Raw genomic sequence first — 288,358 nt, forward strand, 5'->3', positions numbered from 1 at the left:
TGCAACAAAGCCTCCTTCATTCATGCTGCTAAACATGCCCTCGTAAAACTGACTATCCTACCGATCCTTGACTTCGGCGATGTCATTTACAAAATAGCTTCCAACACTCTACTCAGCAAATTGGATGTAGTCTATCACAGTGCCATCCGTTTTGTCACCAAAGCCCCATACACTACCCACCACTGTGACCTGTACACTCTTGTTGGCTGGTCCTCACTACATATTCGTCGCCAAACCCACTGGCTCCAGGCCATCTATAAATCACTGCTAGGCAAATCCCCGCCTTATCTTAGCTCATTGGTCACCATAGCAACACCCACCCGTAGTATGCGCTCCAGCAGGTATATCTCACTGGTCATCCCCAAAGCCAACACCTCATTTGGCCCGCCATTCCTTCCAGTTCTCTGCTGCTAATGACTGGAACGAATTGCAAAGATCTCTGAAGCTGGAGACTCTTATCTCCCTCACTAACTTTAAGCATCAGTTGTCAGAGCAGCTTACCGATCACTGCACCTGTACACAGCCCATCTGAAATTAGCCCACCCAACTACCTCATCGCCATATTGTTATTTATTTTGCTCATTTGCACCCCAGTATCTCTATTTGCACATCAACTTCTGCACAGCTATCACTCCAGTGTTAATACTAAATTGTAATTATTTTGCACTATGGCCTATTTATTGCCTTACCTCCATAACTTACTACATTTGCACACACTGTATATAGATTTTCTATTGTGTTATTGACTGTATGTTTTGTTTACCCCATATGTAACTCTGTGTTGTTTTTATCGCACTGCTTTGCTTTATCTTGGCCAGGTCGCAGTTGTAAATGAGAACTTGTTCTCAACTGGCTTCTTACCTGGTTAAATAAAGGTGAAATAAAATAAATAAATAAAAAATGTCGGACGACAATAGAATGTTAATGATGTCACTGCGACAACTGTATATGGACGTAGTATAAACCAGCCTTTAGTCTTGAAATCTTTGGTTGTTCACTACCATACTCACTGTTTACCACATGGCCTCACGTGAATCCTTAAAAAGATGGGTGGGGCTAAGGCTTAAGAGGGTGTGAACTATGCTGAACAGGTGTAGACAAAGAAGATCTCTCCAGTTGGTGTACCAAAACATTCAAAGGCAGATTTTTATCAAAAGTGGGGTTAAAAGTTGATCAACTTTCAAAGCAGAATTACTTTCCCATTGTTCCTCAACTGTTTTCTAGCTCTGAGTCACTACTTTTATCCAATGTAAAAAAAACACAATTTTCAAATGTTGCTACATAAGACCAAATCGAGGTGGTCAGTCACATATTTAGTATAGTTTATCTAAAAATAATAACTTTTTTAATGTTTCAGTATTTTATCCTCCCCGTCCTCCTCTGTGGAGCCTCCACTGCTCAACCTGGAAAAGCAGGTAATCTGGAGATTGTCAGCAGCTGCCAGCACTGTAGTGGAATTTGCGGTTTGCCTTCAAAATAAAGGTCCCGCATTGAAACGGATACAAATAGTGGAATCATTTGCACTACTAGATCGTGCTTAACAAGTTTGGAATGTTATTATATAAATGCAACAAAAGACAATAGTTGGTTAATTTGACAAAGAAGGACAAATCAGTTGAAATCGCTCTGTGGATATATTAGACTTCATAACTGCATTGGGGGCATCCTTACATTTCACGGTACAGCCTCACCTATGGAATGTGGATCCATTAAATAAGGTATCAGCCTATTCAGTGACACCCACAGAACACAGCTGAGAAGAGTTTACACACATATTAGCGTCGTAGCTCTTATTGCAGGACTTTGACTGTGGGAAACCACCTCACTATTCCGTTTATTGACTGGTGAGCTAATGTGGCTCATTTCACAGTTGTGTCAAAGTCCTGTCATAAGAGTTACGACCTTAATATTTGTGTAAACGCTTCACAGTTGTGTTCTGTGGGTGTCACTGAATAGGCTGATGCCCCATTTCATGGGCCCAGGATCCGTAGGTAAGGCTGTACATTGCAATATGAATGTTCAAAACACAGGTTGACTGGTGCTCTAATGTGGCTCATTTCACATTGGTGTCAAAGTCCTGCAATAATAGTTACGACGCTAATGTTTGTGTAAACCCTTCACAGTTTTGAACATTTCACGGACCCAAGATCCATAGGCAAGGCTGTACAATGCATACAGTATGCCACCAATGCAATTCTGAAGTGTAAAACATCAACAGTGCAATTTCAACTGATTTAAATGTTTTGGTCAAATTAACTAATTATTGTCTTTTGTTGAAATTATATAACAACATTCCAACCTTATTTAGCATTATCCAGTTCAAATATGGCATGATTCCACTATTTGTATCAGTTTCAATCCATGACTTTTATTTTGAAGGCAAACCGCAGCTTCTACTAGTGTGGCTAATCATTATTGTGGCTAGCTTCACATAGGTGGTGCAAAAGCAGTCGAGCAACGCCCCGTGACATTGATCAACCAATGGTGTGTTAGATACTACCCACAAACGTTTGATTGACACCCCCTCATTATCATAATGGAGGAATAAATAAATATATATATAAATGAATAAAATGAATTAGTTTGAATAATCAGATAATACATAGATAAATAATTAAATATATACAGATATGTAGAGAAAAAGTGTTAATTTGAGTCAGTATTTTTTTATTACGTGTGGATTTATTTATGCATCTATTTATGTGTGCATTTATTTATTTAATTCTAATTACGGCAGCTTTGGTCCTCCATACTGAATGGCACACGCACACAATCCATGTCTCAATTGTCTCAAGGTTTAAAAATCCTTCTTTAACCTGTCTCCTCCCCTACACTGGTTGAAGGGAATTTAACAAGCGACATCAATAAGGGATCATAGCTTTCACCTGGTCAGTCTATGTCATGGAAAGAGCAGGTGTCCTTAATGTTTTGTACACTCAGTGTTATATATATATATATATATATATATATATATATACTGTATGTGTGTACAGTACCTGTTAGATATTGTGATCTTCCTGTGATGTGCTTTTGTATGTAGGATTGCTGTACGAAGAGTTAGCTAGCATGCTCTAAATGTAATGGTCATATTAGCTCCCTGCTAATACAGAGTTATTTTTCTCTGCAGCTATTTACATTTAAGTCATTTAGCAGACACTCTTAACCAGAGCGACTTACAGTTAGTGAGTGCATACATTTTTCATACTGGCCCCCCGTGGGAAACGAACCCACAACCCTGGCATTGCAAGCGCCATGCTCTACCAACTGAGCTACAGGAGCCATCAAGAGCTATCTACAGCCATCAAGAGCATCGAGCACTGCATATCTAATGTGCTATCTCTTTATCTATTATCAAGTATTTATACATATTGTATTCTAATATTTTTGTAATTGTTCTATTATTGATTGTAAATCCCAGTCTGATATTGACATACAAGCACTATCTACAGCCATCAAGAGCATCGAGCCCTGCACGTCTAATGTGCTATCTCTTTATTATACGAATAAACTACAGATCAACTGGAACCATTAGCTGGGCTTCTTTTCTTTATTAGACAATGCAAGAGAGAGTAAATATGACATCTGTTACATACACACAGGTGTTCGGAGACGCAGATAGCTAATCAGCACAGGTAGTCAACCTTGTCTTCCATAAACAAGCTCTGTAACATGGAAACATGGCCTTGTGGGAACCCTAACCCTGTGTATCAATTTAGCCTTTTGTTTTTGAAAATAATTTCTCGCCGATATGAAAGATAAGGTCCTTTATCCACAAGCGATGCGTGTTAATGTTCAGATCAAGCGTTGGGGCTCTTAACAAAACTCCCCCCTACAGAAGATTCCTTCGTCCAATGACTTATGTGTAGTGTAATGGAGCTGTGACAGTCATGAGGATAGGATCGACTGCTGCTGTGGTGAAGGAAGGGGTGATTCCAATAAGTAGGTTACATCATTTTCTATATTGAAACAACTAATATTCCAAAGAAAAAACCATGTATGATCTTTGATACTTGTCTAATACAAGCCATAACTAATGGAATTGCATGTTGTTTAGGCTAAATATTCCTGTGTTTAAAAAGCTACTCCCCTAAATGTGTAATGGTTCAGGCGGTTGCTATGCTGTCGTGTAGTTTTCTACAGGTCTAACGGTACTCCCCTACATGTGTAATGGTTCAGGCGGTTGCTATGCTGTCGTGTAGTTTTCTACAGGTCTAACGGTACTCCCCTAAATGTGTAATGGTTCAGGCGGTTGCTATGCTGTCGTGTAGTTTTCTACAGGTCTAACGGTACTCCCCTACATGTGTAATGGTTCAGGCGGTTGCTATGCTGTCGTGTAGTTTTCTACAGGTCTAACGGTACTCCCCTACATGTGTAATGGTTCAGGCGGTTGCTATGCTGTCGTGTAGTTTTTACAGGTCTAACGGTACTCCCCTACATGTGTAATGGTTCAGGCGGTTGCTATGCTGTCGTGTAGTTTTCTACAGGTCTAACGGTACTCCCCTACATGTGTAATGGTTCAGGCGGTTTGCTATGCTGTCGTGTAGTTTTCTACAGGTCTAACGGTACTCCCCTACATGTGTAATGGTTCAGGCGGTTGCTATGCTGTCGTGTAGTTTTCTACAGGTCTAACGGTACTCCCCTACATGTGTAATGGTTCAGGCGGTTGCTATGCTGTCGTGTAGTTTTTACAGGTCTAACGGTACTCCCCCTACATGTGTAATGGTTCAAGCGGTTGCTATGCTGTCGTGTAGTTTTCTACAGGTCTAACGGTACTCCCCTACATGTGTAATGGTTCAGCGGTTGCTATGCTGTCGTGTAGTTTTCTACAGGTCTAACGGTACTCCCCTACATGTGTAATGGTTCAGGCGGTTGCTATGCTGTCGTGTAGTTTTCTACAGGTCTAACGGTACTCCCCCTACATGTGTAATGGTTCAGGCGGTTGCTATGCTGTCGTGTAGTTTTTACAGGTCTAACGGTACTCCCCTACATGTGTAATGGTTCAGGCGGTTGCTATGCTGTCGTGTAGTTTTCTACAGGTCTAACGGTACTCCCCTACATGTGTAATGGTTCAGGCGGTTGCTATGCTGTCGTGTAGTTTTTACAGGTCTAACGGTACTCCCTACATGTGTAATGGTTCAGGCGGTTGCTATGCTGTCGTGTAGTTTTCTACAGGTCTAACGGTACTCCCCTACATGTGTAATGGTTCAGGCGGTTGCTATGCTGTCGTGTAGTTTTCTACAGGTCTAACGGTACTCCCCTACATGTGTAATGGTTCAGGCGGTTGCTATGCTGTCGTGTAGTTTTTACAGGTCTAACGGTACTCCCCTACATGTGTAATGGTTCAGGCGGTTGCTATGCTGTCGTGTAGTTTTCTACAGGTCTAACGGTACTCCCCTACATGTGTAATGGTTCAGGCGGTTGCTATGCTGTCGTGTAGTTTTCTACAGGTCTAACGGTACTCCCCTACATGTGTAATGGTTCAGGCGGTTGCTATGCTGTCGTGTAGTTTTTACAGGTCTAACGGTACTCCCCTACATGTGTAATGGTTCAAGCGGTTGCTATGCTGTTGTGTAGTTTTCTACAGGTCTAACGGTACTCCCCTACATGTGTAATGGTTCAAGCGGTTGCTATGCTGTCGTGGTAGTTTTCTACAGGTCTAACGGTACTCCCCTACATGTGTAATGGTTCAGGCGGTTGCTATGCTGTCGTGTAGTTTTCTACAGGTCTAACGGTACTCCCCTACATGTGTAATGGTTCAGGCGGTTGCTATGCTGTCGTGTAGTTTTTACAGGTCTAACGGTACTCCCCCTACATGTGTAATGGTTCAGGCGGTTGCTATGCTGTCGTGTAGTTTTCTACAGGTCTAACGTGCACCCCCTACATGTGTAATGGTTCAGGCGGTTGCTATGCTGTCGTGTAGTTTTCTACAGGTCTAACGGTACTCCCCTACATGTGTAATGGTTCAGGCGGTTGCTATGCTGTCGTGTAGTTTTTACAGGTCTAACGGTACTCCCCTACATGTGTAATGGTTCAGGCGGTTGCTATGCTGTCGTGTAGTTTTCTACAGGTCTAACGGTACTCCCCTACATGTGTAATGGTTCAGGCGGTTGCTATGCTGTCGTGTAGTTTTCTACAGGTCTAACGGTACTCCCCTACATGTGTAATGGTTCAGGCGGTTGCTATGTTGTCGGTAGTTTTCTACAGGTCTAACGGTACTCCCCTAAATGTGTAATGGTTCAGGCGGTTGCTATGCTGTCGTGTAGTTTTCTACAGGTCTAACGGTACTCCCCTACATGTGTAATGGTTCAGGCGGTTGCTATGCTGTCGTGTAGTTTTCTACAGGTCTAACGGTACTCCCCTACATGTGTAATGGTTCAGGCGGTTGCTATGCTGTCGTGTAGTTTTTACAGGTCTAACGTACTCCCCTACATGTGTAATGGTTCAGGCGGTTGCTATGCTGTCGTGTAGTTTTCTACAGGTCTAACGGTACTCCCCCTACATGTGTAATGGTTCAGGCGGTTGCTATGCTGTCGTGTAGTTTTCTACAGGTCTAACGGTACTCCCCCTACATGTGTAATGGTTCAGGCGGTTGCTATGCTGTCGTGTAGTTTTCACAGGTCTAACGGTACTCCCCTACATGTGTAATGGTTCAGGCGGTTGCTATGCTGTCGTGTAGTTTTTACAGGTCTAACGGTACTCCCCTACATGTGTAATGGTTCAAGCGGTTGCTATGCTGTCGTGTAGTTTTCTACAGGTCTAACGGTACTCCCCCTACATGTGTAATGGTTCAGCGGTTGCTATGCTGTCGTGTAGTTTTCTACAGGTCTAACGGTACTCCCCTACATGTGTAATGGTTCAGGCGGTTGCTATGCTGTCGTGTAGTTTTCTACAGGTCTAACGGTACTCCCCTACATGTGTAATGGTTCAGGCGGTTGCTATGCTGTCGTGTAGTTTTTACAGGTCTAACGGTACTCCCCTACATGTGTAATGGTTCAGGCGGTTGCTATGCTGTCGTGTAGTTTTCTACAGGTCTAACGGTACGCCCCCTACATGTGTAATGGTTCAGGCGGTTGCTATGCTGTCGTGTAGTTTTCTACAGGTCTAACGGTACTCCCCTACATGTGTAATGGTTCAGGCGGTTGCTATGCTGTCGTGTAGTTTTTACAGGTCTAACGGTACTCCCCTACATGTGTAATGGTTCAGGCGGTTGCTATGCTGTCGTGTAGTTTTCTACAGGTCTAACGGTACTCCCCTACATGTGTAATGGTTCAGGCGGTTGCTATGCTGTCGTGTAGTTTTTACAGGTCTAACGGTACTCCCCTACATGTGTAATGGTTCAGGCGGTTGCTATGCTGTCGTGTAGTTTTCCACAGGTCTAACGGTACTCCCCTACATGTGTAATGGTTCAGGCGGTTGCTATGCTGTCGTGTAGTTTTCTACAGGTCTAACGGTACTCCCCTACATGTGTAATGGTTCAGGCGGTTTGCTATGCTGTCGTGTAGTTTTTACAGGTCTAACGGTACTCCCCTACATGTGTAATGGTTCAGGCGGTTGCTATGCTGTCGTGTAGTTTTCTACAGGTCTAACGGTACTCCCCTACATGTGTAATGGTTCAGGCGGTTGCTATGCTGTCGTGTAGTTTTCTACAGGTCTAACGGTACTCCCCTACATGTGTAATGGTTCAGGCGGTTGCTATGCTGTCGTGTAGTTTTCTACAGGTCTAACGGTACTCCCCTACATGTGTAATGGTTCAGGCGGTTGCTATGCTGTCGTGTAGTTTTCTACAGGTCTAACGGTACTCCCCTACATGTGTAATGGTTCAGGCGGTTGCTATGCTGTCGTGTAGTTTTCTACAGGTCTAACGGTACCCCCTACATGTGTAATGGTTCAGGCGGTTGCTATGCTGTCGTGTAGTTTTTACAGGTCTAACGGTACTCCCCTACATGTGTAATGGTTCAAGCGGTTGCTATGCTGTCGTGTAGTTTTTACAGGTCTAACGGTACTCCCCTACATGTGTAATGGTTCAGGCGGTTGCTATGTTGTCGTGTAGTTTTCTACAGGTCTAACGGTACTCCCCTAAATGTGTAATGGTTCAGGCGGTTGCTATGCTGTCGTGTAGTTTTCTACAGGTCTAACGGTACTCCCCTACATGTGTAATGGTTCAGGCGGTTGCTATGCTGTCGTGTAGTTTTCTACAGGTCTAACGGTACTCCCCTACATGTGTAATGGTTCAGGCGGTTGCTATGCTGTCGTGTAGTTTTTTACAGGTCTAACGGTACTGCCCTACATGTGTAATGGTTCAGGCGGTTGCTATGCTGTCGTGTAGTTTTCTACAGGTCTAACGGTACTCCCTACATGTGTAATGGTTCAGGCGGTTGCTATGCTGTCGTGTAGTTTTCTACAGGTCTAACGGTACTCCCCTACATGTGTAATGGTTCAGGCGGTTGCTATGCTGTCGTGTAGTTTTCTACAGGTCTAACGGTACTCCCCTACATGTGTAATGGTTCAGGCGGTTGCTATGCTGTCGTGTAGTTTTTACAGGTCTAACGGTACTCCCCTACATGTGTAATGGTTCAAGCGGTTGCTATGCTGTCGTGTAGTTTTCTACAGGTCTAACGGTACTCCCCTACATGTGTAATGGTTCAAGCGGTTGCTATGCTGTCGTGTAGTTTTCTACAGGTCTAACGGTACTCCCCTACATGTGTAATGGTTCAGGCGGTTGCTATGCTGTCGTGTAGTTTTCTACAGGTCTAACGGTACTCCCCTACATGTGTAATGGTTCAGGCGGTTGCTATGCTGTCGTGTAGTTTTCTACAGGTCTAACGGTACTCCCCTACATGTGTAATGGTTCAGGCGGTTGCTATGCTGTCGGGTAGTTTTCTACAGGTCTAACGGTACTCCCCTACATGTGTAATGGTTCAGGCGGTTGCTATGCTGTCGTGTAGTTTTTTACAGGTCTAACGGTACTCCCCTACATGTGTAATGGTTCAGGCGGTTGCTATGCTGTCGTGTAGTTTTCTACAGGTCTAACGGTACTCCCCTACATGTGTAATGGTTCAGGCGGTTGCTATGCTGTCGTGTAGTTTTCTACAGGTCTAACGGTACTCCCCCTACATGTGTAATGGTTCAGGCGGTTGCTATGCTGTCGTGTAGTTTTTACAGGTCTAACGGTACTCCCCTACATGTGTAATGGTTCAGGCGGTTGCTATGCTGTCGTGTAGTTTTCTACAGGTCTAACGGTACTCCCCTACATGTGTAATGGTTCAGGCGGTTGCTATGCTGTCGTGTAGTTTTCTACAGGTCTAACGGTACTCCCCTACATGTGTAATGGTTCAGGCGGTTGCTATGCTGTCGTGTAGTTTTTACAGGTCTAACGGTACTCCCCTACATGTGTAATGGTTCAGGCGGTTGCTATGTTGTCGTGTAGTTTTCACAGGTCTAACGGTACTCCCCTACATGTGTAATGGTTCAGGCGGTTGCTATGCTGTCGTGTAGTTTTTACAGGTCTAACGGTACTCCCCTACATGTGTAATGGTTCAGGCGGTTGCTATGCTGTCGTGTAGTTTTCTACAGGTCTAACGGTACTCCCCTACATGTGTAATGGTTCAGGCGGTTGCTATGTTGTCGTGTAGTTTTCTACAGGTCTAACGGTACTCCCCTACATGTGTAATGGTTCAGGCGGTTGCTATGCTGTCGTGTAGTTTTTACAGGTCTAACGGTACTCCCCTACATGTGTAATGGTTCAGGCGGTTGCTATGCTGTCGTGTAGTTTTCTACAGGTCTAACGGTACTCCCCTACATGTGTAATGGTTCAGGCGGTTGCTATGTTGTCGTGTAGTTTTCTACAGGTCTAACGGTACTCCCCTACATGTGTAATGGTTCAGGCGGTTGCTATGCTGTCGTGTAGTTTTTACAGGTCTAACGGTACTCCCCTACATGTGTAATGGTTCAGGCGGTTGCTATGCTGTCGTGTAGTTTTTACAGGTCTAACGGTACTCCCCTACATGTGTAATGGTTCAGGCGGTTGCTATGCTGTCGTGTAGTTTTTCACAGGTCTAACGGTACTCCCCTACATGTGTAATGGTTCAGGCGGTTGCTATGTTGTCGTGTAGTTTTCTACAGGTCTAACGGTACTCCCCTACATGTGTAATGGTTCAGGCGGTTGCTATGCTGTCGTGTAGTTTTTTACAGGTCTAACGGTACTCCCCTACATGTGTAATGGTTCAGGCGGTTTGCTATGCTGTCGTGTAGTTTTCTACAGGTCTAACGGTACTCCCCTACATGTGTAATGGTTCAGGCGGTTGCTATGCTGTCGTGTAGTTTTCTACAGGTCTAACGGTACTCCCCTACATGTGTAATGGTTCAGGCGGTTTGCTATGCTGTCGTGTAGTTTTCTACAGGTCTAACGGTACTCCCCTACATGTGTAATGGTTCAGGCGGTTGCTATGCTGTCGTGTAGTTTTTACAGGTCTAACGGTACTCCCCTACATGTGTAATGGTTCAGGCGGTTGCTATGCTGTCGTGTAGTTTTCTACAGGTCTAACGGTACTCCCCTACATGTGTAATGGTTCAGGCGGTTGCTATGCTGTCGTGTAGTTTTTACAGGTCTAACGGTATAGCGTCAACGCTAACGGAAACATGATGGGACTGATGCTCGCGCCTTGAAAAATATCCAAATATCGGCGGATTCCAAAACGTTATTTTCAAAACGCCATAACGACGTTTGCTAAAAATGTCTTCCATACGCAGGGTGAACGGACAATTCCCGTGTATGAGCCCCGCTGTCAGGTAACGTCGATTTCTGATGGCTATCTTGTTTACTGAAAAGGATGTGATGAAGCTACCTTAGCTAGCCAGCTATAAATATTTAGCTGCAGATGTGTTGCTTCTTTTACGTTGCTCGACAGCTAGCTAACGTTAGCCAACCGTTAACGTTAGCTGACGTTTGCTTGAAAGCTACTGTTAGCTAGCTAGCTAGCTATGTATGACTATGATATTGGATCAGCCAGATATGTAGCTAACTAGCTACCTAATCGATTGGTTGTAGCTAGGCTAGTTAGCTGCTAGCGTCAACTGCCTAGGAATTCAATCAAACTCGCACTGTGGAAGGTGCACTAAGGATAGATTCATCTACGTTACACTTTTTTACTGTCTTGTTTTTTTATTCTTCTACTGTAGATGATGTGTTGCGTTTTTCTGCCTTTAGCAGGTCGGACGGCGGATTGCACATTTTGATCATACAAAAAAAAAGGTCGAAGGGGAAAATGTAAATTGCATCACCATCTAACCCTGCACCTTACCTATACACTATCCCACTACTTTGGCCCTGAACGATTCTACACCAGGCGGTTGGCCTTGGAGGATGGAACCCCTTCTCTCAACTTCCTGTAGATCTTCTGCACTAAAATCTCTCACACCCAAATATGTCAATGCCGCTTCAACTATCACATCTATCTTCTGTGATTTCCGCTAAATCAGTGCAGTTGATCACCATGGTAATACATCCAAGAAATCCGACCTTACTAAAACTCATCCTCTCTGGATCTCTCTCTTCAGGCCTACTCACTGGGGGGCTCCCAGTCGAATCCCTCATCCTTGGTCTATCCTCTACTTTCCTTACTGCCTCAGCATAGGAAACATTCTTCCCCACTCGAACTCTGGCAATCTCAACTTGTCTCTCTCGTACAGGGCACTTCAGATCCTCAGCTGCAAGGGCGTCCCACAGTTTACACACAGTGCTTTCTCAACCCAAACTTCACACGCCCTCTGACTATGCCCTCCAGCACACTTTCCACATTGTGGGATCTCCCTTCTACGTACTGCTGCCACATATCCGAATCCTTGGCACCTAAACAACCGTAGCGGGTTCGGAACAAACGCCCTCACCGAATAGCAAATATATCCTAGCCAGACCTTATTTGGTAGAAACTCCATATTGAAGCTCAACAAGAAAGACAGTGTATCCTCCATCTTACCATTTCCACCATCACAAACACCAGGAATATTATTTATCATCTTATCCACCTCCACACTCAATGCCACCCCACTGATCACTCCTTTGAACGGGACCTCCTGAACGCGCTTAATCATATAATTACATATAGAATCCTTATTAATTCAATAGGATCTCTGTGGGCCTAGTCGTAAGGATTGTAAGGATGTAACTTTTAAAAATATATTACCTTTTATTTTAGCATTGACACAACCAGTCATGATGTTTTAATCTGATTGCCAAACAATCACTTCAAAGGTCTCCTTTACTAGGCTACCCGTGCACGTTCATGCACTCCAGCCACTCCAGCCTCCAAACAGTGGTGAATGGGAAGAGACATCTGTTAGACAACAACAAAAAGTGGAATAACATTTTGGCGATTGTCATTAGGCCAGAGTGTATGCGTCCACTACTGTCTGCACTCGTCTCTGTGTCAGCCATTCATTTCTGCCTTAGAAAATGTCTGTGTTTTTGTCAAACCATATTGCATTTTGAAGCATATAGGCCAAGGTTCCACAACTGGCGGGCCAAATTTGGTTTTATTTGGCCCCCCAAGTTATCAACAAAAAAAAAAAATATATATATATATATATATATATATACACACAGCTGTGGAAAAACCACTGCAAATATTTCTTAAATCAGCATCTCTACATGTATGACAGCCATTCCATTCCAGTGTCTGTTGAATTCTAACACAGGCACACCTCATTCTACTGAATTAGGTACTGATTAGGTGATCACATGAACCAAATCTTATTTAACGAGGAAAAGTATAAAAACCACTGCTGTGGTCATCACTATCCTCTTGCAATAGGACCAGCTGGATGGCAAAAACAGTGCTAATAGTACCTCAAAAGTAATATGAATCAAAAAATAACTATTGACCATGCCAAAAGAGTTTTGAGTGAGGAAAGTTTTGAGTGAGGAAAAGAAGGGTTCAATTCTGGCTTTACTGGCAGAGGGATACAGTGAGCGTCAGGTTGCTTCCATCCTTAACATTTCAAAGACGGCGGTTCATAATTTTTAAAATATTAAATAAGAACAAGGTCAAGCAGCAGACATTGGAGAAAAACAAAGCTACAGACCGGCAGAGGGCGAAAACGACTCTCTACTGACCAGGATGACCGCCAATTCATTCGAATGTCACTCAACAACCGTAGGATGACATCAAGTGGCCTACAAAAAGAATGGCAAACGGCAGCTGGGGTGAAGTGCACGGCGAGGACGGTTCGAAACAGGCTCCTAGGGGCAGGGCTGAAGTTGTGCAAAGCTAGAAAAAAAGCCCTTCATCAATGAGAAGCAAAGAAGAGCCAGGCTGAGGTTTGCAAAAGACCATAAGAATTGGACCGTAGAGGACTGGAGTAAGGTCATCTTCTCTGATGAGTGCAATTTTCAGCTTTGCCCAACACCTGGTCGTCTAATGGTTAGACGGAGACCTGGAGAGGCCTATAAGCCACAGTGTCTCGCACCCACTGTGAAATTTGGTAGAGGATCGGTGACGATCTGGGGGTGCTTCAGCAAGGCTGGAATCGGGCAGATTTGTGTTTGTGAAGGACGCATGAATCAAGCCACGTACAAGGTTGTCCTGAAAGTAAACTTGCTTCCTTTTGCTCTGACATTGTCCCCCAACTCTGAGGATTGGGTTTTCCAGCAGGACAATGCGCCATGCCACACAGCCAGGTCAATCAAGGTGTGGATGGAGGACAACCAGATCAAGACCCTGTCATGGCCAGCCCAATCTCCAGACCTGAACCCAATTGAAAACTTCTGGAATGTGATCAAGAGGAAGATGGATGGTCACAAGCCATCAAACAAAGCCGAGCTGCTTGAATATTTGCGCAAGGAGTGGCATAAAGTCATCCAACATCAATGTGAAATACTGGTGGAGAGCATGCCAAGACGCATGAAAGCTGTGATTGAAAATCAGGGTTATTCCACCAAATATTGATTTCTGAACTCTTCTTAAGTTAAAACATTACTATTGTGTTATTTAAAAATGAACATGAACTTAATTTCTTTGCATTATTCAAGGTCTGACAACACTGCATCTTTTTTGTTATTTTGACCAGTTGTCATTTTCTGCAAATAAATGCTCTAAATGACAATATATTTTTTGGGAATTTGGGAGAAATGTTGTCAGTAGTTTATAGAATAAAGCAAAAATGTTATTTTTACCCAAACACATACCTATAAATAGTAAAACCAGAGAAACTAATAATTTTACAGTTGTCTCTTAATTTTTTCCACAGCTGTATATATACATATACAGTGGGGGAAAAAAGTATTTAGTCAGCCACCAATTGTGCAAGTTCTCCCACTTAAAAAGATGAGAGAGGCCTGTAATTTTCATCATAGGTACACGTCAACTATGACAGACAAATTGAGAATTCTTTTTCCAGAAAATCACATTGTAGGATTTTTAATGAATTTATTTGCAAATTATGGTGGAAAATAAGTATTTGGTCACCTACAAACAAGCAAGATTTCTGGCTCTCACAGACCTGTAACTTCTTCTTTAAGAGGCTCCTCTGTCCTCCACTCGTTACCTGTATTAATGGCACCTGTTTGAACTTGTTATCAGTATAAAAGACACCTGTCCACAATCTCAAACAGTCACACTCCAAACTCCACTGTGGCCAAGACCAAAGAGCTGTCAAAGGACACCAGAAACAAAATTGTAGACCTGCACCAGGCTGGGAAGACTGAATCTGCAATAGGTAAGCAGCTTGGTTTGAAGAAATCAACTGTGGGAGCAATTATTAGGAAATGGAAGACATACTGATAATCTCCCTCGATCTGGGGGCCCAACGCAAGATCTCACCCCGTGGGGCAAAATGATCACAAGAACGGTGAGCAAAAATCCCAGAACCACACGGGGGGACCTAGTGAATGACCTGCAGAGAGCTGGGACCAAAGTAACAAAGCCTACCATCAGTAACACACTACGCCGCCAGGGACTTACAGTGGGGAAAAAAAGTATTTAGTCAGCCACCAATTGTGCAAGTTCTCCCACTTAAAAAGATGAGAGAGGCCTGTAATTTTCATCATAGGTACACGTCAACTATGACAGACAAAATGAGGGAAAAAAATCCAGAAAATCACATTGTATGATTTTTTATGAATTTATTTGCAAATTATGGTGGAAAAAAGGATTTGGTCAATAACAAAAGTTTCTCAATACTTTGTTATATACCCTTTGTTGGCAATGACACAGGTCAAACGTTTTCTGTAAGTCTTCACAAGGTTTTCACACACTGTTGCTGGTATTTTGGCCCATTCCTCCATGCAGATCTCCTCTAGAGCAGTGATGTTTTGGGGCTGTCGCTGGCCAACACGGACTTTCAACTCCCTCCAAAGATTTTCTATGGGGTTGAGATCTGGAGACTGGCTAGGCCATTCCAGGACCTTTGAAATGCTTCTTACGAAGCCACTCCTTCGTTGCCGGGCGGTGTGTTTGGGATCATTGTCATACTGAAAGACCCAGCCACGTTTCATCTTCAATGCCCTTGCTGATGGAAGGAGGTTTTCACTCAAAATCTCACGATACATGGCCCCATTCATTCTTTCCTTTACACGAATCAGTCGTCCTGGTCCCTTTGCAGAAAAACAGCCCCAAAGCATGATGTTTCCACCCCCATGCTTCACAGTAGGTATGGTGTTCTTTGGATGCAACTCAGCATTCTTTGTCCTCCAAACACGACTGAGGTTGAGTTTTTACCAAAAAGTTATATTTTGGTTTCATCTGACCATATGACATTCTCCCAATCCTCTTCTGGATCATCAAAATGCACTCTAGCACGGGCCTGGACATGTACTGGCTAAAGCGAGGGGACACGTCTGGCACTGCAGGATTTAAGTCCCTGGCGGCGTAGTGTGTTACTGATGGTAGGCTTTGTTACTTTAGTCCCAGCTCTCTGCAGGTCATTCACTAGGTCCCCCCGTGTGGTTCTGGGATTTTTGCTCACCGGTCTTGTGATCATTTTGACCCCACGGGGTGAGATCTTTCGTGGAGCCCCAGATCGAGGGAGATTATCAGTGGTCTTGTATGACTTCCATTTCCTAATAATTGCTCCCACAGTTGATTTCTTCAAACCAAGCTGCTTACCTATTGCAGATTCAGTCTTCCCAGCCTGGTGCAGGTCTACAATATTGTTTCTGGTGTCCTTTGACAGCTCTTTGGTCTTGGCCATAGTGGAGTTTGGAGTGTGACTGTTTGAGCTTGTGGGCAGGTGTCTTTTATACTGATAACAAGTTCAAACAGGTGCCATTAATACAGGTAACGAGTGGAGGACAGAGGAGCCTCTTAAAGAAGAAGTTACAGGTCTGTGAGAGCCAGAAATCTTGCTTGTTTGTAGGTGACCAAATACTTATTTTCCACCATAATTTGCAAATAAATTCATTAAAAATCCTACTATGTGATTTTCTGGAATTTTTTTCCTCAATTTGTCTGTCATAGTTGACGTGTACCTATGATGAAAATTACAGGCCTCTCTCATCTTTTTAAGTGGGAGAACTTGCACAATTGGTGGCTGACTAAATACTTTTTTTCCCCACTGTAAATCCTGCAGTGCCAGACGTGTCCCCCTGCTTAAGCCAGTACATGTCCAGGCCCGTCTGAAGTTTGCTAGAGTGCATTTGGATGATCCAGAAGAGGATTGGGAGAATGTCAGATGAAACCAAAATATAACTTTTTGGTAAAAACTCAACTCGTCGTGTTTGGAGGACAAAGAATACTGAGTTGCATCCAAAGAACACCATACCTACTGTGAAACATGGGGGTGGAAACATCATGCTTTGGGGCTGTTTTTCTGCAAAGGGACCAGGACGACTGATCCGTGTATAGGAAAGAATGAATGGGGCCATGTATCGTGAGATTTTGAGTGAAAACCTCCTTCCATCAGCAAGGGCATTGAAGATGAAACGTGGCTGGGTCTTTCAGCATGACAATGATCCCAAACACACTGCCCGGGCAATGAAGGAGTGGCTTCGTAAGAAGCATTTCAAGGTCCTGGAGTGGCCTAGCCAGTCTCCAGATCTCAACCCCATAGAAAATCTTTGGAGGGAGTTGAAAGTCCGTGTTGCCCAGCGACAGCCCCAAAACATCACTGCTCTAGAGGAGATCTGCATGGAGGAATGGGCCAAAATACCAGCAACAGTGTGTGAAAAACTTACAGAAAATGTTTGACCTGTGTCATTGCCAACAAAGGGTATATAACAAAGTATTGAGAAACTTTTGTTATTGACCAAATACTTATTTTCCACCATAATTTGCAAATAAATTCATTAAAAATCCTACAATGTGATTTTCTGGGAAAAAAAATCTCATTTTGTCTGTCATAGTTGACGTGTACCTATGATGAAAATTACAGGCCTCTCTCATCTTTTTAAGTGGGAGAACTTGTACAATTGGTGGCTGACTAAATACTTGTTTTCCCCACTGTATATATGTACACACACACACTACGGTTCAAAAGTTTGGGGTCACTTAGAAATGTCATTGTTTTCGAAAGAAAATCTTTTTTTTTGTCCATTAAAATAACATAAAATTGATCAGAAATACAGTGTAGACATTGTTAATGTTGTAAATGGCTATTGTAGCTGGAAACAGCTGATTTTAATGGAATATCTACATAGGCGTACAGAGGCCCATTATCAGCAACCGTCAGTCCTGTGTTCCAATGGCACGTTGTGTTTGCTAATCCAAGTTTATAATTTTAAAAGGCTAATTGATCATTAGAAAACCCTTTTGCAATTATGTTAGCACAGCTGAAAACTGTTGTGCTGATTTAAAGAAGCAATAAAACTGGCCTTCTTGAGACTAGTTGAGTATCTGGAGCATCAGCAATTGTGGGTTCGATTACAGGCTCAAAATGGCCAGAAACAAATAACTTTCTTCTGAAACTCGTCAGTCTATTCTTGTTCTAAGAAATGAAGGCTATTACACGCGAGAAATTGCCAAGAAACTGAAGATCTCGTACAACGCTGTGTACTACTCCCTTCACAGAATAGCGCAAACTGGCTCTAACCAGAATAGAAAGAGGAGTGGGAGGCCCCGGTGCACAACTGAGCAAGAGGACAAATACATTAGTGTCTAGTTTGAGAAACAGACACCTCACAGGTCCTCAACTGGCAGCTTCAGTGAAGAGGCGACTCCGGGATGCTGACCTTCTAGGCAGAGTTGCAAAGAAAAAGCCATATCTCAGACTGGCCAATAAAAATAAAAGATTAAGATGGGCAGTCTGAGATATGGCTTTAAAGAAAAAAAATTATCAGCCGTTTCCAGCTACAATAGCCATTTACAACATTAACTTGTTATTGTCTACACTGTATTTCTGATCAATTTGATGTTATTTTAATGGACAAAAAAATTGCTTTTTTTTCGAAAACAAGAATTTCTAAGTGACCCCAAACTTTTCAATGGTTGTGTATGTGTATATACAGTGAGGGAAAAAAGTATTTGATCCCCTGCTGATTTTGTACTTTTGCCCACTGACAAAGAAATGATCAGTCTATAATTTTAATGGTAGGTTTATTTGAACAGTGAGAGACAGAATAACAACAAAAGAATCCAGAAAAACGCATGTCAAAAATGTTATCAATTGATTTGCATTTTAATGAGGGAAATAAGTATTTGACCCCCTCTCAATCAGAAAGATTTCTGGCTCCCAGGTGTCTTTTATACAGGTAATGAGCTGAGATTAGGAGCACACTCTTAAAGGGAGTGCTCCTAATCTCAGCTTGTTACCTGTATAAAAGACACCTGTCCACAGAAGCAATCAATCAATCAGATTCCAAACTCTCCACCCATGGCCAAGACCAAAGAGCTCTCCAAGGATGTCAGGGACAAGATTGAAGACCTACACAAGGCTGGAATGGGCTACAATACCATCGCCAAGCAACTTGGTGAGAAGGTGACAACAGTTGGTGCGATTATTCGCAAATGGAAGAAACACAAAATAACTGTCAATCTCCCTCGGCCTGGGGCTCCATGCAGGGTCTCACCTTGTGGAGTTGCAATGTTCATGAGAAAGGTGAGGAATCAGCCCAGAACTACACAGGAGGATCTTGTCAATGATCTCAAGGCAGCTGGGACCATAGTCACCAAGAAAACAATTGGTAACACACGTGAAGGACTGAAATCCTGCAGCGCCCACAAGGTCCCCCTGCTCAAGAAGGCACATATACATGCCCGTCGGAAGTTTGCCAATGAACATCTGAATGATTCAGAGGAGAACTGGGTGAAAGTGTTGTGGTCAGATGAGACCAAAATCGAGCTTTTTGGCATCAACTCAACTCGCCGTGTTTGGAGGAGGAGGAATGCTGCCTATGACCCCCAAGAACACCATCCCCACTGTCAAACATGGAGGTGGAAACATTATGCTTTGGGGATGTTTTTCTGCTAAGGGGACAGGACAACTTCACCGCATCAAAGGGACGATGGACGGGGCCATGTACCGTCAAATCTTGGGTGAGAACCTCCTGCCCTCAGCCAGGGCATTGAAAATGGGTCGTGGATGGGTATTCCAGCATGACAATGACCCAAAACACACGGCCAAGGCAACAAAGGAGTGGCTCAAGAAGAAGCACATTACGGTCCTGGAGTGGCCTAGCCAGTCTCCAGACCTTAATCCCATAGAAAATCTGTGGAGGGAGCTGAAGGTTCGAGTTGCCAAACGTCAGCCTCAAAACCTTAATGACTTGGAGAAGATCTGCAAGAGGAGTGGGACAAAATCCCTCCTGAGATGTGTGCAAACCTGGTGGCCAACTACAAGAAACGTCTGACCTCTGTGATTGCCAACAAGGGTTTTGCCACCAAGTAATAAGTCATGTTTTGCAGAGGGGTCAAATACTTATTTCCCTCATTAAAATGCAAATCAGTTTATAACATTTTTGACATGCGTTTTTCTGGATTTTTTTGTTGTTATTCTGTCTCTCACTGTTCAAATAAACCTAGCATTAAAATTATAGACTGATCATTTCTCTGTCAGTGGGCAAACGTACAAAATCAGCAGGGGATCAAATACTTTTTTCCCTCACTGTGTGTGTGTGTGTATATATATATATATATATATATGTATGTATATGTGTGTATATGTATGTATATACACACATACATACATACAGTGGGGAGAACAAGTATTTGATACACTGCCGATTTTGCAGGTTTTCCTACTTACAAAGCATGTAGAGGTCTGTAATTTTTATCATAGGTACACTTCAACTGTGAGAGACGGAATCTAAAACAAAAATCCAGAATATCACATTGTATGATTTTTAAGTAATTAATTTGCATTTTATTGCATGACATAAGTATTTGATACATCAGAAAAGCACAACATAATATTTGGTACAGAAACCTTTGTTTGCAATTACAGAGATCATACATTTCCTGTAGGTCTTGACTAGGTTTGCACACACTGCAGCAGGGATTTTGGCCCACTCCTCCATACAGACCTTCTCCAGATCCTTCAGTTTTCGTGGCTGTCGCTGGGCAATACGGACTTTCAGCTCCCTCCAAAGATGTTCTATTGGGTTCAGGTCTGGAGACTGGCTAGGCCATTCCAGGACCTTGAGATGCTTCTTACGGAGCCACTCCTTAGTTGCCCTGGCTGTGTGTTTCGGGTCGTTGTCATGCTGGAAGACCCAGCCACGACCCATCTTCGATGCTCTTACTGAGGGAAGGAGGTTGTTGGCCAAGATTTCGCGATACATGGCCCCATCCATCCTCCCCTCAATACGGTGCAGTCGTCCTGTCCCCTTTGCAGAAAAGCATCCCCAAAGAATGATGTTTCCACCTCCATGCTTCATGGTTGGGATGGTGTTCTTGGGGTTGTACTCATCCTTCTTCTTCCTCCAAACACGGCGAGTGGAGTTTTGACCAAAAAGCTCTATTTTTGTCTCATCAGACCACATGACCTTCTCCCATTCCTCCTCTGGATCATCCAGATGGTCATTGGCAAACTTCAGACGGGCCTGGACATGCGCTGGCTTGAGCAGGGGGACCTTGCGTGCGCTGCAGGATTTAAATCCATGACGGCGTAGTGTGTTACTAATGGTTTTCTTTGAGACTGTGGTCCCAGCTCTCTTCAGGTCATTGACCAGGTCCTGCCGTGTAGTTCTGGGCTGATCCCTCACCTTCTTCATGATCATTGATGCCCCACGAGGTGAGATCTTGCATGGAGCCCCAGACCGAGGGTGATTGACGGTCATCTTGAACTTCTTCCATTTTCTAATAATTGCACCAACAGTTGTTGCCTTCTCACCAAGCTGCTTGCCTATTGTCATGTAGCCCATCCCAGCCTTGTGCAGGTCTACAATTTTATCCCTGATGTCCTTACACAGCTCTCTGGTCTTGGCCATTGTGGAGAGGTTGGAGTCTGTTTGATTGAGTGTGTGGACAGGTGTCTTTTATACAGGTAACGAGTTCAAACAGGTGCAGTTAATACAGGTAATGAGTGGAGAACAGGAGGGCTTCTTAAAGAAACTAACAGGTCTGTGAGAGCCGGAATTCTTACTGGTTGGTAGGTGATCAAATACTTATGTCATGCAATAAAATGCAAATTAATTACTTAAAAATCATACAATGTGATTTTCTGGATTTTTGTTTTAGATTCCGTCTGTCATAGTTGAAGTGTACCTATGTTCTCCCCACTGAACATACAGTACCAGTCAAGTTTGGACACACCTACTCATTCAAGGGCTCCACAATCCCCCGACCTCAACCCAATTGAGATGGTTTGGGATGAGTCGGACGGCAGAGTGAAGGAAAAGCAGCCAACAAGTGCTCAGCATATGTGGGAACTCCAAGACTGTTGGAAAAGCATTCCAGGTGAAGCTGGTTGAGAGAACATAAAATATATTTTGATTTGTTTAACACTTTTTTGGGTTACAACATGATTCCAAATGTGTTATTTCATAGTTTTGATGTCTTCACTATTATTCTCCAATGTAAAAAATTGTAAAAATAAATAATAAAAATAAATAATATGCCATTTAGCAGACGCTTTTATCCAAAGCGACTCACAGTCATGCGTGCATACATTTTTGTGTATGGGTGGTCCCGGGGATCGAACCCACTACCTTGGCGTTACAAGCGCCGTGCTCTACCAGCTGAGCTACAGAGGACCACAAAGTAAATAAATAACCCTTAAATGAGTAGGTGTGTCCAAACTTTTGACTGGTAGTGTTTGTATATATATAATAGACTGTAAAAACACCAGGAAATCAGCGCCAAGTGATTTTTAATTTTAGGAAATCTGTTCTCAAGTATTCCCACACATAATAGAGACACGTGATTGTATACAAATGTAATCAAGGTTTGAAATGATTATGTTTTAGTCAAACATTAAATCTGTTTGGGCTTCTTGCTGTCAATTTGCAGTCTACAAATTATTAGTAATTATGTTTATATTTTAAATTTTAGTTGACACTCTTATCCAGAGCGACTTACATGAGCAATTAGGGTTAGGTGCCTTGCTCAAGGGCACATCTACAAATTTTTCACCTAGTCGGCTCGGGGATTCAAAACAGTGACCTTTCAATGACCTCCCCAACACTCTGATCCACTAGGCTACCTGCCGACCCTGCCTGTTCCGGCCCCCTGACCATCCGCTCAAGAAAAATTGGCCCGCGGCTGAATCTAGTTGATGATCCCTGGTATAGGCTATACCACCCGTTTTCAAGTCCATTCGCTAATTTTTCAAGCCATGCGATAGTCTAATGATGAATAATGGTGTAATAGCCTACAGTTTTCCTGACATTTTGATTTAATTATTGTGATAGGCTCATGTTTTACCGGTACGACGTACCCCCACTATTTATTTTGCTGGGACTCCGTACCGGACCGTACGGCCTTACTTTCACCCAGAGCATGACACCGGTCGAGTCCCGAGATGCCTGACGCGGATCGCTTGCTGCCTCTGGGTGGAGGATACACAAAAAATCTAAACAATTACACTTCTCTAAACTTTGACGGATGTAACAGTTCCCAGTTTGTCCTTTAAAAAAAGGTTTTTTATTTATTTAACCTTTATTTAGTTAGGCAAGTCAGTTAAGAACAAATTATTATTTACAATGACAGCTTACCAAAAGGCAAAAGGCCTCCTGCGGGGACGGGGGCTGTGATTTAAAAAATAAATAAATAAAATATAGGACAAAACACACATCATGACAAGAGAGACACTACATAAAGCGGTACACCCAGCTTGGTCTGCCAAAAAGCATGGATCCACTTTTTCATCTCTGGTAGGATTTTCAGGGCAAACGTTGGAAATCTGTACCACCACACCTGCCGCCACAGGAAGGCCTTCATCCTGGTCAGACTCAATTTCAGAGGAATCATTACTGCCAACTGACTGCATCTCAGACCCATGGGATCCAACATCCTCAAGATGCTCAAGCGATAAACTAGATTTAGAAGTCATTTTACTTGACTTGTATTCAGGTGACGAAGGTTTGTACTTAGCTCCATTGTTCCGCTTTCATGTCATGGCATTTCCTCTCTCTCTCGCCGTCGGACTGATAGCCTCTTGTGCAACTGCTGCTCCAAGGGCACTGGCTTCTATCCAATTTTAGGTTCATATGGTGGATGTTTATTTGTATTTTGACAAACTGGTGTCAATGGCAGCTACTGTAGCTACGTTATATTGTGTTTGTCTCTTTCAGCTGGTCCCGGCTGCGTCATGTACAGTCTCTGCTGTGGGAGAGGGAAGCCGGCCCTGATGGGATTCTCTGCTCTCTGGGTGGGTCCAGCACTGTCTCATAATACTGCAGTCAACATTCAAATATATTATTAAACATTGCTTGAACGCAGTAAACTGTCTTGAGAGATTATATTATTTATACACTGAGTATACCAAACATTAGGAACACCTTCATAATACTGAGTTTCACCCCCCCTTTGCCCTCAGAACAGCCTCAATTTGTCGGGGCATGGACTGTACAAGGTGTCGAAAGCGTTCCACAGGGATGCTGGCCCATGTTGACTCCAATGTTTCCCACAGTTGTGTCAAGTTGGCTGGATGTCCTCTGGGTGGTGGACCATTCTTGATACACACGGGAAACTGTTGAGCGTGAAAAACCCAGCAGCGTTGCAGTTCTTGACACAAACCGGTGCGCCTGGCACCTACTACCATACCCCGTTCATAGACACTTAAATCTCTGAATGGCACACACACAATCCATGTCTCAATTGTCTCAAGGCTTAAAAATAATTATTTAACCTGTCTCCTCCCCTTCATCTACACTGATTGAAGTGGATTTAACAAGTGACATCAATAAGGGATCATAGCTTTCACCTGGTCAGTCTATGTCATGGAAAGAGCAGGTGTTCAAAATGTTTTGTACACTATTCCCTGTTTATATAGATGATGCTTTAGCTATGTTGTATATAATTCATATTAACGTTCCCTGTTTTGTATGATTTCAGCATGATTTGATATGTTAGTTGATATTGCAGGCATTGACAGCAGGTATAACGAGGGCTGCAGTGAGCTGGCCAACTACCTGTTCTACGGACTGTACAGGAACAACCAGCTGAACCTGGAACACATTCTGGAGGACTTCCCTGAGGAGGTGCTGGATGGTGAGTAGTAGGGGTTATTGGGTTTTAGGATTTTATTAGGATCCCCAAGGCAGCGGCTACTCTTCCTGGGGTCCAAACAGGAAGCGAAACACAACAAATATAATTAATAATATACATAATACAATACACAAATATATAAAAATGTCTGTGTGTCTCTTCACAGTCCCCGTCATGCCGTAAGGTGTTCTTTTATATGTTTAAAAAATATATATGTTTTTATTGATAGCTTGAGTTACCTGGGGTGGCAGAGAGTTCCATGTGGTCCTCTGTAGCTCAATTGGTAGAGCATGGCGCTTGTAACGCCAGGGTAGTGGGTTCGATCCCCGGGACCACCCATACACAAAAATGTATGCACACATGACTGTAAGTCGCTTTGGATAAAAGCGTCTGCTAAATGGCATATTATATTATTATTATTATTATGTAGTCATGGTTCTATTTAAAACTGTGTGTTTCCCAGCCTCTGTTCTGGACCTGGGGACTGTGAAGAGACCTCTGGTTGCATGTCTTGTGTTGTACCGATGAGTGTCTGAACTGTGTGCCAACTGCTTGAACAGACAGTTCGGTACCTTCAACACCTCGCACAAAGACCGATTGTGATGCAGTCAATCTCGCCTCAACTTTGAGCCAGGAGAGATTTACATGTCATTGACGTTCGCCCTCCGTGTACATCTAAGTGCAATACGTGCTGCTCTGTTCTGGACCAACTGCAATTTACCCATGTCCAGGGCATAAAATTAACAGCCGCCAAATGCGGGTAGATTTAGGAATTGGCGGGTTAGAATGTCTATTTCACCAGCCATGTAGGCGGGTGGTCAATTTGCAGGGCTTTACAGCGCGAGCATTACATTCGCATTTGCGAATAAAATAGAGTTAAAAAGTCAAGTATGAGCGCATGTGAGATTTAGAACAAAAAATGCTGCCGTAGCTGCTTTCAAAGTATTTCTGCTGGTTAGTTTCAAAGCTGCTAATCGCACAAAGATGTAGGAATCTGTAGCTCAGCTGGTAGAGCACGGCGCTTGTAACGGCAAGGTAGTTGGTTCGATCCCCGGGACCACCCATACGTAAAAATGTATGCACGCATGACTGTAAGTCGCTTTGGATAAAAGCGTCTGCTAAATGGCATGTTATTATTATTATTATATTATTATTATTATATTATTATTATTATAATCTATATCCCACCTCGCGCACCAACGCTGCCTGTCTGGGGAGCTTAGTGTACTGTGCTGATAGGTCCATGTCTGGAGGCGCTGTGCGCTGTCAAACAGGCAGGAAAGGAGGTCTGATCTACTCTACTGTCTACAAAGGGACACTTTGTCCTCGTGGTTCTTAGCTATTTACGTTGTCTTGTTCACAAGGTCAGTTGTTTTTCAACGTTTGAGTCTGTTGCTTCAACTGATAGTGAAGAGACGTTGTCTACTACTGGTCAGATCCAAAATCACAGACATGCGTGACACGACTCGAGTGGCCCCGTTACCACGGTAACTTCCCGTCCTTAAAGTGGCAGCTGAACATTTTGTCTCATCTGATATAAGCCTCAGGTCACAAAAAATTATATGTACTTCTTACTAATACATTTGTTTGTTTTAGAAACAGTAAGCATGGTAATCTGTTTTGTGTTTTTTTAAATGTAATTATGGCTCAAATATATTTTTGCTGGTTAAAAATCTGAGTGGCAGTTTCAGACATAATTATGCACTATAGCTGTATTTTAGAATTTTCGCGCCAGGAGAGTTCAACCAATGACGTCATTTGTTGATTGAGCCTGCTGTCTGATCTAAAAATGAATGGAGTCATGTTTTGTAGCAATTGTGGCCTTTGTGTTTGGCCGATTGCACGACCACGCTAGCAGCGAGTAGATTATTATTATTTTTATTTTTTTTAAACCTTTATTTAACTAGACAAGTCAGTTAAGAACAAATTATTATTTACAATGACGGCCAAACCCGGACGACCCAGACGACGCTGGGCCAATTGTGCGCCGCCCTATGGGACTCCCAATCATTGCCGGATTGTGATACAGCCTGGAATCGAACCAGGGTCTGTAGTGACGCCTCAAGCATTGAGATGCAGTGCCTTAGACCGCTGCGTCACTCGGGAGCCCCGATATGGTTGTCCTTGTTCAATAAAGCCATTGGACTTGTCTCAACGATGTTCAGAAGTTTGGGGTCACTTTGAAATGTCCTCGTTTTTTGAAAGAAAAGCAATTTTTTTGTCCATTAAAATATCATCAAATTGATCAGAAATACAGTGCAGACATTGTTAATGTTGTAAATGGCTATTGTAGCTGGAAACGGCTGATTTTTTATGGAATATCTACATAGGCGTACAGAGGCCCATTATCAGCAACCATCAGTCCTGTGTTCCAATGGCACGTTGTGTTTGATAATCCAAGTTTATCATTTTAAAAGGTTAATTGATCATTAGAAAACCCTTTTGCAATTATGTTAGCACAGCTGAAAACCGTTATGCTGATTAAAGAAGCAATATAAGGATAATAGTTGGGTCAGGTGTTGTTTTTTCTTCTGGTTATCTAGATCTCTGGCTCCCTCGAGGCATTTGTGAATTATTTCATCAAACAGTAAGCTTAAAGCATCAGACAAGTTCAATGCATATAGCTGATTTCATTCAAACACAGTGTGTGTCTATATATAGAAAAATTATCGTAAAGGGGTCTGAATACTTTCCGAATGCACTGTATATGCGCTCCTTGGTAAATAAATGAAACTAGCTCCAGTTGGCTAATCTGTTAGTGTGAACTGTATTACTGTACTGTATTATACTGTATTACTGTACTGGATTGTATTATACTGTATTACTGTACTGTATTGTATTATACTGTATTACTGTACTGTATTATACTGTATTACTGTACTGTATTGTATTATACTGTATTACTGTACTGTATTATACTGTATTACTGTACTGTATTGTATTATACTGTATTACTGTACTGTACTGTATTATACTGTATTACTGTACTGTATTGTATTATACTGTATTACTGTACTGTACTGTATTACTGTACTGTGTTGTATTATACTGTATTACTGTACTGTGTTGTATTATACTGTATTACTGTACTGTGTTGTATTATACTGTATTACTGTACTGTGTTGTATTATACTGTATTACTGTACTGTGTTGTATTATACTGTATTACTGTACTGTGTTGTATTATACCGTACTGTATTGTATTATACTGTATTACTGTACTGTATTGTATTATACTGTATTACTGTACTGTGTTGTATTATACTGTATTACTGTACTGTGTTGTATTATACTGTATTACTGTACTGTGTTGTATTATACTGTATTACTGTACTGTGTTGTATTATACTGTACTGTATTGTATTATACTGTATTACTGTACTGTATTGTATTATACTGTATTACTGTACTGTATTGTATTATACTGTATTGCTGTACTGTGTTGTATTATACTGTATTACTGTACTGTGTTGTATTATACTGTATTACTGTACTGTATTGTATTATACTGTATTACTGTACTGTGTTGTATTATACTGTATTACTGTACTGTATTGTATTATACTGTATTACTGTACTGTACTGTATTATACTGTATTACTGTACTGTACTGTATTATACTGTATTATACGGACTGGAATTACGCACCTCGTTCAAACCATGATAAAGCAGAAGAGAACATGTGATTCTGGTGCAGCACATGTGGCCTACAAAGTTACAAGTATAGGCTAGCGAATTAGTTTTTAACCTCTAAATATAATAGGGCCTATTTGTATAATTAGTAGGCTGACGCATATGTACCTTTCATAATATTTCCTCTAATGTTATTATCCTACCTCCTCTTTCTCTCTCTAGTGTTGCTTCATTCCTTCCTCGCTTTCAACAGTTAAATGAAATAAGTGTTGTTGTCCTTATCTTCATCAGTCTAATGTCATCCTTGAATAATACAGGACTAGAATTGGATGCAGACGGCTTTCACTTCTCTTCACCAAGATTGAATGGTTATGGGTCAAAATAAATAACTGCTATAGCCTACCGCCATCCTTCAGGATCAGTATATAGTCAGTAGTAGGGGTTATGGGGTTAGGATGAGTATATAGTCAGTAGTAGGGGTTATGGGGTTAGGATCAGTATATAGTCAGTAGTAGGGGTTATGGGGTTAGGATCAGTATATAGTCAGTAGTAGGGGTTATGGGGTTAGGATCAGTATATAGTCAGTAGTAGGGGTTATGGGGTTAGGATCAGTATATAGTCAGTAGTAGGGGTTATGGGGTTAGGATCAGTATATAGTCAGTAGTAGGGGTTATGGGGTTAGGATCAGTATATAGTCAGTAGTAGGGGTTATGGGGTTAGGATCAGTATATAGTCAGTAGTAGGGGTTATGGGGTTAGGATCAGTATATAGTCAGTAGTAGGGGTTATGGGGTTAGGATCAGTATATAGTCAGTAGTAGGGGTTATGGGGTTAGGATCGGTATATAGTCAGTAGTAGGGGTTATGGGGTTAGGATCAGTATATAGTCAGTAGTAGGGGTTATGGGGTTAGGATCAGTATATAGTCAGTAGTAGGGGTTATGGGGTTAGGATCAGTATATAGTCAGTAGTAGGGGTTATGGGGTTAGGATCAGTATATAGTCAGTAGTAGGGGTTATGGGGTTAGGATGAGTATATAGTCAGTAGTAGGGGTTATGGGGTTAGGATCAGTATATAGTCAGTAGTAGGGGTTATGGGGTTAGGATCAGTATATAGTCAGTAGTAGGGGTTATGGGGTTAGGATCAGTATATAGTCAGTAGTAGGGGTTAGGATCAGTATATAGTCAGTAGTAGGGGTTATGGGGTTAGGATCAGTATATAGTCAGTAGTAGGGGTTATGGGGTTAGGATCAGTATATAGTCAGTAGTAGGGGTTATGGGGTTAGGATCAGTATATAGTCAGTAGTAGGGGTTATGGGGTTAGGATCAGTATATAGTCAGTAGTAGGGGTTATGGGGTTAGGATCAGTATATAGTCAGTAGTAGGGGTTATGGGGTTAGGATCAGTATATAGTCAGTAGTAGGGGTTATGGGGTTAGGATCAGTATATAGTCAGTAGTAGGGGTTATGGGGTTAGGATCAGTATATAGTCAGTAGTAGGGGTTATGGGGTTAGGATCAGTATATAGTCAGTAGTAGGGGTTATGGGGTTAGGATGAGTATATAGTCAGTAGTAGGGGTTATGGGGTTAGGATCAGTATATAGTCAGTAGTAGGGGTTATGGGGTTAGGATCAGTATATAGTCAGTAGTAGGGGTTATGGGGTTAGGATCAGTATATAGTCAGTAGTAGGGGTTATGGGGTTAGGATCAGTATATAGTCAGTAGTAGGGGTTATGGGGTTAGGATCAGTATATAGTCAGTAGTAGGGGTTATGGGGTTAGGATCAGTATATAGTCAGTAGTAGGGGTTATGGGGTTAGGATCAGTATATAGTCAGTAGTAGGGGTTATGGGGTTAGGATCAGTATATAGTCAGTAGTAGGGGTTAGGATCAGTATATAGTCAGTAGTAGGGGTTATGGGGTTAGGATCAGTATATAGTCAGTAGTAGGGGTTATGGGGTTAGGATCAGTATATAGTCAGTAGTAGGGGTTATGGGGTTAGGATCAGTATATAGTCAGTAGTAGGGGTTATGGGGTTAGGATCAGTATATAGTCAGTAGTAGGGGTTATGGGGTTAGGATCAGTATATAGTCAGTAGTAGGGGTTATGGGGTTAGGATCAGTATATAGTCAGTAGTAGGGGTTATGGGGTTAGGATCAGTATATAGTCAGTAGTAGGGGTTATGGGGTTAGGATCAGTATATAGTCAGTAGTAGGGGTTATGGGGTTAGGATCAGTATATAGTCAGTAGTAGGGGTTATGGGGTTAGGATCAGTATATAGTCAGTAGTAGGGGTTATGGGGTTAGGATCAGTATATAGTCAGTAGTAGGGGTTATGGGGTTAGGATCAGTATATAGTCAGTAGTAGGGGTTATGGGGTTAGGATCAGTATATAGTCAGTAGTAGGGGTTATGGGGTTAGGATCAGTATATAGTCAGTAGTAGGGGTTATGGGGTTAGGATCAGTATATAGTCAGTAGTAGGGGTTATGGGGTTAGGATCAGTATATAGTCAGTAGTAGGGGTTATGGGGTTAGGATCAGTATATAGTCAGTAGTAGGGGTTATGGGGTTAGGATCAGTATATAGTCAGTAGTAGGGGTTATGGGGTTAGGATCAGTATATAGTCAGTAGTAGGGGTTATGGGGTTAGGATCAGTATATAGTCAGTAGTAGGGTTATGGGGTTAGGATCAGTATATAGTCAGTAGTAGGGGTTATGGGGTTAGGATCAGTATATAGTCAGTAGTAGGGGTTATGGGGTTAGGATCAGTATATAGTCAGTAGTAGGGGTTATGGGGTTAGGATCAGTATATAGTCAGTAGTAGGGGTGGGGTTAGGATCAGTATATAGTCAGTAGTAGGGGGGGTTAGGATCAGTATATAGTCAGTAGTAGGGGTTATGGGGTTAGGATCAGTATATAGTCAGTAGTAGGGGTTATGGGGTTAGGATCAGTATATAGTCAGTAGTAGGGGTTATGGGGTTAGGATCAGTATATAGTCAGTAGTAGGGTTTGGGGTTAGGATCAGTATATAGTCAGTAGTAGGGGTTATGGGGTTAGGATCAGTATATAGTCAGTAGTAGGGGTTAGGGGTTAGGATCAGTATATAGTCAGTAGTAGGGGGTTAGGATCAGTATATAGTCAGTAGTAGGGGTTATGGGGTTAGGATCAGTATATAGTCAGTAGTAGGGGTTATGGGGTTAGGATCAGTATATAGTCAGTAGTAGGGGTTATGGGGTTAGGATCAGTATATAGTCAGTAGTAGGGGTTATGGGGGTTAGGATCAGTATATAGTCAGTAGTAGGGGTTATGGGGTTAGGATCAGTATATAGTCAGTAGTAGGGGTTATGGGGTTAGGATCAGTATATAGTCAGTAGTAGGGGTTATGGGGTTAGGATCAGTATATAGTCAGTAGTAGGGGTTATGGGGTTAGGATCAGTATATAGTCAGTAGTAGGGGTTATGGGGTTAGGATCAGTATATAGTCAGTAGTAGGGGTTATGGGGTTAGGATCAGTATATAGTCAGTAGTAGGGGTTATGGGGTTAGGATCAGTATATAGTCAGTAGTAGGGGTTATGGGGTTAGGATCAGTATATAGTCAGTAGTAGGGGTTATGGGGTTAGGATCAGTATATAGTCAGTAGTAGGGGTTATGGGGTTAGGATCAGTATATAGTCAGTAGTAGGGGTTATGGGGTTAGGATCAGTATATAGTCAGTAGTAGGGGGGGGTTAGGATCAGTATATAGTCAGTAGTAGGGGTTATGGGGTTAGGATCAGTATATAGTCAGTAGTAGGGGTTGTGGGGTTAGGATCAGTATATAGTCAGTAGTAGGGGTTATGGGGTTAGGATCAGTATATAGTCAGTAGTAGGGGTTATGGGGTTAGGATCAGTATATAGTCAGTAGTAGGGGTTATGGGGTTAGGATCAGTATATAGTCAGTAGTAGGGGTTATGGGGTTAGGATCAGTATATAGTCAGTAGTAGGGGTTATGGGGTTAGGATCAGTATATAGTCAGTAGTAGGGGTTTGGGGTTAGGATCAGTATATAGTCAGTAGTAGGGGTTATGGGGTTAGGATCAGTATATAGTCAGTAGTAGGGGTTATGGGGTTAGGATCAGTATATAGTCAGTAGTAGGGGTTATGGGGTTAGGATCAGTATATAGTCAGTAGTAGGGGTTATGGGGTTAGGATCAGTATATAGTCAGTAGTAGGGGTTATGGGGTTAGGATCAGTATATAGTCAGTAGTAGGGGTTATGGGGTTAGGATCAGTATATAGTCAGTAGTAGGGGTTATGGGGTTAGGATCAGTATATAGTCAGTAGTAGGGGTTATGGGGGTTAGGATCAGTATATAGTCAGTAGTAGGGGTTATGGGGTTAGGATCAGTATATAGTCAGTAGTAGGGGTTATGGGGTTAGGATCAGTATATAGTCAGTAGTAGGGGTTATGGGGTTAGGATCAGTATATAGTCAGTAGTAGGGGTTATGGGGTTAGGATCAGTATATAGTCAGTAGTAGGGGTTATGGGGTTAGGATGAGTATATAGTCAGTAGTAGGGGTTATGGGGTTAGGATCAGTATATAGTCAGTAGTAGGGGTTATGGGGTTAGGATCAGTATATAGTCAGTAGTAGGTGGGGTTAGGATCAGTATATAGTCAGTAGTAGGGGTTATGGGGGTTAGGATCAGTATATAGTCAGTAGTAGGGGTTATGGGGTTAGGATGAGTATATAGTCAGTAGTAGGGGTTATGGGGTTAGGATCAGTATATAGTCAGTAGTAGGGGTTATGGGGTTAGGATCAGTATATAGTCAGTAGTAGGGGTTATGGGGTTAGGATCAGTATATAGTCAGTAGTAGGGGTTATGGGGTTAGGATCAGTATATAGTCAGTAGTAGGGGTTATGGGGTTAGGATCAGTATATAGTCAGTAGTAGGGGTTATGGGGTTAGGATCAGTATATAGTCAGTAGTAGGGGTTATGGGGTTAGGATCAGTATATAGTCAGTAGTAGGGGTTATGGGGTTAGGATCAGTATATAGTCAGTAGTAGGGGTTATGGGGTTAGGATCAGTATATAGTCAGTAGTAGGGGTTAGGATCAGTATATAGTCAGTAGTAGGGGTTAGGATCAGTATATAGTCAGTAGTAGGGGTTATGGGGTTAGGATCAGTATATAGTCAGTAGTAGGGGTTATGGGGTTAGGATCAGTATATAGTCAGTAGTAGGGGTTATGGGGTTAGGATCAGTATATAGTCAGTAGTAGGGGTTATGGGGTTAGGATCAGTATATAGTCAGTAGTAGGGGTTATGGGGTTAGGATCAGTATATAGTCAGTAGTAGGGGTTATGGGGTTAGGATCAGTATATAGTCAGTAGTAGGGGTTAGGATCAGTATATAGTCAGTAGTAGGGGTTAGGATCAGTATATAGTCAGTAGTAGGGGTTATGGGGTTAGGATCAGTATATAGTCAGTAGTAGGGGTTATGGGGTTAGGATCGGTATATAGTCAGTAGTAGGGGTTATGGGGTTAGGATCAGTATATAGTCAGTAGTAGGGGTTATGGGGTTAGGATCAGTATATAGTCAGTAGTAGGGGTTATGGGGTTAGGATCAGTATATAGTCAGTAGTAGGGGTTATGGGGTTAGGATCAGTATATTCATACTACTTCACCCATGTTGGATGGTTCTCAACAACCGCTCCTAGCTCCAGTGATTAATATGTCTTATAGGCTACATCCCAAATGGCACCCTATTCCCTATATAGTGCATATAGGCCCATACGTCTCTGGTCAACATCAGTTCACTATATAAGGAATAGGGTGCCAGTGGGAATACAACCTACGTTTTCTAGTGTGTTGTTAATGCTGTCTTATTCTCAGTGTGTTGTTCTGGCTTGTTAACATTTGGTCTCTCCTGGTCTCCAGATGTGATCGTGCTGATCAAGGCAGAGTGTGTCCACCTGTACTGTAATCCTGTCAACTACAGTTACCTGCTGCCCTACGTCTCCCACTGGAGGAACCTCACCATACACTGCATGAACCAAACAGAGGTTAGCTATTACTATAACATGTTGACTTCCTTACCCAGGCAGAGGTTAGTTCACTACAATAATCACATATACTGCCTTACCCAGGCAGAGGTTAGTTCACTACAATAATCACATAGTCTGCCTTACCCAGGCAGAGGTTAGTTTACTACAATAATCACATAGACTGCCTTACCCAGGCAGAGGTTAGTTCACTACAATAATCGCATAGACTGCCTTACCCAGGCAGAGGTTAGTTCACTACTATAATCACATAGACTTCCTTACCCAGGCAGAGGTTAGTTCACTACAATAATCACATAGACTGCCATACCCAGGCAGAGGTTAGTTCACTACAATAATCACATAGACTGCCTTACCCAGGCAGAGGTTAGTTCACTACAATAATCGCATAGACTGCCTTACCCAGGCAGAGGTTAGTTCATTACAATAATCACATAGACTGCCTTACCCAGGCAGAGGTTAGTTCACTACAATAATCGCATAGACTGCCTTACCCAGGCAGAGGTTAGTTCACTACAATAATCACATAGACTGCCTTACCCAGGCAGAGGTTAGGTCACTACAATAATCACATAGACTGCCTTACCCAGGCAGAGGTTAGTTCACTACAATAATCACATAGACTGCCTTACCCAGGCAGAGGTTAGTTCACTACTATAATCACATAGACTGCCTTACGCAGGCAGAGGTTAGTTCACTACAATAATCACATAGACTGCCTTACCCAGGCAGAGGTTAGTTCACTACAATAATCACATATACTGCCTTACCCAGGCAGAGGTTAGTTTACTACAATAATCACATAGACTGCCTTACCCAGGCAGAGGTTAGTTCACTACAATAATCACATAGACTGCCTTACCCAGGCAGAGGTTAGTTCACTACAATAATCGCATAGACTGCCTTACCCAGGCAGAGGTTAGTTCATTACAATAATCACATAGACTGCCTTACCCAGGCAGAGGTTAGTTCACTACAATAATCGCATAGACTGCCTTACCCAGGCAGAGGTTAGTTCACTACAATAATCACATAGACTGCCTTACCCAGGCAGAGGTTAGGTCACTACAATAATCACATAGACTGCCTTACCCAGGCAGAGGTTAGTTCACTACAATAATCACATAGACTGCCTTACCCAGGCAGAGGTTAGTTCACTACTATAATCACATAGACTGCCTTACGCAGGCAGAGGTTAGTTCACTACAATAATCACATAGACTGCCTTACCCAGGCAGAGGTTAGTTCACTACAATAATCACATATACTGCCTTACCCAGGCAGAGGTTAGTTTACTACAATAATCACATATACTGCCTTACCCAGGCAGAGGTTAGTTTACTACAATAATCACATATACTGCCTTACCCAGGCAGAGGTTAGTTCACTACAATAATCACATATACTGCCTTACCCAGGCAGAGGTTAGTTCACTACAATAATCACATATACTGCCTTACCCAGGCAGAGGTTAGTTTACTACAATAATCACATATACTGCCTTACCCAGGCAGAGGTTAGTTCACTAATATAATCACGTAGACTGCCTTACCCAGGCAGAGGTTAGTTCACTAATATAATCACGTAGACTGCCTTACCCAGGCAGAGGTTAGTTCACTAATATAATCACATAGACTGCCTTACCCAGGCAGAGGTTAGTTCACTACAATAATCACGTAGACTGCCTTACCCAGGCAGAGGTTAGTTCACTAATATAATCACGTAGACTGCCTTACCCAGGCAGAAGTTAGTTCACTAATATAATCACGTAGACTGCCTTACCCAGGCAGAGGTTAGTTCACTAATATAATCACGTAGACTGCCTTACACAGGCAGAGGTTAGTTCACTACAATAATCACATAGACTGCCTTACCCAGGCAGAGGTTAGTTCACTACAATAATCAAATAGACTGCCTTACCCAGGCAGAGGTTAGTTCACTACAATAATCACATAGACTGCCTTACCCAGGCAGAGGTTAGTTCACTACTATAATCACATAGACTGCCTTACCCAGGCAGAGGTTAGTTCACTACAATAATCACATAGACTGCCTTACCCAGGCAGAGGTTAGTTCACTACAATAATCACATATACTGCCTTACCCAGGCAGAGGTTAGTTTACTACAATAATCACATAGACTGCCTTACCCAGGCAGAGGTTAGTTTACTACAATAATCACATATACTGCCTTACCCAGGCAGAGGTTAGTTCACTACAATAATCACATATACTGCCTTACCCAGGCAGAGGTTAGTTCACTACAATAATCACATATACTGCCTTACCCAGGCAGAGGTTAGTTCACTACAATAATCACATAGACTGCCTTACCCAGGCAGAGGTTAGTTCACTACAATAATCACATAGACTGCCTTACCCAGGCAGAGGTTAGTTCACTACTATAATCACATAGACTGCCTTACGCAGGCAGAGGTTAGTTCACTACAATAATCACATAGACTGCCTTACCCAGGCAGAGGTTAGTTCACTACAATAATCACATAGACTGCCTTACCCAGGCAGAGGTTAGTTTACTACAATAATCACATATACTGCCTTACCCAGGCAGAGGTTAGTTCACTACAATAATCACATAGACTGCCTTACCCAGGCAGAGGTTAGTTCACTACAATAATCACATAGACTGCCTTACCCAGGCAGAGGTTAGTTTACTACAATAATCACATAGACTGCCTTACCCAGGCAGAGGTTAGTTCACTACAATAATCACATATACTGCCTTACCCAGGCAGAGGTTAGTTCACTACAATAATCACATATACTGCCTTACCCAGGCAGAGGTTAGTTCACTACAATAATCACATATACTGCCTTACCCAGGCAGAGGTTAGTTCACTACAATAATCACATATACTGCCTTACCCAGGCAGAGGTTAGTTCACTAATATAATCACGTAGACTGCCTTACCCAGGCAGAGGTTAGTTCACTAATATAATCACGTAGACTGCCTTACCCAGGCAGAGGTTAGTTCACTAAAATAATCACATAGACTGCCTTACCCAGGCAGAGGTTAGTTCACTACAATAATCACGTAGACTGCCTTACCCAGGCAGAGGTTAGTTCACTAATATAATCACGTAGACTGCCTTACCCAGGCAGAGGTTAGTTCACTAATATAATCACGTAGACTGCCTTACACAGGCAGAGGTTAGTTCACTACAATAATCACATAGACTGTCTTACCCAGGCAGAGGTTAGTTCACTACAATAATCACATAGACTGCCTTACCCAGGCAGAGGTTAGTTCACTACAATAATCACATAGACTGCCTTACCCAGGCAGAGGTTAGTTCACTACATATAATCACATAGACTGCCTTACCCAGGCAGAGGTTAGTTCACTACATATAATCACATAGACTGCCTTACCCAGGCAGAGGTTAGTTCACTACAATAATCACATAGACTGCCTTACCCAGGCAGAGGTTAGTTCACTACAATAATCACATAGACTGCCTTACCCAGGCAGAGGTTAGTTCACTACAATAATCACATATACTGCCTTACCCAGGCAGAGGTTAGTTCACTACAATAATCACAGTTATACTGCCTTACCCAGGCAGAGGTTAGTTCACTACAATAATCACATAGACTGCCTTACCCAGGCAGAGGTTAGTTCACTACAATAATCACATAGACTGCCTTACCCAGGCAGAGGTTAGTTCACTACATATAATCACGTAGACTGCCTTACCCAGGCAGAGGTTAGTTCACTAATATAATCACGTAGACTGCCTTACCCAGGCAGAGGTTAGTTCACTAATATAATCACGTAGACTGCCTTACCCAGGCAGAGGTTAGTTCACTAATATAATCACATAGACTGCCTTACCCAGGCAGAGGTTAGTTCACTACAATAATCACGTAGACTGCCTTACCCAGGCAGAGGTTAGTTCACTAAAATAATCACATAGACTGCCTTACCCAGGCAGAGGTTAGTTCACTAAAATAATCACGTAGACTGCCTTACCCAGGCAGAGGTTAGTTCACTAATATAATCACGTAGACTGCCTTACACAGGCAGAGGTTAGTTCACTACAATAATCACATAGACTGTCTTACCCAGGCAGAGGTTAGTTCACTACTATAATCACATAGACTGCCTTACCCAGGCAGAGGTTAGTTTACTACAATAATCACATATACTGCCTTACCCAGGCAGAGGTTAGTTCACTACAATAATCACATAGACTGCCTTACCCAGGCAGAGGTTAGTTCACTACAATAATCACATAGACTGCCTTACCCAGGCAGAGGTTAGTTCACTACTATAATCACATAGACTGCCTTACCCAGGCAGAGGTTAGTTCACTACAATAATCAGCTAGACTGCCTTACCCAGGCAGAGGTTAGTTCACTACAATAATCACATAGACTGCCTTACCCAGGCAGAGGTTAGTTCACTACTATAATCACGTAGACTGCCTTACCCAGGCAGAGGTTAGTTCACTACAATAATCACATAGACTGCCTTACCAAGGCAGAGGTTAGTTCACTAAAATAATCACTAGACTGCCTTACCCAGGCAGAGGTTAGTTCACTACAATATAATAATGACTGCTACCCAGGCAGAGGTTAGTTCACTAATATAATAATAGACTGCCTTACCCAGGCAGAGGTTAGTTCACTAATATAATCAGCAGGTTAGCACTGCCTAATGACCCAGGCAGAGGTTAGTTCACTACTATAATGACGCCTCAGGCAGAGGTTAGTTCACTAATATAATGACCCAGGCAGAGGTTAGTTCACTACTATAATGACCCAGGCAGAGGTTAGTTCACTAATATAATGAGACCCAGGCAGAGGTTAGTTCACTAATATAATGACCCAGGCAGAGGTTAGTTCACTAATATAATGACCCAGGCAGAGGTTAGTTCACTAATATAATGACCCAGGCAGAGGTTAGTTCACTAATATAATGACCCAGGCAGAGGTTAGTTCACTAATATAATGACCCAGGCAGAGGTTAGTTCACTAATATAATCGACCCAGGCAGAGGTTAGTTCACTAATATAATGACCCAGGCAGAGGTTAGTTCACTAATATAATCTGACTGCACCCAGGCAGAGGTTAGTTCACTAATATAATGCACCCAGGCAGAGGTTAGTTCACTACTATAATGACCCAGGCAGAGGTTAGTTCACTAATATAATTAGAGCCCAGGCAGAGGTTAGTTCACTAATATAATCACGTAGACTGCCTTACCCAGGCAGAGGTTAGTTCACTAATATAATCACGTAGACTGCCTTACCCAGGCAGAGGTTAGTTCACTAATATAATCACGTAGACTGCCTTACACAGACAGAGGTTAGTTCACTACAATAATCACATAGACTGCCTTACCCAGGCAGAGGTTAGTTCACTACTATAATCACATAGACTGCCTTACCCAGGCAGAGGTTAGTTCACTACAATAATCACATAGACTGCCTTACCCAGGCAGAGGTTAGTTCACTACAATAATCACATAGACTGCCTTACCCAGGCAGAGGTTAGTTCACTACAATAATCACGTAGACTGCCTTACCCAGGCAGAGGTTAGTTCACTACAATAATCACATAGACTGCCTTACCCAGGCAGAGGTTAGTTCACATAATCACATAAACTGCCTTACCCAGGCAGAGGTTAGTTTCACTAATAATCACATAGACTGCCCTACCCAGGCAGAGGTTAGTTCACTAAAATAATCACGTAGACTGCCTTACCCAGGCAGAGGTTAGTTCACTACAATAATCACATAGACTGCCTTACCCAGGCAGAGGTTAGTTCACTACAATAATCACATAGACTGCCTTACCCAGGCAGAGGTTAGTTCACTACAATAATCACATAGACTGCCTTACCCAGGCAGAGGTTAGTTCACTACAATATAGATGCCTTACCCAGGCAGAGGTTAGTTCACTAATAAATCAGGCAGATTAGCACAATGCCCAGGCAGAGGTTAGTTCACTAAATAATCACATAGACTGCCTTACCAAGGTAGAGGTTAGTTCACTACAATAATCGCATAGACTGCCTTACCCAGGCAGAGGTTAGTTCACTACAATAATCACGTAGACTGCCTTACCCAGGCAGAGGTTAGTTCACTACTATAATCACATAGACTGCCTTACCCAGGCAGAGGTTAGTTTACTACAATAATCACATAGACTGCCTTACCCAGGCAGAGGTTAGTTCACTACAATAATCACATAGACTGCCTTACCCAGGCAGAGGTTAGTTCACTACAATAATCACATAGACTGCCTTACCCAGGCAGAGGTTAGTTCACTACTATAATCACATAGACTGCCTTACCCAGGCAGAGGTTAGTTCACTAATATAATCACATAGACTGCCTTACCCAGGCAGAGGTTAGTTTACTAAAATAATCACATAGACTGCCTTACCAAGGTAGAGGTTAGTTCACTACAATAATCACGTAGACTGCCTTACCCAGGCAGAGGTTAGTTCACTACAATAATCACGTAGACTGCCTTACCCAGGCAGAGGTTAGTTCACTACAATAATCACGTAGACTGCCTTACCCAGGCAGAGGTTAGTTCACTACAATAATCACATAGACTGCCTTACCCAGGCAGAGGTTAGTTCACTACAATAATCACATAGACTGCCTTACCCAGGCAGAGGTTAGTTCACTACAATAATCACATAGACTGCCTTACCCAGGCAGAGGTTAGTTCACTAAAATAATCACATAGACTGCCTTACCCAGGCAGAGGTTAGTTCACTAATATAATCACATAGACTGCCTTACCCAGGCAGAGGTTAGTTTACTACAATAATCACATATACTGACTTACCCAGGCAGAGGTTAGTTCACTACAATAATCACGTAGACTGCCTTACCAAGGCAGAGGTTAGTTCACTACTATAATCACATAGACTGCCTTACCCAGGCAGAGGTTAGTTCACTACAATAATCACGTAGACTGCCTTACCCAGGCAGAGGTTAGTTCACTACTATAATCACATAGACTGCCTTACCCAGGCAGAGGTTAATTCACTAATATAATCACATAGACTGCCTTACCCAGGCAGAGGTTAGTTCACTAATATAATCACGTAGACTGCCTAACCCAGGCAGAGGTTAGTTCACTACAATAATCACATAGACTGCCTTACCCAGGCAGAGGTTAGTTCACTACAATAATCACATAGACTGCCTTACCCAGGCAGAGGTTAGTTCACTACAATAATCACATAGACTGCCTTACCCAGGCAGAGGTTAGTTCACTAATATAATCACATAGACTGCCTTACCCAGGCAGAGGTTAGTTCACTAATCACATAATGCACCCAGGCAGAGGTTAGTTCACTAATAGACCCAGGCAGAGGTTAGTTCACTAATATAATCACATAGACTGCCTTACCCAGGCAGAGGTTAGTTCACTACAATAATCACATAGACTGCCTTACCCAGGCAGAGGTTAGTTCACTAATATAATGCCTACCCAGGCAGAGGTTAGTTCACTACATATAATGACCCAGGCAGAGGTTAGTTCACTACACATAATGTACCCAGGCAGAGGTTAGTTCACTAATATAATGACCCAGGCAGAGGTTAGTTCACTAATATAATGACCCAGGCAGAGGTTAGTTCACTAACAATAACTGCCAGGCAGAGTTAGTTCACTACTATAATCACAGACCCAGGCAGAGGTTAGTTCACTAATATAATCCCAGGCAGGGTTAGTTCACTAATATAATGTACCCAGGCAGAGGTTAGTTCACTACAATAATCACATAGACTGCCTTACCCAGGCAGAGGTTAGTTCACTAATATAATGCTTACCCAGGCAGAGGTTAGTTCACTAATATAATGCACCCAGGCAGAGGTTAGTTCACTAATATAATCACGTAGACTGCCTTACCCAGGCAGAGGTTAGTTCACTAATATAATCACGTAGACTGCCTTACCCAGGCAGAGGTTAGTTCACTAATATAATCACATAGACTGCCTTACCCAGGCAGAGGTTAGTTCACTACAATAATCACATAGACTGCCTTACCCAGGCAGAGGTTAGTTCACTAAAATAATCACATAACTGCCTTACCCAGGCAGAGGTTAGTTCACTACAATATACATATGACTGACCCAGGCAGAGGTTAGTTCACTAATATAATACCCAGCAGAGGTTAGTTCACTATAGCCTTACCCAGGCAGAGGTTAGTTCACTAATATAATCACGTAGACTGCCTTACCCAGGCAGAAGTTAGTTCACTAATATAATCACGTAGACTGCCTTACCCAGGCAGAGGTTAGTTCACTAATATAATCACGTAGACTGCCTTACCCAGGCAGAGGTTAGTTCACTACAATAATCACATATACTGCCTTACCCAGGCAGAGGTTAGTTTACTACAATAATCACATATACTGCCTTACCCAGGCAGAGGTTAGTTCACTACAATAATCACATAGACTGCCTTACCCAGGCAGAGGTTAGTTCACTACAATAATCACATAGACTGCCTTACCCAGGCAGAGGTTAGTTTACTAATATAATCACATAGACTGCCTTACCCAGGCAGAGGTTAGTTCACTACAATAATCACATAGACTGCCTTACCCAGGCAGAGGTTAGTTCACTAATATAATCACATAGACTGCCTTACCCAGGCAGAGGTTAGTTCACTACTATAATCACATAGACTGCCTTACCCAGGCAGAGGTTAGTTCACTACAATAATCATATAGACTGCCTTACCCAGGCAGAGTGTTAGTTCACTACAATAATCGCATAGACTGCCTTACCCAGGCAGAGGTTAGTTCACTACAATAATCACGTAGACTGCCTTACCCAGGCAGAGGTTAGTTCACTACTATAATCACATAGACTGCCTTACCCAGGCAGAGGTTAGTTCACTACAATAATCACATAGACTGCCTTACCCAGGCAGAGGTTAGTTCACTACAATAATCACATAGACTGCCTTACCCAGGCAGAGGTTAGTTCACTACAATAATCACATAGACTGCCTTACCCAGGCAGAGGTTAGTTCACTACAATAATCACATAGACTGCCTTACCCAGGCAGAGGTTAGTTCACTAATATAATCACATAGACTGCCTTACCCAGGCAGAGGTTAGTTTACTAATATAATCACATAGACTGCCTTACCAAGGTAGAGGTTAGTTCACTACAATAATCACATAGACTGCCTTACCCAGGCAGAGGTTAGTTCACTACAATAATCATGTAGACTGCCTTACCCAGGCAGAGGTTAGTTCACTACAATAATCAAATAGACTGCCTTACCCAGGCAGAGGTTAGTTCACTACAATAATCACATAGACTGCCTTACCCAGGCAGAGGTTAGTTCACTATAATAATATAATGACCCAGGCAGAGGTTAGTTCACTACTATAATAGACCCAGGCAGAGGTTAGTTCACTAATATAATGACCCAGGCAGAGGTTAGTTCACTAATATAATGACCCAGGCAGAGGTTAGATCACTAATATAATGACCCAGGCAGAGGTTAGTTCACTAATATAATGCACCCAGGCAGAGGTTAGTTCACTACAATAATGATGCACCCAGGCAGAGGTTAGTTCACTAATATAATGACCCAGGCAGAGGTTAGTTCACTAATATAACTGCTACCCAGGCAGAGGTTAGTTCACTACTATAATGACCCAGGCAGAGGTTAGTTCACTAATATAATGACCCAGGCAGAGGTTAGTTCACTAATATAATGACCCAGGCAGAGGTTAGTTCACTAATATAATGACCCAGGCAGAGGTTAGTTCACTACTGTAATGACCCAGGCAGAGGTTAGTTCACTAATGTAATGACCCAGGCAGAGGTTAGTTCACTAATATAATGACCCAGGCAGAGGTTAGTTCACTAATATAATGACCCAGGCAGAGGTTAGTTCACTACTATAATCAGACCCAGGCAGAGGTTAGTTCACTAATATCATGTACCCAGGCAGAGGTTAGTTCACTAATATAATGACCCAGGCAGAGGTTAGTTCACTAATATAATGACCCAGGCAGAGGTTAGTTCACTAATATAATGCTTACCCAGGCAGAGGTTAGTTCACTACAATAATGACCCAGGCAGAGGTTAGTTCACTAATATAATGACCCAGGCAGAGGTTAGTTGACTAATATAATGACCCAGGCAGAGGTTAGTTCACTACTGTAATGAACCCAGGCAGAGGTTAGTTCACTAATATAATGACCACGAGGTTAGACTGCCTGACCCAGGCAGAGGTTAGTTCACTAATATAATGCTACCCAGGCAGAGGTTAGTTCACTACTATAATGACCCAGGCAGAGGTTAGTTCACTAATATAATGCTGACCCAGGCAGAGGTTAGTTCACTAATATAATGACCCAGGCAGAGGTTAGTTCACTACTATAATGACCCAGGCAGAGGTTAGTTCACTACTATAATGACCCAGGCAGAGGTTAGTTCACTACTATAATAGACCCAGGCAGAGGTTAGTTCACTAATATAATGACCCAGGCAGAGGTTTGTTCACTAATATAATGTACCCAGGCAGAGGTTAGTTCACTAATATAATCACATAGACTGCCTTACCCAGGCAGAAGTTAGTTCACTAAAATAATCACATAGACTGCCTTACCCAGGCAGAGGTTAGTTCACTAATATAATCACGTAGACTGCCTTCCCCAGGCAGAGGTTAGTTTACTACAATAATCACATATACTGCCTTACCCAGGCAGAGGTTAGTTCACTAATATAATCACGTAGACTGCCTTCCCCAGGCAGAGGTTAGTTTACTACAATAATCACATATACTGCCTTACCCAGGCAGAGGTTAGTTCACTAATATAATCACATAGACTGCCTTACCAAGGCAGAGGTTAGTTCACTAATATAATCACATAGACTGCCTTACCCAGGCAGAGGTTAGTTCACTAATATAATCACATAGACTGCCTTACCCAGGCAGAGGTTAGTTTACTAATATAATCACATAGACTGCCTTACCAAGGTAGAGGTTAGTTCACTACAATAATCACATAGACTGCCTTACCCAGGCAGAGGTTAGTTCACTACAATAATCACGTAGACTGCCTTACCCAGGCAGAGGTTAGTTCACTACAATAATCACATAGACTGCCTTACCCAGGCAGAGGTTAGTTCACTACAATAATCACATAGACTGCCTTACCCAGGCAGAGGTTAGTTCACTAATATAATGACCCAGGCAGAGGTTAGTTCACTAATATAATGACCCAGGCAGAGGTTAGTTCACTAATATAATGACCCAGGCAGAGGTTAGTTCACTAATATAATGACCCAGGCAGAGGTTAGATCACTAATATAATGACCCAGGCAGAGGTTAGTTCACTAATATAATGACCCAGGCAGAGGTTAGTTCACTAATATAATGACCCAGGCAGAGGTTAGTTCACTAATATAATGACCCAGGCAGAGGTTAGTTCACTACTATAATGACCCAGGCAGAGGTTAGTTCACTACTATAATGACCCAGGCAGAGGAGTTCACTAATATATGACCCAGGCAGAGGTTAGTTCACTAATATAATCACGGGTTAGACTGCCTTACCCAGGCAGAGGTTAGTTCACTAATATAATACCCAGGCAGAGGTTAGTTCACTAATATATGACCCAGGCAGAGGTTAGTTCACTACAATAATCACGTAGACTGCCTTACCCAGGCAGAGGTTAGTTCACTACTATAATCACATAGACTGCCTTACCCAGGCAGAGGTTAGTTTACTACAATAATCACATATACTGCCTTACCCAGGCAGAGGTTAGTTCACTACAATAATCACATATACTGCCTTACCCAGGCAGAGGTTAGTTCACTACAATAATCACATAGACTGCCTTACCCAGGCAGAGGTTAGTTCACTACAATAATCACATAGACTGCCTTACCCAGGCAGAGGTTAGTTCACTAATATAATCACATAGACTGCCTTACCCAGGCAGAGGTTAGTTCACTAATATAATCACATAGACTGCCTTACCCAGGCAGAGGTTAGTTCACTAATATAATCACATAGACTGCCTTACCAAGGTAGAGGTTAGTTCACTACAATAATCACATAGACTGCCTTACCCAGGCAGAGGTTAGTTCACTATAATAGTAGACTGCCTTACCCAGGCAGAGGTTAGTTCACTACAATAATCACGTAGACTGCCTTACCCAGGCAGAGGTTAGTTCACTACAATAATCACATAGACTGCCTTACCCAGGCAGAGGTTAGTTCACTAATATAATCACATAGACTGCCTTACCCAGGCAGAGGTTAGTTCACTAATATAATCACATAGACTGCCTTACCCAGGCAGAGGTTAGTTTACTAATATAATCACATAGACTGCCTTACCAAGGTAGAGGTTAGTTCACTACAATAATCACATAGACTGCCTTACCCAGGCAGAGGTTAGTTCACTACAATAATCATGTAGACTGCCTTACCCAGGCAGAGGTTAGTTCACTACTATAATGACCCAGGCAGAGGTTAGTTCACTAATATAATGACCCAGGCAGAGGTTAGTTCACTAATATAATAGACCCAGGCAGAGGTTAGTTCACTAATATAATGACCCAGGCAGAGGTTAGTTCACTACTATAATGACCCAGGCAGAGGTTAGTTCACTAATATAATGACCCAGGCAGAGGTTAGTTCACTAATATAATGACCCAGGCAGAGGTTAGTTCACTAATATAATGACCCAGGCAGAGGTTAGTTCACTACTATAATGACCCAGGCAGAGGTTAGTTCACTAATATAATGACCCAGGCAGAGGTTAGTTCACTAATATAATGACCCAGGCAGAGGTTAGTTCACTACTATAATGACCCAGGCAGAGGTTAGTTCACTAATATAATGACCCAGGCAGAGGTTAGTTCACTAATATAATGACCCAGGCAGAGGTTAGTTCACTAATATAATGACCCAGGCAGAGGTTAGTTCACTAATATAATGACCCAGGCAGAGGTTAGTTCACTACTATAATGACCCAGGCAGAGGTTAGTTCACTAATATAATGACCCAGGCAGAGGTTAGTTCACTAATATAATGACCCAGGCAGAGGTTAGTTCACTACTGTAATGACCCAGGCAGAGGTTAGTTCACTAATATAATGACCCAGGCAGAGGTTAGTTCACTAATATAATAGACCCAGGCAGAGGTTAGTTCACTAATATAATGACCCAGGCAGAGGTTAGTTCACTACTATAATGACCCAGGCAGAGGTTAGTTCACTAATATAATGACCCAGGCAGAGGTTAGTTCACTAATATAATGACCCAGGCAGAGGTTAGTTCACTAATATAATGACCCAGGCAGAGGTTAGTTCACTACTGTAATGACCCAGGCAGAGGTTAGTTCACTAATATAATGACCCAGGCAGAGGTTAGTTCACTAATATAATGACCCAGGCAGAGGTTAGTTCACTAATATAATGACCCAGGCAGAGGTTAGTTCACTACTATAATATAGACCCAGGCAGAGGTTAGTTCACTAATATAATGACCCAGGCAGAGGTTAGTTCACTAATATAATGACCCAGGCAGAGGTTAGTTCACTAATATAATGACCCAGGCAGAGGTTAGTTCACTAATATAATGACCCAGGCAGAGGTTAGTTCACTACTATAATCGTAGACCCAGGCAGAGGTTAGTTCACTAATATAATGACCCAGGCAGAGGTTAGTTCACTACTATAATGACCCAGGCAGAGGTTAGTTCACTACTATAATGACCCAGGCAGAGGTTAGTTCACTAATATAATGACCCAGGCAGAGGTTAGTTCACTAATATAATGACCCAGGCAGAGGTTAGTTCACTAATATAATCACGTAGACTGCCTTACCCAGGCAGAGGTTAGTTCACTAATATAATCACGTAGACTGCCTTACCCAGGCAGAGGTTAGTTCACTAATATAATCACGTAGACTGCCTTACCCAGGCAGAGGTTAGTTTACTACAATAATCACATAGACTGCCTTACCCAGGCAGAGGTTAGTTCACTAATATAATCACGTAGACTGCCTTACCCAGGCAGAGGTTAGTTTACTACAATAATCACATAGACTGCCTTACCCAGGCAGAGGTTAGTTCACTACAATAATCACATAGACTGCCTTACCCAGGCAGAGGTTAGTTCACTACTATAATCACATAGACTGCCTTACCCAGGCAGAGGTTAGTTTACTACAATAATCACATATACTGCCTTACCCAGGCAGAGGTTAGTTTACTACAATAATCACATATACTGCCTTACCCAGGCAGAGGTTAGTTCACTACAATAATCACATAGACTGCCTTACCAAGGCAGAGGTTAGTTCACTACAATAATCACGTAGACTGCCTTACCCAGGCAGAGGTTAGTTCACTAATATAATCACGTAGACTGCCTTACCCAGGCAGAGGTTAGTTCACTAATATAATCACATAGACTGCCTTACCCAGGCAGATGTTAGTTTACTAATATAATCACATAGACTGCCTTACCAAGGTAGAGGTTAGTTCACTACAATAATCACGTAGACTGCCTTACCCAGGCAGAGGTTAGTTCACTACAATAATCACATAGACTGCCTAACTCAGGCAGAGGTTAGTTCACTAATATAATGACCCAGGCAGAGGTTAGTTCACTACTATAATGACCCAGGCAGAGGTTAGTTCACTAATATAATGACCCAGGCAGAGGTTAGTTCACTAATATAATGACCCAGGCAGAGGTTAGTTCACTAATATAATGACCCAGGCAGAGGTTAGTTCACTAATATAATGACCCAGGCAGAGGTTAGTTCACTAATATAATAACGTAGACTGCCTTACCCAGGCAGAGGTTAGTTCACTAATATAATCACGTAGACTGCCTTACCCAGGCAGAGGTTAGTTCACTAATATAATCACGTAGACTGCCTTACCCAGGCAGAGGTTAGTTCACTACTATAATCACATAGACTGCCTTACCCAGGCAGAGGTTAGTTTACTACAATAATCACATATACTGCCTTACCCAGGCAGAGGTTAGTTTACTACAATAATCACATATACTGCCTTACCCAGGCAGAGGTTAGTTCACTACAATAATCACATAGACTGCCTTACCCAGGCAGAGGTTAGTTCACTACAATAATCACATAGACTGCCATACCCAGGCAGAGGTTAGGTCACTAATATAATCACATAGACTGCCTTACCCAGGCAGAGGTTAGTTTACTAATATAATCACATAGACTGCCTTACCAAGGTAGAGGTTAGTTCACTACAATAATCACGTAGACTGCCTTACCCAGGCAGAGGTTAGTTCACTACAATAATCACGTAGACTGCCTTACCCAGGCAGAGGTTAGTTCACTACAATAATCACGTAGACTGCCTTACCCAGGCAGAGGTTAGTTCACTACAATAATCACATAGACTGCCTTACCCAGGCAGAGGTTAGTTCACTACAATAATCACATAGATTGCCTAACCCAGGCAGAGGTTAGTTCACTACAATAATCACATAGACTGCCATACCCAGGCAGAGGTTAGTTCACTAATATAATCACATAGACTGCCTTACCCAGGCAGAGGTTAGTTCACTAATATAATCACATAGACTGCCTTACCCAGGCAGAGGTTAGTTTACTAATATAATCACATAGACTGCCTTACCAAGGTAGAGGTTAGTTCACTACAATAATCACATAGACTGCCTTACCCAGGCAGAGGTTAGTTCACTACAATAATCATGTAGACTGCCTTACCCAGGCGGAGGTTAGTTCACTACAATAATCAAATAGACTGCCTTACCCAGGCAGAGGTTAGTTCACTACAATAATCACATAGACTGCCTAACTCAGGCAGAGATTAGTTCACTAATATATAATGACCCAGGCAGAGGTTAGTTCACTACTATAATGACCCAGGCAGAGGTTAGTTCACTAATATAATGACCCAGGCAGAGGTTAGTTCACTAATATAATGACCCAGGCAGAGGTTAGTTCACTAATATAATGACCCAGGCAGAGGTTAGTTCACTAATATAATGACCCAGGCAGAGGTTAGTTCACTACTATAATGACCCAGGCAGAGGTTAGTTCACTAATATAATGACCCAGGCAGAGGTTAGTTCACTAATATAATGACCCAGGCAGAGGTTAGTTCACTAATATAATGACCCAGGCAGAGGTTAGTTCACTAATATAATGACCCAGGCAGAGGTTAGTTCACTAATATAATGACCCAGGCAGAGGTTAGTTCACTAATATAATGACCCAGGCAGAGGTTAGTTCACTAATATAATGACCCAGGCAGAGGTTAGTTCACTACTATAATGACCCAGGCAGAGGTTAGTTCACTAATATAATGACCAAGGCAGAGGTTAGTTCACTAATATAATGACCCAGGCAGAGGTTAGTTCACTAATATAATGACCCAGGCAGAGGTTAGTTCACTACTATAATGACCCAGGCAGAGGTTAGTTCACTAATATAATGACCCAGGCAGAGGTTAGTTCACTACTATAATGACCCAGGCAGAGGTTAGTTCACTAATATAATGACCCAGGCAGAGGTTAGTTCACTAATATAATGACCCAGGCAGAGGTTAGTTCACTAATATAATGACCCAGGCAGAGGTTAGTTCACTAATATAATGACCCAGGCAGAGGTTAGTTCACTACTATAATGACCCAGGCAGAGGTTAGTTCACTAATATAATGACCCAGGCAGAGGTTAGTTCACTACTATAATGACCCAGGCAGAGGTTAGTTCACTAATATAATGACCCAGGCAGAGGTTAGTTCACTAATATAATGACCCAGGCAGAGGTTAGTTCACTAATATAATGACCCAGGCAGAGGTTAGTTCACTAATATAATCACGTAGACTGCCTTACCCAGGCAGAGGTTAGTTCACTAATATAATCACGTAGACTGCCTTACCCAGGCAGAGGTTAGTTCACTAATATAATCACGTAGACTGCCTTCCCCAGGCAGAGGTTAGTTTACTACAATAATCACATATACTGCCTTACCCAGGCAGAGGTTAGTTTACTACAATAATCACATATACTGCCTTACCCAGGCAGAGGTTAGTTCATTACAATAATCACATAGACTGCCTTACCCAGGCAGAGGTTAGTTCACTACAATAATCACATATACTGCCTTACCCAGGCAGAGGTTAGTTCACTACAATAATCACGTAGACTGCCTTACCCAGGCAGAGGTTAGTTCACTACTATAATCACATAGACTGCCTTACCCAGGCAGATGTTAGTTTACTACAATAATCACATATACTGCCTTACCCAGGCAGAGGTTAGTTTACTACAATAATCACATATACTGCCTTACCCAGGCAGAGGTTAGTTCACTACAATAATCACATAGACTGCCTTACCCAGGCAGAGGTTAGTTCACTAATATAATCACATAGACTGCCTTACCCAGGCAGAGGTTAGTTTACTAATATAATCACATAGACTGCCTTACCCAGGCAGAGGTTAGTTCACTAATATAATCACATAGACTGCCTTACCCAGGCAGAGGTTAGTTTACTAATATAATCACATAGACTGCCTTACCAAGGTAGAGGTTAGTTCACTACAATAATCACATAGACTGCCTTACCCAGGCAGAGGTTAGTTCACTACAATAATCATGTAGACTGCCTTACCCAGGCAGATGTTAGTTCACTACAATAATCAAATAGACTGCCTTACCCAGGCAGAGGTTAGTTCACTACAATAATCACGTAGACTGCCTTACCCAGGCAGAGGTTAGTTCACTACTATAATCACATAGACTGCCTTACCCAGGCAGATGTTAGTTTACTACAATAATCACATATACTGCCTTACCCAGGCAGAGGTTAGTTCACTACAATAATCACATATACTGCCTTACCCAGGCAGAGGTTAGTCCACTACAATAATCACATATACTGCCTTACCCAGGCAGAGGTTAGTTCACTACAATAATCACATAGACTGCCTTACCAAGGCAGAGGTTAGTTCACTAATATAATGACCCAGGCAGAGGTTAGTTCACTACTATAATGACCCAGGCAGAGGTTAGTTCACTAATATAATGACCCAGGCAGAGGTTAGTTCACTAATATAATGACCCAGCCAGAGGTTAGTTCACTAATATAATGACCCAGGCAGAGGTTATTTCACTAATATAATGACCCAGGCAGAGGTTAGTTCACTAATATAATGACCCAGGCAGAGGTTAGTTCACTACTATAATGACCCAGGCAGAGGTTAGTTCACTAATATAATGACCCAGGCAGAGGTTAGTTCACTAATATAATGACCCAGGCAGAGGTTAGTTCACTACTGTAATGACCCAGGCAGAGGTTAGTTCACTAATATAATGACCCAGGCAGAGGTTAGTTCACTAATATAATGACCCAGGCAGAGGTTAGTTCACTAATATAATGACCCAGGCAGAGGTTAGTTCACTAATATAATGACCCAGGCAGAGGTTAGTTCACTAATATAATGACCCAGGCAGAGGTTAGTTCACTAATATAATGACCCAGGCAGAGGTTAGTTCACTAATATAATGACCCAGGCAGAGGTTAGTTCACTAATATAATGACCCAGGCAGAGGTTAGTTCACTAATATAATGACCCAGGCAGAGGTTAGTTCACTAATATAATGACCCAGGCAGAGGTTAGTTCACTACTATAATGACCCAGGCAGAGGTTAGTTCACTACTATAATGACCCAGGCAGAGGTTAGTTCACTAATATAATGACCCAGGCAGAGGTTAGTTCACTAATATAATGACCCAGGCAGAGGTTAGTTCACTAATATAATCACGTGACTGCCTTACCCAGGCAGAAGTTAGTTCACTAATATAATCACGTAGACTGCCTTACCCAGGCAGAGGTTAGTTCACTAATATAATCACGTAGACTGCCTTCCCCAGGCAGAGGTTAGTTTACTACAATAATCACATATACTGCCTTACCCAGGCAGAGGTTAGTTTACTACAATAATCACATATACTGCCTTACCCAGGCAGAGGTTAGTTCATTACAATAATCACATCGACTGCCTTACCCAGGCAGAGGTTAGTTCACTACAATAATCACATAGACTGCCTTACCCAGGCAGAGGTTAGTTTACTAATATAATCACATAGACTGCCTTACCCAGGCAGAGGTTAGTTCACTAATATAATCACATAGACTGCCTTACCCAGGCAGAGGTTAGTTTACTAATATAATCACATAGACTGCCTTACCCAGGCAGAGGTTAGTTCACTACAATAATCACATAGACTGCCTTACCCAGGCAGAGGTTAGTTCACTACAATAATCATGTAGACTGCCTTACCCAGGCAGATGTTAGTTCACTACAATAATCAAATAGACTGCCTTACCCAGGCAGAGGTTAGTTCACTACAATAATCACGTAGACTGCCTTACCCAGGCAGAGGTTAGTTCACTACTATAATCACATAGACTGCCTTACCCAGGCAGATGTTAGTTTACTACAATAATCACATATACTGCCTTACCCAGGCAGAGGTTAGTTCACTACAATAATCACATATACTGCCTTACCCAGGCAGAGGTTAGTTCACTACTATAATCACATAGACTGCCTTACCCAGGCAGATGTTAGTTTACTACAATAATCACATAGACTGCCTTACCCAGGCAGAGAGGTTAGTTTACTACAATAATCACATATACTGCCTTACCCAGGCAGAGGTTAGTCCACTACAATAATCACATATACTGCCTTACCCAGGCAGAGGTTAGTTCACTACAATAATCACATAGACTGCCTTACCAAGGCAGAGGTTAGTTCACTAATATAATCACATAGACTGCCTTACCCAGGCAGAGGTTAGTTCACTAATATAATCACATAGACTGCCTTACCCAGGCATAGGTTAGTTTACTAATATAATCACATAGACTGCCTTACCAAGGTAGAGGTTAGTTCACTACAATAATCACATAGACTGCCTTACCCAGGCAGAGGTTAGTTCACATAGACTGCCTTACCCAGGCAGAGGTTAGTTCACTACAATAATCATGTAGACTGCCTTACCCAGGCAGAGGTTAGTTCACTACTATAATCACATAGACTGCCTTACCAAGGCAGAGGTTAGTTCACTAATATAATCACATAGACTGCCTTACCCAGGCAGAGGTTAGTTCACTAATATAATCACATAGACTGCCTTACCCAGGCATAGGTTAGTTTACTAATATAATCACATAGACTGCCTTACCAAGGTAGAGGTTAGTTCACTACAATAATCACATAGACTGCCTTACCCAGTTAGAGGTTAGTTCACTACAATAATCATGTAGACTGCCTTACCCAGGCAGAGGTTAGTTCACTACTATAATGACCCAGGCAGAGGTTAGTTCACTAATATAATGACCCAGGCAGAGGTTAGTTCACTAAAATAATGACCCAGGCAGAGGTTAGTTCACTAATATAATGACCCAGGCAGAGGTTAGTTCACTACTGTAATGACCCAGGCAGAGGTTAGTTCACTAATATAATGACCCTGGCAGAGGTTAGTTCACTAATATAATGACCCAGGCAGAGGTTAGTTCACTAATATAATGACCCAGGCAGAGGTTAGTTCACTACTATAATGACCCAGGCAGAGGTTAGTTCACTAATATAATGACCCAGGCAGAGGTTAGTTCACTAATATAATGACCCAGGCAGAGGTTAGTTCACTACTATAATGACCCAGGCAGAGGTTAGTTCACTAATATAATGACCCAGGCAGAGGTTAGTTCACTAATATAATGACCCAGGCAGAGGTTAGTTCACTAATATAATGACCCAGGCAGAGGTTAGTTCACTAATATAATGACCCAGGCAGAGGTTAGTTCACTACTATAATGACCCAGGCAGAGGTTAGTTCACTAATATAATGACCCAGGCAGAGGTTAGTTCACTAATATAATGACCCAGGCAGAGGTTAGTTCACTACTGTAATGACCCAGGCAGAGGTTAGTTCACTAATATAATGACCCAGGCAGAGGTTAGTTCACTAATATAATGACCCAGGCAGAGGTTAGTTCACTAATATAATGACCCAGGCAGAGGTTAGTTCACTACTATAATGACCCAGGCAGAGGTTAGTTCACTAATATAATGACCCAGGCAGAGGTTAGTTCACTAATATAATGACCCAGGCAGAGGTTAGTTCACTAATATAATGACCCAGGCAGAGGTTAGTTCACTACTGTAATGACCCAGGCAGAGGTTAGTTCACTAATATAATGACCCAGGCAGAGGTTAGTTCACTAATATAATGACCCAGGCAGAGGTTAGTTCACTAATATAATGACCCAGGCAGAGGTTAGTTCACTACTATAATGACCCAGGCAGAGGTTAGTTCACTAATATAATGACCCAGGCAGAGGTTAGTTCACTAATATAATGACCCAGGCAGAGGTTAGTTCACTAATATAATGACCCAGGCAGAGGTTAGTTCACTAATATAATGACCCAGGCAGAGGTTAGTTCACTACTATAATGACCCAGGCAGAGGTTAGTTCACTACTATAATGACCCAGGCAGAGGTTAGTTCACTACTATAATGACCCAGGCAGAGGTTAGTTCACTAATATAATGACCCAGGCAGAGGTTAGTTCACTAATATAATGACCCAGGCAGAGGTTAGTTCACTAATATAATCACGTAGACTGCCTTACCCAGGCAGAAGTTAGTTCACTAATATAATCACGTAGACTGCCTTACCCAGGCAGAGGTTAGTTCACTAATATAATCACGTAGACTGCCTTCCCCAGGCAGAGGTTAGTTTACTACAATAATCACATATACTGCCTTACCCAGGCAGAGGTTAGTTCACTAATATAATCACGTAGACTGCCTTACCCAGGCAGAGGTTAGTTTACTACAATAATCACATAGACTGCCTTACCCAGGCAGAGGTTAGTTCACTACAATAATCACATAGACTGCCTTACCCAGGCAGAGGTTAGTTCACTACAATAATCACATAGACTACCTTACCAAGGCAGAGGTTAGTTCACTAATATAATCACATAGACTGCCTTACCCAGGCAGAGGTTAGTTCACTAATATAATCACATAGACTGCCTTACCCAGGCATAGGTTAGTTTACTAATATAATCACATAGACTGCCTTACCCAGGCAGAGGTTAGTTCACTACAATAATCATGTAGACTGCCTTACCCAGGCAGAGGTTAGTTCACTACAATAATCAAATAGACTGCCTTACCCAGGCAGAGGTTAGTTCACTACAATAATCACATAGACTGCCTAACTCAGGCAGAGATTAGTTCACTAATATAATGACCCAGGCAGAGGTTAGTTCACTACTATAATGACCCAGGCAGAGGTTAGTTCACTAATATAATGACCCAGGCAGAGGTTAGTTCACTAATATAATGACCCAGGCAGAGGTTAGATCACTAATATAATGACCCAGGCAGAGGTTAGTTCACTAATATAATGACCCAGGCAGAGGTTAGTTCACTACTATAATGACCCAGGCAGAGGTTAGTTCACTAATATAATGACCCAGGCAGAGGTTAGTTCACTAATATAATGACCCAGGCAGAGGTTAGTTCACTAATATAATGACCCAGGCAGAGGTTAGTTCACTACTATAATGACCCAGGCAGAGGTTAGTTCACTAATATAATGACCCAGGCAGAGGTTAGTTCACTAATATAATGACCCAGGCAGAGGTTAGTTCACTAATATAATGACCCAGGCAGAGGTTGGTTCACTACTGTAATGACCCAGGCAGAGGTTAGTTCACTAATATAATGATCCAGGCAGAGGTTAGTTCACTAATATAATGACCCAGGCAGAGGTTAGTTCACTACAATAATCACGTAGACTGCCTTACCCAGGCAGAGGTTAGTTCACTACTATAATCACATAGACTGCCTTACCCAGGCAGATGTTAGTTTACTACAATAATCACATATACTGCCTTACCCAGGCAGAGGTTAGTTTACTAATATAATCACATAGACTGCCTTACCAAGGTAGAGGTTAGTTCACTACAATAATCACATAGACTGCCTTACCCAGTTAGAGGTTAGTTCACTACAATAATCATGTAGACTGCCTTACCCAGGCAGAGGTTAGTTCACTACTATAATGACCCAGGCAGAGGTTAGTTCACTAATATAATGTACCCAGGCAGAGGTTAGTTCACTAAAATAATGACCCAGGCAGAGGTTAGTTCACTACTATAATGACCCAGGCAGAGGTTAGTTCACTACTGTAATGACCCAGGCAGAGGTTAGTTCACTAATATAATGACCCTGGCAGAGGTTAGTTCACTAATATAATGACCCAGGCAGAGGTTAGTTCACTAATATAATGACCCAGGCAGAGGTTAGTTCACTACTATAATGACCCAGGCAGAGGTTAGTTCACTAATATAATGACCCAGGCAGAGGTTAGTTCACTAATATAATGACCCAGGCAGAGGTTAGTTCACTACTATAATGACCCAGGCAGAGGTTAGTTCACTAATATAATGACCCAGGCAGAGGTTAGTTCACTAATATAATGACCCAGGCAGAGGTTAGTTCACTAATATAATGACCCAGGCAGAGGTTAGTTCACTAATATAATGACCCAGGCAGAGGTTAGTTCACTACTATAATGACCCAGGCAGAGGTTAGTTCACTAATATAATGACCCAGGCAGAGGTTAGTTCACTAATATAATGACCCAGGCAGAGGTTAGTTCACTACTGTAATGACCCAGGCAGAGGTTAGTTCACTAATATAATGACCCAGGCAGAGGTTAGTTCACTAATATAATGACCCAGGCAGAGGTTAGTTCACTAATATAATGACCCAGGCAGAGGTTAGTTCACTACTATAATGACCCAGGCAGAGGTTAGTTCACTAATATAATGACCCAGGCAGAGGTTAGTTCACTAATATAATGACCCAGGCAGAGGTTAGTTCACTAATATAATGACCCAGGCAGAGGTTAGTTCACTACTGTAATGACCCAGGCAGAGGTTAGTTCACTAATATAATGACCCAGGCAGAGGTTAGTTCACTAATATAATGACCCAGGCAGAGGTTAGTTCACTAATATAATGACCCAGGCAGAGGTTAGTTCACTACTATAATGACCCAGGCAGAGGTTAGTTCACTAATATAATGACCCAGGCAGAGGTTAGTTCACTAATATAATGACCCAGGCAGAGGTTAGTTCACTAATATAATGACCCAGGCAGAGGTTAGTTCACTAATATAATGACCCAGGCAGAGGTTAGTTCACTACTATAATGACCCAGGCAGAGGTTAGTTCACTACTATAATGACCCAGGCAGAGGTTAGTTCACTACTATAATGACCCAGGCAGAGGTTAGTTCACTAATATAATGACCCAGGCAGAGGTTAGTTCACTAATATAATGACCCAGGCAGAGGTTAGTTCACTAATATAATCACGTAGACTGCCTTACCCAGGCAGAAGTTAGTTCACTAATATAATCACGTAGACTGCCTTACCCAGGCAGAGGTTAGTTCACTAATATAATCACGTAGACTGCCTTCCCCAGGCAGAGGTTAGTTTACTACAATAATCACATATACTGCCTTACCCAGGCAGAGGTTAGTTCACTAATATAATCACGTAGACTGCCTTACCCAGGCAGAGGTTAGTTTACTACAATAATCACATAGACTGCCTTACCCAGGCAGAGGTTAGTTCACTACAATAATCACATATACTGCCTTACCCAGGCAGAGGTTAGTTCACTACAATAATCACATAGACTACCTTACCAAGGCAGAGGTTAGTTCACTAATATAATCACATAGACTGCCTTACCCAGGCAGAGGTTAGTTCACTAATATAATCACATAGACTGCCTTACCCAGGCAGAGGTTAGTTTACTAATATAATCACATAGACTGCCTTACCCAGGCAGAGGTTAGTTCACTACAATAATCATGTAGACTGCCTTACCCAGGCAGAGGTTAGTTCACTACAATAATCAAATAGACTGCCTTACCCAGGCAGAGGTTAGTTCACTACAATAATCACATAGACTGCCTAACTCAGGCAGAGATTGGTTCACTAATATAATGACCCAGGCAGAGGTTAGTTCACTACTATAATGACCCAGGCAGAGGTTAGTTCACTAATATAATGACCCAGGCAGAGGTTAGTTCACTAATATAATGACCCAGGCAGAGGTTAGATCACTAATATAATGACCCAGGCAGAGGTTAGTTCACTAATATAATGACCCAGGCAGAGGTTAGTTCACTACTATAATGACCCAGGCAGAGGTTAGTTCACTAATATAATGACCCAGGCAGAGGTTAGTTCACTAATATAATGACCCAGGCAGAGGTTAGTTCACTAATATAATGACCCAGGCAGAGGTTAGTTCACTACTATAATGACCCAGGCAGAGGTTAGTTCACTAATATAATGACCCAGGCAGAGGTTAGTTCACTAATATAATGACCCAGGCAGAGGTTAGTTCACTAATATAATGACTCCCAGGCAGAGGTTGGTTCACTACTATAATGACCCAGGCAGAGGTTAGTTCACTAATATAATGACCCAGGCAGAGGTTAGTTCACTAATATAATGACCCAGGCAGAGGTTAGTTCACTACTAATCATCCGTAGACTGCCTTACCCAGGCAGAGGTTAGTTCACTACTATAATCACATAGACTGCCTTACCCAGGCAGATGTTAGTTTACTACAATAATCACATATACTGCCTTACCCAGGCAGAGGTTAGTTCACTACAATAATCACATATACTGCCTTACCCAGGCAGAGGTTAGTCCACTACAATAATCACATATACTGCCTTACCCAGGCAGAGGTTAGTTCACTACAATAATCACATAGACTGCCTTACCAAGGCAGAGGTTAGTTCACTAATATAATCACATAGACTGCCTTACCCAGGCAGAGGTTAGTTCACTAATATAATCACATAGACTGCCTTACCCAGGCATAGGTTAGTTTACTAATATAATCACATAGACTGCCTTACCAAGGTAGAGGTTAGTTCACTACAATAATCACATAGACTGCCTTACCCAGGCAGAGGTTAGTTCACTACAATAATCATGTAGACTGCCTTACCCAGGCAGAGGTTAGTTCACTACAATAATCAAATAGACTGCCTTACCCAGGCAGAGGTTAGTTCACTACAATAATCACATAGACTGCCTAACTCAGGCAGAGATTAGTTCACTAATATAATGACCCAGGCAGAGGTTAGTTCACTACTATAATGACCCAGGCAGAGGTTAGTTCACTAATATAATGACCCAGGCAGAGGTTAGTTCACTAATATAATGACCCAGGCAGAGGTTAGATCACTAATATAATGACCCAGGCAGAGGTTAGTTCACTAATATAATGACCCAGGCAGAGGTTAGTTCACTACTATAATGACCCAGGCAGAAGTTAGTTCACTAATATAATGACCAAGGCAGAGGTTAGTTCACTAATATAATGACCCAGGCAGAGGTTAGTTCACTAATATAATGACCCAGGCAGAGGTTAGTTCACTACTATAATGACCCAGGCAGAGGTTAGTTCACTAATATAATGACCCAGGCAGAGGTTAGTTCACTAATATAATGACCCAGGCAGAGGTTAGTTCACTACTATAATGACCCAGGCAGAAGTTAGTTCACTAATATAATGACCAAGGCAGAGGTTAGTTCACTAATATAATGACCCAGGCAGAGGTTAGTTCACTAATATAATGACCCAGGCAGAGGTTAGTTCACTAATATAATGACCCAGGCAGAGGTTAGTTCACTACTATAATGACCCAGGCAGAAGTTAGTTCACTACTATAATGACCCAGGCAGAGGTTAGTTCACTAATATAATGACCCAGGCAGAGGTTAGTTCACTAATATAATGACCCAGGCAGAGGTTAGTTCACTAATATAATGACCCAGGCAGAGGTTAGTTCACTAATATAATGACCCAGGCAGAGGTTAGTTCACTAATATAATGACCCAGGCAGAGGTTAGTTCACTAATATAATGACCCAGGCAGAGGTTAGTTCACTAATATAATGACCCAGGCAGAGGTTAGTTCACTACTATAATGACCCAGGCAGAGGTTAGTTCACTAATATAATGACCCAGGCAGAGGTTAGTTCACTAATATAATGACCCAGGCAGAGGTTAGTTCACTACTGTAATGACCCAGGCAGAGGTTAGTTCACTAATATAATGACCCAGGCAGAGGTTAGTTCACTAATATAATGACCCAGGCAGAGGTTAGTTCACTACTATAATGACCCAGGCAGAGGTTAGTTCACTAATATAATGACCCAGGCAGAGGTTAGTTCACTAATATAATGACCCAGGCAGAGGTTAGTTCACTAATATAATGACCCAGGCAGAGGTTAGTTCACTAATATAATGACCCAGGCAGAGGTTAGTAAAATGTGACCCAGGCAGAGGTTAGTTCACTACTATAATGACCCAGGCAGAGGTTAGTTCACTAATATAATGACCCAGGCAGAGGTTGGTTCACTACTATAATGACCCAGGCAGAGGTTAGTTCACTACTATAATGACCCAGGCAGAGGTTAGTTCACTAATATAATGACCCAGGCAGAGGTTAGTTCACTAATATAATGACCCAGGCAGAGGTTAGTTCACTAATATAATCACGTAGACTGCCTTACCCAGGCAGAAGTTAGTTCACTAATATAATCACGTAGACTGCCTTACCCAGGCAGAGGTTAGTTCACTAATATAATCACGTAGACTGCCTTCCCCAGGCAGAGGTTAGTTTACTACAATAATCACATATACTGCCTTACCCAGGCAGAGGTTAGTTTACTACAATAATCACATATACTGCCTTACCCAGGCAGAGGTTAGTTCATTACAATAATCACATCGACTGCCTTACCCAGGCAGAGGTTAGTTCACTACAATAATCACGTAGACTGCCTTACCCAGGCAGAGGTTAGTTCACTACTATAATCACATAGACTGCCTTACCCAGGCAGATGTTAGTTTACTACAATAATCACATATACTGCCTTACCCAGGCAGAGGTTAGTTTACTACAATAATCACATATACTGCCTTACCCAGGCAGAGGTTAGTTCACTACAATAATCACATAGACTGCCTTACCAAGGCAGAGGTTAGTTCACTACAATAATCACATAGACTGCCTAACTCAGGCAGAGATTAGTTCACTAATATAATGACCCAGGCAGAGGTTAGTTCACTAATATAATGACCCAGGCAGAGGTTAGTTCACTAATATAATGACCCAGGCAGAGGTTAGATCACTAATATAATGACCCAGGCAGAGGTTAGTTCACTAATATAATGACCCAGGCAGAGGTTAGTTCACTACTATAATGACCCAGGCAGAGGTTAGTTCACTAATATAATGACCCAGGCAGAGGTTAGTTCACTAATATAATGACCCAGGCAGAGGTTAGTTCACTACTATAATGACCCAGGCAGAGGTTAGTTCACTAATATAATGACCCAGGCAGAGGTTAGTTCACTACTATAATGACCCAGGCAGAGGTTAGTTCACTAATATAATGACCCAGGCAGAGGTTAGTTCACTAATATAATGACCCAGGCAGAGGTTAGTTCACTAATATAATGACCCAGGCAGAGGTTAGTTCACTAATATAATGACCCAGGCAGAGGTTAGTTCACTAATATAATGACCCAGGCAGAGGTTAGTTCACTACTATAATGACCCAGGCAGAGGTTAGTTCACTAATATAATGACCCAGGCAGAGGTTAGTTCACTAATATAATGACCCAGGCAGAGGTTAGTTCACTAATATAATGACCCAGGCAGAGGTTAGTTCACTAATATAATGACCCAGGCAGAGGTTAGTTCACTACTATAATGACCCAGGCAGAGGTTAGTTCACTAATATAATGACCCAGGCAGAGGTTAGTTCACTAATATAATGACCCAGGCAGAGGTTAGTTCACTACTGTAATGACCCAGGCAGAGGTTAGTTCACTAATATAATGACCCAGGCAGAGGTTAGTTCACTAATATAATGACCCAGGCAGAGGTTAGTTCACTACTATAATGACCCAGGCAGAGGTTAGTTCACTAATATAATGACCCAGGCAGAGGTTAGTTCACTAATATAATGACCCAGGCAGAGGTTAGTTCACTAATATAATGACCCAGGCAGAGGTTAGTTCACTAATATAATGACCCAGGCAGAGGTTAGTTCACTAATATAATGACCCAGGCAGAGGTTAGTTCACTAATATAATGACCCAGGCAGAGGTTAGTTCACTACTATAATGACCCAGGCAGAGGTTAGTTCACTAATATAATGACCCAGGCAGAGGTTAGTTCACTAATATAATGACCCAGGCAGAGGTTAGTTCACTAATATAATCACGTAGACTGCCTTACCCAGGCAGAAGTTAGTTCACTAATATAATCACGTAGACTGCCTTACCCAGGCAGAGGTTAGTTCACTAATATAATCACGTAGACTGCCTTCCCCAGGCAGAGGTTAGTTTACTACAATAATCACATAGACTGCCTTACCCAGGCAGAGGTTAGTTCACTAATATAATGACCCAGGCAGAGGTTAGTTCACTACTATAATGACCCAGGCAGAGGTTAGTTCACTAATATAATGACCCAGGCAGAGGTTAGTTCACTAATATAATGACCCAGGCAGAGGTTAGTTCACTAATGACCCAGGCAGAGGTTAGTTCACTAATATAATCACGTAGACTGCCTTACCCAGGCAGAGGTTAGTTCACTAATATAATGACCCAGGCAGAGGTTAGTTCACTAATATAATGACCCAGGCAGAGGTTAGTTCACTAATATAATGACCCAGGCAGAGGTTAGTTCACTAATATAATGACCCAGGCAGAGGTTAGTTCACTAATATAATGACCCAGGCAGAGGTTAGTTCACTAATATAATCACGTAGACTGCCTTACCCAGGCAGAAGTTAGTTCACTAATATAATCACGTAGACTGCCTTACCCAGGCAGAGGTTAGTTCACTAATATAATCACGTAGACTGCCTTCCCCAGGCAGAGGTTAGTTCACTACAATAATCACATATACTGCCTTACCCAGGCAGAGGTTAGTTCACTAATATAATCACGTAGACTGCCTTACCCAGGCAGAGATTAGTTCACTACAATAATCACATAGACTGCCTTACCCAGGCAGAGGTTAGTTCACTATTATAATCACATAGACTGCCTTACCCAGGCAGAGGTTAGTTCATTACAATAATCACATAGACTGCCTTACCCAGGCAGAGGTTAGTTCACTACAATAATCACATAGACTGCCTTACCCAGGCAGAGGTTAGTTCACTACAATAATCACGTAGACTGCCTTACCCAGGCAGAGGTTAGTTCACTACAATAATCACATAGACTGCCTTACCCAGGCAGAGGTTAGTTCACTAATATAATCACATAGACTGCCTTACCCAGGCAGAGGTTAGTTCACTAATATAATCACGTAGACTGTCTAACCCAGGCAGAGGTTAGTTCACTACAATAATCACATAGACTGCCATACCCAGGCAGAGGTTAGTTCACTAATATAATCACATAGACTGCCTTACCCAGGCAGAGGTTAGTTCACTAATATAATCACATAGACTGCCTTACCCAGGCAGAGGTTAGTTCACTAATATAATGACCCAGGCAGAGGTTAGTTCACTACTATAATGACCCAGGCAGAGGTTAGTTCACTAATATAATGACCCAGGCAGAGGTTAGTTCACTAATATAATGACCCAGGCAGAGGTTAGTTCACTAATGACCCAGGCAGAGGTTAGTTCACTAATATAATCACGTAGACTGCCTTACCCAGGCAGAGGTTAGTTCACTAATATAATGACCCAGGCAGAGGTTAGTTCACTAATATAATGACCCAGGCAGAGGTTAGTTCACTACCATCACACTTCTAAGTTCTCGTTCAAATTTTTCTAAGTTCTCGTTCAAATCTTTATATTTTAAAATGAGGTCTTGATGACTTTATAGAACCAAGCAGATACACAGGTCAATGTATGTTTAAGTTGAATGTTGATTACCCAGACTCCTTTTCTCTGCCATCCCCCTCCCTCTTTGTTCCCCCCTCATCCCCTCTGCAGTATGAAGACGAGGAAGCAGCGGAGGAGTTTAAGATCTCCAGCTTTGTGAGCATGGTTCAGGACTGCAGCCGTATAGGTGTTCCTTACAGCACCCAGGGTACAGTAGAATTACAGAGATTACTTGACATAGCATGTACAGTGCCTTCGGAAAGTATTCAGACCCCTTGACTTTTTCCACGTTTTGTTTTACGTTACAGCCTTATTCTAAAATTGATTAAATAAAACATTTCCCTCAGCAATCTACACACAATACCCCATAATGACAAAGCGAAAACAGGTTTTTGGAAAAAACAGAAATACCTTGTATACATAAGTATTCAGACCCTTTGCTATGAGACTCGAAATTGAGCTCAGGTGCATCATGTTTCCATTGAACATCCTTGAGATGTTTCTACAACGTGATTGGAGTCCACCTGGGGTAAATTCAGTTGATTGGGCATGATTTGGAAAGGCACACACTTGTCTATATAAGGTCCTACAGTTAACAGTGCATGTCAGAGCAAAAACCAAGCCATGAGGTCAAAGGAATTGTCCGTAGAGCTCCGAGACAGGATTGTGTCGAGGCACAGATCTGGGGAAGGGTACCAAAACATTTCTGCAGCATTGAAGATCCCCAAGAACACAGTGGCCTCCATCATTCTTAAATGGAAGAAGTTTGGAACCACCAAGACTCTTCCTAGAGCTGGCCGCCCGGCCAAACTGAGCAATCGGGGCAGAAGGGCCTTGGTCAGGGAGGTGACCAAGATCCCGATGGTCACTCTAACAGAGCTCCAGAGTTCCTATGTGGAGATGGGAGAACATTCCAGAAGGACAGCCATCTCTTCTGCACTCCACCAATCAGGCCTTTATGGTAGAGTGGCCAGACGGAAGCCACTCCTCAGTAAGAGGCACACGACAGCCCGCTTGGAGTTTTCCAAAAGGCACCTAAAGATTCTCTGGTCTGATGAAACCAAGATTGAACTCTTTGGCCTGAATGCCAAGCATCACGACTGGGGCAAGCCTGGCACCATCCCTACGGTAAAGCATGGTGGTGGCAGCATCATGTCGGGATGTTTTTCAGCGGCAGGGAAACTAGTCAGGATCAAGGGAAAGATTAACTAAGCAAATAGAGAAAGATCCTTGATGAAAACCTGCTCCAGAGCGCTCAGGACCTCAGACTGGGGTGAAGGTTCACCTTCCAACAGGACAACGACCCTAAGCACACAGCCAAGACAACACAGGAGTAACTCGGGACAAGTCTCTGAATGTCTTTTGTGTGGCCCAGCCAGAGCCCGGACTTGAACCCGATCGAACATCTCTGGAGAGACCTGAAAATAGCTGTGCAGCAACGCTCCCCATCCAACCTGACGGAGCTTGAGAGGATCTGCAGAGAAGATTGGAAGAAACTCCCCAAATACAGGTGTGCCAAGCTTGTAGCGTCATACCCAAGAAGACTCAAGGCTGTAATCGCTGCCAAAGGTGCTTCAACAAAGTACTGAGTAAAGGTTCTGAATACTGTGATATTTCATATTTATGTTTTTATACATTTGCAAACATTTATAAAAATCTGTTTTTACTTTGTCATTATGGGGTATTGAATGTGATGAGGGGAAAAAACTATTTAATCACTTTTAGAACAAGGCTGTAACGTTACAAAATGTGGAAAAAGAGTCTGAATACTTTCTGAATACACTGTATTTACTCCTCTATTACTAGAGGATTACCAGCAATTACTTAACAGCCTCCGACGTGACTTTTATTGTTCCGCGTATGTAATGAAGCAAACAACTAATTGAACAATTTTAACATAGTTGAACTGTAACCGGCAAGTTGTTTTATAGTGTGATGATTTGGGATGTGTAGAGTTTATATGTAAATGAGAAACTGTGCTGTTTCAGGCCACATCCAGAAGTTTGACGTGTTTATGATAGAGAAGTGGCCCATCATTCAGGCCTTCGCTCTGGAGGGAATCGGTGGAGGAAGCTTCTTCACCATGAAATACAAGGTACCTCACACCGTGTTACTAAGACAAATTGTAGGGGGAAATTGGCTAACCTTACATCCATGGCAGAATAGTTAGTAAAATAATTACATCTCCATTCATTTCAATGGTTGCCTGACGACTCAAACTAAATTTGCTACATACTTCAGTCTGAGACATTTGTGGTGACGAGGGGCACGATGGGCGTTGTACAAAAAGTCATCAGCGATTGGATCATCTCTAACCAATCAGAGTGTCAAAGCCAATGACACATTTTCTAAACACTGCTTTACCCACATGTGTTCTGGCTCTGGCCCAACCCATCTGTCTGGACCAATCAGAACGGTTAGAACGTTTTCGCGTTCTAATAATCATCGGGGAGGTACTCCGATCGACTCATTGCAGAGAAGAACTGTGGGCGTGGCGTAGCGTTTGGCCGTAGCAAGTAGTTTGGGTAGCTAAGCAAATACAATAGCCTCTTTATAAGGCAGTTTACTTGTAGGAAATGGTTGATTGGATGTGTGTACTGTGCTGTGTGTTCCAGTTGATGGACATTAGTGAGAAGCTGTGGCAGACCTACACCAGATTGGACCCTGTCTCTCTAGACCACCTCCTGACTGAGGTAACCATTCTGAGCTTGAACACACCTGTGACTAGATGTTGGAACAGGACCATTGGACCAATGTGTTGTGGTGTCTCTTCCAGGACCTGGTGTTGTTTGAGAAGCAGTGGAGCAGTTTCTTCTCCAGCTTTGACATCGAGAGCCATCTGTCTATCCTGGAGCTGTCTGAGGCTCAGGCAGGGGAGGTAACTTAACACTAGAACCGCTAAAGCAGGAATTTTGACTGTTCATGAATGTAAAAAATATATACAGTGGGGAGAACAAGTATTTGATACACTGCCGATTTTGCAGGTTTTCCTACTTACAAAGCATGTAGAGGTCTGTAATTTTTATCATAGGTACACTTCAACTGTGAGAGACGCAATCTAAAAAAAAATCCAGAAAATCACATTGTATGATTTTTAAGTAATTAATTTGCATTTTATAGGGAAACCTGTTTCAGTCTTCCAGAGATTTGAGACTGGGACGGAGGTTCACCTTCCAGCAGGACAATGACTCTAAGCATACTGCTAAAGCAACACTCAACTGGTTTAAGGGGAAACATTTAAATGTCTTGGAATGGCCTATTCAAAGCCCAGACCTCAATCCAATTGAGAATCTGTGGTATGACTTAAAGATTGCTGTACACCAGTGGAACCCATCCAACTTGAAGGAGCTGGAGCAGTTTTGCCTTGAAGAATGGGCAAAAATCCCAGTGGCTAGATGTGCCAAGCTTATAGAGACATACCCCAAGTGACTTGCAGCCGTAATTGCTGCAAAAGGTGAATACTTTCGCAAGCCACTGTACGTGTCCATTTTGAAAGGATAAAGCTAAGAACATTAACAAATTAATAGTTAAGAATACTATAACAATATGGAAGAAAATGTAACATATTTTACAAGAACCAATATCACTCCCTAGAAACACATCCTTATGGAACAATCCTTGGATAGCTTTTCACAATTCACTGATAAATTGGTCCACATGGAAAACTAAAGGCATAGAAACTGTAAGTGACTTGGTAACAGGAAATACATTTATTTCCATGACAGCTTTAAAAAGCTATTTTGGGTTGACCAATGTAGATATTTTCAAATACTTCAAAGTTTTATATGACAACATTTTGATTTGAAATCTTTTAGACATCAGAGCAATCTTGAGGGAATACTATTTGAGTCAGAAAAGGATATTCATATGGTAAGCTATATAAAACTATGCAGTGCATTTCACCTTTTCCACATTTTGTTAAGTTACAGCCTTATTCTAAAATGGATTAAATGTAAAACAAAATCCTCACCAATCACAATACCCCATAATAACAAAGCGGAAACAGGTTTTTAGAATATTTTGCAAATGTATAAAATATATAGAATATATACTGTATTTACATAAGTATTCAGACCCTTTGCTATGAGACTCGAATTGAGCTCAGGTGCATCCTGCTTCCATTGATCATCCTTGAGATAATTCTACAACTTGATTGGAGTCCACCTGTGGTAAATTCAATTGATTGGACATGATTTGGAAAGGCACACACCTGTCTATATAAGGTCCCACAGTTGACAGTGCATGTCAGAGCAAAACCAAGCCATGAGGTTTAAGGAATTGTCCCGTAGAGCTCCGAGACAGGATTGTGTCGAGGCACAGATCTGGGGAAGGGTACCAAAACATTTCTGCAGCATTGAAGGTCCGCAAGAACAAAGTTGCCTCCATCAATGTTAAATTGAAGAAGTTTGGAACCACCAAGACTCTCCTAGAGTTGGCCGCCCGGCCAAACTGAGCATTCAGGGGAGAAGGGCCTTGGTCAGGGAGGTGACCAAGAACCCGATGGTCACTCTGACAGAGCTCCAGAGTTCCTATGTGGAGATGGGAGAACATTCCAGAAGGACAGCCATCTCTTCTGCACTCCACCAATCAGGCCTTTATGGTAGAGTGGCCAGACGGAAGCCACTCCTCAGTAAAAGGCACATGAAAGCCTGCATGGAGTTTGCCAAAAGACACCTAAAGGACTCTCAGACTGTGAGAAACAAGAATGCCAAGCGTCATGTCTGGAGGAAACCAGGCACGGCTCATCACCTGGCCAATAGCATCCCTACGGTGAAGCATGGTGGTGACAGCATCATGCTGTGGGGATGTTTTTTAGTGGCAGGGACTAGGAGACTAGTCAGGATCGAGGAAAAGATTAACGGAGCAAAGTACATTTACATTTACGTCATTTAGCAGACGCTCTTATCCAGAGCGACTTACAAATAGGTGCATTCACCTTATAGCCAGTGGGATAACCACTTTACAATTTTTATTTTTTATTTTTTTTTGGGGGGGGGGTAAAAGGATTTATTTATCCTATCCCAGGTATTCCTTAAAGAGGTGGGGTTTCAAATGTCTCCGGAAGGTGGTGAGTGACTCCGCTGTCCTGGCGTCGTGAGGGAGCTTGTTCCACCATTGGGGTGCCAGAGCAGCGAACAGTTTTGACTGGGCTGAGCGGGAACTATGCTTCCGCAGAGGAAGGGGAGCCAGCAGGCCAGAGGTGGATGAACGCAATGCCCTCGTTTGGATATAGGGACTGATCAGAGCCTGAAGGTACAGAGGTGCCGATCCCCTCACAGCTCCATAGGCAAGCACCATGGTCTTGTAACAGATGCGAGCTTCAACTGGAAGCCAGTGGAGTGTGCGGAGGAGCGGGGTGACGTGAGAGAACTTGGGAGGTTTGAACACCAGACGGGCTGCGGCATTCTGGATGAGTTGTAGGGGTTTAATGGCACAGGCAGGGAGCCCAGCCAACAGCGAGTTGCAGTAATCCAGACGGGAGATGACAAGTGCCTGGATTAGGACCTGTGCCGCTTCCTGTGTAAGGCAGGGTCGTACTCTCCGAATGTTGTAGAGCATGAACCTACAGGATCGGGTCACCGCCTTGATGTTAGCGGAGAACGACAGGGTGTTGTCCAGGGTCACGCCAAGGCTCTTCGCACTCTGGGAGGAGGACACAACGGAGTTGTCAACCGTGATGGCGAGATCATGGAACAGACAGTCCTTCCCCGGGAGGAAGAGCAGCTCCGTCTTGCCAAGGTTCAGCTTGAGGTGGTGATCCGTCATCCATACTGATATGTCTGCCAGACATGCAGAGATGCGATTCGCCACCTGGTTATCAGAAGGGGGAAAGGAGAAGATTAGTTGTGTGTCGTCAGCGTAGCAATGATAGGAGAGGCCAGGTGAGGATATGACAGAGCCAAGTGACTTGGTGTATAGCGAGAATAGGAGAGGGCCTAGAACTGAGCCCTGGGGGACACCAGTGGTGAGAGCACGTGGTGCGGACCAGCTTCTCGCCACGCCACTTGGTAGGAGCGACCGGTCAGGTAGGACGCAATCCAAGAGTGAGCCGCGCCGGAGATGCCCAGCTCGGAGAGGGTGGAGAGGAGGATCTGATGGTTCACAGTATCAAAGGCAGCAGACAGGTCTAGAAGGACAAGAGCAGAGGAGAGAGAGTTAGCTTTAGCAGTGCGGAGAGCCTCCGTGACACAGAGAAGAGCAGTCTCAGTTGAATGACCAGTCTTGAAACCTGACTGGTTTGGATCAAGAAGGTCATTCTGAGAGAGATAGCAAGAGAGTTGGCTAAAGACGGCACGCTCAATAGTTTTGGAGAGAAAAGAAAGAAGGGATACTGGTCTGTAGTTGTTGACATCAGAGGGATTGAGTGTTGTTTTTTTTAGAAGGGGTGCAACTCTCGCTCTCTTGAAGACGGAAGGGACATAGCCAGCGGTCAAGGATGAGTTGATCAGCCAGGTGAGGTAAGGGAGAAGGTCACCGGAGATGGTCTGGAGAAGAGAGGAGGGGATAGGGTCAAGCGGGCAGGTTGTTGGGCGGCCTGCCGTCACAAGTCGCAAGATTTTATCTGGAGAGAGAGGGGAGAAAGAAGTCAAAGCATAGGGTAGGGCAGTGTGAGCAGGACCAGCAGTGTCATTTGACTTAACAAACGAGGATCGGATGTCGTCAACCTTCTTTTCAAAACGGTTGACGAAGTCATCCACAGAGAGGGAGGAGGGGGAGGGGGGGGTTAGGGAGGAGAATGTGGCAAAGAGCTTCCTAGGGTTAGAGGCAGATGCTTGGAATTTAGAGTGGTAGAGAGGAGGGAGTGAAAAGATGCCAGGTCCGCAGGGAGTCTAGTTTTCTTCCATTTCCGCTTTCCGTACAGAGAGATCCTTGATATGAACCTGCTCCAGAGTGCTCAGGACTTCATGCTGGGGCGAAGGTTCTTCTTCCAACAGGACAACGACCCTAAGCACACAGCCAAGACAACGCTGGAGTGGCTTTGGGACAAGTCTCTGAATGTCCTTGATTGGCCCAGCCAGAGCCTGTACTTCAAAACGATCATTATCTTGAAGGGTGTCCCTGGAAGGCCCAGCAGTTCTAGTGTTAACCCAGCTACATGTCGTCTATAACTACATGATTACTCTGCTGAACAGAAAATATAAACACAACATGCAAGAATTTCATTGGTTTTACTGAGTTACAGTTCATATGAGGAAATCAGTCAATTGAAATAAATTATTTAGGCCCTAATCTATGGATTTGAAATGACTGGGAATACAGATAGGAATCTGTTGGTCCCATATACCTTTTTAAAAATGGGCCTCACAATGGGCCTCAGGTTCTTGTCACACATTTATGTGCATTCTAATTGCCATCGATAAAATGCAATTGGGTTCGTTGTCTGTAGCTTATGCCGGCCCATACCATAACCCCACCCCCATCATAGGGCACTCTGTTCACAACGTTGACATCAGCAAACCACTCGCCCACACGACGCCATACACGCTGTCTGCGGTTGTGAGGCCGGTTGGACGTACTGCCAAATTCTCTCAAACGAAGGCGAGGCGGCTTATGGTAGAGAAATGAACATTCATTTCTCTGGCAACAGCTCTGGAGTTAACATGCCAATTTCACGCTCCCTCAAAACTTGAGACATCTGTGGCATTGTGTTGTGGCAAAACTGCACATTTGAAAGTGGCCTTTTATTGTCCCCAGCACAAGGTGCACCTGTGTAATGATCATGCTGTGTAATCAGCTTCTTGATATGCCACACCTGTCAGGTGGATGGAGTATCTTGGCTAAGGATAAATGCTCACTAACAGGGATGGAAACTAATTTGGGAGGGAGGAAACGCGTGTTGTCTTGTTGGCCAAGTATAGGTTGCTCCGTGTGTTTGTTAATGAATAAACCAAACCTTTAACATGTCTGTTAAATCCCCAGGCATTCCGGAGTTACTTCTCTCATGGCCTGATCTCCAGTAACATAGCTGACAGCAGTAGGAGACGGCAGCCATTTGTTCTGTTTGGGAGCCACTCCTCCATGGAGAACCTTCTCAGCTACTCCTTCAACTTCCCTTCTGATGGACACCAGGTCCGCAACACCGGACCACAGGGCGCCCCAGCCAAACACATGGTGAGAGCACCCTAACCCTATCCCCTAACCCCTAACCCTAAGCCAACACCGGACCACAGGGCGCCCCAGCCAAACACATGGTGAGAGCACCCTAACCCTATCCCCTAACCCCTAACCCTAAGCCAACACCGGACCCCAGAGCACCCCAGCCAAACACATGGTGAGAGCACCCTAACCCTATCCCCTAACCCTAAGCCAACACCGGACCACAGGGCGCCCCAGCCAAACACATGGTGAGAGCACCCTAACCCTATCCCCTAACCCCTAACCCTAAGCCAACACCGGACCACAGGGCGCCCCAGCCAAACACATGGTGAGAGCACCCTAACCCTATCCCCTAACCCCTAACCCTAAGCCAACACCGGACCCCAGAGCACCCCAGCCAAACACATGGTGAGAGCACCCTAACCCTATCCCCTAACCCTAAGCCAACACCGGACCACAGGGCGCCCCAGCCAAACACATGGTGAGAGCACCCTAACCCTATCCCCTAACCCCTAACCCTAAACCAACACCGGACCCCAGAGCGCCCCAGCCAAACACATGGTGAGAGCACCCTAACCCTATCCCCTAACCCCTAACCCTAAGCCAACACCGGACCCCAGAGCACCCCAGCCAAACACATGGTGAGAGCACCCTAACCCTATCCCCTAACCCCTAACCCTAAGCCAACACCGGACCACAGGGCGCCCCAGCCAAACACATGGTGAGAGCACCCTAACCCTATCCCCTAACCCTAAGCCAACACCGGACCCCAGAGCACCCCAGCCAAACACATGGTGAGAGCACCCTAACCCTATCCCCTAACCCCTAACCCTAAGCCAACACCGGACCCCAGAGCACCCCAGCCAAACACATGGTGAGAGCACCCTAACCCTATCCCCTAACCCCTAACCCTAAGCCAACACCGGACCACAGGGCGCCCCAGCCAAACACATGGTGAGAGCACCCTAACCCTATCCCCTAACCCCTAACCCTAAGCCAACACCGGACCCCAGAGCACCCCAGCCAAACACATGGTGAGAGCACCCTAACCCTATCCCCTAACCCCTAACCCTAAGCCAACACCGGACCACAGGGCGCCCCAGCCAAACACATGGTGAGAGCACCCTAACCCTATCCCCTAACCCCTATCTCACCTCCACTACAAGAGAACCCTAACCCCTATCTCACCTCCACTACAAGAGCACCCTAACCCCTAACCCCTATCTCACCTCCACTACAAGAGCACCCTAACCCCTAACCCCTATCTCACCTCCACTACAAGAGCACCCTAACCCCTATCCCCTATCTCACCTCCACTACAAGAGAACCCTATCCCCTATCTCACCAAACACATGGTGAGAGCACTCTAACCCCTATCTCACCAAACACATGGTGAGAGCACTCTAACCCCTATCTCACCAAACACATGGTGAGAGCACCCTAACCCCTATCTCACCAAACACATGGTGAGAGCACCCTAACCACTAACCCCCATCTCACCAAACACATGGTGAGAGCACTCTAAACCCTAACCCCTATCTCACCAAACACATGGTGAGAGCACCCTAACCCCTAACCCCTATCTCACCAAACACATGGTGAGAGCACCCTAACCACTAACCCCTATCTCACCAAACACATGGTGAGAGCACCCTAACCACTAACCCCTATCTCACCAAACACATGGTGAGAGCACCCTAACCCCTATCCCCTATCTCACCAAACACATGGTGAGAGCACTCTAAACCCTATCCCCCATCTCACCAAACACATGGTGAGAGCACCCTAACCCCTAACCCCTATCTCACCAAACACATGGTGAGAGCCCTCTAAACCCTAACCCCTAACCCCTATCTCACCAAACACATGGTGAGAGCACCCTAACCCCTAACCCCTATCTCACCAAACACATGGTGAGAGCACTCTAACCCCCATCTCACCAAACACATGGTGAGAGCACCCTAACCCCTATCCCCCATCTCACCAAACACATGGTGAGAGCACCCTAACCCCTATCTCACCAAACACATGGTGAGAGCACCCTAACCCCTAACCCCTATCTCACCAAACACATGGTGAGAGCACCCTAAACCCTATCCCCCATCTCACCAAACACATGGTGAGAGCACCCTAACTCCTATCCCCTATCTCACCAAACACATGGTGAGAGCACCCTAACCCCTATCCCCTATCTCACCAAACACATGGTGAGAGCACCCTATCCCCTATCTCACCAAACACATGGTGAGAGCACCCTAACTCCTATCCCCTATCTCACCAAACACATGGTGAGAGCACCCTAACCCCTATCCCCTATCTCACCAAACACATGGTGAGAGCACCCTAACCCCTATCTCACCAAACACATGGTGAGAGCACATGGTCAGATCCTGGACTTCCTGACGGGCCGCCCCCAGGTGGTAAGGGTAGGTAACAACACATCTGCCACACTGATCCTCAACACGGGGGCCCCTCAGGGGTGCGTGCTCAGTCCCCTCCTGTACTCCCTGTTCACTCATGACTGCATGGCCAGGCACGACTCCAACACCATCATTAAGTTTGCCGACGACACAACAGTGGTAGGCCTGATCACCGACAACGATGAGACAGCCTATAGGGAGGAGGTCAGAGATCTGGCCGTGTGGTGCCAGGACAACAACCTCTCCCTCAACGTGACCAAGACAAAGGAGATGATTGTGGACTACAGGAAAAAAAAGAGGACTGAGCACGCCCCCATTCTCATCGACGGGGCTGTAGTGGAACAGGTTGAGAGCTTCAAGTTCCTTGGTGTCCACATCACCAACGAACTATCATGGTCCAAACACACCAAGACAGTCGTGAAGAGGGCACGACAAAGCCTATTCCCCCTCAGGAGACTAAAAAGATTTGGCATGGGTCCTCAGATCCTCAAAAAATTCTACAGCTGCACCATCGAGAGCATTCTGACTGGTTGCATCACCGCCTGGTATGGCAACTGCTTGGCCTCCGACCGCAAGGCACTACAGAGGGTAGTGCTTACGGCCCAGTACATCACTGGGGCAAAGCTTCCTGCCATCCAGGACCTCTATACCAGGCGGTGTCAGAGGAAGGCCCTCAAAATTGTCAAAGACTTCAGCCACCCTAGTCATAGACTGTTCTCTCTGCTACCGCACGGCAAGCGGTACCGGAGTGCCAAGTCTAGGTCCAAAAGACTTCTCAACAGCTTCTACCCCCAAGCCATAAGACTCCTGAACAGCTAATCATGGCTACCCGGACTATTTGCACTGCCCCCCCACCCCATCCTTTTACGCTGCTGCTACTCTGTTAAGTATTTATGCATAGTCACTTTAACTCTACCCATATGTACATATTACCTCAACTACCTCAACTAGCCGGTGCCTCCGCACATTGACTCTGCAACGGTACCCCCCTGTATGTATAGCCTCCCTACTGTCACTTTATTTTACTTCTGCTCTTTTTTTTCTCAACACTTTTTTTTGTTGTTGTTTTATTTTTTACTTTTTTGTTTAAAATAAATGCACTGTTGGTTAAGGGCTGTAAGTAAGCATTTCACTGTAATGTCTGCACCTGTTGTATTCGGCGCATGTGACCAATAAAATGTGATTTGATTTGATAACACATGGTGAGAGCACCCTAACCCCTATCTCACCAAACACATGGTGAGAGCACCCTAACCCCTATCTCACCAAACACATGGTGAGAGCACCCTAACCCCTATCTCACCAAACACATGGTGAGAGCACCCTAACCCCTATCTCACCAAACACATGGTGACAGCACCCTAACCCCTATCTCACCAAACACATGGTGAGAGCACCCTAACCCCTATCCCCTATCTCACCAAACACATGGTGAGAGCACCCTAACCCCTATCCCCTATCTCACCAAACACATGGTGAGAGCACCCTAACCCCTATCTCACCAAACACATGGTGAGAGCACCCTAACCCCTATCCCCTATCTCACCAAACACATGGTGAGAGCACCCTAACCCCTATCTCACCAAACACATGGTGAGAGCACCCTAACCCCTATCTCACCAAACACATGGTGAGAGCACCTAACCCCTATCTCACCAAACACATGGTGAGAGCACCTAACCCCTATCTCACCAAACACATGGTGAGAGCACCCTAACCCCTATCTCACCAAACACATGGTGAGAGCACCCTATCCCCTATCTCACCAAACACATGGTGAGAGCACCTAACCCTATCTCACCAAACACATGGTGAGAGCACCCTAACCCCTATCTCACCAAACACATGGTGAGAGCACCCTAACCCTATCCCCTATCTCACCAAACACATGGTGAGAGCACCTAACCCCTATCTCACCAAACACATGGTGAGAGCACCTAACCCCTATCTCACCAAACACATGGTGAGAGCACCCTAACCCCTATCCCCTATCTCACCAAACACATGGTGAGAGCACCCTAACCCCTATCTCACTAAACACATGGTGAGAGCACCCTAACCCCTATCCCCTATCTCACCAAACACATGGTGAGAGCACCCTAACCCCTATCTCACCAAACACATGGTGAGAGCACCCTAACCCCTATCTCACCAAACACATGGTGAGAGCACCCTAACCCCTATCTCACCAAACACATGGTGAGAGCACCCTAACCCCTATCTCACCAAACACATGGTGAGAGCACCCTATCCCCTATCTCACCAAACACATGGTGAGAGCACCCTAACCCTATCCCCTATCTCACCAAACACATGGTGAGAGCACCCTAACCCCTATCTCACCAAACACATGGTGAGAGCACCCTAACCCCTATCTCACCAAACACATGGTGAGAGCACCTAACCCCTATCTCACCAAACACATGGTGAGAGCACCCTATCCCCTATCTCACCAAACACATGGTGAGAGCACCCTAACCCCTATCCCCTATCTCACCAAACACATGGTGAGAGCACCCTAACCCCTATCTCACCAAACACATGGTGAGAGCACCCTAATCCCTATCCCCTATCTCACCAAACACATGGTGAGAGCACCCTAACCCCTATCTCACCAAACACATGGTGAGAGCACCCTAACCCCTATCTCATCAAACACATGGTGAGAGCACCCTAACCCCTATCCCCTATCTCACCAAACACATGGTGAGAGCACCCTAACCCCTATCTCGCCAAACACATGGTGAGAGCACCCTAACCCCTATCTCACCAAACACATGGTGAGAGCACCTAACCCCTATCTCACCAAACACATGGTGAGAGCACCCTAACCCCTATCTCACCAAACACATGGTGAGAGCACCCTAACCCCTATCCCTATCTCACCAAACACATGGTGAGAGCACCCTAACCCCTATCCCCTATCTCACCAAACACATGGTGAGAGCACCTAACCCCTATCTCACCAAACACATGGTGAGAGCACCCTAACCCCTATCCCCTATCTCACCAAACACATGGTGAGAGCACCCTAACCCCTATCTCACCAAACACATGGTGAGAGCACCCTAACCCCTATCTCACCAAACACATGGTGAGAGCACCCTAACCCCTATCCCCTATCTCACCAAACACATGGTGAGAGCACCCTATCCCCTATCTCACCAAACACATGGTGAGAGCACCCTAACCCCTATCTCACCAAACACATGGTGAGAGCACCCTAACCCCTATCTCACCAAACACATGGTGAGAGCACCCTAACCCCTATCTCACCAAACACATGGTGAGAGCACCCTAACCCCTATCCCCTATCTCACCAAACACATGGTGAGAGCACCCTAACCCCTATCCCCTATCTCACCAAACACATGGTGAGAGCACCCTAACCCCTATCTCACCAAACACATGGTGAGAGCACCTAACCCCTATCTCACCAAACACATGGTGAGAGCACCCTAACCCCTATCCCCTATCTCACCAAACACATGGTGAGAGCACCCTATCCCCTATCTCACCAAACACATGGTGAGAGCACCCTAACCCCTATCTCACCAAACACATGGTGAGAGCACCCTAACCCCTATCTCACCAAACACATGGTGAGAGCACCCTAACCCCTATCTCACCAAACACATGGTGAGAGCACCCTAACCCCTATCCCCTATCTCACCAAACACATGGTGAGAGCACCCTAACCCCTAACCCCTATCTCACCAAACACATGGTGAGAGCATCCTAACCCCTATCTCACCAAACACATGGTGAGAGCACCCTAACCCCTATCTCATCAAACACATGGTGAGAGCACCCTAACCCCTATCCCCTATCTCACCAAACACATGGTGAGAGCACCTAACCCCTATCTCACCAAACACATGGTGAGAGCACCCTAACCCCTATCTCACCAAACACATGGTGAGAGCACCCTAACCCCTATCTCACCAAACACATGGTGAGAGCACCTAACCCCTATCTCACCAAACACATGGTGAGAGCACCCTAACCCTATCTCACCAAACACATGGTGAGAGCACCTAACCCCTATCTCACCAAACACATGGTGAGAGCACCCTAACCCCTATCTCACCAAACACATGGTGAGAGCACCCTAACCCCTATCTCACCAAACACATGGTGAGAGCACCTAACCCCTATCTCACCAAACACATGGTGAGAGCACCCTAACCCCTATCCCCTATCTCACCAAACACATGGTGAGAGCACCTAACCCCTATCTCACCAAACACATGGTGAGAGCACCCTAACCCCTATCTCACCAAACACATGGTGAGAGCACCCTAAACCCTATCTCACCAAACACATGGTGAGAGCACCTAACCCCTATCCCCTATCTCACCAAACACATGGTGAGAGCACCCTAACCCCTATCTCACCAAACACATGGTGAGAGGACCCTAACCCCTATCTCACCAAACACATGGTGAGAGCACCCTAACCCTATCTCACCAAACACATGGTGAGAGCACCCTAACCCCTATCCCCTATCTCACCAAACACATGGTGAGAGCACCCTAACCCCTATCTCACCAAACACATGGTGAGAGCACCCTAACCCCTATCTCACCAAACACATGGTGAGAGCACCCTAACCCCTATCCCCTATCTCACCAAACACATGGTGAGAGCACCCTAACCCCTATCTCACCAAACACATGGTGAGAGCACCCTAACCCCTATCTCACCAAACACATGGTGAGAGCACCCTAACCCCTATCTCACCAAACACATGGTGAGAGCACCCTAACCCCTATCCCCTATCCCACCTAACACATGGTGAGAGTTATGTCCAGATTAGACCACTATCTGTCCCTCTACAGTTATCATTATGTGTGTATGTGTTAAATGAGATGGCTTGGCAGTCCGTTGGGCTTGGTCTTCCTATAGTACTTGGCTTGGCAGTCTGTTGGGCTTGGTCTTCCTATAGTACTCTAATCTGTTCTTGTCTGTCAGGTTCTCCAGTGTGTGGCTCCTAAAGGATCTTTAGCCTGCTCCAGGACTTACTTCTTTGGAACCACTCACATCCCCTACCTAGGTAAACATAGCCCATACCTTAAAGCGTAAACAGTAAACTGTTTCTAGGATATACCGTAGCTATTTTACTGTACCATCTCTAGATCTAATATCTGCTGTTTCACTTGCAGGGAATGACAACATTCAACAGAGGAAAACAGAACTCCTGTAAGTTCACCAATAGAAAATGCTTTAAATGGTCATGTAAGGTGTTAAATGTATCTCTTCTAGAAGATGTACGTATTATGTAACGTGTTAAATGTATCTCTTCTTAAAGGTGTACATATTATTTAACTAGGTAAATGTATCTCTTCTAGAACAGTGGTTCCCAAACTGTGGGGGGCGCAATTTTTTTGTTTAAGGAACTCAGTCCAGCTTTTAACTTTCTCTTGAAAGATGTAATAGTAGAATGCACAAGATGCCATTTCTATATTGGGTCGTGCATCATCAGTTCCTCTTGTCATGTTAGTCATTGCAGACTTAGAGAGCTATTTATAACTTGTCAGGAATGTCCAGATTAACGAGCCCATCTCAGCTAACGTTTTTTAGCCAAGTTTTTTAGCCCATAGATTTTGTAGTAATGTTTGAGTCACTCAAATAACACATGAGTATACATTAGACATGGCAAAATGTTTAGAATTGCAAGAAAATGTGCTTTAAACCTGCAAAATGTTCTGTCTGCCAACAAGAGGGGTGTGAACAGTTGTGTCATGAACAGTTGTGTCATGAACAGTGCTTGTGCCCATAGAATAGACGTGGCGCGGGCACATGTTTAAATGGCGCCAACAGAGAGGGCTGCCTTGTGACTAGCTCTTAGGAAACTTTGCAGTATTTTGTTTTTTTATGTATTCTTTTGTACATTATTAGCCCAGAATTTATTTTGTGTTATTACATACAGCCGGGAATAACTATTGGATATCAGAGCGGCGGTATCTCACCAGCACTACCAGCATTACGACCAGGAATACGACTTCCCCGAAGCAGATCCTTTGTTCACTCTCCCCAGAGCAACTGAACTGATTCCAGAGGCCGACCCAAAACAACGCCGGCGGAGGAGAGGTACTCGGAGCGGCCTGCTGGTCCGATTTAGGAGGCGCGCACACCACCCACCGCTTCCAAGTATATTACTCGCTAATGTTCAGTCTCTGGATAATAAAGTTGATGAGTTCAGGGCAAGGGTTGCTTTCCAGAGAGACATCAGGGATTGTAACATCCTCTGTTTCACGGAAACATGGCTCTCTCTGGATATACTGAGTCGGTCCAGCCAGTTGGGTTCTCAGTTCATCGCACAGACAGGAATAAATATCTCTCCGGGAAGCAGAAGGGCGGAGGTGTGTGTTTCATGATTAACGACTCATGGTGTAACTGTAGTAACATACAGGAAGTCGAGTCCTTCTGTTCACCCGACCCAGAATACCTCACAATCAGATGCCGACCGTATTACCTCCCAAGAGAATTCTATTGCTATTCCAACTTCCGGGATGCCTACAGTGCCTTGCAAAAGTATTCATCCCCCTTGGCATTTTTCCTATTTTGTTGCATTACAACCTGTAATTTAAATGGATTTTTATTTGGATTTCATGTAAGGACATACACAAAGTAGTCCAAATTGGTGAAATGAAATGAAATAGATAACTTGTTTCAAAAAGTTTATTATTTAATGGAAAAGTGGTGCGTGCATATGTATTCACCCCCTTTGCTATGAAGCCCCTAAATAACATCTGGTGCAACCAATTACCTTCAGAAGTCACATAATTAGTTAAATAAAGTCCACCTGTGTGCAATCTGTGTCACATGATCTGTCACATGATCTCAGTGTATATATACACCTGTTCTGAAAGGCCCCAGAGTCTGCAACACCACTAAGCAAGGGGCACCACCAAGCAAGCGGCACCATGAAGACCAAGGAGCTCTCCAAACAGGTCAGGGACAAAGTTGTGGAGAAGTAAAAAAATATCAGAAACTTTGAACATCCCACGGAGCACCATTAACTCCATTATTTAAAAAATGGAAATAATATGGCCCCACAACAAACCTGCCAAGAGAGGGCCGCCCACCAAAACTCACGGACCAGGCAAGGAGGGCATTAATCAGAGAGGCAACAAAGAGACCAAAGATAACCCTGAAGGAGCTGCAAAGCTCCATAGCGGAGATTGGAGTATCTGTCCATAGGACCACTTTAAGCCGTACACTCCACAGAGCTGGGCTTTACGGAAGAGTGACCAGAAAAAAGCAATTGAAGCATGGTGGTGGCAGCATCATGCTGTGGGGATGTTTTTCATTGGCAGGGACAGGGAAACTGGTCAGAATTGAAGGAATGATGGATGGCGCTAAATACAGGGAAATTCTTGAGGGAAACCAGTTTCAGTCTTCCAGAGATTTGAGACTGGGACGGAGGTTCACCTTCCAGCAGGACAATGGCACTAAGCATACTCGAGTGGTTTAAGGGGAACCATTTAAATGTCTTGGAATTGCCAAGTCAAAGCCCTGACCTCAATCCAATTGAGAATCTGTGGTATGACTTAAAGATTGCTGTACACCAGTGGAACCCATCCAACTTGAAGGAGCTGGAGCAGTTTTGCCTTGAAGAATGGGCAAAAATCCCAGTGGCTAGATCAGCCAAGCCTAAAGAGACATACCCCAAGAGACTTGCAGGTGAATAGTTATGCACTCTCAAGTTTTCAGTTTTTTTGTCTTATTTGTTGTTTGTTTCACAATAAAAAATATTTTGCATCTTCAAAGTGATAGGCATGTTGTGTAAATCAAATGATACAAACCCCCAAAAAAATCAATTTTAATTCCAGGTTGTAAGGCAACAAAATAGGATGGGGGGGGGTGAATACTTTCGCAAGCCACTGTACAAGGCCTTCCCCCGCCCTCCTGTTGGCAAATCTGACCACGACTCAATTTTGCTCCTCCATTCCTATAGGCAGAAACTCAAACAGGAAGTACCCGTGCTAAGGACTATTTAACGCTGGTCTGACCAATCGGAATCCACGTTTCAAGGTTGTTATGATCATGTGGACTGGGATATGTTCTGGGTAGCTTCTGTGAATAATATAGACAAATATACTGAAACGGTGACTGAGTTTATCAGGAAGTGTATAGGAGATGTTGAACCCACTGTGACTATTAAAACCTACCCTAACCAGAAACCGTGGATAGATGGCAGCATTCGTGCAAAACTGAAAACGCGAACCACCGCATTTAACCATGTTAAGGTGACTGGGATATGGCAGAATACAAACAGTCTAGTTATTCTCTCCGCAAGGCAATCAAACAGGCAAAACGTCAGTATAAGTGGAGTCGCAATTCAACGGCTCAGACACGAGACGTATGTGGCAGGGTTTACAGACAATCACAGACTACAATAGGAAAACCAGCCACGTCGCGGACACCGACGTCTTGCTTCCGGACAAGCTAAACACCTTCTTTGCCCGCTTTGAGGATAACACAGTGCCACTGACGCGACCCGCTCCCAAGGACTATGGGCTCTCCTTCTCCGGGGACGACCTGAGTAAGACATTTAAGCATGTTAACCCTCGCAAGGCTGCCGGCCAAGATGGCATCCCTAGCCGCAGACCAGCTTGCTGGTGTGTTTACGGACGTATTCAATCTCTCCCTATCCCATTCTGCTGTTCCCACATGCTTCAAGATGGCCACCATTGTTCCTGTACCCAAGAAAGCAAAGGTAACTGAACTAAATGACTATCTCCCCGTAGCACTTCTGTCATCATGAAGTGCTTTGAGAGACTAGTCAAGGATCATATCACCTCTACCTTACCTGTCACCCTAGACCCACTTCAATTTGCTTACCGCCCCAACAGACGACACAACAGTAGTAGGCTTGATTACTAACAGTGACGAGACCGCCTACAGGGAGGAGGTGAGGACTCTGGGAGTGTGGTGCCAGGAAAATAACCTCTCACTCAATGTCAACAAAACAAAGGAGATGATCGTGGACTTCAGGAAACAGCAGAGGGTGCACCCCCTATCCACATCGACAGGACCGCAGTGGAGAAGGTGGAAAGCTTCAAGTTTCTCTGCGTACACATCACTGACAAACTGAAATGGTACCCCTGCGCAGACAGTTCTGGTGAAGAATGCGAAACAGTGCCTCTTCAACCTCAGGAGGCTGAAGAAATTTGGCTTGGCACCTAAAACCCTCACAAACTTTTACAGATGCAAAATTGAGAGCATCCTGTCGGGCTGTATCACCGCCTGGTACGGCGACTGCACAGCCCACAACGTCAGGGCTCTCCAGAAGGTGGTGCGGTCTGCCCAACGCATTACCGGGAGCAAACTACCTGCCCCCCAGGACATCTATAGCACCTGATGTCACAGGAAGGCCAAAAACATAATCAAGGACAACAACCACCCGAGCCACTGCCTGTTCACCCCGCTATCATCCAGAAGGTGAGGTCAGTACAGGTGCATCAATGCTTGGACCTAGAGACTGAAAAACAGCTTCTATCTCAAGGCCATCAGACTGTTAAATAGCTATCACTAGCACATTAGAGGCTGCTGCCTATAGACATAGACTAGAAATCACTAGCCACGTTAATAAATGGAACACTAGTCACTTTTAAATCATGTTTATATATCTTGCATCACTCATCTCATATGTATATACTGTATTCTATACTATTCTACTGTATCTTCGTCTACGCCGCTCTGACATTGCTCTTCCATATATTTATATATTCTTAATTCCTTACTAGATTTGTGTGTATTGGGTATATGTTGTGAAATTGTTAGATATTACTTGTTAGATATTACTGCACTGTCGGAGCTAGAAGCACAAGCATTTCGCTACACCCGCATTAACATCTGCTAAACACGTGTATGTGACCAATAACATTTGATTTGATTTGAGGTATGTTCCCCAATGCTGGAAGGTGGACCTGAGTGAAAAAAGTTTGGGAACCCCTGTTCTAGAAGATATTGCCAGAATATTATTTACATTAAGATGGCCAAAAGGGAGATGAGATGTTCAACGTACAGGTGTACTTCTGGCCATGTAGTGTATGTACTGTGTTAAATGTATCTCTTCCAGTCTCCTGTCTCAGATCTATGCAGCAGTCGTCCAGTCGGTCCTGGCAGGAATCAAATGCTACTCCAACACCACTAGTGCTACTAAGGTGATACACTAGTCCTTTCTGAATGACATCTCCAACTAGCTATGTATACTGTAACTAGCTACACACATGGTATACTGTAACTAGATACACACATGGTATACTGTAACTAGCTACACACATGGTACACTGTAACTAGCTATACACATGGTATACTGTAACTAGCTACACACATGGTATACTGTAACTAGCTATACACATGGTATACTGTAACTAGCTATACATGGTATACTGTAACTAGCTATACACATGGTATACTGTAACGAGCTACACACATGGTACACTGTAACTAGCTATACACATGGTATACTGTAACTAGCTACACACATGGTATACTGTAACTAGCTATACATGGTATACTGTAACTAGCTATACATGGTATACTGTAACTAGCTATACACATGGTACACTGTAACTAGCTATACACATGGTATACTGTAACTAGCTACACACATGGTATACTGTAACTAGCTATACATGGTATACTGTAACTAGCTATACACATGGTATACTGTAACTAGCTACACACATGGTATACTGTAACTAGCTACACATGGTATACTGTAACTAGCTACACACATTGTATACTGTAACTAGCTACACACATGGTATACTGTAACTAGCTATACACATGGTATACTGTAACTAGCTACACATGGTATACTGTAACTAGCTATACACATGGTATACTGTAACTAGCTACACATGGTATACTGTAACTAGCTACACACATGGTATACTGTAACTAGCTATACATGGTATACTGTAACTAGCTACACACATGGTATACTGTAACTAGCTATACACATGGTATACTGTAACTAGCTATACACATGGTATACTGTAACTAGCTACACACATGGTATACTGTAACTAGCTATACACATGGTATACTGTAACTAGCTATACACATGGTATACTGTAACTAGCTATACATGGTATACTGTAACTAGCTACACACATGGTATACTGTAACTAGCTGTACATGGTATACTGTAACTAGCTGTACATGGTATACTGTAACTAGCTATACACATGGTATACTGTAACTAGCTATACACATGGTATACTGTAACTAGCTATACATGGTATACTGTAACTAGCTACACACATGGTATACTGTAACTAGCTATACACATGGTATACTGTAACTAGCTACACATGGTATACTGTAACTAGCTACACACATGGTATACTGTAACTAGCTGTACATGGTATACTGTAACTAGCTACACACATGGTATACTGTAACTAGCTATACATGGTATACTGTAACTAGCTATACACATGGTATACTGTAACTAGCTACACATGGTATACTGTAACTAGCTATACACATGGTATACTGTAACTAGCTATACATGGTATACTGTAACTAGCTATACATGGTATACTGTAACTAGCTATACATGGTATACTGTAACTAGCTATACACATGGTATACTGTAACTAGCTACACATGGTATACTGTAACTAGCTACACACATGGTATACTGTAACTAGCTACACACATGGTATACTGTAACTAGCTATACACATGGTATACTGTAACTAGCTACACACATGGTATACTGTAACTAGCTATACATGGTATAATGTAACTAGCTATACACATGGTATACTGTAACTAGCTACACACATGGTATACTGTAACTAGCTATACACATGGTATACTGTAACTAGCTATACACATGGTATACTGTAACTAGCTATACACATGGTATACTGTAACTAGCTACACATGGTATACTGTAACTAGCTACACACATGGTATACTGTAACTAGCTATACACATGGTATACTGTAACTAGCTATACACATGGTATACTGTAACTAGCTACACACATGGTATACTGTAACTAGCTATACACATGGTATACTGTAACTAGCTACACATGGTATACTGTAACTAGCTGTACATGGTATACTGTAACTAGCTACACACATGGTATACTGTAACTAGCTACACACATGGTATACTGTAACTAGCTACACACATGGTATACTGTAACTAGCTACACACATGGTATACTGTAACTAGCTACACACATGGTATACTGTAACTAGCTACACACATGGTACACTGTAACTAGCTGTACACATGGTACACTGTAACTAGCTATACACATGGTATACTGTAACTAGCTACACACATGGTACACTGTAACTAGCTACACACATGGTATACTGTAACTAGCTATACATGGTATACTGTAACTAGCTACACACATGGTATACTGTAACTAGCTACACACATGGTATACTGTAACTAGCTACACACATGGTATACTGTAACTAGCTATACACATGGTATACTGTAACTAGCTACACACATGGTATACTGTAACTAGCTACACACATGGTATACTGTAACTAGCTATACACATGGTATACTGTAACTAGCTACACACATGGTATACTGTAACTAGCTACACACATGGTATACTGTAACTAGCTATACACATGGTATACTGTAACTAGCTACACACATGGTATACTGTAACTAGCTACACACATGGTATACTGTAACTAGCTATACACATGGTATACTGTAACTAGCTACACACATGGTATACTGTAACTAGCTACACACATGGTATACTGTAACTAGCTACACACATGGTATACTGTAACTAGCTACACACATGGTACACTGTAACTAGCTGTACACATGGTATACTGTAACTAGCTACACACATGGTATACTGTAACTAGCTATACATGGTATACTGTAACTAGCTACACACATGGTATACTGTAACTAGCTACACACATGGTATACTGTAACTAGCTATACACATGGTATACTGTAACTAGCTGTACACATGGTATACTGTAACTAGCTATACATGGTATACTGTAACTAGCTACACACATGGTATACTGTAACTAGCTACACACATGGTATACTGTAACTAGCTACACACATGGTATACTGTAACTAGCTACACACATGGTATACTGTAACTAGCTGTACATGGTATACATAAACTAGCTATACACATTTTGCTGTAACTAGCTATACACATGGTATACTGTAACTAGCTACACACATGGTATACTGTAACTAGCTACACACATGGTATACTGTAACTAGCTATACACATGGTATACTGTAACTAGCTATACATGGTATACTGTAACTAGCTATACATGGTATACTGTAACTAGCTATACACATGGTATACTGTAACTAGCTATACACATGGTATACTGTAACTAGCTATACATGGTATACTGTAACTAGCTATACATGGTATACTGTAACTAGCTATACACATGGTATACTGTAACTAGCTATACACATGGTATACTGTAACTAGCTATACATGGTATACTGTAACTAGCTACACACATGGTATACTGTAACTAGCTATACATGGTATACTGTAACTAGCTATACACATATGCTGTAACTAGCTACACACATGGTATACTGTAACTAGCTACACACATGGTATACTGTAACTAGCTATACATGGTATACTGTAACTAGCTATACACATGGTATACTGTAACTAGCTATACATGGTATACTGTAACTAGCTATACATGGTATACTGTAACTAGCTACACACATGGTATACTGTAACTAGCTATACACATGGTATACTGTAACTAGCTACACACATGGTATACTGTAACTAGCTACACACATGGTATACTGTAACTAGCTACACACATGGTATACTGTAACTAGCTACACACATGGTATACTGTAACTAGCTACACACATGGTATACTGTAACTAGCTACACACATGGTATACTGTAACTAGCTACACACATGGTATACTGTAACTAGCTACACACATGGTATACTGTAACTAGCTACACACATGGTATACTGTAACTAGCTATACACATGGTATACTGTAACTAGCTATACACATGGTATACTGTAACTAGCTATACACATGGTATACTGTAACTAGCTACACACATGGTATACTGTAACTAGCTATACATGGTATACTGTAACTAGCTATACATGGTATACTGTAACTAGCTATACACATGGTATACTGTAACTAGCTATACACATGGTATACTGTAACTAGCTACACACATGGTATACTGTAACTAGCTATACATGGTATACTGTAACTAGCTACACACATGGTATACTGTAACTAGCTACACACATGGTATACTGTAACTAGCTACACACATGGTATACTGTAACTAGCTATACATGGTATACTGTAACTAGCTACACACATGGTATACTGTAACTAGCTACACATGGTATACTGTAACTAGCTATACACATGGTATACTGTAACTAGCTACACACATGGTATACTGTAACTAGCTACACACATGGTATACTGTAACTAGCTACACACATGGTATACTGTAACTAGCTATACATGGTATACTGTAACTAGCTACACACATGGTATACTGTAACTAGCTACACATGGTATACTGTAACTAGCTATACACATGGTATACTGTAACTAGCTACACACATGGTATACTGTAACTAGCTATACATGGTATACTGTAACTAGCTACACACATGGTATACTGTAACTAGCTACACACATGGTATACTGTAACTAGCTACACACATGGTATACTGTAACTAGCTATACATGGTATACTGTAACTAGCTACACACATGGTATACTGTAACTAGCTACACACATGGTATACTGTAACTAGCTATACACATGGTATACTGTAACTAGCTACACACATGGTATACTGTAACTAGCTATACATGGTATACTGTAACTAGCTATACATGGTATACTGTAACTAGCTATACACATGGTATACTGTAACTAGCTATACATGGTATACTGTAACTAGCTATACACATGGTATACTGTAACTAGCTATACACATGGTATACTGTAACTAGCTATACATGGTATACTGTAACTAGCTATACATGGTATACTGTAACTAGCTATACATGGTATACTGTAACTAGCTATACACATGGTATACTGTAACTAGCTATACACATGGTATACTGTAACTAGCTATACATGGTATACTGTAACTAGCTATACATGGTATACTGTAACTAGCTATACATGGTATACTGTAACTAGCTATACATGGTATACTGTAACTAGCTATACATGGTATACTGTAACTAGCTATACATGGTATACTGTAACTAGCTATACACATGGTATACTGTAACTAGCTACACATGGTATACTGTAACTAGCTGTACATGGTATACTGTAACTAGCTATACATGGTATACTGTAACTAGCTATACATGGTATACTGTAACTAGTTGTACATGGTATACTGTAACTAGCTATACATGGTATACTGTAACTAGCTATACATGGTATACTGTAACTAGCTATACATGGTATACTGTAACTAGCTATACATGGTATACTGTAACTAGCTATACACATATGCTGTAACTAGCTATACACATGGTATACTGTAACTAGCTATACACATGGTATACTGTAACTAGCTACACATGGTATACTGTAACTAGCTATACATGGTATACTGTAACTAGCTATACATGGTATACTGTAACTAGCTATACACATGGTATACTGTAACTAGCTATACATGGTATACTGTAACTAGCTATACATGGTATACTGTAACTAGCTATACACATGGTATACTGTAACTAGCTATACACATGGTATACTGTAACTAGCTACACACATGGTATACTGTAACTAGCTACACACATGGTATACTGTAACTAGCTACACACATGGTATACTGTAACTAGCTACACACATGGTATACTGTAACTAGCTACACACATGGTATACTGTAACTAGCTACACACATGGTATACTGTAACTAGCTACACACATGGTATACTGTAACTAGCTATACACATGGTATACTGTAACTAGCTACACACATGGTATACTGTAACTAGCTACACACATGGTATACTGTAACTAGCTACACACATGGTATACTGTAACTAGCTACACACATGGTATACTGTAACTAGCTACACACATGGTATACTGTAACTAGCTATACACATGGTATACTGTAACTAGCTACACACATGGTATACTGTAACTAGCTACACACATGGTATACTGTAACTAGCTACACACATGGTATACTGTAACTAGCTACACATGGTATACTGTAACTAGCTACACACATGGTATACTGTAACTAGCTACACACATGGTATACTGTAACTAGCTATACACATGGTATACTGTAACTAGCTATACATGGTATACTGTAACTAGCTATACATGGTATACTGTAACTAGCTACACACATGGTATACTGTAACTAGCTACACACATGGTATACTGTAACTAGCTATACACATGGTATACTGTAACTAGCTACACACATGGTATACTGTAACTAGCTACACACATGGTATACTGTAACTAGCTATACATGGTATACTGTAACTAGCTATACACATGGTATACTGTAACTAGCTATACACATGGTATACTGTAACTAGCTACACATGGTATACTGTAACTAGCTATACATGGTATACTGTAACTAGCTATACATGGTATACTGTAACTAGCTATACACATGGTATACTGTAACTAGCTACACATGGTATACTGTAACTAGCTATACACATGGTATACTGTAACTAGCTATACATGGTATACTGTAACTAGCTATACATGGTATACTGTAACTAGCTACACACATGGTATACTGTAACTAGCTATACACATGGTATACTGTAACTAGCTATACACATTTGCTGTAACTAGCTATACACATGGTATACTGTAACTAGCTATACACATGGTATACTGTAACTAGCTATACATGGTATACTGTAACTAGCTATACATGGTATACTGTAACTAGCTACACACATTTGCTGTAACTAGCTATACACATGGTATACTGTAACTAGCTATACACATTTGCTGTAACTAGCTATACACATGGTATACTGTAACTAGCTATACACATTTGCTGTAACTAGCTATACACATGTTTGCTGTATACCATGCATAGCTAGTTACAGCACAGGTGTATAGCTAGTTACAGCACAGGTGTGTAGCTAGTTACTGCAAATGTGTATAGATAGTTACAGTATACCATATAGCTACAATGAACAAAAATATAAACGCAACATGTAAAGTGATGGTCCCATGTTTCATGAGCTGAAATAAAAGGTCCCTGAAATTTTCCATTCGCACAAAAAGCTTATTCCTCCAACGTTTTGTGCACAAATTAGTTTACATCCCTGTTAGTGAGCATTTCTCTTTTGCCAAGATAATCCATCCACCTGACAGGTATGGCATATCAAAAAGCTGATTAAACAGCATGATCATTACACAGGTGCACCTTGTGCTGGGGACAATAAAAGGCCACTCGATAATGTACAGTTTTGTCACACAACACAATGCCACAGATGTCTCATCTTTTGAGGGAGTGTGCAATTGGCATGCTGACTGCAGGAATGTCCACCAGAGCTGTTGCCAGAGAATTTAACCAGCCTCACAACCGCAGACCACGTGTAAGCATGCCAGCCCAGGACCTCCACATCTGGCTTCTTGCCCTGCGGGATCGTCGGATACCAGCCACTCGGGGACAGCTGATGAAACTGTGGGTTTGCACTACCAAAGAATTTCTGTACAAACTGTAAAAACCATCTCGGGATGCTCATCTGCTTGCTTGTCGTCCTCACCAGGGTCTTGACCTGACTGCAGTTCGGTGTCGTAACCCGACTTCCAGGGCAAATGCTCACCTTTGAAGGCAACTGGCACACTGGAGAAGTGTACTCTTCACGGATGAATCCCAGTTTCAACTGTACCGGGCAGATGGCAGACAGCGTGTATGGCGTTGTGTGGGCGAGCGGTTTGCTGATGTCAACGTTGTGAACAGAGTGTCCCATGGGGGCGGTGGGGTTATGGTATGGGCAGGCATAAGGTACAACGAACACAATTGCATTTTATCGATGGCAATTTGAACGCACAGAGATACCATGACGAGATCCTGAGGCCCATTGTCGTTCCATTCATCCGCCACCATCACCGCATGTTTCAGCATGATAATGCATGGCCCCATGTCGCAAAGATCTGTATACAATTCCTGGTAGCTGAAAATGTCCCAGTTCTTCCATGGCCTACAAACTCACCAGACTTGTCACCCATTGAGCATGTTTGGGATGCTCTGGATCGTTGTGTACGACAGTGTGTTCCAGTTCCAGCCAATATCCAGCAACTTCGCGCAGCCATTGAAGAGGAGTGGGACAACATTCCACAGGCCACAATCAACATCCTTTAAGCAAGTTATTATTACCCTTTGGATGGTGTATCAATACACCCAGTCACTACAAAGATACAGGCGTTCTTCCTAACTCAGTTGCTGGAGAGGAAGGAAACTGCTCAGGGATTTCACCATGAGGCCAATGGTGACTTTAAAACAGTTACAGAGTTGAATGGCTGTGATGGGAGAAAACTGAGGATGGATCAACAACATTGTAGTTACTCCACAATACTAACCTAGTAGAGTGAAAAGAAGGAAGCCTGTACAGAATAAAAATATTCAAAAACATGCATCCTGTTTGCAACAAGGCACTAAAGTAATGCTGCAACAAATATAGCAAAGCAATTAACTTTTTGTCCTGAAATCAAATTGTTATGTTTGGGGCAAATCCAATACAACACAGTACTGAGTACCGCTCTCCATATTTTCAAGCATAGTGGTGACTGCATCATGTTATAGGTATGCTTGTAATCGTTAAGGACTGGGGAGTTTTTCAGAAGAACATTTTTACGAATAGAGCCTAGCACAGGCAATATCCTAGAGGAAAACCTGGTTCAGTTTGCTTTCCACCAGACACTGGGAGATGAACTCACCTAAAACACAGGGCCAAATCTCCACTGGAGTTGCTTACCAAGAACACAGGGAATGTTCCTGAGTGGCCGAGTTACAGTTTTGACAAAATTGTACATGAAAATCTATGATGACCTGAACATGGTTGTCTAGCAATGATCAACAACCAATTTGACAGAGCTTGAAGAATTTTGAAATGAATAATGGGCATATGTTGCACAATCCAGGTGTGGAAAGCTTTTCGAGACTTACCCAGAAAGACTCCCAGCTGTAATCACTGCCAAGGGTGCTTCTACAAAGTATTGACTCAGGGGTGTGAATAACTCATTTTCAATTAATGTACAAACATTTTTGAAAACATGTTTTCACTTTCTCATTATGGGATATTGTGTGTAGACATGTGAGACTTGGGCTCCCGAGTGGCGCAGCGGTCTAAGGCACTGCATCTCAGTGCTTGAGGCGTCACTACAGACCCCCTGGTTCGATTCCAGGCTGTATCACAACCGGCCGTGATTGGGAGTCCCATAGGGCGGCGCACAGTTGGCCCAGCGTCATCCGGGTTTGGCCGGTGTAGGCCGTCATTGTAAATGAGAATTTGTTCTTAACTGACTTGCCTAGTTAAATAAAGGTTCAATAAAAAATAAAATAAATAAAGAGAGAAAAAATCAATTAATCCATTTTGAATTCAGGCTGTAACACAACAAAATGTGGAATAAGTCAAGGGGTATGAATACTTTCTGAAGGGACTGTACCACCTGAAGGTACAGTGTACCATGTATATGCTGTAACTAGCTATGCACATTTGCTGTAACTAGCTATGCAAGTTTGCTGTAACTAGCTATACACGTTTGATGTAACTAGCTACGTACATTTGCTGTAACTAGCTATACATGGTATGCTGTAACTAGCTATGCACTTTTGCTGTAACTAGCTACGCACTTTTGCTGTAACTAGCTACACACTTTTGCTGTAACTAGCTACCCACTTTTGCTGTAACTAGCTACGCACCTTTGCTGTAACTAGCTACGCACTTTTGCTGTAACTAGCTACGCACTTTTGCTGTAACTAGCTACGCACTTTTGCTGTAACTAGCTACGCACTTTTGCTGTAACTAGCTACGCACCTTTGCTGTAACTAGCTACGCACTTTTGCTGTAACTAGCTACGCACTTTTGCTGTAACTAGCTATACATTGTTTACTGTAATTAGCTATACATGGTATACAGTAGCCGTTGGATGAGGATGAATGTTTCGTTACTGACGGAAACTTGTGTATATTTCCAGGCGAAGGACGTAGCAGAGCATACCTTCCAGCTGGCACTGGACTCCGTCCACTTGCCTCAGTACAGGACTGCTCTCAGGTACAAGCACACCTGTCACAATAGATACAAATACTACCTTTGTATTCCAATAGAATGAAGAAGGTATTTAATGTCATTAGTGTCCTCTGAATGACGAGGTTAGCTGATCTAGTAGAACATATTTTACCTGTTGTTTCATTAGTGTCCTCTGAATGACGAGGTTAGCTGATCTAGTAGAACATATTTTACCTGTTGTTTCATTAGTGTCCTCTGAATGGCGAGGTTAGCTGATCTAGTAGAACATATTTTACCTGTTGTTTCATTAGTGTCCTCTGAATGACGAGGTTAGCTGATCTAGTAGAACATATTTTACCTGTTGTTTCATTAGTGTCCTCTGAATGGCGAGGTTAGCTGATCTAGTAGAATGTGTTTTACCTGTTGTTTCATTAGTGTCCTCTGAATGACGAGGTTAGCTGATCTAGTAGAACATATTTTACCTGTTGTTTCATTAGTGTCCTCTGAATGGCGAGGTTAGCTGATCTAGTAGAACATATTTTACCTGTTGTTTCATTAGTGTCCTCTGAATGGCGAGGTTAGCTGATCTAGTAGAACATATTTTACCTGTTGTTTCATTAGTGTCCTCTGAATGGCGAGGTTAGCTGATCGAGTAGAATGTGTTTTACCTGTTGTTTCATTAGTGTCCTCTGAATGACGAGGTTAGCTGATCTAGTAGAACATGTTTTACCTGTTGTTTCATTAGTGTCCTCTGAATGGCGAGGTTAGCTGATCTAGTAGAACATATTTTACCTGTTGTTTCATTAGTGTCCTCTGAATGGCGAGGTTAGCTGATCTAGTAGAACATATTTTACCTGTTGTTTCATTAGTGTCCTCTGAATGGCGAGGTTAGCTGATCGAGTAGAATGTGTTTTACCTGTTGTTTCATTAGTGTCCTCTGAATGACGAGGTTAGCTGATCTAGTAGAATGTGTTTTACCTGTTGTTTCATTAGTGTCCTCTGAATGACGAGGTTAGCTGATCTAGTAGAACATATTTTACCTGTTGTTTCATTAGTGTCCTCTGAATGGCGAGGTTAGCTGATCTAGTAGAACATATTTTACCTGTTGTTTCATTAGTGTCCTCTGAATGGCGAGGTTAGCTGATCTAGTAGAATGTGTTTTACCTGTTGTTTCATTAGTGTCCTCTGAATGACGAGGTTAGCTGATCTAGTAGAACATATTTGACCTGTTGTTTCATTAGTGTCCTCTGAATGACGAGGTTAGCTGATCTAGTAGAACATATTTTACCTGTTGTTTCATTAGTGTCCTCTGAATGGCGAGGTTAGCTGATCTAGTAGAACATATTTTACCTGTTGTTTCATTAGTGTCCTCTGAATGGCGAGGTTAGCTGATCTAGTAGAATGTGTTTTACCTGTTGTTTCATTAGTGTCCTCTGAATGACGAGGTTAGCTGATCTAGTAGAACATATTTGACCTGTTGTTTCATTAGTGTCCTCTGAATGACGAGGTTAGCTGATCTAGTAGAACGTATTTTACCTGTTGTTTCATTAGTGTCCTCTGAATGACGAGGTTAGCTGATCTAGTAGAACATATTTTACCTGTTGTTTCATTAGTGTCCTCTGAATGACGAGGTTAGCTGATCTAGTAGAATGTGTTTTACCTGTTGTTTCATTAGTGTCCTCTGAATGGCGAGGTTAGCTGATCTAGTAGAATGTGTTTTACCTGTTGTTTCATTAGTGTCCTCTGAATGACGAGGTTAGCTGATCTAGTAGAACATATTTGACCTGTTGTTTCATTAGTGTCCTCTGAATGACGAGGTTAGCTGATCTAGTAGAACATATTTTACCTGTTGTTTCATTAGTGTCCTCTGAATGACGAGGTTAGCTGATCTAGTAGAACATATTTTACCTGTTGTTTCATTAGTGTCCTCTGAATGGCGAGGTTAGCTGATCTAGTAGAATGTGTTTTACCTGTTGTTTCATTAGTGTCCTCTGAATGACGAGGTTAGCTGATCTAGTAGAACATATTTGACCTGTTGTTTCATTAGTGTCCTCTGAATGGCGAGGTTAGCTGATCTAGTAGAATGTGTTTTACCTGTTGTTTCATTAGTGTCCTCTGAATGGCGAGGTTAGCTGATCTAGTAGAAAGTGTTTTACCTGTTGTTTCATTAGTGTCCTCTGAATGGCGAGGTTAGCTGATCTAGTAGAATGTGTTTTACCTGTTGTTTCATTAGTGTCCTCTGAATGACGAGGTTAGCTGATCTAGTAGAACATATTTTACCTGTTGTTTCATTAGTGTCCTATGAATGGCGAGGTTAGCTGATCTAGTAGAACATATTTTACCTGTTGTTTCATTAGTGTCCTCTGAATGGCGAGGTTAGCTGATCTAGTAGAACATATTTTATCTGTTGTTTCATTAGTGTCCTCTGAATGGCGAGGTTAGCTGATCGAGTAGAATGTGTTTTACCTGTTGTTTCATTAGTGTCCTCTGAATGACGAGGTTAGCTGATCTAGTAGAATGTGTTTTACCTGTTGTTTCATTAGTGTCCTCTGAATGACGAGGTTAGCTGATCTAGTAGAACATATTTTACCTGTTGTTTCATTAGTGTCCTCTGAATGGCGAGGTTAGCTGATCTAGTAGAACATATTTTACCTGTTGTTTCATTAGTGTCCTCTGAATGGCGAGGTTAGCTGATCTAGTAGAATGTGTTTTACCTGTTGTTTCATTAGTGTCCTCTGAATGACGAGGTTAGCTGATCTAGTAGAACATATTTGACCTGTTGTTTCATTAGTGTCCTCTGAATGACGAGGTTAGCTGATCTAGTAGAACATATTTTACCTGTTGTTTCATTAGTGTCCTCTGAATGACGAGGTTAGCTGATCTAGTAGAACATATTTTACCTGTTGTTTCATTAGTGTCCTCTGAATGACGAGGTTAGCTGATCTAGTAGAATGTGTTTTACCTGTTGTTTCATTAGTGTCCTCTGAATGACGAGGTTAGCTGATCTAGTAGAACATATTTTACCTGTTGTTTCATTAGTGTCCTCTGAATGGCGAGGTTAGCTGATCTAGTAGAATATGTTTTACCTGTTGTTTCATTAGTGTCCTCTGAATGGCGAGGTTAGCTGATCTAGTAGAATGTGTTTTACCTGTTGTTTCATTAGTGTCCTCTGAATGACGAGGTTAGCTGATCTAGTAGAACATATTTTACCTGTTGTTTCATTAGTGTCCTCTGAATGGCGAGGTTAGCTGATCTAGTAGAATGTGTTTTACCTGTTGTTTCATTAGTGTCCTCTGAATGGCGAGGTTAGCTGATCTAGTAGAAAGTGTTTTACCTGTTGTTTCATTAGTGTCCTCTGAATGGCGAGGTTAGCTGATCTAGTAGAATGTGTTTTACCTGTTGTTTCATTAGTGTCCTCTGAATGGCGAGGTTAGCTGATCTAGTAGAACATATTTTACCTGTTGTTTCATTAGTGTCCTCTGAATGACGAGGTTAGCTGATCTAGTAGAACATATTTTACCTGTTGTTTCATTAGTGTCCTCTGAATGGCGAGGTTAGCTGATCTAGTAGAATGTGTTTTACCTGTTGTTTCATTAGTGTCCTATGAATGGCGAGGTTAGCTGATCTAGTAGAATGTGTTTTACCTGTTGTTTCATTAGTGTCCTCTGAATGGCGAGGTTAGCTGATCTAGTAGAACATATTTTACCTGTTGTTTCATTAGTGTCCTCTGAATGGCGAGGTTAGCTGATCTAGTAGAATGTGTTTTACCTGTTGTTTCATTAGTGTCCTCTGAATGGCGAGGTTAGCTGATCTAGTAGAATGTGTTTTACCTGTTGTTTCATTAGTGTCCTCTGAATGGCGAGGTTAGCTGATCTAGTAGAACATATTTTACCTGTTGTTTCATTAGTGTCCTCTGAATGGCGAGGTTAGCTGATCTAGTAGAATGTGTTTTACCTGTTGTTTCATTAGTGTCCTCTGAATGACGAGGTTAGCTGATCTAGTAGAACATATTTGACCTGTTGTTTCATTAGTGTCCTCTGAATGACGAGGTTAGCTGATCTAGTAGAACATATTTTACCTGTTGTTTCATTAGTGTCCTCTGAATGACGAGGTTAGCTGATCTAGTAGAACATATTTTACCTGTTGTTTCATTAGTGTCCTCTGAATGACGAGGTTAGCTGATCTAGTAGAATGTGTTTTACCTGTTGTTTCATTAGTGTCCTCTGAATGACGAGGTTAGCTGATCTAGTAGAACATATTTTACCTGTTGTTTCATTAGTGTCCTCTGAATGGCGAGGTTAGCTGATCTAGTAGAATGTGTTTTACCTGTTGTTTCATTAGTGTCCTCTGAATGGCGAGGTTAGCTGATCTAGTAGAATGTGTTTTACCTGTTGTTTCATTAGTGTCCTCTGAATGACGAGGTTAGCTGATCTAGTAGAACATATTTGACCTGTTGTTTCATTAGTGTCCTCTGAATGGCGAGGTTAGCTGATCTAGTAGAATGTGTTTTACCTGTTGTTTCATTAGTGTCCTCTGAATGGCGAGGTTAGCTGATCTAGTAGAAAGTGTTTTACCTGTTGTTTCATTAGTGTCCTCTGAATGGCGAGGTTAGCTGATCTAGTAGAATGTGTTTTACCTGTTGTTTCATTAGTGTCCTCTGAATGACGAGGTTAGCTGATCTAGTAGAACATATTTTACCTGTTGTTTCATTAGTGTCCTCTGAATGACGAGGTTAGCTGATCTAGTAGAACATATTTTACCTGTTGTTTCATTAGTGTCCTCTGAATGGCGAGGTTAGCTGATCTAGTAGAATGTGTTTTACCTGTTGTTTCATTAGTGTCCTATGAATGGCGAGGTTAGCTGATCTAGTAGAATGTGTTTTACCTGTTGTTTCATTAGTGTCCTCTGAATGGCGAGGTTAGCTGATCTAGTAGAACATATTTTACCTGTTGTTTCATTAGTGTCCTCTGAATGGCGAGGTTAGCTGATCTAGTAGAATGTGTTTTACCTGTTGTTTCATTAGTGTCCTCTGAATGGCGAGGTTAGCTGATCTAGTAGAATGTGTTTTACCTGTTGTTTCATTAGTGTCCTCTGAATGGCGAGGTTAGCTGATCTAGTAGAACATATTTTACCTGTTGTTTCATTAGTGTCCTCTGAATGACGAGGTTAGCTGATCTAGTAGAATGTGTTTTACCTGTTGTTTCATTAGTGTCCTCTGAATGGCGAGGTTAGCTGATCTAGTAGAACATATTTTACCTGTTGTTTCATTAGTGTCCTCTGAATGGCGAGGTTAGCTGATCTAGTAGAACATATTTGACCTGTTGTTTCATTAGTGTCCTCTGAATGACGAGGTTAGCTGATCTAGTAGAACATGTTTTACCTGTTGTTTCATTAGTGTCCTCTGAATGACGAGGTTAGCTGATCTAGTAGAACATATTTTACCTGTTGTTTCATTAGTGTCCTCTGAATGGCGAGGTTAGCTGATCTAGTAGAATGTGTTTTACCTGTTGTTTCATTAGTGTCCTCTGAAGGGCGAGGTTAGCTGATCTAGTAGAACATATTTGACCTGTTGTTTCATTAGTGTCCTCTGAATGGCGAGGTTAGCTGATCTAGTAGAATGTGTTTTACCTGTTGTTTCATTAGTGTCTTCTGAATGACGAGGTTAGCTGATCTAGTAGAAAATATTTTACCTGTTGTTTCATTAGTGTCCTCTGAATGACGAGGTTAGCTGATCTAGTAGAATGTGTTTTACCTGTTGTTTCATTAGTGTCCTCTGAATGACGAGGTTAGCTGATCTAGTAGAACATATTTGACCTGTTGTTTCATTAGTGTCCTCTGAATGACGAGGTTAGCTGATCTAGTAGAACATATTTTACCTGTTGTTTCATTAGTGTCCTCTGAATGACGAGGTTAGCTGATCTAGTAGAATGTGTTTTACCTGTTGTTTCATTAGTGTCCTCTGAATGACGAGGTTAGCTGATCTAGTAGAACATATTTGACCTGTTGTTTCATTAGTGTCCTCTGAATGACGAGGTTAGCTGATCTAGTAGAACATATTTGACCTGTTGTTTCATTAGTGTCCTCTGAATGGCGAGGTTAGCTGATCTAGTAGAATGTGTTTTACCTGTTGTTTCATTAGTGTCCTCTGAATGGCGAGGTTAGCTGATCTAGTAGAATGTGTTTTACCTGTTGTTTCATTAGTGTCCTCTGAATGAAGAGGTTAGCTGATCTAGTAGAACATATTTTACCTGTTGTTTCATTAGTGTCCTCTGAATGACGAGGTTAGCTGATCTAGTAGAACATATTTTACCTGTTGTTTCATTAGTGTCCTCTGAATGACGAGGTTAGCTGATCTAGTAGAATGTGTTTTACCTGTTGTTTCATTAGTGTCCTCTGAATGACGAGGTTAGCTGATCTAGTAGAACATATTTTACCTGTTGTTTCATTAGTGTCCTCTGAATGGCGAGGTTAGCTGATCTAGTAGAATGTGTTTTACCTGTTGTTTCATTAGTGTCCTCTGAATGGCGAGGTTAGCTGATCTAGTAGAATGTGTTTTACCTGTTGTTTCATTAGTGTCCTCTGAATGACGAGGTTAGCTGATCTAGTAGAACATATTTGACCTGTTGTTTCATTAGTGTCCTCTGAATGGCGAGGTTAGCTGATCTAGTAGAATGTGTTTTACCTGTTGTTTCATTAGTGTCCTCTGAATGGCGAGGTTAGCTGATCTAGTAGAAAGTGTTTTACCTGTTGTTTCATTAGTGTCCTCTGAATGGCGAGGTTAGCTGATCTAGTAGAATGTGTTTTACCTGTTGTTTCATTAGTGTCCTCTGAATGGCGAGGTTAGCTGATCTAGTAGAACATATTTTACCTGTTGTTTCATTAGTGTCCTCTGAATGACGAGGTTAGCTGATCTAGTAGAACATATTTTACCTGTTGTTTCATTAGTGTCCTCTGAATGGCGAGGTTAGCTGATCTAGTAGAATGTGTTTTACCTGTTGTTTCATTAGTGTCCTATGAATGGCGAGGTTAGCTGATCTAGTAGAATGTGTTTTACCTGTTGTTTCATTAGTGTCCTCTGAATGGCGAGGTTAGCTGATCTAGTAGAACATATTTTACCTGTTGTTTCATTAGTGTCCTCTGAATGGCGAGGTTAGCTGATCTAGTAGAATGTGTTTTACCTGTTGTTTCATTAGTGTCCTCTGAATGGCGAGGTTAGCTGATCTAGTAGAATGTGTTTTACCTGTTGTTTCATTAGTGTCCTCTGAATGGCGAGGTTAGCTGATCTAGTAGAACATATTTTACCTGTTGTTTCATTAGTGTCCTCTGAATGACGAGGTTAGCTGATCTAGTAGAATGTGTTTTACCTGTTGTTTCATTAGTGTCCTCTGAATGGCGAGGTTAGCTGATCTAGTAGAACATATTTTACCTGTTGTTTCATTAGTGTCCTCTGAATGGCGAGGTTAGCTGATCTAGTAGAACATATTTGACCTGTTGTTTCATTAGTGTCCTCTGAATGGCGAGGTTAGCTGATCTAGTAGAATGTGTTTTACCTGTTGTTTCATTAGTGTCCTCTGAATGACGAGGTTAGCTGATCTAGTAGAACATATTTTACCTGTTGTTTCATTAGTGTCCTCTGAATGACGAGGTTAGCTGATCTAGTAGAACATATTTGACCTGTTGTTTCATTAGTGTCCTCTGAATGGCGAGGTTAGCTGATCTAGTAGAACATGTTTTACCTGTTGTTTCATTAGTGTCCTCTGAATGGCGAGGTTAGCTGATCTAGTAGAAAGTGTTTTACCTGTTGTTTCATTAGTGTCCTCTGAATGGCGAGGTTAGCTGATCTAGTAGAACATATTTTACCTGTTGTTTCATTAGTGTCCTCTGAATGACGAGGTTAGCTGATCTAGTAGAACATATTTTACCTGTTGTTTCATTAGTGTCCTCTGAATGGCGAGGTTAGCTGATCTAGTAGAATGTGTTTTACCTGTTGTTTCATTAGTGTCCTCTGAATGACGAGGTTAGCTGATCTAGTAGAACATATTTTACCTGTTGTTTCATTAGTGTCCTCTGAATGGCGAGGTTAGCTGATCTAGTAGAACATATTTTACCTGTTGTTTCATTAGTGTCCTCTGAATGGCGAGGTTAGCTGATCTAGTAGAACATATTTTACCTGTTGTTTCATTAGTGTCCTCTGAATGGCGAGGTTAGCTGATCTAGTAGAATGTGTTTTACCTGTTGTTTCATTAGTGTCCTCTGAATGACGAGGTTAGCTGATCTAGTAGAATGTGTTTTACCTGTTGTTTCATTAGTGTCCTCTGAATGACGAGGTTAGCTGATCTAGTAGAACATATTTTACCTGTTGTTTCATTAGTGTCCTCTGAATGACGAGGTTAGCTGATCTAGTAGAACATATTTTACCTGTTGTTTCATTAGTGTCCTCTGAATGGCGAGGTTAGCTGATCTAGTAGAACATATTTTACCTGTTGTTTCATTAGTGTCCTCTGAATGGCGAGGTTAGCTGATCTAGTAGAATGTGTTTTACCTGTTGTTTCATTAGTGTCCTCTGAATGGCGAGGTTAGCTGATCTAGTAGAATATGTTTTACCTGTTGTTTCATTAGTGTCCTCTGAATGGCGAGGTTAGCTGATCTAGTAGAACATATTTTACCTGTTGTTTCATTAGTGTCCTCTGAATGGCGAGGTTAGCTGATCTAGTAGAATGTGTTTTACCTGTTGTTTCATTAGTGTCCTCTGAATGGCGAGGTTAGCTGATCTAGTAGAATGTGTTTTACCTGTTGTTTCATTAGTGTCCTCTGAATGACGAGGTTAGCTGATCTAGTAGAACATATTTGACCTGTTGTTTCATTAGTGTCCTCTGAATGGCGAGGTTAGCTGATCTAGTAGAATATGTTTTACCTGTTGTTTCATTAGTGTCCTCTGAATGGCGAGGTTAGCTGATCTAGTAGAAAGTGTTTTACCTGTTGTTTCATTAGTGTCCTCTGAATGGCGAGGTTAGCTGATCTAGTAGAATGTGTTTTACCTGTTGTTTCATTAGTGTCCTCTGAATGACGAGGTTAGCTGATCTAGTAGAATGTGTTTTACCTGTTGTTTCATTAGTGTCCTCTGAATGGCGAGGTTAGCTGATCTAGTAGAACATATTTTACCTGTTGTTTCATTAGTGTCCTCTGAATGGCGAGGTTAGCTGATCTAGTAGAACATATTTTACCTGTTGTTTCATTAGTGTCCTCTGAATGGCGAGGTTAGCTGATCTAGTAGAATGTGTTTTACCTGTTGTTTCATTAGTGTCCTCTGAATGACGAGGTTAGCTGATCTAGTAGAACATATTTGACCTGTTGTTTCATTAGTGTCCTCTGAATGACGAGGTTAGCTGATCTAGTAGAACATATTTTACCTGTTGTTTCATTAGTGTCCTCTGAATGACGAGGTTAGCTGATCTAGTAGAACATATTTTACCTGTTGTTTCATTAGTGTCCTCTGAATGACGAGGTTAGCTGATCTAGTAGAATGTGTTTTACCTGTTGTTTCATTAGTGTCCTCTGAATGACGAGGTTAGCTGATCTAGTAGAACATATTTTACCTGTTGTTTCATTAGTGTCCTCTGAATGGCGAGGTTAGCTGATCTAGTAGAATGTGTTTTACCTGTTGTTTCATTAGTGTCCTCTGAATGGCGAGGTTAGCTGATCTAGTAGAATGTGTTTTACCTGTTGTTTCATTAGTGTCCTCTGAATGACGAGGTTAGCTGATCTAGTAGAACATATTTGACCTGTTGTTTCATTAGTGTCCTCTGAATGGCGAGGTTAGCTGATCTAGTAGAATGTGTTTTACCTGTTGTTTCATTAGTGTCCTCTGAATGACGAGGTTAGCTGATCTAGTAGAAGTGTTTTACCTGTTGTTTCATTAGTGTCCTCTGAATGGCGAGGTTAGCTGATCTAGTAGAATATGTTTTACCTGTTGTTTCATTAGTGTCCTCTGAATGACGAGGTTAGCTGATCTAGTAGAACATATTTTACCTGTTGTTTCATTAGTGTCCTCTGAATGGCGAGGTTAGCTGATCTAGTAGAATGTGTTTTACCTGTTGTTTCATTAGTGTCCTCTGAATGACGAGGTTAGCTGATCTAGTAGAACATATTTTACCTGTTGTTTCATTAGTGTCCTATGAATGACGAGGTTAGCTGATCTAGTAGAACATATTTTACCTGTTGTTTCATTAGTGTCCTCTGAATGGCGAGGTTAGCTGATCTAGTAGAACATATTTTACCTGTTGTTTCATTAGTGTCCTCTGAATGGCGAGGTTAGCTGATCTAGTAGAATGTGTTTTACCTGTTGTTTCATTAGTGTCCTCTGAATGACGAGGTTAGCTGATCTAGTAGAACATGTTTGACCTGTTGTTTCATTAGTGTCCTCTGAATGGCGAGGTTAGCTGATCTAGTAGAATGTGTTTTACCTGTTGTTTCATTAGTGTCCTCTGAATGGCGAGGTTAGCTGATCTAGTAGAATGTGTTTTACCTGTTGTTTCATTAGTGTCCTCTGAATGGCGAGGTTAGCTGATCTAGTAGAACATATTTTACCTGTTGTTTCATTAGTGTCCTCTGAATGACGAGGTTAGCTGATCTAGTAGAACATATTTTACCTGTTGTTTCATTAGTGTCCTCTGAATGGCGAGGTTAGCTGATCTAGTAGAATGTGTTTTACCTGTTGTTTCATTAGTGTCCTCTGAATGACGAGGTTAGCTGATCTAGTAGAACATATTTTACCTGTTGTTTCATTAGTGTCCTCTGAATGACGAGGTTAGCTGATCTAGTAGAACATATTTTACCTGTTGTTTCATTAGTGTCCTCTGAATGGCGAGGTTAGCTGATCTAGTAGAACATATTTTACCTGTTGTTTCATTAGTGTCCTCTGAATGGCGAGGTTAGCTGATCTAGTAGAATGTGTTTTACCTGTTGTTTCATTAGTGTCCTCTGAATGACGAGGTTAGCTGATCTAGTAGAATATATTTTACCTGTTGTTTCATTAGTGTCCTCTGAATGACGAGGTTAGCTGATCTAGTAGAACATATTTTACCTGTTGTTTCATTAGTGTCCTCTGAATGGCGAGGTTAGCTGATCTAGTAGAACGTGTTTTACCTGTTGTTTCATTAGTGTCCTCTGAATGGCGAGGTTAGCTGATCTAGTAGAATGTGTTTTACCTGTTGTTTCATTAGTGTCCTCTGAATGACGAGGTTAGCTGATCTAGTAGAACGTATTTGACCTGTTGTTTCATTAGTGTCCTCTGAATGACGAGGTTAGCTGATCTAGTAGAACATATTTTACCTGTTGTTTCATTAGTGTCCTCTGAATGGCGAGGTTAGCTGATCTAGTAGAACATGTTTTACCTGTTGTTTCATTAGTGTCCTCTGAATGGCGAGGTTAGCTGATCTAGTAGAATGTGTTTTACCTGTTGTTTCATTAGTGTCCTCTGAATGACGAGGTTAGCTGATCTAGTAGAACATATTTTACCTGTTGTTTCATTAGTGTCCTATGAATGGCGAGGTTAGCTGATCTAGTAGAACATATTTTACCTGTTGTTTCATTAGTGTCCTCTGAATGGCGAGGTTAGCTGATCTAGTAGAACATATTTTACCTGTTGTTTCATTAGTGTCCTCTGAATGGCGAGGTTAGCTGATCGAGTAGAATGTGTTTTACCTGTTGTTTCATTAGTGTCCTCTGAATGACGAGGTTAGCTGATCTAGTAGAATATGTTTTACCTGTTGTTTCATTAGTGTCCTCTGAATGACGAGGTTAGCTGATCTAGTAGAACATATTTTACCTGTTGTTTCATTAGTGTCCTCTGAATGGCGAGGTTAGCTGATCTAGTAGAACATATTTTACCTGTTGTTTCATTAGTGTCCTCTGAATGGCGAGGTTAGCTGATCTAGTAGAATGTGTTTTACCTGTTGTTTCATTAGTGTCCTCTGAATGACGAGGTTAGCTGATCTAGTAGAACATATTTGACCTGTTGTTTCATTAGTGTCCTCTGAATGACGAGGTTAGCTGATCTAGTAGAACATATTTTACCTGTTGTTTCATTAGTGTCCTCTGAATGACGAGGTTAGCTGATCTAGTAGAACATATTTTACCTGTTGTTTCATTAGTGTCCTCTGAATGGCGAGGTTAGCTGATCTAGTAGAATGTGTTTTACCTGTTGTTTCATTAGTGTCCTCTGAATGACGAGGTTAGCTGATCTAGTAGAACATATTTTACCTGTTGTTTCATTAGTGTCCTCTGAATGGCGAGGTTAGCTGATCTAGTAGAATGTGTTTTACCTGTTGTTTCATTAGTGTCCTCTGAATGGCGAGGTTAGCTGATCTAGTAGAATGTGTTTTACCTGTTGTTTCATTAGTGTCCTCTGAATGACGAGGTTAGCTGATCTAGTAGAACATATTTGACCTGTTGTTTCATTAGTGTCCTCTGAATGGCGAGGTTAGCTGATCTAGTAGAATGTGTTTTACCTGTTGTTTCATTAGTGTCCTCTGAATGGCGAGGTTAGCTGATCTAGTAGAACGTGTTTTACCTGTTGTTTCATTAGTGTCCTCTGAATGGCGAGGTTAGCTGATCTAGTAGAATGTGTTTTACCTGTTGTTTCATTAGTGTCCTCTGAATGGCGAGGTTAGCTGATCTAGTAGAACATATTTTACCTGTTGTTTCATTAGTGTCCTCTGAATGACGAGGTTAGCTGATCTAGTAGAACATATTTTACCTGTTGTTTCATTAGTGTCCTCTGAATGGCGAGGTTAGCTGATCTAGTAGAATGTGTTTTACCTGTTGTTTCATTAGTGTCCTCTGAATGGCGAGGTTAGCTGATCTAGTAGAATGTGTTTTACCTGTTGTTTCATTAGTGTCCTCTGAATGGCGAGGTTAGCTGATCTAGTAGAACATATTTTACCTGTTGTTTCATTAGTGTCCTCTGAATGGCGAGGTTAGCTGATCTAGTAGAATGTGTTTTACCTGTTGTTTCATTAGTGTCCTCTGAATGGCGAGGTTAGCTGATCTAGTAGAATGTGTTTTACCTGTTGTTTCATTAGTGTCCTCTGAATGGCGAGGTTAGCTGATCTAGTAGAACATATTTTACCTGTTGTTTCATTAGTGTCCTCTGAATGGCGAGGTTAGCTGATCTAGTAGAATATGTTTTACCTGTTGTTTCATTAGTGTCCTCTGAATGACGAGGTTAGCTGATCTAGTAGAACATATTTGACCTGTTGTTTCATTAGTGTCCTCTGAATGACGAGGTTAGCTGATCTAGTAGAACATGTTTTACCTGTTGTTTCATTAGTGTCCTCTGAATGACGAGGTTAGCTGATCTAGTAGAACATATTTTACCTGTTGTTTCATTAGTGTCCTCTGAATGACGAGGTTAGCTGATCTAGTAGAACATATTTTACCTGTTGTTTCATTAGTGTCCTCTGAATGACGAGGTTAGCTGATCTAGTAGAACATATTTTACCTGTTGTTTCATTAGTGTCCTCTGAATGGCGAGGTTAGCTGATCTAGTAGAATGTGTTTTACCTGTTGTTTCATTAGTGTCCTCTGAATGACGAGGTTAGCTGATCTAGTAGAACATATTTTACCTGTTGTTTCATTAGTGTCCTCTGAATGACGAGGTTAGCTGATCTAGTAGAACATATTTTACCTGTTGTTTCATTAGTGTCCTCTGAATGGCGAGGTTAGCTGATCTAGTAGAATGTGTTTTACCTGTTGTTTCATTAGTGTCCTCTGAATGGCGAGGTTAGCTGATCTAGTAGAATGTGTTTTACCTGTTGTTTCATTAGTGTCCTCTGAATGACGAGGTTAGCTGATCTAGTAGAACATATTTTACCTGTTGTTTCATTAGTGTCCTCTGAATGGCGAGGTTAGCTGATCTAGTAGAATGTGTTTTACCTGTTGTTTCATTAGTGTCCTCTGAATGACGAGGTTAGCTGATCTAGTAGAATGTGTTTTACCTGTTGTTTCATTAGTGTCCTCTGAATGACGAGGTTAGCTGATCTAGTAGAACATATTTACCTGTTGTTTCATTAGTGTCCTCTGAATGGCGAGGTTAGCTGATCTAGTAGAATATGTTTTACCTGTTGTTTCATTAGTGTCCTCTGAATGGCGAGGTTAGCTGATCTAGTAGAAAGTGTTTTACCTGTTGTTTCATTAGTGTCCTCTGAATGGCGAGGTTAGCTGATCTAGTAGAATGTGTTTTACCTGTTGTTTCATTAGTGTCCTCTGAATGACGAGGTTAGCTGATCTAGTAGAACATATTTTACCTGTTGTTTCATTAGTGTCCTATGAATGGCGAGGTTAGCTGATCTAGTAGAACATATTTTACCTGTTGTTTCATTAGTGTCCTCTGAATGGCGAGGTTAGCTGATCTAGTAGAACATATTTTACCTGTTGTTTCATTAGTGTCCTCTGAATGGCGAGGTTAGCTGATCGAGTAGAATGTGTTTTACCTGTTGTTTCATTAGTGTCCTCTGAATGACGAGGTTAGCTGATCTAGTAGAATGTGTTTTACCTGTTGTTTCATTAGTGTCCTCTGAATGACGAGGTTAGCTGATCTAGTAGAACATATTTTACCTGTTGTTTCATTAGTGTCCTCTGAATGGCGAGGTTAGCTGATCTAGTAGAACATATTTTACCTGTTGTTTCATTAGTGTCCTCTGAATGGCGAGGTTAGCTGATCTAGTAGAATGTGTTTTACCTGTTGTTTCATTAGTGTCCTCTGAATGACGAGGTTAGCTGATCTAGTAGAACATATTTGACCTGTTGTTTCATTAGTGTCCTCTGAATGACGAGGTTAGCTGATCTAGTAGAACATATTTTACCTGTTGTTTCATTAGTGTCCTCTGAATGACGAGGTTAGCTGATCTAGTAGAACATATTTTACCTGTTGTTTCATTAGTGTCCTCTGAATGACGAGGTTAGCTGATCTAGTAGAATGTGTTTTACCTGTTGTTTCATTAGTGTCCTCTGAATGACGAGGTTAGCTGATCTAGTAGAACATATTTTACCTGTTGTTTCATTAGTGTCCTCTGAATGGCGAGGTTAGCTGATCTAGTAGAATGTGTTTTACCTGTTGTTTCATTAGTGTCCTCTGAATGGCGAGGTTAGCTGATCTAGTAGAATGTGTTTTACCTGTTGTTTCATTAGTGTCCTCTGAATGACGAGGTTAGCTGATCTAGTAGAACATATTTGACCTGTTGTTTCATTAGTGTCCTCTGAATGGCGAGGTTAGCTGATCTAGTAGAATGTGTTTTACCTGTTGTTTCATTAGTGTCCTCTGAATGGCGAGGTTAGCTGATCTAGTAGAAAGTGTTTTACCTGTTGTTTCATTAGTGTCCTCTGAATGGCGAGGTTAGCTGATCTAGTAGAATGTGTTTTACCTGTTGTTTCATTAGTGTCCTCTGAATGGCGAGGTTAGCTGATCTAGTAGAACATATTTTACCTGTTGTTTCATTAGTGTCCTCTGAATGACGAGGTTAGCTGATCTAGTAGAACATATTTTACCTGTTGTTTCATTAGTGTCCTCTGAATGGCGAGGTTAGCTGATCTAGTAGAATGTGTTTTACCTGTTGTTTCATTAGTGTCCTATGAATGGCGAGGTTAGCTGATCTAGTAGAATGTGTTTTACCTGTTGTTTCATTAGTGTCCTCTGAATGGCGAGGTTAGCTGATCTAGTAGAACATATTTTACCTGTTGTTTCATTAGTGTCCTCTGAATGGCGAGGTTAGCTGATCTAGTAGAATGTGTTTTACCTGTTGTTTCATTAGTGTCCTCTGAATGGCGAGGTTAGCTGATCTAGTAGAACGTGTTTTACCTGTTGTTTCATTAGTGTCCTCTGAATGGCGAGGTTAGCTGATCTAGTAGAACATATTTTACCTGTTGTTTCATTAGTGTCCTCTGAATGGCGAGGTTAGCTGATCTAGTAGAATGTGTTTTACCTGTTGTTTCATTAGTGTCCTCTGAATGACGAGGTTAGCTGATCTAGTAGAACATATTTGACCTGTTGTTTCATTAGTGTCCTCTGAATGGCGAGGTTAGCTGATCTAGTAGAACATATTTTACCTGTTGTTTCATTAGTGTCCTCTGAATGACGAGGTTAGCTGATCTAGTAGAACATATTTTACCTGTTGTTTCATTAGTGTCCTCTGAATGACGAGGTTAGCTGATCTAGTAGAATGTATTTTACCTGTTGTTTCATTAGTGTCCTCTGAATGACGAGGTTAGCTGATCTAGTAGAACATATTTTACCTGTTGTTTCATTAGTGTCCTCTGAATGACGAGGTTAGCTGATCTAGTAGAATGTGTTTTACCTGTTGTTTCATTAGTGTCCTCTGAATGGCGAGGTTAGCTGATCTAGTAGAATGTGTTTTACCTGTTGTTTCATTAGTGTCCTCTGAATGACGAGGTTAGCTGATCTAGTAGAACATATTTGACCTGTTGTTTCATTAGTGTCCTCTGAATGGCGAGGTTAGCTGATCTAGTAGAACGTGTTTTACCTGTTGTTTCATTAGTGTCCTCTGAATGGCGAGGTTAGCTGATCTAGTAGAATGTGTTTTACCTGTTGTTTCATTAGTGTCCTCTGAATGGCGAGGTTAGCTGATCTAGTAGAATGTATTTTACCTGTTGTTTCATTAGTGTCCTCTGAATGGCGAGGTTAGCTGATCTAGTAGAACATATTTTACCTGTTGTTTCATTAGTGTCCTCTGAATGACGAGGTTAGCTGATCTAGTAGAACATATTTTACCTGTTGTTTCATTAGTGTCCTCTGAATGGCGAGGTTAGCTGATCTAGTAGAATGTGTTTTACCTGTTGTTTCATTAGTGTCCTCTGAATGGCGAGGTTAGCTGATCTAGTAGAATGTGTTTTACCTGTTGTTTCATTAGTGTCCTCTGAATGGCGAGGTTAGCTGATCTAGTAGAACATATTTTACCTGTTGTTTCATTAGTGTCCTCTGAATGGCGAGGTTAGCTGATCTAGTAGAACATGTTTTACCTGTTGTTTCATTAGTGTCCTCTGAATGGCGAGGTTAGCTGATCTAGTAGAATGTGTTTTACCTGTTGTTTCATTAGTGTCCTCTGAATGGCGAGGTTAGCTGATCTAGTAGAACATATTTTACCTGTTGTTTCATTAGTGTCCTCTGAATGGCGAGGTTAGCTGATCTAGTAGAATGTGTTTTACCTGTTGTTTCATTAGTGTCCTCTGAATGGCGAGGTTAGCTGATCTAGTAGAACATATTTTACCTGTTGTTTCATTAGTGTCCTCTGAATGGCGAGGTTAGCTGATCTAGTAGAACATATTTTACCTGTTGTTTCATTAGTGTCCTCTGAATGGCGAGGTTAGCTGATCTAGTAGAATGTGTTTTACCTGTTGTTTCATTAGTGTCCTCTGAATGACGAGGTTAGCTGATCTAGTAGAACATATTTTACCTGTTGTTTCATTAGTGTCCTCTGAATGGCGAGGTTAGCTGATCTAGTAGAATGTGTTTTACCTGTTGTTTCATTAGTGTCCTCTGAATGGCGAGGTTAGCTGATCTAGTAGAATGTGTTTTACCTGTTGTTTCATTAGTGTCCTCTGAATGACGAGGTTAGCTGATCTAGTAGAACATATTTGACCTGTTGTTTCATTAGTGTCCTCTGAATGGCGAGGTTAGCTGATCTAGTAGAATGTGTTTTACCTGTTGTTTCATTAGTGTCCTCTGAATGGCGAGGTTAGCTGATCTAGTAGAAAGTGTTTTACCTGTTGTTTCATTAGTGTCCTCTGAATGGCGAGGTTAGCTGATCTAGTAGAATATGTTTTACCTGTTGTTTCATTAGTGTCCTCTGAATGACGAGGTTAGCTGATCTAGTAGAACATATTTTACCTGTTGTTTCATTAGTGTCCTCTGAATGGCGAGGTTAGCTGATCTAGTAGAACATATTTTACCTGTTGTTTCATTAGTGTCCTCTGAATGGCGAGGTTAGCTGATCTAGTAGAACATATTTTATCTGTTGTTTCATTAGTGTCCTCTGAATGGCGAGGTTAGCTGATCGAGTAGAATGTGTTTTACCTGTTGTTTCATTAGTGTCCTCTGAATGACGAGGTTAGCTGATCTAGTAGAATGTGTTTTACCTGTTGTTTCATTAGTGTCCTCTGAATGACGAGGTTAGCTGATCTAGTAGAACATATTTTACCTGTTGTTTCATTAGTGTCCTCTGAATGGCGAGGTTAGCTGATCTAGTAGAACATATTTTACCTGTTGTTTCATTAGTGTCCTCTGAATGGCGAGGTTAGCTGATCTAGTAGAATGTGTTTTACCTGTTGTTTCATTAGTGTCCTCTGAATGACGAGGTTAGCTGATCTAGTAGAACATATTTGACCTGTTGTTTCATTAGTGTCCTCTGAATGACGAGGTTAGCTGATCTAGTAGAACATATTTTACCTGTTGTTTCATTAGTGTCCTCTGAATGACGAGGTTAGCTGATCTAGTAGAACATATTTTACCTGTTGTTTCATTAGTGTCCTCTGAATGGCGAGGTTAGCTGATCTAGTAGAATGTGTTTTACCTGTTGTTTCATTAGTGTCCTCTGAATGACGAGGTTAGCTGATCTAGTAGAACATATTTTACCTGTTGTTTCATTAGTGTCCTCTGAATGGCGAGGTTAGCTGATCTAGTAGAATGTGTTTTACCTGTTGTTTCATTAGTGTCCTCTGAATGGCGAGGTTAGCTGATCTAGTAGAATGTGTTTTACCTGTTGTTTCATTAGTGTCCTCTGAATGACGAGGTTAGCTGATCTAGTAGAACATATTTGACCTGTTGTTTCATTAGTGTCCTCTGAATGGCGAGGTTAGCTGATCTAGTAGAATGTGTTTTACCTGTTGTTTCATTAGTGTCCTCTGAATGGCGAGGTTAGCTGATCTAGTAGAAAGTGTTTTACCTGTTGTTTCATTAGTGTCCTCTGAATGGCGAGGTTAGCTGATCTAGTAGAATGTGTTTTACCTGTTGTTTCATTAGTGTCCTCTGAATGGCGAGGTTAGCTGATCTAGTAGAACATATTTTACCTGTTGTTTCATTAGTGTCCTCTGAATGACGAGGTTAGCTGATCTAGTAGAACATATTTTACCTGTTGTTTCATTAGTGTCCTCTGAATGGCGAGGTTAGCTGATCTAGTAGAATGTGTTTTACCTGTTGTTTCATTAGTGTCCTATGAATGGCGAGGTTAGCTGATCTAGTAGAATGTGTTTTACCTGTTGTTTCATTAGTGTCCTCTGAATGGCGAGGTTAGCTGATCTAGTAGAACATATTTTACCTGTTGTTTCATTAGTGTCCTCTGAATGGCGAGGTTAGCTGATCTAGTAGAATGTGTTTTACCTGTTGTTTCATTAGTGTCCTCTGAATGGCGAGGTTAGCTGATCTAGTAGAATGTGTTTTACCTGTTGTTTCATTAGTGTCCTCTGAATGGCGAGGTTAGCTGATCTAGTAGAACATATTTTACCTGTTGTTTCATTAGTGTCCTCTGAATGGCGAGGTTAGCTGATCTAGTAGAATGTGTTTTACCTGTTGTTTCATTAGTGTCCTCTGAATGGCGAGGTTAGCTGATCTAGTAGAACATATTTTACCTGTTGTTTCATTAGTGTCCTCTGAATGACGAGGTTAGCTGATCTAGTAGAACATATTTTACCTGTTGTTTCATTAGTGTCCTCTGAATGACGAGGTTAGCTGATCTAGTAGAACATATTTTACCTGTTGTTTCATTAGTGTCCTCTGAATGACGAGGTTAGCTGATCTAGTAGAATGTGTTTTACCTGTTGTTTCATTAGTGTCCTCTGAATGACGAGGTTAGCTGATCTAGTAGAATATGTTTTACCTGTTGTTTCATTAGTGTCCTCTGAATGGCGAGGTTAGCTGATCTAGTAGAATGTGTTTTACCTGTTGTTTCATTAGTGTCCTCTGAATGGCGAGGTTAGCTGATCTAGTAGAACATATTTTACCTGTTGTTTCATTAGTGTCCTCTGAATGGCGAGGTTAGCTGATCTAGTAGAACGTATTTTACCTGTTGTTTCATTAGTGTCCTCTGAATGGCGAGGTTAGCTGATCTAGTAGAACATGTTTTACCTGTTGTTTCATTAGTGTCCTCTGAATGACGAGGTTAGCTGATCTAGTAGAATATATTTTACCTGTTGTTTCATTAGTGTCCTCTGAATGGCGAGGTTAGCTGATCTAGTAGAATGTGTTTTACCTGTTGTTTCATTAGTGTCCTCTGAATGACGAGGTTAGCTGATCTAGTAGAACATATTTTACCTGTTGTTTCATTAGTGTCCTCTGAATGACGAGGTTAGCTGATCTAGTAGAACATATTTTACCTGTTGTTTCATTAGTGTCCTCTGAATGGCGAGGTTAGCTGATCTAGTAGAATGTGTTTTACCTGTTGTTTCATTAGTGTCCTCTGAATGACGAGGTTAGCTGATCTAGTAGAATATGTTTTACCTGTTGTTTCATTAGTGTCCTCTGAATGACGAGGTTAGCTGATCTAGTAGAACATATTTTACCTGTTGTTTCATTAGTGTCCTCTGAATGGCGAGGTTAGCTGATCTAGTAGAATGTATTTTACCTGTTGTTTCATTAGTGTCCTCTGAATGGCGAGGTTAGCTGATCTAGTAGAATGTGTTTTACCTGTTGTTTCATTAGTGTCCTCTGAATGACGAGGTTAGCTGATCTAGTAGAACATATTTTACCTGTTGTTTCATTAGTGTCCTCTGAATGACGAGGTTAGCTGATCTAGTAGAATGTGTTTTACCTGTTGTTTCATTAGTGTCCTCTGAATGGCGAGGTTAGCTGATCTAGTAGAACATATTTTACCTGTTGTTTCATTAGTGTCCTCTGAATGACGAGGTTAGCTGATCTAGTAGAACATATTTGACCTGTTGTTTCATTAGTGTCCTCTGAATGGCGAGGTTAGCTGATCTAGTAGAACATGTTTTACCTGTTGTTTCATTAGTGTCCTCTGAATGGCGAGGTTAGCTGATCTAGTAGAACGTATTTTACCTGTTGTTTCATTAGTGTCCTCTGAATGACGAGGTTAGCTGATCTAGTAGAATATGTTTTACCTGTTGTTTCATTAGTGTCCTCTGAATGGCGAGGTTAGCTGATCTAGTAGAACGTATTTGACCTGTTGTTTCATTAGTGTCCTCTGAATGGCGAGGTTAGCTGATCTAGTAGAATGTGTTTTACCTGTTGTTTCATTAGTGTCCTCTGAATGACGAGGTTAGCTGATCTAGTAGAACATATTTTACCTGTTGTTTCATTAGTGTCCTCTGAATGACGAGGTTAGCTGATCTAGTAGAACATATTTTACCTGTTGTTTCATTAGTGTCCTCTGAATGACGAGGTTAGCTGATCTAGTAGAACATATTTGACCTGTTGTTTCATTAGTGTCCTCTGAATGACGAGGTTAGCTGATCTAGTAGAACATATTTTACCTGTTGTTTCATTAGTGTCCTCTGAATGACGAGGTTAGCTGATCTAGTAGAATGTGTTTTACCTGTTGTTTCATTAGTGTCCTCTGAATGACGAGGTTAGCTGATCTAGTAGAACATATTTGACCTGTTGTTTCATTAGTGTCCTCTGAATGGCGAGGTTAGCTGATCTAGTAGAACATATTTTACCTGTTGTTTCATTAGTGTCCTCTGAATGGCGAGGTTAGCTGATCTAGTAGAATGTGTTTTACCTGTTGTTTCATTAGTGTCCTCTGAATGGCGAGGTTAGCTGATCTAGTAGAATGTGTTTTACCTGTTGTTTCATTAGTGTCCTCTGAATGACGAGGTTAGCTGATCTAGTAGAACATATTTTACCTGTTGTTTCATTAGTGTCCTCTGAATGGCGAGGTTAGCTGATCTAGTAGAACATATTTTACCTGTTGTTTCATTAGTGTCCTCTGAATGGCGAGGTTAGCTGATCTAGTAGAATGTGTTTTACCTGTTGTTTCATTAGTGTCCTCTGAATGACGAGGTTAGCTGATCTAGTAGAACATATTTTACCTGTTGTTTCATTAGTGTCCTCTGAATGACGAGGTTAGCTGATCTAGTAGAACATATTTTACCTGTTGTTTCATTAGTGTCCTCTGAATGACGAGGTTAGCTGATCTAGTAGAACATATTTTACCTGTTGTTTCATTAGTGTCCTCTGAATGGCGAGGTTAGCTGATCTAGTAGAATGTGTTTTACCTGTTGTTTCATTAGTGTCCTCTGAATGACGAGGTTAGCTGATCTAGTAGAACATATTTTACCTGTTGTTTCATTAGTGTCCTCTGAATGACGAGGTTAGCTGATCTAGTAGAATATATTTTACCTGTTGTTTCATTAGTGTCCTCTGAATGACGAGGTTAGCTGATCTAGTAGAACATATTTGACCTGTTGTTTCATTAGTGTCCTCTGAATGACGAGGTTAGCTGATCTAGTAGAACGTATTTTACCTGTTGTTTCATTAGTGTCCTCTGAATGACGAGGTTAGCTGATCTAGTAGAATGTGTTTTACCTGTTGTTTCATTAGTGTCCTCTGAATGACGAGGTTAGCTGATCTAGTAGAACATATTTGACCTGTTGTTTCATTAGTGTCCTCTGAATGACGAGGTTAGCTGATCTAGTAGAACATATTTTACCTGTTGTTTCATTAGTGTCCTCTGAATGGCGAGGTTAGCTGATCTAGTAGAATATGTTTTACCTGTTGTTTCATTAGTGTCCTCTGAATGGCGAGGTTAGCTGATCTAGTAGAATATGTTTTACCTGTTGTTTCATTAGTGTCCTCTGAATGACGAGGTTAGCTGATCTAGTAGAACATATTTTACCTGTTGTTTCATTAGTGTCCTCTGAATGACGAGGTTAGCTGATCTAGTAGAACATATTTTACCTGTTGTTTCATTAGTGTCCTCTGAATGACGAGGTTAGCTGATCTAGTAGAATGTGTTTTACCTGTTGTTTCATTAGTGTCCTCTGAATGACGAGGTTAGCTGATCTAGTAGAACATATTTTACCTGTTGTTTCATTAGTGTCCTCTGAATGGCGAGGTTAGCTGATCTAGTAGAACATGTTTTACCTGTTGTTTCATTAGTGTCCTCTGAATGACGAGGTTAGCTGATCTAGTAGAACGTATTTTACCTGTTGTTTCATTAGTGTCCTCTGAATGACGAGGTTAGCTGATCTAGTAGAACGTGTTTGACCTGTTGTTTCATTAGTGTCCTCTGAATGGCGAGGTTAGCTGATCTAGTAGAATATATTTTACCTGTTGTTTCATTAGTGTCCTCTGAATGACGAGGTTAGCTGATCTAGTAGAACATGTTTTACCTGTTGTTTCATTAGTGTCCTCTGAATGACGAGGTTAGCTGATCTAGTAGAATGTGTTTTACCTGTTGTTTCATTAGTGTCCTCTGAATGACGAGGTTAGCTGATCTAGTAGAACATGTTTTACCTGTTGTTTCATTAGTGTCCTCTGAATGACGAGGTTAGCTGATCTAGTAGAACATATTTTACCTGTTGTTTCATTAGTGTCCTCTGAATGACGAGGTTAGCTGATCTAGTAGAATATATTTTACCTGTTGTTTCATTAGTGTCCTCTGAATGGCGAGGTTAGCTGATCTAGTAGAACATGTTTTACCTGTTGTTTCATTAGTGTCCTCTGAATGACGAGGTTAGCTGATCTAGTAGAACATATTTTACCTGTTGTTTCATTAGTGTCCTCTGAATGGCGAGGTTAGCTGATCTAGTAGAACGTGTTTTACCTGTTGTTTCATTAGTGTCCTCTGAATGACGAGGTTAGCTGATCTAGTAGAATGTGTTTTACCTGTTGTTTCATTAGTGTCCTCTGAATGACGAGGTTAGCTGATCTAGTAGAACATGTTTTACCTGTTGTTTCATTAGTGTCCTCTGAATGGCGAGGTTAGCTGATCTAGTAGAACATATTTTACCTGTTGTTTCATTAGTGTCCTCTGAATGGCGAGGTTAGCTGATCTAGTAGAACATATTTTACCTGTTGTTTCATTAGTGTCCTCTGAATGGCGAGGTTAGCTGATCTAGTAGAATGTATTTTACCTGTTGTTTCATTAGTGTCCTCTGAATGACGAGGTTAGCTGATCTAGTAGAACATGTTTTACCTGTTGTTTCATTAGTGTCCTCTGAATGACGAGGTTAGCTGATCTAGTAGAACATATTTTACCTGTTGTTTCATTAGTGTCCTCTGAATGGCGAGGTTAGCTGATCTAGTAGAACATATTTTACCTGTTGTTTCATTAGTGTCCTCTGAATGGCGAGGTTAGCTGATCTAGTAGAATGTGTTTTTACCTGTTGTTTCATTAGTGTCCTCTGAATGACGAGGTTAGCTGATCTAGTAGAACATATTTTACCTGTTGTTTCATTAGTGTCCTCTGAATGACGAGGTTAGCTGATCTAGTAGAACATATTTTACCTGTTGTTTCATTAGTGTCCTCTGAATGGCGAGGTTAGCTGATCTAGTAGAACGTATTTTACCTGTTGTTTCATTAGTGTCCTCTGAATGACGAGGTTAGCTGATCTAGTAGAACATATTTTACCTGTTGTTTCATTAGTGTCCTCTGAATGGCGAGGTTAGCTGATCTAGTAGAACATATTTTACCTGTTGTTTCATTAGTGTCCTCTGAATGGCGAGGTTAGCTGATCTAGTAGAACATATTTTACCTGTTGTTTCATTAGTGTCCTCTGAATGGCGAGGTTAGCTGATCGAGTAGAATGTGTTTTACCTGTTGTTTCATTAGTGTCCTCTGAATGACGAGGTTAGCTGATCTAGTAGAATGTGTTTTACCTGTTGTTTCATTAGTGTCCTCTGAATGACGAGGTTAGCTGATCTAGTAGAACATGTTTTACCTGTTGTTTCATTAGTGTCCTCTGAATGGCGAGGTTAGCTGATCTAGTAGAACATATTTTACCTGTTGTTTCATTAGTGTCCTCTGAATGGCGAGGTTAGCTGATCTAGTAGAATGTGTTTTACCTGTTGTTTCATTAGTGTCCTCTGAATGACGAGGTTAGCTGATCTAGTAGAACATGTTTGACCTGTTGTTTCATTAGTGTCCTCTGAATGACGAGGTTAGCTGATCTAGTAGAACATATTTTACCTGTTGTTTCATTAGTGTCCTCTGAATGGCGAGGTTAGCTGATCTAGTAGAATGTGTTTTACCTGTTGTTTCATTAGTGTCCTCTGAATGGCGAGGTTAGCTGATCTAGTAGAATATATTTTACCTGTTGTTTCATTAGTGTCCTCTGAATGACGAGGTTAGCTGATCTAGTAGAACATATTTTACCTGTTGTTTCATTAGTGTCCTCTGAATGACGAGGTTAGCTGATCTAGTAGAACATATTTTACCTGTTGTTTCATTAGTGTCCTCTGAATGACGAGGTTAGCTGATCTAGTAGAATGTGTTTTACCTGTTGTTTCATTAGTGTCCTCTGAATGACGAGGTTAGCTGATCTAGTAGAACATATTTTACCTGTTGTTTCATTAGTGTCCTCTGAATGACGAGGTTAGCTGATCTAGTAGAACATATTTTACCTGTTGTTTCATTAGTGTCCTCTGAATGGCGAGGTTAGCTGATCTAGTAGAATGTGTTTTACCTGTTGTTTCATTAGTGTCCTCTGAATGACGAGGTTAGCTGATCTAGTAGAATATATTTTACCTGTTGTTTCATTAGTGTCCTCTGAATGGCGAGGTTAGCTGATCTAGTAGAATGTGTTTTACCTGTTGTTTCATTAGTGTCCTCTGAATGGCGAGGTTAGCTGATCTAGTAGAATGTGTTTTACCTGTTGTTTCATTAGTGTCCTCTGAATGGCGAGGTTAGCTGATCTAGTAGAATATGTTTTACCTGTTGTTTCATTAGTGTCCTCTGAATGGCGAGGTTAGCTGATCTAGTAGAACATATTTTACCTGTTGTTTCATTAGTGTCCTCTGAATGACGAGGTTAGCTGATCTAGTAGAACATATTTTACCTGTTGTTTCATTAGTGTCCTCTGAATGACGAGGTTAGCTGATCTAGTAGAATGTGTTTTACCTGTTGTTTCATTAGTGTCCTCTGAATGGCGAGGTTAGCTGATCTAGTAGAATGTGTTTTACCTGTTGTTTCATTAGTGTCCTCTGAATGACGAGGTTAGCTGATCTAGTAGAACATATTTTACCTGTTGTTTCATTAGTGTCCTCTGAATGGCGAGGTTAGCTGATCTAGTAGAATATGTTTTACCTGTTGTTTCATTAGTGTCCTCTGAATGGCGAGGTTAGCTGATCTAGTAGAATGTGTTTTACCTGTTGTTTCATTAGTGTCCTCTGAATGACGAGGTTAGCTGATCTAGTAGAACATATTTTACCTGTTGTTTCATTAGTGTCCTCTGAATGACGAGGTTAGCTGATCTAGTAGAACGTGTTTTACCTGTTGTTTCATTAGTGTCCTCTGAATGGCGAGGTTAGCTGATCTAGTAGAACATATTTTACCTGTTGTTTCATTAGTGTCCTCTGAATGGCGAGGTTAGCTGATCTAGTAGAACATATTTGACCTGTTGTTTCATTAGTGTCCTCTGAATGGCGAGGTTAGCTGATCTAGTAGAATGTGTTTTACCTGTTGTTTCATTAGTGTCCTCTGAATGACGAGGTTAGCTGATCTAGTAGAACATATTTTACCTGTTGTTTCATTAGTGTCCTCTGAATGGCGAGGTTAGCTGATCTAGTAGAACATATTTTACCTGTTGTTTCATTAGTGTCCTCTGAATGGCGAGGTTAGCTGATCTAGTAGAATGTGTTTTACCTGTTGTTTCATTAGTGTCCTCTGAATGACGAGGTTAGCTGATCTAGTAGAACATATTTTACCTGTTGTTTCATTAGTGTCCTCTGAATGGCGAGGTTAGCTGATCTAGTAGAACATATTTTACCTGTTGTTTCATTAGTGTCCTCTGAATGGCGAGGTTAGCTGATCTAGTAGAACATATTTTACCTGTTGTTTCATTAGTGTCCTCTGAATGGCGAAGGTTAGCTGATCTAGTAGAATGTGTTTTACCTGTTGTTTCATTAGTGTCCTCTGAATGGCGAGGTTAGCTGATCTAGTAGAACATATTTTACCTGTTGTTTCATTAGTGTCCTCTGAATGGCGAGGTTAGCTGATCTAGTAGAACATATTTTACCTGTTGTTTCATTAGTGTCCTCTGAATGGCGAGGTTAGCTGATCTAGTAGAACATATTTTACCTGTTGTTTCATTAGTGTCCTCTGAATGGCGAGGTTAGCTGATCTAGTAGAACATGTTTTACCTGTTGTTTCATTAGTGTCCTCTGAATGACGAGGTTAGCTGATCTAGTAGAATGTGTTTTACCTGTTGTTTCATTAGTGTCCTCTGAATGACGAGGTTAGCTGATCTAGTAGAACATATTTTACCTGTTGTTTCATTAGTGTCCTCTGAATGACGAGGTTAGCTGATCTAGTAGAACATATTTTACCTGTTGTTTCATTAGTGTCCTCTGAATGACGAGGTTAGCTGATCTAGTAGAATGTGTTTTACCTGTTGTTTCATTAGTGTCCTCTGAATGACGAGGTTAGCTGATCTAGTAGAACATATTTTACCTGTTGTTTCATTAGTGTCCTCTGAATGACGAGGTTAGCTGATCTAGTAGAACATATTTTACCTGTTGTTTCATTAGTGTCCTCTGAATGACGAGGTTAGCTGATCTAGTAGAACATATTTTACCTGTTGTTTCATTAGTGTCCTCTGAATGACGAGGTTAGCTGATCTAGTAGAATGTGTTTTACCTGTTGTTTCATTAGTGTCCTCTGAATGGCGAGGTTAGCTGATCTAGTAGAATGTGTTTTACCTGTTGTTTCATTAGTGTCCTCTGAATGACGAGGTTAGCTGATCTAGTAGAACATATTTTACCTGTTGTTTCATTAGTGTCCTCTGAATGGCGAGGTTAGCTGATCTAGTAGAACATGTTTTACCTGTTGTTTCATTAGTGTCCTCTGAATGGCGAGGTTAGCTGATCTAGTAGAATATTTTTACCTGTTGTTTCATTAGTGTCCTCTGAATGGCGAGGTTAGCTGATCTAGTAGAACATATTTTACCTGTTGTTTCATTAGTGTCCTCTGAATGACGAGGTTAGCTGATCTAGTAGAACATGTTTTACCTGTTGTTTCATTAGTGTCCTCTGAATGGCGAGGTTAGCTGATCTAGTAGAATGTATTTTACCTGTTGTTTCATTAGTGTCCTCTGAATGGCGAGGTTAGCTGATCTAGTAGAATGTGTTTTACCTGTTGTTTCATTAGTGTCCTCTGAATGGCGAGGTTAGCTGATCTAGTAGAACATATTTTACCTGTTGTTTCATTAGTGTCCTCTGAATGACGAGGTTAGCTGATCTAGTAGAACATATTTTACCTGTTGTTTCATTAGTGTCCTCTGAATGGCGAGGTTAGCTGATCTAGTAGAACATATTTTACCTGTTGTTTCATTAGTGTCCTCTGAATGACGAGGTTAGCTGATCTAGTAGAATGTGTTTTACCTGTTGTTTCATTAGTGTCCTCTGAATGGCGAGGTTAGCTGATCTAGTAGAACGTGTTTTACCTGTTGTTTCATTAGTGTCCTCTGAATGACGAGGTTAGCTGATCTAGTAGAACATATTTTACCTGTTGTTTCATTAGTGTCCTCTGAATGGCGAGGTTAGCTGATCTAGTAGAACATATTTTACCTGTTGTTTCATTAGTGTCCTCTGAATGACGAGGTTAGCTGATCTAGTAGAATATGTTTTACCTGTTGTTTCATTAGTGTCCTCTGAATGGCGAGGTTAGCTGATCTAGTAGAACATGTTTTACCTGTTGTTTCATTAGTGTCCTCTGAATGACGAGGTTAGCTGATCTAGTAGAATATATTTTACCTGTTGTTTCATTAGTGTCCTCTGAATGGCGAGGTTAGCTGATCTAGTAGAACATATTTTACCTGTTGTTTCATTAGTGTCCTCTGAATGGCGAGGTTAGCTGATCTAGTAGACATGTGTTTTACCTGTTGTTTCATTAGTGTCCTCTGAATGGCGAGGTTAGCTGATCTAGTAGAACATGTTTTACCTGTTGTTTCATTAGTGTCCTCTGAATGACGAGGTTAGCTGATCTAGTAGAACGTATTTTACCTGTTGTTTCATTAGTGTCCTCTGAATGGCGAGGTTAGCTGATCTAGTAGAATATGTTTTACCTGTTGTTTCATTAGTGTCCTCTGAATGACGAGGTTAGCTGATCTAGTAGAACATATTTGACCTGTTGTTTCATTAGTGTCCTCTGAATGGCGAGGTTAGCTGATCTAGTAGAACATGTTTTACCTGTTGTTTCATTAGTGTCCTCTGAATGGCGAGGTTAGCTGATCTAGTAGAACATATTTTACCTGTTGTTTCATTAGTGTCCTCTGAATGGCGAGGTTAGCTGATCTAGTAGAACATGTTTTACCTGTTGTTTCATTAGTGTCCTCTGAATGGCGAGGTTAGCTGATCTAGTAGAACATATTTTACCTGTTGTTTCATTAGTGTCCTCTGAATGGCGAGGTTAGCTGATCTAGTAGAATGTGTTTTACCTGTTGTTTCATTAGTGTCCTCTGAATGACGAGGTTAGCTGATCTAGTAGAACATATTTTACCTGTTGTTTCATTAGTGTCCTCTGAATGGCGAGGTTAGCTGATCTAGTAGAACATATTTTACCTGTTGTTTCATTAGTGTCCTCTGAATGACGAGGTTAGCTGATCTAGTAGAATGTGTTTTACCTGTTGTTTCATTAGTGTCCTCTGAATGACGAGGTTAGCTGATCTAGTAGAATATGTTTTACCTGTTGTTTCATTAGTGTCCTCTGAATGACGAGGTTAGCTGATCTAGTAGAACATATTTTACCTGTTGTTTCATTAGTGTCCTCTGAATGGCGAGGTTAGCTGATCTAGTAGAATGTGTTTTACCTGTTGTTTCATTAGTGTCCTCTGAATGGCGAGGTTAGCTGATCTAGTAGAACATATTTTACCTGTTGTTTCATTAGTGTCCTCTGAATGACGAGGTTAGCTGATCTAGTAGAACATATTTTACCTGTTGTTTCATTAGTGTCCTCTGAATGACGAGGTTAGCTGATCTAGTAGAACATATTTTACCTGTTGTTTCATTAGTGTCCTCTGAATGACGAGGTTAGCTGATCTAGTAGAATATGTTTTACCTGTTGTTTCATTAGTGTCCTCTGAATGACGAGGTTAGCTGATCTAGTAGAACATATTTTACCTGTTGTTTCATTAGTGTCCTCTGAATGACGAGGTTAGCTGATCTAGTAGAACATATTTTACCTGTTGTTTCATTAGTGTCCTCTGAATGACGAGGTTAGCTGATCTAGTAGAACGTGTTTTACCTGTTGTTTCATTAGTGTCCTCTGAATGACGAGGTTAGCTGATCTAGTAGAACGTATTTTACCTGTTGTTTCATTAGTGTCCTCTGAATGACGAGGTTAGCTGATCTAGTAGAACATATTTTACCTGTTGTTTCATTAGTGTCCTCTGAATGGCGAGGTTAGCTGATCTAGTAGAATATATTTTACCTGTTGTTTCATTAGTGTCCTCTGAATGACGAGGTTAGCTGATCTAGTAGAAATATGTTTTACCTGTTGTTTCATTAGTGTCCTCTGAATGGCGAGGTTAGCTGATCTAGTAGAATATGTTTTACCTGTTGTTTCATTAGTGTCCTCTGAATGACGAGGTTAGCTGATCTAGTAGAACATATTTTACCTGTTGTTTCATTAGTGTCCTCTGAATGGCGAGGTTAGCTGATCTAGTAGAACATGTTTTACCTGTTGTTTCATTAGTGTCCTCTGAATGGCGAGGTTAGCTGATCTAGTAGAACATGTTTTACCTGTTGTTTCATTAGTGTCCTCTGAATGACGAGGTTAGCTGATCTAGTAGAATATGTTTTACCTGTTGTTTCATTAGTGTCCTCTGAATGACGAGGTTAGCTGATCTAGTAGAATATATTTTACCTGTTGTTTCATTAGTGTCCTCTGAATGACGAGGTTAGCTGATCTAGTAGAACATATTTTACCTGTTGTTTCATTAGTGTCCTCTGAATGGCGAGGTTAGCTGATCTAGTAGAACATGTTTTACCTGTTGTTTCATTAGTGTCCTCTGAATGGCGAGGTTAGCTGATCTAGTAGAATGTGTTTTACCTGTTGTTTCATTAGTGTCCTCTGAATGGCGAGGTTAGCTGATCTAGTAGAAAGTGTTTTACCTGTTGTTTCATTAGTGTCCTCTGAATGACGAGGTTAGCTGATCTAGTAGAATATATTTTACCTGTTGTTTCATTAGTGTCCTCTGAATGGCGAGGTTAGCTGATCTAGTAGAATGTGTTTTACCTGTTGTTTCATTAGTGTCCTCTGAATGACGAGGTTAGCTGATCTAGTAGAATGTGTTTTACCTGTTGTTTCATTAGTGTCCTCTGAATGACGAGGTTAGCTGATCTAGTAGAACATATTTTACCTGTTGTTTCATTAGTGTCCTCTGAATGACGAGGTTAGCTGATCTAGTAGAACATGTTTTACCTGTTGTTTCATTAGTGTCCTCTGAATGACGAGGTTAGCTGATCTAGTAGAATATGTTTTACCTGTTGTTTCATTAGTGTCCTCTGAATGACGAGGTTAGCTGATCTAGTAGAACATATTTTACCTGTTGTTTCATTAGTGTCCTCTGAATGACGAGGTTAGCTGATCTAGTAGAACATGTTTTACCTGTTGTTTCATTAGTGTCCTCTGAATGACGAGGTTAGCTGATCTAGTAGAACATGTTTTACCTGTTGTTTCATTAGTGTCCTCTGAATGGCGAGGTTAGCTGATCTAGTAGAACATATTTTACCTGTTGTTTCATTAGTGTCCTCTGAATGGCGAGGTTAGCTGATCTAGTAGAACATATTTTACCTGTTGTTTCATTAGTGTCCTCTGAATGACGAGGTTAGCTGATCTAGTAGAACATATTTGACCTGTTGTTTCATTAGTGTCCTCTGAATGACGAGGTTAGCTGATCTAGTAGAACATATTTTACCTGTTGTTTCATTAGTGTCCTCTGAATGACGAGGTTAGCTGATCTAGTAGAAATATTTTACCTGTTGTTTCATTAGTGTCCTCTGAATGACGAGGTTAGCTGATCTAGTAGAACATGTTTTACCTGTTGTTTCATTAGTGTCCTCTGAATGACGAGGTTAGCTGATCTAGTAGAACATGTTTTACCTGTTGTTTCATTAGTGTCCTCTGAATGGCGAGGTTAGCTGATCTAGTAGAATGTGTTTTACCTGTTGTTTCATTAGTGTCCTCTGAATGACGAGGTTGGCTGATCTAGTAGAACATATTTTACCTGTTGTTTCATTAGTGTCCTCTGAATGACGAGGTTAGCTGATCTAGTAGAATATGTTTTACCTGTTGTTTCATTAGTGTCCTCTGAATGACGAGGTTAGCTGATCTAGTAGAATGTGTTTTACCTGTTGTTTCATTAGTGTCCTCTGAATGACGAGGTTAGCTGATCTAGTAGAACGTGTTTTACCTGTTGTTTCATTAGTGTCCTCTGAATGGCGAGGTTAGCTGATCGAGTAGAATGTGTTTTACCTGTTGTTTCATTAGTGTCCTCTGAATGACGAGGTTAGCTGATCTAGTAGAATGTGTTTTACCTGTTGTCTCATTAGTGTCCTCTGAATGACGAGGTTAGCTGATCTAGTAGAATGTGTTTTACCTGTTGTTTCATTAGTGTCCTCTGAATGGCGAGGTTAGCTGATCTAGTAGAATGTGTTTTACCTGTTGTTTCATTAGTGTCCTCTGAATGACGAGGTTAGCTGATCTAGTAGAACATGTTTTACCTGTTGTTTCATTAGTGTCCTCTGAATGACGAGGTTAGCTGATCTAGTAGAACATATTTTACCTGTTGTTTCATTAGTGTCCTCTGAATGACGAGGTTAGCTGATCTAGTAGAATGTGTTTTACCTGTTGTTTCATTAGTGTCCTCTGAATGGCGAGGTTAGCTGATCTAGTAGAACATATTTTACCTGTTGTTTCATTAGTGTCCTCTGAATGACGAGGTTAGCTGATCTAGTAGAACGTATTTTACCTGTTGTTTCATTAGTGTCCTCTGAATGACGAGGTTAGCTGATCTAGTAGAACGTGTTTTACCTGTTGTTTCATTAGTGTCCTCTGAATGGCGAGGTTAGCTGATCTAGTAGAATGTGTTTTACCTGTTGTTTCATTAGTGTCCTCTGAATGACGAGGTTAGCTGATCTAGTAGAACATATTTTACCTGTTGTTTCATTAGTGTCCTCTGAATGGCGAGGTTAGCTGATCTAGTAGAATGTGTTTTACCTGTTGTTTCATTAGTGTCCTCTGAATGGCGAGGTTAGCTGATCTAGTAGAACATATTTTACCTGTTGTTTCATTAGTGTCCTCTGAATGACGAGGTTAGCTGATCTAGTAGAATGTGTTTTACCTGTTGTTTCATTAGTGTCCTCTGAATGGCGAGGTTAGCTGATCTAGTAGAATGTGTTTTACCTGTTGTTTCATTAGTGTCCTCTGAATGACGAGGTTAGCTGATCTAGTAGAACATATTTTACCTGTTGTTTCATTAGTGTCCTCTGAATGACGAGGTTAGCTGATCTAGTAGAATGTGTTTTACCTGTTGTTTCATTAGTGTCCTCTGAATGACGAGGTTAGCTGATCTAGTAGAACATGTTTTACCTGTTGTTTCATTAGTGTCCTCTGAATGACGAGGTTAGCTGATCTAGTAGAACATATTTTACCTGTTGTTTCATTAGTGTCCTCTGAATGACGAGGTTAGCTGATCTAGTAGAATGTGTTTTACCTGTTGTTTCATTAGTGTCCTCTGAATGGCGAGGTTAGCTGATCTAGTAGAATGTGTTTTACCTGTTGTTTCATTAGTGTCCTCTGAATGACGAGGTTAGCTGATCTAGTAGAATGTGTTTTACCTGTTGTTTCATTACTGTCCTCTGAATGACGAGGTTAGCTGATCTAGTAGAAAGTGTTTTACCTGTTGTTTTCTCTCTCAGATCTAAAAGTGTGTTCCACATCCAAGCTGTGAATAACCAGGGCAGGTGGGTTCTGATTGTTTCAAAGGAAGTGTTTAATCACACTGTGATTCAATCTTGTCAGTTGAATCATTGTATGAGTGATTGGTGATATACAGTAAATTTGTCCTGGGGCTTTTTGTTGAGCCATTGTTTTCCTTTTCAGAATTGTTCCTCTGAGTGAAGAAGAGAGCCGCTTCTTGGTGAAAACTGTAAGTCAATACTTCCAACCTGATATTTGATCCAAGTCATTTGCAGTAGGCATGTCACTGTGTTTGATTGATTAAATTAGAATTAATTACAATGTGCGTTTTCTGTCCATCACTCCCAAGCGTAAATGTCAGTGTACGACATCCCAGACCTCCAGTGGGGTTAGGGGTTAAGGGTTATGCGTTATAGTGGTGGTTCTGTGTTCCAGGCGTCCATGTCAGTGTACGACATCCCAGACCTCCAGTGGGGGAAAGGAGACCTGGGCTCTGTAGTCTTCTCGGAGTCCTTCCTGGTGTCCAGCATCAACATCCAACAGAAGGGTAATAGAGACATACTGTTAGGCCTGACCGATACCTACTCCCTATTCTGTTTAACTGTGTGTCTGTGAGTCATGTTTAACTGTAATGTTGAGTCTGTCCTGTAGATGGAAGTGTTTCCTCAGACAGCTGTTACACCATCCTGACTACAGCTCTGCCTCGATACGTCTGCTGGCTGGTACGTTACCTTCTTTCCTCTCTCCTCTCTCCTCTCCTCTCTCCTCTCTCCTCTCTCCTCTCTCCTCTCTCCTCTCTCCTCTCTCCTCTCCTCTCTCCTCTCCTCTGTTCTCTCTCCTCCTCACTCCTCTCTCTTCTCTCCTCTCTCTCTCCTCTCCTCTCCTCTCCTCTCCTCTCCCCCTCTCCCCCTCCCCCCTCCTCCTCTCCTCTCCTCTTTTCTCTCCTTTCTTCTTTCCTCTCTCCTCTCTCCTCACCTCTCTCCTCTCCTCTCTCCTCTCTCCTCTCCTCTGTTCTCTCCTCTCTCCTCTCTCCTCTCTCCTCTCCTCTCCTCTGTTCTCTCCTTTCTTCTTTCCTCACTCCTCTCTTCTTTCCGCTCTCCTCTCTCCTCTCTCCGTTCATCCAGGGCTCAAGTCGCCTGCTTTCAACAAAATGGCCGTGTTCGAGGGCATCAAAACGACTGCAAGCGACTGCCGACTTACTGATCTACAAATCACCTTGCATCATAAATAACTACTAATTATTATTTGTAGATCAGTCAGTCAGTCAGTCACAATTTATCCATAATGCATTGCGGTTTTGATTCTCTCGAACACAGCCCTTGTTAACTGTGTGTCCTAATGGCTCTAGGTGGAGTCTGATGTGAAGCACTCTGAGAAGGCCCAGGTCCTGCTCAAGGTCAGACAACTCTTGTTATGTTTTCTACGTTTCTGTTATTACATTGCCAAATGCTGGTCAGTCTGTTCATGTGTATTTTTATATACAGTACCAGTCAAAAGTTTGGACACACCTACTCATTCCAGGGAGAGAATGCCAAAAGTGTGCAAAGCTGTCATCAAGGCAAACGGTGGCTACTTTGAAGAATCTCAAATATAATTGATTTGTTTAACACTTTTTTGGATACTACATAATTCCATATGTGTTATTTCATAGTTTTGATGTCTTCACTATTATTCTACAATGTAGAAAATAGTAAAAAAATTAAGAAATACCCTTGAATGAGTCGGTGTGTCCAAACGTTTGACTGGTAGTGTATATTGTGTGTTTTATCCCCAGGAGGAGGATAGTACCTGCCTGGGTACCTCTCTGACTACAGCAGACACAGCTCATGTGTTCTCTAACAGCCAGCTCTCCACCCCAGAGGAAGGTAATGCTCTCTCTGTAGTCAGCCAGTCAGTCCAGTCATCCAGCCAGCTCATGTGTTCTCTAACAGCCAGCTCTCCACCCCAGAGGAAGGTAATGCTCTCTCTGTAGTCAGCCAGTCAGTCCAGTCATCCAGCCAGCTCATGTGTTCTCTAACAGCCAGCTCTCCACCCCAGAGGAAGGTAATGCTCTCTCTGTAGTCAGCCAGTCAGTCCAGTCATCCAGCCAGCTCATGTGTTCTCTAACAGCCAGCTCTCCACCCCAGAGGAAGGTAATGCTCTCTCTGTAGTCAGCCAGTTAGTCAGGCAGTCAGTCCAGTCATTCAGCCAGCAAGCTATTTAGTCCAGTTCGTCCAGTCAGGCCAGCCAGTCCAATCAGTGGCCGTGTTGGAGAGGATCTAAACCGCAATGTATCGTGGGTAAATTCTGACTGACTGACTGATCTATAAATAATAATTAGTAATATTTATGATGCAAGGTGATTTGTAGATCAGTCAGTCGGCAGTTGCCTGCAGTCGTTTTGATGCCCTCGAACACGGCCAGCCAGTCAGTCAGTTGGTGGGCTCGTTTGAGTGGTAAGGCGAAAGCAACTGATTTTATAGACTAAAGTTGAGGAGTCACGTCGGGGGAGGTGCATCTGCGACAGCCGAAAGTCGGGGACACTGGTTTCCAACAGCAAGGCTCAGTGCAACATGGTGGTGTTGCCATTGTTTAGAAAAGTTGTTCTTTACAGTGGCTTGTGAAAGTATTCACCCCCCTTGGCATTTTGTTGCCTTACAACCTGGAATTAAAATATATTTTTTGGGGAGTTTGTATCATTTGATTTACACAACATGCCTACCACTTTGAAGATGCAAAATATTTTTTATTGTGAAATAAGACAAAAAAACTGAACTTGACCGTGCATAACTATTCACCCCCCAAAGTCAATACTTTGTAGAGCCACCGTTTGCAGCAATTACAGCTGCAAGTATCTTGGGGTATGTCTCTATAAGCTTGGCACATCTAGCCACTGGGATTTTTGCCCATTCTTCAAGGCAAAACTGCTCCAGCTCCTTCAAGTTGGATGGGTTCCACTGGTGTACAGCAATCTTTAAATCATACCACAGATTCTCAATTGGATTGAGGTCTGGGCTTTGAGTAGGCCATTCCAAGACATTTAAATGTTTCCCCTTAAACCACTCAAGTGTTGCTTTAGCAGTATGCTTAGAGTCATTGTCCTGCTGGAAGGTGAACCTCCGTCCCAGTCTCAAATCTCTGGAAGACTGAAACAGGTTTCTCTCAAGAATTTCCCTGTATTTAGCGCCATCCATCATTCCTTCAATTCTGACCAGTTTCCAGTCCCTGCCGATGGAAAAACATCCCCACAGCATGACGCTGCCACCACCATGCTTCACTGTGGGGATGGTGTTCTCGGGGTGATGAGAGGTGTTGGGTTTGCGCCAGACATAGCGTTTTCCTTGATGGCCAAAAAGCTCAATTTTAGTCTCATCTGACCAGAGTACCTTCTTCCATATGTTTGGGGAGTCTCCCACATGCCTTTTGGCGATCACTAAACGTGTTTGCTTATTTTTTTCTGGCCATTCTTCCGTAAAGCCCAGCTCTGTGGAGTGTACGGCTTAAAGTGGTCCTATGGACAGATACTCCAATCTCCGCTGTGGAGCTTTGCAGCTCCTTCAGGGTTATCTTTGGTCTCTTTGTTGCCTCTGATTAATGCCCTCCTTGCCTGGTCCATGAGTTTTGGTGGGCGGCCCTCTCTTGGCAGGTTTGTTGTGGTGCCATATTCTTTCCATTTTGTAATAATGGATTTAATGGTGCTCCGTGGGATGTTCAAAGTTTCGGATATTTTTTTATAACCCAACCCTGATCTGTACTTCTCCACAACTTTGTCCCTGACCTGTTTGGAGAGCTCCTTGGTCTTCATGGTGCCGCTTGCTTGGCGGTGCCCCTTGCTTAGTGGTGTTGCGGACTCTGGGGCCTTTCAGAACAGGTGTATATGTACTGAGATCATGTGACAGATCATGTGACACTTAGAATGCAGACAGGTGGAATTTATTTAACTAATTATGTGACTTCTGAAGGTAATTGGTTGCACCAGATGTTATTTAGGGGCTTCATAGCAAAGGGGGTGAATACATTCTGCACACACCACTTTTCTGTTATTTATTTTTTAGAATTTTTTGAAACAAGTAGTTTTTTTCATTTCACTTCACCAATTTGGACTATTTTGTGTATGTCCATTACATGAAATCCAAATAAAAATCCATTTAAATTACAGGTTGTAATGCAACAAAATAGAAAAAACGACAAGGGGGATGAATACTTTTGCAAGGCACTGTATAATGTCTCTAACCCCCCATATCGCACACTAACAACCTGAAAATATAAGTGTGTACATTGTGCAGTCAATTGGGCAGAGAGAGAGCCTCAAATATCACATTCATTTGTACATATCCACTGTATACGTGAACTGCGGCAAAGTCGGTTCCTGTCTCAATCATGTCTTTGGTCACGTTCCCGTGGGTCAAAAAGAAACCCCCTAATGACTGGTTGACAATAGAGCCTCCCACAATGCAGGCGATGGCTGCAGGAGGAAGCTGGTGAAGAGCAACTGCAGACCTTTTGATCACATTCATTTTGTAACGTTCATGCAGTCGACAAGTCGGACAATTTTTATCCCCATAATGCAACACACTTTAAAAGGCGAAAACCAGCGATGGTCACCGACTTGATAAAAGTGATCCACTCGAGCGTGTCCAGCCAGCCAGCCAGCCAGCCAGCCAGCCAGCCAGTCAGTCAGTGTGTCAGTTCATTAGTTGATTAGTTGATGAGTTAGTCTGTAGTTAATGTGAATAATGTTGTTCCTTGAACCTCCTGTGTCTGTGTGTATTTCAGGGAAGATGAGCTTCTTCACCGAGGGTATACTGTTCGTCCATCCTCAGTACGGCACCATCACTCTACCCAGAGGCCTCATCAGCAGCATCAAGTTCACGGACCTGGTACGTTTCCCAGAACACACTGAGCTGGTAACAACACATCCCACATGGGCTGTCTCCCAAATGGTACCGTATTAGACAGGGTTCACTGAGCTGGTAACAACACATCCCACATGGGCTGTCTCCCAAATGGTACCGTATTAGACAGGGTTCACTGAGCTGGTAACAACACATCCCACATGGGCTGTCTCCCAAATGGTACCGTATTAGACAGGGTTCACTGAGCTGGTAACAACACATCCCACATGGGCTGTCTCCCAAATGGTACCGTATTAGACAGGGTTCACTGAGCTGGTAACAACACATCCCACATGGGCTGTCTCCCAAATGGTACCGTATTAGACAGGGTTCACTGAGCTGGTAACAACACATCCCACATGGGCTGTCTCCCAAATGGTACCGTATTAGACAGGGTTCACTGAGCTGGTAACAACACATCCCACATGGGCTGTCTCCCAAATGGTACCGTATTAGACAGGGTTCACTGAGCTGGTAACAACACATCCCACATGGGCTGTCTCCCAAATGGTACCGTATTAGACAGGGTTCACTGAGCTGGTAACAACACATCCCACATGGGCTGTCTCCCAAATGGTACCGTATTAGACAGGGTTCACTGAGCTGGTAACAACACATCCCACATGGGCTGTCTCCCAAATGGTACCGTATTAGACAGGGTTCACTGAGCTGGTAACAACACATCCCACATGGGCTGTCTCCCAAATGGTACCGTATTAGACAGGGTTCACTGAGCTGGTAACAACACATCCCACATGGGCTGTCTCCCAAATGGTACCGTATTAGACAGGGTTCACTGAGCTGGTAACAACACATCCCACATGGGCTGTCTCCCAAATGGTACCGTATTAGACAGGGTTCACTGAGCTGGTAACAACACATCCCACATGGGCTGTCTCCCCAAATGGTACCGTATTAGACAGGGTTCACTGAGCTGGTAACAACACATCCCACATGGGCTGTCTCCCAAATGGTACCGTATTAGACAGGGTTCACTGAGCTGGTAACAACACATCCCACATGGGCTGTCTCCCAAATGGTACCGTATTAGACAGGGTTCACTGAGCTGGTAACAACACATCCCACATGGGCTGTCTCCCAAATGGTACCGTATTAGACAGGGTTCACTGAGCTGGTAACAACACATCCCACATGGGCTGTCTCCCAAATGGTACCGTATTAGACAGGGTTCACTGAGCTGGTAACAACACATCCCACATGGGCTGTCTCCCAAATGGTACCGTATTAGACAGGGTTCACTGAGCTGGTAACAACACATCCCACATGGGCTGTCTCCCAAATGGTACCGTATTAGACAGGGTTCACTGAGCTGGTAACAACACATCCCACATGGGCTGTCTCCCAAATGGTACCGTATTAGACAGGGTTCACTGAGCTGGTAACAACACATCCCACATGGGCTGTCTCCCAAATGGTACCGTATTAGACAGGGTTCACTGAGCTGGTAACAACACATCCCACATGGGCTGTCTCCCAAATGGTACCGTATTAGACAGGGTTCACTGAGCTGGTAACAACACATCCCACATGGGCTGTCTCCCAAATGGTACCGTATTAGACAGGGTTCACTGAGCTGGTAACAACACATCCCACATGGGCTGTCTCCCAAATGGTACCGTATTAGACAGGGTTCACTGAGCTGGTAACAACACATCCCACATGGGCTGTCTCCCAAATGGTACCGTATTAGACAGGGTTCACTGAGCTGGTAACAACACATCCCACATGGGCTGTCTCCCAAATGGTACCGTATTAGACAGGGTTCACTGAGCTGGTAACAACACATCCCACATGGGCTGTCTCCCAAATGGTACCGTATTAGACAGGGTTCACTGAGCTGGTAACAACACATCCCACATGGGCTGTCTCCCAAATGGTACCGTATTAGACAGGGTTCACTGAGCTGGTAACAACACATCCCACATGGGCTGTCTCCCAAATGGTACCGTATTAGACAGGGTTCACTGAGCTGGTAACAACACATCCCACATGGGCTGTCTCCCAAATGGTACCGTATTAGACAGGGTTCACTGAGCTGGTAACAACACATCCCACATGGGCTGTCTCCCAAATGGTACCGTATTAGACAGGGTTCACTGAGCTGGTAACAACACATCCCACATGGGCTGTCTCCCAAATGGGACCGTATTAGACAGGGTTCACTGAGCTGGTAACAACACATCCCACATGGGCTGTCTCCCAAATGGGACCGTATTAGACAGGGTTCACTGAGCTGGTAACAACACATCCCACATGGGCTGTCTCCCAAATGGGACCGTATTAGACAGGGTTCACTGAGCTGGTAACAACACATCCCACATGGGCTGTCTCCCAAATGGGACCCTATTCCCTATAGTGTACTGCTATAGTGATGTAGTAAGGGGGGGGGTGGTGATGTAGTGACGGGGGTGTGGTGATGTAGTGAGGGGGGAGTGGTGATGTAGTGAGGGGGTGTGGTGATGTAGTGAGGGGGTGTGGTGATGTAGTGAGGGGGGTGGTGATGTAGTGAGGGGGGAGTGGTGATGTAGTGAGGGGGTGTGGTGATGTAGTGAGGGGGGTGTGGTGATGTAGTGAGAGGGGGTGTGGTGATGTAGTGAGAGGGGGTGTGGTGATGTAGTGAGGGGGGGTGTGGTGATGTAGTGAGGGGGGTGTGGTGATGTAGTGAGGGGGGTGTGGTGATGTAGTGAGGGGGGTGTGGTGATGTAGTGAGAGGGGGTGTGGTGATGTAGTGAGGGGGGTGTGGTGATGTAGTGAGAGGGGTGTGGTGATGTAGTGAGAGGGGGTGTGGTGATGTAGTGAGAGGGGGTGTGGTGATGTAGTGAGAGGGGGTGTGGTGATGTAGTGAGGGGGGGTGTGGTGATGTAGTGAGAGGGGGTGTGGTGATGTAGTGAGAGGGGGGAGTGGTGATGTAGTGAGGGGGGTGTGGTGATGTAGTGAGGGGGTGTGGTGATGTAGTGAGAGGGGGTGTGGTGATGTAGTGAGGGGGTGTGGTGATGTAGTGAGGGGGTGTGGTGATGTAGTGAGAGGGGGTGTGGTGATGTAGTGAGGGGGTGTGGTGATGTAGTGAGAGGGGTGTGGTGATGTAGTGAGGGGGTGTGGTGATGTAGTGAGAGGGGGTGTGGTGATGTAGTGAGAGGGGGTGTGGTGATGTAGTGAGGGGGTGTGGTGATGTAGTGAGAGGGGGTGTGGTGATGTAGTGAGAGGGGGTGTGGTGATGTAGTGAGGGGGTGTGGTGATGTAGTGAGGGGGGTGTGGTGATGTAGTGAGAGGGGTGTGGTGATGTAGTGAGGGGGGTGTGGTGATGTAGTGAGGGGGTGTGGTGATGTAGTGAGAGGGGTGTGGTGATGTAGTGAGAGGGGGTGTGGTGATGTAGTGAGGGGGGTGTGGTGATGTAGTGAGAGGGGTGTGGTGATGTAGTGAGGGGGGGTGTGGTGATGTAGTGAGGGGGTGTGGTGATGTAGTGAGGGGTGTGGTGATGTAGTGAGGGGGTGTGGTGATGTAGTGAGAGGGTGTGGTGATGTAGTGACGGGGGTGTGGTGATGTAGTGAGGGGGGAGTGGTGATGTAGTGAGGGGGTGTGGTGATGTAGTGAGGGGGGTGTGGTGATGTAGTGAGGGGGTGTGGTGATGTAGTGAGAGGGGGGTGTGGTGATGTAGTGAGGGGGGGTGTGGTGATGTAGTGAGGGGGTGTGGTGATGTAGTGAGGGGGGAGTGGTGATGTAGTGAGAGGGGTGTGGTGATGTAGTGAGAGGGGGTGGTGATGTAGTGAGGGGGTGTGGTGATGTAGTGAGGGGGGTGTGGTGATGTAGTGAGGGGGTGTGGTGATGTAGTGAGAGGGGGTGTGGTGATGTAGTGAGAGGGGGTGTGGTGATGTAGTGAGAGGGGGTGTGGTGATGTAGTGAGGGGGTGTGGTGATGTAGTGAGAGGGGGTGTGGTGATGTAGTGAGAGGGGGTGTGGTGATGTAGTGAGAGGGGGTGTGGTGATGTAGTGAGGGGGTGTGGTGATGTAGTGAGAGGGGGTGTGGTGATGTAGTGAGGGGGTGTGGTGATGTAGTGAGAGGGGGTGTGGTGATGTAGTGAGGGGGGGTGTGGTGATGTAGTGTCCACAACTAAACAATCATTGTGGAATCTGAAAAGACTTACTACGTGCACATGCTAACCGAAAGGAAGGAGGTGGGTAGATAACTAAGGGTGTCATTGTAGCAAAGTATTTATAAACTAAAGAGTATCTGGCCAAACTCTTGTTTGGTTTAATTTGTATTTAATTCTAAATAAGTCACAGCCTACATGTGCAATTTATAGACTATAATGATGTAATACAACAAAATGTTGTTTAAATGCTGAGCGCTTCATGTCCCTACTAGTCTATTGTGTCGCACTCGCTAATGCTTCACAATGTATTTATATTGCCTTGAACTAATAGAACTAATAGTAATAATCCATTTAGCTTCCTCCTCCTGCTCCCCGTCTGGCTCCTGACCTGTTCAGAGTGTTTATATGCTGTTTAATATGACAAGCGCTTCTTACAGTCACCCTTTCACTTTTCATTCAATACTTCAAGATCAAATGGGAGGTCCAGGTAGTCACAAAAATAGATTGGTGTTGATTAAATTGTGATTTTAACGAATGGAGCGAATTTGGAGCTGCAGTTTTTTATCCTGTGAGCGCGGAGGGTTTTTTTTTTTGGAAAGGATGTGGAGCGCCGGAGTGCTGTGAGCGGGATTTCCAACTGCTCAACTCCCTCACACACTCTGCTTGAGATTAAAGTATTTTTTACAGTTTTTCTGCAAGATATTCATTGCCACAATGATGTTTGTTCTTCAATATATGTATTTTATTTAAACAGAAATATGAAGTAAATAGTCCACATCATCTTGAAAAATAAATTAAAGTTTTGTTTTTCCAGGTTTCTATTTTTCCCTGTGTTTTCAGGTTTTCCCTCTCAAAATCACACTTTGTCAACAGAAAAACAACAAAATCGAAAGTTCTAAGTCCAGAACAATGCTTAAACCACATCAGGAGGCCACATTCATCAAATGTTTTTATAATGATCTGTAGATAATGGGCAAAAAGCCCAGGCCTACCTGCAGGCCAAACAAAATGAACGGCTCTCAGTGATGCTACACTGACTAGAGGAGAGCCACTCACTTTAGCATCACTAGCTAGGTTTCCATCCAACCTTTAGCATCACTAGCTAGGTTTCCATCCAACCTTTAGCATCACTAGCTAGGTTTCCATCCAACCTTTAGCATCACTAGCTAGGTTTCCATCCAACCTTTAGCATCACTAGCTAGGTTTCCATCCAACCTTTAGCATCACTAGCTAGGTTTCCATCCAACCTTTAGCATCACTAGCTAGGTTTCCATCCAACCTTTAGCATCACTAGCTAGGTTTCCATCCAACCTTTAGCATCACTAGCTAGGTTTCCATCCAACCTTTAGCATCACTAGCTAGGTTTCCATCCAACCTTTAGCATCACTAGCTAGGTTTCCATCCAACCTTTAGCATCACTAGCTAGGTTTCCATCCAACCTTTAGCATCACTAGCTAGGTTTCCATCCAACCTTTAGCATCACTAGCTAGGTTTCCGTCCAACCTTTAGCATCACTAGCTAGGTTTCCATCCAACCTTTAGCATCACTAGCTAGGTTTCCGTCCAACCTTTAGCATCACTAGCTAGGTTTCCATCCAACCTTTAGCATCACTAGCTAGGTTTCCATCCAACCTTTAGCATCACTAGCTAGGTTTCCATCCAACCTTTAGCATCACTAGCTAGGTTTCCATCCAACCTTTAGCATCACTAGCTAGGTTTCCGTCCAACCTTTAGCATCACTAGCTAGGTTTCCATCCAACCTTTAGCATCACTAGCTAGGTTTCCGTCCAACCTTTAGCATCACTAGCTAGGTTTCCATCCAACCTTTAGCATCACTAGCTAGGTTTCCATCCAACCTTTAGCATCACTAGCTAGGTTAGGGTTAGGGTTAGGGTTAGGGTTGGGTTAGGGTTAGGGTTGGGTTAGGGTTAGGGTTAGGGTTAGGGTTAGATGTCATGACAGGTCTGATGGAAACAGTAAACGATCCAAACGCTTGACAAGGTGAGATCTGTTTGTGTTGGTAAAAATCATTATGCGAGAAATGTTGGTTGAAATGCTTTTATGCGCATATATTGCTATAATAACCATCATAATAAACTTGGAGTCACGCGATGACATGTTGTGTGGTCCTCCCACTACGACTTGTTGGAAAAGCATGCAGTTTATTAAACTACAGATGAAATAGGCTAAATTATGATTAACTTTACAGGGTGGTGAGAGTGCACAGTGATGAGCTTGATGCTCCTTTCCAATAAATATCAAGCGTCTTATTCTGGTGACATGATAATCGATGCTTGGCTGCCGTTTGGAAAAAAATCAAAGTAATAATCATGTAGGCAATAAGTGTGCTTTAGGGACAGATGGACATTTACTGGGGGAGGGGTGGTCCAAAATAGGGGAGGGTTGTTCAACTTTTTTTTTGCTTTGGGAAGGGTTGTGTGTCTTTTTATTGGGCACAGGAGGGTAGTGGGTTTTTTGCTTTGGGAAGGGTTGTGTGTCTTTTTATTGGGCACAGGAGGGTAGTGGGTTTTTTGCTTTGGGAAGGGTTGTGTGTCTTTTTATTGGGCACAGGAGGGTAGTGGGTTTTTATTGGGCACAGGAGGGTAGTGGGTCTTTTTATTGGGCACAGGAGGGTAGTGTGTCTTTTTATTGGGCACAGGAGGGTAGTGGGTTTTTATTGGGCACAGGAGGGTAGTGTTTTTTTTTTATTGGGCACAGGAGGGTAGTGGGTTTTTATTGGGCACAGGAGGGTAGTGGGTTTTTATTGGGCACAGGAGGGTAGTGTTTTTTTAAATTGGGCACAGGAGGGTAGTGGGTTTTTATTGGGCACAGGCTGGTAGTGGGTTTTTATTGGGCACAGGAGGGTAGTGGGTTTTTATTGGGCACAGGCGGGTAGTGGGTTTTTATTGGGCACAGGAGGGTAGTGGGTTTTTATTGGGCACAGGAGGGTAGTGGGTTTTTATTGGGCACAGGAGGGTAGTGGGTTTTTATTGGGCACAGGCGGGTAGTGGGTTTTTATTGGGCACAGGAGGGTAGTGGGTTTTTATTGGGCACAGGAGGGGAGTGGGTTTTTATTGGGCACAGGAGGGTAGTGGGTTTTATTGGGCACAGGAGGGTAGTGGGTTTTTATTGGGCACAGGAGGGGAGTGGGTTTTTATTGGGCACAGGAGGGGGGTGGGTTTTTATTGGGCACAGGAGGGGAGTGGGTTTTTATTGGGCACAGGAGGAGGGTGGGTTTTTATTGGGCACAGGAGGGTGGTGGGTTTTTATTGGGCACAGGAGGGTGGTGGGTTTTTATTGGGCACAGGAGGGTGGTGGGTTTTTATTGGGCACAGGAGGGGAGTGGGTTTTTATTGGGCACAGGAGGGGAGTGGGTTTTTATTGGGCACAGGAGGGTAGTGGGTTTTTATTGGGCACAGGAGGGTAGTGGGTTTTATTGGGCACAGGAGGGTAGTGGGTTTTATTGGGCACAGGAGGGGAGTGGGTTTTTATTGGGCACAGGAGGGGAGTGGGTCTTTATTGGGCACAGGAGGGTAGTGGGTTTTTATTGGGCACAGGAGGGTAGTGGGTTTTTATTGGGAACAGGAGGGTAGTGGGTTTTTATTGGGCACAGGAGGGGAGTGGGTCTTTATTGGGCACAGGAGGGTAGTGGGTTTTTATTGGGCACAGGAGGGTAGTGGGTTTTTATTGGGCACAGGAGGGTAGTGGGTTTTTATTGGGCACAGGAGGGTAGTGGGTTTTTCCCTGGTTTACATTCGCTCTTCTCCTCATATTGTCCTTTAGTCGATGGCTTGACTGACTTCCTTTTGATATTACCCTGATAAAGTTTAGAAACATTTTGTGAAGGTTTGGTTTGGTGTGGCTGTTATTAAGCTTTAATACTGCAGGCCTGTGATATGACGGCAGGGCGCCCCGGGGCTGCAGGCCTGTGATATGACGGCAGGGCGCCCCGGGGCTGCAGGCCTGTGATATGACGGCAGGGCGGCCCCCCGGGGCTCCAACTGACTCCTGTGATATGACGGCAGGGCGGCCCCCCGGGGCTCCAACTGACTCCTGTGATATGACGGCAGGGCGCCCCCCGGAAGACTGCTTCAGGCCACCAGAGTTACTCCTATAACGTGCTTCATTCTATAGCTAGAGGACTCCTGATAAATGCAGGAGTGATAAGTATAATTTTTATCTGTTGTGGTCTAGTGCTGTCTTGTTGCTAGCTAGGGCCATCTACTTTAAGTGCTGCCGGTTCCTCCAGTGGGCTACTTGGTGTGTGAACTGCTGACTGCTCATCATTTGCAGAGGATTGTTGACACATCAACCAGGATCAAAGGGGGCGGGGCAATTTGACTTGTTTTGGTAATCAGTGGCTGTATTGGAGGGGGAGTGGTTTCAATTAGTACAGGGAGGTGTGCTCTCCACCTCTGCTAGGCAATTAGCAATGAGTGTTAGTACTTCAGTTTCCCCTGGTTTCTCAGCGGCTGCTATAAACGGCGGTCGTGTCAGTGGCGGTTTTGTCGCTGAAACAAAGACCTGCCGAGTTGTTCAAGGAAGGCTCCACACCACTCTGCTCTTCAAGGAAGGCTCCACACCACTCTGCTCTTCAAGGAAGGCTCCACACCACTCTGCTCTTCAAGGAAGGCTCCACACCACTCTGCTCTTCAAGGAAGGCTCCACCCACTCTGCTCTTCAAGGAAGGCTCCACACCACTCTGCTCTTCAAGGAAGGCTCCACACCACTCTGCTCTTCAAGGAAGGCTCCACACCACTCTGCTCTTCAAGGAAGGCTCCACACCACTCTGCTCTTCAAGGAAGGCTCCACACCACTCTGCTCTTCAAGGAAGGCTCCACACCACTCTCTCACTGGAATATCTTACCTAGTTATTTCCAGATTATCTAATTTTTGCTCTTTTTGTAGCTTTGGCAACTACAGTGCATTCGGAAAGTATTCAGACCCCTTGACTTTTCCCACATTTTTTACGTTACAGCCTTATTCTAAAATGTATTAAATACATTTTCTTCCTCATCAATCTACACACAATACCCCATAATGACAAAGCGAAAACTGTTTTTTATGAATTTCTGCAGATTTATTAAAAATCAAAAACAGATTTTATTTACGTAAGTATTCAGACCCTTTGCTATGAGACTCGAAATTGAGCTCAGGTGCATCCTGTTTCCATTGATCATCCTTGAGATGTTTTTACAACTTGATTGGAGTCCACCTGTGGTCAATTGAATTGATTGGACATGATTTGGAAAGGCACACACCTGTCTATATAAGGTCCCACAGGGTGAGGTCGAAGGAATTGTCCATATAGCTCCGAGACAGGATTGTGTCGGAACAGATCTGGGGAAGGGTACCAAAAATGGTGGAGTGGCCAGACGGAAGCCACTCCTCAGTAAAAGGCACATGACAGCCCGCTTGGAGTTTGCCAAAAGGCAGCTAAAGGACTCTCAGACCATGAGAAACAAGATTCTCTGGTCTGATGAAACTAAGATTTAACTCTTTGGCCTGAATGCCAAGCGTCACGTCTGAAGGAAACCTGGCACCATCCCTACGGTGAAGCATGGTGGTGGCAGCATCATGCTGTGGGGATGTTTTTCAGGTACTGGGAGACTAGTCAGGATCGAGGGAAAGATTAACGGCGCAAAGTACAGAGAGATCCTTGATGAAAACCTGCTTCTGAGCGCTCAGGACCTCAGACTGGGGCGAAGGTTCACCTTCCAACAGGACAATGACCCTAAGCACACAGCCAAGACAACGCAGCAGTGGCTTCGCGACAAGTCTCTGAATGTCCAGTCTCTGAATGTCCTTGAGTGGCCCAGCCAGAGCGCAGACTTGAACCCGATTTGAACATCTCTGGAGAGACATGAAAATAGCTGTGCAGCGACGCTCCCCATCCAACCTGACAGAGCTTGAGAGGATCTGCAGAGAAGAATGGGAGAAACTCCCCAAATACAGGTGTGCCAAGCTTGTAGCGTCATACCCAGGAAGACTCAAGGCTGTAATTGCTGCTAAAGGTGCTTCAACAAAGTACTGAGTAAAGGGTCTGAATACTTATGTAAATGTGATATTTCAGTGTTATAAATACATTTGCAAACATTTCTAAAAACCAGTTTTTGGTTTGTCATTATGGGGCATTGTGTGTAGATTGATGAGGGAAAAAAATATTTAATCCATTTGAAAATAAGGCTTTAAAGTAACAAAATGTGGAAAAAGTCAAAGGGTCTAAACACTGTGTGTGTTTTCTATACCTGATCACCTCTCCCTGTAGGCTGTACAGACGCTCCCCACCCCTTGGCTGCTCCTCTCCCTGTATGCTTTACAGACGCTCCCCACCCCTTGGCTGCTCCTCTCCCTGTATGCTTTACAGACGCTCCCCACCCCTTGGCTGCTCCTCTCCCTGTAGGCTTTACAGATGCTCCCCACCCCTTGGCTGCTCCTCTCCCTGTATGCTTTACAGACGCTCCCCACCCCTTGGCTGCTCCTCTCCCTGTATGCTTTACAGATGCTCCCCACCCCTTGGCTGCTCCTCTCCCTGTATGCTTTACAGATGCTCCCCACCCCTTGGCTGCTCCTCTCCCTGTAGGCTTTACAGACGCTCCCCACCCCTTGGCTGCTCCTCCCCCTGTAGGCTTTACAGACGCTCCCCACCCCTTGGCTGCAACCCTTCTAGTGTAGTGTACCCTGTGTGCACAACCCATGTGGAATTCCTGGTCCTGGCAGCGTTTGGAACTGCCAATCTGCGGTCAAGAATGCAGAGTTCATCTCAGCCTATGCTGCCCTTCAGTCCCTTGACTTTTTGGCCCTGACGGAGACATGGGATCACCCCAGAGACATGGGATCACCCCAGAGAACACTGCTACTCCAGCTGCTCTTTCTTCATCTGACTATGTTTTCTCTCATAGTCCGAGAGCATCTGGTCGTCGTGGTGATGGCACAGGGCTGCTCATTTCTCCTAACTGGAGATTTTCTATTTTCTCCCTCTCTCACCTGTCCATCTCCTCATGCTGTCACCTGTCCATCTCCTCATGCTGTCACCTGTCCATCTCCTCATGCTGTCACCTGTCCATCTCCTCATGCTGTCACCTGTCCATCTCCTCATGCTGTCACCTGTCCATCTCCTCATGCTGTCACCTGTCCATCTCCTCATGCTGCCACCTGTCCATCTCCTCATGCTGTCACCTGTCCATCTCCTCATGCTGTCACTTGTCCACTCAAGCTTAACATTGTTGTCATCTATCACCCACCAGGTGCCCTTGGAGATTTCCTCAATGAGCTTGACACCTTGATAAGCTAATTTCCTGACGATGGTTCACCGGTCTCCGTACTTGGCGACTTCAACCTCCCCGACGTCTGCCTTTGATTAATTTCTTTCCAACTCTCTCTTTCCCCTCCTTGCCTCTATTGACCGCACCCTTTCCCAATCCCCTCCAACTCACAAGGCAGGCAACACATTTACATTTTAGTCATTTAGCAGACGCTCTTATCCAGAGCGACTTACAGTTAGTGAATACATATATATATATAGTATATATATATATATATATATATATATATATATATATATATATATATATATATATATATATTTTTTCTCCAAACTGGTCCCCCGTGGGAATCGAACCCACAACCCTGGCGTTGCAAATGCCATGCTCTATCAACTGAGCTACATCCCTGCCGGCCATTCGCTCCCCTACCCTGGACAACGCTAGGCCAATTGTGCACCGCCCATGAGTCTCCCGGTCGCGGCCGGCTGCGACAGAGCCTGGATTCGAACCAGGATCTCTAGTGGCACAGTTAGCACTGCAATATAGTGCCTTAGACCACTGCGCCACTCAGGAGACTACAGGGAACACGCTTGACCTCATCTTTACTAGAGGCTTGTTGCCTACTAATCTCACTGCAACCCCCTCCAGGTCTCTGATAGCTACTATGTTACCTTTTCTGTCTCCCGTTCCTCCAACCCTAACCGCTCAGCACCTACCCATATGGTCATGTGCCATCGCAATCTTCACTCTCTCTCTCCCACTACTCTCGCCTCTTCTGTCCTATTTGGTATTTTATTAGGATCCCCATTAGCTGTTGCAAAAGCCGCAGCTACTCTTCCTGGGGTCCACACAAAACATAAAATATGACATAATACAGAACATTAATAGACAAGAAGAGCTCAAGGACAGAACTACATACATTTAAAAACAGCACACACATATCAATACATACACACAAAATATCTAGGTGAAATAGGGGAGAGACGTTGTGCCGTGAGATGTTGCTTTATCTTTTTTTTACGAAACCAGGTTTGCTGTTCATTTGAGCCATATGAGATGGAAGGGAGTTCCATGCAATAATTGCTCTATATAATAATGACACTTTATTAAATTTGTTCTGGATTTGGGGACTATGAAAAGACCCCTGGTGGCATGTCTGGTGGGGTGTGTGTCAGAGCTGTGCCTAACTTGTTCAACAGCCACACTATTCAGTACCAGATTCAGCTGAGGTCTAGAGCTTAGGGAATGATTTGTACCAAATACACTGCTCTTAGTTTTAGAGATGTTCAGGACCAGTTTATTACTGGCCACCCATTCCAAAACTGACTGCAACTCCTTGTTAAGGGTTTCAGTGACTTCATTATCTGTGGTTGATGACACATATGGTTGAATCATCAGTCTTTGTTTAATGCCAGTGGCATGTCATTGGTAAAAATAGAAAAAAGTAGAGGGCCTAGAGATCTGCCCTGCGGTACACCACACCCTACATGTTTGACATTAGAGAAGCGTCCATTAAAGGAAACCCTCAAGTTTTTTGGGGGGGGATTTATTAGGATCCCCATTAGCCGATGCCAATGGCGACTGCTAGTCTTACTGGGGTCCGACGTATAACGAAAACGACATTACAGACAAAATACTTTACAATTTGTGCATCTGTCAGTTACACATACACACAACAAGTAGGTCACAGAGGGGAGAGCCGTTGTGAGTTGTTGCTTTATTTGTTTTTAGAAACCAGGTTTGCTGTTCACTTCCGCTATATATTTTTATTTTATTTTATTTCACCTTTATTTAACCAGGTAAGCCAGTTGAGAACAAGTTCTCATTTACAACTGCGACCTGGCCAAGATAAAGCAAAGCAGTGCGATAAAAACAACAACACAGAGTTACATATGGGGTAAAACAAAACATAATGTCAAAAATACAACAGAAAATATATATACAGTGTGTGCAAATGTAGCAAGTTATGGAGGTAAGACAATAAATAGGCTATAGTGCAAAATAATTACAATTAGTATTAACACTGGAATGATAGATGTGCAAGAGATGATGTGCAAATAGAGATACTGGGGTGCAAATGAGCAAAATAAATAACAATATAGGGATGAGGTAGTTGGGTGGGCTAATTTCAGATGGGCTGTGTACAGGTGCAGTGATCAGTAAGCTGCTCTGACAACTGATGCTTAAAGTTAGTGAGGGAGATAAGAGTCTCCAGCTTCAGAGATCTTTGCAATTTGTTCCAGTCATTGGCAGCAGAGAACTGGAAGGAATGGCGGCCAAAGGAGGTGTTTGCTTTGGGGATGACCAGTGAGATATACCTGCTGGAGCGCATACTACGGGTGGGTGTTGCTATGGTGACCAATGAGCTAAGATAAAGCGGGGATTTGCCTAGCAGTGATTTATAGATGGCCTGGAGCCAGTGGGTTTGGCGACGAATATGTAGTGAGGACCAGCCAACAAGAGCGTACAGGTCACAGTGGTGGGTAGTATATGGGGCTTTGGAGACAAAACGGATGGCACTGTGATAGACTACATCCAATTTGCTGAGTAGAGTGCTGGAGGCTATTTTGTAAATTACATCGCCGAAGTCAAGGATCGGTAGGATAGTCAGTTTACGAGGGGCATGTTTGGCAGCATGAGTGAAGGAGGCTTTGTTGCGAAATAGGAAACCGATTCTAGATTTAACTTTGGATTGGAGATGCTTAATGTGAGTCTGGAAGGAGAGTTTACAGTCTAACCAGACTCCTAGGTATTTGTAGTTGTCCACATACTCTAGGTCAGACCCGTCGAGAGTAGTGATTCTAGTCGGGTGGGCGGGTGCCAGCAGCGTTCGATTGAAGAGCATGCATTTAGTTTTACTAGTGTTTAAGAGCGGTTGGAGGCTACTGAAGGAGTGTTGTATGGCATTGAAGCTTGTTTGGAGGTTTGTTAACACAGTGTCCAATGAAGGGCCAGATGTATACAAAATGGTGTCGTCTCGTTAGAGGTGGATCTGAGAGTCACCAGCAGCAAGAGCGACATCATTGATATACACGGAGAAAAGTGTCGGCCCAAGAATTGAACCCTGTGGCACCTCCATAGAGACTGCCATAGGTCCAGACAACAGGCCCTCCGATTTGACACATTGAACTCTATCTGAGAAGTAGTTGGTGAACCAGGCGAGGCAGTAATTTGAGAAACCAAGGCTATTTAGTCTGCCAATAAGAATGCGGTGGTTGACAGTCAAAAGCCCTGGCCAGGTCGATGAAGACGGCTGCACAGTACTGTCTATTATCGATCGCGGTTATAATATCGTTTAGGACCTTGAGCGTGGCTGAAGTGCACCCATGACCAGCTCGGAAACCGGATTGCATAGCGGAGAAGGCACAGTGGGATCTGAAATGGTCGGTGATCTGTTTGTTAACTTGGCTTTCAAAAACTTTCGGAAAGGCAGGACAGGATGGATATAGGTCTGTAACAGTTTTGGATCTAGAGTGTCACCCCCTTTGAAGAGGGGGATGACCGCGGCAGCTTTCCAATCTCTGGGGATCTCAGAGCGTTACGAAAGAGAGGTTGAACAGGCTAGTAATAGGGGTTATGAAAATTTCGTGCTAGTTTTAGAAAGAAAGGGTCCAGATTGTCTAGCCCAGATGATTTGTAGGGGTCCAGATTTTGCAGCTCTTTCAAAACGTCGGCTGTCTGAATTTGGGGTGAAGGAGAAGCAGGGGGTGGCATGGGCAAGTTGCAGCGGAGGGTGCAGAGCTGGTGGCCGGGGTAGTGGTAACCAGGTGGAAAGCACGGTCAGCCGTAGCAAAATGCTTGTTGAAATTCTCGATTATTGTAGATTTTATCGGTGGTGATAGTGTTTCCTAGCCTCAGTGCAGTGGGCAGCTGGGAGGAAGTGCTCTTATTCTCCAGGGACTTTACAGTGTCCCAAAACGTTTTGGAGTTAGTGCTACAGGATGCAAATTTCTGTTTGAAAAAGTTAGCCTTTGCTTTCCTAACTGCTTGTGTATATTGGTTCCTAACTTCCCTGAAAAGTTGCATATCGCAGGGGCTATTTGATGCTAATGCAGTACACATATAAGATGGAAGGGCGTTCCATCCACTCATGGCTCTATATAATACTACAGTGGGGAGAACAAGTATTTGATACACTGCCGATTTTGCAGGTTTTCCTACTTACAAAGCATGTAGAGGTCTGTAATTTTTATCATAGGTACACTTCACTACAAAAATCCAGAAAATCACATTGTATGATTTTTAAGTAATTCATTTGCATTTTATTGCATGACATAAGTATTTGATCACCTACCAACCAGTAAGAATTCCGGCTCTCACAGACTTTTTAGTTTTTCTTTAAGAAGCCCTCCTGTTCTCCACTCATTACCTGTATTAACTGCACCTGTTTGAACTCGTTACCTGTATAAAAGACACCTGTCCACACACTCAATCAGACAGACTCCAACCTCTCCACAAAAAGTATTTTACTGTCCATTCTTCTTTAAACACACGACATTCAGAGTCCACTTTTCTCATTTTCACAGCACTCATTTTTCATGTCAAAAGTCATCAAGCAATGAAGTGGCTATGATGATTGAGCGCATTCTGAATCTGACTGTAGGCCCAAATACAGACCAGGCTACAGCGCCATCTATTGGAGGTTGTTTGTATATCATGTAATTAGTAATTTTAGGCCAAAAATCGTAACTCCAATCTAATCATATTTAATAAATGTACAAAAATTATTGCGGGCCGGATTGAAATGCCCGGCGGGCCGGATTGAAGTGCCCGGCGGGCTGGAAACGACCCGCGGGCCGTACTTTCCCACCCCCCTTTGCTCTAGACTCAGATTAAAGATGACAGATAGGAGTGGCTATAGAGTCAGCCACCATCCTCAGTAGCTTTCCATCTAAGTTGTCAATGCCAGGAGGTTTGTCATTAATGATCGCTAATAATGTTTCCACCTCTCCCAAACTAACTTTACAAAATTCGAACTTACAATGCTTTTCTTTTCTTTCATTATTTGTTTTTTTTTATGCATGAGTATGATGGCTCACTGTTCGTTGTTGGCAATGAAGTAATCATTAAAATAATTAGCAACATAAAATGGTTTTGTGATGAATAAGCCATCTTATTCGATGAAAGATGGAGTTGAATTTGTCTTTCTGCCCATAATTTCATTTAAAGTTTTTTTCCCATAATTCTTTATATCATTGATCTTGGCTTCATAATACCGTTTTTTCTTCTTTTTAAGTTTAGTCACATGATTTCTCTATTTGCAGTAAGTCAGCCAGTCAGATGTGCAGCCGGTCTTATTATCCACTCCTTTTGCCCCGTCTCTTTCAACCAGACAGTTTTTCAATTCCTCATCAATCCATGGAGCCTTAACAGTTCTAACAGTCAGTTTCTTAACAGGTTCACGTTTATCAATAATTGGAAGAAGCAATTTCATAAATTCATCAAGTGCAGCGTCTGGATGCTCCTTATTAATCACATCAGACCAACAAATATTAACACATCCACATAAGAGTCACAGCTAAATCTTTTGTATGATCTCTTATACAGTATTTTAGGCCCAGCTTTTGGAACTTTGTCTTTCCTGGATATAGCCACTATATTGTGATCACTGCATCCAATGGGTACGGATACAGCTTCAGAACAAAGTTCTACAGTATTAGTAAAAATGTGATCAATACATGTGGATGATCTTGTTCCTGTAGTGTTTGTAAACACCCTGGTAGGTTGATTAATAACCTGAACCAGATTACAGGCACTGGTTACAGTGAGACGCTTCCTCTTGAGCGGACATCTTGATGAAAACCAGTCAATATTCAGGTCCCCATGAAAGTAGACCTCTCTGTTTACATCACATACACTATCAAGCATTTCACACACATTATTTAGATACTGACTGTTAGCAGTTGGTGGTGTATAGCCACACCCCAGATTAATAGGCTTTAGATGAGGCGGGTGAAACTGCAGCCACAGTACTTCAATAACACTAGACATGATATCTTCTCTAAGCATTACTGGGATATGGCTCTGTAATATAGCAACAACTCCTGTCTCTTCTATAGATGTTATATCCTTGTATTGCTACTGATGTATCATCAAAGGAATAATCTAAGTGAGTCTCAGAAATGGCTAATATATGAATGTTATCTGATGTTGGCAAGTTATTGATTTCATGAACCATATTTCTAAGGCTACATATATTAATATGGGCTATTTTCAGCCCTTTCCTGGGCAGCTTATCAGAGATAGAAATAATATGGAAAAGAGCAAACAAAGCAAGAGACAATATACATTCAGCATCCATTAATCAGTTGGTGTGTGTGTGTGTGAGTGTGCTGCGAGGTTGAAGCTATGAACCCACAGGCTTGGCTCTCTCATCCCTTCCAGGCTTTTGAGAGGGAGGTTGAACAATGTACCAGATCAATGTGCAGCTATATACAGGGAGTATCAGTACCAGATCAATGTGGAGCTATATACAGGGAGTACCAGTACCAGATCAATGTGGAGCTATATACAGGGAGTACCAGTACCAGATCAATGTGGAGCTATATACAGGGAGTACCAGTACCAGATCAATGTGGAGCTATATACAGGGAGTATCAGTACCAGATCAATGTGGAGCTATATACAGGGAGTACCAGTACCAGATCAATGTGGAGCTATATACAGGGAGTACCAGTACCAGATCAATGTGGAGCTATATACAGGGAGTACCAGTACCAGATCAATGTGGAGCTATATACAGGGGAGTATCAGTACCAGATCAATGTGGAGCTATATACAGGGAGTACCAGTACCAGATCAATGTGCAGCTATATACAGGGAGTACCAGTACCAGATCAATGTGGAGCTATATACAGGGAGTACCAGATCAATGTGGAGCTATATACAGGGAGTACCAGTACCAGATCAATGTGGAGCTATATACAGGAGTACCAGTACCAGATCAATGTGCAGCTATATACAGGGAGTACCAGTACCAGATCAATGTGGAGCTATATACAGGGAGTACCAGTACCAGATCAATGTGGAGCTATATACAGGGAGTACCAGTACCAGATCAATGTGCAGCTATATACAGGGAGTACCAGTACCAGATCAATGTGCAGCTATATACAGGGAGTACCAGTACCAGATCAATGTGGAGCTATATACAGGGAGTACCAGTACCAGATCAATGTGGAGCTATATACGGGGAGTACCAGTACCAGATCAATGTGCAGCTATATACAGGGATTACCAGATCAATGTGGAACTATATACAGGGAGTACCAGTACCAGATCAATGTGGAGCTATATACAGGGAGTACCAGTACCAGATCAATGTGGAGCTATATACAGGGAGTACCAGTACCAGATCAATGTGGAGCTATATACAGGGAGTACCAGTACCAGATCAATGTGCAGCTATATACAGGGATTACCAGATCAATGTGGAACTATATACAGGGAGTACCAGTACCAGATCAATGTGGAGCTATATACAGGGAGTACCAGTACCAGATCAATGTGGAGCTATATACAGGGAGTACCAGTACCAGATCAATGTAGAGCTATATACAGGGAGTACCAGTACCAGATCAATGTGCAGCTATATACAGGGAGTACCAGTACCAGATCAATGTGGAGCTATATACAGGGAGTACCAGTACCAGATCAATGTGCAGCTATATACAGGGAGTACCAGTACCAGATCAATGTGCAGCTATATACAGGGAGTACCAGTACCAGATCAATGTGGAGCTATATACAGGGAGTACCAGTACCAGATCAATGTGGAGCTATATACAGGGAGTACCAGTACCAGATCAATGTGGAGCTATATACAGGAGTACCAGTACCAGATCAATGTGCAGCTATATACAGGAGTACCAGTACCAGATCAATGTGGAGCTATATACAGGGAGTACCAGTACCAGATCAATGTGGAGCTATATACAGGAGTACCAGTACCAGATCAATGTGGAGCTATATACAGGGAGTACCAGTACCAGATCAATGTGGAGCTATATACAGGGAGTACCAGTACCAGATCAATGTGGAGCTATATACAGGGAGTACCAGTACCAGATCAATGTGGAGCTATATACAGGGAGTACCAGTACCAGATCAATGTGGAGCTATATACAGGAGTACCATTACCAGATCAATGTGGAGCTATATACAGGGAGTACCAGTACCAGATCAATGTGGAGCTATATACAGGGGAGTACCAGTACCAGATCAATGTGGAGCTATATACAGGAGTACCAGTACCAGATCAATGTGGAGCTATATACAGGGAGTAACCAGTACCAGATCAATGTGGAGCTATATGCAGGAGTACCAGTACCAGATCAATGTGGAGCTATATACAGGGAGTACCAGATCAATGTGGAGCTATATACAGGGAGTACCAGATCAATATGGAGCTATATACAGGGAGTACCAGATCAATGTGGAGCTATATACAGGGAGTACCAGTACCAGATCAATGTGGAGCTATATACAGGGAGTACCAGTACCAGATCAATGTGTAGGGGTACAAGGTACTGGATGTAGATATGGACATGAAGGCAGGGTAAAGTGACTAGGCATCAGGATATATAGTCAGGAATAAAGCTTGGTCGCAAATGGGTCTTCCAAATGGACAATGACCCCAAGCATACTTCCAAAGTTGTGGCAAAATGGCTTAAGGACAACAAAGTCAAGGTATTGGAGTGGTCATCACAAAGCCCTGACCTCAATCCTATAGAACATGTGTGGGCAGGACTGAAAAAGCGTGTGCGAGCAAGGAGGCCTACAAACCTGACTCAGTTACACCAGCTCTGTCAGGAGGAATGGGCCAAAATTCACCCAACTTATTGTGGGAAGCTTGTGGAAGGCTACCCGAAACGTTTGACCCAAGTTAAACAATTTAAAGGCAATGCTACCAAATACTAATTGAGTGTATGTAAACTTCTGACCCACTGGGAATGTGATGAAAGAAATAAAAGCTGAAATAAATCATTCTTTACTATTATTCTGACATTTCACATTCTTAAAATAAAGTGGTGATCCTAACTGACCTAAGACAGGGAATTTTTACTAGGATTAAATGTCAGGGATTGCGAAAAACTGAGTTTAAATGTATTTGGTTAAGGTGTATGTAAACTTCCGACTTCAACTGTATGTACATGAAGACAGGGTAAAGTGACTAGGCGTCAGGATAGATAATAATAAGGTATTTGAGGTAGATATGTACATGAAGGCAGGGTAAAGTGACTAGGCATCAGGATAGATAATAATATGGTATTTGAGGTAGATATGTACATGAAGGCAGGGTAAAGTGACTAGGCATCAGGATAGATAATAATACGGTATTTGAGGTAGATATGTACATGAAGGCAGGGTAAAGTGACTAGGCATCAGGATAGAATAATAAGGTATTTGAGGTAGATATGTACATGAAGGCAGGGTAAAGTGACTAGGCATCAGGATAGATAATAATAAGGTATTTGAGGTAGATATGTACATGAAGGCAGGGTAAAGTGACTAGGCATCAGGATAGATAATAATAAGGTATTTGAGGTAGATATGTACATGAAGGCAGGGTAAAGTGACTAGGCATCAGGATAGATAATAATAAGCTATTTGAGGTAGATATGTACATGAAGGCAGGGTAAAGTGACTAGGCATCAGGATAGATCATAATAAGGTATTTGAGGTAGATATGTACATGAAGGCAGGGTAAAGTGACTAGGCATCAGGATAGATAATAATAAGGTATTTGAGGTAGATATGGACATGAAGGCAGGGTAAAGTGACTAGGCATCAGGATAGATAATAATACGGTATTTGAGGTAGATATGTACATGAAGGCAGGGTCAAGTGACTAGGCATCAGGATAGATAATAATAAGGTATTTGAGGTAGATATGTACATGAAGGCAGGGTAAAGTGACTAGGCATCAGGATAGATAATAATAAGGTATTTGAGGTAGATATGTACATGAAGGCAGGGTAAAGTGACTCGGCATCAGGATAGATAATAATAAGGTATTTGAGGTAGATATGTACATGAAGGCAGGGGTAAAGTGACTAGGCATCAGGATAGATAATAATAAGGTATTTGAGGTAGATATGGACATGAAGGCAGGGGTAAAGTGACTAGGCATCAGGATAGATAATAATACGGTATTTGAGGTAGATATGTACATGAAGGCAGAGTGGTAAAGTGACTAGGCATCAGGATAGATAATAATAAGGTATTTGAGGTAGATATGTACATGAAGGCAGGGTAAAGTGACTAGGCATCAGGATAGATAATAATAAGGTATTTGAGGTAGATATGTACATGAAGGCAGGGTAAAGACTAGGCATCAGGATAGATAATAAGGTATTTGAGGTAGATATGGACATGAAGGCAGGGTAAAGTGACTAGGCATCAGGATAGATGCCAATAATACGGTATTTGAGGTAGATATGTACATGAAGGCAGGGTAAAGTGACTAGGCATCAGGATAGATATAATAAGGTATTTGAGGTAGATATGTACATGAAGGCAGGGTAAAGTGACTAGGCATCAGGATAGATAATAATACGGTATTTGAGGTAGATATGTACATGAAGGCAGGGTAAAGTGACTAGGCATCAGGATAGATAATAATAAGGTATTTGAGGTAGATATGTACATGAAGGCAGGGTAAAGTGACTAGGCATCAGGATAGATAATAATAAGGTATTTGAGGTAGATATGTACATGAAGGCAGGGTAAAGTGACTAGGCATCAGGATAGATAATAATAAGGTATTTGAGGTAGATATGTACATGAAGGCAGGGTAAAGTGACTAGGCATCAGGATAGATAATAATAAGGTATTTGGAGGTAGATATGTACATGAAGGCAGGGTAAAGTGACTAGGCATCAGGATAGATAATAATAAGGTATTTGAGGTAGATATGTACATGAAGGCAGGGTCAAGTGACTAGGCATCAGGATAGATAATAATAAGGTATTTGAGGTAGATATGTACATGAAGGCAGGTTAAAGTGACTAGGCATCAGGATAGATAATAATAAGGTATTTGAGGTAGATATGTACATGAAGGCAGGGTAAAGTGACTAGGCATCAGGATAGATAATAATAAGGTATTTGAGGTAGATATGTACATGAAGGCAGGGTAAAGTGACTAGGCATCAGGATAGATAATAAAGGTATTTGAGGTAGATATGTACATGAAGGCAGGGTAAAGTGACTAGGCATCAGGATAGATAATAATAAGGTATTTGAGGTAGATATGGACATGAAGGCAGGGGTAAAGTGACTAGGCATCAGGATAGATAATAATCACGGTATTTGAGGTAGATATGTACATGAAGGCAGGGTAAAGTGACTAGGCATCAGGATAGATAATAATAAGGTATTTGAGGTATATATGTACATGAAGGCAGGGTAAAGTGACTAGGCATCAGGATAGAAATAATACGGTATTTGAGGTAGATATGTACATGAAGGCAGGGTAAAGTGACTAGGCATCAGGATAGATAATAATACGGTATTTGAGGTAGATATGTACATGAAGGCAGGGTAAAGTGACTAGGCATCAGGATAGATAATAATAAGGTATTTGAGGTAGATATGTACATGAAGGCGAGGTAAAGTGACTAGGCATCAGGATAGATAATAATAAGGTATTTGAGGTAGATATGTACATGAAGGCAGGGTCAAGTGACTAGGCATCAGGATAGATAATAATAAGGTATTTGAGGTAGATATGTACATGAAGGCAGGGTAAAGTGACTAGGCATCAGGATAGATAATAATAAGGTATTTGAGGTAGATATGGACATGAAGGCAGGGTAAAGTGACTCGGCATCAGGATAGATAATAATAAGGTATTTGAGGGTGATATGTACATGAAGGCAGGGTAAAGTGTCTAGGCATCAGGATAGATAATAAGGTATTTGAGGTAGATATGGACATGAAGGCAGGGGTAAAGTGACTAGGCATCAGGATAGATATATAATACTGGTATTTGAGGTAGATATGTACATGAAGGCAGGGTAAAGTGACTAGGCATCAGGATAGATAATAATAAGGTATTTGAGGTATATATGTACATGAAGGCAGGGTAAAGTGACTAGGCATCAGGATAGATAATAATAAGGTATTGGAGGTAGATATGGACATGAAGGCAGGGTAAAGTGACTAGGCATCAGGATAGATAATAATACGGTATTTGAGGTAGATATGTACATGAAGGCAGGGTAAAGTGACTAGGCATCAGGATAGATAATAATAAGGTATTTGAGGTAGATATGTACATGGAAGGCAGGGTAAAGTGACTAGGCATCAGGATAGATAATAATAAGGTATTTGAGGTAGATATGTACATGAAGGCAGGGTAAAGTGACTAGGCATCAGGATAGATAATAATACGGTATTTGAGGTAGATATGGACATGAAGGCAGGGTAAAGTGACTAGGCATCAGGATAGATAATAATACGGTATTTGAGGTAGATATGTACATGAAGGCAGGGTAAAGTGACTAGGCATCAGGATAGATAATAATAAGGTATTTGAGGTAGATATGTAAATGAAGGCAGGGTAAAGTGACTAGGCATCAGGATAGATAATAATAAGGTATTTGAGGTAGATATGTACATGAAGGCAGGGTAAAGTGACTAGGCACTGCAGGATAAATAATAATAAGGTATTTGAGGTAGATATGTACATGAAGGCAGGGTAAAGTGACTAGGCATCAGGATAGATAATAATAAGGTATTTGGGGGTAGATATGTACATGAAGGCAGGGTAAAGTGACTAGGCATCAGGATAGATAATAATAAGGTATTTGAGGTAGATATGTACATGAAGGCAGGGTAAAGTGACTAGGCATCAGGATAGATAATAATATCGGTATTTGAGGGTAGATATGTACATGAAGGCAGGGTAAAGTGACTAGGCATCAGGATAGATAATAATAAGGTATTTGAGGTAGATATGTACATGAAGGCAGGGGTAAAGTGACTAGGGCATCAGGATAGATAATAATAAGGTATTTGAGGTAGATATGTACATGAAGGCAGGGTAAAGTGACTAGGCATCAGGATAGATAATAATAAGGTATTTGAGGTAGATATGTACATGAAGGCAGGGTCAAGTGACTAGGCATCAGGATAGATAATAATAAGGTATTTGAGGTAGATATGTACAAGAAGGCAGGTTAAAGTGACTAGGCATCAGGATAGATAATAATAAGGTATTTGAGGTAGATATGTACACGAAGGCAGGGTAAAGTGACTAGGCATCAGGATAGATAATAATAAGGTATTTGAGGTAGATATGTACATGAAGGCAGGGTAAAGTGACTAGGCATCAGGATAGATAATAATAAGGTATTTGAGGTAGATATGTACATGAAGGCAGGGTAAAGTGACTAGGCATCAGGATAGATAGATAATAGAGGTATTTGAGGTAGATATGGACATGAAGGCAGGGGGTAAAGTGACTAGGCATCAGGATAGATAATAATACGGTATTTGAGGTAGATATGTACATGAAGGCAGGGTAAAGTGACTAGGCATCAGGATAGATAATAATAAGGTATTTGAGGTATATATGTACATGAAGGCAGGGGTAAAAGTGACTAGGCATCAGGATGAGATAATAATACGGTATTTGAGGTAGATATGTACATGAAGGCAGGGTAAAGTGACTAGGCATCAGGATAGATAATAATACGGTATTTGAGGTAGATATGTACATGAAGGCAGGGTAAAGTGACTAGGCATCAGGATAGATAATAATAAGGTATTTGAGGTAGATATGTACATGAAGGCAGGGTAAAGTGACTAGGCATCAGGATAGATAATAATAAGGCATTTGAGGTAGATATGTACATGAAGGCAGGGTCAAGTGACTAGGCATCAGGATAGAAATAATAAGGTATTTGAGGTAGATATGTACATGAAGGCAGGGTAAAGTGACTAGGCATCAGGATAGATAATAATAAGGTATTTGAGGTAGATATGGACAGTGAAGGCAGGGTAAAGTGACTAGGCATCAGGATATATAATAATAAGGTATTTGAGGTAGATAGTGTACATGAAGGCAGGGTAAAGTGACTAGGCATCAGGATAGATAATAATAAGGTATTTGAGGTAGATATGTACATGAAGGCAGGGTAAAGTGACTAGGCATCAGGATAGATAATAAGGTATTTGAGGTAGATATGTACATGAAGGCAGGGTAAAGTGACTAGGCATCAGGATAGATAATAATAAGGTATTTGAGGTAGATATGTACATGAAGGCAGGAGTAAAGTGACTAGGCATCAGGATAGATAATAATAAGGTATTTGAGGTAGATATGTACATGAAGGCAGGGTAAAGTGACTAGGCACCAGGATAGATAATAATAAGGTATTTGAGGTAGATATGTACATGAAGGCAGGGTAAAGTGACTGGGCATCAGGATAGATAATAATAAGGTATTTGAGGTAGATATGTACATGAAGGCAGGGTAAAGTGACTAGGCATCAGGATAGATAACAATACGTATTTGAGGTAGATATGTACATGAAGGCAGGGTAAAGTGACTAGGCATCAGGATAGATAATAATAAGGTATTTGAGGTAGATATGTACATGAAGGCAGGGTAAAGTGACTAGGGCATCAGGATAGATAATAAGGTATTTGAGGTAGATATGTAAATGAAGGCAGGGTAAAGTGACTAGGCATCAGGATAGATAATAATAAGGTATTTGAGGTAGATATGTACATGAAGGCAGGGGTAAAGTGACTAGGCATCAGGATAGATAATAATAAGGTATTTGAGGTAGATATGCACATGAAGGCAGGGGTAAAGTGACTAGGCATCAGGATAGATAATAATAAGGTATTTGAGGTAGATATGTACATGAAGGCAGGGTAAAGTGACTAGGCATCAGGATAGATAATAATAAGGTATTTGAGGTAGATATGTACATGAAGGCAGGGTAAAGTGACTAGGCATCAGGATAGATAATAATAAGGTATTTGAGGTAGATATGTACATGAAGGCAGGTAAAGTGACTAGGCATCAGGATAGATAATAATACGGTATTTGAGGTAGATATGTACATGAAGGCAGGGTAAAGTGACTAGGCATCAGGATAGATAATAATAAGGTATTTGAGGTAGATATGTACATGAAGGCAGAGGTAAAGTGACTAGGCTTAGGATAGATAATAATAAGGTATTTGAGGTAGATATGTACATGAAGGCAGGGTAAAGTGACTAGGCATCAGGATAGATAATAATAAGGTTTTGGAGGTAGATATGACATGAAGGCAGGGTAAAGTGACTAGGCATCAGGATAGATAATAATAAGGTATTTGAGGTAGATATGTACATGAAGGCAGGGTAAGTGACTAGGCATCAGGATAGATAATAATAAGGTATTTGAGGTAGATATGTACATGAAGGCAGGTTAAGTGACTAGGCATCAGGATAGATAATAATAAGGTATTTGAGGTAGATATGTACATGAAGGCAGGGTAAAGTGACTAGGCATCAGGATAGATAATAATAAGGTATTTGAGGTAGATATGTACATGAAGGCAGGGTCAAGTGACTAGGCATCAGGATAGATAATAATAAGGTATTTGAGGTAGATATGTACATGAAGGCAGGGTAAAGTGACTAGGCATCAGGATAGATAATAATAAGGTATTTGAGGTAGATATTGACATGAAGGCAGGTAAAGTGACTAGGCATCAGGATAGATAATAATAAGGTATTTGAGGTAGATATGTACATGAAGGCAGGGTAAAGTGACTAGGCATCAGGATAGATAATAATAAGGTATTTGAGGTAGATATGTACATGAAGGCAGGGTAAAGTGACTAGGCATCAGGATAAATAATAATAAGGTATTTGAGGTAGATATGTACATGAAGGCAGGGTAAAGTGACTAGGCATCAGGATAGATAATAATAAGGTATTTGAGGTAGATATGTACATGAAGGCAGGGTAAATCAATCAATCAATTTTATTTTATATAGCCCTTCTTACATCAGCTAATATCTCGAAGTGCTTTACAGAAACCCAGCCTAAAACCCCAAACAGCTAGTAATGCAGGTGTAGAAGCACGGTGGCTAGGAAAAACTCCCTAGAAAGGCCAAAACCTAGGAAGAAACCTAGAGAGGAACCAGGCTATGAGGGGTGGCCAGTCCTCTTCTGGCTGTAAAGCCGGGTGGAGATTATAACAGAACCATGCCAAGATGTTCAAAAATGTTCATAAGTGACAAGCATGGTCAAATAATAATCAGGAATAAATCTCAGTTGGCTTTTCAGCCGATCATTAAGAGTTGAAAACAGCAGGTCTGGGACAGGTAGGGGTTCCCGATAACCGCAGGCAGAACAGTTGAAACTGGAATAGCAGCAAGGCCAGGCGGACTGGGGACAGCAAGGAGTCACCACGGCCGGGTAGTCCCGACGTATGGTCCTAGGGCTCAGGTCTCTCAGTTGGCTTTTCATGCGATCATTAAGAGTTGAAAACAGCAGGTCTGGGGACAGGTAGGGGTTTCATAACCGCAGGCAGAACAGTTTGAAACTGGAATAGCAGCAAGGCCAGGCGGACTGGGGACAGCAGGAGTCACCACGGCCAGGTGAGTCCTGACGTATGGTCCTAGGGCTCAGGTTCTCAGAGAGAAAGAGAGAACGAGAGAATTAGAGAGAGCATACTTAAATTCACACAGGACACTGGATAAGACAGGAGAAGTACTCCAGGTATAACCAACTAACCCCAGCCCCCGACACATAAACTACTGCAGAATAAATACTGGAGGCTGAGACAGGAGCGGTCCGGAGACACTGTGGCTCATCCGAAGAAACCCCGGACAGGGCCAAACAGGAAGGATATAACCCACCCACTCTGCCAAAGCACAGCCCCCGCACCACCAGAGGGATATCCTCAACCACCAACTTACAATCCTGAGACAAGGCCGAGTATAGCCCACAGAGGTCTCCACCACAGCACAAACCAAGGGGGGCGCCAACCCAGACAGGAAGATCACGTCAGTAACTCAACCCACTCAAGTGACGCACCTCCTAGGGACGGCATGAAAAGAGCACCAGCAAGCCAGTGACTCAGCCCTGTAACAGGGTTAGAGGCAGAGAACCCCAGTGGGAGAGAGGGAACCGGCCTGGCAGAGACAGCAAGGGCTGTTCGTTGCTCCAGAGCCTTTCCGTTCACCTTCACACCCTGGGCCAGACTACACTCAATCATATGACCACTGAAGAGATAAGTCTTCAGTAAAGACTTAAAGGTTGAGACCGAGTCTGCGTCTCTCACATGGGTAGGGGCAAACTGTTCCATAAAAATGGAGATCTATAGGAGAAAGCCCCTCTCCCGCTGTTTGCTTAGAAATTCTAGGGACAATTAGGAGGCCTGCGTCTTGTGACCGTAGCGTACGTATTGGTATGTACGTGCAGGACCAACTCGGAAAGATAGGTAGGAGCAAGCCCATGTAACGCTTTATAGGTTAACAGTAAAACCTTGAAATCAGCCCTTGCCTTAACAGGAAGCCAGTGTAGGGAAGCTAGCACTGGAGTAATATGATCAAATTTCTTGGTTCTAGTCAGGATTCTAGCAGCCGTATTTAGCACTAACTGAAGTTTATTTAGTGCTTTATCCGGTAGCTCGGAAAGTAGAGCATTGCAGTAGTCTAACCTAGAAGTAACAAATGCATGGATTAATTTTTCTGCATCATTTTTGGACAGAAAATTTCTGATTTTTGCAATGTTACGTAGATGGAAAAAAAGCTATCCTTGAAACAGTCTTGATATGTTCGTCAAAAGAGAGATCAGGGTCAAGAGTAACGCTTGAGGTCCTTCACAGTTTTATTTGAGACGACTTTACAACCATCAAGATGAATTGTCGGATTTAACAGAAGATCTCTTTGTTTCTTGGGACCTAGAACAAGCATCTCTGTTTTGTCCGAGTTTAAAAGTAGAAAGTTTTCAGCCATCCACTTCCTTATGTGCTGAAACACAGGCTTCTAGCGAGGGCAATTTTGGGGCTTCACCATGTTTCATTGAAATGTACAGCTGTGTGTCATCCGCATAGCAGTGAAAGTTAACATTATGTTTTCGAATAACATCCCCAAGAGGTAAAATATATAGTGAAAACAATAGTGGTCCTAAAACGGAACCTTGAGGAACACCGAAATGTACAGTTGATAAAGTTGGTAAAGTGACTAGGCATCAGGATAGATAATAATAAGGTATTTGAGGTAGATATGTACATGAAGGCAGGGTAAAGTGACTAGGCATCAGGATAGATAATAATAAGGTATTTGAGGTAGATATGTACATGAAGGCAGGGTAAAGTGACTAGGCATCAGGATAGATAATAATAAGGTATTTGAGGTAGATATGTACATGAAGGCAGGGTAAAGTGACTAGGCATCAGGATAGATGATAATAATAAGGTATTTGAGGTAGATATGGACATGAAGGCAGGGTAAAGTGACTAGGCATCAGGATAGATAATAATAAGGTATTTGAGGTAGATATGTACATGAAGGCAGGGTAAAGTGACCAGGCATCAGGATAGATAATAATGAGGGTAAAATAAAGAACAGAGTAGCAGCAGCAAATGATGAGTGTAAACGTGTGTGTCTGTGTGTGTCTGTGTGTGTCTGTGTGTTTGTTGTCGGTATGCGTATGTGTGTGTCTGTGTGTGTCTGTGTGTGTCTGTGTGTGTCTGTGTGTTTGTTGTCGGTATGCGTCTGTGTGTGTCTGTGTGTGTCTGTGTGTGTCTGTGTGTGTCTGTGTGTTTGTTGTCGGTATGCGTCTGTGTGTGTCTGTGTGTGTCTGTGTGTGTCTGTGTGTGTCTGTGTGTTTGTTGTCGGTATGCGTATGTGTGTGTCTGTGTGTGTCTGTGTGTGTGTGTCTGTGTGTGTCTGTGTGTGTCTGTGTGTTTGTTGTCGGTATGTGTATGTGAATGTGTGAGAATAGGCTGCTATTTGGGACGCAACCATTGTTCTGTTATTGTTCATTTGCCTTTTCTCTCTTTGTGGTTATTATATACAGTCCAGTACTGTCCCCCTTATCTCCCCGTGTCTGCTGTCTGTCCACCAGGTGGCAGCTCTGTTTGTCCAGTACTGTCCCCCTTATCTCCCTGTGTCTGCTGTCTGTCCACCAGGTGGCAGCTCTGTTTGTCCAGTACTGTCCCCCTTATCTCCCCGTGTCTGCTGTCTGTCCACCAGGTGGCAGCTCTGTTTGTCCAGTACTGTCCCCCTTATCTCCCGTGTCTGCTGTCTGTCCACCAGGTGGCAGCTCTGTTTGTCCAGTACTGTCCCCCTTATCTCCCTGTGTCTGCTGTCTGTCCACCAGGTGGCAGCTCTGTTTGTCCAGTACTGTCCCCCCTTATCTCCCGTGTCTGCTGTCTGTCCACCAGGTGGCAGCTCTGTTTGTCCAGTACTGTCCCCCTTATCTCCCTGTGTCTGCTGTCTGTCCACCAGGTGGCAGCTCTGTTTGTCCAGTACTGGCCCCCTTATCTCTCCTGTGTCTGCTGTCTGTCCACCAGGTGTGGCAGCTCTGTTTGTCCAGTACTGTCCCCCTTATCTCCCTGTGTCTGTTGTCTGTCCACCAGGTGGCAGCTCTGTTTGTCCAGTACTGTCCCCCTTATCTCCCTGTGTCTGCTGTCTGTCCACCAGGTGGCAGCTCTGTTTGTCCAGTACTGTCCCCCTTATCTCCCTGTGTCTGCTGTCTGTCCACCAGGACTCGTGGAGCGTGGTGGCAGCTCTGTTTGTCCAGTATGAAGCTGCTCTGCTGTCCCACCTGCCCTTCCCTCTCCACAGTGACGACCACTGTCTGGTCTTCAGCCTCCAGCCACGCTCACAGAGTCACAGATCCTTCTGCTCACAGGTCAGTCAGATCCTTCTGCTCACAGGTCAGTCAGAGCCTTCTGCTCACAGGGTCACAGAGCCTTCTGCTCACAGGTCAGTCAGTCAGTCAGAGCCTTCTGCTCACAGGTCAGTCAGTCAGTCAGAGCCTTCTGCTAACAGGTCAGTCAGTCAGTCAGAGCCTTCTGCTAACAGGTCAGTCAGTCAGTCAGAGCCTTCTGCTAACAGGTCAGTCAGTCAGTCAGAGCCTTCTGCTCACAGGTCAGTCAGTCAGTCAGAGCCTTCTGCTAACAGGTCAGTCAGTCAGAGCCTTCTGCTAACAGGTCAGTCAGTCAGTCAGAGCCTTCTGCTCACAGGTCAGTCAGTCAGTCAGAGCCTTCTGCTAACAGGTCAGTCAGTCAGAGCCTTCTGCTCACAGGTCAGTCAGTCAGAGCCTTCTGCTAACAGGTCAGTCAGTCAGTCAGAGCCTTCTGCTAACAGGTCAGTCAGTCAGTCAGAGCCTTCTGCTAACAGGTCAGTCAGTCAGAGCCTTCTGCTCACAGGTCAGTCAGTCAGTCAGAGCCTTCTGCTAACAGGTCAGTCAGTCAGAGCCTTCTGCTCACAGGTCAGTCAGTCAGAGCCTTCTGCTCACAGGTCAGTCAGTCAGTCAGAGCCTTCTGCTAACAGGTCAGTCAGTCAGAGCCTTCTGCTAACAGGTCAGTCAGTCAGAGCCTTCTGCTAACAGGTCAGTCAGTCAGAGCCTTCTGCTAACAGGTCAGTCAGTCAGAGCCTTCTGCTAACAGGTCAGTCAGTCAGTCAGAGCCTTCTGCTAACAGGTCAGTCAGTCAGTCAGAGCCTTCTGCTAACAGGTCAGTCAGTCAGAGCCTTCTGCTCACAGGTCAGTCAGTCAGTCAGAGCCTTCTGCTAACAGGTCAGTCAGTCAGTCAGAGCCTTCTGCTCACAGGTCAGTCAGTCAGTCAGAGCCTTCTGCTAACAGGTCAGTCAGTCAGTCAGAGCCTTCTGCTAACAGGTCAGTCAGTCAGAGCCTTCTGCTAACAGGTCAGTCAGTCAGAGCCTTCTGCTAACAGGTCAGTCAGTCAGTCAGAGCCTTCTGCTCACAGGTCAGTCGGTCAGGAGCCTTCTGCTCACAGGTCAGTCAGTCGGTCAGGGCCTTCTGCTAACAGGTCAGTCAGTCGGTCAGAGCCTTCTGCTAACAGGTCAGTCAGTCAGAGCCTTCTGCTAACAGGTCAGTCAGTCAGTCAGAGCCTTCTGCTAACAGGTCAGTCAGTCAGTCAGAGCCTTCTGCTAACAGGTCAGTCAGTCAGTCAGAGCCTTCTGCTAACAGGTCAGTCAGTCAGTCAGAGCCTTCTGCTAACAGGTCAGTCAGTCAGTCAGAGCCTTCTGCTAACAGGTCAGTCAGTCAGTCAGAGCCTTCTGCTCACAGGTCAGTCAGTCAGTCAGAGCCTTCTGCTAACAGGTCAGTCAGTCAGTCAGAGCCTTCTGCTAACAGGTCAGTCAGTCAGTCAGAGCCTTCTGCTCACAGGTCAGTCAGTCAGTCAGAGCCTTCTGCTCACAGGTCAGTCAGTCAGAGCCTTCTGCTAACAGGTCAGTCAGTCAGAGCCTTCTGCTAACAGGTCAGTCAGTCAGAGCCTTCTGCTAACAGGTCAGTCAGTCAGAGCCTTCTGCTAACAGGTCAGTCAGTCAGTCAGAGCCTTCTGCTCACAGGTCAGTCAGTCAGAGCCTTCTGCTAACAGGTCAGTCAGTCAGAGCCTTCTGCTAACAGGTCAGTCAGTCAGAGCCTTCTGCTAACAGGTCAGTCAGTCAGAGCCTTCTGCTAACAGGTCAGTCAGTCAGTCAGAGCCTTCTGCTCACAGGTCAGTCAGTCAGAGCCTTCTGCTAACAGGTCAGTCAGTCAGAGCCTTCTGCTAACAGGTCAGTCAGTCAGAGCCTTCTGCTAACAGGTCAGTCAGTCAGAGCCTTCTGCTAACAGGTCAGTCAGTCAGTCAGAGCCTTCTGCTAACAGGTCAGTCAGTCAGAGCCTTCTGCTCACAGGTCAGTCAGTCAGTCAGAGCCTTCTGCTAACAGGTCAGTCAGTCAGTCAGAGCCTTCTGCTCACAGGTCAGTCAGTCAGAGCCTTCTGCTCACAGGTCAGTCAGTCAGTCAGAGCCTTCTGCTCACAGGTCAGTCAGTCAGTCAGAGCCTTCTGCTAACAGGTCAGTCAGTCAGTCAGAGCCTTCTGCTAACAGGTCAGTCAGTCAGTCAGAGCCTTCTGCTCACAGGTCAGTCAGTCAGAGCCTTCTGCTCACAGGTCAGTCAGTCAGTCAGAGCCTTCTGCTAACAGGTCAGTCAGTCAGAGCCTTCTGCTAACAGGTCAGTCAGTCAGTCAGAGCCTTCTGCTCACAGGTCAGTCAGTCAGAGCCTTCTGCTCACAGGTCAGTCAGTCAGTCAGAGCCTTCTGCTAACAGGTCAGTCAGTCAGAGCCTTCTGCTAACAGGTCAGTCAGTCAGTCAGAGCCTTCTGCTAACAGGTCAGTCAGTCAGAGCCTTCTGCTAACAGGTCAGTCAGTCAGAGCCTTCTGCTCACAGGTCAGTCAGTCAGTCAGAGCCTTCTGCTAACAGGTCAGTCAGTCAGTCAGAGCCTTCTGCTAACAGGTCAGTCAGTCAGAGCCTTCTGCTAACAGGTCAGTCAGTCAGAGCCTTCTGCTAACAGGTCAGTCAGTCAGTCAGAGCCTTCTGCTAACAGGTCAGTCAGTCAGAGCCTTCTGCTAACAGGTCAGTCAGTCAGTCAGAGCCTTCTGCTAACAGGTCAGTCAGTCAGAGCCTTCTGCTAACAGGTCAGTCAGTCAGAGCCTTCTGCTAACAGGTCAGTCAGTCAGTCAGAGCCTTCTGCTCACAGGTCAGTCAGTCAGAGCCTTCTGCTAACAGGTCAGTCAGTCAGAGCCTTCTGCTAACAGGTCAGTCAGTCAGAGCCTTCTGCTCACAGGTCAGTCAGTCAGAGCCTTCTGCTAACAGGTCAGTCAGTCAGAGCCTTCTGCTAACAGGTCAGTCAGTCAGTCAGAGCCTTCTGCTAACAGGTCAGTCAGTCAGAGCCTTCTGCTCACAGGTCAGTCAGTCAGTCAGAGCCTTCTGCTAACAGGTCAGTCAGTCAGAGCCTTCTGCTAACAGGTCAGTCAGTCAGAGCCTTCTGCTCACAGGTCAGTCAGTCAGTCAGAGCCTTCTGCTCACAGGTCAGTCAGTCAGTCAGAGCCTTCTGCTAACAGGTCAGTCAGTCAGAGCCTTCTGCTAACAGGTCAGTCAGTCAGTCAGAGCCTTCTGCTAACAGGTCAGTCAGTCAGAGCCTTCTGCTCACAGGTCAGTCAGTCAGAGCCTTCTGCTAACAGGTCAGTCAGTCAGAGCCTTCTGCTAACAGGCCAGTCAGTCAGAGCCTTCTGCTAACAGGTCAGTCAGTCAGTCAGAGCCTTCTGCTCACAGGTCAGTCAGTCAGAGCCTTCTGCTAACAGGTCCAGTCAGTCAGTCAGAGCCTTCTGCTCACAGGTCAGTCAGTCAGAGCCTTCTGCTCACAGGTCAGTCAGTCAGTCAGAGCCTTCTGCTCACAGGTCAGTCAGTCAGAGCCTTCTGCTCACAGGTCAGTCAGTCAGAGCCTTCTGCTAACAGGTCAGTCAGTCAGAGCCTTCTGCTAACAGGTCAGTCAGTCAGAGCCTTCTGCTAACAGGTCAGTCAGTCAGAGCCTTCTGCTAACAGGTCAGTCAGTCAGAGCCTTCTGCTCACAGGTCAGTCGGTCAGAGCCTTCTGCTAACAGGGTCAGTCAGTCAGTCAGAGCCTTCTGCTAACAGGTCAGTCAGTCAGTCAGAGCCTTCTGCTAACAGGTCAGTCAGTCAGTCAGAGCCTTCTGCTAACAGGTCAGTCAGTCAGTCAGAGCCTTCTGCTCACAGGTCAGTCAGTCAGAGCCTTCTGCTAACAGGTCCAGTCAGTCAGTCAGAGCCTTCTGCTAACAGGTCAGTCAGTCAGTCAGAGCCTTCTGCTAACAGGTCAGTCAGTCAGTCAGAGCCTTCTGCTAACAGGTCAGTCAGTCAGTCAGAGCCTTCTGCTAACAGGTCAGTCAGTCAGTCAGAGCCTTCTGCTCACAGGTCAGTCAGTCAGAGCCTTCTGCTAACAGGTCAGTCAGTCAGAGCCTTCTGCTAACAGGTCAGTCAGTCAGAGCCTTCTGCTAACAGGTCAGTCAGTCAGAGCCTTCTGCTAACAGGTCAGTCAGTCAGAGCCTTCTGCTAACAGGTCAGTCAGTCAGAGCCTTCTGCTCACAGGTCAGTCAGTCAGAGCCTTCTGCTAACAGGTCAGTCAGTCAGAGCCTTCTGCTAACAGGTCAGTCAGTCAGAGCCTTCTGCTAACAGGTCCAGTCAGTCAGAGCCTTCTGCTAACAGGTCAGTCAGTCAGTCAGAGCCTTCTGCTAACAGGTCAGTCAGTCAGAGCCTTCTGCTAACAGGTCAGTCAGTCAGTCAGAGCCTTCTGCTCACAGGTCAGTCAGTCAGAGCCTTCTGCTCACAGGTCAGTCAGTCAGAGCCTTCTGCTAACAGGTCAGTCAGTCAGAGCCTTCTGCTAACAGGTCAGTCAGTCAGAGCCTTCTGCTAACAGGTCAGTCAGTCAGTCAGAGCCTTCTGCTAACAGGTCAGTCAGTCAGAGCCTTCTGCTCACAGGTCAGTCAGTCAGAGCCTTCTGCTAACAGGTCAGTCAGTCAGAGCCTTCTGCTAACAGGTCAGTCAGTCAGTCAGAGCCTTCTGCTAACAGGTCAGTCAGTCAGAGCCTTCTGCTAACAGGTCAGTCAGTCAGTCAGAGCCTTCTGCTCACAGGTCAGTCAGTCAGAGCCTTCTGCTCACAGGTCAGTCAGTCAGAGCCTTCTGCTAACAGGTCAGTCAGTCAGAGCCTTCTGCTAACAGGTCAGTCAGTCAGAGCCTTCTGCTAACAGGTCAGTCAGTCAGAGCCTTCTGCTAACAGGTCAGTCAGTCAGAGCCTTCTGCTCACAGGTCAGTCAGTCAGAGCCTTCTGCTAACAGGTCAGTCAGTCAGTCAGAGCCTTCTGCTAACAGGTCAGTCAGTCAGAGCCTTCTGCTAACAGGTCAGTCAGTCAGAGCCTTCTGCTAACAGGTCAGTCAGTCAGAGCCTTCTGCTAACAGGTCAGTCAGTCAGAGCCTTCTGCTAACAGGTCAGTCAGTCAGAGCCTTCTGCTAACAGGCCAGTCAGTCAGAGCCTTCTGCTAACAGGTCAGTCAGTCAGAGCCTTCTGCTAACAGGTCAGTCAGTCAGAGCCTTCTGCTAACAGGTCAGTCAGTCAGAGCCTTCTGCTAACAGGTCAGTCAGTCAGAGCCTTCTGCTAACAGGTCAGTCAGTCAGAGCCTTCTGCTAACAGGTCAGTCAGTCAGAGCCTTCTGCTAACAGGTCAGTCAGTCAGAGCCTTCTGCTAACAGGTCAGTCAGTCAGAGCCTTCTGCTAACAGGTCAGTCAGTCAGAGCCTTCTGCTAACAGGTCAGTCAGTCAGTCAGAGCCTTCTGCTAACAGGTCAGTCAGTCAGTCAGAGCCTTCTGCTAACAGGTCAGTCAGTCAGAGCCTTCTGCTAACAGGTCAGTCAGTCAGTCAGAGCCTTCTGCTAACAGGTCAGTCAGTCAGTCAGAGCCTTCTGCTGCAGGTCAGTCGAGCCTTCTCTAACAGGTCAGTCAGTCAGAGCCTTCTGCTAACAGGTCAGTCAGTCAGTCAGAGCCTTCTGCTCACAGGTCAGTCAGTCGTGAGCCTCTGAGTCAGTCAGAGCCTTCTGCTCACAGGTCAGTCAGTCAGTCAGAGCCTTCTGCTAACAGGTCAGTCAGTCAGTCAGAGCCTTCTGCTAACAGGAGTCAGTCAGTCAGAGCCTTCTGCTAACAGGTCAGTCAGTCAGAGCCTTCTGCTAACAGGTCGGTCAGTCAGTCAGAGCCTTCTGCTAACAGGTCAGTCAGTCGGTCAGAGCCTTCTGCTAACAGGTCAGTCGGTCAGAGCCTTCGCTAACAGGGTCAGTCAGTCAGAGCCTTCTGCTAACAGGTCAGTCAGTCAGAGCCTTCTGCTAACAGGTCAGTCAGTCAGTGAGCCTTCTGCTAACAGGTCAGTCAGTCAGAGCCTTCTGCTAACAGGTCAGTCGGTCAGAGCCTTCTGCTAACAGGTCCAGTCAGTCAGAGCCTTCTGCTAACAGGTCCAGTCAGTCAGAGCCTTCTGCTAACAGGTCAGTCAGTCAGAGCCTTCTGCTAACAGGGTCAGTCAGTCAGAGCCTTCTGCTAACAGGTCAGTCAGTCAGAGCCTTCTGCTAACAGGTCAGTCGGTCAGAGCCTTCTGCTAACAGGTCAGTCAGTCAGAGCCTTCTGCTAACAGGTCAGTCAGTCAGTCAGAGCCTTCTGCTAACAGGGTCAGTCAGTCAGAGCCTTCTGCTAACAGGTCAGTCAGTCAGAGCCTTCTGCTAACAGGTCAGTCAGTCAGAGCCTTCTGCTAACAGGTGTCAGTCAGTCAGAGCCTTCTGCTAACAGGTCAGTCAGTCAGTCAGAGCCTTCTGCTAACAGGTCAGTCAGTCAGAGCCTTCTGCTAACAGGTCAGTCAGTCAGTCAGAGCCTTCTGCTAACAGGTCAGTCAGTCAGTCAGAGCCTTCTGCTAACAGGTCAGTCAGTCAGTCAGAGCCTTCTGCTCACAGGTCAGTCAGTCAGTCAGAGCCTTCTGCTAACAGGTCAGTCAGTCAGAGCCTTCTGCTCACAGGTCAGTCAGTCAGAGCCTTCTGCTAACAGGTCAGTCAGTCAGTCAGAGCCTTCTGCTAACAGGTCAGTCAGTCAGAGCCTTCTGCTAACAGGTCAGTCAGTCAGAGCCTTCTGCTAACAGGTCAGTCAGTCAGTCAGAGCCTTCTGCTAACAGGTCAGTCAGTCAGAGCCTTCTGCTAACAGGTCAGTCAGTCAGAGCCTTCTGCTAACAGGTCAGTCAGTCAGTCAGAGCCTTCTGCTAACAGGTCAGTCAGTCAGTCAGAGCCTTCTGCTAACAGGTCAGTCAGTCAGTCAGAGCCTTCTGCTAACAGGTCAGTCAGTCAGAGCCTTCTGCTCACAGGTCAGTCAGTCAGAGCCTTCTGCTAACAGGTCAGGGCGCTACCAGACACCACCTCTAAATGTCTGGGTGGTTTGAGAACAGTTGTAGTCTTTGTGAACGGTTTGTGTTGTGGTCGTGTGTCCAGCCCTCCTATCAGTTTTTAATGGTCCTTCCAGACACAGGGCTCAGACTCTGGACTCTCTTGTTGATTTTGTTTTGTGGTTTACGTGTTGTATTGTGGTTTACGTGTTGTATTGTGGTTGTTTATGTGTCGTATTGTGGTTGTTTATTTGTTGTTGTGTTGTGGTTGTTTATGTGTTGTATTGTGGTTGTTTATTTGTTGTTGTGTTGTGGTTGTTTATGTGTTGTATTGTGGTTGTTTATTTGTTGTTGTGTTGTGGTTGTTTAGGTGTTGTATTGTGGTTGTTTATCTGTTGTATTGTGGTTTACATGTTGTATTGTGGTTGTTTATCTGTTGTATTGTGGTTTACATGTTGTATTGTGGTTGTTTATCTGTTGTATTGTGGTTTACATGTTGTATTGTGGTTTACATGTTGTATTGTGGTTGTTTAGGTGTTGTATTGTGGTTGTTTATTTGTTGTTGTGTTGTAGTTGTTTACGTGTTGTATTGTGGTTGTTTATCTGTTGTATTGTGGTTTACGTGTTGTATTGTGGTTGTTTATGTGTTGTGTTGTGGTTGATTAGGTGTTGTATTGTGGTTGTTTAGGTGTTGTATTGTGGTTGTTTATGTGTTGTGTTGTTTTGTATTGTGGTTGTTTAGGTGTTGTATTGTGGTTGTTTATCTGTTGTATTGTGGTTGTTTATGTGTTGTGTTGTGGTTGTGTTGTGGTTGTTTATGTGTTGTGTTGTTGTGTTGTTGTATTTGTATTGGGATTAGGTGTTGTATTGTGGTTGTTTATGTGTTGTGTTTTTATTTGTGTGTTTGTATTGTGGTTGTAGTGTTTGGTTGATTGTTGTGTGTTGTTTATGTGATGTGTGGGTTGTGTTGTGGGTTGTTTATGTGTTGTGTTGTTTTGTATTGTGGTTGTTTAGGTGTTGTATTGTGGTTGTTTATGTTTTGTATTGTGGTTGTTTATGTGTTGTGTTGTGGTTGATTAGGTGTTGTATTGTGGTTGTTTATGTGTTGTGTTGTGGTTGTTTAGGTGTTGTGTTGTGGTTGTTTATGTGTTGTATTGTGGTTGTTTATATGTTGTGTTGTTTTGTATTGTGGTTGTTTAGGTGTTGTATTGTGGTTGTTTATCTGTTGTATTGTGGTTGTTTATGTGTTGTGTTGTGGTTGTGTTGTGGGTTGTTTATGTGTTGTGTTGTTTTGTATTGTGGTTGTTTAGGTGTTGTATTGTGGTTGTTTATGTGTTGTATTGTGGTTGTTTATGTGTTGTGTTGTTGTTGATTATGTGTTGTGGTTGTTTATGTGTTGTATTGTGGTTGTTTATGTGTTGTGTTGTGGTTGTTTAGGTGTTGTATTGTGGTTGATTAGGTGTTGTATTGTGGTTGTTTAGGTGTTGTATTGTGGTTTTTTATGTGTTGTGTTGTTTTGTGGTTGTTTGTGTTGTGTTGTTTTGTATTGTGGTTGTTTAGGTGTTGTATTGTGGTTGTTTATGTGTTGTATTGTGGTTGTTTATGTGTTGTGTTGTGGTTGATTATGTGTTGTATTGTGGTTGTTTATGTGTTGTATCGTGGTTGTTTAGGTGTTGTATTGTGGTTGTTTAGGTGTTGTGTTGTGGTTGTTTATGTGTTGTGTTGTTTTGTGTTGTGGTTGTTAATGTGTTGTATTGTGGTTGTTTATGTGTTGTGTTGTGGTTGTTTATGTGTTGTGTTGTTTTGTATTGTGGTTGTTTAGGTGTTGTATTGTGGTTGTTTATCTGTTGTATTGTGGTTGTTTAGGTGTTGTGTTGTGGTTGTTTATGTGTTGTATTGTGGTTGTTTATGTGTTGTGTTGTGGTTGATTAGGTGTTGTATTGTGGTTGTTTATGTGTTGTGTTGTGGTTGTTTAGGTGTTGTGTTGTGGTTGTTTATGTGTTGTGTTGTGGTTGTTTATGTGTTGTATTGTGGTTGTTTATGTGTTGTATTGTGGTTGTTTATGTGTTGTGTTGTGGTTGATTAGGTGTTGTATTGTGGTTGTTTAGGTGTTGTGTTGTGGTTGTTAGGTGTTGTGTTGTGGTTGTTTATGTGTTGTATTGTGGTTGTTTATGTGTTGTGTTGTTTTGTATTGTGGTTGTTTAGGTGTTGTATTGTGGTTGTTTATCTGTTGTGTTGTGGTTGTTTATGTGTTGTATTGTGGTTGTTTATGTGTTGTATTGTGGTTGTTTATGTGTTGTATTGTGGTTGTTTATGTGTTGTATTGTGGTTGTTTATGTGTTGTATTGTGGTTGTTTATGTGTTGTGTTGTGGTTGTTTAGGTGTTGTGTTGTGGTTGTTTATGTGTTGTGTTGTGGTTGTTTATGTGTTGTGTTGTGGTTGTTTATGTGTTGTTTATGTGTTGTATTGTGGTTGTTTATGTGTTGTATTGTGGTTGTTTATGTGTTATATTGTGGTTGTTTATGTGTTGTATTGTATTGTGGTTGTTTATGTGTTGTATTGTTGTTGCAGGTGTTACCAGTGTGGCAGGCGTCAGACTCTGGACTCTCTCTGCAGTTGGTGGACAGAGAACAGCTGACCTGGGATCAGAGGAACATGTGAGTCACAGCAACTAACTGGCACTTACTCTACAACTTCTATGTACTGTGATCTGACATAGATCTGTCAGTATCAGTTCATAGAAATGTCAATATTAGGAGTAATGTTGCTGATCCACGTCGTTCCTCCAGGCTCTCCAGACTACAGTGGCTGCATGACTGCCACGCCCCCCCTGTGGCCAAACGCAGAGGCAGCCTGAAGGCCTCATACTCCCAGCTACCAGAACAGGAGATGTATGTATACACTACCTAGTATACACTACCTAGTATACACTACCTAGTATACACTACCTACCACACCGAGGCAGCCTGAAGGCCTCATACTCCCAGCTACCAGAACAGGAGATGTATGTATACACTACCTAGGATACACTACCTAGTATACACTACCTAGTATACACTACCTACCACACCGAGGCAGCCTGAAGGCCTCATACTCCCAGCTACCAGAACAGGACATGTATGTATACACTACCTAGTATACACTACCTAGGATACACTACCTAGTATACACTACCTACCACACCGAGGCAGCCTGAAGGCCTCATACTCCCAGTTACCAGAACAGGACATGTATGTATACACTACCTAGTATACACTACCTAGTATACACTACCTAGGATACACTACCTAGGATACACTACCTAGTATACACTACCTAGTATACACTACCTAGTATACACTACCTAGGATACACACCTAGTATACACTACCTAGGATACACTACGTAGTATACACTACCTAGTATACACTACCTAGTATACACTACCTACCACACCGAGGCAGCCTGAAGGCCTCATACTCCCAGCTACCAGAACAGGAGATGTATGTATACACTACCTAGGATACACTACCTAGTATACACTACCTAGTATACACTACCTAGGATACACTACCTAGTATACACTACCTAGTATACACTACCTAGTATACACTACCTAGGATACACTACCTAGTATACACTACCTAGTATACACTACCTAGGATACACTACCTAGTATACACTACCTAGTATACACTACCTAGTATACACTACCTAGGATACACTACCTAGTATACACTACCTAGTATACACTACCTACCACACCGAGGCAGCCTGAAGGCCTCATACTCCCAGCTACCAGAACAGGAGATGTATGTATACACTACCTAGTATACACTACCTAGTATACACTACCTAGTATACACTACCTAGTATACACTACCTAGTATACACTACCTAGGATACACTACCTAGTATACACTACCTAGGATACACTACCTAGTATACACTACCTAGGATACACTACCTAGTATACACTACCTAGGATACACTACCTAGTATACACTACCTAGGATACACTACCTAGTATACACTACCTAGTATACACTACCTAGGATACACTACCTAGTATACACTACCTAGTATACACTACCTAGTATACACTACCTAGTATACACTACCTACCACACCGAGGCAGCCTGAAGGCCTCATACTCCCAGCTACCAGAACAGGACATGTATGTATACACTACCTAGTATACACTACCTAGGATACACTACCTAGTATACACTACCTACCACACCGAGGCAGCCTGAAGGCCTCATACTCCCAGTTACCAGAACAGGACATGTATGTATACACTACCTAGTATACACTACCTAGTATACACTACCTAGGATACACTACCTAGGATACACTACCTAGGATACACTACCTAGTATACACTACCTAGTATACACTACCTAGGATACACTACCTAGTATACACTACCTAGTATACACTACCTAGTATACACTACCTAGGATACACTACCTAGTATACACTACCTAGTATACACTACCTAGTATACACTACCTACCACACCGAGGCAGCCTGAAGGCCTCATACTCCCAGCTACCAGAACAGGAGATGTATGTATACACTACCTAGGATACACTACCCAGTATACCACTCCTAGTATACACTACCTAGGATACACTACCTAGTATACACTACCTAGTATACACTACCTAGGATACACTACCTAGTATACACTACCTAGTATACACTACCTAGTATACACTACCTAGGATACACTACCTAGTATACACTACCTAGGATACACTACCTAGTATACACTACCTAGGATACACTACCTAGTATACACTACCTAGGATACACTACCTAGTATACACTACCTAGTATACACTACCTAGTATACACTACCTACCACACCGAGGCAGCCTGAAGGCCTCATACTCCCAGCTACCAGAACAGGACATGTATGTATACACTACCTAGTATACACTACCTAGTATACACTACCTAGGATACACTACCTAGTATACACTACCTAGTATACACTACCTAGGATACACTACCCTAGTATACACTACCTAGTATACACTACCTAGTATACACTACCTACCACACGAGGCAAAGGCCATACTCCCAGCTACCAGAACAGGAGATGTATGTATACACTACCTAGGATACACTACCTAGTATACACTACCTAGTATACACTACCTAGTATACACTACCTAGTATACACTACCTAGGATACACTACCTAGTATACACTACCTAGGATACACTACCTAGTATACACTACCTAGTATACACTACCTAGTATACACTACCTACCACACCGAGGCAGCCTGAAGGCCTCATACTCCCAGCTACCAGAACAGGACATGTATGTATACACTACCTAGTATACACTAATAGTATACACTACCTAGGATACACTACCTAGTATACACTACCTAGTATACACTACCTAGGATACACTACCTAGTATACACTACCTAGTATACACTACCTAGTATACACTACCTACCACACCGAGGCAGCCTGAAGGCCTCATACTCCCAGCTACCAGAACAGGAGATGTATGTATACACTACCTAGTATACACTACCTAGTATACACTACCTAGTATACACTACCTAGGATACACTACCTAGTATACACTACCTAGTATACACTACCTAGTATACACTACCTAGGATACACTACCTAGTATACACTACCTAGGATACACTACCTAGTATACACTACCTAGTATACACTACCTAGGATACACTACCTAGTATACACTACCTAGGATACACTACCTAGTATACACTACCTAGTATACACTACCTAGTATACACTACCTAGTATACACTACCTACCACACCGAGGCAGCCTGAAGAACTCATACTCCCAGCTACCAGAACAGGACATGTATGTATACACTACCTAGTATACACTACCTAGTATACACTACCTAGTATACACTACCTAGGATACACTACCTAGTATACACTACCTAGTATACACTACCTAGGATACACTACCTAGTATACACTACCTAGGATACACTACCTAGTATACACTACCTAGTATACACTACCTAGGATACACTACCTAGTATACACTACCTAGGATACACTACCTAGTATACACTACCTAGGATACACTACCTAGTATACACTACCTAGTATACACTACCTAGTATACACTACCTAGTATACACTACCTACCACACCGAGGCAGCCTGAAGAACTCATACTCCCAGCTACCAGAACAGGACATGTATGTATACACTACCTAGTATACACTACCTAGTATACACTACCTAGTATACACTACCTAGGATACACTACCTAGTATACACTACCTAGTATACACTACCTAGGATACACTACCTAGTATACACTACCTAGGATACACTACCTAGTATACACTACCTAGTATACACTACCTAGGATACACTACCTAGTATACACTACCTAGGATACACTACCTAGTATACACTACCTAGGATACACTACCTAGTATACACTACCTAGTATACACTACCTACCACACCGAGGCAGCCTGAAGGCCTCATACTCCCAGCTACCAGAACAGGAGATGTATGTATACACTACCTAGGATACACTACCTAGTATACACTACCTAGTATACACTACCTAGGATACACTACCTAGTATACACTACCTAGTATACACTACCTAGTGTACACTACCTAGGATACACTACCTAGTATACACTACCTAGTATACACTACCTAGGATACACTACCTAGGATACACTACCTAGTATACACTACCTAGTATACACTACCTAGTATACACTACCTAGGATACACTACCTAGTATACACTACCTAGTATACACTACCTAGTATACACTACCTAGGATACACTACCTAGTATACACTACCTAGGATACACTACCTAGTATACACTACCTAGGATACACTACCTAGTATACACTACCTAGTATACACTACCTACCACACCGAGGCAGCCTGAAGGCCTCATACTCCCAGCTACCAGAACAGGAGATGTATGTATACACTACCTAGGATACACTACCTAGTATACACTACCTAGTATACACTACCTAGGATACACTACCTAGTATACACTACCTAGTATACACTACCTAGTGTACACTACATAGTATACACTACCTAGTATACACTACCTAGTATACACTACCTAGGATACACTACCTAGTATACACTACCTAGTATACACTACCTAGTATACACTACCTAGGATACACTACCTAGTATACACTACCTAGGATACACTACCTAGTATACACTACCTAGTATACACTACCTAGTATACACTACCTAGGATACACTACCTAGTATACACTACCTAGTATACACTACCTAGTATACACTACCTACCACACCGAGGCAGCCTGAAGGCCTCATACTCCCAGCTACCAGAACAGGAGATGTATGTATACACTACCTAGGATACACTACCTAGTATACACTACCTAGTATACACTACCTAGGATACACTACCTAGTATACACTACCTAGTATACACTACCTAGTATACACTACCTAGGATACACTACCTAGTATACACTACCTAGGATACACTACCTAGTATACACTACCTAGTATACACTACCTAGTATACAACCTAGTATACACTACCTAGTATACACTACCTAGTATACACTACCTAGTATACACTACCTAGGATACACTACCTAGTATACACTACCTAGTATACACTACCTAGTATACACTACCTAGTATACACTACCTAGTATACACTACCTACCACACCGAGGCAGCCTGAAGGCCTCATACTCCCAGCTACCAGAACAGGAGATGTATGTATACACTACCTAGTATACACTACCTAGTATACACTACCTAGTATACACTACCTAGTATACACTACCTAGGATACACTACCTAGTATACACTACCTAGTATACACTACCTAGACGATACACTACCTAGTATACACTACCTAGGATACACTACCTAGTATACACTACCTAGGATACACTACCTAGTATACACTACCTAGGATACACTACCTAGTATACACTACCTAGTATACACTACCTAGTATACACTACCTAGGATACACTACCTAGTATACACTACCTAGTATACACTACCTAGTATACACTACCTAGTATACACTACCTAGTATACACTACCTAGGATACACTACCTAGTATACACTACCTAGGATACACTACCTAGTATACACTACCTACCACACCGAGGCAGCCTGAAGGCCTCATACTCCCAGCTTCCAGAACAGGAGATGTACTTATACACTACCTAGGATACACTACCTAGTATACACTACCTAGTATACACTACCTAGGATACACTACCTAGGATACACTACCTAGTATACACTACCTAGTACATTCTCCCCTTGTGTGCTTTGCACAATCTTGGCATTCTCTCAACCAGCTTCATGAGGTAGTCAGTGTGCAAAGTAATTTGGTTACTACATGATTCCATATGTGTTATTTCATAGTTTTGACTGGTACTGTATATATATATATATTTTGGATTGAAAAAAGAAAACTGCTTACAAATGCTCTCTGTGAGTTTCATCATCTGCCAACATGGCTGGTAAGGATAGACAGTGGCTGGTGGCTGGTGTTCATTTGGCCGGTGGCTGGTGTTCATTTGGCTGGTGGCTGGTGTTCATTTGGCCGGTGGCTGGTGTTCATTTGGCCGGTGGCTGGTGTTCATTTGGCCGGTGGCTGGTGTTCATTTGGCCGGTGGCTGGTGTTCATTTGGCCGGTGGCTGGTGTTCATTTGGCTGGTGGCTGGTGTTCATTTGGCTGGTGGCTGGTGTTCATTTGGCCGGTGGCTGGTGTTCATTTGGCCGGTGGCTGGTGTTCATTTGGCTGGTGGCTGGTGTTCATTTGGCCGGTGGCTGGTGTTCATTTGGCTGGTGGCTGGTGTTCATTTGGCCGGTGGCTGGTGTTCATTTGGCCGGTGGCTGGTGTTCATTTGGCCGGTGGCTGGTGTTCATTTGGCCGGTGGCTGGTGTTCATTTGGCTGGTGGCTGGTGTTCATTTGGCTGGTGGCTGGTGTTCATTTGGCTGGTGGCTGGTGTTCATTTGGCTGGTGGCTGGTGTTCATTTGGCTGGTGGCTGGTGTTCATTTGGCTGGTGGCTGGTGTTCATTTGGCCGGTGGCTGGTGTTCATTTCCCACCCTCCCTGCCAACAGTGTTCTCTCATTGAACCACCCCAACATGTTTCCTAATGCTGCTGCGTTCGCCAGGTTCCTGCAGCACTTTGCTCTGAGCAGTGTGGGTCAGGAGCCCATCCAGGATGACCACCTGGGGGCACTGTTCCCCACGCCAGACACCAGGAACCAGCTGGCAGGACACACTGACAAGGTAACTAACCCTCTCACAGGACACACTGACAAGGTAACTAACCCTCTCACAGGACAGACTGACAAGGTAACTAACCCTCTCACAGGACAGACTGACAAGGTAACTAACCCTCTCACAGGACAGACTGACAAGGTAACTAACCCTCTCACAGGACAGACTGACAAGGTAACTAACCCTCTCACAGGACAGACTGACAAGGTAACTAACCCTCTCACAGGACAGACTGACAAGGTAACTAACCCTCTCACAGGACAGACTGACAGGGTAACTAACCCTCTCACAGGACAGACTGACAGGGTAACTAACCCTGTCACAGGACAGACTGACAAGGTAACTAACCCTCTCACAGGACAGACTGACAAGGTAACTAACCCTCTCACAGGACAGACTGACAGGGTAACTAACCCTGTCACAGGACAGACTGACAAGGTAACTAACCCTCTCACAGGACAGACTGACAAGGTAACTAACCCTCTCACAGGACAGACTGACAGGGTAACTAACCCTCTCACAGGACAGACTGACAAGGTAACTAACCCTCTCACAGGACAGACTGACAGGGTAACTAACCCTCTCACAGGACAGACTGACAAGGTAACTAACCCTCTCACAGGACAGACTGACAAGGTAACTAACCCTCTCACAGGACAGACTGACAGGGTAACTAACCCTCTCACAGGACACACTGACAAGGTAACTAACCCTCTCACAGGACAGACTGACAAGGTAACTAACCCTCTCACAGGACAGACTGACAAGGTAACTAACCCTCTCACAGGACACACTGACAAGGTAACTAACCCTGTCACAGGACACACTGACAAGGTAACTAACCCTCTCACAGGACAGACTGACAAGGTAACTAACCCTCTCACAGGACAGACTGACAAGGTAACTAACCCTCTCACAGGACACACTGACAAGGTAACTAACCCTGTCACAGGACAGACTGACAGGGTAACTAACCCTCTCACAGGACAGACTGACAAGGTAACTAACCCTCTCACAGGACAGACTGACAAGGTAACTAACCCTGTCACAGGACAGACTGACAAGGTAACTAACCCTCTGGCAGGACAGACTGACAAGGTAACTAACCCTCTCACAGGACAGACTGACAAGGTAACTAACCCTGTCACAGGACACACTGACAAGGTAACTAACCCTCTCACAGGACAGACTGACAAGGTAACTAACCCTCTCACAGGACAGACTGACAAGGTAACTAACCCTCTCACAGGACACACTGACAAGGTAACTAACCCTCTGGCAGGACACACTGACAAGGTAACTAACCCTGTCACAGGACAGACTGACAGGGTAACTAACCCTGTCACAGGACAGACTGACAGGGTAACTAACCCTGTCACAGGACAGACTGACAAGGTAACTAACCCTCTCACAGGACAGACTGACAAGGTAACTAACCCTCTGGCAGGACACACTGACAAGGTAACTAACCCTCTGGCAGGACACACTGACAAGGTAACTAACCCTCTCACAGGACACACTGACAAGGTAACTAACCCTCTCACAGGACAGACTGACAAGGTAACTAACCCTCTGGCAGGACAGACTGACAAGGTCACTAACCCTCTGGCAGGACACACTGACAAGGTAACTAACCCTCTCACAGGACAGACTGACAAGGTAACTAACCCTCTCACAGGACAGACTGACAAGGTAACTAACCCTCTGGCAGGACAGACTGACAAGGTAACTAACCCTCTGGCAGGACAGACTGACAAGGTCACTAACCCTCTGGCAGGACAGACTGACAAGGTAACTAACCCTGTCACAGGACACACTGACAAGGTAACTAACCCTGTCACAGGACACACTGACAAGGTAACTAACCCTCTCACAGGACAGACTGACAAGGTAACTAACCCTCTCACAGGACAGACTGACAAGGTAACTAACCCTCTGGCAGGACAGACTGACAAGGTAACTAACCCTCTGGCAGGACAGACTGACAAGGTAACTAACCCTCTCACAGGACAGACTGACAGGGTAACTAACCCTCTGGCAGGACAGACTGACAAGGTAACTAACCCTGTCACAGGACACACTGACAAGGTAACTAACCCTGTCACAGGACAGACTGACAGGGTAACTAACCCTCTCACAGGACAGACTGACAGGGTAACTAACCCTCTCACAGGACAGACTGACAGGGTAACTAACCCTCTCACAGGACAGACTGACAGGGTAACTAACCCTCTCACAGGACACACTGACAAGGTAACTAACCCTGTCACAGGACAGACTGACAGGGTAACTAACCCTCTCACAGGACAGACTGACAAGGTAACTAACCCTCTCACAGGACAGACTGACAAGGTAACTAACCCTCTCACAGGACACACTGACAAGGTAACTAACCCTCTCACAGGACAGACTGACAGGGTAACTAACCCTGTCACAGGACACACTGACAAGGTAACTAACCCTCTCACAGGACACACTGACAAGGTAACTAACCCTCTGGCAGGACAGACTGACAAGGTAACTAACCCTGTCACAGGACACACTGACAAGGTAACTAACCCTCTGGCAGGACAGACTGACAAGGTCACTAACCCTCTGGCAGGACAGACTGACAAGGTAACTAACCCTCTCACAGGACAGACTGACAAGGTAACTAACCCTCTCACAGGACAGACTGACAAGGTAACTAACCCTCTCACAGGACAGACTGACAAGGTAACTTACCCTCTGACAGGACACACTGACAAGGTAACTAACCCTCTCACAGGACAGACTGACAGGGTAACTAACCCTCTCACAGGACAGACTGACAAGGTAACTAACCCTCTCACAGGACACACTGACAAGGTAACTAACCCTCTGGCAGGACAGACTGACAGGGTAACTAACCCTCTGGCAGGACACACTGACAAGGTAACTAACCCTCTGGCAGGACAGACTGACAAGGTAACTAACCCTCTGGCAGGACAGACTGACAAGGTAACTAACCCTCTCACAGGACAGACTGACAAGGTAACTAACCCTCTGGCAGGACAGACTGATAAGGTAACTAACCCTCTGGCAGGACAGACTGACAAGGTAACTAACCCTCTCACAGGACAGACTGACAAGGTAACTAACCCTCTGGCAGGACAGACTGACAAGGTAACTAACCCTCTGGCAGGACAGACTGACAAGGTCACTAACCCTCTGGCAGGACAGACTGACAAGGTAACTAACCCTCTCACAGGACAGACTGACAAGGTAACTAACCCTCTCACAGGACAGACTGACAAGGTAACTAACCCTCTCACAGGACAGACTGACAAGGTAACTAACCCTCTCACAGGACAGACTGACAAGGTAACTAACCCTCTCACAGGACAGACTGACAAGGTAACTAACCCTCTGGCAGGACACACTGACAAGGTAACTAACCCTCTGGCAGGACACACTGACAAGGTAACTAACCCTCTCACAGGACAGACTGACAGGGTAACTAACCCTCTCACAGGACAGACTGACAAGGTAACTAACCCTCTCACAGGACAGACTGACAAGGTAACTAACCCTCTCACAGGACACACTGACAAGGTAACTAACCCACTCACAGGACAGACTGACAAGGTAACTAACCCTCTGGCAGGACAGACTGACAAGGTAACTAACCCTCTGGCAGGACAGACTGACAAGGTAACTAACCCTCTCACAGGACAGACTGACAGGGTAACTAATCCTCTCACAGGACAGACTGACAAGGTAACTAACCCTCTCACAGGACAGACTGACAAGGTAACTAACCCTCTCACAGGACAGACTGACAAGGTAACTAACCCTCTGGCAGGACAGACTGACAAGGTAACTAACCCTCTCACAGGACAGACTGACAGGGTAACTAACCCTCTCACAGGACAGACTGACAAGGTAACTAACCCTCTCACAGGACAGACTGACAAGGTAACTAACCCTCTGGCAGGACAGACTGACAAGGTAACTAACCCTCTGGCAGGACAGACTGACAGGGTAACTAACCCTCTCACAGGACAGACTGACAAGGTAACTAACCCTCTCACAGGACAGACTGACAGGGTAACTAACCCTCTCACAGGACAGACTGACAGGGTAACTAACCCTGTCACAGGACAGACTGACAAGGTAACTAACCCTCTCACAGGACAGACTGACAGGGTAACTAACCCTGTCACAGGACAGACTGACAGGGTAACTAACCCTGTCACAGGACAGACTGACAAGGTAACTAACCCTCTCACAGCACAGACTGACAGGGTAACTAACCCTCTCACAGGACAGACTGACAAGGTAACTAACCCTCTCACAGGACAGACTGACAGGGTAACTAACCCTGTCACAGGACAGACTGACAAGGTAACTAACCCTCTCACAGGACAGACTGACAGGGTAACTAACCCTCTCACAGGACAGACTGACAGGGTAACTAACCCTCTCACAGGACAGACTGACAAGGTAACTAACCATGTCACAGGACAGACTGACAAGGTAACTAACCCTGTCACAGGACAGACTGACAAGGTAACTAACCCTCTGGCAGGACAGACTGATAAGGTAACTAACCCTCTCACAGGACAGACTGACAAGGTAACTAACCCTCTGGCAGGACAGACTGACAAGGTAACTAACCCTCTCACAGGACAGACTGACAAGGTAACTAACCCTGTCACAGGACAGACTGACAGGGTAACTAACCCTGTCACAGGACAGACTGACAGGGTAACTAACCCTGTCACAGGACAGACTGACAGGGTAACTAACCCTGTCACAGGACAGACTGACAGGGTAACTAACCCTGTCACAGGACAGACTGACAGGGTAACTAACCCTGTCACAGGACAGACTGACAGGGTAACTAACCCTGTCACAGGACAGACTGACAGGGTAACTAACCCTCTCACAGGACAGACTGACAAGGTAACTAACCCTGTCACAGGACAGACTGACAGGGTAACTAACCCTGTCACAGGACAGACTGACAGGGTAACTAACCCTCTCACAGGACAGACTGACAAGGTAACTAACCCTGTCACAGGACAGACTGACAGGGTAACTAACCCTGTCACAGGACAGACTGACAGGGTAACTAACCCTCTCACAGGACACACTGACAAGGTAACTAACCCTCTCACAGGACAGACTGACAGGGTAACTAACCCTGTCACAGGACAGACTGACAGGGTAACTAACCCTCTCACAGGACAGACTGACAAGGTAACTAACCCTGTCACAGGACAGACTGACAGGGTAACTAACCCTGTCACAGGACAGACTGACAGGGTAACTAACCCTGTCACAGGACAGACTGACAGGGTAACTAACCCTCTCACAGGACAGACTGACAAGGTAACTAACCCTGTCACAGGACAGACTGACAGGGTAACTAACCCTGTCACAGGACAGACTGACAGGGTAACTAACCCTCTCACAGGACAGACTGACAAGGTAACTAACCCTGTCACAGGACAGACTGACAGGGTAACTAACCCTGTCACAGGACAGACTGACAGGGTAACTAACCCTGTCACAGGACAGACTGACAGGGTAACTAACCCTCTCACAGGACAGACTGACAGGGTAACTAACCCTGTCACAGGACAGACTGACAGGGTAACTAACCCTCTCACAGGACACACTGACAAGGTAACTAACCCTGTCACAGGACAGACTGACAGGGTAACTAACCCTGTCACAGGACAGACTGACAGGGTAACTAACCCTGTCACAGGACAGACTGACAGGGTAACTAACCCTCTCACAGGACAGACTGACAAGGTAACTAACCCTGTCACAGGACAGACTGACAGGGTAACTAACCCTGTCACAGGACAGACTGACAGGGTAACTAACCCTCTCACAGGACAGACTGACAAGGTAACTAACCCTGTCACAGGACAGACTGACAGGGTAACTAACCCTGTCACAGGACAGACTGACAGGGTAACTAACCCTGTCACAGGACAGACTGACAGGGTAACTAACCCTCTCACAGGACAGACTGACAGGGTAACTAACCCTGTCACAGGACAGACTGACAGGGTAACTAACCCTCTCACAGGACACACTGACAAGGTAACTAACCCTGTCACAGGACAGACTGACAGGGTAACTAACCCTGTCACAGGACAGACTGACAGGGTAACTAACCCTGTCACAGGACAGACTGACAGGGTAACTAACCCTCTCACAGGACAGACTGACAAGGTAACTAACCCTGTCACAGGACAGACTGACAGGGTAACTAACCCTGTCACAGGACAGACTGACAGGGTAACTAACCCTGTCACAGGACAGACTGACAGGGTAACTAACCCTCTCACAGGACAGACTGACAAGGTAACTAACCCTGTCACAGGACAGACTGACAGGGTAACTAACCCTGTCACAGGACAGACTGACAGGGTAACTAACCCTCTCACAGGACAGACTGACAAGGTAACTAACCCTGTCACAGGACAGACTGACAGGGTAACTAACCCTGTCACAGGACAGACTGACAGGGTAACTAACCCTGTCACAGGACAGACTGACAGGGTAACTAACCCTGTCACAGGACAGACTGACAGGGTAACTAACCCCTGTCACAGGACAGACTGACAGGGTAACTAACCCTCTCACAGGACAGACTGACAGGGTAACTAACCCTGTCACAGGACAGACTGACAGGGTAACTAACCCTCTCACAGGACACACTGACAAGGTAACTAACCCTGTCACAGGACAGACTGACAGGGTAACTAACCCTGTCACAGGACAGACTGACAGGGTAACTAACCCTGTCACAGGACAGACTGACAGGGTAACTAACCCTCTCACAGGACAGACTGACAAGGTAACTAACCCTGTCACAGGACAGACTGACAGGGTAACTAACCCTGTCACAGGACAGACTGACAGGGTAACTAACCCTCTCACAGGACAGACTGACAAGGTAACTAACCCTGTCACAGGACAGACTGACAGGGTAACTAACCCTGTCACAGGACAGACTGACAGGGTAACTAACCCTGTCACAGGACAGACTGACAGGGTAACTAACCCTCTCACAGGACAGACTGACAGGGTAACTAACCCTGTCACAGGACAGACTGACAGGGTAACTAACCCTCTCACAGGACACACTGACAAGGTAACTAACCCTGTCACAGGACAGACTGACAGGGTAACTAACCCTGTCACAGGACAGACTGACAGGGTAACTAACCCTCTCACAGGACAGACTGACAAGGTAACTAACCCTGTCACAGGACAGACTGACAGGGTAACTAACCCTGTCACAGGACAGACTGACAGGGTAACTAACCCTGTCACAGGACAGACTGACAGGGTAAAAGGACACGGAATTACAGGACAGACTGACAAGGGTAACTAACCCTCTCACAGGACAGACTGACAGGGTAACTAACCCTGTCACAGGACAGACTGACAGGGTAACTAACCCTGTCACAGGACACACTGACAAGGTAACTAACCCTCTCACAGGACAGACTGACAGGGTAACTAACCCTGTCACAGGACAGACTGACAGGGTAACTAACCCTGTCACAGGACAGACTGACAGGGTAACTAACCCTGTCACAGGACAGACTGACAGGGTAACTAACCCTGTCACAGGACAGACTGACAGGGTAACTAACCCTGTCACAGGACAGACTGACAGGGTAACTAACCCTGTCACAGGACAGACTGACAAGGTAACTAACCCTCTCACAGGACAGACTGACAAGGTAACTAACCCTGTCACAGGACAGACTGACAGGGTAACTAACCCTGTCACAGGACAGACTGACAGGGTAACTAACCCTCTCACAGGACAGACTGACAGGGTAACTAACTTAGATGACTATTCTTCGCAGCTCCCACTACTTCCCAGTGTGTTCATTGTCCAGGAGTCTGATGTACCTGTGTGTCTGTATGATAACAGGTGGTTATAACCATCATCTCTGGACTACCAGGCAGCCACAAGAACAGACTGGCTAACTTCCTGGTCCAGCTGAATAGAGAAGGAGGAAGGTGAGACAAGTCAATAGGAACTATGACCCTGACCCACTGTACAGTATGTGTCTGACTGTGGTGTTTGAACTATGACCCTGACCCACTGTACAGTATGTATCTGACTGTGGTGTTTGAACTATGACCCTGACCCACTGTGGTGTTTCTAACTGTGTGTGTGTATATTCAACCAGGCGGGTTGTCTACTGATCAGGTCCAGACAGCAGTGATGGTGTCTAACTAGTGTTTCTCCTGTGTGTGTTGATGTGTAGGTGGGTGGTATACCAGCCAGGTCCAGACAGCAGTGATGGTGTCTCCACCTCCCACCTGCAGCGCTACCTGTCCTGCTTCCTGGAGACACAGAGAGCACCTGGAGGGAAACCCCGACTACTGCTGCTCACTCCTGGGTATGTCCACATTAAGCTGTGTACCGGTGTCTGAGATCATAATGTCCCATGTAGCTTACAAAAGACAAGTCAACCAGCCAGACAGACCCTCCATCAGCTGCTGGTGTCACTGTTTAAGTCTGTGTAGATGTATTAAACGTAGTCCAGGCGGTGCTGTCCCACTGTTTAAGTCTGTGTAGATGTATTAAACGTGGTCCAGGCGGTGCTGTCCCACTGTTTAAGTCTGTGTAGATGTATTAAACGTGGTCCAGGCGGTGCTGTCCCACTGTTTAAGTCTGTGTAGATGTATTAAACGTGGTCCAGGCGGTGCTGTCCCACTGTTTAAGTCTGTGTAGATGTATTAAACGTGGTCCAGGCGGTGCTGTCCCACTGTTTAAGTCTGTGTAGATGTATTAAACGTAGTCCAGGCGGTGCTGTCCCACTGTTTAAGTCTGTGTAGATGTATTAAACGTGGTCCAGGCGGTGCTGTCCCACTGTTTAAGTCTGTGTAGATGTATTAAACGTAGTCCAGGCGGTGCTGTCCCACTGTTTAAGTCTGTGTAGATGTATTAAACGTGGTCCAGGCGGTGCTGTCCCACTGTTTAAGTCTGTGTAGATGTATTAAACGTGGTCCAGGCGGTGCTGTCCCACTGTTTAAGTCTGTGTAGATGTATTAAACGTAGTCCAGGCGGTGCTGTCCCACTGTTTAAGTCTGTGTAGATGTATTAAACGTGGTCCAGGCGGTGCTGTCCCACTGTTTAAGTCTGTGTAGATGTATTAAACGTAGTCCAGGCGGTGCTGTCCCACTGTTTAAGTCTGTGTAGATGTATTAAACGTAGTCCAGGCGGTGCTGTCCCACTGTTTAAGTCTGTGTAGATGTATTAAACGTAGTCCAGGCGGTGCTGTCCACTGTTTAAGTCTGTGTAGATGTATTAAACGTAGTCCAGGCGGTGCTGTCCCACTGTTTAAGTCTGTGTAGATGTATTAAACGTGGTCCAGGCGGTGCTGTCCCACTGTTTAAGTCTGTGTAGATGTATTAAACGTAGTCCAGGCGGTGCTGTCCCACTGTTTAAGTCTGTGTAGATGTATTAAACGTAGTCCAGGCGGTGCTGTCCCACTGTTTAAGTCTGTGTAGATGTATTAAACGTAGTCCAGGCGGTGCTGTCCCACTGTTTAAGTCTGTGTAGATGTATTAAACGTGGTCCAGGCGGTGCTGTCCCACTGTTTAAGTCTGTGTAGATGTATTAAACGTAGTCCAGGCGGTGCTGTCCCACTGTTTAAGTCTGTGTAGATGTATTAAACGTAGTCCAGGCGGTGCTGTCCCACTGTTTAAGTCTGTGTAGATGTATTAAACGTGGTCCAGGCGGTGCTGTCCCACTGTTTAAGTCTGTGTAGATGTATTAAACGTAGTCCAGGCGGTGCTGTCCCACTGTTTAAGTCTGTGTAGATGTATTAAACGTAGTCCAGGCGGTGCTGTCCCACTGTTTAAGTCTGTGTAGATGTATTAAACGTAGTCCAGGCGGTGCTGTCCCACTGTTTAAGTCTGTGTAGATGTATTAAACGTGGTCCAGGCGGTGCTGTCCCACTGTTTAAGTCTGTGTAGATGTATTAAACGTGGTCCAGGCGGTGCTGTCCCACTGTTTAAGTCTGTGTAGATGTATTAAACGTGGTCCAGGCGGTGCTGTCCCACTGTTTAAGTCTGTGTAGATGTATTAAACGTAGTCCAGGCGGTGCTGTCCCACTGTTTAAGTCTGTGTAGATGTATTAAACGTGGTCCAGGCGGTGCTGTCCCACTGTTTAAGTCTGTGTAGATGTATTAAACGTAGTCCAGGCGGTGCTGTCCCACTGTTTAAGTCTGTGTAGATGTATTAAACGTAGTCCAGGCGGTGCTGTCCCACTGTTTAAGTCTGTGTAGATGTATTAAACGTAGTCCAGGCGGTGCTGTCCCACTGTTTAAGTCTGTGTAGATGTATTAAACGTGGTCCAGGCGGTGCTGTCCCACTGTTTAAGTCTGTGTAGATGTATTAAACGTGGTCCAGGCGGTGCTGTCCCACTGTTTAAGTCTGTGTAGATGTATTAAACGTGGTCCAGGCGGTGCTGTCCCACTGTTTAAGTCTGTGTAGATGTATTAAACGTGGTCCAGGCGGTGCTGTCCCACTGTTTAAGTCTGTGTAGATGTATTAAACGTAGTCCAGGCGGTGCTGTCCCACTGTTTAAGTCTGTGTAGATGTATTAAACGTAGTCCAGGCGGTGCTGTCCCACTGTTTAAGTCTGTGTAGATGTATTAAACGTAGTCCAGGCGGTGCTGTCCCACTGTTTAAGTCTGTGTAGATGTATTAAACGTAGTCCAGGCGGTGCTGTCCCACTGTTTAAGTCTGTGTAGATGTATTAAACGTAGTCCAGGCGGTGCTGTCCCACTGTTTAAGTCTGTGTAGATGTATTAAACGTGGTCCAGGCGGTGCTGTCCCACTGTTTAAGTCTGTGTAGATGTATTAAACGTAGTCCAGGCGGTGCTGTCCCACTGTTTAAGTCTGTGTAGATGTATTAAACGTAGTCCAGGCGGTGCTGTCCCACTGTTTAAGTCTGTGTAGATGTATTAAACGTGGTCCAGGCGGTGCTGTCCCACTGTTTAAGTCTGTGTAGATGTGATTAAACGTGGTCCAGGCGGTGCTGTCCCACTGTTTAAGTCTGTGTAGATGTATTAAACGTGGTCCACGCGGTGCTGTCCCACTGTTTAAGTCTGTGTAGATGTATTAAACGTAGTCCAGGCGGTGCTGTCCCACTGTTTAAGTCTGTGTAGATGTATTAAACGTAGTCCAGGCGGTGCTGTCCCACTGTTTAAGTCTGTGTAGATGTATTAAACGTGGTCCAGGCGGTGCTGTCCTACTGTTTAAGTCTGTGTAGATGTATTAAACGTAGTCCACGCGGTGCTGTCCCACTGTTTAAGTCTGTGTAGATGTATTAAACGTAGTCCAGGCGGTGCTGTCCCACTGTTTAAGTCTGTGTAGATGTATTAAACGTAGTCCAGGCGGTGCTGTCCCACTGTTTAAGTCTGTGTAGATGTATTAAACGTGAGTCCAGGCGGTGCTGTCCCACTGTTTAAGTCTGTGTAGATGTATTAAACGTGGTCCAGGCGGTGCTGTCCCACTGTTTAAGTCTGTGTAGATGTATTAAACGTAGTCCAGGCGGTGCTGTCCCACTGTTTAAGTCTGTGTAGATGTATTAAATGTGGTCCAGGCGGTGCTGTCCCACTGTTTAAGTCTGTGTAGATGTGTTAAACGTAGTCCAGGCGGTGCTGTCCCACTGTTTAAGTCTGTGTAGATGTATTAAACGTGGTCCAGGCGGTGCTGTCCCACTGTTTAAGTCTGTGTAGATGTATTAAACGTGGTCCAGGCGGTGCTGTCCCACTGTTTAAGTCTGTGTAGATGTATTAAACGTGGTCCAGGCGGTGCTGTCCCACTGTTTAAGTCTGTGTAGATGTATTAAACGTAGTCCAGGCGGTGCTGTCCCACTGTTTAAGTCTGTGTAGATGTATTAAACGTGGTCCAGGCGGTGCTGTCCTACTGTTTAAGTCTGTGTAGATGTATTAAACGTAGTCCAGGCGGTGCTGTCCCACTGTTTAAGTCTGTGTAGATGTATTAAACGTAGTCCAGGCGGTGCTGTCCCACTGTTTAAGTCTGTGTAGATGTATTAAACGTGGTCCAGGCGGTGCTGTCCCACTGTTTAAGTCTGTGTAGATGTATTAAACGTAGTCCAGGCGGTGCTGTCCCACTGTTTAAGTCTGTGTAGATGTATTAAACGTGGTCCAGGCGGTGCTGTCCCACTGTTTAAGTCTGTGTAGATGTATTAAACGTGGTCCAGGCGGTGCTGTCCCACTGTTTAAGTCTGTGTAGATGTATTAAACGTGGTCCAGGCGGTGCTGTCCCACTGTTTAAGTCTGTGTAGATGTATTAAACGTGGTCCAGGCGGTGCTGTCCCACTGTTTAAGTCTGTGTAGATGTATTAAACGTAGTCCAGGCGGTGCTGTCCCACTGTTTAAGTCTGTGTAGATGTATTAAACGTGGTCCAGGCGGTGCTGTCCCACTGTTTAAGTCTGTGTAGATGTATTAAACGTGGTCCAGGCGGTGCTGTCCCACTGTTTAAGTCTGTGTAGATGTATTAAACGTGGTCCACGCGGTGCTGTCCCACTGTTTAAGTCTGTGTAGATGTATTAAACGTAGTCCAGGCGGTGCTGTCCCACTGTTTAAGTCTGTGTAGATGTATTAAACGTAGTCCAGGCGGTGCTGTCCCACTGTTTAAGTCTGTGTAGATGTATTAAACGTGGTCCAGGCGGTGCTGTCCCACTGTTTAAGTCTGTGTAGATGTATTAAACGTGGTCCAGGCGGTGCTGTCCCACTGTTTAAGTCTGTGTAGATGTATTAAACGTAGTCCAGGCGGTGCTGTCCCACTGTTTAAGTCTGTGTAGATGTATTAAACGTGGTCCAGGCGGTGCTGTCCCACTGTTTAAGTCTGTGTAGATGTATTAAACGTAGTCCAGGCGGTGCTGTCCCACTGTTTAAGTCTGTGTAGATGTATTAAACGTAGTCCAGGCGGTGCTGTCCCACTGTTTAAGTCTGTGTAGATGTATTAAACGTAGTCCAGGCGGTGCTGTCCCACTGTTTAAGTCTGTGTAGATGTATTAAACGTGGTCCACGCGGTGCTGTCCCACTGTTTAAGTCTGTGTAGATGTATTAAACGTGGTCCAGGCGGTGCTGTCCCACTGTTTAAGTCTGTGTAGATGTATTAAACGTGGTCCAGGCGGTGCTGTCCCACTGTTTAAGTCTGTGTAGATGTATTAAACGTGGTCCAGGCGGTGCTGTCCCACTGTTTAAGTCTGTGTAGATGTATTAAACGTAGTCCAGGCGGTGCTGTCCCACTGTTTAAGTCTGTGTAGATGTATTAAACGTGGTCCAGGCGGTGCTGTCCCACTGTTTAAGTCTGTGTAGATGTATTAAACGTAGTCCAGGCGGTGCTGTCCCACTGTTTAAGTCTGTGTAGATGTATTAAACGTGGTCCAGGCGGTGCTGTCCCACTGTTTAAGTCTGTGTAGATGTATTAAACGTAGTCCAGGCGGTGCTGTCCCACTGTTTAAGTCTGTGTAGATGTATTAAACGTAGTCCAGGCGGTGCTGTCCCACTGTTTAAGTCTGTGTAGATGTATTAAACGTAGTCCAGGCGGTGCTGTCCCACTGTTTAAGTCTGTGTAGATGTATTAAACGTAGTCCAGGCGGTGCTGTCCCACTGTTTAAGTCTGTGTAGATGTATTAAATGTGGTCCAGGCGGTGCTGTCCCACTGTTTAAGTCTGTGTAGATGTATTAAACGTGGTCCAGGCGGTGCTGTCCCACTGTTTAAGTCTGTGTAGATGTATTAAACGTGGTCCAGGCGGTGCTGTCCCACTGTTTAAGTCTGTGTAGATGTATTAAACGTGGTCCAGGCGGTGCTGTCCCACTGTTTAAGTCTGTGTAGATGTATTAAACGTAGTCCAGGCGGTGCTGTCCCACTGTTTAAGTCTGTGTAGATGTATTAAATGTGGTCCACGCGGTGCTGTCCCACTGTTTAAGTCTGTGTAGATGTATTAAACGTAGTCCAGGCGGTGCTGTCCCACTGTTTAAGTCTGTGTAGATGTATTAAACGTAGTCCAGGCGGTGCTGTCCCACTGTTTAAGTCTGTGTAGATGTATTAAACGTGGTCCAGGCGGTGCTGTCCCACTGTTTAAGTCTGTGTAGATGTATTAAACGTAGTCCAGGCGGTGCTGTCCCACTGTTTAAGTCTGTGTAGATGTATTAAACGTGGTCCAGGCGGTGCTGTCCCACTGTTTAAGTCTGTGTAGATGTATTAAACGTAGTCCAGGCGGTGCTGTCCCACTGTTTAAGTCTGTGTAGATGTATTAAACGTGGTCCAGGCGGTGCTGTCCCACTGTTTAAGTCTGTGTAGATGTATTAAACGTAGTCCAGGCGGTGCTGTCCCACTGTTTAAGTCTGTGTAGATGTATTAAACGTAGTCCAGGCGGTGCTGTCCCACTGTTTAAGTCTGTGTAGATGTATTAAACGTAGTCCAGGCGGTGCTGTCCCACTGTTTAAGTCTGTGTAGATGTATTAAACGTGGTCCAGGCGGTGCTGTCCCACTGTTTAAGTCTGTGTAGATGTATTAAACGTAGTCCAGGCGGTGCTGTCCCACTGTTTAAGTCTGTGTAGATGTATTAAACGTAGTCCAGGCGGTGCTGTCCCACTGTTTAAGTCTGTGTAGATGTATTAAACGTGGTCCAGGCGGTGCTGTCCCACTGTTTAAGTCTGTGTAGATGTATTAAACGTAGTCCAGGCGGTGCTGTCCCACTGTTTAAGTCTGTGTAGATGTATTAAACGTAGTCCAGGCGGTGCTGTCCCACTGTTTAAGTCTGTGTAGATGTATTAAACGTAGTCCAGGCGGTGCTGTCCCACTGTTTAAGTCTGTGTAGATGTATTAAACGTAGTCCAGGCGGTGCTGTCCCACTGTTTAAGTCTGTGTAGATGTATTAAACGTAGTCCAGGCGGTGCTGTCCCACTGTTTAAGTCTGTGTAGATGTATTAAACGTAGTCCAGGCGGTGCTGTCCCACTGTTTAAGTCTGTGTAGATGTATTAAACGTGGTCCAGGCGGTGCTGTCCCACTGTTTAAGTCTGTGTAGATGTATTAAACGTAGTCCAGGCGGTGCTGTCCCACTGTTTAAGTCTGTGTAGATGTATTAAACGTGGTCCAGGCGGTGCTGTCCCACTGTTTAAGTCTGTGTAGATGTATTAAACGTGGTCCAGGCGGTGCTGTCCCACTGTTTAAGTCTGTGTAGATGTATTAAACGTAGTCCAGGCGGTGCTGTCCCACTGTTTAAGTCTGTGTAGATGTATTAAATGTGGTCCAGGCGGTGCTGTCCCACTGTTTAAGTCTGTGTAGATGTATTAAACGTAGTCCAGGCGGTGCTGTCCCACTGTTTAAGTCTGTGTAGATGTATTAAACGTAGTCCAGGCGGTGCTGTCCCACTGTTTAAGTCTGTGTAGATGTATTAAACGTAGTCCAGGCGGTGCTGTCCCACTGTTTAAGTCTGTGTAGATGTATTAAACGTAGTCCAGGCGGTGCTGTCCCACTGTTTAAGTCTGTGTAGATGTATTAAACGTAGTCCAGGCGGTGCTGTCCCACTGTTTAAGTCTGTGTAGATGTATTAAACGTAGTCCAGGCGGTGCTGTCCCACTGTTTAAGTCTGTGTAGATGTATTAAACGTAGTCCAGGCGGTGCTGTCCCACTGTTTAAGTCTGTGTAGATGTATTAAACGTGGTCCAGGCGGTGCTGTCCCACTGTTTAAGTCTGTGTAGATGTATTAAACGTGGTCCAGGCGGTGCTGTCCCACTGTTTAAGTCTGTGTAGATGTATTAAACGTAGTCCAGGCGGTGCTGTCCCACTGTTTAAGTCTGTGTAGATGTATTAAACGTGGTCCAGGCGGTGCTGTCCCACTGTTTAAGTCTGTGTAGATGTATTAAACGTAGTCCAGGCGGTGCTGTCCCACTGTTTAAGTCTGTGTAGATGTATTAAACGTGGTCCAGGCGGTGCTGTCCCACTGTTTAAGTCTGTGTAGATGTATTAAACGTGGTCCAGGCGGTGCTGTCCCACTGTTTAAGTCTGTGTAGATGTATTAAACGTGGTCCAGGCGGTGCTGTCCCACTGTTTAAGTCTGTGTAGATGTATTAAACGTAGTCCAGGCGGTGCTGTCCCACTGTTTAAGTCTGTGTAGATGTATTAAACGTAGTCCAGGCGGTGCTGTCCCACTGTTTAAGTCTGTGTAGATGTATTAAACGTGGTCCACGCGGTGCTGTCCCACTGTTTAAGTCTGTGTAGATGTATTAAACGTAGTCCAGGCGGTGCTGTCCCACTGTTTAAGTCTGTGTTGATGTATTAAACGTGGTCCACGCGGTGCTGTCCCACTGTTTAAGTCTGTGTAGATGTATTAAACGTAGTCCAGGCGGTGCTGTCCCACTGTTTAAGTCTGTGTAGATGTATTAAACGTGGTCCAGGCGGTGCTGTCCCACTGTTTAAGTCTGTGTAGATGTATTAAACGTAGTCCAGGCGGTGCTGTCCCACTGTTTAAGTCTGTGTAGATGTATTAAACGTAGTCCAGGCGGTGCTGTCCCACTGTTTAAGTCTGTGTAGATGTATTAAACGTGGTCCAGGCGGTGCTGTCCCACTGTTTAAGTCTGTGTAGATGTATTAAACGTGGTCCAGGCGGTGCTGTCCCACTGTTTAAGTCTGTGTAGATGTATTAAACGTGGTCCAGGCGGTGCTGTCCCACTGTTTAAGTCTGTGTAGATGTATTAAACGTGGTAGTATACACCCGGCTTAACCCTGACTATGTCTCTGTCTCTATCTGTATACACCCGGCTTAACCCTGACTATCTCTCTGTCTCTATCTGTATACACCCGGCTTAACCCTGACTATCTCTCTGTCTCTATCTGTATACACCCGGCTTAACCCTGACTATGTCTCTGTCTCTATCTGTATACACCCGGCTTAACCCTGACTATCTCTCTGTCTCTATCTGTATACACCCGGCTTAACCCTGACTATCTCTCTGTCTCTATCTGTATACACCCGGCTTAACCCTGACTATGTCTCTGTCTCTATCTGTATACACCCGGCTTAACCCTGACTATCTCTCTGTCTCTATCTGTATACACCCGGCTTAACCCCTGACTATCTCTCTGTCTCTATCTGTATACACCCGGCTTAACCCTGACTATCTCTCTGTCTCTATCTGTATACACCCGGCTTAACCCTGACTATCTCTCTGTCTCTATCTGTATACACCCGGCTTAACCCTGACTATCTCTCTGTCTCTATCTGTATACACCCGGCTTAACCCTGACTATCTCTCTGTCTCTATCTGTATACACCCGGCTTAACCCTGACTATCTCTCTGTCTCTAGATGTACAGATGTGTTAGACGTGGTCCAGGCGGTGCTGTCCCATCCAGACGCTGTGGTCCAGGCCTGTTTCACCATCGGGGCGGTCACAGCCTGCGTGAACCCTCTCAGCTCATACATGGAACACAGGTCAGCACACCTTTCACTGGTCACACCTAGGGCTGTGGTGGTCACACCTAGGGCTGTGGTGGTCACACCTAGGGCTGTGGCGGTCAGCACACCTTTCACTGGTCACACCTAGAGCTGTGGTGGTCAGCACACCTTTCACTGGTCACACCTAGAGCTGTGGTGGTCAGCACACCTTTCACTGGTCACACCTAGGGCTGTGGCGGTCAGCACACCTTTCACTGGTCACACCTAGGGCTGTGGTGGTCACGACACCTTTCACTGGTCACACCTAGGGCTGTGGCGGTCACGACACCTTTCACTGGTCACACCTAGAGCTGTGGTGGTCACACCTAGAGCTGTGGTGGTCACACCTAGGGCTGTGGCGGTCACGACACCTTTCACTGGTCACACCTAGAGCTGTGGTGGTCACACCTAGAGCTGTGGTGGTCACACCTAGGGCTGTGGCGGTCACGACACCTTTCACTGGTCACACCTAGGGCTGTGGTGGTCACACCTAGAGCTGTGGTGGTCACACCTAGGGCGGTGGTGGTCACGACACCTTTCACTGGTCACACCTAGGGCTGTGGTGGTCACACCTAGAGCTGTGGTGGTCACACCTAGGGCTGTGGTGGTCACGACACCTTTCACTGGTCACACCTAGGGCTGTGGTGGTCACAACACCTTTCACTGGTCACACCTAGAGCTGTGGCGGTCACGACACCTTTCACTGGTCACACCTAGAGCTGTGGTGGTCACACCTAGAGCTGTGGTGGTCACACCTAGGGCTGTGGCGGTCACGACACCTTTCACTGGTCACACCTAGGGCTGTGGTGGTCACACCTAGAGCTGTGGTGGTCACACCTAGGGCTGTGGTGGTCACGACACCTTTCACTGGTCACACCTAGGGCTGTGGAGGTCACACCTAGGGCTGTGGTGGTCACACCTAGGGCTGTGGCGGTCACGACACCTTTCACTGGTCACACCTAGGGCTGTGGTGGTCAGCACACCTTTCACTGGTCACACCTAGAGCTGTGGTGGTCAGCACACCTTTCACTGGTCACACCTAGGGCTATGGTGGTCACAACACCTTTCACTGGTCACACCTAGGGCTGTGGTGGTCACACCTAGGGCTGTGGCGGTCAGCACACCTTTCACTGGTCACACCTAGAGCTGTGGTGGTCAGCACACCTTTCACTGGTCACACCTAGAGCTGTGGTGGTCACACCTAGGGCTGTGGTGGTCACACCTAGAGCTGTGGTGGTCACACCTAGGGCTGTGGTGGTCACGACACCTTTCACTGGTCACACCTAGAGCTGTGGCGGTCACGACACCTTTCACTGGTCACACCTAGAGCTGTGGCGGTCACGACACCTTTCACTGGTCACACCTAGAGCTGTGGTGGTCACGACACCTTTCACTGGTCACACCTAGAGCTGTGGTGGTCACGACACCTTTCACTGGTCACACCTAGAGCTGTGGTGGTCACGACACCTTTCACTGGTCACACCTAGGGCTGTGGTGGTCACGACACCTTTCACTGGTCACACCTAGGGCTGTGGTGGTCACACCTAGAGCTGTGGTGGTCACACCTAGGGCTGTGGCGGTCACGACACCTTTCACTGGTCACACCTAGAGCTGTGGTGGTCACACCTAGGGCTGTGGTGGTCACACCTAGGGCTGTGGTGGTCACACCTAGGGCTGTGGTGGTCACACCTAGAGCTGTGGTGGTCACACCTAGGGCTGTGGCGGTCACGACACCTTTCACTGGTCACACCTAGAGCTGTGGTGGTCACGACACCTTTCACTGGTCACACCTAGGGCTGTGGTGGTCACACCTAGAGCTGTGGTGGTCACACCTAGGGCTGTGGTGGTCACGACACCTTTCACTGGTCACACCTAGGGCTGTGGAGGTCACACCTAGGGCTGTGGTGGTCACACCTAGGGCTGTGGCGGTCACGACACCTTTCACTGGTCACACCTAGGGCTGTGGTGGTCACGACACCTTTCACTGGTCACACCTAGAGCTGTGGCGGTCACGACACCTTTCACTGGTCACACCTAGGGCTGTGGCGGTCACGACACCTTTCACTGGTCACACCTAGGGCTGTGGTGGTCACGAAACTTCGTCAGCCGGTGATTGTCAAGCAAATAACTGCCGGTCTCACGGTAATTGACCTTTAATTAACAAACACATTTAGCATCTCCTGGCTTCCACACACAGCCTACAAGCCACTGATACTGACCTTTGGAACATCTACATTTTAAAAAGTCTAATAAATCCATGTAATATAGCCTACACCTTCACAATAAATCCATTATTTATTTTAGACAGGTCTAAAGAAACATGATATGAAGAAAATGTAGTCTATTTCAGAAGAACAGAATAGCATCCTCTGAGTTGTCCTTATGTTAGGTCCTGATCTGGCTATGCCAAATGGCTGTGGTCTACACTAGTTCATTTAGCAGACTAGATTAGCTTAGAATTCCATGGCATTATTTTATAGTATGAAGAATAGAATTGAACAAAGCTGAATAAAATAGAAAGGATATTTTCTCCAAGTGATTTGAGGGAGTGCGCACATGCGGCTATTCTGTGTTGAGCGTTTAACAAAGAAACAGGTCCTCCTATATGCTTAATTTAGAGTTATTCATGTCATTTTAGTTGTTCCACATGTTTTGATTTTTAATACATTGTAAGGCTGCATGTTGCGACTAATGATGATTTTAAAAAAGTTGCTTGAAAGGCATGAGCTAGCTCTGCTTTGTTTTTTGGCGCAGGCTGTACACACGGTCGTGATGTGACTTACTTTAATGTATGACTGTTATTTATCGAATCACCTAACTATGTTAAATTGTCACTTGATTAAATTAATCAGTTAACAATTAACTCATTAGGAATTTGGGGCACCACGGAAGAAGTTGTTTAATGAGTTACCATCTCCCGAATTAAACTCTTAGAAGATATGTTATATATCGATAACAGTCACTTGTCAAATAATTGATGGTAGCCAGTAGTTTTTAACTGTAATGCTGTTGATTGGTGACGATGACATGAACATGAGTTGGTGTTGACGTCCATACAGGCGTTATACTCTGATTTTTACCTCAACATAGTGTGAAATACAGTTAATACTTCACTTTACACCAAGCGTCATAACCTGTTACAATAGGGTCATAACACTGTCATGACACCTGCTGTGACATATATTGCCTCATTTTACGGCTGGTTATGACACCTACATAAGAGTGTGAATCCCATATGACACTATGACACTGTCAAGAAGCATTATGACCATCTTAATCATATGAGCCTGATAGGTCTATCACCTACAGGCCTTTATGTCAGTCATCAGTCAGAAAGAGGGTGTCTTGTCCTGCTCCTGAAATCTGCTCCTGCATTCATCCCAGTCATCAGCAACAGAGCATCGGGGTCGGTGCATGTCTGACATCAATGTGTGAGCGATTATAATGATCATTTTAATATGGTCAATAAAAAAATATGAAGTAAACATCATGTTGACAAGTAGGCTATGGTGTAATGGAATGGTCTGCCCTGTGTGGTAGGTTTAGTGGTGTTATGTAGGTGTCATAACCAGCCATAAAATAACGCAATACACTACATGGCCAAAGGTATGTGGACACCTGCTCGTCGAACATCTCATTCCAAAATCATTGGCATTAATATGGAGTTGGTCCCCCCTTTGCTGCTATAACAGCCTCCACTCTTCTGGGAAGGCTTTCCACTAGATGTTGGAACATTGCTGTGGGGACTTGCTTCCATTCAGCCACAAGAGCATTAGTGAGGTCTTGCACTTATGTTGGGCGATTAGACCTGGCTCACAGTGGACGTTCCAATTCCTCCTAAAGGTGTTCGATGGGGTTGAGGTCAGGGCTCTGTGCAGGCCAGTCAAGTTCTTCCACACCGATCTCGACAAACCATTTCTATATGGACCTCGCTTTGTGCATGGGGGCATTGTCATGCTGAAACAGGAAAGGGCCTTCCCCAAACTGTTGCCACAATGTTGGAAGCACATAATCATCTAGAATGTCATTGTATGCTGTAAGATTTCCCTTCACCGGAGCTAAGGGGCCCGAACCATGAAAAACAGCCCCAGACCATTATTCCTCCTCCATCAAACTTTACAGTTGGCACTATGCATTCGGGCAGGTAGCGTTCTCCTGGCATCCGCCAAACCCAGATTAGTCCGCCAGACTGCCAGATGGTGAAGCGTGATTCATCACTCCAGAGAACGCGTTTTCACTGCTCCAGAGTCCAATGGCGGCGAGCTTTACACCACTCCAGCCGCTGCTCGGCCATGGAAACCCATTTCATGAAGCTCCCGACCAACAGTTCTTGTTTTGCTTCCAGAGGCAGTTTGGAACTCGGTAGTGAGTGTTGCAACCGAGGACAGACTATTTTTACGCGCTACGTGCTTCAGTACTCGGCGGTCCCGTTCTGTGAGCTTGTGTGGTCTACCAGTTCGCGGCTGAGCCGTTGTTGCTCCTAGACGTTTCCACTTCACAATAACAGCCCTTACAGTTGACCGGGGCAGCTCTAGCAGGGCAGAAAGTTGACGAACTGACTTTTTGGAAAGGTGACATCCTATGACGGTGCCTCGTTGAAAGTCACTGAGCTCTTCAGTAAGGCCATTCTACTGCCAATGTTTGTCTATGGAGATTGCATGGCTGTGTGCTTGATTTTATACACCTGTCAGCAATGGGTGTGGCTGAAATATCCGAATCCACTAAATTGAAGGGGTGTCCACATACTTTTGTGTATATAGTGTATGTCACAACAGGTGTAAATATATGGGTGATGACAGTGTTATGATATATGACATGGTTATGACTGTCTTATGATATGACATGGTTATGACAGTGTTATGATATGACATGGTTATGACTGTGTTATGATATGACATGGTTATGACAGTGTTATGATATGACATGGTTACGACAGTGTTATGATATGACATGGTTATGACAGTGTTATGATATGACATGGTTATGACAGTGTTATGATATGACATGGTTATGACTGTGTTATGATATGACATGGTTATGACAGTGTTATGATATGACATGGTTATGACTGTGTCAAGTAAAGTGTTACCGGAATACACATGGAAACAACAGCATACATGTAGACTGATTTTGCTGGGGGCAATGAGGAGACTCACGGCCTTTTCCCCCACCCGTTTCCATGGCACCTTTTACCCCACCCGTTTCCATGGCAATTCCATTGTTTCAGTCGAGTTCCATTGACCTCTTAACCATATCTATGTTAACTGATGTGGCTCATGCAATGGAATGGAATTTTTTTAATGTCAATTGAGTTGATTCAACAAATCACAGCACAGATTGATGGGTAAACTTCCTGTTTTGCTTCTATGGGTACAATCGCAATGGCCGCCAGTCCACCCATTATGCCATCATTGACTTAAATGGGGACGTCCGTTCTCTTTCTATGGGGCTAACTGGGTGTGATTAGCCTAATGCTGAACTAAACCCATCTGTACCATAACTGATGTATATCTGATTCTACCTGTATAGGTTTGTCTTCCCTAAGCTGGTGGAGCAGTGCAGCCAAGGTATAGTGAGTACAGTCGTCTTCACTGGACTGACAGCAGACCAGAAGAACCCTCTCCTCCAAAGCATACAACAGCTGATCCGGTCAGCCAATCCCAACGCTGTCTTTGTCCTGGCAGAGAGAGGAGCTGTTACCAGGTAGATTAGCCTGATGGAGTCTTACCTCATCTGAATCTGAAGTCTTTCAGTGATTATCATGGTTCCTTGTGTAACAATGCATCATTCCCTTCTATAGGAATGAGGATATGAAGATGATTATGTCTGAGAGCAGCTTCTCTGAGGCTCAGATGATGAGAGCCCGTTACCTGCTCTACCCTGGCTGGTAAGATGATCTCTCCCTCTCTCCCTCTCTCCTTCCCCTCTATCTCTCCTCTCCCTCTCTCCTCTCCCTCTCTCCTTCCCCTCTATCTCTCCTCTCCCTCTCTCCTCTCCCTCTCTCCTTCCCCTCTATCTCTCCTCTCCCTCTCTCCTCTCCCTCTCTCCTTCCCCTCGATCTCTCCTCTCCCCCAGCTCTATCTCTCCTCTCCCTCTCTCCTCTCCCTCTCTCCTCTCCCTCTCTCCTCTCCATCTCTCCTCCAGCTCTATATATCCTCTCCCTCTCTCCTCTCCCTCTTTCCTTCCCGTCTATCTATCCTCTCCTTCTCTCCTCTCCCTCTCTCCTTCCCCTCTATCTATCCTCTTCTTCTCTCCTCTCTCTCTCCTCTCCCTCTCTCCTCTCCCTCTCTCCTTCCCCTCTATCTCTCCTCTCCCTCTCTCCTCTCCCTCTCTCCTCCAGATTTATCTATCCTCTCGCTCGATCTATCCTCTCGCTCGATCTATCCTCTCCCTCTCTCCTCTCCCTCTCTCCTCTCCCTCTCTCCTCTCCATCTCTCCTCCAGCTCTATATATCCTCTCCCTCTCTCCTCTCCCTCCCTCCTCCAGCTCTAGCTCTCCTCTCCCTCTCTCCTCTCCCTCTCTCCTCTCCCTCTCTCCTCTCCCTCCCTCCTCCAGCTCTATCTATCATCTCCCTCTCTCCTCCAGCTCTCTCCTCCAGCTCTAGCTCTCCTCTCCCTCTCTCCTCTCCCTCTCTCCTCTCCCTCCCTCCTCCAGCTCTATCTATCCTCTCCCTCTCTCCTCCAGCTCTCTCCTCCAGCTCTAGCTCTCCTCTCCCTCTCTCCTCTCCCTCTCTCCTCTCCATCTCTCCTCCAGCTCTATATATCCTCTCCCTCTCTCCTCTCCCTCCCTCCTCCAGCTCTATCTATCCTCTCCCTCTCTCCTCTCCCTCTCTCCTCCAGCTCTCTCCTCCAGCTCTAGCTCTCCTCTCCCTCTCTCCTCTCCCTCTCTCCTCTCCCTTCCTCCTCCAGCTCTATCTATCCTCTCCCTCTCTCCTCTCCCTCTCTCCTCCAGCTCTCTCCTCCAGCTCTAGCTCTCCTCTCCCTCTCTCCTCTCCATCTCTCCTCCAGCTCTATATATCCTCTCCCTCTCTCCTCTCCCTCTCTCCTCCAGCTCTATCTATCCTCTCCCTCTCTCCTCCAGCTTTCTACTCCAGCTCTCTCTCCTCTCCCTCTCTCTTCTCCCTCTCATACATTATTTACGTAAGTATTCAGATGCTTTGGTATGAGACTTGAATTTGAGCTCAGGTGCATCCTGTTTCCATTGATCATCCTTGATGTTTCTACAACTTAATTGGAGTCCACCTGTGGTAAATTCAATTGATTGGACATGATTTGGAAAGGCACACACCTGTCTATATAAGATCCCATAGTTGACAGTGCATGTCAGAGCAAAAACCAAGCCATTAGGTCAAAAGGAATTGTCCGTAGAGCTCCGAGACAAGATTGTGTCGAGGCACAGATCTGGGGAAGGGTACCAAAAAATGTCTGCAGCATTGAACATAGTGGCCTCCATCATTCTTAAATGGAAGAAGTTTGGGACCACCAAGACTCTTCCTAGAGCTGGCCGCCCGGCCAAACTGAGCAATCGGGGTAGAAGGGCCTTGGTCAGGGAGGTGACCCGATGGTCACTCTGACAGAGCTCCAGAGTTCCTCTGTGGAGATGGGAGAACCTTCCAGAAGGACAACCATCTCTGCAGCACTCCACCAATCAGGCCTTTATGGTAGAGTGGCCAGACGGAAGTCACTCCTCAGTAAAAGGCACCTCATTGGTCAGCTTGCCTCATTAGAACTGGTTCTAAAAGCAGCTGAAACACAGGGTATCTGCCGAGAGCATGGTATTATCTGCTATTAGAGGGATTCTCTGAGACTCCTTTTGACCTACTCAATGCAGCATGTATGAATGCCCGTCACAAGGTTTAATGTGTGTCTGTCAGGTGTAAGGGCCGGTTCAGCAGTGGCTGTGTGTCTGTCTGTCAGGTGTAAGGGCCGGTTCAGCAGTGGCTGTGTGTCTGTCTGTCAGGTGTAAGGGCCGGTTCAGCAGTGGCTGTGTGTCTGTCTGTCAGGTGTAAGGGCCGGTTCAGCAGTGGCTGTGTGTCTGTCTGTCAGGTGTAAGGGCCGGTTCAGCAGTGGCTGTGTGTCTGTCTGTCAGGTGTAAGGGCCGGTTCAGCAGTGGCTGTGTGTCTGTCTGTCAGGTGTAAGGGCCGGTTCAGCAGTGGCTGTGTGTCTGTCTGTCAGGTGTAAGGGCCGGTTCAGCAGTGGCTGTGGGTCCCTGTCTCTGGTCCACCAGTGTGTGATGTTCAGCCTTCCCCTGGAGAGACCTCTGTTTCTGACACACTGTAAAGGTAAGAACCTCCTAATAATTACATCAATCAATAAAGTGGAACACATAAAGACCATTCTCTCCTAATATGGAGTCTGAGGTGTCATGACATGGCACACGTTCCTAAAAGATTTCCAGTACAATAGAATTGGAATGATTTAATTATATCAAATGGTATTTGTCACGTGCTGAATACAACAGGTGTAGTAGACCTTACCGTGAAATGCTTACTTACAAGCCCTTAACCAACAAAGCCGAGTTAAAAAGTAAGAAAGAAAATAAATAGATAAGGAGACCATAGACTAGATGTAGCAGAACTACCAAGTCAATGTGCAGGGTACCAGGTAGTGGAGTTAACATATAGGAGTAAAGAGACTAGGCATAGATAATAAACAGAGAGGAGCAGGATGTGTTAACGTGTGTCTGTGTGTATGTGAGCGTATGTAGTGTGTGTGGGTTGTAGTGGCAGTGTAGTATGTGTGAGTGAGTGTGCATGGAGCCAGTGCAAGAATGTCATTAAATAAAAAAAGGGGTAAATGTAAATAGTCCAGGGAGCCATGAACTGTTCAGCAGTATTATGGCTTGGGGGTAGAAACTGTTAAGGAACCTTTTGGTTCCAGACTTGGTGCTCCGGTACCGCTTGCCGTGCGGTAGCAGAGAGAACAGTCTATGACTTGGGTGGTCTTTGACAATTTTTAGGGTCTTCCTCTGACACCGCCTGGTATAGAGGTCCTGGATCGCAGGGAGCTCGGCCCCAGTGATGTACTGGGCCGTACGCACTACCTTCTATAGTGCCTTGCGGTCGGATGCCGAGCAGTTGTCATACCAAGCGGTGATGCATCTAGTCAATATGCTCTCAATGGTGCAGCTGTATAACTTTTTGAGGATCTATATAGTGTACAATACAATGCTTAACCATGTATATGATGCAGTAAAATATTTGATACAGTTTGATATCCTACCAGTCTCTCTCTGCCCCCTAGCCTTCAAGTCAGCTCTGAGTCCAAACCCTTTCAGAGGAAATGTCTACAACATCTGGGGGAAGGTCCTCTTCTCGGGTAGGGTTCCTCTGTTATTCTCACTCACTGACAATATACAGAACACAACATCACTCTGATGGTGATGGATGAGTAGACGTGTTTAGTTGTACTACTTATCAATAATCATACAGGTATTATTGTACTACTTATCAATAATCATACAGGTACTATTTCAGATGTCTTCTGTAATACTAAATGAATGTCAATATTTAACCTGTACTTGCATTCCCAGTTGTGGTTGTTATAAGATAAATGTTTGCCCTCAAGGCAGGCAGCACCAGCTGATGGTAGGAAACTCCTTCACTCTCCACTGGTTTAGTTTGGTTAACTTCACTCTCCACTGGTTTAGTTTGGTTAACTTCACTCTCCACTGGTTTAGTTTAGTTAACTTCACTAACCACTGGTTTAGTTTGGTTAACTCCCCTCTCCACTGGTTTAGTTTGGTTAACTTCACTCTCCACTGGTTTAGTTTGGTTAACTTCACTCTCCACTGGTTTAGTTTGGTTAACTTCACTCTCCACTGGTTTAGTTTGGTTAACTCCCCTCTCCACTGGTTTAGTTTGGTTAACTTCACTCTCCACTGGTTTAGTTTGGTTAACTTCACTCTCCACTGGTTTAGTTTGGTTAACTTCACTCTCCACTGGTTTAGTTTAGTTAACTTCACTAACCACTGGTTTAGTTTGGTTAACTCCCCTCTCCACTGGTTTAGTTTGGTTAACTTCACTCTCCACTGGTTTAGTTTGGTTAACTTCACTCTCCACTGGTTTAGTTTGGTTAACTTCACTCTCCACTGGTTTAGTTTGGTTAACTTCACTCTCCACTGGTTTAGTTTGGTTAACTTCACTCTCCACTGGTTTAGTTTGGTTAACTTCACTCTCCACTGGTTTAGTTTGGTTAACTTCACTCTCCACTGGTTTAGTTTGGTTAACTTCACTCTCCACTGGTTTAGTTTGGTTAACTTCACTCTCCACTGGTTTAGTTTGGTTAACTTCACTCTCCACTGGTTTAGTTTGGTTAACTTCACTCTCCACTGGTTTAGTTTGGTTAACTTCACTCTCCACTGGTTTAGTTTAGTTAACTTCACTCTCCACTGGTTTAGTTTGGTTAACTTCACTCTCCACTGGTTTAGTTTGGTTAACTTCACTCTCCACTGGTTTAGTTTGGTTAACTTCACTCTCCACTGGTTTAGTTTGGTTAACTTCACTCTCCACTGGTTTAGTTTGGTTAACTTCACTCTCCACTGGTTTAGTTTGGTTAACTTCACTCTCCACTGGTTTAGTTTGGTTAACTTCACTCTCCACTGGTTTAGTTTAGTTAACTTCACTAACCACTGGTTTAGTTTGGTTAACTCCCCTCTCCACTGGTTTAGTTTGGTTAACTTCACTCTCCACTGGTTTAGTTTGGTTAACTTCACTCTCCACTGGTTTAGTTTGGTTAACTTCACTCTCCACTGGTTTAGTTTGGTTAACTTCACTCTCCACTGGTTTAGTTTGGTTAACTTCACTCTCCACTGGTTTAGTTTGGTTAACTTCACTCTCCACTGGTTTAGTTTGGTTAACTTCACTCTCCACTGGTTTAGTTTGGTTAACTTCACTCTCCACTGGTTTAGTTTGGTTAACTTCACTCTCCACTGGTTTAGTTTGGTTAACTTCACTCTCCACTGGTTTAGTTTGGTTAACTTCACTCTCCACTGGTTTAGTTTGGTTAACTTCACTCTCCACTGGTTTAGTTTGGTTAACTTCACTCTCCACTGGTTTAGTTTGGTTAACTTCACTCTCCACTGGTTTAGTTTGGTTAACTTCACTCTCCACTGGTTTAGTTTAGTTAACTTCACTCTCCACTGGTTTAGTTTGGTTAACTTCACTCTCCACTGGTTTAGTTTGGTTAACTTCACTCTCCACTGGTTTAGTTTGGTTAACTTCACTCTCCACTGGTTTAGTTTGGTTAACTTCACTCTCCACTGGTTTAGTTTGGTTAACTTCACTCTCCACTGGTTTAGTTTGGTTAACTTCACTCTCCACTGGTTTAGTTTGGTTAACTTCACTCTCCACTGGTTTAGTTTGGTTAACTTCACTAACCACTGGTTTAGTTTGGTTAACTTCACTCTCCACTGGTTTAGTTTGGTTAACTTCACTAACCACTGGTTTAGTTTGGTTAACTTCACTCTCCACTGGTTTAGTTTGGTTAACTTCACCCTCCACTGGTTTAGTTTGGTTAACTTCACTCTCCACTGGTTTAGTTTGGTTAACTTCACCCTCCACTGGTTTAGTTTGGTTAATTTCACTCTCCACTGGTTTAGTTTAGTTAACTTCACAAACCACTGGTTTAGTTTGGTTAACTTCACTCTCCACTGGTTTAGTTTAGTTAACTTCACTAACCACTGGTTTAGTTTGGTTAACTTCACTAACCACTGGTTTAGTTTGGTTAACTTTACTCTCCACTGGTTTAGTTTAGTTAACTTCACTAACCACTGGTTTAGTTTGGTTAACTTCACTCTCCACTGGTTTAGTTTAGTTAACTTCACTAACCACTGGTTTAGTTTGGTTAACTTCACTAACCACTGGTTTAGTTTAGTTAACTTCACTAACCACTGGTTTAGTTTGGTTAACTTCACTAACCACTGGTTTAGTTTAGTTAACTTCACTAACCACTGGTTTAGTTTGGTTAACTTCACTCTCCACTGGTTTAGTTTAGTTAACTTCACTAACCACTGGTTTAGTTTGGTTAACTTCACTAACCACTGGTTTAGTTTAGTTAACTTCACTAACCACTGGTTTAGTTTGGTTAACTTCACTCTCCACTGGTTTAGTTTGGTTAACTTCACCCTCCACTGGTTTAGTTTGGTTAACTTCACTCTCCACTGGTTTAGTTTGGTTAACTTCACTCTCCACTGGTTTAGTTTGGTTAACTTCACTCTCCACTGGTTTAGTTTGGTTAACTTCACCCTCCACTGGTTTAGTTTGGTTAACTTCACTCTCCACTGGTTTAGTTTGGTTAACTTCACTCTCCACTGGTTTAGTTTGGTTAACTTCACTCTCCACTGGTTTAGTTTGGTTAACTTCACTCTCACTGGTTTAGTTTGGTTAACTTCACTCTCCACTGGTTTAGTTTGGTTAACTTCACTCTCCACTGGTTTAGTTTGGTTAACTTCACCCTCCACTGGTTTAGTTTGGTTAACTTCACTCTCCACTGGTTTAGTTTGGTTAACTTCACTCTCCACTGGTTTAGTTTGGTTAACTTCACTCTCCACTGGTTTAGTTTGGTTAACTTCACTCTCCACTGGTTTAGTTTGGTTAACTTCACTCTCCACTGGTTTAGTTTGGTTAACTTCACTCTCCACTGGTTTAGTTTGGTTAACTTCACTCTCCACTGGTTTAGTTTGGTTAACTTCACTAACCACTGGTTTAGTTTGGTTAACTTCATTCTCCACTGGTTTAGTTTGGTTAACTTCACAAACATTTTTACATTTTACATTTTAGTCATTTAGCAGACGCTCTTATCCAGAGCGACTTACAGTTAGTGAGTGCATACATTTTTCATACTGGCCCCCCGTGGGAAACGAACCCACAACCCTGGCGTTGCAAGGGCCCTGCTCTACCAACTGAGCTACAGGGGACTGTTTATGTGATGTTGTTGAATGAGGAGCGAGAGCAGAATGAAGAGAGAGCAGATGTCTGAGAGAGCAGATGTCTGAGAGAGCAGATGTCTGAGAGAGCAGGTGTCTGAGAGAGCAGGTGTCTGAGAGAGCAGAATGAAGAGAGAGCAGATGTCTGAGAGAGCAGATGTCTGAGAGAGCAGATGTCTGAGAGAGCAGATGTCTGAGAGAGCAGGTGTCTGAGAGAGCAGGTGTCTGAGAGAGCAGAATGAAGAGAGAGCAGATGTCTGAGAGTGCAGGTGTCTGAGAGTGCAGGTGTCTGAGAGAGCAGATGTCTGAGAGAGCAGAATGAAGAGAGAGCAGGTGTCTGAGAGAGCAGAATGAAGAGAGAGCAGATGTCTGAGAGAGCAGAATGAAGAGAGAGCAGGTGTCTGAGAGAGCAGAATGAAGAGAGAGCAGGTGTCTGAGAGAGCAGAATGAAGAGAGAGCAGATGTCTGAGAGAGCAGAATGAAGAGAGAGCAGGTGTCTGAGAGAGCAGGTGTCTGAGAGAGCAGATGTCTGAGAGAGCAGAATGAAGAGAGAGCAGATGTCTGAGAGAGCAGAATGAAGAGAGAGCAGATGTCTGAGAGAGCAGATGTCTGAGAGAGCAGATGTCTGAGAGAGCAGATGTCTGAGAGAGCAGATGTCTGAGAGAGCAGAATGAAGAGAGAGCAGATGTCTGAGAGAGCAGGTGTCTGAGAGAGCAGAATGAAGAGAGAGCAGATGTTTGAAATGTGGAGGTTGAATGATTCTGTAGCTGATGATCCTAGGCGTGTTCCTTACTAGTTTCTGTGAATTTTAAGTTACAGTCCATTGAATTACACTAGTTGCATTGATTTTGTTTGTTCATGTCTTCCATTGAATGGTCCATGTTGTTTGAGTCATTCTGGAGTTGGATCATGGATAGATGGATGTTGTAGCACTGAACCCCTCCTTATCCTCAGCATGCTGTCTGGTATATGTAGCTGCCACAGTGGTAGGTCCATCAGACCAGGCATTAGACCATCAGACCAGGCATTAGACCATCAGACCAGGCATTAGACCATCAGACCAGGCATTAGACCATCAGACCAGGCATTAGACCATCAGACCAGGCATTAGACCATCAGACCAGGCATTAGACCATCAGACCAGGCATTAGACCATCAGACCAGGCATTAGACCATCAGACCAGGCATTAGACCATCAGACCAGGCATTAGACCATCAGACCAGGCATTAGACCATCAGACCAGGCATTAGACCATCAGACCAGGCATTAGACCATCAGACCAGGCATTAGACCATCAGACCAGGCATTAGACCATCAGACCAGGCATTAGACCATCAGACCAGGCATTAGACCATCAGCCAGGTCAGTGAGATGCTGATATATCTCCATGTTCTTCTCCAGACTCTGAGAGGATGATGGAGGTGAGCTACAACACTGTGAGTGGGAACCTCTGTATCACCCAGCAGCCCCTGGGGGACAGCCACCAGGGAGACCAGGAGCCCTCTGGATGCTTCCTGGTGTTCCATGGAGTGGGATTGACACAGGAGGCCCTGAAGGACTGGCTGAGGTTATGTGTAAAACAGGTACAACACTGACTAACTGACCAACTACTTGAACTCACAACTCATCTAACTGACCATCTAACTGACCATCTAACTGACCAACTAACTGACCATCTAACTGACCAACTAACTGTCCATCTAACTGACCAACTAACTGTCCAACTAACTGACCATCTAACTGACCAACTAACTGTCCATCTAACTGACCAACTAACTGTCCATCTAACTGACCAACTAACTGTCCATCTAACTGACCAACTAACTGTCCATCTAACTGACCAACTACTTGAACTCACAGCTCATCTAACTGACCATCTAACTGACCAACTAACTGAACTGACATCTAACTGACCATCTAACTGAACTGACCATCTAACTGACCATCTAACTGAACTGACCATCTAACTGACCAACTACTTGAACTCACAGCTCATCTAACTGACCATCTAACTGAACTGACCATCTAACTGACCATCTAACTGAACTGACCATCTAACTGACCATCTAACTGAACTGACCATCTAACTGACCATCTAACTGAACTGACCATCTAACTGAACTGACCATCTAACTGACCATCTAACTGAACTGACCATCTAACTGAACTGACCATCTAACTGAACTGACCATCTAACTGACCATCTAACTGACCATCTAACTGACCATCTAACTGACCATCTAACTGAACTGACCATCTAACTGAACTGACCATCTAACTGACCATCTAACTGACCATCTAACTGAACTGACCATCTAACTGAACTGACCATCTAACTGACCATCTAACTGACCATCTAACTGAACTGACCATCTAACTGAACTGATCATCTAACTGACCATCTAACTGAACTGACCATCTAACTGACCATCTAACTGAACTGACCATCTAACTGACCATCTAACTGACCATCTAACTGAACTGACCATCTAACTGAACTGACCATCTAACTGAACTGACCATCTAACTGAACTGACCATCTAACTGAACTGACCATCTAACTGAACTGACCATCTAACTGAACTGACCATCTAACTGAACTGACCATCTAACTGACCAACTAACTGACCATCTAACTGACCATCTAACTGAACTGACCATCTAACTGAACTGACCATCTAACTGAACTGACCATCTAACTGACCAACTAACTGACCATCTAACTGACCATCTAACTGACCAACTAACTGACCATCTAACTGACCATCTAACTGACCATCTAACTGACCATCTGCTGTAGACAAGTTGCAGACAGTGATGTTATTGTCACTAACATCAGAGGTAATAGAGTCATCTTGGTGTTGTCTTGTTTTCAGAAGGAGGTGAGGAAGGTGAAGAGGACCCAGATGAGCCTCTCTCCTCAGGAGATCAGGACCATCCATGTGAGTGTTCCTCTAATATCATATATAATATATCATCTCTCTTTACCCGCCTGTCCGTCTGTCTAACTGCCTGCCTGTCTGTCTGGCTACCTGCCTGTCTGTCTGTCTGCCTGCCTGGCTACCTGCCTGTCTACCTGCCTGTCTGTCTGCCTGTCTGTCTGTTTGTCTGTCTACCTGCCTGTCTGTCTGTCTGTTTGTCTGTCTACATGTCTGCCTGTCTGTCTGTCTGTCTACCTGCCTGTCTGTCTACCTGCCTGTCTGTTTGTCTGTCTACCTGCCTGTCTGTCTGCCTGTCTACCTGTCTGTCTGTCTGCCTGTCTGTCTGTTTGTCTGTCTACCTGCCTGTCTGTCTGTCTGTCTACCTGCCTGTCTACATGTCTGTCTGTCTGTCTGTCTGTCTGTTTGTCTGTCTACCTGCCTGTCTGTTTGTCTGTCTACCTGCCGGTCTGTTTGTCTGTCTACCTGCCTGTCTGTTTGTCTGTCTACCTGCCTGTCTGTCTGCCTGTCTGTCTGTCTGCCTGCCTGTCTGTCTGTCTGCCTGTCTGTCTGTCTGTCTGTTTGTCTGTCTACCTGCCTGTCTGTCTGTCTGTCTGTCTGTCTGTTTGTCTGTCTACCTGCCTGTCTGTCTACCTGCCTGTCTGTCTGTCTACCTGCCTGCCTGTCTACCTGCCTGTCTGTCTGTCTGCCTGTCTGTCTGTCTGTCTGTCTGTCTGTCTGCCTGTCTGTCTGTCTACCTGCCTGTCTGTCTGTCTGTCTGTCTGTCTGTTTGTCTGTCTGCCTGCCTGTCTGTCTGTCTACCTGCCTGTCTGTCTGTCTACCTGCCTGCCTGTCTACCTGCCTGTCTGTCTGTCTGTCTGCCTGTCTGTCTGTTTGTCTGTCTACCTTCCTGTCTGTTTGTCTGTCTACCTTTCTGCCTGTCTGTCTACCTGCCTGTCTGTCTACCTGCCTGTCTGTCTACCTGCCTGTCTGTCTGTCTACCTGCCTGTCTGTCTGCCTGTCTGCCTGTCTGTCTTTCTGTCTGTCTGTCTGTCTGTCTGTGTGTTTCTGTGTTCAGGTGAAGAGACATCTGGACCCTTTACCTCCAGGCTTCTTCTACAATGGACAACAGTATGTCAGTTTCTTTGGAGAAAAGAACAACTTCCATCCACGTATCCTTTTATCGCTACTGTCTGTCCTCAACACAACCATTGTAAAACCATAGCATCTTATACAGACCTACTATCGTTGGTTTAGCTGTCCTTACATTAAGCCCCTGCAGAAATGGACCAGTTCATAGCGGAGTATGTTGAGGAGGCCAACAGAGAGATCGACCTCTTCAACAATCGGCTGGACCAGCAGCAGCACCATGACCTGTTTGACCCTTAGTGACCCCTAATGACCCCCAGGGTTAGGGTTAGAGGTCGTCTGTCTCGTCCTTTTACTGTTTGTCCTCTCCTTCTCAGCACATCTCAAAGGGAAACATGGGGGAGTGGGGCAGGGAGACTATTACCATACATACTGTAACCTCCACTATACCATACATACTGTAACCTCCACTATACCATACATACTGTAACCTCCACTATACCATACATACTGTAACCTCCACTATACCATACATACTGTAACCTCCACTATACCATACATACTGTAACCTCCACTATACCATACATACTGTAACCTCCACTATACCATACATACTGTAACCTCCACTATACCATACATACTGTAACCTCCACTATACCATACATACTGTAACCTCCACTATACCATACATACTGTAACCTCCACTATACCATACATACTGTAACCTCCACTATACCATACATACTGTAACCTCCACTATACCATACATACTGTAACCTCCACTATACCATACATACTGTAACCTCCACTATACCATACATACTGTAACCTCCACTATACCATACATACTGTAACCTCCACTATACCATACATACTGTAACCTCCACTATACCATACATACTGTAACCTCCACTATACCATACATACTGTAACCTCCACTATACCATACATACTGTAACCTCCACTATACCATACATACTGTAACCTCCACTATACCATACATACTGTAACCTCCACTATACCATACATACTGTAACCTCCACTATACCATACATACTGTAACCTCCACTATACCATACATACTGTAACCTCCACTATACCATACATACTGTAACCTCCACTATACCATACATACTGTAACCTCCACTATACCATACATACTGTAACCTCCACTATACCATACATACTGTAACCTCCACTATACCATACATACTGTAACCTCCACTATACCATACATACTGTAACCTCCACTATACCATACATACTGTAACCTCCACTATACCATACATACTGTAACCTCCACTATACCATACATACTGTAACCTCCACTATACCATACATACTGTAACCTCCACTATACCATACATACTGTAACCTCCACTATACCATACATACTGTAACCTCCACTATACCATACATACTGTAACCTCCACTATACCATACATACTGTAACCTCACTCTACATAATATACATACATACTGTAACCTCCACTATACCATACATACTGTAACCTCCACTATACCATACATACTGTAACCTCCACTATACCATACATACTGTAACCTCCACTATACCATACATACTGTAACCTCCACTATACCATACATACTGTAACCTCCACTATACCATACATATATGGGTGATAAACATAACTGAATCAAGACATTATTATGGCGAGAGAGTACAAGCTTTCCTTCCAGATGACAGGTTCAACTTTCCAGTGTCAGTCAGTATCATTCTAGTGCTAGGGAGGTTTCTAATAGGCCAGGAGAATTGGTTGGATTTGTAGCCTGGCTGTTGGCGGGACTCCACTGGTTCCCTAAGGGGTATCCCAAGAAACGCTCTCCTCTCTCGTCTCCTTTCCTGACCGGTCATACGATCTACAGCCCACCTGTTAGTTAGCTGCTCTCTGTATCTGCCTGGTGTGGTGATAGAAACTGGAACTACTAGCTAGACCAGCACACAGCTCTAGTCAGCATAGCAACACGGTCAGGGCTGGATCCCTCATCTCTCCATCCTCAGTAGCATAATGTCATGATGTGGGTGGGCTACTGGTTGGAATGGGGATGAGGCCAGTTTGGGCTGGGTTAGGAGGGTTTGGGTTGAGGGTGGGGAGGGTAGGACTGGTGTCTACAGGGATGGGTTAGTAGTGGTGTCTACAGGGATGGGTTAGTAGTGGTGTCTACAGGGATGGGTTAGTAGTGGTGTCTACAGGGATGGGTTAGTAGTGGTGTCTACAGGGATGGGTTAGTAGTGGTGTCTACAGGGATGGGTTAGTAGTGGGATATTACAGGGATGGGTTAGTAGTGGTGTATTACAGGGATGGGTTAGTAGTAGTGTCTACAGGGATGGGTTAGTAGTGGTGTCTACAGGGATGGGTTAGTAGTGGTGTATTACAGGGATGGGTTAGTAGTGGTGTCTACAGGGATGGGTTAGTAGTGGTGTCTACAGGGATGGGTTAGTAGTGGTGTATTACTGAGATGGGTTAGTAGTGGTGTCTACAGGGATGGGTTAGTAGTGGTGTCTACAGGGATGGGTTAGTAGTGGTGTATTACAGGGATGGGTTAGTAGTGGTGTCTACAGGGATGGGTTAGTAGTGGTGTCTACAGGGATGGGTTAGTAGTGGTGTATTACTGAGATGGGTTAGTAGTGGTGTCTACAGGGATGGGTTAGTAGTGGTGTCTACAGGGATGGGTTAGTAGTGGTGTCTACAGGGATGGGTTAGTAGTGGTGTCTACAGGGATGGGTTAGTAGTGGTGTCTACAGGGATGGGTTAGTAGTGGTGTCTACAGGGATGGGTTAGTAGTGGGATATTACAGGGATGGGTTAGTAGTGGTGTCTACAGGGATGGGTTAGTAGTGGTGTCTACAGGGATGGGTTAGTAGTGGTGTCTACAGGGATGGGTTAGTAGTGGTGTCTACAGGGATGGGTTAGTAGTGGTGTCTACAGGGATGGGTTAGTAGTGGTGTATTACAGGGATGGGTTAGTAGTGGTGTATTACAGGGATGGTCAGGGTCTTTAGTGGTGGTGTCTACAGGGATGGGTTAGTAGTGGGATATTACAGGGATGGGTTAGTAGTGGGATATTACAGGGATGGGTTAGTAGTGGGATATTACAGGGATGGGTTAGTAGTGGTGTCTACAGGGATGGGTTAGTAGTGGGATATTACAGGGATGGGTTAGTAGTGGTGTCTACAGGGATGGTCAGGGTCTTTAGTGGTGGTGTTGACCACATGCAGTTCCTTGATGTGGGACTTAAGCTGCATCCACTACCTGTTAGATAGATGGGATTTAAGCTGCGTCCACTACCTGTTAGATAGATGGGATTTAAGCTGTGTCCACTACCTGTTAGATAGATGGGATTTAAGCTGCGTCCACTACCTGTTAGATAGATGGGATTTAAGCTGCGTCCACTACCTGTTAGATAGATGGATGGTGGAGGTGTCTTACATGTTCTCTCAGGACCACCTGTCATGTGATGTTCCTGGTGATGGGACTTAAGCTGCATCCACTACCTGTTAGATAGATGGGATTTAAGCTGTGTCCACTACCTGTTAGATAGATGGGATTTAAGCTGTGTCCACTACCTGTTAGATAGATGGGATTTAAGCTGCGTCCACTACCTGTTAGATAGATGGGATTTAAGCTGCGTCCACTACCTGTTAGATAGATGGTGGAGGAACTCTCAGGACCACCTGTTGATGTGATGGGACTTAAGCTGCATCCACTACCTGTTAGATAGATGGGATTTAAGCTGTGTCCACTACCTGTTAGATAGATGGGATTTAAGCTGTGTCCACTACCTGTTAGATAGATGGGATTTAAGCTGTGTCCACTACCTGTTAGATAGATGGGATTTAAGCTGCGTCCACTACCTGTTAGATAGATGGGATTTAAGCTGTGTCCACTACCTGTTAGATAGATGGGATTTAAGCTGCGTCCACTACCTGTTAGATAGATGGGATTTAAGCTGTGTCCACTACCTGTTAGATAGATGGGATTTAAGCTGCGTCCACTACCTGTTAGATAGATGGGATTTAAGCTGCGTCCACTACCTGTTAGATAGATGGGATTTAAGCTGCGTCCACTACCTGTTAGATAGATGGGATTTAAGCTGTGTCCACTACCTGTTAGATAGATGGGATTTAAGCTGCGTCCACTACCTGTTAGATAGATGGGATTTAAGCTGTGTCCACTACCTGTTAGATAGATGGGATTTAAGCTGCGTCCACTACCTGTTAGATAGATGGGATTTAAGCTGTGTCCACTACCTGTTAGATAGATGGGATTTAAGCTGTGTCCACTACCTGTTAGATAGATGGGATTTAAGCTGCATCCACTACCTGTTAGATAGATGGGATTTAAGCTGTGTCCACTACCTGTTAGATAGATGGGATTTAAGCTGTGTCCACTACCTGTTAGATAGATGGGATTTAAGCTGCGTCCACTACCTGTTAGATAGATGGGATTTAAGCTGTGTCCACTACCTGTTAGATAGATGGGATTTAAGCTGTGTCCACTACCTGTTAGATAGATGGGATTTAAGCTGCGTCCACTACCTGTTAGATAGATGGATGGTGGAGGTGTCTTACATGTTCTCTCAGGACCACCTGTCATGTGATGTTCCTGGTGATGGGACTTAAGCTGCATCCACTACCTGTTAGATAGATGGGATTTAAGCTGTGTCCACTACCTGTTAGATAGATGGGATTTAAGCTGTGTCCACTACCTGTTAGATAGATGGGATTTAAGCGGTGTCCACTACCTGTTAGATAGATGGGATTTAAGCTGCGTCCACTACCTGTTAGATAGATGGGATTTAAGCTGTGTCCACTACCTGTTAGATAGATGGGATTTAAGCTGCGTCCACTACCTGTTAGATAGATGGGATTTAAGCTGTGTCCACTACCTGTTAGATAGATGGGATTTAAGCTGTGTCCACTACCTGTTAGATAGATGGGATTTAAGCTGCATCCACTACCTGTTAGATAGATGGGATTTAAGCTGCGTCCACTACCTGTTAGATAGATGGGATTTAAGCTGTGTCCACTACCTGTTAGATAGATGGGATTTAAGCTGCATCCACTACCTGTTAGATAGATGGGATTTAAGCTGCGTCCACTACCTGTTAGATAGATGGGATTTAAGCTGTGTCCACTACCTGTTAGATAGATGGGATTTAAGCTGCATCCACTACCTGTTAGATAGATGGGATTTAAGCTGCGTCCACTACCTGTTAGATAGATGGGATTTAAGCTGTGTCCACTACCTGTTAGATAGATGGGATTTAAGCTGTGTCCACTACCTGTTAGATAGATGGGATTTAAGCTGCATCCACTACCTGTTAGATAGATGGGATTTAAGCTGCGTCCACTACCTGTTAGATAGATGGGATTTAAGCTGCGTCCACACTACATGATATTCACCGCGGATGTCATGTTCATGCAACATCCTGATATTGTTAGGATGTGGTGTGTTGTGGAGGCATCGTACATGTTCCTTCAGGACTACATCTATAGTAGAACCATCCACTCAGACAATACTAGTACTATGCTACTACAATACTAGTACTGCACTACTACAATACTAGTACTACACTACTACAATACTAGTACTACACTACTACAATACTAGTACTGCACTACTACAATACTAGTACTACACTACTACAATACTAGTACTGCACTACTACAATACTAGTACTACACTACTACAATACTAGTACTGCACTACTACAATACTAGTACTACACTACTACAATACTAGTACTGCACTACTACAATACTAGTACTACACTACTACAATACTAGTACTGCACTACTACAATACTAGTACTACACTACTACAATACTAGTACTGCACTACTACAATACTAGTACTACACTACTACAATACTAGTACTGCACTACTACAATACTAGTACTACACTACTACAATACTAGTACTACACTACTACAATACTAGTACTGCACTACTACAATACTAGTACTACACTACTACAATACTAGTACTGCACTACTACAATACTAGTACTACACTACTACAATACTAGTACTACACTACTACAATACTAGTACTGCACTACTACAATACTAGTACTGCACTACTACAATAATAGTACTACACTACTACAATACTAGTACTACACTACTACAATACTAGTACTGCACTACTACAATACTAGTACTACACTACTACAATACTAGTACTACACTACTACAATACTAGTACTGCACTACTACAATACTAGTACTACACTGCTACAATACTAGTACTGCACTACTACAATACTAGTACTACACTACTACAATACTAGTACTGCACTACTACAATACTAGTACTACACTACTACAATACTAGTACTGCACTACTACAATACTAGTACTACACTACTACAATACTAGTACTGCACTACTACAATACTAGTACTACACTACTACAATACTAGTACTGCACTACTACAATACTAGTACTACACTACTACAATACTAGTACTACACTACTACAATACTAGTACTGCACTACTACAATACTAGTACTACACTACTACAATACTAGTACTGCACTACTACAATACTAGTACTACACTACTACAATACTAGTACTACACTACTACAATACTAGTACTGCACTACTACAATACTAGTACTACACTACTACAATACTAGTACTGCACTACTACAATACTAGTACTGCACTACTACAATACTAGTACTACACTACTACAATACTAGTACTGCACTACTACAATACTAGTACTGCACTACTACAATACTAGTACTACACTACTACAATACTAGTACTGCACTACTACAATACTAGTACTGCACTACTACAATACTAGTACTACACTACTACAATACTAGTACTGCACTACTACAATACTAGTACTGCACTACTACAATACTAGTACTGCACTACTACAATACTAGTACTACACTACTACAATACTAGTACTACACTACTACAATACTAGTACTGCACTACTACAATACTAGTACTACACTACTACAATACTAGTACTGCACTACTACAATACTAGTACTACACTACTACAATACTAGTACTGCACTACTACAATACTAGTACTGCACTACTACAATACTAATACTGCTCTACTACAATACTAGTACTGCACTACTACAATACTAGTACTGCACTACTACAATACTAGTACTACACTACTACAATACTAGTACTGCACCACTACAATACTAGTACTACACTACTACAATACTAGTACTACACTACTACAATACTAGTACTACACTACTACAATACTAGTACTACACTACTACAATACTAGTACTACACTACTACAATACTAGTACTGCACTACTACAATACTAGTACTGCACTACTACAATACTAGTACTACACTACTACAATACTAGTACTGCACTACTTCAATACTAGTACTACACTACTACAATACTAGTACTGTACTACTACAATACTAGTACTGTACTACTACAATACTAGTACTGCACTACTACAATACTAGTACTGCACTACTACAATACTAGTACTACACTACTACAATACTAGTACTACACTACTGCAATACTAGTACTACACTACTACAATACTAGTACTGCACTACTACAATACTAGTACTACACTACTACAATACTAGTACTGCACTACTACACTACTAGTACTACACTACTACAATACTAGTACTACACTACTACAATACTAGTACTACACTACTACAATACTAGTTCTACAGTATATCTGTCTGACTGACCAAGCCTGTCATCATACAGTCCATCTATACCAAGCCTGTCATCATACAGTCCATCTATACCAAGCCTGTCATCATACAGTCCATCTATACCAAGCCTGTCATCATACAGTCCCTCTATACCAAGCCTGTCATCATACAGTCCATCTATACCAAGCCTGTCATCATACAGTCCATCTATACCAAGCCTGTCATCATACAGTCCATCTATACCAAGCCTGTCATCATACAGTCCCTCTATACCAAGCCTGTCATCATACAGTCCATCTATACCAAGCCTGTCATCATACAGTCCATCCATACCAAGCCTGTCATCATACAGTCCCTCTATACCAAGCCTGTCATCATACAGTCCATCTATACCAAGCCTGTCATCATACAGTCCATCTATACCAAGCCTGTCATCATACAGTCCATCCATACCAAGCCTGTCATCATACAGTCCCTCTATACCAAGCCTGTCATCATACAGTCCATCTATACCAAGCCTGTCATCATACAGTCCCTCTATACCAAGCCTGTCACCATACAGTCCATCTATACCAAGCCTGTCATCATACAGTCCCTCTATACCAAGCCTGTCATCATACAGTCCCTCTATACCAAGCCTGTCATCATACAGTCCATCTATACCAAGCCTGTCATCATACAGTCCCTCTATACCAAGCCTGTCATCATACAGTCCATCTATACCAAGCCTGTCATCATACAGTCCCTCTATACCAAGCCTGTCATCATACAGTCCATCTATACCAAGCTTGTCATCATACAGTCCATCTATACCAAGCCTGTCATCATACAGTCCCTCTATACCAAGCCTGTCATCATACAGTCCATCTATACCAAGCCTGTCATCATACAGTCCATCTATACCAAGCCTGTCATCATACAGTCCATCTATACCAAGCCTGTCATCATACAGTCCATCTATACCAAGCCTGTCATCATACAGTCCCTCTATACCAAGCCTGTCATCATACAGTCCATCTATACCAAGCCTGTCATCATACAGTCCCTCTATACCAAGCCTGTCATCATACAGTCCATCTATACCAAGCCTGTCATCATACAGTCCATCTATACCAAGCCTGTCATCATACAGTCCCTCTATACCAAGCCTGTCATCATACAGTCCATCTATACCAAGCCTGTCATCATACAGTCCCTCTATACCAAGCCTGTCATCATACAGTCCATCTATACCAAGCCTGTCATCATACAGTCCATCTATACCAAGCCTGTCATCATACAGTCCCTCTATACCAAGCCTGTCATCATACAGTCCATCTATACCAAGCCTGTCATCATACAGTCCATCTATACCAAGCCTGTCATCATACAGTCCCTCTATACCAAGCCTGTCATCATACAGTCCATCTATACCAAGCCTGTCATCATACAGTCCATCTATACCAAGCCTGTCATCATACAGTCCCTCTATACCAAGCCTGTCATCATACAGTCCATCTATACCAAGCCTGTCATCATACAGTCCCTCTATACCAAGCCTGTCATCATACAGTCCATCTATACCAAGCCTGTCATCATACAGTCCATCTATACCAAGCCTGTCATCATACAGTCCATCTATACCAAGCCTGTCATCATACAGTCCCTCTATACCAAGCCTGTCATCATACAGTCCATCTATACCAAGCCTGTCATCATACAGTCCATCTATACCAAGCCTGTCATCATACAGTCCATCTATACCAAGCCTGTCATCATACAGTCCCTCTATACCAAGCCTGTCATCATACAGTCCCTCTATACCAAGCCTGTCATCATACAGTCCATCTATACCAAGCCTGTCATCATACAGTCCCTCTATACCAAGCCTGTCATCATACAGTCCATCTATACCAAGCCTGTCATCATACAGTCCCTCTATACCAAGCCTGTCATCATACAGTCCATCTATACCAAGCCTGTCATCATACAGTCCATCTATACCAAGCCTGTCATCATACAGTCCCTCTATACCAAGCCTGTCATCATACAGTCCCTCCCATGCTTGACATGCCACTGTCTGTCTTAATAGAGAATGATCCAGTCCTCTGCTAGACGTGCTACTGTCTTAATAGAGAATGATCCAGTCCTCTGCTAGACTTGCTTCTGTCTTAATAGAGAATTATCCAGTCCTCTGCTAGACTTGCTTCTGTCTTAATAGAGAATGATCCCTAGCCACTAAGTTAGTTACTTTTGTGTCCATGCATGTTCCAGTCAGATTCACACCCAGTCAGTCAGTCAGGAAAGAGAGACAGACTACATCACGTCACAATCCTCCAGACCCACGTTACTATTCATTCTCTTAGCTTACAATCCCTCCCTCTCCTTAACTTTATCAAGTGCAATTGTACTCTGTTTTTATATGTATTCTAACTACCTTCACAGAACTATTTTAAGGACTAGCTGATTAAATAAGGACTGCATTCTCAGTGTCAGCATTGGAGTGAGTTGAGATTTGCTCAACGTTCAGTAGCATGCTGTTCTAATCCCTAAAGCTCTGTGTCTGTCTCCGGATGACTGGTCTCTTCTGACAAGTCCTCTGTCTGCTTAGAGCAAAAGTTGTTTTCATTCGCAATACCACAGAGACCTGGTTGAGTCAGAGACACAGAGCCATAGCTGAGGGTGATTGGTATTCTACAGCAGGAGACTGAAGATGCCATAACTAGAGGGCTTAATGGGCCTTGTTAGGAAACAGACACTGATTGGTCTACGGCTTAGCTATCGGTCCTTAAAGGGTTCTAGAGGAATATTATTATGATAGAACATGTTTGTGACAGTAACATTACTTAGTAGCACATATGATACCACACTATCTGCATGTGTTAGGATGTCCTTTTAATATATAAATGATATATTCTGATACTGTTGCCTTTCACCAAACTGGTACAACCAAGAGAAAATGATCACATTTATTTTACAGAACTGGTGAGAATTGAAGTACCTCAAAGACACCACAAGAGTATTTTTGTAATGTTGTGAATTGAACAGAGAAAAAGCTAAGTGTCAATCTTTTTCTCACACAATTGAATAAAGAAGCAAAGCAGAGAAATGTTGTGAGACGTGAAGTTTCTCTGGTCCAGCAGTGCCTTGGCCCGTTACCATACGGCTAAGAAATAACCCTGTTCAGATCTCCAGCCCCCTCTAGTCTACGTTCTACTGTTACTGTACATGACGGGGCTGGAGGCTGGGGAACCGTGCTGAAACGGTATTGGTGAAAGGAACCGTGCTGAAACAGCCTGGGTACCAGTCTATTTGTGCCATCATGCCACTCCTTGGCGGTTTGGCATGACAAGGAGACACAAACAGATCTGGGACCAGCTACCTTAAACAGTGTTGGTGAAAGGAATGAATCCATGGAATTGTTCTTTAAGCAATGTGTTACTCAGCCAAAGGGGGCAGTAAGTCCCGGGGGAGGGAGGTCACTCGAGGGCTCACACCATTTCTAGTAGTAAAGAAATTATACAAAGCAAAAATTATTCTGGATGGAAACCGGGTCCTCATTATTCTGGATGGAAACCGGGTCCTCATTATTCTGGATGGAAACCGGGTCCTCATTATTCTGGATGGAAACCGGGTCCTCATTATTCTGGATGGAAACCGGGTCCTCATTATTCTGAATGGAAACCGGGTCCTCATGTGGTTCTGGTTTCAAGGCTGTTGTCGAAAATGATGAGTTAGTGGTTGAAGTAGAGCAGCTTACCCTGTCCTAATGGTTAACTGGGTACAGGGCAGGGTAGTGGTCAGCTGTTTGGTTTGGTTAGGTGACCCACCTTATTGCACAGTGGGCCCCAGAACAGAGCCCTCTAGAGGTTCTCCCCTGTAACTCAGAGCTAAATCTATGGTTCTGATTCAACTCTTCCTCCTCAACCCTCTGGCTATGTTGGATTCATGATGTATGTGGATGCTAGCAGCTTGTAGCTGAAGTTATAGGACAAAAACAAAGTTTAGTGTTCCCTGGTTTTATATGAGGGAAATGTGACCAGTTCTAATAAAGGAGTAGTCTGGAGATTGGCTCCAAGGTTCCAAAAAGACCACATTTGGAATATATGCACTTTTTGATGAAAACTGACATTTGAATTCATTGTATTTTTATGTTTTGTAATGGAGTAATTATCTCAGCTGTAGTCATAGTGATCCTTCTCAGGCCTCCAGTAACTTATACAGTACCCTGACTTACAGTAACTTATACAGTACCCTGACTTACAGTAACTTATACAGTACCCTGACTTACAGTAACTTATACAGTACCCTGACTTACAGTAACTTATACAGTACCCTGACTTACAGAATACAGTACCCTGACACAGGTACAGTCCTGACTACAGTAACTTATACAGTACCCTGACTTACAGTAACTTATACAGTACCCTGACTTACAGTAACTTATACAGTACCCTGACTTCAGCAGTCTGGCCAGGCCTACAGTAACTTAAACAGTACCCTGACTTCAGCAGTCTGGCCAGGCCTCCAGTAACTTATACAGTACCCTGACTTCAACAGTCTGGCCAGGCCTCCAGTAACTTATACAGTACCCTGACTTCAGCAGTCTGGCCAGGCCTCCAGTAACTTATACAGTACCCTGACTTCAGCAGTCTGGCCAGACCTACAGTAACTTATACAGTACCCTGACTTCAGCAGTCTGGCCAGGCCTCCAGTAACTTATACAGTACCTGACTAGCTGGCAGGCCTCACGTACCTGACTTAGCAGTCTGGCCAGGCCTCCAGTAACTTATACAGTACCCTGACTTCAGCAGTCTGGCCAGGCCTCCAGTAACTTATACAGTACCCTGACTTCAGCAGTCTGGCCAGGCCTCCAGTAACTTATACAGTACCCTGACTTCAGCAGTCTGGCCAGGCCTACAGTAACTTATACAGTACCCTGACTTCAGCAGTCTGGCCAGGCCTCCAGTAACTTATACAGTACCCTGACTTCAGCAGTCTGGCCAGGCCTCCAGTAACTTATACAGTACCCTGACTTCAGCAGTCTGGCCAGGCCTCCAGTAACTTATACAGTACCCTGACTTCAGCAGTCTGGCCAGGCCTCCAGTAACTTATACAGTACCCTGACTTCAGCAGTCTGGCCAGGCCTACAGTAACTTATACAGTACCCTGACTTCAGCAGTCTGGCCAGGCCTCCAGTAACTTATACAGTACCCTGACTTCAGCAGTCTGGCCAGGCCTCCAGTAACTTATACAGTACCCTGACTTCAGCAGTCTGGCCAGGCCTACAGTAACTTATACAGTACCCTGACTTCAGCAGTCTGGCCAGGCCTCCAGTAACTTATACAGTACCCTGACTTCAGCAGTCTGGCCAGGCCTCCAGTAACTTATACAGTACCCTGACTTCAGCAGTCTGGCCAGGCCTACAGTAACTTATACAGTACCCTGACTTCAACAGTCTGGCCATTCCGTCCTTTAGGTGTTAAAAGGAATCAAAAGTTTCAGTGGGAGTAATAACTCAGGTATATACCACTACTGTTCAGAAGTTTGGGGTCACTTAGAAATGTCCTCGTTTTTCGAAAGAAAGGCAATTTTTTTGTCCATTAAAATAACATCAAATTGATCAGAAATACAGTGTAGACATTGTTAATGTTGTAAATGGCTATTGTAGTTGTAAACGGCTGATTTGTAATGGAATATCTACATAGGCGTACAGAGGCCCATTATCAGCAACCATCAGTCCTGTGTTCCAATGGCACGTTGTGTTTGCTAATCCAAGTTTATCATTTTAAAAGGCTAATTGAACATTAGAAAACCCTTTCTTCTGAAACACGTCAGTCTATTCTTGTTCTGAGAAATGAAGGCTATTCTATGCGAGAAATTGCCAAGAAACTGAAGATCTTGTACAACAGTTGCAAAGAAAAAGCCATATCTCAGACTGCCCATCTTAATCTTTTCTTTTTATTGGCCAGTCTAAGATATGGCTTTTTCTTTGCAACTCTGACTAGAAGGTCAGCATCCCGGAGTCGCCTCTTCACTGAAGCTGCCAGTTGAGGACCTGTGAGGCGTCTGTTTCTCAAACTAGACACTAATGTATTTGTCCTCTTGCTCAGTTGTGCACCGGGGCCTCCCACTCCTCTTTCTATTCTGGTTAGATCCAGTTTGCGCTGTTCTGTGAAGGGAGTAGTACACAGCATTGTACGAGATCTTCAGTTTCTTGGCAATTTCTCGCATAGAATAGCCTTCATTTCTCAGAACAAGAATAGACTGATGCTTTGCTGATGCTCCAGATACTCAACTAGTCTCAAGAAGGCCAGTTTTATTGCTTCTTTAATCAGCATAACGGTTTTCAGCTGTGCTAACATAATTGCAAAAGGGTTTTCTAATGTTCAATTAGCCTTTTAAAATAATAAACTTGGATTAGCAAACACAACGTGCCATTGGAACACAGGACTGATGGTTGCTGATAATGGGCCTCTGTACGCCTATGTAGATATTCCATAAAATATCTGCCGTTTCCAGCTACAATAGCCATTTACAACATGAACAATGTCTACACTGTATATCTGATCAATTTGAAGTTAATTTAATGGACAAAAAATTGCTTTTCTTTCGAAAACAAGGACATTTCTAAGTGACCCCAAACTTTTGAACGGTAGTGTAGGTCTATAGGAAGGTTATAGGTCAGGGCCCAGATTCACAAAACCTTCTTAAGAAGACATTTATTCTTAACTGCCATTTATTCCTTAACTATAGACTTCTGAAGAAAGTTAAGCAAAGTTGCTATTCCTCAAAAAGGTTATTGGAAATGTCATTGCGTTATTTAATGTTGTTTCTCTTTAAGTAAAAGGTTAAGAATAAATTAGATTTATTGTATTTGTTCTTGGATAGCTAAACTCAGGGCAGTGAGAGAATAAGCTAATTAAAGCAATTGAACGTGTTTAATTCACTCACAAACTTCATCTGAAAGTTTAAGTATTAATTATTTGAAACCCAAGAACGTGTTCTAGAACAGTAATCTCAGTACGAAATATGCTAACATGATTGCCATTGCTAGCTAGATAGTTAGCTAAATCGGTTTGCCTAGTGACAATCATTTTAAACAGATAGTTCAGTTTGTAAGAAGATATTTGAGAAGTTTGTAAGAAAATCATAAAATCTTAAGATATTGTTGAGGAATTGCACTAATGAACTATCTTATGAACGAAAAAAATTTCTTAAGAAGCTTCTTACATTTTTGCATAAGAAGTATTTTGTGAATCTGGGTCCACGTTTCCACACCTGCACAGTGGATTATACCCTGTCAAACGCAGGTTCAGTAGTGGTTAGTCTGCCAATCCTAATCAGAAGCTGATAGCCCATTGTATGGGGAAAAACTCTTATGACAACTACATTTATAAGTTTGAAAATGTATTGATTTAAATTGGAGGTAGTTTATGGCATGAACATGGTGGTAAACTAAAGACTGTCTTTTCACCTCTACAACCAAGTTATTACATTAAAATAAACTCATCTATATTGCCTCAAAAAATGATTTCCGATGTGGAACTTGAAAAGTGCCAACCTGTTTGTGAGGATGTTCACAGAAAGCATGTGAAATTAACTGAGTCGCATTTGCACAAAACTACTGTAACTTTTTTTTTCTTCCTGTGACTGATGCTTTTATAACCTTATTGTGGTATTTATTGCACCAAATAATCCATTAAAATATTGATATGGTTAAATAGTCTCATTATTTTTGTCATTGTCAGATATTAGTGTATATACAGTACCTTGCAAAAGTATTCAGACCCCTTGGATTTCTTCAAATTTGTGTTAACGTGGTTTTCAATGGATTTCATTGTAATTTATTCAACAACATACTCTGTCAAAGTGGAAGAAATGTTTAACTTTTTTATTTTTATTTTTAAGATTAACGATTAAGTAACTAAAATATAGTCATTGCATAAGGATTGACCCTCTTTGTTTAGACGGGGCTAAATTAGTTCAGGAGTAAAATGTGTCTTAACAAGTCACATTATAACTTTATATGGACTCACTTTGTGTGTAATAAGTGTTTAACATTATTTTTTAAATAATCATTAATCTGTCCCCCATACATACATATGTAAGGTCCCTCAGTCAAGTATTGAATTTCAAGCAACTACAAAGACCAGGGAGCTTTTTGAAAGCCTCAGAAAGGCAGTGATTGGTAGATGGCTAACAATAGCAATTCAGACATGGAATAGCTCTTGAATGATGGGGTAAAATGTTGATTTCAACCTAAATAGACGTACCCAAATGTAATTATTTTTCATGAGATGGCCATAAACAGTAACAGGTAATGTTGCATCATTTTAGAAAGGTCTGGAACTTCTGGTCAAATGTTTTATAAACTGCTGAGGTGTGCTCACTTTGGAGGACACAAGCTCAGGGACATGGTACAAATATTATCAAAATATGAAAAATCATTATTGTTTTTACTTCAACAGAAGTGGGGAAATAGGATTTGAAATGACTGAAATGCATTCTAAATATAGTAAAAAATCAAATTATAAACGACTTAATATAAGATTTCACCTTTCATATAACTGTAAAATAAATATGATCATACTTGGTGACAGTACAATATTGCCACCATTTCATAACTGAGGACAGAGAATGTTCTCCTAAACGTCCACTAAGCAGGCAGACACCATTCAAGTGTGTGCAGAATCATTACAACTACAGCTTTAAGAACGAAGTGTTCTATATCGTGGAGCTCCGCCCCATAGGGGAGCTCTGCTCCTAGTGGTTTACCCTCTGCCCTAAGGCAGCAACAGCCTGAAGCAAAATTATGCACACACCTGCAGCCAATGGGAGCACAGGTGTCCCTATAAGAGGGGACGCCTCCCCTCAATCAGCCTCCCGAGATATTATCTTCAGCGACTGGACGACTAGACTGAAGAAGCCAAGAAGAGAAGAGAAGACTCAGGAAGAAATCGCCGTCGATGAGCCAGCCATCGACGTCTTCTAAAATGAGCACGCCAGGAGATTTTCCACCCCCAAAAGCCCTTTTCAGGGCTCAGTGCCGATGCTCCTCCATGGCATCTGCGGACCCCCACGACCTTTGTTTCGTGTGTTTGGGACCGCAGCATGCCAAGGAAGGAACCGGCAATCCCCCTAATTGCGCCTCCTGCGCCCTCCTTCCTATGAAGGTGAGGAAGCAGCGTTGGGCGTTCTTTAGGGAGGATATCCCCCTAGAGGATGTACTGTCTCTTCTCGCCTTTGCTTCAGAGGCGTCGTCGGACAGTGCTGGCTCAGGGGATGACAAGGAGAGAGACGCAGAGATGGATGTTCCAATGGAACAATCCGACCCTCTGGCGCCAACCTTCAAGACCCCCTTCCCTTTGGGGGAGTGTGAGATCTGAAGGCTCCTTGTGCGATGACGACACGGGCTCTGTTACGTCAGCAGCCCTGTCCTTCGCAGCGGCCTCTCTGCGTGCGGACTTTCCCGAACTCATTGAGAGAGCCGCCAATCGACTTGAGATAGCGCTGACCCTGCTCCCCCCCCCTGTGGAGGTCGACATGATGGAGGGCGGCCCCTACTCTAGACCGAGGAAGGCAGCTGAGCCGATGGCTCCTGCTATGCCTTCCCTCTGAAAATATGTCGAGGGCTCGTGGGATACACCCCTGGCGGCGCGTTCGCCGGCCAAAGTGTACACCCCATTCACGAGAGTGGCTGGACGTGAGTGGGCTGCTAAGGGAATCCCTAGGCTCGAGAGCGCCATGGCGGCGTATCTAGTGCCGGGTTCGAGTCCCTGGGCGGCCTCCAAGAAAGCCACCTTGCCAGCACAAAAGGACAGACTCACAGCACAGCTGGCTGAGAAGTCCTTTACGCTGGGAGCCCAGGCTGTGTCAGCGGCTAACAACATCGCTCTCCTCGCGGCCTCCCTATCCTGCCTAACAACGGGTAGGTCAGAGTTGACCAGCGACGAGATCGAAGAGGCGTCCAGGATTTCTGGCGCTATTCTTCATTTGACACAGGCGTCAGCGATATGCGCAGGCCGGTCCATGGCCACCTCGGTGGTCATGGAACGTCACCTCTGGCTGTCAATGACAGCCATGAAGGAGACGGACAGAGCCTCGCTGCTAAACGCTCCCGTCTCTAGCGAGGGCCTCTTTGGGGTCGCCGTTAAGGAGGCGACGGAACGTTTTGGTAAGCTAGACGAAGAGAGAAAGCACCTGGCTAAACACCTGCCATTGGCAGGCAAGTCTAGCCGGGCTTCAACTAACCCGTCAACCTCTAACGCCCCCAGTAGAACTACAGGGAGGCGACGGGCCAGGCGACAGGCGCCTACCACCGACAGCAGGCGAGCGGGCTCGGCCCCTCCAGCGACGACGGTGGTGGCGACGATTCCGCCGGCGAGAGAGGTCGTCACAAAACCGTCCTGGCAACACCAGAAGGTCAGCCAGAAACGACGGTGTCAATGACGGGACGAGGGGGAGAGGACGGATGACGGCTCGGCGCTGGGCGCGACAGAGCCCACTGTTCCCCCCCACCCTATTGTTCAGGGCATGGAGGGAAATGTTTATTGTTGTTATGTGAATAAAGAGTTGGCTCCCACTGACATTGTCACAAAAGAGCCCTTTTTCCATGACACATTGCAGAGTACTTCACATCCTATGAATTTCTCTCACCATCCTGAGTGTAGCTCAACCCACCAAGGGTGCGTAGTTGAACACACTCAGGAGAGGAAAGAGAAAAAGGTAGCAAGGCGTAGCCTTAGCTCACCTAATAAGGACCTTTTACTACAGACTCCTAGGAGCTCTGTAGTAAAGGTCTCACATAGCAGGCAGCTGTCTCAGTCTAAGTATGACATGAAGACGCAGCCGCTAGCTGGGAATGACGCCTTGCTTCAGGCTAACGCCTCAGCCAGCGCAGCTCAGACCCGTGCGACGTTCACGGAGGGCGGGAATACTAGAGTTACAAGTGTAACCAAGGTATGGGCGCCCCCGGTTAATTCAGAACGCAACAATGCCCATGGCTCTGAGTGCAGCTCACCACACACAGAGTGTGTTGCTGAGCAGCTTCATGAGACCAGTGGAAAGGAGGTATTGTGGCGCCACCTTGTGGTACCAGTCAGAGACCACACTTTCCAGACTGTGTTGAGTACTGCAGTGCACGGATCTCATGACAAGCAGCAGTCTCAGTCAGACAATGACATGATGACGCAACTGCTATCCGGGGAGGGCGCTCTGTCTCAGGTTAATACCTCAGTCAGTGCAGCTCAAGACCGTGCTACGTTCACGGAGGGCCGGATTACTAGAGTTACGGATGTAACTGACGTATCAAGGCCTCCGATTCCCTCAGAACGAGCTGATGTTTCCTCTCCCTTTCGAGGGGGGCCCGCCTTGGGCTATTCCACCAACCCAGTGCTGGGGAATAGCGGCGGCGAGGGCCATAGAGGAATACAGGTCCTTCCTACTGGACGCACCACAGCTTCGTGCGCGCCCGCTTTCTCTGCATTGCTGGCAGTGGCAGCGAAGCTGTACCCTCTCACGCTGGCTAGAACAGACGTTGCAGAAGGGTTATGCCCTCCAATTCCACCGAACCCCACCCCCGTTCAGGGGAGTGGTGGAGACGGTGATGAAAACGCCGGACAAAGTAGCCGCTCTGATGTCAGAGATTACGGAACTTTTGGCGAAGGAGGCGGTCACAGTAGTACCCCGAGAGCAAAGGAACAAAGGGCTATATTCGCCTTATTTCCTAGTGCCCAAAAAGACGGGGGGGGTGAGGCCGATTTTGGATTTACGCACTCTCAACGAGAGCATAACCAAACGACCCTTCCGAATGCTGACGACAAAACGTCTACTGGAATGTGTCCAGAAAGGAGACTTTTGTACAAGCATAGACCTAAAGGACGCGTACTTCCATGTGCCGATACAATCGCGTCACAGGAAGTTTCTGCGGTTCGCCTTTCAAGGGGTGGCGTACGAGTTCACGAGGATGCCATTCGGGTACGCCCTGGCACCTCGAACGTTTTCCAAATGTGTAGAGGCGGCATTGGAACCGCTACGGCGTCAAGGGATAAGGCTATTAGCCTATCTAGACGACCTGCTGGTTCTCGCCCCGTCAGCAGAGCTGGCGATCACCCACACAACACAGACAGTGATTCACCTCACGCGTCTGTGGTTCGCTGTGAATTGGAAAAAGAGCGCACCCTGGCCCAGTCATCAGATTGTCTACCTGGGGCTACAGCTAGACACTGTAATGATGAGGGCTCGAATTTCGGACCCTCGAAGGGTAGCATTGATGCTAGCCCTGAGGAGGTGCCGTCCGAATCACACAGTAACGGCGCTATCGATCATGTCACTTTTGGGTCTCATGTCATCAGCCCACTCTGTGGTACCGCTGGGACTTCTGCACATGCGCAGAATACAGCGATGGTTCGCCCAACTAAGACTAGACCCAGTGCGTCAACGTCATCGGTTGGTGGTGGTTCCTCTCTCGCTAAGAGCAGACCTGGACTATTGGAGGAACTCGAGCGTTCTCACGCACGGAGTCCCGATGGGCAAGGTGTCATCCTACATTCCAGTATTCACAGATGCCTCTCTGACTGGATGGGGAGGGACATGTCAGTCTCAAGCGATAGGAGGTGTATGGCCTCAATCAGGTCGTCACATAAACCTCTTGGAGTTGGAAACGGTTCGACTGGTTTTGACCCACTTCGCGCATACCCTTCGGGGTCGCGATGTGTTGGTCTGGTCAGACAACCGGACCACAGTAGCTCACATAAATCGCCAGGGAGGGGTCAGGTCACCTGCCCTCCATCGGGCAGCAGAGGAATTGTGGCTGTGGGCTCACGAGCACCTTCGCTCATTGAGAGCAGCACACATTCCAGGCTACTTGAACGTAGGAGCAGACCTCATGTCAAGAGGGGGTCCTCGAGACGACGAGTGGTGTCTGCATCCGGACATTGTTCTCCGAATTTGGGAACAGTTCGGGAGAGCCGAGGTGGATCTGTTAGCGTCACGCGTGAACGCGCAATGTCCCCTATGGTTCTCTCTGAGGGAACAGGACGAGCCACCACTGGGAAGAGACGCATTCGCGCACTACCCGTGGCCGAAAGTTCTCCTGTATGCATTCCCTCCGCTGTCTTGCATTCTCCCAATGCTAGCCAGGGTGAGGTCAGAGGAGCTGTCAGTGATACTGATAGCGCCCGATCGCCTGGGGGCTCCGTGGTTTGCGGAGATGAGTCAGATGCTGATTGCGCCACCTTGGCCAATTCCACATCGACGAGACGCGTTGACTCAGGCGGGAGGCTCGATAGGGCAGTGGCCCATAATCGGCCAACCACTGAAGGCTTGGCTCCTGAATGGGACAGGCTGAGGCGCCGTGGGTTGTCTGATGCAGTGATCAGAACCATACAGGGTGCACGAGCCGGTTCCACTTCTAGGATGTATACCAGCAGATGGAATGTTTTCTCACGATGGTGTGACACACAGGGCGTAGACCCCATGAACTGTCAGGTTGAGAGTGTGCTCTCTTTCCTGCAGTTTATGTTTGATAAGCAGAAATCGCCCTCCACCATTCGGGTGTTTGCAGCGGCAATTTCAGCTGGTCATGAGGGGTTTGACGGCAAGAACGTGTTCAGCCACCCATTAGTGAAACGTTTCTTATTGGGAACGCGGCGGCTTAGGCCAATGCCTAGAGCTACGCTGCCCCAGTGGGATTTGGCCTTGGTTCTCGAAGCGCTATGTAAGTCGCCGTTCGAGCCATTGAATCAAATACCCCTCAAGATGTTGTCTATCAAGACGGCACTGTTGCTCGCCTTGACTACCGCTAAGCGTGTCAGCGATTTGTGTGCCCTGTCGACGAGACCCGACTGCCTTGCCATTAATGGCGATCTGAGCAGAGCGGTGTTACGTCCTAACCCGGCGTTTGTGCCGAAGGTTATAAATAGTGCATATAGATCACAGACCGTGGAGTTGTGGGCTTTTTCTCCCCCTCCTCATGGGGAGAGGAGTGAGGAAAAGCTTCATTGTCTGTGCCCAGTACGCGCTTTGGCGTGTTACGTTGAGCGCACAGCAGCGGTTAGGTCATCGCCTCAGCTGTTTGTGTGTCACGGTGCGGCTGCATTAGGTAGACCACTTTCAAAACAGCGATTGTCTCATTGGCTTTGTGAAGGTATTGAGACGGCGTACGAGGTGGCGGGGCGACAACTGCCTCAGGGTATCAGAGCTCACTCCACTCGTGGAGTAGCAGCTTCTACTGCCCTCTTCAGAGGAACAGAGGTAGAGGATATTTGTAGAGCAGCGTCATGGTCGACGCCGTCTCCTTTTATCCGTTTCTATCTGTTAGATATGTCTTCTAACTCGTTGGCTCGATCTGTACTCAGCGTGGCTGAAGGAAGATCTTGAGGAAGATAGAGAGGGAAAGTAGGACTGTGACATGGGTGTCAATCAGGTCCGCTTTGGTGAGGAAGATATATTCTGTTCTATCTATTAGATATGCCTTCTAATTCTTGGCTCGATCTGTACTCAGCGTGGCTGAAAGGAGATTTTGAGCAAGGAAGAGAGGAAAAAGCAGGATTGCGAACATGAGTGTTCATCGGGTCCGCTTTGGTTAGAAGGACATATTATGGACAGACATGCTTTCTAACTCTTTGGGCTCAGTCTGTATTCAGCAATGCTGAAAGGGGATTTTGAGCCAGGAAGAGAGGATAAAGCAGGACTATGGGCAGGTTCCAATTAGGTCCGCTTTGGTTAGGAAAACATGTTGGGTGATAGATAGGCTTTCTAACTATCGGGCTCGATTGTACTCAGCATAGCTGAAGGGGAATCTTGAGCTGGAGGAGAGAGAAGCAGGACGATGGACACAGGTCTCTATCAGGTCCGCTTTGGATGGAAAGTATATCTTGTGGCATGTCTCTTGACTGACAGGGTCAGTATAGTAGAGACATGTAGTGAATTGACAGAATGTGAGGTCATCTATCTGATGGTTCAGTTTAGTATGACTTATGTTTTGTTCCTGCCTACTAATCTCTGGGTTCCATTGAGTGAGTGAGGTGGTCTACTGGGCACATAATGTAGAGTGACACTTGGTGTCATTCCATTAGTGGTTGGTAGTGTTGTCACAGGATATTGAGGCACATCTATCTGTTAGTACAGATTAGTGTAGCTTCTATTCTGATGATCTGCCCACTAGTCATTGGCATTGCCATTGGACTAGGTGGGGCGGGTCTTTAACCGATGACGCGGTATATTGTGACGACCGGAGGTTTTTTTTGTTGCAGTACTGCGGGAATTGGTTGCGGCCATTGCTAGGCTTAAATGGGAAGTGTTAGGCTCGGCAGGGAGTACATTTTGGAGCGTTACGCTCCGCCTTAAACCACTAGGAGCAGAGCTCCCCTATGGGGCGGAGCTCCACGATATAGAACGATTAGTTACCGGAGTGTAACTCCAGTTCTATGAGTGGAGCGGAGCCCCATAGGACTTAAGGCCCTGCCGACCCTCTCTAGTCTCGCTGAAGAAAAAGTATCGGGAGGCAGATTGAGGGAACGGGTCCCTTCTTATAGGGGCACCTGTGCTCCCATTGGCTGCAGGTGTGTGCATAAATTAGCTTCAGGCTGTTCTGCCCTAGGGCAGAGGGTAAACCACTAGGAGCAGAGCTCCCCTATGGGGCTCCGCTCCACTCATAGAACTGGAGTTACACTCCGGTAACTAATCGATTTAGCTGTTCTCTTTTTTATGTTAATGTTTTCTTTGATAACTGTACAAAATAAAATGCATTTGTCATAGTCCGGCACAGTGGCTGTGTCATAATACCCAGAAAACCTAGCAGGCAAACACGGAAATGGTTCCAATCGTTTTTTCACCATTCATTTTTCACAAAGTGAATTTTACAAACAGTTCAACCTAAGTATGTGTTTGGTGTAGACTTACCTTGGTGTGACGTTTTGATCACTGTGTAATTCTCTCTCGACCAAGGTGAGTTTTATCAATATATTCACCTCAATTTACTCTCAAAAAGTATAAATGCTAATTAGCAACAGAGAAGACCTCAGCAAGACTACGAATTCCTGCAGGAAGCTCCTACAGGTCATCTCTAGTCGACACTGTCAGCTACCCTTCACCAGCGGGATCAGAGACCTTCTGCCCAATCCATGATGAATCCATGTGCTGTATTGAAATTAATTTAATAAAATGTCCCCTTTCTCAGTTTTAGCTAGCCACTGACTACACTTTAGCTAGCTAGTTAGCAGAGCAGTAGATCAAATAATCATTTTGTTTTACTTAGCCTGGATAATTGTTTGTACAGAATGGCGACTTTGGTGTCCTTATGGCATTCTTCAAGGATGAGCATCAGATCATTAAAAGGAGAGAAGACCTCTAGAAGTCTGGCCATGTGGAGAAGTGCAGCTACAGTGAGGGGCAACTTACCGGTTTGGTCAGGGCCAGCGTGAGGGATCCAGTTTATCCTGTGTCGGTGAGTGTAGCTATGGTCAGGGCCAGCGTGAGGGATCCAGTTTATCCTGTGTCGGTGAGTGTAGCTATGGTCAGGGCCAGCGTGAGGGATCCAGTTTATCCTGTGTCGGTGAGTGTAGCTGTTAAGTTAAGTTTGAGCATCTTAGCAATACAATGTGTTCTATAAAGCTGTCAACATTCTACAAGGAAAGAGCCACTTAATCAATGATATAATCAATAACCAGATTACCCCGGATACCAGACTTAGATGAGTGATAACTCAGTTCTAGAATGTTGTCATTGATGAGAATGAATCTAAAAATCTATTGACATTCAGAATAGACTTTTAGACATCCAGCCTGTATTGGAGTTTCATGACCAGAGACAAATCTTCAAAGGCACAGTATTTATTTATTCAGAGTGGTACATGCATTCACACAGTCTTGATTTATAGGATCCTTCCCACTATATGATTGATACGTCAAGTGATAAAATCCCAAGTTATAAACGTAAAGTTTATGGAAAAACAGCACTTGTCCTCATGTGAAGACTACAGTTTATTAAATATTCTATAGCTGTAATGTCATCAATCAAATAAAACTTTATTTATATAACACATTTCTTACAACAAATGCATTTCAACTTGTTCAAAGTCATGCATTGAAAGGCATGTAGCATTTACAGTGCATTCGGAAAGTATTCAGATCCTTTGACTTTTTCCACATTTTGTTACGTTACAGCCTTAATCTAAAATTGATTAAATAGTTTTTTCCCCCCTCATCAATCTACACATAATACCCCATAATGACAAAGCAAAACCAGTTTAAAGAAAATAAAAAACGGAAATATCACATTTACATAAGTATTCAGACCCTTTACTCAGTACTTTGTTGAAGCACCGCTGGAAGCAATTACAGCCTTGAGTCTTCTTGGGTATGATGCTACAAACTTGGCACACCTTTATTTGGGAAGTTTCTCCCATTCTTCTCTGCAGTTCCTCTCAAGCTCTGTCAGGTTGGATGGGGAGCGTCGCTGCACAGCTATTTTCAGGTCTCTCCAGAGATGTTCGATTGAGTTCAAGTCCGGGCTCTGGCTGGACCACTCAAGGACATTCAGAGACTTGTCCCGAAGCCACTCCTGCATTGTCTTGGCTGTGTGCTTAGGGTCATTGTCCTGTTGGAAGGTGAACCTTCGCCCCAGTCTGAGGTCCTGAGTGCTCTGGAGCAGGTTTTCATCAAGGATCTCTCTTTACTTTGCTGCGTTCATCTTTTCCTCGATTCTGACTAGTCTCCCAGTCCCTGCCGCTGAAAAACATCCCCACAGCATGATGCTGCCACCACCATGCTTCACCGTAGGGATGGGGCAAGGTTTCCTCCAGACGTGATGCATTCAGGCCAAAGAGTTCAATCTTGGTTTCATCAGACCAGAGAATCTTGTTTCTCATGGTCTGAGTCCTTTAGGTGCCTTTGGCAAACTCCAAGCGGGCTGTCATGTGCCTTTTACTGAGGAGCGGCTTCCGTCTGGCCACTCTACCATAAAGGCCTGATTGGTGGAGTGCTGCAGAGATGGTTGTCCTTCTGGAAGGTTCTCCCATCTCCACAGAGGAACTCTGGAGCTCTGTCAGAGTGACCATCGGGTTCTTGGTCACCTCCCTGACCAAGGCCCTTCTCCCCCGATTTCTCAGTTTGGCCGGGCGGCCAGCTCTAGGAAGTCTTGGTGGTTCCAAACTTCTTCCATTTAAGAATGATGGAGGCCACTGTGTTCTTGGGGACCTTCAATGCTGCAGAAATGTTTTGGTACACTTCCCCAGATCTTTGCCTCGACACAATCCTGTCTCGGAACTCTACGGACAATTCCTTTGACCTCATGGCTTGGTTTTTGCTCTGACATGCACTGTCAACTGTGGGACCTTATATAGACAGGTCTGTGCTTTCCAAATCATGTACAACCAATTGAATTTACCACAGGTGGATCAAGTTGTAGAAACATCTCAAGGATGATCAATGGAAACAGGATGCACCTGAGCTCAATTTCAAGTCTCATAGCAAAGGGTCTGAATACTTATGTAAACAAGGTATTTCTGTTTTTATTTTTAATAAATGTGCAGAAATGTCTAAAAACCTGTTTTCACTTTGTCATTATGGGGTATTGTGTGTAGATTGATGAGGATATTTAATTTTTTAATCCATTTTAGAATAAGGCTGTAAAATAACAAAATGTGGAAAAAGAAGGGGTCTGAATACTTTCCGAATGCACTGTAACATCCTTCCTCTTGGCAGGTCTTTATAGGTGACCAGGGGATTCTCTCTACTACATGTGAATGCCTCCGTGGAGCTCATAAGTATAGCCATACGGCTGCATTGGCTATTTTTGCGGTTCACAATATAAGCTGTATGGATGTGGAATGCGAGTAGAGGAAGCTAACCGTGCCCGAACCACGTGCAGTCAGTGGAAGACCTGTACCCGGCCGAAGACTACAACCCTCTGTCCCGAGAGCTCACAGGGGAGGATCTTCTAAGGAACCATCTTCAGGGTAGGTTCAGTGGAACGATATGACCCCAGAACAACTGCTACCCTCCCTGTCAAATATCAGATGGTGCCGATAGACATGGCATGTTTCCAGCTCCTAAGCAACTTTGCTGTATTATTATAATTTTTTTGTTAATTCTTACATTATTAGCCCAGAACGTTTTTTTTTGTGTTATTACATACAGCCTGAAATAACTTTTGGATATCAGAGCGACGGTAACTCACCAGCATTCTGACCAGAAATAAGACTTTCCCGAATTGGATCCTTTGCTCGCATCCCCCAAGGCAATTGAACTCATACCAGAGGCTGCTCCAAGATGCCGCCGGCGGAGAAGAGGTATTCAGAGTGGACTTCTAGTCCGACTCAGGAGGCGTGCCATCCACCTCTTCCGAGTATATTACGCGCTAATGTTCAGTCCCTGGATAATAAAGTAGACAAGCTCAGGGTGAGGATCTCCTTCCAGAGAGACATCAGGGACTGTAACATACTCTGTTTCACGGAATCATGGCTCTCTCCTGATATACTGTCCCCGTCCATACAGCCAGCTGGGTTCTCAGTACATCGCGCAGACAGCAATAAAGAACTCTCTGGGAAGAAGAAAAGTGGAGGTGTATGTTTCATGATTAACTACTCATGCTGTGATTGTGGTAACGTACGGGAACTCAAGTCCTTTTGTTCACCCGACCTAGAATACCTCACAATCAAATGCTGACTGTATTACCTCCCAAGAGAATTCTCTTCGGTTATCATCACAGCCGTGTATATTTCCCCTCAAACCGATACCACGACGGCCCTCAAGGAAATACACTGGACTTTGTGCAAACTGGAAACCGCATATCCTGAGGCCGCATTTATTGTAGATGGGGACTTTAACAAAGCAAATCTGAGGAAAACGCTACCGAAGTATATAAACACATTGCCTGTAGTACTCGCGCTTCAAAAAATCTCGACTATTGTTATGCTCCCTTCTGGGATGGCTACAAGGCCCTCCCCTGACCGGGCCCCTTAGGCAAATCAGATCACGACTCCATTCTGCTCCTCCCTTCCTATAGGCAGAAACTCAAACAAGAAGTAGCCGTGCAAAGGTATTTTCAATGCTGGTCTGACCAATCGGAATCCATGATTTAAGATTGTTTTGATCACGTGGACTGGAATATGTTCTGGGTAGCCTCTGAGAAAAACATTGACGTATATACTGACACGGTGACTGGAATATGTTCTGGGTAGCCTCTGAGAAAAACATTGACGTATATACTGACACGGTGACTGAGTTCATCGGGAAGAGTATAGGGGATGTTTTTCCCACTGTGACTATTAAAACCTACCCAAACCAAAAACGTGGATAGATGGCAGCATTCGTGCAAAACTGAAAGCGCGAACCACCACATTTAACCACGGAAAGGTGACTAGGAATATGGTTGAATACAAATAGTACAGTTATGCCCCCTGTAAGGCAATCAAACAGGCAAAACATCAGTACAGAGACAAAGTGGAGTCTCAATTCAACGGCTCAGACATGAGACGTATGTGGCAGGGACTCCAGACAATCAAAGATTACAAAGGGAAAACCAGCCACATCGCGGACACCGACGTCTTGCTCCCGAACAAGCTAAACACCTTCTTCGCCCCCTTTGAGGATAACACAGTGCCGCCGACGCGGGCCGCTCCCGAGGACTGTGGTCTCTCGTTCTCCTTGGCTGACGTGAGTAAGACATCTAAGTTTGTTAACCCTCGCAAGGCTGCCGGCCCAGACGACATCCCTAGCTGCGTCCTTAAAGAATGCGCAGACCAGCTGGCTGGGGGTGTTTACGGACATATTCAATCTCTCCCTATCCCAGTCTGCTGTCCCCACGTCCACCGTTGTTCCTGTCCCCAAGAAAGCAATGGTCTCTGAACTAAATGACTATCGCCCCGTAGCACTCACTTCTGTCATCATGAAATGCTTTGAGAGGCTAGTTAAGGATCATATCACCTCCACCTTACACCCTAGACCCACTTCAATTTGCTTACCGCCCCACTAGATCCACAGACGATGCAATCGGCATCACACTGCCCTTTCCCGTCTGGACAAGAGGAATACATTTACATTTACGTCATTTATCAGACGCTCTTATCCAGAGCGACTTACAAATTGGTGTATTCAACTTATGATAGCCAGTGGGACAACCACTTTTCTTTTTTTTTGTGTGGGGGGGGGGTAGAAGGATTACTAGGGTAGGGTTTCAAGTGTCTCCGGAAGGTGGTCAGTGACTCTGCTGTCCTGGCGTCGTGGGGGAGCTTGTTCCACCATTGGGGTGCCAGAGCAGCGAATAGCTTTGACTGAGCTGAGCGGGAACTGTGCTTCTGTAGCGGTAGGGGGGCTAACAGGCCAGAGGTGGATGAACGTAGTGCCCTCGTTTGGGTGTAGGGTCTGATCAGAGCCTGAAGATCTGAGTTGGTATCTATATACAGGCATATACAGGCCCATCTGAAGTTTGCCATTGAGCTTGGCGTCGGGTAAGTTTGGCTCATTGCGAGCTCACAGAACAGAGCTCCGGGCAGCTGAGCGGAAATGGAAGAAAACTAGACTCCCTGCAGACCTGGCATCTTTTCACTCCCTCCTCTCTACATTTTCTTCATCTGTTTCTGCTGCTAAGGCCACTTTCTACCACTCTAAATTCCAAGCATCCGCCTCTAACCCTAGGAAGCTCTTTTGCCACATTCTCCTCCCTGCTGAATCCCCCCCTCTCTGTGGATGACTTCGTCAACCATTTTGAAAAAGAAGGTTGACGACATCCGATCCTCGTTTGTTAAGTCAAATGACACTGCTGGTCCTGCTCACACTGCCCTACCCTATGCTTTGACTTCTTTCTCCCCTCTCTCTCCAGATAAAATCTTGCGACTTGTGATGGCAGGCCGCCCAACAACCTGCCCGCTTGACCCTATCCCCTCCTCTCTTCTCCAGACCATCTCCGGTGACCTTCTCCCTTACCTTACCTCACCTCGCTGATCAACTCATCCTTGACCGCTGGCTATGTCCCTTCCGTCTTCAAGAGAGCGAGAGTTGCACCCCTTCTCAAAAAACCAACACTCGATCCCTCTGATGTCAACAACTACAGACCAGTATCCCTTCTTTCTTTTCTCTCCAAAACTATTGAGCGTGCCGTCTTTAGCCAACTCTCTTGCTATCTCTCTCAGAATTACCTTCTTGATCCAAACCAGTCAGGTTTCAAGACTGGTCATTCAACTGAGACTGCTCTTCTCTGTGTCACAGAGGCTCTCCGCACTGCTAAAGCTAACTCTCTCTCCTCTGCTCTTGTCCTTCTAGACCTGTCTGCTGCCTTTGACACTGTGAAGCATCAGATCCTCCTCTCCACCCTCTCCGAGCTGGGCATCTCCGGCGCGGCTCACTCTTGGATTGCATCCTACCTGACCGGTCGCTCCTACCAAGTGGCGTGGCGAGAAGCTGTCTCCGCACCACGTGCTCTCACCACTGGTGTCCCCCAGGGCTCAGTTCTCGCTATACACCAAGTCACTTGGCTCTGTCATATCCTCACATGGCCTCTCCTATCATTGCTACGCGGTGCGTGCTCAGCCCCCTCCTGTACTCCCTGTTCACCCATGACTGCGTGGCCACGCACGCCTCTAACTCAATCATCAAGTTTGCAGATGACACAACAGTAGTAGGTCTGATTACCAACAATGACGAGACAGCCTACAGGGAGGAGGTGAGGGCCCAGGCGGAGTGGTGACAGGAAAATAACCTCTCACTCAACGTCAACAAAACAAAGGAGATGATCGTGGACTTCAGGAAACAGCAGAGGGAGTACCCCCCTATCCACATCGACGGGACCGCAGTGGAGAAGGTGAAAAGCTTCAAGTTCCTCTGCGTACACATCACTGACCATCTGAAATGTTCCACCCACACAGACAGCGCAACAGCTCCTCTTCAACCTCAGGAGGCTGAAGAAATTTGGCTTGGCCCCTAAGACCCTCACAAACTTTTACAGATGCACCATTGAGAGCATCCTGTCGGGCTGTATCAACGGCTGGTTTGGCAACTCACCACCCGCAACCACAGGGCTCTCCAGAGGGTGGTGCGGTCTGCCCAACACATCACCGGGGACACACTGCCTGCCCTCCAGGACATCTACAGCACCCGGTGTCACAGGAAGGCCAAAAAGATCATCAAGGACATCAACCTGCCATGGCCTGTTCACCCCGCTATCATCCAGAAGGCGAGGTCAGTACAGGTGCATCAAAGCTGGAACCAACAGACTGAAAAACAGCTTCTATCTCAAGGCCACCAGACTGTTAAATAGCCATCACTAGCCGGCCTCCACCCAGTACCCTGCCCTGAACTTAGTCACTAGCCGGCTACCACCCAGTACCCTGCCCTGAACTTAGTCACTGTCACTTGCCGGCTACCACCCGGTTACTCAACCCTGCACCTTAGAGGCTGCTGCCCTATATACATAGACATGGAACACTGGTCACTGTAATAATGGAACACTGGTCACTGTAATAATGGAACACTGGTCACTGTAATAATGTTTCCATACTGTTTTACCCATCTCATATGTATATACTGTATTGCAGTCCAGTCCATCCTATTTAACTATTGCTGTATCTATTCTATTCTATCCACGTATTCTTCAGATATACTAAATATTATATCCACATACTGTCCATAATGTCTCTACAGCCCATCACATATACAGAGCCTTCAGAAAGTATTCATACCCCTTGACAATTTCAGTTTGAGTGGTTGCTCGTTTAGCTTTCTTTATACAACGGGTGGGTCTAATCCTGGATGCTGATTGGTTAAAACCACATTCCAGCCGGTGTCTATTCCACAAGTTACCACCATCTCACTGCTCAATCCACTGTCTCATCAGCCCAGCCAGGCAATTTATAAACTTGATCTCCACTATAAAAAGACTCTAGACATTATCTCCCATTTCTTTTAGACTAGTATTTGATTTTCAACAGCGGAGATTTGTATAAACCTTGCTATCTGTCTCTCTGACATTTGCAACATTGTTTCAATATTTAAATTCTATCTCCAGCTGTCCCATAGTAATGACATCTGAACATGTCGGGAGTCGGGACGAGACAGACAGACAGACAGACAGACAGACAGGCAGGCAGGCAGACAGACAGGCAGACAGACAGACAGACAGACAGACAGGCAGGCAGGCAGACAGACAGACAGGCAGACAGGCAGACAGGCAGACAGGCAGACAGACAGGCAGACAGGCAGACAGGCAGACAGACAGGCAGACAGGCAGACAGACAGACAGACAGACAGGCAGACAGGCAGACAGACAGACAGACAGGCAAACAGACAGACAGACAGACAGGCAAACAGACAGGCAAACAGCTTTTCTCAGCCAGTCGAAATCATGAATCATCTGGCATAATTTTTATGGATATATACAAAGAAATGTCAATAGAAAACAGGGAAACTAAACGAAATGCAACTAGTTTGCCGTCTTTCCAGCTTCCGTTTGAAGTGATTGTGTTAGCTGTGTTGTTGGCTAGCTCCTCTGAACAACAGTGTCCTAACGAGAGCACATTTGCTATGCCAGGCGAAATCGCGTATCATTAGCTCATTGTTCTGGATGTATCTAAATAAATGTCACTAGAAAACAGCTTAAACAAATGCAAATGCAGCTACTTTACTGTTATTCTGGCTGTACTGTTTTACGTGACTGTAAGTTAGCCGTAGTTGGCTAGCTAGCAAGCAAGGGATAAGAACGTTGCCAGCCAGTACGGCAATGGAACATTTAGAACTAATGACTAGGTTGCGTCAATAGATACAGATAAAAAAGACTGAACGACGTGTCTGGCAACCGAACCGATAGAACGAACGACCAGCCGGCTTGGGTAGCAACCCTAGATTTGTCTCGGGACTATATCTTGTGGAAGGATGAAATAGTATGAATAAATGCATCAAAGTAATGTTTTTAATGAAAATATGTCAATCATTATTTGAATATGTTGTTAACCCATTGTATAAAAGTGATAATGTCCTCAAACCCGGTGTTTGGAGGATATATTGGCACAGTTTACCGGCCCTTGACTTCGTCTCGGGCCTGAAAACACCTGTGCCAATACAGTGAGGGAAAAAAGTGTTTGATCCCCTGCTGATTTTGTAAGTTTGCCCACTGACAAAGACATGATCAGTCTATAATTTTAATGGTAGGTTTATTTGAACAGTGAGAGACAGAATAACAACAAAAAAATCCAGAAAAACGCAAGTCAAAAATGTTATAAATTGATTTGCATTTTAATGAGGGAAATAAGTATTTGACCCCTCTGCAAAACATGACTTAGTACTTGGTGGCAAAACCCTTGTTGGCAATCACAGAGGTCAGCCATTTCTTGTAGTTGGCCACCAGGTTTGTACACATCTCAGGAAGGATTTTGTCCCACTCCTCTTTGCAGATCTTCTCCAAGTCATTAAGGTTTCGAGGCTGACGTTTGGCAACTCGAACCTTCAGCTCCCTCCACAGATTTTCTATGGGATTAAGGTCTGGAGACTGGCTAGGCCACTCCAGGACCTTAATGTGCTTCTTCTTGAGCCACTCCTTTGTTGCCTTGGCCGTGTGTTTTGGGTCATTGTCATGCTGGAATACCCAACCACGACCCAATTCCAATGCCCTGGCTGAGGGAAGGAGGTTCTCACCCAAGATTTGACGGTACATGACCCCGTCCATCGTCCCTTTGATGCGGTGAAGTTGTCCTGTCCCCTTAGCAGAAAAACACCCCCAAAGCATAATGTTTCCACCTCCATGTTTGACGGTGGGAATGGTGTTCTTGGGGTCATAGGCAGCATTCCTCCTCCTCCAAACACGGCGAGTTGAGTTGATGCCAAAGAGCTCGATTTTGGTCTCATCTGACCACAACACTTTTACCCAGTTCTCCTCTGAATCATTCAGATGTTCATTGGCAAACATCAGACGGGCCTGTATATGTGCTTTCTTGAGCAGGGGGACCTTGCGGGCGCTGCAGGATTTCAGTCCTTCATGGCGTAGTGTGTTACCAATTGTTTTCTTGGTGACTATGGTCCCAGCTGCCTTGAGATCATTGACAAGATCCTCCCGTGTAGTTCTGGGCTGATTCCTCACCGTTCTCATGATTATTGCAACTCCATGAGGTGAGATCTTGCATGGAGCCCCAGGCCGAGGGAGATTGACAGTTATTTTGTGTTTCTTCCATTTGCGAATAATTGCACCAACTGTTTGGTGATGGTCTTGTAGCCCATTCCAGCCTTGTGTAGGTCTACAATCTTGTCCCTGACATCCTTGGAGAGCTCTTTGGTCTTGGCCATGGTGGAGAGTTTGGAATCTGATTGATTGATTGCTTCTGTGGACAGGTGTCTTTTATACAGGTAACAAACTGAGATTAGGAGCACTCCCTTTAAGAGTGTGCTCCTAATCTCAGCTTGTTATCTGTATAAAAGACACCTGGGAGCCAGAATTCTTTCTGATTGAGAGGGGGTCAAATACTTATTTCCCTCATTAAAATGCAAATCAATTTATAACATTTTTGACATGCGTTTTTCTGGATTTTTTTCTTGTTATTCTGTCTCTCACTGTTCAAATAAACCTACCATTAAAATTATAGACTGATCATTTCTTTGTCAGTGGGCAAACCTACAAAATCAGCAGGGAATCAAATACTTTTTTCCCTCACTGTATATCCTCCAAGCACCAGCGTTTTGGGGATTATCACTTAAATATACTATTCTATCCTACATATTCTACAGATATCCTAAATATTATATCCACCACTGTCCATAATTACTGTACATCCCATTGCATACATACAGTGCATCCGTAAAGTATTCAGACCCCTTGACCTTTTCGATGTCGCCGGTCTACTAACTACCGGTCCTGGCAACCCTCATTACGCACACCTGGCAACCCTCATTACGCACACCTGGCAACCATCATTACGCACACCTGGCAACCCTCATTACGCACACCTGGCAACCCTCATTACGCACACCTGGCAACCCTCATTACGCACACCTGGCAACCCTCATTACGCACACCTGGCAACCCTCATTACGCACACCTGGCAACCCTCATTACGCACACCTGGCAACCCTCATTACGCACACCTGGCAACCCTCATTACGCACACCTGGCAACCCACATTACGCACACCTGGCAACCCTCATTACGCACACCTGGCAACCCTCATTACGCACACCTGCTCCCCATCGTTACGCACACCTGGCAACCCTCATTACGCACACCTGGCAACCCTCATTACGCACACCTGGCAACCCTCATTACGCACACCTGGCAACCCTCATTACGCACACCTGGCAACCATCATTATGCACACCTGGCAACCCTCATTACGCACACCTGGACCTCATCATCACCTTGATTACTCTCCCTTTATTTAGCCCTCAGTAGCCTCAGTCATCAGGCAGTATTGGTTTTGTTTACGTTCAGTACGCTACTCCTGTTTGGATTATCTTCATTGTTCTTATTATTAAACTCACCTTCTTCACCTGCTTCCTGACTCCCTTTGCATTCGTTACAGAATACTGCCTTCAAAATATAGAAGCAGCAGAAGTTAAGGATATCTCCCAGATGGTCGACGAACAGGAACACCTACTCCGTCAACACCACAAGCAGCTAGCTCAACTGGGTACGGTAATGGATAAGGTCCTCCACGTTCTCCACCACCTCGACAACACCTGAGAGGATTCATCTCCAACTAGCGGAGGATCCTCTACCACGAGTCGTCCCAGCAAGCCCGTCCCCCAGCCCATCCCACAGCCCGTCCCCCAGCCCGTCCCCCAGCCCAGTCCCCCAGCCCATCCTGCAGCCCATCCCCCAGCCCGTCCCCCAGCCAGTCCCCCAGCCCGTCCCCCAGCCCGTCCCCCAGCCAGTCCCCCAGTCCGTCCCCCAGCCCAACCCCCAGTCCATCCCCAGTCAGTCCCCAGCCAGTCCCCCAGCCCAACCCCCAGTCCATCCCCAGTCAGTCCCCAGCCCGTCCCCCAGTCCGTCCCCCAGCCCATCCCCCAGTCCGTCCCCCAGCCCACCCCCAGCCCATCCCCCAGCCCGTCCCCCAGTCCGTCCCCCAGCCCATCCCCCAGTCAGTCCCCAGCCCACCCCCAGCCCGTCCCCCAGCCCGTCCCCCAGTCCGTCCCCAGTCCGTCCCCCAGCCCCGTCCCCCAGCCCGTCCCCCAGCCCGTCCCCCAGCCCGTCCCCCAGCCCGTCCCCCAGCCCCGTCCCCCAGTCCGCCCTATTGTTCCCCCCCGGACAATTATGACGGGACTCCATCGAATTCCTGTGGCTTCCTACTCCAGTGCTCTCTCTATTTCGCCCATCAGACAGGAGCCCCCACCACCGAGAGGTTCAAGGTTGCCACGGTCATTTCCCTGCTGACCAGACAGGCTTTTGGAGTGGGCTACGGCCGTCTGGGAGAGAGGAGAGGAGGAGCTGGGTTCCTATGGTTCATGGCTCTGTTCATGGCGGTCTTCGATCATCCACCAGAGGGCCGAGAGGGAGGTGAGCGACTACTCCAACTCCGACAGGGTGCCCAGACCGCTGCAGAGTACGCCCTCACCTTCAGGACCCTGGCAGCCTCCAGCGGATGGAATGAGCCGGTGCTCCGCACCTTATTCCGAAGAGCTGTGTGAAGAGGTCCAGACGGAGTTGGCGCGTCTATCTTGTGTCAATAAAAACAGCTGGACGTAATGACATCACACCTAAAAAAATAAAAATTACAACTCTAAAACCTACAGTGTCAAGAATGTAGTGGTTGAAGTGTTTCCATTACCTATTTAGGCAAATTGCGCAATAATAAATTGGCGACATGCCCTCCCACCTATTGGTTTCATGTCTCAGGTAGCCCGTGAAAGCCAGCATGGATAGAATGCAATAATTGTCTAATATTTAACATATTCTAGTCATTCTCATGTGCCAACATATCGCCACGGTCCGTGCTATAGTGAAACTCTACTCCTGTATATCTGAAATAATTGGATGGTGAAACTTGCCAGCCAACTAGAAAAGCAAGGCGAAGCAATTCAGGCGTTCTTGAAAGTCAGGACAATCCTTGTCCATCAAATAAACATTATTTTTATAGTTGAAAAAAATGTATTATGCGGTAGGCATTTAGAATTAAATGTGGAGGGGAGCTTATAGTTATATGATGACATCACGTACCCCGCCTACCTTCAAAAAATATTCGGCAATCATAATTTATTTGAAAAACACCGTTTCCATCATCATTTGTCTCAAAGTTTGACAAAAGAAAAATCCACTCCTGTCAAATTATACACATTTTGTCGATCTTTAGAAAATGTATTCTATATCTGCCGTTTCCATTACACATTGCTTTTGTTGAATAAACATGAGTCAATGGAAACCTGCTTAATGACCTCCATACAAAAATTCCTAACTTCGAAGGTTTATTTTCGTGGACAGATTTTGGGCTGAGTAAAACCTCTCGCTTCGCCTCTTCCTCTCTGATCACCTTGAAGAGTTGAGAACACTGACTGCGGTAACTCGTGATAGAACCGGAAGAGGAAACCTAGCGCTAAAGCGTGGCCACGTTGATCTTTCCATCTCGTCCCCGTTCCACTGCTTTCTAATCCGCCTACTTAAATGCCACCGTAGCAACGGCTGTGATTGACAGCTGGACATATCCAATTGGGAACCTGGCTATCTTTCGCGGTCGTGTAAACCAACCAATATCTTTTCTCCTGGCTTCACAGAGCATTTTTATTGGTCCAGCGATTACTATTTTAACCAATTATGTTTTTAACCACAGGACACGCCACTAGAGACCTGCTGACGTCACCGTGTGCTTTCCCCTTGTGGCGGCCGTGACGGCGCATGCGTAGAACCTACAGTGATTTGACGGATGGACGCTTGTCCAATCAGGTTCAGTGTTTGGGGGGGCCGGCCCGGACCACGGAAATGTTTTTTGAGCGACAAAGGTGTCGTGCAATCGGGCTCTGCTTAGTACTCGAGTTGTACAAATTGATGGCGCAGGTGTTCAATCGGCTTTTTATGTTTGCCATTCTCTCTTTAGTCGCCACTTCTCCGTCCTATCGCAGTGTGGAGACGGGGAGGGAGTTAGGGTTACTAAGGCCAGTCTTCTGTCAGCTAGAAGGGAACAACAGTATGGTGCCTTAACGGCTGTTTGTTTACCTAACGAAGGAAAGGACTTCGAAGAAACAACAGCTCTTATCTACATTCACCTGTACATAACCTACTCTGCGAGAAAAAAAATATTTTTTACTTTTACTCGGCTTGGCATGTAAATGGTCTATGTACTGATGTGCCAGTGTTACAAATGGAAAGGGAGTTTCACTTTGGGAACGTGAGCATATCCCTAGTGCTCATGTTGTTGTTGAGGGCTCTGACTGGGACTTGTCCGACTCTAAGCTTAGCCGCCGGGAGAGAGCACCAACCCGCAGCCGCACTGGGGTCACACACAGCCGGGGAAGATGGAACCGAAGGGCTCTTGGTGGAACGGGGCTTGGAAAGTATCGGCGGTCCTGTTCCGGTTGTTATCGGGGACGTGACCGTGGAGGATCATGATGATGAGAGCGGGGCGACCGGGGAGGGCGAGGAGCCGTACGGAGAAAGTAACGGCAACATCAAACCCACACGGTGAGCAGCTTGTTTGGTACTAAACAACTTATAGGGGGTTGTGGTGAGACCACTGCAACTGGCAAACTGTTGAAACCGGAAAGATTTTCCAAGAACGTGGTTCGTCAACTCAGACAGCTGTGTTATTGTCTCGTTCTGTTACAATGGTCGCCTGCTCACAGTTTGAGAGAAGGGGGGTCACATTGGTATGCAAACAATGTAAACAGCTCTTTACTCCAACTTTCTTTGTTTGTTTGTTGGATGTAATAGGTGAGCTCGTTCTCAGTAAACTTTGGTACATTTGCTCTCCTAACTATGATCACTTAATAGTGATCACACACAACGTTTATGTGGCTAATTTCTTTGAAAGTCAAGTGATTTGTTGCTTTGCGTCTGGTAGTTTTGCTGAGTGCAGCAACAGCGCTAGAGCTGTCATCATCCCCAAAGTGTCAGGGTTCCGGTTTTCCGAACCTCTTCCATCATAAAGCGCATCTGGCTGGCTCCCGGACCAATCTGACAACCCACTGGGGAAAAACTGCTTGAATCACGTTGTTTCCACGTAATTTCAACCCCCCAAATCTATGTGATGACGTTGAATCAACGTGGAAAACTAATTGGATTTGCAAAAAGGGCATTTCGTTTTTTTTCACCCAACTTTTAACCTAAATCCTATGACACGGGGAAATGTTTTGTTGGTTTCACGTTGAATGCATGTTAGTGGACAACTCAACCAAATCTAATCAAAACTAGACGGTCCTCTGTAGCTCAATTGGTAGAGCATGGCACTTGTAACGCCAGGGTAGTGGGTTCGATCCCCGGCACCACCCATACGTCAAAATGTATGAACACATGACTGTAAGTCGCTTTGGATAAAAGTGTCTGCTAAATGGCTTATTATTATTATTATTATTAGACATTGAACTGACATCTGTGCCCAGTGGGAAGCGACAGACACTTTGCAGTATGGACAGTTCTTTGGTTAAAGTATAGCTTGAACCATACACTGTCCCATTAGACAGCTCTGCAAGCATTATGACAAAATACCTTTGTTAGCTTTCTCACCAAATATGGAGTTCCGCTGAGCAACTGTCATCATTTACTGCCATCCCGCCCGGTATGTACTTCCAAAAAAGGTCTAAATAAATTGACCTAGTACAAGGGATTTACAATTATCTATGTATTGTTTTCGACCAAATCCACCTGCGGATGTCCACTAGGTCAAAAACAACACATAGATCATTGTAAATCCCTTGGACTTTTCTATTTAGACCTGTTTTGGAAGTATGACCAAAGCACAAGTTTAGAACTGAACATGAAAGTGTGCTGAGCACAGTTCTGTAGCAGAGAGCTGCATCAGTGAACACGGCCCAGCCCAGCCTGAAACTAAACTAGAGAGCTGCATCAGTGAACACGGCCCAGCCCAGCCTGAAACTAAACTAGAGAGCATCACATTATGGCTGCTTTTTGGAGAGCAGGAAGCAATGGAATTCCTAGATGTTTACTTTGTAGAATTTCTAATTAATTACGTTCTTTGCTGTCATAAAGAGTTCATAATAATAATAATAATAATAATAATATGGCATTTAGCAGACGCTTTTATCCAAAGCGACTTACAGTCATGTGCGCATACATTTTTACGTATGGGTGGTCCCGGGGATCGAACCCACTACCCTGGCGTTACAAGCGCCATGCTCTACCAATTGAGCTACAGAGGACCACATATGTCAGCACAGGTTCAGTCCGATACTTTGACACCGTAATATCCCGTTAGAGTAGATAGCTACAGTGGGACAGCAACATTACAATACCTAACTTGGAGAAAGAGCTGGCATCCTCTGGCCAGCCAGTCTGTCAGTGAAGGAGTTGCTCTGTCTGAGGAATCTTTCAGAACCAGCTCATTTGAAACATTTTTTTTTTTTAGATGTTGTTGTAAAAAGACATCCTCAGATATGAGGGTATAAAATAACTGTTTGGCACATGCAGTTGATGATAACTTATTATATTGACTAAAAACAGCTTTTATTGATAATGTTTCCATACTGTTTACCCACTTTATATGTATATACTGTATTCTAGTCATGGTTCATCCTATATAACTACTGCTGCACACACCTTTTCTATTCACATACTGGCTATACACACCATTTTATGTATATATACAGTACCAGTCAAAAGTTTGGACACACCTGCTCATTCAAGGGTTTTTCTTTATTTTTACTATTTTCTACTTTGTAGAATAATAGTGAAGACATCAAAACTATGAAATAACACATATGGAATCATGTAGTAACCAAACAAGTGTTAAACAAAATATATTTGAGATTTTAGATTGTTCAAATAGCCACCCTTTTCCTTGATGACAGCTTTGCACACTCTTGGCATCTCTCAACTAGCTTCATGAGGTATTCACCTGGAATGCATTTCAATTAACAGGTGTGCCTTCTTAAAAGTTAATTTGTGAAATGTATTTCCTTCTTAATGCGTTTGAGCCAATCAGTTGTGTTGTGAAGATAGCCCTATTTGGTAAAAGACCAGGTCCATATTATGGCAAGAACAGCTAAAATAAGCAAAGCGAAATGACAGTCCATCATTACTTTAAGACATGAAGGTCAGTCAATACGGAACATTTCAAGAACTTTGAAAGTTTCTTCAAGTGCAGTCGCAAAAATAATCAAGCGCTATGATGAAACTGGCTCTCATGATGACCGCTACAGGAATGGAAGACCCAGAGTTACCTCTGCTGCAGAGGATAAGTTAATTAGCGTTACCAGCCTCAGAAATTGCAGCCCAAATAAATGCTTCACAGAGTTGAAGTCACAGACACATCTCAACATCAACTGTTCAGAGGAGACTGTGTGAATCAGGCCTTCATGGTTGAATTGCTGCAAAGAAACCACTACTAAAGGACACCAATACGAAGAAGAGACCTGCTTGGGCCAAGAAACACGAGCAATGGACATTATCCTTTGGTCTGGAGTCCAAATTTGAGATTCTTGGTTCCAACCGCCGTGTCTTTGTGAGACGCGGAGTGGGTGAACGGATGATCTCCGCATGTGTGGTTCCCACCGTGAAGCATGGAGGAGGAGGTGTGATGGTGTGGGGGTGCATTGCTGGTGACACTGTCTGTGATTGATTTATTTAGAATTCAAGGCACACTTAACCAGCATGGCTGCCACATAATTCTGCAGTGATGCGCCATCCCATCTGGTTTGGACTTAGTGGGACTATCATTTGTTTTTCAACAGGACAATTACCCAACACACCTCCAGGCTGTGTAAGGGCTATTTTACCAAGAAGGAGAGTGATGGAGTGCTGCATCAGATGACCTGGCCTCCACAATCCCCCGACCTCAACCCAATTGAGATGGTTTGGGATGAGTCGGACGGCAGAGTGAAGGAAAATCAGCCAACAAGTGCTCAGCATATGTGGGAACTCCTTCAAGACTGTTGGAAAAGCATTCCAGGTGAAGCTGGTTGAGAGAATGTCAAGAGTGTGCAAAGCTGTCAAGGCAAAGGGTGGCTACTTTGAAGAATCTCAAATATAACATGTATTTTGATTTGTTTAACCTCTTAAGGATCTGACCCTTTTTTTCAGTTTTCACCTAAAATAACATACCCAAATCTAACTGCCTGTAGCTGAGGACCTGAAGCAAGGAGCTGCATATTCTAGAAACCATTTGAAAGGAAACACTTTGAAGTTCGTGGAAATGTGAAATGAATGTAGGAGAATACAACACATTAGATCTGGTAAAAGATAATACAAACAAAAAAACATGCATTTTCTATTTATTTTATTCCATCATCTTTGAAATGCAACAGAAAGGCCACAATATAATATTGCAGTTTAGGCACAATTTAGATTTTGGCCACTAGATGGCAGCAGTGTGTGTGCAGAGTTTCAGATTGATTCAGTGAAGCGTTGCAATACTGGACTATTTTGTATCAAGTCTGCCCAAATGTGCCGAATTGGTCAATTGATACATTTTCAAGTATTTAACTATAGAGAACATACAAAAATGATATGGTAATACAAAATGTAAGCTTACACACTCCCAGGAAAGTCATTAATGATGGATCATTAGCTTATACACTAACTTTCACACATCTAGATGGCCGGGCAGGGTGGGTGTGGAGCCAGAGACAGCAGGGATTCAAACTGTAGAACCCAGTTCCTACATGTTAATATAAACATTGATTTTATCAAACAAAACTATGCTACATTTTATCTCTGGGACCCTTAGGATGACAAATCAGAGCAAGATTACTGAATGTAAGTACATTATTTACCTTCAGAGGTGAATGTATAAAACCGGTTGCTGTGATAAGTTTTTTGTTGTTGTGCACTCTCCTCAAACAATAGCATGGTAAAGACTGACCAGGTGAATCCAGGTGAAAGCTATGATCCCTTATTGATGTCACTTGTTAAATCCAATTGGATTGTGGGTGAATGGGCAAGACAAAACATTTAAGTGCTTTTTGAACGGGGTATGGTAGTAGGTGCCAGGTGCACCGGTTTGTGTGAATAACTGCAACACTGCTGGGTTTTTCACACTCAACAGTTTCCCGTGTGTATCAAGAATGGTCCACCACCCAGAGGACATCCAGCCAACTTAACACAATTGTGGGAAGCATTGGAGTCAACATGGACCAGCATCCCTGTGGAACGCTTTGGACACCTTGTAGAGTCCAAAAATGGTGTATGTGACCAATAAACCTTGATTTGAGGTTGTGTCAAGCAAGGGCTTAGTTCAGATAGTCAGTCCCTGTGCTGGAGTTGAGCTCTGCTACTGTTGTTTTGACAACACAGTTGATAGCCTATACATCATAACGATGTTGGACAACACAGTTGATAGCCTATACATCATAACGATGTTGGACAACACAGTTGATAGCCTATACATCATAACGACGTTGGACAACACAGTTGATAGCCTATACATCCTAATGATGTTGGACAACACAGTTGATAGCCTATACATCATAACGATGTTGGACAACACAGTTGATAGCCTATACATCCTAATGATGTTGGACAACACAGTTGATAGCCTATACATCCTAATGATGTTGGACAACACAGTTGATAGCCTATACATCCTAACGATGTTGGACAACACAGTTGATAGCCTATACATCATAACGATGTTGGACAACACAGTTGATAGCCTATACAGCCTAATGATGTTGGACAACACAGTTGATAGCCTATACATCCTAACGATGTTGGACAACACAGTTGATAGCCTATACATCCTAACGATGTTGGACAACACAGTTGATAGCCTATACATCATAACGACGTTGGACACCACAGTTGATAGCCTATACATCCTAATGACGTTGGACAACACAGTTGATAGCCTATACATCCTAACGATGTTGGACAACACAGTTGATAGCCTATACATCATAACGATGTTGGACAACACAGTTGATAGCCTATACATCATAACGATGTTGGACAACACAGTTGATAGCCTATACATCATAACGACGTTGGACAACACAGTTGATAGCCTATACATCATAACGATGTTGGACAACACAGTTGATAGCCTATACATCCTAATGATGTTGGACAACACAGTTGATAGCCTATACATCCTAATGATGTTGGACAACACAGTTGATAGCCTATACATCCTAACGATGTTGGACAACACAGTTGATAGCCTATACATCATAACGATGTTGGACAACACAGTTGATAGCCTATACATCCTAATGATGTTGGACAACACAGTTGATAGCCTATACATCATAACGATGTTGGACAACACAGTTGATAGCCTATACATCATAACGATGTTGGACAACACAGTTGATAGCCTATACATCCTAATGACGTTGGACAACACAGTTGATAGCCTATACATCCTAACGACGTTGGACAACACAGTTGATAGCCTATACATCCTAACGACGTTGGACAACACAGTTGATAGCCTATACATCATAACGATGTTGGACAACACAGTTGATAGCCTATACATCATAACGATGTTGGACAACACAGTTGATAGCCTATACATCCTAATGACGTTGGACAACACAGTTGATAGCCTATACATCCTAACGACGTTGGACAACACAGTTGATAGCCTATACATCCTAATGACGTTGGACAACACAGTTGATAGCCTATACATCCTAATGATGTTGGACAACACAGTTGATAGCCTATACATCCTAATGATGTTGGACAACACAGTTGATAGCCTATACATCATAACGATGTTGGACAACACAGTTGATAGCCTATACATCATAACGATGTTGGACAACACCGTTGATAGCCTATACATCATAACGACGTTGGACAACACAGTTGATAGCCTATACATCCTAACGATGTTGGACAACACAGTTGATAGCCTATACATCCTAATGATGTTGGACAACACAGTTGATAGCCTATACATCCTAACGATGTTGGCCAACACAGTTGATAGCCTATACATCATAACGACGTTGGACACCACAGTTGATAGCCTATACATCCTAACGACGTTGGACACCACAGTTGATAGCCTATACATCCTAACGATGTTGGACAACACAGTTGATAGCCTATACATCCTAATGACGTTGGACAACACAGTTGATAGTCTATACATCCTAATGATGTTGGACAACACAGTTGATAGCCTATACATCATAACGATGTTGGACAACACCGTTGATAGCCTATACATCCTAATGATGTTGGACAACACAGTTGATAGCCTATACATCCTAACGACGTTGGACAACACAGTTGATAGCCTATACATCCTAATGATGTTGGACAACACCGTTGATAGCCTATACATCCTAACGACGTTGGACAACACAGTTGATAGCCTATACATCATAACGACGTTGGACAACACAGTTGATAGCCTATACATCCTAACGATGTTGGACAACACAGTTGATAGCCTATACATCCTAACGACGTTGGACAACACAGTTGATAGCCTATACATCATAACGATGTTGGACAACACAGTTGATAGCCTATACATCATAACGACGTTGGACAACACAGTTGATAGCCTATACATCCTAATGATGTTGGACAACACAGTTGATAGCCTATACATCATAACGATGTTGGACAACACAGTTGATAGCCTATACATCCTAATGATGTTGGACAACATGCGGTAGGTAGCCTATACATCCTAATGATGTTGGACAACACAGTTGATAGCCTATACATCCTAATGATGTTGGACAACACAGTTGATAGCCTATACATCCTAACGACGTTGGACAACATGCGGTAGGTAGCCTATACATCCTAATGATGTTGGACAACACAGTTGATAGCCTATACATCCTAATGATGTTGGACAACACAGTTGATAGCCTATACATCCTAATGATGTTGGACAACACAGTTGATAGCCTATACATCCTAATGATGTTGGACAACACAGTTGATAGCCTATACATCCTAATGATGTTGGACAACACAGTTGATAGCCTATACATCCTAATGATGTTGGACAACACAGTTGATAGCCTATACATCCTAACGACGTTGGACAACACAGTTGATAGCCTATACATCCTAATGATGTTGGACAACACAGTTGATAGCCTATACATCATAACGATGTTGGACAACACAGTTGATAGCCTATACATCCTAACGATGTTGGACAACACAGTTGATAGCCTATACATCCTAATGATGTTGGACAACACAGTTGATAGCCTATACATCCTAACGATGTTGGACAACACAGTTGATAGCCTATACATCCTAACGACGTTGGACAACACAGTTGATAGCCTATACATCCTAACGATGTTGGACAACATGCGGTAGGTAGCCTATACATCCTAATGATGTTGGACAACACAGTTGATAGCCTATACATCCTAACGATGTTGGACAACACAGTTGATAGCCTATACATCATAACGATGTTGGACAACACAGTTGATAGCCTATACAGCCTAATGATGTTGGACAACACAGTTGATAGCCTATACATCCTAACGATGTTGGACAACACAGTTGATAGCCTATACATCCTAACGATGTTGGACAACACAGTTGATAGCCTATACATCATAACGACGTTGGACACCACAGTTGATAGCCTATACATCCTAATGACGTTGGACAACACAGTTGATAGCCTATACATCCTAACGATGTTGGACAACACAGTTGATAGCCTATACATCCTAATGATGTTGGACAACACAGTTGATAGCCTATACATCATAATGATGTTGGACAACACAGTTGATAGCCTATACATCATAACGATGTTGGACAACACAGTTGATAGCCTATACATCCTAATGATGTTGGACAACACAGTTGATAGCCTATACATCATAACGATGTTGGACAACACCGTTGATAGCCTATACATCATAACGACGTTGGACAACACAGTTGATAGCCTATACATCCTAACGATGTTGGACAACACAGTTGATAGCCTATACATCCTAATGATGTTGGACAACACAGTTGATAGCCTATACATCCTAACGATGTTGGACAACACAGTTGATAGCCTATACATCATAACGACGTTGGACACCACAGTTGATAGCCTATACATCCTAATGATGTTGGACAACACAGTTGATAGCCTATACATCCTAACGATGTTGGACAACACAGTTGATAGCCTATACATCCTAATGACGTTGGACAACACAGTTGATAGTCTATACATCCTAATGATGTTGGACAACACAGTTGATAGCCTATACATCATAACGATGTTGGACAACACCGTTGATAGCCTATACATCCTAATGATGTTGGACAACACAGTTGATAGCCTATACATCCTAACGACGTTGGACAACACAGTTGATAGCCTATACATCCTAATGATGTTGGACAACACCGTTGATAGCCTATACATCCTAACGATGTTGGACAACACAGTTGATAGCCTATACATCATAACGACGTTGGACAACACAGTTGATAGCCTATACATCCTAACGATGTTGGACAACACAGTTGATAGCCTATACATCCTAACGACGTTGGACAACACAGTTGATAGCCTATACATCATAACGATGTTGGACAACACAGTTGATAGCCTATACATCATAACGACGTTGGACAACACAGTTGATAGCCTATACATCATAACGATGTTGGACAACACAGTTGATAGCCTATACATCCTAATGATGTTGGACAACATGCGGTAGGTAGCCTATACATCCTAATGATGTTGGACAACACAGTTGATAGCCTATACATCCTAATGATGTTGGACAACACAGTTGATAGCCTATACATCCTAACGACGTTGGACAACATGCGGTAGGTAGCCTATACATCCTAATGATGTTGGACAACACAGTTGATAGCCTATACATCCTAATGATGTTGGACAACACAGTTGATAGCCTATACATCCTAATGATGTTGGACAACACAGTTGATAGCCTATACATCCTAATGATGTTGGACAACACAGTTGATAGCCTATACATCTTAATGATGTTGGACAACACAGTTGATAGCCTATACATCCTAATGATGTTGGACAACACAGTTGATAGCCTATACATCCTAACGACGTTGGACAACACAGTTGATAGCCTATACATCCTAATGATGTTGGACAACACAGTTGATAGCCTATACATCATAACGATGTTGGACAACACAGTTGATAGCCTATACATCCTAACGATGTTGGACAACACAGTTGATAGCCTATACATCCTAATGATGTTGGACAACACAGTTGATAGCCTATACATCCTAACGATGTTGGACAACACAGTTGATAGCCTATACATCCTAACGACGTTGGACAACACAGTTGATAGCCTATACATCCTAACGATGTTGGACAACATGCGGTAGGTAGCCTATACATCCTAATGATGTTGGACAACACAGTTGATAGCCTATACATCCTAATGACATTGGACACCACAGTTGATAGCCTATACATCCTAATGATGTTGGACAACACAGTTGATAGCCTATACATCCTAACGATGTTGGACAACACAGTTGATAGCCTATACATCCTAATGATGTTGGACAACACAGTTGATAGCCTATACATCCTAATGATGTTGGACAACACAGTTGATAGCCTATACATCCTAACGATGTTGGACAACACAGTTGATAGCCTATACATCCTAACGATGTTGGACAACACAGTTGATAGCCTATACATCCTAATGATGTTGGACAACACAGTTGATAGCCTATACATCCTAACGATGTTGGACAACACCGTTGATAGCCTATACATCCTAACGATGTTGGACAACACAGTTGATAGCCTATACATCCTAATGATGTTGGACAACACAGTTGATAGCCTATACATCCTAATGATGTTGGACAACACAGTTGATAGCCTATACATCATAACGATGTTGGACAACACAGTTGATAGCCTATACATCCTAACGATGTTGGACAACACAGTTGATAGCCTATACATCCTAATGATGTTGGACAACACAGTTGATAGCCTATACATCCTAATGATGTTGGACAACACAGTTGATAGCCTATACATCCTAATGATGTTGGACAACACAGTTGATAGCCTATACATCATAACGATGTTGGACAACATACGGTAGGTAGCCTATACATCCTAACGATGTTGGACAACACAGTTGATAGCCTATACATCCTAATGATGTTGGACAACACAGTTGATAGCCTATACATCCTAATGATGTTGGACAACACAGTTGATAGCCTATACATCCTAATGATGTTGGACAACACAGTTGATAGCCTATACATCCTAATGATGTTGGACAACACAGTTGATAGCCTATACATCCTAACGATGTTGGACAACATGCGGTAGGTAGCCTATACATCCTAATGATGTTGGACAACACAGTTGATAGCCTATACATCCTAACGATGTTGGACAACATGCGGTAGGTACAGTCTGACTGAAAACACATAGAGCATCTCAACCACCAGACAGATGAGATGAGAATCATCCGATGATCAATATGTGATCGACCCGAAGAGATTTGAAAAGCGCTCTTTATGGAATCTAAGACGCCGCAGCCCATTCCATGGTGCGGGTAGTCACACCCATCTCTCTCTCACTGTATGATGCCCTAGTCTGCTAGTCTACGCCACTGACTCCATTTCAGAGCATGTTTGAAGCCAACGTAGCTGTGATTATCTACAGGTCCTGTACTAGAACAACATAACAGGGTAATATAGTTAACAATAAGCCATTATTACATGTCTACAACACACATTAATGACATGTTATTTACACACGGTGAAAGGTCAGGGAAAGGCTTGTTGTAAAGCAGACCTGTCTGTCTGTAGGTCAGGGAAAGGCTTGTTGTAAAGGAGACCTGTCTGTCTGTAGGTCAGGGAAAGGCTTGTTGTAAAGGAGACCTGTCTGTCTGTAGGTCAGGGAAAGGCTTGTTGTAAAGGAGACCTGTCTGTCTGTAGGTCAGGGAAAGGCTTGTTGTAAAGGAGACCTGTCTGTCTGTAGGTCAGGGAAAGGCTTGTTGTAAAGCAGACCTGTCTGTCTGTAGGTCAGGGAAAGGCTTGTTGTAAAGGAGACCTGTCTGTCTGTAGGTCAGGGAAAGGCTTGTTGTAAAGCAGACCTGTCTGTCTGTAGGTCAGGGAAAGGCTTGTTGTAAAGGAGACCTGTCTGTCTGTCTGTAGGTCAGGGAAAGGCTTGTTGTAAAGCAGACCTGTCTGTCTGTAGGTCAGGGAAAGGCTTGTTGTAAAGGAGACCTGTCTGTCTGTAGGTCAGGGAAAGGCTTGTTGTAAAGGGAGACCTGTCTGTCTGTAGGTCAGGGAAAGGCTTGTTGTAAAGCAGACCTGTCTGTCTGTAGGTCAGGGAAAGGCTTGTTGTAAAGGAGACCTGTCTGTCTGTCTGTAGGTCAGGGAAAGGCTTGTTGTAAAGCAGACCTGTCTGTCTGTAGGTCAGGGAAAGGCTTGTTGTAAAGGAGACCTGTCTGTCTGTAGGTCAGGGAAAGGCTTGTTGTAAAGCAGACCTGTCTGTCTGTAGGTCAGGGAAAGGCTTGTTGTAAAGGAGACCTGTCTGTCTGTCTGTAGGTCAGGGAAAGGCTTGTTGTAAAGCAGACCTGTCTGTCTGTAGGTCAGGGAAAGGCTTGTTGTAAAGGAGACCTGTCTGTCTGTAGGTCAGGGAAAGGCTTGTTGTAAAGGAGACCTGTCTGTCTGTAGGTCAGGGAAAGGCTTGTTGTAAAGCAGACCTGTCTGTCTGTAGGTCAGGGAAAGGCTTGTTGTAAAGGAGACCTGTCTGTCTGTAGGTCAGGGAAAGGCTTGTTGTAAAGGAGACCTGTCTGTCTGTCTGTAGGTCAGGGAAAGGCTTGTTGTAAAGCAGACCTGTCTGTCTGTAGGTCAGGGAAAGGCTTGTTGTAAAGGAGACCTGTCTGTCTGTAGGTCAGGGAAAGGCTTGTTGTAAAGGAGACCTGTCTGTCTGTAGGTCAGGGAAAGGCTTGTTGTAAAGCAGACCTGTCTGTCTGTAGGTCAGGGAAAGGCTTGTTGTAAAGGAGACCTGTCTGTCTGTCTGTAGGTCAGGGAAAGGCTTGTTGTAAAGCAGACCTGTCTGTCTGTAGGTCAGGGAAAGGCTTGTTGTAAAGGAGACCTGTCTGTCTGTAGGTCAGGGAAAGGCTTGTTGTAAAGCAGACCTGTCTGTCTGTAGGTCAGGGAAAGGCTTGTTGTAAAGGAGACCTGTCTGTCTGTAGGTCAGGGAAAGGCTTGTTGTAAAGGAGACCTGTCTGTCTGTCTGTAGGTCAGGGAAAGGCTTGTTGTAAAGCAGACCTGTCTGTCTGTAGGTCAGGGAAAGGCTTGTTGTAAAGGAGACCTGTCTGTCTGTAGGTCAGGGAAAGGCTTGTTGTAAAGGAGACCTGTCTGTCTGTAGGTCAGGGAAAGGCTTGTTGTAAAGGAGACCTGTCTTTCTGTAGGTCAGGGAAAGGCTTGTTGTAAAGGAGACCTGTCTGTCTGTAGGTCAGGGAAAGGCTTGTTGTAAAGCAGACCTGTCTGTCTGTAGGTCAGGGAAAGGCTTGTTGTAAAGCAGACCTGTCTGTCTGTAGGTCAGGGAAAGGCTTGTTGTAAAGCAGACCTGTCTGTCTGTAGGTCAGGGAAAGGCTTGTTGTAAAGGAGATCTGTCTGTCTGTAGGTCAGGGACAGGCTTGTTGTAAAGGAGACCTGTCTGTAGGTCAGGGAAAGGCTTGTTGTAAAGGAGACCTGTCTGTCTGTAGGTCAGGGAAAGGCTTGTTGTAAAGGAGACCTGTCTGTCTGTAGGTCAGGGAAAGGCTTGTTGTAAAGGGAGACCTGTCTGTCTGTAGGTCAGGGAAAGGCTTGTTGTAAAGGAGACCTGTCTGTCTGTAGGTCAGGGAAAGGCTTGTTGTAAAGGGAGACCTGTCTGTCTGTAGGTCAGGGAAAGGCTTGTTGTAAAGGGAGACCTGTCTGTCTGTAGGTCAGGGAAAGGCTTGTTGTAAAGGAGACCTGTCTGTCTGTAGGTCAGGGAAAGGCTTGTTGTAAAGGAGACCTGTCTGTCTGTAGGTCAGGGAAAGGCTTGTTGTAAAGGAGACCTGTCTGTCTGTAGGTCAGGGAAAGGCTTGTTATAAAGGAGACCTGTCTGTCTGTAGGTCAGGGAAAGGCTTGTTGTAAAGCAGACCTGTCTGTCTGTAGGTCAGGGAAAGGCTTGTTGTAAAGGAGACCTGTCTGTCTGTAGGTCAGGGAAAGGCTTGTTGTAAAGCAGACCTGTCTGTCTGTAGGTCAGGGAAAGGCTTGTTGTAAAGGAGATCTGTCTGTCTGTAGGTCAGGGAAAGGCTTGTTGTAAAGGAGAACTGTCTGTCTGTAGGTCAGGGAAAGGCTTGTTGTAAAGGAGACGTGTCTGTCTGTCTGTAGGTCAGGGAAAGGCTTGTTGTAAAGGAGACCTGTCTGTCTGTAGGTCAGGGAAAGGCTTGTTGTAAAGGAGAACTGTCTGTCTGTAGGTCAGGGAAAGGCTTGTTGTAAAGCAGACCTGTCTGTCTGTAGGTCAGGGAAAGGCTTGTTGTAAAGCAGACCTGTCTGTCTGTAGGTCAGGGAAAGGCTTGTTGTAAAGGAGACCTGTCTGTCTGTAGGTCAGGGAAAGGCTTGTTGTAAAGGGAGACCTGTCTGTCTGTAGGTCAGGGAAAGGCTTGTTGTAAAGGAGACCTGTCTGTCTGTAGGTCAGGGAAAGGCTTGTTGTAAAGGAGACCTGTCTGTCTGTAGGTCAGGGAAAGGCTTGTTGTAAAGGAGACCTGTCTGTCTGTAGGTCAGGGAAAGGCTTGTTGTAAAGGAGACTCTTCAATTTGCATACCGCCCAAATAGATCCACAGACGATGCAATCGCCATCACACTGCCCACTGCCCTATCCCATCTGGACAAGAGGAATACCTATGTAAGAATGCTGTTCATTGACTATAGCTCAGCATTCAACACCATAGTACCCTCCAAGCTCATCATTAAGCTCGAGGCCCTGGGTCTGAACCCCGCCCTGTGCAACTGGGTCCTGGACTTCCTGACAGGCCGCCCCCAGGTGGTGAAGGTAGGAAACAACATCTCCACTTCGCTGATCCTCAACACTGGGGCCCCACAAGGGTGCATGCTCAGCCCCCTCCTGTACTCCCTGTTCACCCATGACTGCGTGTCCAAGCACGCCTCCAACTCAATCATCAAGTTTGCTGACGACACAACAGTAGTAGGCTTGATTACTAACAGTGACGAGACCGCCTACAGGGAGGAGGTGAGGGCTCTGGGAGTGTGGTGCCAGGAAAATAACCTCTCACTCAACGTCAACAAAACAAAGGAGATGATCGTGGACTTCAGGAAACAGCAGAGGGTGCACCCCCCTATCCACGTCGACGGGACCGCAGTGGAGAAGGTGGAAAGCTTCAAGTTCCTTGGCGTACACATCACCGCCTGGTACGGCAACTGCACCGCCCGCAACCGCAGGTCTCTCCAGAGGGTGGTGCGGTCTGCCGAACACATTACCGGGGGCAAACTACCCGCCCTCCAAGACACATACAGCACCCGATGTCACAGGAAGGCCAAAAAGATCATCAAGGACATCAACCACCCGAGCCACTGCCTGTTCACCCCGCTATCATCCAGAAGGCGAGGTCAGTACAGGTGCATCAAAGCTGGGACAGAGAGAATGAAAAACAGCTTCTATCTCAAGGCCATCAGACTGTTAAATAGCCATCACTAGCACATTAGAGGCTGCTGCTGCCTATTGAAATCACTGGCCACTTTAAGAAATGGAACACTAGTCACTTTAATAATGTTTCCATATCTTGCACTACTCATCTCATATGTATATACTGTATTCTATAATATTCTACTGTATCTTAGTCTATGCCACTCTGTCATTGCTTGTCCATATATGTATATATTCTTACATTCAATTCCTTACTAGTTTTGTGTGTATTGGGTATATGTTGTGTAATTGTTAGATATTACTGCACTGTCGGAGCTAGAAGCACAAGCATTTCGCTACACCCACTATAACATCTGCTAAACACGTGTATGTGACCAATAACATTTGATTTGATTTGAAAAGGAGACTGGTCTGTCTGTCTGTCTCTGTCTCTGTCTGTCTGTCTCTGTCTGTCTCTGTCTGTCTGTCTCTGTCTGTGTGTCTCTGTCTGTGTCTCTGTCTGTCTCTGTCTGTCTGTCTCTGTCTGTCTGTCTGTCTGTCTCTGTCTGTCTGTCTGTCTGTCTGTCTCTGTCTGTCTGTCTCTGTCTGTCTGTCTGTCTGTGTTTATGCTAAACTAGGGGACCTAAATAAAGGAACATTCTAATCACTAGTCAAAAGTAGTGCACTAATTAGAGAAGGGTAGCATTTGGGATGCATCCTATGTGATAAAGGGCAAACTCTCTGGGCTCCAGCCAGCCAGCCCTTCTGTTTCAGCCACTAGTGTTTGTTTAGTGGGACAGATATGGGACTCAGTCAGTGGCTTGCTGGGGTGAGAATGAGACCTGGCTTCACACCTGCTAACACACACACACACACAAACACATATATTTATGAGTGAGCTCTATCATTTCATTCAAGTCCATCTGCTCACCATCAAGTCTGTCCGTCTGCTCACCATCAAGTCTGTCCGTCTGCTCACCATCAAGTCTGTCCGTCTGCTCACCATCAAGTCTGTCCGTCTGCTCACCATCAAGTCTGTCCGTCTGCTCACCAGTAGTCTATCCATAGACTTGATGTAGGCCTTGGTAGGCTATATGTCATCATTGGTTTAATCCTTGTTTATCCCACAGGGCTAAATAGTTTAAATAGTCTAAATGTTTTCCAAATAGTAGGAACCACTTTGTGGGGGAAGCTGTTTCCCCTGGAGCAGGATTATATGATGCACCTTACTCCTCCACAATGGATCATCACTTTCAAAACAAACCATAAACAGCTGGATCTAAAATCTGAGTTCCTTTGTAACACTTCTTTACCCGTCTATAAATTGTCCCTCTCTTTTGAGTAAACGACAAGGACACAACATACTGAGTGGACACTGAGTGGACACAACATACTGTATAGACCATTCTTAATATACACGGGAAACTGTTGAGCTTGAAAAACCCAGCAGCGTTGCAGTTCTTGACACAAACCGGTTCAAAGGCATTTAAATATTTTGTCTCTGAATAGCACACATACACAATCCATGTCTCAATTGTCTCAAGACTTATTTAAATTCCTTTAACCTGTCTCCTCCCCTTCATCTACACTGATTGAAGTGGATTTAACAAGTGCCATCAATAAGGGATCATAGCTTTCATGGAAAGAGCAGGTGTTCTTAATGTTTTGTACACTCAGTGTATGTCAGTAGTTCACTGGGACCACTGGTTCAGTTTCCACGTTCTAACTAAGAGGACCATCGCTCGCTCCCAAAATGTACGCACAAGGATGTTGCATAAAGCTGATTTTAATTTGACCTCAAGTCCACGTGTGGGCTAGGCTGTATAATCATAGGTTATTATAGCCCCAACAGGACAACAATCTGTCTGGCAGCCCCAACAGGACAACAATCTGTCTGGCAGCCCCAACAGGACAACAATCTGTCTGGCAGCCCCAACAGGACAACAGTCTGTCTGGCAGCCCCAACAGCACAACAGTCTGTCTGGCAGCCCCAACAGCACAACAATCTGTCTGGCAGCCCCAACAGGACAACAGTCTGTCTGGCAGCCCCAACAGGACAACAGTCTGTCTGGCAGGCCCAACAGGACAACAGTCTGTCTGGCAGGCCCAACAGGACAACAGTCTGTCTGGCAGGCCCAACAGGACAACAGTCTGTCTGGCAGGCCCAACAGGACAACAGTCTGTCTGGCAGCCCCAACAGGACAACAGTCTGTCTGGCAGCCCCAACAGGACAACAGTCTGTCTGGCAGCCCCAACAGGACAACAGTCTGTCTGGCAGCCCCAACAGGACAACAGTCTGTCTGGCAGGCCCAACAGGACAACAGTCTGTCTGGCAGGCCCAACAGGACAACAGTCTGTCTGGCAGGCCCAACAGGACAACAGTCTGTCTGGCAGCCCCAACAGGACAACAGTCTGTCTGGCAGCCCCAACAGGACAACAGTCTGTCTGGCAGGCCCAACAGGACAACAGTCTGTCTGGCAGGCCCAACAGGACAACAGTCTGTCTGGCAGGCCCAACAGGACAACAGTCTGTCTGGCAGGCCCAACAGGACAACAGTCTGTCTGGCAGGCCCAACAGGACAACAGTCTGTCTGGCAGGCCCAACAGGACAACAGTCTGTCTGGCAGGCCCAACAGGACAACAGTCTGTCTGGCAGGCCCAACAGGACAACAGTCTGTCTGGCAGGCCCAACAGGACAACAGTCTGTCTGGCAGGCCCAACAGGACAACAGTCTGTCTGGCAGGCCCAACAGGACAACAGTCTGTCTGGCAGGCCCAACAGGACAACAGTCTGTCTGGCAGGATAGTTATTTTTATTGTCTGATGTCTCTGTACTCTTTAAGTGTCTTTCACTGCGTCCCAAATAGCACCCTATTCCCTATATAGTGCACTTTGGGACCTGATCAAAAGTAGTGTACTATATAGGGAATAGGGTGCCATTCTCTGGTCTAAAGTAGTGTACTATATAGGGAATAGGGTGCCATTCTCTGGTCTAAAGTAGTGTACTATATAAGGAATAGGGTGCCATTCTCTGGTCTAAAGTAGTGCACTATATAGGGAATAGGGTGCCATTCTCTGGTCTAAAGTAGTGCACTATATAGGGAATAGGGTGCCATTCTCTGGTCTAAAGTAGTGTACTATATAGGGAATAGGGTGCCATTCTCTGGTCTAAAGTAGTGTACTATATAGGGAATAGGGTGCCATTCTCTGGTCTAAAGTAGTGTACTATATAGGGAATAGGGTGCCATTCTCTGGTCTAAAGTAGTGTACTATATAGGGAATAGGGTGCCATTCTCTAGTCTAAAGTAGTGCACTACATAGGGAATAGGGTGCCATTCTCTGGTCTAAAGTAGTGTACTATATAGGGAATAGGGTGCCATTCTCTGGTCTAAAGTAGTGTACTATATAGGGAATAGGGTGCCATTCTCTGGTCTAAAGTAGTGTACTATATAGGGAATAGGGTGCCATTCTCTGGTCTAAAGTAGTGCACTATATAGGGAATAGGGTGCCATTCTCTGGTCTAAAGTAGTGCACTATATAGGGAATAGGGTGCCATTCTCTGGTCTAAAGTAGTGTACTATATAGGGAATAGGGTGCCATTCTCTAGTCTAAAGTAGTGCACTACATAGGGAATAGGGTGCCATTCTCTGGTCTAAAGTAGTGCACTATATAGGGAATAGGGTGCCATTCTCTGGTCTAAAGTAGTGCACTATATAGGGAATAGGGTGTCATTCTCTGGTCTAAAGTAGTGCACTATATAGGGAATAGGGTGCCATTCTCTGGTCTAAAGTAGTGTACTATATAGGGAATAGGGTGCCATTCTCTGGTCTAAAGTAGTGCACTATATAGGGAATAGGGTGCCATTCTCTGGTCTAAAGTAGTGCACCATATAGGGAATAGGGTGCCATTCTCTGGTCTAAAGTAGTGCACTATATAGGGAATAGGGTGCCATTCTCTGGTCTAAAGTAGTGCACCATATAGGGAATAGGGTGCCATTCTCTGGTCTAAAGTAGTGCACTATATAGGGAATAGGGTGCCATTCTCTGGTCTAAAGTAGTGCACTATATAGGGAATAGGGTGCCATTCTCTGGTCTAAAGTAGTGCACTATATAGGGAATAGGGTGCCATTCTCTGGTCTAAAGTAGTGCACTATATAGGGAATAGGGTGCCATTCTCTGGTCTAAAGTAGTGCACTATATAGGGAATAGGGTGCCATTTGGGACGTAGCCTGTTTCACTGTTCAGTCTATCAGATCTATAAATAGCGTCAGCCCACTATGGCGATTTCACTATGATCTGCAGTTTCTGGGCAGCTTACTGTTCTCAGTAGACCGATGGAAGAAAGTCACCTCACTGGGCTGTGTTGCCATAGTTACGTTCAAACAGATTTGAAAGTTTACTGTTTACATCTGAACATGGAGCTGGTGTTTGATAGCTGTGATGGGTAGTATGACCCTGCCACACAGGATCCTCTGGAGGTGGTGTTCAGAGGAACTCTGAGCTGCTTCCACTAGATGGCCGGCTCCCACAGCCTACTGCTTAGCAACAGCCAATCAGCCGGTCTGAGTTGGGAAACTTGTTGGCCAATTACGTCGGAGGACGGGGATAGTGCTTGAGTTGTTGGCAGATCTGGAGGGAGAACAGGAGAGAAGTGGAGTAGAAGAGAGAAGTTGGTTTGAGAGGAGGAGGAGGAGGAGGAGGAGGGGAGAGAGTTGGTTTGAGAGGAGGAGGAGGAGTAGGGGAGAGAGTTGGTTTGAGAGGAGAGGAGGAGTAGGGGAGAGAGTTGGTTTGAGAGGAGGAGGAGGAGGGGAGAGAGTTGGTTTGAGAGGAGGAGGAGGAGGGGAGAGAGTTGGTTTGAGAGGAGGAGGAGTAGGGGAGAGTTGGTTTGAGAGGAGGAGGAGTAGGGGAGAGAGAGTTGGTTTGAGAGGAGAGGAGGAGTAGGGGGGAGAGTTGGTTTGAGAGGAGGAGGAGGGGGAGAGAGTTGGTTTGAGAGGAGGAGGAGGAGGAGGGGAGAGAGTTGGTTTGAGAGGAGGAGGAGGAGGGGAGAGAGTTGGTTTGAGAGGAGAGGAGGAGGGGAGAGAGTTGGTTTGAGAGGAGGAGGAGGAGGGGAGAGAGTTGGTTTGAGAGGAGGAGGAGGGGAGAGAGTTGGTTTGAGAGGAGAGGAGGAGGGGAGAGAGTTGGTTTGAGAGGAGAGGAGGAGTAGGGGAGAGAGTTGGTTTGAGAGGAGGAGGAGGGGAGAGAGTTGGTTTGAGAGGAGGAGGAGGAGGGGGAGAGTTGGTTTGAGAGGAGGAGGAGGAGGGGAGAGAGTTGGTTTGAGAGGAGAGGAGGAGTAGGGGAGAGTTGGTTTGAGAGGAGGAGGAGGAGGGGAGAGAGTTGGTTTGAGAGGAGGAGGAGGAGGGGAGAGTTGGTTTGAGAGGAGGAGGAGTAGGGGAGAGAGTTGGTTTGAGAGGAGGAGGAGGAGGGGAGAGTTGGTTTGAGAGGAGAGGAGGAGTAGGGGAGAGAGTTGGTTTGAGAGGAGGAGGAGGAGTAGGGGAGAGAGTTGGTTTGAGAGGAGGAGGAGGGGAGAGAGTTGGTTTGAGAGGAGAGGAGGAGGAGGGGAGAGAGTTGGTTTGAGAGGAGAGGAGGAGTAGGGGAGAGAGTTGGTTTGAGAGGAGGAGGAGGAGGGGAGAGAGTTGGTTTGAGAGGAGAGGAGGAGTAGGGGAGAGAGTTGGTTTGAGAGGAGGAGGAGTAGGGGAGAGAGTTGGTTTGAGAGGAGAGGAGGAGTAGGGGAGAGAGTTGGTTTGAGAGGAGGAGGAGGAGGGGAGAGAGTTGGTTTGAGAGGAGGAGGAGGAGGGGAGAGAGTTGGTTTGAGAGGAGAGGAGGAGTAGGGGAGAGAGTTGGTTTGAGAGGAGAGGAGGAGTAGGGGAGAGAGTTGGTTTGAGAGGAGGAGGAGTAGGGGAGAGAGTTGGTTTGAGAGGAGAGGAGGAGGAGGGGAGAGTTGGTTTGAGAGGAGGAGGAGGGGAGAGAGTTGGTTTGAGAGGAGGAGGAGTAGGGGAGAGAGTTGGTTTGAGAGGAGAGGAGGAGGGGAGAGAGTTGGTTTGAGAGGAGAGGAGGAGTAGGGGAGAGAGTTGGTTTGAGAGGAGAGGAGGGGAGTAGGGAGGGAGAGTTGGTTTGAGAGGAGGAGGAGTAGGGGAGAGAGTTGGTTTGAGAGGAGAGGAGGAGGGGAGAGAGTTGGTTTGAGAGGAGAGGAGGAGTAGGGGAGAGAGTTGGTTTGAGAGGAGAGGAGGAGGGGAGAGAGTTGGTTTGAGAGGAGGAGGAGGAGGGGAGAGAGTTGGTTTGAGAGGAGAGGAGGAGTAGGGGAGAGAGTTGGTTTGAGAGGAGAGGAGGAGGGGAGAGAGTTGGTTTGAGAGGAGGAGAGTTGGTTTGAGAGGCGGAGGAGGGGAGTTGATTTGAGAGGAGAGGGGGAGGAGGGGAGTGGGAAGGAGGTTTGAGAGGAGAGGGGGGTAAGGAGGGGAGAGTTCATGTCCTTGTTTTCTTGGTCTCACTAGATCGTTCTGTAACCGGGGAAATTATTCTGTAACCGGGGAAGTTATTCTGTAACCGGGGAAATTATTCTGTAACCGGGGAAATTATTCTGTAACCGGGGAAGTTGTTGGTGTATAAATACAACTTCTGGCCAAACTGAAGGTTCTGTCATTGGGTGAAGAAAGGCGCTGCTCGCCGTCATCTCTTTACCAAGTCCTCCGTGAGAAACAGAATCCTACTCAGCTGAGAAGAAAACATTGTTTTAAGTTGTAACTAAATTGTCATCTATAGTCATTGAATAGTCATTTTCAATAGTTTACTTGTCACTTAAGTTTATACTGTAACACATGAACTAGCAATCCTTGACATGTTTCTGTGATAGTAACTTTATCAGTTGGACCACCAGATGTCAGAATCGTTAGTCTCCTCTTACCCCAAAACGTCTCTCTTCTTTCCTTCAGTCGTTCCGACTAGTCCAGTAGAACTAGTGCTAGTAATAATATTGTTAGAACAGGTTGGACTGATGAATAATTGATGATCAGTGATCTTGTTATTAAACTCTGCTGTTGTAGTAAACTCTGCTGTTGGAGTTGGAGTAAACTCTGCTGTTGGAGTTGTAGTAAACTCTGCTGTTGGAGTAAACTCTGCTGTTGGAGTAAACTCTGCTGTTGTAGTAAACTCTGCTGTTGGAGTTGGAGTAAACTCTGCTGTTGGAGTTGGAGTAAACTCTGCTGTTGGAGTAAACCTGCTTTGGGTGTTGTAGTAAACTCTGCTGTTGGAGTTGGAGTAAACTCTGCTGTTGGAGTTGTAGTAAACTCTGCTGTTGGAGTAAACTCTGCTGTTGGAGTAAACTCTGCTGTTGTAGTAAACTCTGCTGTTGGAGTAAACTCTGCTGTTGTAGTAAACTCTGCTGTTGGAGTTGTCTGTTGGAGTTGGAGTAAACTCTGCTGTTGGAGTTGTAGTAAACTCTGCTGTTGGAGTAAACTCTGCTGTTGGAGTAAACTCTGCTGTTGTAGTAAACTCTGCTGTTGGAGTAAACTCTGCTGTTGTAGTAAACTCTGCTGTTGGAGTTGGAGTAAACTCTGCTGTTGGAGTTGTAGTAAACTCTGCTGTTGGAGTAAACTCTGCTGTTGGAGTAAACTCTGCTGTTGGAGTAAACTCTGCTGTTGGAGTAAACTCTGCTGTTGGAGTAAACTCTGCTGTTGGAGTAAACTCTGCTGTTGTAGTAAACTCTGCTGTTGGAGTTGGAGTAAACTCTGCTGTTGGAGTTGGAGTAAACTCTGCTGTTGGAGTTGTAGTAAACTCTGCTGTTGGAGTAAACTCTGCTGTTGGAGTAAACTCTGCTGTTGTAGTAAACTCTGCTGTTGGAGTAAACTCTGCTGTTGTAGTAAACTCTGCTGTTGGAGTTGGAGTAAACTCTGCTGTTGGAGTTGGAGTAAACTCTGCTGTTGGAGTAAACTCTGCTGTTGTAGTAAACTCTGCTGTTGGAGTTGGAGTAAACTCTGCTGTTGGAGTTGGAGTAAACTCTGCTGTTGGAGTTGTAGTAAACTCTGCTGTTGGGTTGGAGTAAACTCTGCTGTGGAACCTGCTGTTGGTAGTAAACTCTGCTGTTGGAGTAAACTCTGCTGTTGGAGTAAACTCTGCTGTTGTAGTAAACTCTGCTGTTGGAGTAAACTCTGCTGTTGTAGTAAACTCTGCTGTTGGAGTTGGAGTAAACTCTGCTGTTGGAGTTGTAGTAAACTCTGCTGTTGGAGTAAACTCTGCTGTTGGAGTAAACTCTGCTGTTGTAGTAAACTCTGCTGTTGGAGTTGGAGTAAACTCTGCTGTTGGAGTTGTAGTAAACTCTGCTGTTGGAGTAAACTCTGCTGTTGGAGTAAACTCTGCTGTTGTAGTAAACTCTGCTGTTGGAGTTGGAGTAAACTCTGCTGTTGGAGTTGGAGTAAACTCTGCTGTTGGAGTTGTAGTAAACTCTGCTGTTGGAGTAAACTCTGCTGTTGGAGTAAACTCTGCTGTTGGAGTTGGAGTAAACTCTGCTGTTGGAGTAAACTCTGCTGTTGGAGTTGGAGTAAACTCTGCTGTTGGAGTTGGAGTAAACTCTGCTGTTGGAGTTGGAGTAAACTCTGCTGTTGGAGTTGGAGTAAACTCTGCTGTTGGAGTTGGAGTAAACTCTGCTGTTGGAGTAAACTCTGCTGTTGGAGTTGGAGTAAACTCTGCTGTTGGAGTTGGAGTAAACTCTGCTGTTGGAGTTGGAGTAAACTCTGCTGTTGGAGTTGGAGTAAACTCTGCTGTTGGAGTAAACTCTGCTGTTGGAGTAAACTCTGCTGTTGGAGTTGGAGTAAACTCTGCTGTTGGAGTTGGAGTAAACTCTGCTGTTGGAGTTGGAGTAAACTCTGCTGTTGGAGTAAACTCTGCTGTTGGAGTAAACTCTGCTGTTGGAGTAAACTCTGCTGTTGGAGTAAACTCTGCTGTTGGAGTTGGAGTAAACTCTGCTGTTGGAGTTGGAGTAAACTCTGCTGTTGGAGTTGGAGTAAACTCTGCTGTTGGAGTAAACTCTGCTGTTGGAGTTGGAGTAAACTCTGCTGTTGGAGTAAACTCTGCTGTTGGAGTTGGAGTAAACTCTGCTGTTGGAGTTGGAGTAAACTCTGCTGTTGGAGTTGGAGTAAACTCTGCTGTTGGAGTTGGAGTAAACTCTGCTGTTGGAGTAAACTCTGCTGTTGGAGTGAACTCTGCTGTTGGAGTACATTATTGTATTAATGTATTAGTCACTGTGGACCCATGCTGCATCACTGCAGTATTGGGTGTGTTAGAGGGAAAAGGTGGGGTTGGTGATAGAGGGAGGGACGGAGGTAGACAGTCGTTAGGACCATGATGCCATGTTGTTCTGTACATAGCTCCTCACTGCTTAGCAACAACCAATCAGCACCACAGATCAAAACCAGGTACTGACCAATCAGTGGGCTGGAGCATGGTGCCACAGAGTTTGGATTTCACCACATGTGAGGAGAGTAGAGCAATGGAGCAATGACAGGAGAGGAGAGCGATGGAGAGAGGACAGGAGAGAGGACAGGAGAGGGATGGGGGGGGGAGAGGAGAGCGATGGAGAGAAGAGTGGAGGAGAGTGGACAGGAGAGGAGAGTGGACAGGAGAGGAGAGTGGACTGGAGAGGAGAGTGGACTGGAGAGGAGAGGAGAGGAGAGGAGAGTGATGGGGGTGGGGAGAGAGAGAGAGGGAGAGCGAGAGAGATGCACAGAGAGCGCGAGAGAGACGCACAGAGAGACACACAGAGAGAGACGCACAGAGAGAGAGAGACGCACAGAGAGAGAGAGAGAGACACAGAGAGAGAGAGACACAGAGAGAGAGAGACGCACAGAGAGACGCACAGAGAGACGCACAGAGAGACGCACAGAGAGACGCACAGAGAGACGCACAGAGAGAGAGACGCACAGAGAGAGAGAGAGAGAGACGCACAGAGAGACACACAGAGAGAGAGAGAGACGCACAGAGAGAGAGAGAGAGAGACACAGAGAGAGAGAGACGCACAGAGAGACGCACAGAGAGACGCACAGAGAGACGCACAGAGAGACGCACAGAGAGACACACAGAGAGAGAGAGAGAGACGCACAGAGAGAGAGAGAGAGAGACGCACAGAGAGAGAGAGAGAGAGACGCACAGAGAGAGAGAGAGAGACGCACAGAGAGAGACAGACACAGAGAGAGAGAGAGAGAGAGACAGACACAGAGAGAGAGAGAGACAGACACGGAGATAGAGAGAGAGAGACACGGAGAGAGAGACGCTTAGAGAGAGACACAGAGAGAGAGAGAGAGAGACACAGAGAGAGAGAGAGAGACTCTCTTTACATGTGTTAGTAATATCAGAGCAGGTTGGTTCCTGTGTTATACATGCCAATTGCACTCTCCCTCAAAACTTGAGACATCTTTGGCATTGAGTTGTGTGACAAGACTGCACTGTTTAATCAGCTTCTTGATATGCCACACCTGTCAGGTGGATGGATTATCTTGGCTAAGGAGAAATGCTCACTAACAGGGATGTAAACATTTAAGAGAAATAAGCTGTTTGTGAGTATAGAACATTTCTGGGATGAAACATGGGACCAACACTTTACATGTAGCTTTTATAATGTTGTTCAGGGTCGTTTAGTGGAGCTCTTCTTTTCTGCAGTGGACCTCTCTCTCTCTCTCTCTCTCTCTCTCTCTCTCTCTCTCTCTCTCTCTCTCTCTCTCTCTCTCTCTCTCTCTCTCTCTCTCTCTCTCTCTCTCTCTCTCTCTCTCTCTCTCTCTCTCTCTCTCTCTCTCTCCCTCTCTCTCTACCTCTCTCTCTACCTCTCTCTCTACCTCTCTCTCTCTACCTCTCTCTCTACCTCTCTCTCTCTGTCTCTCTCTCGGTCTCTGCAGCCATAACTTTCTCCAGGTGCTCCCCATGTTGCTATATTTTCATTGTGCAGGGCGCGGCTCTCCTTCTGCTGTCGGTCGGTCTGTCTGGAGCAGAACAGCAACACACCAGCATGTAACCAGGGCTGCTTGGTTACAACCAGACACTCTCTCTCATTGGCTCAGAACCTGAAGAGGTGCTCCTTGATTGGCTAAGTGAGGAGGGGAGCTGTGGTGTGATTGGTTGTGGCTGGAGGCAGGCTGCTGTGATTGGTCTAGATGAATGATAGGGGCTCCTTGGAGACTGTGCCGGTGTAAACATCCTGGGTCCTGTTCTTCAATGGAGCTGAAGACTGTTTACCAACGTGCCCTAGCTCTCTCGAGCTGTTCTCTCTGCACCATGCTTCACTGTGGGGATGGTGTTCTAGGGGTGATGAGAGGTGTTGGGTTTGCGCCAGACATAGTGTTTTCCTTGATGGCCAAAAAGCTCAATTTTTGTCTCATCTGACCAGAGTACCTTCTTCCATATGTTTGGGGAGTCTCCCACATGCCTTTTGGTGAACAGCAAACATGTTTGCTTATTTTTTTCTTTAAGCTTTTTTCTGCCCACTCTTCCGTAAAGCCCAGCTCTGTGAAGTGTACGGCTTAAAGTGGTCCTATGGACAGATACTCCAATCTCCGCTGTGGAGCTTTGCAGCTCCTTCAGGGTTATCTTTGGTCTCTTTGTTGCCTCTCTGATTAATGCCCTCCTTGCCTGGTCCGTGAGTTTTGGTGGGCGGCCCTCTCTTGGCAGGTTTGTTGTGGTGCCATATTCTTTCCATTTTTTAATAATGGATTTAATGGTGCTCCGTGGGATGTTCAAAGTTTCTGATATTTTTTTATAACCCAACCCTGATTTGTACTTCTCCACAACTTTGTCCCTGACCTATTTGGAGAGCTCCTTGGTCTTCATGGTGCCGCTTGCTTGGTGGTGCCCCTTGCTTAGTGGTGTTGCAGACTCTGGGGCCTTTCAGAACAGGTGTGACACTTAGATTGCACACAGGTGGACTTTATTTAACTAATTATGTGACTTCTGAAGGTAATTGTTTGCACCAGATCTTATTTAGGGCTTCATAGCAAAGGGGGTGAATACATATGCACGCACCACTTTTCCATGTAATAATTCATTAGAATTTTTTGAAACAAGTTCTTTTTTTCATTTTACTTCACCAATTTGGACTATTTTGTGTATGTCCATTACATGAAATCCAAATAAAAATCCATTTAAATTACAGGTTGTAATGCAACAAAATAGGAAAAAGGCCAAGGGTGATGAATACTTTTGCAAGGCACTGTAGCTCTCATGAGCTGCTCTCTCTGTCTCTCTGTTAAACAGCGTGCCCTAACTCTCATGAGCTGCTCTCTCTGTCTCTCTGTTAAACAGCGTGCCCTAACTCTCATGAGCTGCTCTCTCTGTCTCTCTGTTAAACAGCGTGCCCTAACTCTCATGAGCTGCTCTCTCTGTCTCTCTGTTAAACAGCGTGCCCTAACTCTCATGAGCTGCTCTCTCTGTCTCTCTGTTAAACAGCGTGCCCTAACTCTCATGAGCTGCTCTCTCTGTCTCTCTGTTAAACAGCGTGCCCTAACTCTCATGAGCTGCTCTCTGTCTCTCTGTTAAACAGCGTGCCCTAACTCTCTGTTAAACAGCGTGCCCTAACTCTCATGAGCTGCTCTCTCTCTCTGTCTCTCTGTTAAACAGCATGCCCTAACTCTCATGAGCTGCTCTCTCTGTCTCTCTGTTAAACAGCGTGCCCTAACTCTCATGAGCTGCTCTCTCTGTCTCTCTGTTAAACAGCGTGCCCTAACTCTCATGAGCTGCTCTCTCTGTCTCTCTGTTAAACAGCGTGCCCTAACTCTCATGAGCTGCTCTCTCTGTCTCTCTGTTAAACAGCGTGCCCTAACTCTCATGAGCTGCTCTCTGTCTCTCTGTTAAACAGCGTGCCCTAACTCTCTGTTAAACAGCGTGCCCTAACTCTCATGAGCTGCTCTCTCTCTGTCTCTCTGTTAAACAGCGTGCCCTAACTCTCATGAGCTGCTCTCTCTGTCTCTCTGTTAAACGGCGTGCCCTAACTCTCATGAGCTGCTCTCTCTGTTAAACAGCGTGCCCTAACTCTCATGAGCTGCTCTCTCTGTCTCTCTGTTAAACAGCGTGCCCTAACTCTCATGAGCTGCTCTCTCTCTGTCTCTCTGTTAAACAGCGTGCCCTAACTCTCATGAGCTGCTCTCTCTGTCTCTCTGTTAAACAGCGTGCCCCTAACTCTCATGAGCTGCTCTCTCTGTCTCTCTGTTAAACAGCGTGCCCTAACTCTCATGAGCTGCTCTCTCTGTCTCTCTGTTAAACAGCGTGCCCTAACTCTCATGAGCTGCTCTCTCTCTGTCTCTCTGTTAAACAGCGTGCCCTAACTCTCATGAGCTGCTCTCTCTCTGTCTCTCTGTTAAACAGCGTGCCCTAACTCTCATGAGCTGCTCTCTCTGTCTCTCTGTTAAACAGCGTGCCCTAACTCTCATGAGCTGCTCTCTCTGTCTCTCTGTTAAACAGCGTGCCCTAACTCTCATGAGCTGCTCTCTCTCTGTCTCTCTGTTAAACAGCGTGCCCTAACTCTCATGAGCTGCTCTCTCTCTGTCTCTCTGTTAAACAGCGTGCCCTAACTCTCATGAGCTGCTCTCTCTGTCTCTCTGTTAAACAGCGTGCCCTAACTCTCATGAGCTGCTCTCTCTGTCTCTCTGTTAAACAGCGTGCCCTAACTCTCATGAGCTGCTCTCTCTCTCTGTCTCTCTGTTAAACAGCGTGCCCTAACTCTCATGAGCTGCTCTCTCTCTCTGTCTCTCTGTTAAACAGCGTGCCCTAACTCTCATGAGCTGCTCTCTCTGTCTCTCTGTTAAACAGCGTGCCCTAACTCTCATGAGCTGCTCTCTCTGTCTCTCTGTTAAACAGCGTGCCCTAACTCTCATGAGCTGCTCTCTCTGTCTCTCTGTTAAACAGCGTGCCCTAACTCTCATGAGCTGTCTCTCTCTGTCTCTCTGTTAAACAGCGTGCCCTAACTCTCATGAGCTGCTCTCTCTGTCTCTCTGTTAAACAGCGTGCCCCTAACTCTCATGAGCTGCTCTCTCTGTCTCTCTGTTAAACAGCGTGCCCTAACTCTCATGAGCTGCTCTCTCTGTCTCTCTGTTAAACAGCGTGCCCTAACTCTCATGAGCTGCTCTCTCTGTCTCTCTGTTAAACAGCGTGCCCTAACTCTCATGAGCTGCTCTCTCTGTCTCTCTGTTAAACAGCGTGCCCTAACTCTCATGAGCTGCTCTCTCTGTCTCTCTGTTAAACAGCGTGCCCTAACTCTCATGAGCTGCTCTCTCTCTGTCTCTCTGTTAAACAGCGTGCCCTAACTCTCATGAGCTGCTCTCTCTGTCTCTCTGTTAAACAGCGTGCCCTAACTCTCATGAGCTGCTCTCTCTCTCTCTGTTAAACAGCGTGCCCTAACTCTCATGAGCTGCTCTCTCTGTCTCTCTGTTAAACAGCGTGCCCTAACTCTCATGAGCTGCTCTCTCTGTCTCTCTGTTAAACAGCGTGCCCTAACTCTCATGAGCTGCTCTCTCTGTCTCTCTGTTAAACAGCGTGCCCTAACTCTCATGAGCTGCTCTCTCTGTCTCTCTGTTAAACAGCGTGCCCTAACTCTCATGAGCTGCTCTCTCTGTCTCTGTTTACCAGCTCTGGTCTGTCTGTGTGGACACTTGACTTGAAGTCTCTCTGGGGACCTGTATTCTGTGTCTCTGTGGAGAGGAGCTTGTGGGATGTTGTGAACCATTATTATTAGTTATCCTGATGTTGTGGCTCCAGGAACCATTGTTATTCTCTAATAAATTGCCTCAAACAAGCTGAAATTATGTTTATTATGGTGTCTTTGCTGCCTGTAACCCCCCTGCCTGTAACCCCCCCCCATGGGCCTGTAACCGAACGGTCGCTGGTTCGAATCCCTGAGCCGATTAGGTGAAAAATAAATGTATGTGCCTTTGAGCAAGGCTCTTAACCCTAATTGCTCCTGTATAAGAGCGTGTGCTAAATGTAAACGTCAACAGTAGGTCCCCTTATAGGGAATAGGGATCCATTTGGGATGCTTCCTTCTCTGTTCTATATTCAGTGTCTAAGGGGGTGTGGCCTGCACAGTCACCCCGTCCAGCTTCCTACCTCTCAGAATGCCTACTGCTTAGCAACAACCAATCAGACTAATATTTTGGGCAGAGATGTGCAGCCAATCGTGTGCGTGGAACTGGACTTGTTTGGTGCTGTAGCGTTATGTTTGGCTGAGAGGAAAACCGTTTTTCTGTGATTGTGCTGGTGGTGGTGGTGGTGGTGGTGGTGGTGTTATAGATAACAGATTGTGGTGGTGGTGTTATAGATGATAACAGATTGTGGTGGTGGTGTTATAGATGATAACAGATTGTGGTGGTGGTGTTGAAGATGATAACAGATTGTGGTGGTGGTGTTATAGATGATAACAGATTGTGGTGGTGGTGTTATAGATGATAACATATTGTGGTGGTGGTGGTGTTATAGATGATAACAGATTGTGGTGATGGTGGTGTTATAGATGATAACAGATTGTGGTGATGGTGGTGTTATAGATGATAACAGATTGTGGTGGTGGTGGTGTTATAGATGATAACATATTGTGGTGATGGTGGTGTTATAGATGATAACAGATTGTGGTGATGGTGTTATAGATGATAACAGATTGTGGTGGTGGTGTTGAAGATGATAACAGATTGTGGTGGTGGTGGTGTTATAGATGATAACAGATTGTGGTGATGGTGGTGTTATAGATGATAACAGATTGTGGTGGTGGTGTTGAAGATGATAACAGATTGTGGTGGTGGTGTTATAGATGATAACAGATTGTGGTGGTGGTGGTGTTATAGATGATAACAGATTGTGGTGATGGTGTTATAGATGATAACAGATTGTGGTGGTGGTGTTGAAGATGATAACAGATTGTGGTGGTGGTGGTGTTATAGATGATAACAGATTGTGGTGGTGGTGTTATAGATGATAACAGATTGTGGTGGTGGTGTTATAGATGATAACAGATTGTGGTGGTGGTGGTGTTATAGATGATAACAGATTGTGGTGGTGGTGGTGTTATAGATGATAACAGATTGTGGTGGTGGTGTTATAGATGATAACAGATTGTGGTGGTGGTGTTAAAGATGATAACATATTGTGGTGGTGGTGTTAAAGATGATAACAGATTGTGGTGGTGGTGTTAAAGATGATAACATATTGTGGTGGTGGTGTTATAGATGATAACAGATTGTGGTGGTGGTGTTAAAGATGATAACAGATTGTGGTGGTGGTGTTATAGATGATAACAGATTGTGGTGGTGTTAAAGATGATAACAGATTGTGGAGGTGGTGTTAAAGATGATAACAGATTGTGGTGGTGGTGGTGTTAAAGATGATAACAGATTGTGGTGGTGGTGGTGTTAAAGATAACAGATTGTGGTGGTGATGGTGTTATAGATGATAACAGATTGTGGTGGTGGTGGTGTTAAAGATGATAACAGATTGTGGTGATGGTGTTATAGATGATAACAGATTGTGGTGGTGGTGTTGAAGATGATAACAGATGGTGGTGGTGGTGGTGGTGGTGTTATAGATGATAACAGATTGTGGTGGTGGTGTTAAAGATGATAACATATTGTGGTGGTGGTGTTATAGATGATAACAGATTGTGGTGGTGGTGGTGTTATATATGATAACAGATTGTGGTGGTGGTGGTGTTATAGATGATAACAGATTGTGGTGGTGGTGGTGGTGGTGTTAAAGATGATAACAGATTGTGGTGGTGGTGGTGTTATAGATGATAACAGATTGTGGTGGTGGTGGTGTTATATATGATAACAGATTGGTGGTGATGGTGGTGGTGTTAAAGATAACAGATTGTGGTGGTGGTGGTGTTAAAGATGATAACAGATTGTGGTGGTGGTGGTGTTAAAGATGATAACAGATTATGGTGGTGGTCGTGTTAAAGATGATAACAGATTGTGGTGGTGTTAAAGATGATAACAGATTGTGGTGGTGGTGTTAAAGATGATAACAGATTGTGGTGGTGTTAAAGATGATAACAGATTGTGGTGGTGTTATAGATGATAACAGATTGTGGTGGTGTTATAGATGATAACAGATTGTGGTGGTGTTATAGATTTTTTTTAAAGCAGATTAATAAAACTGGCCAGAAAAAAATCTAATTGCAAAATACAAATGTTTTGCCCATTCATTGATGAAATACCAGTGGATGTAATTACATTTGACCGGTCATACTTTCTTTCATTGTCCAGTAGCCAAAGGCACAATCCAAGCCAGTCTCCAGACCTTCATCCCAGAGAACATCTGTGGAGGGAGCTGAAGGTTCGAGTTGCCAAACGTCAGCCTCAAAACCTTAATGACTTGGAGAAGATCTGCAAAGAGGAGTGGGACAAAATCCCTCCTGAGATGTGTGCAAACCTGGTGGCCAACTTCAAGAAACGTCTGACCTCTGTGATTGCCAACAAGGGTTTTGCCACCAAGTACTAAGTCATGTTTTGCAGAGGGGTCAAATACTTATTTCCCTCATGTCACGAACGTTGAAAGACGGGTCGGACCAAGGTGCAGCGTGAAAAGCGTACATGTTTATTAACTAAATAAACATTCAACAAAACAAGAAACAACGTGAAGTCCTCCGGCTATACACACACCAGACTAACAGGAACAAGATCCCACAATGCACAGCAGGCTACGGGCTACCTAAGGATGATCCCCAATCAGAGACAACGAGCGACAGCTGCCTCTGATTGGGAACCACACCCGGCCAGACGTAGAAATAGAGAACTAGAATGTAAACATAGAATCTCTAACCTAGATTTCCACACCCTGACTCAACAAAC

General features: G+C 44.1%; 3 protein-coding genes across 13 annotated transcripts in view; 2 read left to right on the top strand and 1 right to left on the bottom strand.

Annotated features, from left to right (window-relative positions):
* The first annotated feature begins 10,494 nt into the window (after positions 1-10,494).
* dnaaf9 (dynein axonemal assembly factor 9) lies at positions 10,495-217,616 on the top strand. 2 transcript variants are annotated; one of them, XM_045212884.1, is made up of 35 exons: positions 10,495-10,788; positions 23,660-23,736; positions 24,453-24,578; positions 34,111-34,235; positions 65,395-65,491; positions 67,272-67,378; positions 67,899-67,976; positions 68,060-68,161; positions 73,204-73,395; positions 80,775-80,856; positions 80,966-81,002; positions 85,891-85,975; positions 96,060-96,136; positions 130,197-130,241; positions 130,381-130,426; positions 130,633-130,744; positions 130,849-130,919; positions 131,546-131,593; positions 131,972-132,062; positions 134,953-135,056; positions 166,174-166,320; positions 175,962-176,047; positions 176,180-176,281; positions 182,577-182,694; positions 190,619-190,707; positions 190,959-191,093; positions 200,056-200,181; positions 205,714-205,887; positions 205,985-206,071; positions 208,359-208,465; positions 209,427-209,501; positions 214,511-214,692; positions 215,986-216,051; positions 217,106-217,199; positions 217,310-217,616. In XM_045212884.1, exons 1-35 carry the CDS (start codon positions 10,733-10,735, stop codon positions 217,414-217,416), a joined length of 3,453 nt encoding a protein of 1,150 aa, XP_045068819.1. In that variant the 5' UTR covers positions 10,495-10,732; the 3' UTR covers positions 217,417-217,616. The 2 variants fall into 2 exon arrangements, with proteins under 2 accessions (XP_045068819.1, XP_045068821.1); XM_045212886.1 differs by lacking the exons at positions 209,427-209,501; positions 214,511-214,692; positions 215,986-216,051; positions 217,106-217,199; positions 217,310-217,616 and having other exon boundaries at positions 208,058-208,421.
* A 1,041-nt stretch (positions 217,617-218,657) lies between these two features.
* LOC121555337 lies at positions 218,658-222,731 on the bottom strand. Of its 10 annotated transcripts, none has more exons than XR_006658170.1 (4): positions 221,136-222,731; positions 220,668-220,775; positions 220,498-220,533; positions 218,658-220,389 (listed from the first exon to the last, which is right to left on the bottom strand). XR_006658170.1 is itself a non-coding variant. In XM_045212890.1 (4 exons), exons 2-4 carry the CDS (start codon positions 221,764-221,766, stop codon positions 220,283-220,285), a joined length of 1,026 nt encoding a protein of 341 aa, XP_045068825.1. In that variant the 5' UTR covers positions 221,767-221,773; positions 221,990-222,731; the 3' UTR covers positions 218,658-220,282. The 10 variants fall into 10 exon arrangements, 4 of the variants coding, with proteins under 4 accessions (XP_045068825.1, XP_045068824.1, XP_045068823.1 ...); XM_045212890.1 differs by having other exon boundaries at positions 218,658-220,533; positions 220,632-220,775; positions 221,136-221,773; positions 221,990-222,731; XM_045212889.1 differs by having other exon boundaries at positions 218,658-220,533; positions 220,632-220,775; positions 221,136-221,773; positions 221,918-222,731.
* A 31,965-nt stretch (positions 222,732-254,696) lies between these two features.
* eif2ak3 (eukaryotic translation initiation factor 2-alpha kinase 3) overlaps positions 254,697-288,358 on the top strand; it is an 81,361-nt gene continuing 47,699 nt past the window's right edge. Inside the window, exon 1 of the mRNA XM_045212891.1 lies at positions 254,697-255,403. Coding sequence (XP_045068826.1) covers positions 255,084-255,403 — 320 coding nt within the window. The 5' untranslated portion in view covers positions 254,697-255,083. The remainder of the gene's footprint in view (positions 255,404-288,358) is intronic.

Source organism: Coregonus clupeaformis, unplaced genomic scaffold, assembly GCF_020615455.1.
Source record: "Coregonus clupeaformis isolate EN_2021a unplaced genomic scaffold, ASM2061545v1 scaf0060, whole genome shotgun sequence".
Taxonomy (NCBI): domain Eukaryota; kingdom Metazoa; phylum Chordata; class Actinopteri; order Salmoniformes; family Salmonidae; genus Coregonus; species Coregonus clupeaformis.

Bases quoted from the DNA above. Each gene is read 5' to 3' on its own strand.
- dnaaf9 (XM_045212884.1), top strand. From the start codon at position 10,733: ATGTCTTCCATACGCAGGGTGAACGGACAATTCCCGTGTATGAGCCCC. The intron at 67,379-67,898 runs GTACCTCACACC...TGTGTGTTCCAG, and splicing joins TCTTCACCATGAAATACAAG to TTGATGGACATTAGTGAGAA. The intron at 214,693-215,985 runs GTACAACACTGA...TCTTGTTTTCAG, and splicing joins TGAGGTTATGTGTAAAACAG to AAGGAGGTGAGGAAGGTGAA.
- LOC121555337 (XM_045212890.1), bottom strand. From the start codon at position 221,766: ATGCAGCTTAAGTCCCATCACCAGGAACATCACATGACAGGTGGTCCT. The intron at 220,776-221,135 runs GTAGTGGACGCA...TCTATCTAACAG, and splicing joins AAATCCCATCTATCTAACAG to GTAGTGGACGCAGCTTAAAT. The intron at 220,534-220,631 runs GTAGTGGATGCA...TCTATCTAACAG, and splicing joins AAATCCCATCTATCTAACAG to GTAGTGGACGCAGCTTAAAT.